The 246749-nt window shown below is 47.1% G+C and overlaps 2 protein-coding genes and 1 long non-coding RNA gene across 7 annotated transcripts; 1 reads left to right on the top strand and 2 right to left on the bottom strand.

The window, feature by feature from the left end:
* Positions 1-20571: 20571 nt before the first annotated feature.
* Positions 20572-168418, top strand: LOC138489439 (zinc finger protein ZFP2-like). Of its 2 annotated transcripts, none has more exons than XM_069617160.1 (4): positions 20572-20756; positions 118577-118677; positions 119278-119704; positions 163615-168418. In XM_069617160.1, exons 3-4 carry the CDS (start codon positions 119323-119325, stop codon positions 164817-164819), a joined length of 1587 nt encoding a protein of 528 aa, XP_069473261.1. In that variant the 5' UTR covers positions 20572-20756; positions 118577-118677; positions 119278-119322; the 3' UTR covers positions 164820-168418. The 2 variants fall into 2 exon arrangements, with proteins under 2 accessions (XP_069473261.1, XP_069473260.1); XM_069617159.1 differs by lacking the exon at positions 20572-20756 and adding an exon at positions 94795-94904.
* On the bottom strand, positions 70706-94272 carry LOC138489442 (uncharacterized). 4 transcript variants are annotated; one of them, XR_011274799.1, is made up of 5 exons: positions 94254-94272; positions 85398-85497; positions 85095-85182; positions 72757-72933; positions 70706-71303 (listed from the first exon to the last, which is right to left on the bottom strand). It is a non-coding gene; the product is annotated as an uncharacterized lncRNA (long non-coding RNA). The 4 variants fall into 4 exon arrangements; XR_011274797.1 differs by lacking the exon at positions 94254-94272 and adding an exon at positions 89254-89442; XR_011274800.1 differs by lacking the exon at positions 94254-94272 and adding an exon at positions 89254-89401 and having other exon boundaries at positions 85091-85182.
* A 73209-nt stretch (positions 168419-241627) lies between the features above and the next one.
* LOC138489438 (zinc finger protein 84-like) lies at positions 241628-246088 on the bottom strand. The gene has a single exon (XM_069617158.1). The coding sequence runs from the start codon at positions 246081-246083 to the stop codon at positions 244623-244625; it is 1461 nt and encodes a 486-aa protein (XP_069473259.1). The 5' UTR covers positions 246084-246088; the 3' UTR covers positions 241628-244622.
* Between the last annotated feature and the right edge of the window lie 661 nt (positions 246089-246749).

The raw sequence follows: 246749 nt of genomic DNA, 5'->3' as shown, positions 1-246749 counted from the left end.
CTTTGCTCGTCCATGCCTTTCGCCTCGCTCCCATGCTCTGCCTTTTATCACAGTGGGGAAGGATAAAGCGATGGCCATGTCATGGCCACCCAGGTGACTGATCCCAAGGGACTAAGTGGCGAGACACCCTTGGGTTTCTCACAGAAGGGTGAAGTGTATTAGACCGGTTGCATACCATCTTAGATCAGGGATAAGGAGTGGGGTTAGCAGTAGGGGATAGGCAGCCTTTATATAAGTAATTACTGACAAGGCCAAACAGTCCCAAATCAACATGCTATGCAATTTTATTGATCAAAGTGTATCATATCTGTTTAATGGCCCATTGAAGTTTAATGGTTGTGGAGAGAAAGATGAGCAGGGGATGAGAATCTGAAGTACAGTACGTCTGGTGGGTGAAGTGTAAACTTGCGGCATTCCAGTGAAAACAGGAGTTCTGTGAGGAATGGAAGGGGGTTTGGTGTAGTCTTGCATCCTGGGTAATTTCTTTTGGGGAAACCAGTATAATTCAGTGTCGCACAGCAGGTTCACATGAGCAATTGAGTGTCCCAATACCTGGTAGTTTCCATCACTTGATTTATAGGAACGAAGATTCTGCGCGGCTGCCGATTTGAAAGTTGAAGGCGTGTTTTATTGTATTATTATTCCAGCGAGCACCTGATTGTATGAGCCACGGGGAGCTAGGTATAGACACTCTGCACCAGCGAGGTAAAGGTTGGTTGCTCGCAAGAGATGTAGACACTCTGCACCAGCGAGGTAAAGGTTGGTTGCTCGCAAGAGATGATGGGGGTCATTCCGAGTTGGGCGGTAAGGGTTTACGGGCACCGGTAAGGATGCCGGTGCCGGTAAACCCTTACCGCCCTATTCCGAGGCCCCTTAGCGGGTCCCAGCAGGAATGGCTAGTCTGACCAGCCATTCTCTGCGGGTCCCGTTAAGGGACCTTGAAGCTAATAACGGGCCCGCAATTTGCGGGCCCGTTATTAGCGCCTTCCCCATTCCCATTGAGCCCTATGGGGGCTCAAGTGGGAATGGGGAATGGTTTACTGAATGGGGACTTACCGGGTCCTCCAAGGTCGGAATGACCCGATAAGTCCCCATTCAGTGAGACCGGACCCGGACCATGGCTACCCCCAAACTCGTAATGACCCCTGATGTGTTTGCGTGATGCACTGGGCCCCTTTATTTACTCGGTGGGTGGGGTCAGGAGGATTTATATTGTGTAGATCCTGGATGGATGCTATTATCTTTCAATTTGTTCCGGTTGGTTGGTTGAAGAGCTAAGTCTTGAGCTGCTTCCTGAATGTATGGTGGTTCACTTCCAGAAGGAGACACTTAGGTAGGCTGTTCCAGAGTTTCGTTGGCCAAAAGGAGAAGGAGGCAGCCTCATATTGTAGTTATATGGAACATGTGAGCTTGGTTGGCGAGAAATTAGTTTCCATTGAAAATAGTTTGATTAGTTCCTGAGTTTCCTATGATCACTTGTGGCCTAATAGTTTTTGCCAGTGTTTAAATTCTGTTTTCAAGATAAATTATTTCCTGTGGAGAGTTCTTCTTGACATAGACCTTTTGAGGGAGCAGACACCCTCTAAGAGAGACGTTATAAGCACCCCAGATAACGTGAGGGGCAGGGCAGGTTATCCATTGATCCTGTGGAACTCTGCCAAGTGGGCATCAATCATGCCTTGGGTCACATGATCCAGATCTACTACCAAATCATAAACTATTATCAGTGGGGGGGGGGTTTGAAAGGGATTCCAGCCTCACTACCTCGGTAGATCTAATATTGGCCATACGGGAGCCACGACTTCAACCTGACACTGGACTTTGCTAAGGCGCGTGTAGTCTATGAGATAATAGGTGTGATGGCAGGCTGACGCTGAAAGTGCAAGTGTTTCCAACATGGCTGACATCCTTTTTTGCATTCGGGTCTTGGACATCCGAGCTGACGACTTCCTATCCAGATGGGGGTCTATTGGGCGATGGAAGGCAACAGCAACAATAAGACTATTCTTAGTAAAGTACTGTAACATTTTTCCTATATTCACTCATCCCAGAATTCTCACTCACCAGCTACTGGGGGCATACAAAGCCCTCCTGTGATGGTAGTGTGCATCAGAACCAAGGTGCCGATGAGCCACGTACCTCCTGGATCTTCCAGGATCTGTGTGAAGCCAACATATATGCCACTTCCTGATAAATTACAAAGCACCAACCTTGCAATTATTAAAAAACACTGCAAATGTGGTAGAAACCCATTATCACTGAAGCTTTGCTAAATCATTGGTGTCTAACTGTGTTTCTTGCAGCTGGCTAAAATCGCATCGTTCTCACTTTATATGCACCCGGACTTTAGCCATTTTCATGGGGTTAGTGAATGATTTAAAAGAAGCCCCTGGCCATTCTGCTGTTGGTGCGGCCATCCTACCTTGGTATTATGGAGGAATTATCCTGATGTGCCTGCAGAAAATACACAAAACATCATTATCTAATGTATGTCATAAAAGTTGAGATGTTGGTTTCGACATAGCAGCTCTGCCCAACGGATGAACATAAAACCAACAGCGAGAACCAGGAACAAGAAGGGGAGCCTAAAGCACCCATTGATCGAGAAAGGATACCCACACAGGGGGGAACTCACCCTGTCTCCACCTATATTAATGACTGCTGACATCCCCGGACTAAGAAGATTACTAGAGACTACGCGTTCCAGCATTCAGCGTGTGGATCATAACTGGGCAAGTACATAACAGACTACAGTAGAACAACAATATTGTTAACATAGCTGCAGGTATTATAGGCGAACTTGTAGCTACAAAATCATTACCATGGGGTGGTAGAAATCCACTTCCTAACCTAGGCCTTGACGCTTCGGTTAAACTGACATGGCACATTTGCAGCACTACCACTAGAGGGCAGAAGTTTGTTAGAGTTGGAAATGGATGGGAGCTAGTCAGAGGACAGCTGCTCTTAATTAAGTGTTAGCACTCTCAGGGGCTGGAAAAGCCTTTAAGGTCCAATGTGTAATGGCCTTCAGTGAAGTGAGGACTGTTTAAGGTGGTGCGGCAAATCTAATCCCCCATACTAAAGCCCCCTAGAACTAAGGCCTTTTCCCCACGAGGGGCATTCATGCCCCCTAAAGCAAAAGATAGCAAGAGCAAAAACAAACTTTACAGGGAAAGAAAGCATAGTCCATCTTGACCAATTGTTAAGTCTTCAACCACACCTGACAGACACAGGGTGAGCATTGGAAGTATTTATCTGTATATATTAAGCTGAATGTATGTATGTGTGTGTATGTTTGTCCGGCTATACAAATCCCCACCGTTGAACCCACGTCTACTAAATGTTTCATGGATTCCTCTTTTGTCTGGGACAAGATTGCAGTCTGTGTTTGGATGCAAAAAATGTATTCCGTAGACCCCCTAATTCACTGATGCTCACCCCGATTCACTACAGTAGGTACTAGAATGAGGCAAAATGTGGAAAAGTGTCTGAAGCAAAATGTTTGATATGTTGGTTATTCCTTTAAAATGTATTACTACTGTATACAGTTTGAAAGAGTTTATTAAAGCATTTTTAAAGATAAATTTAAAAAAATGATTTTTATATTTTCTTATCACGCCACTCTAAATATGGGAAATGGCAAGGCTACAGTTTACTTAAGTTCATTCATGAGAAGAGAGCACAATCAATCAATCTTTCTTGGACATTTTCTCAAATGTGCTGAAGCCATTAAGTCACTGAAACATGCTGGACAAAAAACGAACATCACTTGGAAAAGCTACAATATCAAGAGTTTCTGAAACACAAGAACAAACAGCAGCACGACTTGAGCAACTTTCTCCAGGACAAATGAGATGCCTGAGCAAACTGAAGCAAGACTTGGTGACAAGAGGACAAGAGCAACATCCTCCAGGGCACAAGAGATACCAGAGCAAACTGAAGCAAGACTTGCCATCAAGAGGACAAGAGCAACATCCTCCAGGGCACATGAGACACCAGAGCAAACTGAAGCAAGACTTGGTGACAAGAGGACAAGAGCAACATCCTCCAGGGCACAAGAGATACCAGAGCAAACTGAAGCAAGACTTTCTGACATGAGACTAAAGAGCAACATCCTCCAGGGCACATGAGACGCCAGAGCAAACTGAAGCAAGACTTGCCAACAAGAGGACAAGAGCAACATCCTCCAGGGCACATGAGACACCAGAGCAAACTGAAGCAAGACTTGGTGACAAGAGGACAAGAGCAACATCCTCCAGGGCACAAGAGATACCAGAGCAAACTGAAGCAAGACTTGCTGACATGAGACTAAAGAGCAACATCCTCCAGGGCACATGAGACACCAGAGCAAACTGAAGCAAGACTTGCCGACAAGAGGACAAGAGCAACATCCTCCAGGGCACATGAGACGCCAGAGCAAACTGAAGCAAGAATTGCCAACAAGTGGACAAGAACAACATCCTCCAGGGCACATGAGACGCCAGAGCAAACTGATGCAAGACTTGCCACCACGAGGACAAGAGCAACATCCTCCAGGGCACATGAGACACCAGAGCAAACTGAAGCAAGTCTTGCCCGACAAGAGGACAAGAGCAACATCCCCCAGGGCACATGAGACACCAGAGCAAACTGATGCAAGACTTGCCACCACGAGCACAAGAGCAACATCCTCCAGGGCACATGAGACGCCAGAGCAAACTGAAGCAAGACTTGCCAACAAGTGGACAAGAGCAACATCCTCCAGGGCACATGAGACGCCAGAGCAAACTGATGCAAGACTTGCCACCACGAGGACAAGAGCAACATCCTCCAGGGCACATGAGACACCAGAGCAAACTGAAGCAAGTCTTGCCCGACAAGAGGACAAGAGCAACATCCTCCAGGGCACATGAGACACCAGAGCAAACTGATGCAAGACTTGCCACCACGAGGACAAGAGCAACATCCTCCAGGGCACATGAGACGCCAGAGCAAACTGAAGCAAGACTTGCTGACAAGAGCAACATCCTCCAGGGCACAGGAGACACCACTCAATCAGGACACGGGATAAACAATCCATTACAAACGAGGGGGCAGAACCTTGTGGACTGAATGTAAACACACCATGTTATGAATAGCTGTAAATACACCCACAGCAGTTACACCCATATTAAAATGTAAGCAGCCAACACATCTCCCTGTATATATATACATGCAAGAACCAAAACTAAAATCAAGAAATGATTACAATGTAATAGCCTAACACACCTCCCTCCTCATACACGTGTAAGGAATGACATGGGAGCGTGCCATCACATCACCTCACTACACAGCCACTACCCCCACTGACTGGGGGCTTCACTGCAATCACTTTTATTCCAGGTCCGTCCATCTTCTAGTACTACGGCATCATCCATTGCTCTACACACCCTTACTCTATCCTTTACTGAAACCACAAGGTCTGCGTACCGACACTCTCTCCACTTCTTCCACTCTGGTGAGTCAGGCCTTTTTCTCATGATCAGATCTTTATTTCATGTCCTCACGTTTAGAAAGTACTCTTCCTCTAAGCACCTCTTCATCCCAATCCACAAACATCATCCTACCTAACCATGGAGAATAGATCGACGTGGCTGCCTTCCTCAGAATTCCGAAGGGCACCAACCCTGTGGTCACATGTGGAGCTAATCTATATGTATATACCACTTGGTCTATATTTTCGTCCAAGCTTCTACTTTTTAAAATCGTGATGCAAATACACTGCATGAGCGTTCTATTAAATCTTTCAACAACTCCATTGCTGGCTGTACGGAACAATGCAAATATGTGTCGTTGTGCTCCTAACCCCTGCAAGAACCCTTTCATATCTTTGGAGGTGAATTATACTCCATTGTCAATTAAATGTTTGCTGCGAAATCCCTCTCTTTGAAAAATGTCATCCACAAATTGTACAAACACCCTTGAATCTGCCTCTGAAACAACCCTGGTCTCCAACCATTTTGAATACAAGTCAACCAAGGCAAACATATTTTTTATGCCACCCCTCGACCGGAGCTGCCCCAATATATCCAACGCGACATAGTCCCAAGACATCCTCGGAAAATCCAGTGGTTTCAGTGGCTGCACATATTTGTAAGAGCCTTGACTGATGCAGAGCACTCTCCGCACTACTTGATTCACTCTTCCACCTCTTTATCTAGTCCTGGCCACCGATAGTCTGCCTTTAGGCGACCCTAAGTCTTTGTCATCCCCAGAAGTGGATGGAACGGAAGAAGTGGATGGAATGATGGAATGAAAGAAGAATTGGATGGAACAGAAGAACTGGAGTGAACGGAAGATGAGGGGGAATAGAAGAAGTTCCTGAACAGATGAAATGTAAGAAACGGATGAAATATAGCGAGCGGATGAAATATAAAGAACGGATGAAGTAGATGAAACGGAAAAGTAGATCGAATGCATGGAAAGGATGGAGTGGATGTATAAAGTTGATAAAGCAATGAAATGGATGGAAAGGGTGAATGAATTGAGCGGAGGGAGTAGATGGAATAGATGGAGTGAATAGAACGAATGGAACGGATAGAGCAGACGGAACGGATAGAGTGAATGAAACAGATGGAACGGAGACCTGGTTGGACTGAGTCTTCTTGTCAGAACGAATGGATGGAGCAGATGGAGCAGATGAAAGAGATGGAAAGGAGTGGACGTACAGGCTGGTGTGGATGGAACGGAGTGCTAGCTCGAATGGAAGCACTAGCCGGAACGGATGGAACCGACGGAGTGAATGGAACAGACGAAACAGATGGAACGGAGTGGACGTACTGGTTTGAATGAATGGAACGGATGGTATAGATGGAACAAAAGGAATAGATGGGATGAATGGAAGTCGGAACAGATGGAGCAGATGGGAACGGAAGAAATGGATGAAGTGGATAGAACGGATTAAGTGGATAGAACGGATGAAGTGGATGGAACGGATGGAATGGATGCAGTGGACGGAACGGATGCATTAGATAAAACGGATGGAATGGATGAAACACGCAAAGTGGATGGAACTGTCATGATCTCTGCTTCCAAAAGGTCAGGACTTACCCAACTCCCTTGGAAGCAGACCCATAACCCAGGTTCCGAGTGCCAGCCAGTCCCAATTGGGACCTTTTGGACCCTGTCCTGGCGCCAGTGGCACCAGGCTCATAAATATGCCCAGTCCCAGCGCTGGAAGCGCCGGGCTCATAATGCTTGGGTGGACTTACCTGCAGCAGACCATGCTGCTTACTTACCTGCCAGTTGAGCCCCTGATCCTCTTCTGTTTGGGACTACTTTTCCTGTTGGGTGGGGCAGGAGCCACTCCCTAGGTTCAGAACACTGGAACTCTTCTGGAAAGCAGGAACTCTTTTCTTACCTAGGCGAGACTGTGGAAGGAGACACCTAAGCACTACAGGAGGCTATTTAAACCACACCCGATGGATGAATCTTGCTTTGCGTTATTCTGCATCCTCTGCAGCAGAACGCTCATCGTGTCTTCTGCATCTGATCCTGGGCCTAAGGGAAAAAAGGCTTACCATCCTGGAATCCAGTCTTCAGCAACACCTATAAAGACAAGAAAGAACAGGTTAGCACTACGGTCTTCAGTGACAGCGCATCTCTTACCTGGTTCATCGGCTGTCACCCACGCCTCGCGCTGCATTCCGGCATCTGAAAGACAAAAGCTTACCAACCCTTCGCACGCTCCGGAGGCCTTCGGCGCTGCATCCCGCATCTGAAAGACAAAAGAAGGTGCGTTTAAAGACATTGGGCAACTTTATTACTCACGTGCCATTACTCCTTCCCACGCCGAATCCAGTAGGTATTCCAGCACCCTTCAGCAGCTCCGAACTTGTACCTGCAAGATAAAGGGACAGTTAGTGCGCATCGTGAAGCAGGCAACAAGCGCTTACTTACGTGCTTCCAGGCGCTTCTATTCCTCACGCGGGTTCGATCCTCAACTCTCTTCAGCCCGCCATCCGCCATCGCCGGAACCCTGCAAAACCAGAGATATCATTACAAAAGACTTTTAAAGACATTTGAAGTACCCAGAACTTACCGTTCGTGCAGTAAACGACGGACAGCAGTCCTCTGAGGTCAAGAGGCCTGCACCTTTATCCAGTGAAGAAACTGGTTACGGCACCCTGCCCGAGGCAGATGGAGAGCTCGGCGTTCACTTACCTAAGGTGAGAGCGTTAACCTTTGGGGTTCTACAGGAGAAGAGAAAGGGAAGAAGAGAGAGGCAGCCAATAACCCTGGTTCATTAATCCCATATTTTCTATCTGCAGACATCTTACTCTTCGAGTCAGACATACAGTGTACAGAGGTCCAGCCCAAAGAGCCAACCGTGTGTTACACATCACCTTTGAAGATACGGTATTCACCCAGTCAAGACCGGCGCCTCTGCGGGAATCAGGTGAGCGTTACAGGAACGGACGGAGTGGATGGAATGGATGGAGTGGATCGGACGGAGTGGATGGAACGAGTGGATGGAACGGACGGAGTGGATGGAACGGACAGAGTGGATGGAACGGACAGAGTGGATGGAACGGACGGAGTGGATGGAACGGACGGAGTGGATGGAACGTGTAGAGTGGATGGAACGGGTGGAGTGGATAGAACAGATGGACTTGTTGGAGCAGATGGTGTGGATGCAACGGAAGGAGTGGATGGAACGGAAGGAGTGGATGGAACAGAAGGAGTAGTTGGAACGGAAGGAGTGGATGAACAGACGGAGTAGATGGTAGGGATGGAACTGATAGAACGGATGAGTGGATTGAACGGATGAGACGAACAAGCAGATTGACCGGATGGAAAGGATGAGTAGTTTTAACGAATGGAACAGATGGAACGAATCGAGTGGATGGAACAGATGCAGTGGATGAAACGGATACAGTAGACAGACCAGATGGAGTTGATGAAACAAATGGAGAGGATGGAACACATGGAGTGGATGGAACAGATAGAGTTGATGGGACAGGTAGAGTGGATGGGACAGGTAGAGTGGATGGGACAGGTAGAGTGGATGGGACAGGTAGAGTGGATGGGACAGGTAGAGTGGATGGGACAGGTAGAGTGGATGGGACAGGTAGAGTGGATGGGACAGGTAGAGTGGATGGGACAGATGGAGTGGATCGAACAAATAGAGCCGATGGAACAGATGGAGTGGATGGAACACATCGAGTGGAAGGAACGGATAGAGTGGATGGAACGGATTGAGTGGATGGAACTATTGGAGTGGGTGGAACACACGGAGTGGATCGAATAAATAGGAAGGATAGAACGGCTAGAACACATTAAATGGATAGGAAGGATGAAATGGGTATACGGAATGGATGGAGTAGATCATGTGGATGAAAGGTTGAGTGGATGGAATGGATGGAAGGACTAATAGATTAAATGGATGAAACACGAAACGGATGAACAGACGAAGTGGAATGAACGGACAGAGTAAATAAAACGGATAGAATAGATGGTACAGATGGAGTGCTAGACCTCAAGCACCTTACTGATAACCACCATATCACGCTACCACGCTTACTCTCTCCTATACACCACCACTCAACTAGAACACAGCGATACTACGACACATTCGCCATCACATTCCATACGAGGCACGAAGCACCAGGCAGCCGGTGGAAACAATCGACGGAAGACCCCTCACTTCAGGGCCCATAAACCTGCAGACTAAAGAGATCCAGCTTTCAATAAATCATCACCAAGAGCGGCTTAGATACGACATCATTAAGTCAGCTCATTACCCCATGGTATTGGGTATGCCCTGGTTACAGAAGCACAATCCGTATATCAACTGGACAGCAGGATCACCATTCTTAGGCTCAGAGTTTTCTATGTCTCACTGTCTATTCATGGATCCCTCCTTGACACCCCCTAAAGAGCCACCAAGAGATCAACAAACACCACTCAGGGTTTCCAATATCGTACACGTTCCTAAGGCCTATTAAGGGTATGCTGATGTATTTTCAACTGCCATAGTCCAGGCCTTACCCCCACACAGACCTGAAGACTGCGCCATAGATACAGATCCTTCAGCAGAGATTCCCTTCAGCAGGATGTTCATCCTTTCCGAACCTGAGAAGAAAGCCCTCCGAGAATACCTGGATACCAACCTTGAAAATGGCACCATAAGACCCTCAAAATCTCCAGCTGGTGCTTTGTTGTTGTTTGTTCCCAAGAAGGACACCAAGGAACTCAGACCTTGCCTCGACTATCGTGGCTTAAATCAATGCACTCTTAAAGACCGGTACCCATTGCCCTTGATCTCGGATATTCTGGAAGCTGTGAGAGGCGTGGTAATATTTACGAAGTTGGATCTCAGGGGTGCCTACCATTTGATCTGTGTCCGGGAAGGAGACGAATGGAAAACAGCCTTTAGAACACCCTTTGGTCATTATTAATATCTAGTCATGCCCTTTGGATTAGCTAATGCCCCCGCAGTCTTTCAACGTTTCATGGACAGGGTGTTCTCTGACATGTTATTCCTCTTCGTCATTGTTTATCTGGACGATATATTAATCTTTTCTAAGGACCCTCTAAAGCATGAAGAGCATGTAAAGGCAGTACTACAACGACTCCGTGAACACAAACTTTTAGCTAAACCCGAAAAATGCTTGTTTCACGTTACCGCTGTTCACTACCTAGGATTTGTCCTTAGTCCAGAAGGGATTTGTATGGACCCATCAAAGGTTAAGGCCATACTAGCATGGCCAGTTCCCACGTCCGTGAAACAAGTTCAATCCTTCCTGGGGCTTGCCAATTTTTACGGGAAGTTCATATCCACCTTTTCTGAGATCGTTCAACCGATCGTTGCTCTCTTGAAGAAAGACACCCCCTTTATCTGGTCTACACCACAAGATAAGCCATTCCAACGTTTAAAGGCAGAGTTTATGCAAGCCCCCATCTTAGCCCAACCCGACATAAATCGACCATTCCTAGTGGAAACGGATGCCTCTAACTACGCCATAGGAGCGGTCTTGAAGCAGGAATTTGAGGATAAACTGGAACATCCCATTTGTATTTGTTTTATTTTTGTAGCGCAGACCAGGCCCAAGGGCAACCGGGCGCATATCTTAGTAGGACATTACAGGTATGACATATCATCACAGTGGTCTGACAGATTGTAAACAAGAATATACAATTGACGTTAAAAATCGGGGCAAGAAGCAGAACGGTGGTGCCGGAGCAAAGCAGAGCTTTAACCATTGCTTACCTTTCACGAACCCTGACTCCCAGTGAGATACACTACTCCGTCCTGGAAAAGGAACTGTTAGCCATCCGCCAAGCCTTCACTAAATGGCGACATCTACTTCTGGGTGCCAGATACCCAGTCCAGGTCCGCACGGACCCTCGGAATCTTCAAATTCTACAGCCATTGGAGTGTAGGAACAGTCGTCAGGCGCGTTGGGCCTACTTCTTTGCCCAGTACCAGTTCCATGTCATTCATGTTCCCGGATCACAAAACCTGATTGCTGACGCCTTATCTCGACGTCCGGACTATGTAACTACTGAAGATAGGGCCTATCCTAAGATGTTCCCCCACATGATCTTTGTAGCTCAAGCAGTCAACTTCCTGGAAGAAATTTGACTGCAAACTCAATCCTCTGTTCTGTGGAAGGATATTTCAAGGAAGAATGAATGGAATCTAAGAGTAAGGGAAGGGTACTTATTCATGGACAATGCACTGGTCATTCCTACACAAAAGTTACAACAAAGAATAATAAACCTCTGTCATGATACCTTTCACTCCGGACACCGTGGCATCACCAATACCTTCCACCTCATACAAAGACAGTTTTGGTGGCCTAGAATGAAGACCGATGTACAGCTGTACATCCAAGCTTGTGCTATCTGTAGTCAAAATAAACATGATAACAAGAGACCGGCGGGTCTTCTTCTACAACCTATACTACCAACAAGGCCATGGGAATTCATCGCTACAGACTTCATTGTGGAATTACCACCTTCCCGAGGATACACTACCATCATGGTCACCATTGACTTGTTCACTCATATGGCTCATTTTACACCCCTGTGTAAGCTGCCATCCTCATCCAAATTAGCTGGGATATTTCTGGAACACATATTCCGTCTGCATGGACTTCCTTCCAAGATCCTATCTGATCGGGGACCTCAATATGTATCACAATTTTGGAAACATCTCTGTCGCATTTTAGGAATCCAACGCGCCCTCTCATCAGGTTATCACCCCTAAACCAACGGGGCCACAAAACGTGCTAATCATACCCTGGAACAGTATCTTCGATGTTTCACCACCAAGGTTCAGGATGACTGGTCACTTTCTGTGGCTGAATTTGCTTACAACAATTCCCATCACTCAGCACTTAAGACCAGCCCCTTTTATTGTAGCCAAGGGTTCCATTCATCGGTCTTACCCTCTGTTCTCCCTCATCCCACACCGGTACCTACTGTCGACTCCTGGATTGAAACCCTCATCAACGTACACCAGGAGGCCAAGGAACACTTAGAGAAGGCCAGAACACAGACTAAGAGATATGCGGATTCCAAAAGAAGACCAGGGCCTTCTTATGCAATTGGTGATCAGGTCTGGTTATCCTCAAAATGACTACCCCAACACCTACGGCCAAACAAATTGGCCCCCCGGTACTATGGTCCATTTCCCATCAAGGAAATTATAAATCCAGTCTCATACCGGCTAAAACTACCAGACTCCTGGAAGAAAATCCACCCAGTTTTTCACACATCCTTATTAAAACCCTACATCCAGTCCTCCCGGAAATCCTGCAGACCCCCTCCTCTGCTAGTCGACAACCAACTGGAATATGTCCCGAATATGCGACTCCAGGTATAAACGGGGTCAGCTTCAATACCTGGTTGAATGGAGCGGATATCCTCCTAGTGAAAGAACGTGGGAACCACTTTCTAATATCAAGGCCCCTCGACTGCTCAGAAGATTTCACCTCATACACCCGGACAAGCCTGGAGGAACGGGTCTTCGGAGGAGGCATGCTATCATGACCTACAGAACACGCCCCTTTTGGGCTTCCTGGTCCTTGTCACAACGAGGCCTGCACTCCCTGGTACTCCCAACATGGCCATCCAGCGTGAAACCCCTTCCTCGCTCTACACGTTGGACATAGCGTATTCTATTAATAGACCACGCCTTCCGCGGCTCTGCGCCTCTCAATGCTATTCTATAGTAGCGACCAGACATGTGCTCCGTTGCTCGCGGTATTGCTTCCCTGATTCTGTCCATTTTAACTCCATTCCTAGCTCTCCTCCTTTTCCTCTTACTTCCTGGACTCATGTGCTGTGTAGTGCACTTCTTCGCTTCCCGGATTCCTGGATCATTGCATCCCGGAACTTTGAACGCACGCTGGAGTCGGAAGAGACTCCTGCAGCCTTATTCAAGACCAGGTCTGTCCGCAAGAAGACATCGACCAAGAAATCCAGTAAAGACCGGATTCAGGTGAGAAGGGGGGAACTCCGTGACAATATCTGGACTCAGCACCCTTGAGGACCCTAGATGCAAACACAACAATGCTCTCCACTTTGTTGTCTCTTTCTAAAGTACAACTCCTAGCCCTGCCCCACTCGTATCTGTCACTACATGTGTCTCATTCTTAGTGTCAAAACATGCCAAAATTGGTGAACTTGAGATAGCCTTCTTAAGCTCAACACATTCCTGTTCACACATCGCTCTCCATTCAAATTTTACATGCTTTTTGCTCAGTGCCCTAATATTTTTGCAACCATCAGAAAACATCCTTATTAACTTGGAGTAATATTCAATTACTCCTAAAAATCATAATATTCTGTGCTTATCTTTTGGAGGTTCAAGTTCAACAATGGAAGCCACAACACTTTCCTTGGGTTAGACGATCTCTCCAGTAAGTGTTTGCCCTGGATAATCAATTGCCGGTAGTCTGAAACAGCATTTAATCCTCTGTAGCGTGAGACCTGCGCCACACAATCTTCCGAACACTACATTCCATTTTTCATCATGTTCCTCCACAGTTTCCACATCACCAATATGTCATCTTGATAAAAGATTGCACCGTCTACTTCACCATGTATTGCTTTCATAACACATTTATAGATGGCTGCTACCGAAACAAGGCCAAATGGCATTCTTTTGAATCTATATGTCCCTTTGTGAGTAATAACTGCAGTGAGGTCTCGAGTCAGGATGCAACAATACCTGGTGGTAAGCGGAGGCAAGGTTGAAAGTGGTGAATACTCTAGCACCTGCTGTGAGACTTACGACTTCCCCCATATTAGGTAAGGGGAACCTATCAACTACAACACCTCTGTTAAGGGCTCTTAAATCAACACACAAACAAGCACTGCCACTGGCCTTCCGAACAACTACCACTGGGGAACACCATTTAGATGCTTCCAGAGCCTCTATCATGTCTTCTGAATCGTCTCTGAATCTTTTTAGGCACATGTTCCCGCAGGGCAAGAGGAACGCATCTAAGTTTGGCCACTACCGGGATGGCATTTTTCTTGAGTCTAATCTTGTGATTATATCCCTTTAAACACCCTAAATGTTCTCTGAAAACTTTAGCATATGAGTCCCCTGGGTGAGACGAAGTTGATCCTGCCACAGCAGCTATACTTCCTGGCACCTTGGGATGAATCACAATATTCGTGGCACTCATCTGGTACCAACCCAACAAATAACCTCCTTTCACTTAGACATTCTAAAGTGGCTACAAAACACTGTACCATATCAATGTGAACACCACCATGAGCGCTTGCGTTGATAGCATGCGGACGGAAACTTGTGCTGCCAAGTGTCTCTCTTTATAATGGTGTACTCGGATCCGGAATCAGTAAGCATGCACACCCCAACACCATTTACCAGACCAATAACATCTGGCTACTTGTCCACACCCGTAGCTGCCCAACCTCACTCACAGACCAGCTGACACCATGTGCTCCCACATCTGCACATGGATCTCCCACATCGTCATATTCAACCACTTCTGTCATTTCTTTCCCGCCCCTCTGCAAGAAATGTCCTCTCCTGCCACCCTTGCCACAGGTGGCATTATGTCCCGGACACTCAGCATTGCTTGCAAAGGGAGAACTACTCCCACCACGAAAGCATTTTCTAGCGGCGGCGCTTGTATCATATCTGTTCTGTACTCCCGTCTGAGCCTGATTCTCCCCATGGTCATCCTTCGTGAGAAGAGGTTTCCCTGGAGTGAAGGTTTCTTTTTCACTGCAGTTGGTTTCTTTAATTGTGAAAGGGTCACTGCATTTGTGTGAATCGTTATGCTCCTTATTGTCCAATTCTTTCATACAGGCTCACATGTGCGCCAGTCTCTTCACAATGTCTATGACCTCCTCCAAACTGGGGTCTTCCCTGGCCCATATCTCTTCTCTTATTTTATTCTATTTAACTTTTTCTCAAGCTTTCGTCATATGACTGTCCAATGCATCGATTTGCTACCTCCCTAGGCACAGTGACACCGTTTTCAATAGATTAATCTCTGACTTGGTCCCTGGTGCTGAAATGATAGCGTTGTAAAATGAAGCTCACCTTTTTCTCAAAGTGATTATCCATTTCGTCAAGATGTTTTCCTATGGATGTGGCACTTCTTCACCCTGCCCAGCACCTTGTGCAGACGCAGATAACTCTGGGGGCTTTTGGGAATGCGCCTACCTTCAAAGCCAAGGCGGTGCATAAGGAGAGCCCTGGAGCGATCTAAGCTGACCGTTGGCCCATGGATGGCCATGGCCTAATACTGTGTCCCTTCCACGTGTCCCAACGCACCACAGGCTCACCAGGGGATGGAATAAATTGCTGCGGGAGTTTTGCCATGTTCACTTATATTTGATCCCTCTATGCAAAGAGGAAGGGTAAAAGTGCCTCAAAGTACAGAGTTAAGTGAAGCACACGACTGACCGTGTTCAGTAGCGGGCACATGTACCATTGAGCATAATAAACAGTATGAACTCCTTACCGTGTATCAGTCATTTAGGTGTCACAGGGGCGAATTCACAGCTCCTTTACCTGAAAATGACATGAAAGACCGAACACGTAGTACCCTTCTTCTGCTCCAGGACAAATCGATTCAGGTGTTTAATTAAGACAAGGCAGGCACGATCCCTACGCTCTCTGCATCAATCCAAAGAGAACAAAGTGACCGCAAACAATCCCGATGAAAGAAAGCAGATCCACCAGCAAACACAGACAGAAGGGCCTCCAAGGGGTTCAGCTCCTTCCCAAATCTCTTAAGTCTTCAACCACACCTGACACAAGGTGAGCTTTTGAAGTATTTATTTCTTAAGCAATAAGCCCCGAGCCACTGGGGCATTAACGGGTCAGGTAATGAAGCTGGGCCCATAGTTACAGGGATGAGCATAGCCCTCCTCAAATGAAAAACAGAGACAGCTTTAATGACAGACAGCTTTATCAGCACCAACATCAAACTGTAATATTATTTGAGTGCAAGGACACACACAATTACATGGATTTCCGACTATTACTTGCCCTCCTAGAATGAAAAACACAGGCAGCTTTATCTAGCATCAACATCAAACTGTGTAATTAAATATTAAGGAAATAAAAGAAGGTGGTGGGATAGCTTATTGTTGTTTAAGTGAAGCCAAACAATGGAAGACAACGTGAAATATATTGTAGAATAAAAAAAGGAAACCTTATAATTAAGAGAACAAACATGATACATAATTCTAGTGTGAATTAAATTGTACATTTCCAAGGAAGGTGAAAGAGCTATTGGCGAATTGAGGAAAGGAATTGGAGTCTGAAACAATATTTGAGAAAGTAACAGATGAGGCAGGGGTGGCACAGGGAAGAAAGCTGGATGTGGAAGGGGAAGTGTTTTCAGATGTCGGATTGATTGCGTAGTGGGAGGAGAATTTGAGAGCGTGCCATGATGCATGTTAGGGAGCATTCTCTGTTAAGGCTTATTTCCCAAACCTAGTGAGTCCCCCAGCAGCTTTGCTGGATTTTTGGGGTTTATTTTTTTCACCTGCTGAGAGTGAGACTCTTTTACTCCCACTCTCAGGCATGATTTGAGATGTACCTTTGACTTTGTATGTCTTTTACTCCATAGGGCTTCATGTGTTTTTGGTATGTGTGTTACACAGCACCCTCAGTGCAGTAACACAGGGGTGTCATAGTGACCCCCAAAACATAGACTCCATGCCCTGGGACTGACTACTGTCTCCCAGGGCATGTAAAGTCACCATTGGCTTTACTAGTCCTAAATTGTGAACAGAACCAGTACAAACCATCATATTGTGGACGTACTGGTAGGGGCAATTCGATTGCCACTGTGTCTGTTGTTCGAGGGTGCACTGTCCAGTCCCCCCTGATCAAGTTTTGGCTGGTGCAAGTGGATACTACTCTTTATATTCAACCGCAAATATATTCCTATGGGATTTTTCTATTGTTCGAGGGCTATCAATATTTAATATAGCCTCGAACATACCGCCGGTTTATTTATTTAATATTAAATTACCGGTTGGTATTTTTTTCCAGAACTCGGTTCTAAAATGGCGTTTGTGTTCACTTCTGTGACTCTGACCAAGGTCGAGCCCTTTGTTCCACTATTTTGGCGGGCTTCTCCACAGAAGCCCTCCAAGTGGTGCCACTCTGTCTAGGTTACTTAGGAGGGGTGGAGGGGGGTTTGGGCACCCTGGACTGCATTGCCTCGGCAACCCAAGTCGCACTCCACTCTGATTGGCCCAGTGGTGAGTCGCCCGGCTCACCACTTTGCATGTGTGAGTGACAGCTAGGCTGAGTGAATGGGGGTTTTCTGCATAAAAGCAGGGCCTTTGGGACTGGAACTTCAGAAGTCGCCACAGGACCTAAGAATCCGAAGAGGGAGAAGCTGAGCCGACCTGCTACGACGACACCACCGGTGGAGCCCTGCTGAACCGAACTCACCACTTCCCGATGACAGAGAAGATCTCCCTCCAGGAGAGTCTTCTTCCCTTGATCTGGTGGGGTTAACCAGTTCCCCCCTTTTTCGCCTTCCTGGACCATCCCGTGGTCGAATTGCCCGTGCCAAGCACCCCGGCAACTGGATAACCACATTTCACCACTACCGCAAATAAAAGGGTAGTACCTTTTAATCGGAGAACTCCGCGGCTGGTTTCTTCCCTGGCAGTGCAACGACCTTCTGCTTTCCTCCACGTCGAGATCACCTCTTCCTCTGGACGACGCCGCGACTTGCACCTGCTGCCAGGAACAACTGCCCCCGCTGGAGGATTCTCTCCACTCTCAAGGTACTGTGTCCGCCTGGCCTCCCTTACAACGGTCTGTGTGGGGTGTCCCGTAAATCCTCACCTTTCCATCTGGGTTGACCCTAGGCTGGCTAACGAAACTTTTCTGAACTGATCCAACTCCTTTCTGAACTATCTGCAAAGCCTCTTTAAAGTGCATTTCCACTGTGGTACTTTGGTGAGATTTCGCCCTGCTCTCTCCAAGAGTGGGCCTGGCCTATGAACCTTTTGCTCCACTGTGGACCCTGCCTTTTCTGCCTTCTTATAATCTTCTAGAAGTGTTGTTATCGTGTGTTTCTAAACTCTGCCTTTCCTCCCCCCTATTTTAACGAATTGTTGGAGTGCCATCTAACGTTACGCGCTCACCTCTGTCTGCAAATAAGTGGTGTTTAACTTAGACTTGTCTAGTAATTCCAATAGGGGAGTGTGTATACTTACAGTGACTGTGTTTTTGACTTAAGATATTAGTGCTGGTGTGGTTCTTACAAGTGTGTTTTACTTTATAAATAAATAATAATATACTTTCATACCAAATGCTCTGGTCAGTGTTTGCTTGTGCTATAGTATCTTTTTGTACCTAATGTGTATACTCTATATACTGCCTAACTCTTCTTGAGGGAAGTCTGACTGCTCAGCCACAGCTCCAAGGTAAATCTGTGTGGCGCAGACTGCTACCAAGTGGGTTTACTGCCAATACCTGTAGTGTTGATCTTTTTGGAGTGTTCCCAAAGGGAACTGCATAGGATTCTGCCTAACAATGCAAGATGGAGGAGCACTTCAAGCCTTCATTGTCTTGTGGCTGCCAATAACATTCTATGGAAGAAGCATTGCCATGTCTTATAACAGCCAAGGGGTTCAAGTCCAGCATTCGACAGTAGCTGTACAGAGTGATTAGTATACATTCCTTTCAGGTGCACACATTGAGTGGTTTTTGGCATAAAGTTGCCGAGAGTATTTTTCTCTAAAGGCTTTTTGGAATACCAGATTTGTTCAGTGGCTACTTCCTATTTTTTTTGCCCACGTGGAGCAACAAAGAAACCAGGAGCATCTGCTGGAAGTTTGGATAGGTATTGTAGAAGTGAATCAACTGGACAGTCGGGTGCACGAGGCATGGCATGAGGCATGGCACGAGGCATGGCATGAGGCATGGCACGAGGCATGGGGCATGGCACGAGGCATGAGGCATGGCACGAAGCATGAGGCATGGCACGAGGCATGGCACGAGGCATGAGGCATGGCACGAGGCATGGCACGAGGCATGGTACGAAGCATGAGGCATGGCACGAGGCATGAGTCATGACACGAGGCATGAGTCATGGCATGAGGCATGGCACGAAGCACGAGGCATGGCACGAGGCATGGCACGAGGCACGAGGCATGGCACGAGGCATGGCACGAGGCATGAGGCATGGCACGAGGCATGGTACGAAGCATGAGGCATGGCACGAGGCATGAGTCATGACATGAGGCATGGCACGAAGCACGAGGCATGGCACGAGGCATGGCACGAGGCATGAGGCATGGCACGAGGCATGGCATACATACGGCCACAGAGATCGCTGTAGTGCCTTTCAACAAGAGGATGATGGTTTTTAGTTAATTCCTTAGAAGTTAAGCTGGCATTTTCATCAGTAATCACAGTGAAAGCATGATCACCGCCACGACGGGCAAAATGTATCTGGCTATCAAACCAGACCTTGAATTGCAGAGCATCTGGAGAGTTAAGGTGCAAAACGACAGAAGTGCGTAATTTTAAAAGGTTCATGTGAGCGATTGCAGTTATGTGAACAGCAGGTCTTTACCAGATCCTCGTAATCGTTTAATAATGCGTACAAACACATTATTGGCTCTTAAACAATCCTGGTTGTGCATTTTATTGATATTGCGACTGAAAGAGGGATTGTTCAGATGCCGATTAATGCCAGACCAGAAAGATATGAGGCTCTGGGGCTGATACTCTGTGCCGGACACAGTACGGACTTCTGCATAAAAATGACAAAGAAGGTTGGCTAAAGAAATTATACTTTCAGTTTCAAATGATGGCGAAAGGCCTTTTTCACGAAGCCAACCCTTAAAAGTGTCATCTGCCCATTTGGTGGCTAAACTGTGTTTTTGCCTCAGTCTTATTTAATTTAATGGCATCTGACTCTGTGCTGCCTGCAGTGGCATGTCTCTTTGCTGGAGGTGACACACTAGTAAAAATAGAGGAAGTACTGGGCTGTATCATGGAACGTTGTCTGTCTTCAGTTTCTGTTCCTGGATCCTCAAGTCACTCCTCTAATGACTCAGTGCCAAACTCAGTGCCAAACAGATTGAAATGGGTTAGAGATGGGAGAGAAACGCCATAACTGTGGTTCGGAATGCTATGCTGGTTTGACGAGGGTCGAAAAATGCGTGTTGCCAGCTTGAAACAATGGTGGTTTTCAACTGATGGTGTCAGCTTCGCATGGAAGGGGAAGGAACTTTGTGAGAAGTGCCGCACGGGGCAGGAGGTAAGGGATTCATGGTCGGGTAATGCCTGCCTTTGCGCCAATGGCATGCGCGTTTACATAACTTGTGGTGACATGCGGGGTACTAAATATACAATAAGAGGCCTCCTACTCCAACAGCTCCACTAACAGTCACTTACATAGCCACAGATCCCTTCTTAAACCATGCACAGAACCTAGAATGTTAACAGATTCCCCTGGAGACAGGATAAACAATCCATTACAAACCCACCACAAGTGTGCAGCACCACCTGGACTGAATGTAAACACACCATGTTACGCATAGCTGTAAATACACCCACAGCAGTTGCATCCACATTAAAATGTAGACACCCAACACATCTCCCTCCTTATACTTACATGCAAGAACTAAAGCCAAAATGAAGAAATGATTAGAATGTAATGGCCTAACACCAATGCACTGCATTACCACGGCCGGGAGAGTCCGGGTGTCAGGGTGCTGCTGGCGGCCAAGGCACGCATGGAGCGTGGAAACGAGAATATGGAAGACAGGGGTAAATGCAGAGGGACCACACAGGAGCATAACTCGGCCAAGGTGAGAAGTGGGGGTAGGAAAACGGGCCGTGCGTGAGTGTGTGAGGGGGCGGCTGTCATGTAGCTGTTTAAGTGCTGATGGTGGACATCCCTACTGGCTTACAGACAAGAGTTGGACAGAGCTAGGAGTGGCAGTGGCCAGAGGAAGAGTTCCTGATGGCCTGGCCAAGAAGGACGCAGGAATGCCAGGCAACTAACACCCATTAGTGCCCAGAGCTCTTTCCTCCTGATGGGTGGACTTCCTTCAATGTTCCAAAAAGGGGGTTCTGAACTCATTTCCAGTGAAGGTGTCTGTGTTTTAGATCCTGTGTCGTTTTTAAGAAACTAATCTGTGAACTTTTAAATCGCATTTAATGATACACAATCCGCAGTCATTTTGTGAACTTTGGTGTGTACAAATATGTGTACTGTGGTTGCATAGATTACATAATCTCTTGCTTGTGGCCACGTAGTGATAGCTGAACCTCAACAGTTGTAATACATTATCTTTTGGGCAGAAATAAACAGGCAAGATTCCTATTATTCCTTTGATCCCCCCTCCCTCAATTCTCTGAGTGCACTCATTACATGCTGTTGGACTTCAGTGAGTCCCTGAAAGAGGAGGCCACCAAAGAGTGCATTACAGGGTACACACACCAGTCTTGCAATCTCCACTTCCCAAGCTAGCAAAAAAGAAATCCACTTTTTGGATTATTTTGGGATTGCTTCGGCCTTGTTTTCAAGCTTTGGATTTGTTTGCCTTTATTTAGGATTTTGGGGGGATTTTTTCCAAGCAAGGATTTATTTGTCTTGGGTTGGAGGATTTATTTTGGATGTTTACCGACTTGTTTCTCAGTAAAAGCAATCCAGTAACACTATAGGCACATATATTTACTGGATTTACATGTTGGGAAAATAATGTCAGCCTAGTTTCAACATTGGTTGCCGTTATTTAGGATTTTAATGTGGTAAAACATTTCACAGAGTTTAGGTTTTATTTATTTTGCATTTTATTGGTGCAAATGAAAAGTTCCACTGCACTTAACTTATTTGTCCAGCAAATAATTTCCAGTCGCTAACCTTCAGAGTATACGGATTTTCAGCAATAGGTAGAAGACATGGCTAACATCTCGGCCAGCCCATCGCCTCTCGCACCTCCTGACTCGCTAGATGGTGCCAGCCCTTCTCCTACCTGGCAACCGGTACAGTACCCCTCCACTGTGGCCCTCTGTATACAACCCCCCGCTGTATATCTATTCTGTTGTCTACCTCTGTAAAGTGCTCCATTATGCATCTATATTGTTGTCTACCTCTGTAAAGCGCTCCATTATGCATCTGTATTGTTCTCTACCTCTGTAAAGCGCTCCATTGCTTCTGGAAGTCAGGTCCGCACTCAGTAAATACAATAATAATACTTAAGACATCTATTGTTACACTGCAAATCACTAAATCAGAGAAGAGCTGCCTACCTTTCCCCTCTCGGGATGGGCTCTTCGGTTCTGGAAGAAGACGTCTGGTGGAACCGACTACTGTCTGGGGAAAATGCTAAATGGACCAACACTGCAGCAAAACATCTGACCATTGCCTTCAGCAAAATCAATCGGCAAGCTAACCAAAGTCCTGTAGGCTGCAAGCACGCGAAATCTCATCTCTTCAGAGATACTCTAACGTTTACTTCCTCCTTGTAAAAATCACAAAGTGATTGAACACAAGTGATAAAAAAATAATAATAATAATAATACAATAGGAATTGCACTCTATCCTTTGTCTTGTAGGTCATTGCATGTGTGCAGTTGCTTCTCTGCAAGATAAAGCTAATGATTTATTTTTACCTATGGGTGTAATCAGATTGCATTCTTTTCAAACAAAATTTGTATGCGTCAAATTGGAAAGGATGTTTTCATTTAAAAAATAAGACAATTCAAATCTTCATGTCACACCGTTACAGTTCTTTTGATTTAATATTTATTTTCCTTTCATAAAACATATTTGGTAGAGGTTAACATTTATTTTACTTACCATCCTGGGTACTTGAATACATAAATAGCACAGTTCTATGTAAAGCAATTTTTTTGACTCCCCACTTTAATTTAAAGAAGCTGTCAGTAGTAGAATGCACAATGAAGAAATTGTGACAACACTTTGGGCCTCATTCCGAGATTGGAGGTAGTCATGGCGCTATTTGCGCCATGACTGCCTCCAATAACGGTACCAGCACCGGTCTGGTTCAATGGGGACTTACCGGTGTAGTCCGACCTTTGCGGGACCAGTAAGTCCCCATTGAAAAAGCCATTCCCCATTCCGATTTGAGCCCCCATAGGGCTCAATGGGAATGGGGAAGGCGCTAATAACGGTACCGCAAATTGCAGTACCGTTATTAGCTCTGAAGTCCCTTAACGGGTCCTGTCCATAACGCCTGGTCAGACCAGGCGTTAAAGGAGGGACCCGCTAAGGGACCTCGTAGTAGTCATTAAGGACTCCGCCCATGACTTAGCCCCATTCATTACAGCCTTCATTAACTCATCCTTTGAAACAGGTATTGTCCCGGACAACCTTAAAGACGCCTGGGTGATCCTGCTACTAAAAAACCTTCCCTTGACCCAAGCATACCCACGAACCTCCGACCTATTACTACAGTACCATTTCTGCTGAAGATACTGGACCGTGCAGCTTACCTGCAGATCCAAAACTACCTTGAATCAAACAATCTGTTAGGTCTACGACAATCCGGATTTCGGCCCAGACATGGGACCGAAACGGCTCTATTAGACCTAAAAACCCAGATCGAAGTCCTGAAGGACAAGGGCAAATTAGCAATGCTATTACTCCTCGACCATTCTGCCGTATTTGATTTGGTTAACCACCAGATCCTTTGCAGGCACCTCCACTCTGCTGCCAACTTCTCTCCCTCCGCAGCGGCCTGGATCAAATCCTTCCTGAGCAACAGATCTATGAGGGTCTTTGCACCTTCCGCTGCCGCAGTTCCCTCCCCTATTCATTGCGGTGTTCCTCAGGGTTCTTGCGTGTCACCTACTCTTTACAATATCTTTACGAAACCACTCTTTGATGTGCTTGATTATCTGGGTGTCTCCTACACCAACTATGCGGACGACACCCAGATACTCATTCCCATCTCTGGTGATTATCTTGCTGACACCAAGGCCCTCAATGACGTCTACTTGGTCATCCAAGCCTGGATGGCCCAGCACCAGCTATGTCTGAACGACGATAAGACGGAGCTACTTATCCTGGGCACATCACAACGCCTGAGCAAACTTGAGCCATCCTATCAGTCATTCATCATAGACGGCAACTCCATACAAGTCTCGAAAGACACTAAAACACTAGGCTTTTACCTGGATTCCACCTTATCCTTGCCAAGACAAACTAATGCAGTCAGGTCCACCTCTGCCTACACGTGCAAACTCATTTCAGCCTGCAGACCATTCCTCACCACCCACAATAGCGTCACACTAGCGAGAACACTTATCATGGCAAAAATAGATTACTGCAGTGCTCTATATTTAGGCACCAGCCTAGAAAACCTGTCCAAACTCCAAACCACCCAGAACAATGCAATTCGAGCGGCCCTGAACATCCTTCGTAACCACCACATCTCAGAAGCCAGAACTAGCCTAAAGTGGTTACCCGTGAAGCAGAGAATTTCCCTAAAAACGCTTGCCCTCACGCACAAATGTGTAGCCAACAAGGCTCCGATCTATCTCTGCAGTCGGCTTTTGGGCCACTCCACTGCCCGTCCACTAAGAATTGCTCAGTCTCACTGCCTTACTATCCCTAGGTTTAAGCTCCAAAAAGCAGGAGGCACTAGCTTCCCTGGGCTAGCCTCCAAACTTTGGAACACCCTCCCCGCTGCCATCAGAGCTGAAGACTCCTTCAACACCTTCAAGAATAAAACCAAATCTTGGCTCTTTGACCAGCAATAGTTGTGTTAGACATCTGTCCTACTTACTCAGCCCGCCTGTTCCCCTGCACGATTTCCGGTCTGCTACCTTCCCAACTACTTCAGGGATACTTCCTCTGCGGAGCCTAGGGACACTGTACCATGTGTAATATTTGTAATTATTAAGATTGTTATTATGCTGTATTGGTATACTTTTATTGTAATCTATCTGCCTGTATGTTCTTTTCTTGCAACCCTGTACAAATTGTGCCCTGATGCCCCCGGGCCTGATGGTCTGCTCGTTATAAATAAACAAATACAAATACAAATACAGAGCATGAGTGGAACGTTGGGGGAGGGGAGGAGTCCAGCGCGGACAAAAACATGGGAACAAAGTCTAGAAACAAACCAGGTGCCTTATCAGCCAAGGATAGCACGGTAAAGGACAAAGTCGTGATAGGGCTTAGTGATCCCCCAAGTTTTGAAAAGCGCATAATTCAAGCTATGGTGCACACTTCAGCATCAGTGCACCATAAAGAAAAGTTAAATACGCTGAAATTGCTTGCATGGAAGACCATAGAAAAGGCGGGGAAATCATCTTACCCTGCAAATGCGGCGACAACCATCCAACGCAGTGATGAAGCCGAGCATCCTGAACACAAGCGTCCAGAGAAGAAGGGCCATCCGCTCGTCCAGTCTCCTATAGATCAGGCCTGTGACGCGAGAGAAAGCCTCTCGACTGCAGTACCGACAGAGAGGAAAGAGTTGCGTGATCATGATACGTCGCCTGGAAACCAGCAAAGCGAGGATCCTCCGAGACAAGCTCACGAGACGGGAGCTGAGGGCCGCCTGGTGCAGTCCATCTGGGCTCCCTCTCCGAGCCCGCCAGGAAACGAGGCTCATTCACAAAACACGGGCATCAGCGATATGGGGCTGAACATGGATATGTCCCCCAAAAAAGCCCCAATAAAAGTAACAACAGTAGGTGAAACCTGGGAGCCAGCATCCTCCATAGACCAAATATGTAATAAGCCGGGCCAGAGTCCAACAGATGCACGCCGGAATTACATCGCGATAGCAGATCAGGTAATTTGAGAACTGTCCCAGCTGAACGTGAAATTGGTGAGGCCGCAAATTGATATTAGATCCAGGATTTCAAACCATGAGAAGCTGCCTACGGTGGAAAGATGGTGAATGGACATTGCCAACCGCTCTAACGAAAGTTTGACCTATCAAAGGTCTCAAGACAAGCGAGCATTGGATAACCTGAAAAGAGCCAGAAAAGACGCAAGTTTGGAGAGGGAATTTAGCCACTCGCAGAAATGAGCGAAACCTGGTGTGTCAATGGTGAACGAAGCTTCACAGGCCCGAAATCAGCAACAGGCGGTGGTAGATGGATGCCTCCAATTTGATTCAACGTCATGTGCAACCACCACCGATTCTGATTCAGAAAGCACAGTCTTCCAAAATAGAAAAGACAAAGGTACTCATCGTCATTTGCTTAAAGGACGCAAACTGCCCGTGAATAGTGCCATGATAATTGAAAAAGTGGTTAATAACCTGCGCCCTATCCTAATGTCATCGACAACGATCGCAGTCGCTCCTCTAACAAAGCTATATGAACAATTAAATGAGTCCTGCAAAGATCAGAATACAAGGAACAAGACCGCAAAATGAGTACTCGCAGATCTCAAGGCCATAATGAATGGGGGCAGATCCCCTCTCTTCGATTCAGATCGACACAACAATTCCTCATAGGACATCAGGACTGCTGGGACTAAAGACTGCGCCCTTGAAATTGCAAGTTACAGGAAGGGAACTAAGCGAATCTTCACAACAAGTCGAGAACATCGAACTTGAACCCACTAAGTGGCTGAACCTCAATGACAAGAAGAAGGAGCAGGCCAACAGCAGTAGTAACATCGATAGTGATAAGATGTTGGCCCCGCCACAAGAGGTTCTAGCGTTGAAAACAGACGCGGGACAGATGATAGTGAGCTTACCTCGCAATCCTGTAGATTGTGAGATCATTGAGATTGCACAGTCTCCCAGCTCCTCCGATGCAAATCGAATGTCTTCTGTTCCATTGTCGATCACAAACAATCATACCAATGGAAATGAAAAAAATCAACCCCTGAGCAAACCTGCAGCAGATAAAGAAAAGATGAATGAGCAGGATTGGTTTGAGATCTTCTAAAAACCAGAATCATCAAATAGACTAAAAAAAGATAAAAAACCGGCCAATGAAGTTGTCAAGCAAGGGAAATGTAAACAGAAGACAAAAAATATGGTTGCTCTGAAAAAGAAAAATGCAAAAAATTCAGCAAAATCTGTCAACATACAGAACGTCAGATGAAAACTTAGATAAAACAAAAGCTCAAAAGAAGAGTTAGACGATCATGAGGTGAGGAAAGAGATCTGTAAGGAACCTTCGGCCCCCGTCTGTGATGCCGCAAAAGACAGAATATTACCCAAAAGTGTAATAAGAATAATAGAGTCACCTCACAAAGCACCGGAGGCCCCTAACAGCGATCCTATATGCCCCAGCCCTGAGGTAAAAAGATTATACACAATGGAAGAAAAATTATAGCGAATTTTGGCAAAAAAGGATCTGGAGCATCCAAAGCAAACAATGAACAAGGCTGATGAGCCTACATCAATACGTGAAAAATGGTTGAACGAAGATAGCCTACAACCCAGCCAAAGAGCTCAAAACTTATCACGGAATCAAAAAATGAATGAGAGAAAGATAATATCGGGCACAGATTGCACAGGCCAGCAAGCAATGACCACAATCCCGAACTACAGAATTCTGATAGAAAGAATTGAAGTAAAAAAGCACAATTAACCAATAAATCGAATCTGATATTCCAGCTCTTCAAAGTGATTCCTGCCCTAAAGGCTGTGCAAAGTGGTGAAATCGAAACAGTGCAATTTATTGACAACTTTGGGAATGCCCGAGCTCTGTTATATATTGCCTCACTGAAAGTGGTTCTGAAAATCATGATGAGCGTAAGATCGATAATGGAGGAGGGCTTCCAAGTGTATGAAGTTGACAATGTTCTAACTCCATCGCCAACTGGAGCCCATCAGAAGACTAAGCAACTGAGCAGAAAAATAAAATGGACAAGGCAACAACGATCGCATCAGAGTCTAAGTCTCCAACGAAAGCGGTAGCCGCGCCAAGCACCGACTCGGAAATAAAAGAAATTGAAATTACTGTAACAAATGCATTGGCCTCTACAGCAGTAAGTGGATCAATAACAAAAATGAGTTCCAATAGCGATGGGGATTGTAGTTGGTCTTGCTTAGCAAAGACCTTAAACGGCCCAGAGGAAAGTTAACGCCAAAAGAATAACACAAACATTTCTTTTGCTTCCTGGAACACCCGTGGTCATGCCCACCTAATAGCGCAGCCGGCTGAAGAGCTCCGATCATGTGACATAATATGCTTCCAGGAGACTTGGCTGTCACACTGCCCCTGTATTGAAGGGTTTGAGGCCGCAATGACTCCTGCAGTGATCCCAAAGAAAGGTCGTCCTATGTCAGGCCAGCTAATCCTAGTAAAGAGAACAAGTGGCTTTCGTATCAAAACAAACAAGAACCACTCGCCATACATACAATATGTAAAACTAGAGGCCGTCAGCTCGACAACTCAATCGATAAAAGAGGTGCACATGTTCAATTTGTACTGGAATCACTTAAACCCCAATCACGAAATGCTAATGGATAAATTGCTGGATCTGGTGGACCTTGTGCAGGTGGAGTCGCCATCTGCCAACATTGTGATTTGTGGAGACTTTAATCTGAAATTCATTGAGATCAGTTCACCCAAAGTAAAAAAAGTAAAATCAACAAAGAAAGAGCTAAAAATGGCGCAAAGATGGTTGGACAAAATGAGTGATTGGCCAATGAACAAGTTGAATGGGAACACAAGTGGCGACATGCCCCCAGCCACGACATGGGAGAGGGGAAACCAAAGAGCAATAATTGATGATTTCTTTATGTCTTAGACGATGGCCGCCGAGATCACTACCTTAAAAGTCTCAAAGACACCCACAAAGTGACCACAATCTACTAAGGCTCACATGGAACCAAGGGAAGTTCCTAACCAATCAAGTTTGGAACCAAGATATTGCACTTGAACCTAGTAGGACCTGTCTACGAATGAATAATCAAGACATAATGGCCTTAGTTGATCAAATAAGTCCTTAGCTGGGAAGTGCCATTGTTCCGGTGACGGAATACAAAGATTTCATGGAGATTTTCAGGATTAAAGGAGCTGGCCAGGGTAAACCAATATACAAGAAACATATATTTAACTGTCAGGTGGCGCAAAAGAAACGAGAACTACGAAAAAATTGCAGGAGAGTAAAAAGGGAGAATAGAGAAAACAAAAATCAATGTATAAAGTCTCTCAAAAACACTTACAAAAATTGGTTAAAATCACACAGAGCCATAATGGAACAATTTGAGGCTGAAAGCATCTTAAAGGCTCTAGCACAAAAGAACACCAGAAGCTTCTGGTCCATAATTAATGAACTTGAAAATCCATTGCGAGCTGTGATGAAGAATATGGTCAACGAATCTCAGTGGGTCGATCATTACAACCAACTTTTTGAGAAGAAAACAGGGTTTAGCAGCCCACACCTCCCCATTCAACAATCATGGGACTTAACTTTTCGAATTAGAGGAAATCAAGAATTGCATTCAAAACTGCAGCTCTTCGCAAGCCGCAGGGCCTGATGTCCTGTCAAATTACATGCTGAAGTGCAACCTAGAGGAATGGTCAGAGTTCTGTCACATTCTGTACCAGAACATAAAACAAGAGGCCAGAATTCCCATCACGTGGAAGGAGGGGATCATAGTCCCAATATTTAAAAAAGGGTGCCGAACCGAGCCAACTAACTATCGGCCGATCGCCTTGCTAGACGTGGTGGGAAAGATCTTCGCCTGTTTACTCCTGAAGAAACTATCTAACTGGATAAACTTGGAAAAAGCCATTGATAAAAGACAAACGTGGTTTGTTAAAAGAGTGGGGTGCAGCTTGAATCTGTTCATACTGAACATGATAAAAATAGAAGCAATTAGGAATGGCCGAAAAATCTACCTAGCTTTCATTGATCTGGCCCAGGCCTTTGACGGCGTGGACTGAGAAATCCTATGGGCAAAGATTTCAAAAGGGGCTGTCCTGTAAGTTTAATCTTGGCCATCAAAGAACTATACTCCAAAACAAAAGTGAAGATCCGCCTGGACAACGATGGTCATCTCTCGAAGGCAAATCCAACGGCCCATGGCGTAAAACAAGGGTGCCCCTTAGGTGCTACGATGTTCAACTTTTATATCTCCGAGGTTGGAGACGCGATAGAGGGAGTGAGATCAGTACCTCCAAAGTTGAACGGCAAGCACATAAGTTGGATACTCTATGCGGATGACATAGTTCTACTGGACTTGACCCCGATAGGGTTGCAAAGTAAAATAAATGCCCTTAAAACATACATGGATGAAATAGGGCTAGAAATTAATGCAGAAAAATTGGAAATTTTGACCCTTGAAAATCTGAAGGCCAGATCTTCAAAAAAGAAGAAATTTAACCGGACCCTGGGAGGCCTCAGACTAAGGCAAGCCGACTCTTGCAAATACTTGGGAACATACATCAGCCCAAGTATAAGTGATGAGCCCATGGTAACGTTTATCCTAAGCAAGTGTAAACAACTAACAGCCCAAGCGACCGTCATATAGCGAAGATACGGACAAGTCTCGTATAAAGCTGTGATAAACTTCTACAAAAGTAAAGTAATTCCATCATCAACCCTTGGGGCAGAATGGATGTTTGGCTGCTCTAGCAAGATCTGGGCCCGATGCGAAGGAACGTTTTGGAAGCAAATACTTCAAATCCCCCAAAGCTGCCCCACTGCCTGTGTCCTATACGAAGTCAGCATGTCGTCCTTGAATGCAAGAATAACATGGAATATGCTGACCCTGTACCGCAAAACACTTGGAAAGTGCATTCCTCAATTCAACATAATAACTGAGAAGGGTCCAATGGGAAACCAACTCCCATTGCAAAAATGGAGACAAACATGCAGAGAAATTCTGGCCCACATAGGATCTGACGAAAAAACGCTACTAAATAATCCAAATCTCGTGAAAAGAAAAGTGCTCGAACTAGATTGGATCGAGACCTATGAGAAGAGAAGATCCCAGAAAGGCACGAGAAACTCTCCCCCTGAAGCAAAGCAACTGAACGGAGTACCACATTACATGGAAATGTTTCCATGTAAACACTTAAGGCGAAACTACCTGAAATTCAGGCTGAATCTCTATGAGACGAGAGAAATCCAAGGCTACAGAAGAAAACTGCTGGGAAGAGACTCCAAATGCCGATTCTGTAATACAGAAGAGGAAACCTTGAAACACTTAGTTTTGTTTTGCCATGACTTAAAAACACAAAGATCTAAATATTTGGATCGAGAACTAAGTATGACATCGACATTAAGTGCTGAAGAATGGTGGGCAAAAATGCATTGTAGTGCAAACAAACAATTGATAATTGCTCTCACGCAATTCTTGAAACACCTCGAAAGTAGACTGTTGGAAGTCCAATAACGAATATCGAGATTGAAACGTGAAGCATGAACATTGCCTCCACCATCAGAGATGAAACTCAGAATGGGGTGCCTTTAGTTGGTGTCCGTAGCACAGTAGCCGGTGAAGCGATAGGCTGCTGTGCACTAGAGTGAATTTTACCGCTGTTTTTATATTGTAGGTATGGTGTTCTCTTTTTCAAAAGTTTGTAATAAACTAAATGAAAATTTTAAAAATTAAAAAAATAAAAATGGATTCACTCCTTCTTATCCAATAGAGTCTCGGCCGTTGGTTGTGGTGAGGCCTCATCAGAGTATGCCCCTATCTCATCTGGGGTACCCCAGGGTGCTCTTCTGTCTCCAGCATGTGATCAGCTGGAGGACACAGATATCTGTTTTAGGAACTATGCTGATGATGCCCAGCTTTTGTTGAGATTGGAGGGCATTTATGAACAGGATTCTGCCAGACTGAACGATGGATGGTTGAGCACTGGATGTGCCTTAACAATTTTAATTCTGAAATTCTCCTCTTTGGCTCTCCCTATCAGAGATCAACATTGGATTGCAGATATAAATCATGATGCACAAGCAAGTAATATCATTCCCAACACACAATACCACCTGAAACTCCGAAGGAACATTAGGATCTTTAATCTCAGAGAGGAATTGTGAAACATTGTCCAGGGCCACTGTCCTATCAAGAATGGATTATTGCAATGCCCTTTTGGGGGATGACTGTAACAAGAACCTTCACGGATTGCAAGTTGTACAGAATAATGCAGTTCAGATGATAAAACAAGTTCCACCAGGCAAGCATATTATTACACACTGCAAGTCCCTCGAATGGCTCCCTATAAAAGCCAGAATTCAATTTAAAATGTCTACTATTGTTCACAAGGCAGTCTACGGCACAGCTCCAGATTACCTAAAGAAAATTTAAGGGCCTGATTGTCAAGGAGGTGTTAATTACTGAAAAAGTATTATAAAGGCTTTCCGGTAATTACCGAAAAAGTTATAAAAAGGTTTCTCGACATTTTTGGTAATGAACACCTATTCTTAAGTATGTGCATTTTACAGAGGGTGCACAGAAATCACCACTTTTGTAACCTCTGTACCGGTTGCTAGGATTGGCTGAAAACCAACCTATCAACCAGCATTTTCTGAAAACACGTATTTGCATGGCTATTCTGGTGGGACTCCTCCACAATAGCGACAGACTGAAATACAAAATACACCTTTTAGTACAATATGATAAAATCTATTAATGAATACAATCAAATAAAAACAATGAATCAAGTACATACATGATACATAGAAAGAGAAAAACAAAAGAAGAAAATCATTTCACATTTTAGAATAAGCATTCTAGATCAAATTCTCCTATTGAGCTTATCCATCCCTATTGCCAAGGAGAGCAACTTCTTTCAACATTCTGATGCCCTCAGTAGTTAGAAAGAAAGATCTCATTTCCTGCATTTCGTCTTTCCCACATGGCTTCCGTCTCTCTAGCTCAGCCTTCGCTATAAAAAAGCAGCAAGTGCCGGGCATTCTACACGTATGTGCTTTACTGTATGGCCAGCATCCATCCTCTTACAATTGCCCACATATACGCAAACTTAGTTCCACATCAAATCCACTCTAGCTCTTCCACATTTCAACAGAATGGGTAATGCACATTGCTCAATGCGAATCCCACAATGTGATGCTTTGTTGTACATAGCAGACTATAGATCTTCATAAAAATCTGCGTGCATAGGAAAATCAAGAGAAATCACGCACCATTGAAACCAAGCTTGAAGAGACCGTAGGCCAAGTTTAAAGCATAGTGATGCTATCGGGACAGATAAAGGGAGATTAAGCATTTTATTCAAAAGCCTACCTTCAAATTCCTCCCAAGACATCCCACAGCTAGAAGGCTCAATTTCAGACACAAATAAAACCTGTGGCACTACTTTCCTAATATAGAATCTTATTAAAGGCTTTATAGAAAATTTACAAAACCTAGGATGAATTTTTTTCATTTGATAAATCAACGGAGGACCCGCGTTCCCTTTGTTTGGATGCTTGATAAACTGGATAACGTTTGATTTCTTCTGATAATAAGCAAATCAGTTTTTCCAGCTTATCCGGCCAGGGCCGTAAGCAGCCTCTGTAGAGCATTGTTGCCACCGCCCACACTGACTATGGCAGATATGCGATTTACAAATAAAAATCAGCAAAAACATATCACATTGAAGAGAGGGTCCCCGGAATGGTCCTCATGTCCACCATGTGCATGTCAGCCTGAACGATAAGAAACGAGAGATGCCCCTAGCGGTTTGGCCAACCACTGGGTGAACCAGCATTCTCTTAGACAACCATTCAAACCCTATCCAGCTGATGTCTTCATGGAGACAGGTGCCTCATCACTAGATCAGGTTAACTGATAATAACAACCAACCGTGCTGACGTCGCTAGTAACAACATGACATAACAACGTTAGTCACGAAGTAAACTCGCACGCCTGCACAAAGTCACGAGGACACACATGCACACACAAAGAACATGCTTACACCATTCTGTAGATAGAGGACAGACATATATACATACTGTCAAAAACTTTTCTTTTTACTAGCCAAACACAGAAACCCAAGAGAACAAAGCACACATGGAACTCGCTTGCAACCGCTTCATCGCAACTAACCATGAGGAACTACGGGGACATATAAAGAACCTCTAAGGCCCGGATCATGACTAATATATAAAGAAATACTAGAACAGATAGGGGAACCTTAGAAGGACTGTAGTGAATTTGCATGAAGCCATAGGCCGCAAAATATGGAAGAAGAGATGCAGACTCTACCGCGCGAAGCACAGAGCCAGTGTTCACAGCCAAGGACAAGGGCTGGTGGAAAATTCTTGATTTCCAAGGCAGTGAGCCACATGCGAAATACAGAATAAAATTCTCAATAATCGTGGTCCTCGCACACGTGACCCAGCCGAGCCGAACAATGGCCTTATACTCATGGTGGGAAGAGGAGCTGTTCCCAGCGTAGCAGACAAGACGGATGCATGCATTGTTCACAGAACATTGCAACCTGCAGGCACTTTCCCAGGCTAGGTGGCTATATCAGTGGCAACAATGAGGAAACACAGTCCTTCCCATTACATTGAAAAGGTACACCAAGCACTGTAAACAGAACAGGGTCCCTGGCCTGGGGAGACCCGCTCCAGCCAATCCAGAGGCCCCAACCTGGGGGTGGTGCATAATGTTGCAGGGGCCAATGGTTATCGTGCGCCCCTGAAACAAAGTAATAGATCGTTTTTGGGGAAGTCTCAGGCGAAACCATCTAACATGGGAAGACCAATGGAACAACTCCCATGGGGGATTTCCATAGGTGGTATCACCCGAGCTACCCAATGGTTACAGCCCTTAGGTTCTTAGGTTTTTGGGATGGGTTGGTGGTTGTGACGTCACTAATAAACAAAACCAGGTGACGCAGACTCAGGAGCTATGATTACTGGAGATTTTAGTGTTTCCTGTATGATCTCTGTCTTTTGGACAATAAAGACGGTTTATTTGCCCGATGGCTGAGTTCTCCGTTATTGCCAGGTGGAAGGGTTTGGCCGGGCCCCAAATGCTCTGCTAACTTGTGACATTATTGGTACAAACACCCCCTGTCCTCTGGTACACTGTTACAAAGTGGTAGCAGAGGACTACGTTCCGTCTCCACAAAACCGTCTCTTCCCATTGCAACACATGGAGGGCTGTGAGGTGACCCACAGAGACCGAGAATCCCACAGAAGTTGCACCCCGTGAAGAGGCCATCAGGAGCCGACTTGGAGAAAATCCTGCCCACTGTCTGTGGGACACCCAGTAGACTAGAAGGGGGAGAGCAGGTGCTGAGCGACGTCAGCTGATCATGGAGTGTAAGTATAGACTCAGCCATATGGCAAATGGGGAAATGGTGAACAGATGTTGGGTGTGGGGGGGGTGTTTAATATTGTTGGGGTGGGAAGACGCAGAGGTGGATGTTAACTGTCCATGGTGAGGGAACATTCGATCTTAAAGGCGATCAGTTTCGGCAATCGGCATAGGTGATAGGCTTGTGTGTAAATATTGGATTTCCTGTGGGTTGGGCATTGTAGCTCGGGTCATGGATGACAGTATCCCTGTGCATAGGGCTTAGCAATTGAAGGAAGCTTCAATATCGGAAGGTGTTCTTCTGGTTAAATCTCCCTGAGGCATTTTATCTACAAAGCGACACTGTAGGTACAGATTGAGCATGTGAAGTATTGATATCCCCTGTTAGGAGGCAGGACGACAGACATGGATATATGTTGTTTGTATTTCTTGGGGTCTCGGTGTCATTGGGAAATATTGTGGTCAATTCTGCGAGTGGGTGGGTATCAGGGATTTTTTTCTCTCTTTCTTTCTGCATTATAGAGGTGACGTCACCAGTAACCTTTGTGTTTTGGGGCGGTGCACGGAAGGCGCATGCGCAAGATTGGTGGGTGTGCCTACAAAGGTGCAGAGTTGCAGTAGGGTGGAGTGCGGAGCATCCCCAGGGCATTGATCGATTTTTGTGGTTTAAACTGTTACTTGAACATTTGGTACGAAGCAAAATAAAGTGAACTTATTTGATTACAGTGGAAGTGTCGAAAACCCTGACTTGGGGGTCAAGTAAGTTTCAAAGTAATATACTGTGGCAAAACCATGGGTGAGGGACCCCTACAGCACATGTGCAAGTCCCTTCTGCAATATATGGACAACATCTTAAATATAGCATGGAATGGACACAAAGCAAAGAGGGTAAACTGCCTAAGCCATGGCCAAAAGGAGGGAGCTTCTCCAAATGTGTGCAGCAACCACTACACATACAAGGTTTACAAGGGGAAGACGTTGAGCAAGCGAATGCTATGTTCAAACTGTAGAAAATGTTCCAGGACAATGGAGGGTATGTGGTGCAGCATCACTGGATGCTGAACCCAGGAAACCGCAGGTGAAAAACCCTCGGCCCCTACTCCGCATACCGAAAACGAGAGCGAAGGCACAGCAGCGGGGGTACAGGGATTATATCCAGCAAGGGAATTAAGAGCAGCGGCGGGGTATACAAATCCAATATTTGCACCTTCAGCATACAACAAGAAGGCTGGGCAGGACGAGACTGGATTAGTGGTTGAGGGAGCTGAAAGTGTAGGAGGCGAAAAGAGAGAGCGCAGCGAGATCCATGCACACATAAAAGAGAATGACATTGGGATAGGAGGAAGAAAGGAGGAACCAGATAATATAGTTCCCAATGAGTGGGTAGGCAGACAAATATTACTCAAACTAGACAGGAAGGTATCTCCTTAGAGAGCGACTGCGCAGAGAATGCTGCAAGGAAAGTGCAAGTAAAGTTGGGTTTAGCACATTTTAGTGACAGCGAGGAAGGAGAGGAGCAGGAGAGACAAGAGTGAAACCGGGGCAGTAGAGTTAGCAGAGCAACCCCGCTACTAGACAGAGACGACATCGCATCCTCCATGAGGGGGGAATGCGCAAGTGCGAATGACGTAGAAGAAGGGCGGCAGGAAGGTGCAGTGTTAAGGAGGCCTAGCTTCCATGACAACTTTGACCGTGAAGGTCCGATGATGATTTAGTAGGGAGCGAGCATGAGAGAGTAGAGAGATCTTTCCACCATCATCAAGGGTAGAACCCGGAGAGAGACACAGTGTAGGGATAGGACAAGACTAAGGGAGACAGGGGTGAAGGGTCATAGCACTCTAGGGACATCTTGTGCAGAGCAGACAGCGTTACCCCATACACGCTAAAGCTCAGAGACCTCCTAGCCTGAAGGAAGGGAGAATTGGGGAGGACGTTTACTGCCACCCAAGACGCAGGGAGACAGGGTGGAAAGACTGCACTGACTCAATGCCCACTATTAGAGAAGGGGGGGGCAGCCTCAAAACATGACATGTATGAGAAACCAGACAGTGTCTCACCCACTAGTCATCATGGATCTGTCATCCAGGTGGCCAGGACACGGCCATCGCTTTTGGATCCAGTTCCTGGGGGAGGAGCAGTGCGGGAGAACCACCTGGGTGAGGGGTCTTTGGGAGTGGGAGTGTGACACTGGATGGTGAGACACGGTATCCCCTTCCTTATAATACCTTTACCCCATCCTACCAAGTAGGATATTTAGGAACTCCAACCCCCTCTCCCCTTGACAACACAAACACTTTCTCACAGACAGCCTAATATGAGAGAAAACAGACTAACACCTGAGCAGTATACCTGATGTTGACCAATACAATGGTCAGGCAAGGTCAGGCAATTACTAATCATCACACACACCTGACTTCCATTAAGCTTTGCCACATGGATAAAAGGCGGAGCACAAGAGCACACTCTGAGTGAGGCAAAGCACATGAGGAGAAACAGAAGGGGATTGCAAGGAGGGAGGTTCCCTTGACCTTCTTGACAAGGAACCGTTGCTTTCATGAGCCCTCGAGATTGGGAAGCGCAAGACCAGGAAAACAGGCTGAAGAACCCTGCATTGTTTGTCGGAGATACCCGGGGCCCTCCCGCGTCAAGAATCAAGACAGCGAGAATTACCCGCTGTGGTACTGTCCTTGGCTCTAAGAACAAAGCAGCGTCAGTGAAATCAACAGAGCCGGTGAGTTGGTGAGACCGATACAAGACCGGTCTGTGCTGAAGCCAAGGCTGCAAGCGGCAACATTGTATGGCAAGCACTGGAACAAACATTGTTTAAAATACATGTGATAAAAGAAGCAAGTCAAATTGAACTGCTGATAAGTGATTGAACTTTGAAATGTAGATACAATACCTTTGACAGAGTGGTCCGGCACCGTGTGGGTGCTCAATTGGAGGTCTATGTAGGGTATCCAGCTGAGAAGTCAAAGAGTTTTAGAGAATTGTGAATCAAAGTGGTCCTGCGACGGGTCAAGCAAAACCCAGCATACAATCGAAAGTCTTCGATGTTGATACAGTAAAGAACATTTGAGGCAAAGTGTAACGCTCACCTGATTCCCACGGAGGCGCTGATCCCGGCTGGGCTGCTATCGTTTCTTCAATTGAGAAGCGTAGAGCTCGGACGACTCTCAGGACTGGTCTTCCTCTTATCGAATGTCTGACTTGCAGGGTAAATTTTCTGCAGGTGGAAGAAAAAGGGTTAATCACCGTTTGATGGGATTCCTTCTCCCACCAATCGCCAGTTTCTCCCACAGCCTAGCTTTCTACTTGTCTCGGCGAGCTCTCACCTTAGGCGTATAAATGCTGAGCTCTCCATCCTGTGTCTGGTGCAGGGGTGCGTGGATTCCAGTTACGTCACTGGATGAGTTCAGTGTTGAGGCTCAAGTCTTTTGCAGCCTTAGTTGTGGCACTGGTGCTGGGATGCCGAAGAGCGATGCCGCCGTTACTGCACCAGCGGATGCCTGTAAGTATACTGTAGTCTTTAGGCTTTAAAAGATGGGCACCTCAATAATGTCCCTTTTCCTTTGTTTCAGGCCTCGGGATGCTGTGGGCGTAGTTTTCCATTGCCGCTGCACGTGCCGATGCACGTGCCGATGCACGTAAGTATAATGTTCGTTGGCCGCTTTTAATGGCACCTCTAATAATGTCCTTTTTCTAGTTTTCAGGTGCCGGGATGCTGCAGGCTTTATATCCGTTGCCACTGCACGTGCCGATGCACATAAGTATAATGATCGTTGGCCGCTTTTAATGGCACCTCAAATAATGTCTTTTTCCTGTTTTTCAGGTGCCGGGATGCTGAGGTTGATGCGGCCGCTACTGCGCGTGCAAAAACTGGTAAGTTAAGATGAATGCGACTGCCTTCACCCGAACCCCTTTTTAATTATGTCCTTTGCCTTTCAGGTGCAGAGAAGCTGCCGAAGCGAAGGCCGCGGTTAGCTCCGTTGCAATCACGGATGGATCAGGTAAGCGGGCGCGGCTGCGAGCGAGTTGCACTTTTCTAACCTTATGTTTATTCTTTGCAGGTTTTGCCGGTGACTGGATTCCGGGATCTGGTAAGTATTGTTCTGTGTCTTTCTTCATCCACAGGTTGCTGCGCGGAAGCTGAAGATGACTCTGGACCTGGAATGCAGGAGCCGACTCGGTGAGCGTCCTGCTGCTGCTGCAGAATAACGCGAAGCACGTGTTTTCCATCGGGCGTGGTTTAAATAGCAGAGAAGTGCTTCCAGTGTGTGTTCTTCCACCGGTTCCACCCAGGTAAGAAAAGAGTTCCTGAATGGAGGGAATAGTTCCTCCCAGCCCTGATGGCTGGGGACTTCAACCAGACTGGATTGTTCTGGGTAAATATGCAGCATGGTCTGCCTCAGGTAAGTCCACCCAAGCATTATTACACTGTTTATCAATATGAGCCCAGCGCCTATGGCGCTGGGACTGAAACCCTTCATGAGCCTGGCGCCAAAGGCACCAGCACACGGTCCAAAGGGCCCCTGTAGGGGTCTGCTGGGTCCGGAGTAGTGGAAGACGGGTCTGCTTCCGAGGGCACTGGGCCAGTCCTGGCCCCTCGGGAGTAGCGCCCATGACACAAAGTTGATCAAGTTGGTCCAAGCCCGGCAGAGGGAGATCAATTGAAAGTTGTGTGTTGTAGTGGGTCTGAGAATTTGTATGTTTGAAATCCTAAGAAGGTGGGTCTGAACCCAGCAGAGGGGGGTCCGGGGTGGACAGAAAACCACCCGAGAATTTGTACGTGTGAAACCTTAAGGAGAAAGGAACTTGTCATATTGCTTCAGGCCCCTTGATCCTCTGTGCAGGAGGGTCCTGGATATATCTGACACACAGGATTGTTCCATCTGGTGTTTTGGCCTTCTGCTCTGAAATCCAAAGGTGTCTAGAAAGTAACGGCTTTTGACCGGAAAGGTTAAGGGTATCTCCCTCCTTGTGCACCCTTCTCGTCTTTAAACTTGTTTAGTGATGTCTCGTAACTGCTGTCCCTTTGTGTGCTTTGCCTCACTCAGTGTGCTTTCATGCTCCGTGTGGGGAAGCTTAATGGAAGTCAGGTGTGAATGGTTACCACTAACTGCCTGACCTTGCCTGACCATAGTAGTGGGACATGTCAGGTACACTGCTCGGGTGTGAGACGGTTTTCTCCCAGCGCGGGCTGTCCATGTGAGTGAAAGTGCTCATGCAGGAAAGGGGGGGGGGGTACAGTTTCCATCTAACTCACTTGGTAGGATGGGGTAAAGGTGTTGCAGGGAAGGGAGGGATCCAGAGTCTCGCCATCAGGGATCCCACTCCCGGAAGACCCCTCACCCAGGTGATCCTCCCACACTGGCCCACCCCCAGAGTCTGGATCAAAAGGTGATGGCCGTGACCTGGCCACCTGAGGGAGAGACCCCCGGGGACTAGCAGGTGAGACAACTTCTGGTTTCTCACACACCCTGCCCCTATGTGATGTAGCCTCATCTGTTTCACAGGGAAACCGAGAAAGGAAATTGACATTCCCTTGGTCTTTACTTTTTCGGTGTTCCACAGTGAAACAGTAGGGCTGCAGGTCTAAGAACCATTGCATGACTCGAGGGTTAGAGTCCTTTCCTTGACTTATCCATACTAAAGGAGAATCTTCGGTGACAAGTGTGAACTTCTTTCGTAGAAGATAGTATCTTAGATGGGTGATTGCCCTCTTGATTGCAAGGGCCTCTAATTCCAACACAGAGTAGTTCTTCGCACATGGGAAGAGTTTTCGACTAGTGAATAAGATAGGGTGTTCTAATCCATCACTAATCTGCGATAAAACTGCTCCTAACCCTGTGAGAGAAGCATTAGTTTGCAACACAAATTCTTTCTCAAAGTCTACTACTTTTAGGTTTGGGTTCTGACACAAGGTTTGTTTTAAGTTGTTGTAACACACGTCATCCTCCTCAGTACAATATATTCTGGGGTTCAGTGTTCTTTAATTTGTCTGTCAACCTAGCTGTTCTATCTGAGAAATTTGGGATAAAATTACGGTAATAACCAATCAATCCTAGGAATGCCCTAAGATCTCTCTTGGTGTTAGGCGTGGGAGGTATCTAGGACGGCTTTCACTTTTTCTCATTGGGGGAGGAGGAACTGCCATTCCCTACAAAGAAGCAGAGGTATTTCATGGCTGATTGAGGCATCTTACATTTAGATGAATTGGCAGTCAAGCCAGCTTCTCTGAAGGTTATTATAATAGTATAAAGATGAATAAGATGGCCTTTCCATGTCTGACTTTTAAATGAGAAACAAAAAGGGGTTTAGTTCCACTTGTTGATTGCGCTGCTAGATCCGAAATTAAGAAAAATCTGCAAATGTATTGGAAAGTAAGAGTCCATAGATCAAATGACGTAACACAGGTAAATATCAAATAATTCTTGTATTCAAGTTTTTCTATTCAAGGTTGCCAGAGTGATTTGCTGACACGTGTTTCGACCTTCAGCGGTCTTTCTCAAGGCAAAACTCTGTGGTATCATACACAACAAATAATGTTAACCACAATCATATGAAACATAACATTTGTCAAGGTGGCATTCATAATACAACACAAAAGTCCATAGCCCAAGATAATAACAATGCATGTGTATTCAAGTTTTTCTATTCAAGGTTGCCAGAGTGATTTGCTGACACGTGTTTCGACCTTCAGCGGTCTTTCTCAAGGCAAAACTCTGTGGTATCATACACAACAAATAATGTTAACCACAATCATATGAAACATAACATTTGTCAAGGTGGCATTCATAATACAACACAAAAGTCCATAGCCCAAGATAATAACAATGCATGTGTGTTCTAGGGAATAGATACCCGGGATAACATCAAACACATTTGAAAAGCAATATGTAAATCAATACATTACCACGATGTCCAAAACAGAATGAATATACGTGTTCAGGATCATGTCATCATGTAAAAGACAGAAAGAGAAGGAAAAAACCAGAGGCACAATAAGCCTCATTATATAGTAACAACAATGTTCAGATCTCAAATCAACAGTAGTGCTTCAAAGTTGCTAATATATGTATACAAAGTCAAAACTGACTGTATACCATTGAGTGTATTTCCAATTTGACATGCAAACGCTGTTTAAGAATGTGGTACAAAAAAAACGAACCCAGCACTACCAATTGCTGTGCAGTCAACTGTGCCCGTTCGCAAACCAAAATGCAATGATTAATGCCATCAACTAGTGTCACCTGTGCTATATAGTGAAAAGATAAACACCATTGTGTTCCACGTGGAAGTCTAAATTAAAGGTGAAAATTCGAAACTACATTACCAAATTGGTATGCTCTTCATCTGCTGCTTTATAATGGACTGCTACTGATATAAGCAGTGATGCTGTAGAATCAAATTGGCCTGTGTCGAATGTCAAAACAGGAAATAAATGAGCCTGTGAGGTTATGTCACCCAACACCCAGTCTGACATACCTCAGGGCCAGTGATCTAATTACCTGTTTGTATATCCTGTTGTAACTAACACCAAGGAATATGTAGTGGTGGGTCTGCTTCAGCGCATAATGTCCATAATGAAATGATCTGGATATAAAGCAAACAAAAAATATACAGAGCCAAACTTAAAACGAGGAGGTATGTGCACTGTTCCACTTGCCCAATTCCTCGAGTTGGAACCAATTCATGGGCAACATCACTAAGAAAGCGAATCATAAGCCTGCACGCAAATGTATCCTACCTGCATTATTCTACCGTCGTGCCTGCAACGTCAGGTATCTGCTGCTTCCCACTACACTCGCCCGATCGAGTCCATGTTCATTAGAAAAAAACACCTAATACGTGCCTGAATATGTGTCTTGCAACGTGCTGGTCCGCGCTCACGTGACTGCCGTTTGCAGTCACTAAACCAATAGGTGCATAGATAATAGCGTGTTATATGTTACACACGAATTTGCATGATTGAGCCCTGGAATGTAAGGAGAGTGAAAGTGACAATTTCGAGAAAAAAGTCAAAATGTCCAGTATCTACATCCAGTAATTGAAAGGTCAACTGCTATAATATATACTTTAGTAATGCAATTTGTGATCATGTCAAAATTATTCAATGGGAAGCTATGTGAATGAATTCTGTGTGAACAATGTAATTTTGCGAACAGGCACAGGACTGGCAGCCCGGCCAGCACCAGGCTCCACCATTACCTGTCCATTATTTTGGGAATAAATGCAGAAATGAAAATGTGGCACCAATAAACAGCAATTCCATTTTCAATGCACATGGAGTAAGTAGCTCACACCCATCAGCCATTTATAGAAAAACATGTAGTTCCGTGTCTTTATTAAGACCCATCGTGGTACATCTAAGCCGACAAATGGTGTGTGCTTCTAACTGGCGATGAATAAGATGGCCTTGCAATGTCTGACTTTTAAATGACTATGTCGTCAATATAGGCCCCACAGAAATCAGAGTATGGATGTAATATCCTGTCCATAAGCCGTTGGAAAGTGGCTGTGGCCCCATGTAAGCCAAAGGGGAGGACTTTGAACTGGAATAGACCGAGGGGTGTCGAGAAAGCTGTATTTTCCTTATCAGGTCCCTGTACTGGGACCGGCCAACATCTCTTGGTTAAATCTATGGTTAATAGGAATGTGACACTTCCGAGTTTATCTATTAACTCATTGATGCCGGGTTTAGGATAGGCATACAAGGCAGAAATGACATTGATCTGTCTGATGTCTATGCAAAACCTTCAAGAATTATCAGGTTTAGTTACCAACACAATAGGGGAGGACGATGGAATTGAAGAGCCGGTCAAGTGGCACAGTGAGTAGGGCGCTTGCTTTGACATCTGTGCAGTGCTTGCTAACGCAGGTTCGAATCCCAGCAGGGCAAAACTCAGCCATTCATCCTTCCGAGGTCGATAAATGAGCACCACACACCGTGGGTAATAATAAGCAGCGCTCAGATACCTGAGGGTTCGTAGCGCTATATAAATGCGAAATTATTATTATTATTATTAAGAGGGCTTGGTAATGTTTGCCTTCAGCATTCCTCAACCACTATTTGTTTTTGGGCTTCGGGAGTCTAAAGGGTTTTAAATTAACCACTTTTCCCTTTGGAGTTCTGATATTATGATAAGTGCCATGTATTCTCCCTGGTTTCTCACAGAATACATTGTGGAATGCCATTACTAGGTTGTTTAAATATTCTTGCGTCTGTCTAGATAGTTCTGGGGAATAAGCTCAGAATGGTCTATCTCCTCCTGTACCAGACAAGACAATATTGAGGAGGAGGCAGCAGAAGTATTTTCTTTCCACTCCTTTAAGAGATTTACGTGGTAAAGATGGGTCTTTTGCTTCCTGTCAGGTTGGGCTATTTTATAGATACAGGTCCCTGTTTGCTCTAGTGCCTAGTATGGCCCATGCCGCTTTGAGACAAGTTTATTTTCAGAGGTAGGTAAGAGGACTAATACCTTTTATCCTACTGAAAAGGATCTTAAATTTACCTTTTTGTCATAGGTGGACTTCTGTTGTGCTTGAGCTTTTTCCATCTGAGTGTAGACTACATTTCGAACGAGTTTCATATGGTCTCATAATTGGGTAGCTGTTTGTGATAGGGTAATAGGTGCTGCCTCCCTCTCTTCCCAGGTCTCCCGGAGCATGTGTAAGACAGCTCTTGGTTCTCTACCGTAAAGTAGTTTAAAAGGAGAGAAGCCAGTGGATGCCTGAGGGGTCATTCTCACTGCAAATAGGGCTCAGGGGATGATGCTATCCCGATCCTTTCCATCCTCATCCACCAGTTTTCTCAAAATCATTTTATGGGTTTTGTTAAACCTCTCTACCAATCCATCCATTTGGGGTGGTAAAAGGAGGTTCTTAAAATGGAAATATGTAGTAATTCCTTGACTTCACCCATGAATTTGCTCATAAAATTGGATCCCTGATTGGTGAGAATTTCCTTGGGCCAACCAGCCCTAGAAAAGAAAAGTAGTATGTGTTTTTAGATTTGCTGGGTTGTATTGTTCCACACGGAGAACGCCTCAGGGTATCGGGTAGCGTATTCAACGATCACGAGAATATATTTATTACCCAGTGTAGAGGTTTCCAATGGTGCAACGATATACATGTCTATTCGGGAGAAAGAGATTTCTATGATCGGTAAGGGGCCTAGAGGGTCAGGTAAATTCTTTATGTCAGCATGGATACCTGGCCAGTAGAATTTCCCACTGGTGTGATCTTGGGTTTTAGACTGTCCTAAATGTCCTCCTGTCAAATGAGAATGTGGAATCTCTAGTATGATCTTACGATGGGTTTTGGGATTACTAATTGAGTTTTACTTATGCCTTCTTTGGAGGTTTCCTTTCTATACAGCAATCCCTGTTTCAGGAAGAAAAACACGCTCTCCTTTTCTAGTCCTTCTCCCTCAGGAATTACTTGCGAGAAAGCCTATGCAGATGCTGGGTCATTTCGCTGGGTGAAGGCTAGATCAGGAAGGATGGTAGGTTCTTCTTCCCTCTTTGCCTCAGTGATGGGTGGTTCATCAGCCTCTCAAAAGCCTAAGCTACTTCTCTCAGTTTCTTCTGGTTCAGTTTCTTCCTTAAAACAGGGAAATAGAGCCCTCTCAAGAATCCCTTGTGCAATTTTGTCTCCCTCTCAAGAATCCCCTGTGCAATTTTGTCTCCACAACGTATTTCAAATGGAGTTACACTATGGTTCTGTAGGAGAACCTCAGAAGTTGGGATCTATCACGCCTGCTAGGACATCCAGACCAAATATCCAGGATAGGCCAGATTTTGGGACAATCTTATATAACAACCCTCAGACCAAGGGCCTCATCACGAGTCTGGCGGTAACCCTGAAATGCGGCGGTAGCGCTATTACCACAGCATTTAAGGGTCCGCCAGATCATGGCTTCGGCCGATTTACCCTCAGCTCTTAGACTGTGAAATTTCCCTATTGAGCCCAATGGGGAATGGGGCATTCCCGAATGGGCTCAATGGGGAATAGCGCCGGTGGGTTTGGCAGTAGGGCAGATAGCGCCAGCGCCGGCGTTACTGCCAAACTTGTGATGAGGCCCCAAGTCTGAGGGAATAATCTTTCTTATCTCTGGAGGGATAGTAGCTTCCCTACTGATACAAATATCGAAGCCTATAGATTATTTTGTGGCATTTGAGGGATTTGAGGCACTGTGATTACGTTTCTGGAATTTTAGGGTCCTCCAATTTATTTTATTTATTTATTTATTACATTTGTTGTACGCCCAAACCCAGGGGTATCTCGGCATAGTTGTACAAGTATACTTAGTCTTAGTTGTTGCATATACAGACAGTTACATTTGGTTGAGCTAGTTACATAAAGACAGGAAAAGCTATGTTACAGGCAGTTAGGCTAATTGCATAGCTCTCAACTACACGCTTTTGGCGGGTGTCACCCGCCTTGTAAACAGCTGACTCACCCGCCAAGCCGGCTGCACGCCCATTTGTTTCAATGGGCCTCTCACCCGCCAAAAAAAATAAAATCGGGTGCTTTCACCCGCCTTTGCGACATAAATGGTTGAGAGCTATGTAATTGTAAGCTTGTTGCTTGAATAAGAGCAGCTTTGTTACTTGGTGGGCAAAATATAGTGGTGTTTACAAAGGTTACCAGATGAGAAAAAAATCCAGTTAATTACAAAGTGAGAATATTTACAAACTTACGTTCAGAAAAGACAGTGCCTAATTTGTCTCAATTGAGTCATATTCCCTCTTCTGACACATATGGTGAAGGCATGGTGTCAAACAGTGAAGACAGACAGTAAGTGATCACAGTTCAAGGGTGTTTATTGAAGTTTTGTTTTTATTGTTTTTATCTCATGTACATTCTTAATTTGTTTGTATATGATAATGCAAAAGGCTAGAAACCTAGCCAAAAGCATAAAAACATTTTTAAAAAGCAAATGAAAAAAAAAATACTAGTTAATAAAAATGAACATTAATCTACCGAATAAAACTGTATTAAAGGGGGGGGAAACGAAATAAGTACTGGGTGGTTCTGGGTAGACTGGGGAATAAGCAGAGACACAGCTCCTTTCTTTGGCCATCCCAGGCAGTGCATAACGTGCACACAGGGTCCTGGGGGCCACCTGGGGGCTCCTCTCTGCCGCATATGAAGCGGCTCCTTCACGTGGACTGGTGGGTACCCTGCGGGATTGCTGACACTGGAGTGCTCTGTCTCCCCTACGGCCTCTGCTTCCGGGTCTACGGTGTATTCCCGCTGTTCCTGCGCTGCCTCTAATGACCCAGGAACTGGAAATGATCCTCTGCCCCGGAAGCCAGATCATGTCAAGCTTCCGCCTCGTCACTTCCGCTGCAGGAGTATAAGAGCGGCGCAATGTCAGAGCAGAAAGGTACGAGTCCCCCCCCACCCACCCCACCTGACTGTGCGCACCAGATCCCCTCCCCTCCCCGGACACCGCCAGACCGTTCCCACTTGGGACTGGGTGGCTCTATCGGGGCTCGCCTGCCCCCCACCTTTCTTTATCGGGAGGGGGGTGTCCCTTTCCTGGAGGCTATATAGACTGCCACAGTGTCGCCATGGAGGTGGGCATGGTAGAGGGGGGGTGTCGGCTGGGGGTCCCCCCCTACGTGCAGTGCATGGTCTGTTGGGCGAGGGGAGAGGGAAGAGGGAAGGAAGCGGCTGTTGAATATTTTGGTCTTGACCGCAGCAGTGAGCATGGCATGCAGCAGCAGCAGCATTGGAGGGCAGCTATCTCACTGATATGATGAGCGGTGCACACTAACCCCACAGAGCAGTGGGGTCGGGGGGACCCCCGAATGCCTGAACCTCACAGAGCAGTGGGGGCGGGGGCACCCCTCATGCCTGAACCTCACAGGGCAGGGGGGACCCCTCATGCCCGAACCTCACAGAGCAGTGGGGGCAGGGGGACCCCCTCATGTCCAAACCTCACAGGGCAGGGGGGACCCCTCATGCCCGTGGAACGGGCCATTCGCTCGCTTCTGCAGTATGGCTACACTTGGTTTCTGCTAGCTTTGGTGGATTGTCCCGATCCCCGTTATTTCTCTGCGGTGATACCTAGGTACAGACACCTGCAAGCAGCAGGTGCAACTGTGTAGTGCGGGCTGCCTGATGGCTCTGTACTCTGAAACAGGAGGAGGGCTGGACCGCCCAGCCAGCCTTTTGTTTGAGTAAATAGCCATCCCCCAGCATGAAGCCATTGCTCACGCTGACTGATGGCTATTTACTCGAAAACAAAAGGAGAGCTGGGCAGCCCACCCTCCTCCTGTTTCAGAGTACCAAGTCATCAGCAGCAGGCAGCCCTTTTATTCAAGGAGCCCGTGGGTAAAACGGGCTCCTTGAATGACAAGGCTGCCTGCTGGGTGTGAGCTGGGGCACACTTGTGTCACACCTTTGGAGCGCCCAGACCCTTGGTCACATCAAAGGTGACAGTACGCCCCAGCTCTGCTTCCTTTAGCAGCCCCCACCCCTTAAGCGACGGGTGGGCTCTCGATAGGGGGCGTGGCCTAAGCACCCCTGTACTTAGGCCACACCCCCAATTTCTAATCCCACGTAAAGCACTGCTCATGGCGGTCGCCTACTATGCACCTGGGACCTATCCAGGATATGCTCGTCGCCAGCCCATTTCATTACTCGTTTGATCTGGCGAATAATTAGAAAAATAGTCTTAGAAACATGTGGGTAGTTCAGACTATACATGTTTCTCCTCCATGTCTATCCCCACATCGACGACCGTCACCTGTGGGCTGCCTGCTTGCTTATTTCTGCAGCACACCTTTCTCTAGCACTAGAGGACCCGGATGCAAAATACCATCTTTTACCAGTTTGTGTTCAGTTTTCGTTAGATGCTTTCTGGGTTTCGTGTATATGACCGTTCTTTCAGGGTTATTCATAGCCTTAATATTTTGAGATGTATTTACATTTTTTGTTTAAAGGCTGATATCTTCTTAGCTTGCCCACTGTTTTATTTGCACATTTACAGGAAAAGATTTTTTGTCTGGTTGCTCATAGACGGCAACTCTCTATTTGCCAGCCTTCCATTTCTGGTAATGGTTCTCGTTGAGAAAATGTGGAACAACTACGCTTGGAGCCGGATAACGGAGCAAACGGACCAGGGAGCTGCATTATCCAGCCTCCTTGCTTGATCTGGCTTGGGCAACCTACATTCAGTTAACCAGACTTTTTCATTTGGCGATCATCGTAGTTAGTAATACTTGTAAGCAGTGCTCCAGATAGGATTTTGAGGTGGGAGTATTTTATGCATGATTTTTGAAATTAGAGAGTAAATGCAATTTTAAGAGAGTAAAAATGAGTTTTCTCCTCTGCAAGAGAGTAAAACGTATCCAACATATACACCCAATGCATACGTAAAGTCAGACCCGTAGACAAAAAGAGTTGTAGATCAAAGTTGTCTGGCTTGCCTTTAACCATTTTATTACACTTGTGGAAAATATTCTGCCATAAAATAACTTGTGAGTACATGCTACATACGCAGCTTCATTTTCAAAATTCTGGGCCTAGAAACTCTGTTAAGAACTATAGAATGAGACTAATGCATTTCCTGCAGATGGAGCGTGAGTAAGCAAGTGTTACAGTACAGAACTTGCTTACATAGTTTGAAAGAAGTGAAAGCAGTCAACAAAACAGTGCCAGGCTAGAGTTTAGGAACTATATAACTTCAAAATCAATTTCTATAACATGTTCTGTGTGTTGTTCTCATTGGAAAGATTACATGTGGTCTCCTTTCCTATAATTTAAAACAGACTTCACAAATTCTGAAAATAACATGCAACGCTTCACAAATAAAAGTGTTACCCTTACATAGAGCCAAGGTAATCTGTTTTGATCACCAAGTATTCCACACATTACTCACTAGCCAGAATCAACTTTTACTGGCTAACATGGTAGCTCGGAGCAAGGTAAACTGAGCCACCCATTACACAATCACACACTAAAACATGAAAAAACAGCCTGATACACTTAAAAAGCCAGCTGATTATAGGTGTGTGTGATTTTCACCTAGAGAATGGAGGTAAACGGATCAGTCTACATTTCAAAAGACAATCTTATATATTGTTGCAAACATCTGCATCCACTAACACTCCTGGCTACACAGTACCTGACTGCCCTGTTTTGGGGTGAAGTTTAGTCTCTGGCAAATAAAGTCTCCACTTTCACTCCTCCAACCATGCTTAAGAGGATTGAATATGCAAAACTCCAGGCTTGCTGTGTCCTTGCTAATACACACACACCCATCAAATGTTTATAATGCTTTTGAAATCATCACGGCAGAAACAAAGTACCACGGTGAAGAATACCTACAAGAATTCAGTTCATTTTAGTTTTCTTTTGTCTAGGTGTGCATGGCTGTGAAAGCCTGGCTGGACGTCTTTTCTTCCTTGCATGCCATAGTTTTATTGCAGTAGTTGGGTCAAAGTCCCTAAAGGATGGTCCTAACATGACGATTTTCATCAAAGTGTCTATGGTTTCACTTTTAAGGGAGCATCTGAATTTTGTTTTAATCCTGTTTTGTGTGCTAAATGCACGTTTGCATTCTACACTGGTTACACACAGACAAAGCAATTTTGCATACTTTTGCAATATTTGGCATCAAATCACCATGTAGACTAGCAACACGCCTACAGATTTTTGTCATACTGCAACCCTTATAGCTCCCCTTAATCATACCATGCAACAGAGGCCATTCTTTTTTCTGTAAAGTTTGGCCATCTAATAAAGAAGCAATCTCATTTTCCTCAACATGCAGACCTTCGCTGTCATACTGAATTCTTACTTTTTTTGCTTGTCCATAAAATGTGGATATGCCATTGAGTGCTTCCCTGATTTCTGACTCACTATTGTCTAAAACTGTTGCTGGTTCTAACAAGTTCCCTAAATGAGTAAAAATGGCATTATCCTCATTTTGAAATCTCTTCCCAATGTTTTCTTTTAGGTTTGTGACATACTGTTCTCTTAATAAGTTAAACTCTGCATCCAAAAGAGAACTATAAGATAGTATTACACCTTTTAGTGAGATACTTTTGCCCTCTGTGTCAGGCGACCCCAACAATAATCTCAAATAGCCTAAATTATCACCATCCTCTTTGAGTAAGGACTCAAGACTTATAAAAGTAGCATCTACCAATGGCTGAATTTCAGTAAATAGTAGTCTGTTTCTGCAATTCCCGGCAAAGAATTCCCACAACATTATGTACATCTAACATAAATGCAGTAATAACGGCTGACTTGTAGCTGCTAAAGTATTTGTGCAGTGAAGATGCAGTAGCGTTCCCATCAGCAGCAGCTCCGATAGAGAAACTACAACCGAAGGGTAGCTTCTGTGGACTGCTTCAACCGCTTTTCTCATACTAAGCCACCTAACCGAGTGTGTCTCTTTCATTTTTAAAACAGGATCGTCCATTACTTCTTGCACCTTCTCAAGTTTTGCTGTTCTTATTGCAGAAGTATGAAATAGGGCATATAAAGAATTAAACCGGGATGTAAATTTGTCAAGGACTGGCATTTTCTTCATAGAGTCTGTGCATGCTAGACTGAGTCTGTGTGCAAGACAATGTGTTTGAGTAAGGAATGGTGAGTATATGGCCCGGAGTTGCACACCAACACCTGTCTTTGATCCCAACATAACTGCAGCGCCATCAGTTCGAAGAGATACAAGCTTCCCCATATCAAGACCAATACTCTTCATTTTTTCTGTCACCCGTGCTACAATTGTGCTTGCTTTACCGTCGTCAATGCGTAAATTACACAAAAACTTAGTAATTGGTGCTCCTGTACTAGCAAGGTACCGGACACAAATAGCCAGTTTCTTTTGAACACCAAGATCCTGACTTTCATCTATCATAATACCAAACACAGGGGATTGCTTTAGTTGCTTACATAGTGGTTTTTCTATCACAGATGCAATGCTACTTTGTACATCCTTCACCGAATCCCCGCTTACATTTTTGTAATCTTTACTGTGTACAGTAGTAACTCCATTTTTAGCTTGAAGTTCAAGTAAACTATTTACTTTTTCGGATGGCAATTCCTCTTTTGCTGTATAAAATACTGCACTGAACAATCTTTTGTCATTCTCTTCTACAACAATGCTGACATCTTCCTCACTGTCACTACTACCTAGACATTCTGAATCGATGTTGGACATCACAAGGTATGCAATTTTCCGTTCAGCAGTTTGATGATCTTTGGAATCCTTGTGGCGCGATATGGTTGATAATTGAACATTGATGGCTCCTTCCTGTCCCCACACATTACGAACGTTTGCCTTAACACAAACTTTACATAGAAGTCTCCTATTGCCTTGTTGATCCATTTTTGTTTCTAACCGTGGATACCTAACTTGCCATTCAGCAAAAGTGCTATCTTTAACATTTTCTCCTGTATGTTTTTTTTCTGCTGCTCAACTTTGTCAACTACGTTGCGAATAATGTCATGTACAATTGCTCCACATAACAGTACAGGATCTTCCTGGGCTTTTTTTGTACTAGGTGCAAAGAAATCTAGCAGTGTTCTCTTTGTAGCCATTTTAGCGGTCCTCCTTCTGCGTTTCTTTTCTTGCTTCTCCCTAGAATTCTGCCACTGCGCAGGCACCTTGCTCCTACCTGGAAAACAGCATGAACAACTTGAACCACCCTTCCTGACATGACCTTTCATTCTATATTAGTTATGCAATTGAACATAAAGTTGTTCAAAACGTATCATAGCTTGAGCTTTTGAAACTATAGCGTACTATTCATAACATAATAAAGATCCCTCCTGGCAATGCTCTTAAAATGCCAAGCAGATAGTAAGAGTAGTGCCAAGTGTGTAGACATTAATCTCTGCAATTAGCGTGATTCCTTTCCCATGTACTTGAAGTTCTAAGTACATGGGCTGGGATGGTTCTTCTGTGCCCACCTCCCCACTTTTAGTTTGCTCTTTGGAGTCCGAGTTCTGGTTGGTCCAGCAGGGCCTCTGATACTCTGGTTTTGCTGCTTATTGACCATATACCAATGAAGACCAGAAACATTGGCATAAAGAGGTCTACGAGATGGCATTAATGGGCAGTGAACAGAGGGATTGTTTTCTTAACATAGGCCTGAACTCCATACAAATCTATGACTGTTCACAAAAGGCGACCGGGACCCACAAGACTTCATCAATTAATAAATGTAGGAAGCTACAGAAGCACACACAATTTAGCTAACTTGGGGGAAAGGAAGACACCAACTCACTCCCGGAAATAGTAATCCAGTGAAGAACAGACTACTTGGGTAAATTGTGCATACTTCACCCCAAGCTTGGTAAAGTCTTTATGCATCTCTCTGCATTGTTACTTTACATTTAAACAGCACCCCTCCACATCCATCCCTATATAATCCCCATTTGTGCCTGGTCGTCTAGTAGCAACAGCGCAGGGCTCCTCTACCTTCCAGGTTCCGTTTGTGAGTGTGCTTTCTGTTCTGCCTTCTTCTTGGTTATGAAATGCCTTCAACACACATTACCACCATTTTAGCTAGTACTTCGTGCCAGATTCCTCCGAATCTGGCATGAAGTACTAGCTAAAATGGTGGTAATGTGTGTACTTCTATGCACTTTAATCATACCTGCCCGGTCAAAGGAATCCCCCCCCCCCCAACCCAAGGTCGGGAACAGGGGAGTGGGGGCCTCAGAGTGGTACACAAAGGCCTAAAAAAGGGGAGAGGGCCCCAGGGGAATGAGATGATCAACTCGGCCCAAGTGAATGAGAAGAGGGGTGGGGGGAATGATGCAGCAGGAGCTAGAAAGGAGAAGAAATGCCAGGAAATCAAGACAGGGCCCCAAGAGATGGTTTTGGGGCCCGGCCATTAAACCCCCAGGGCTCATGTCAAAGCAAAATGGGTTGGCCGGAGTCGTCAAAGTGCGCAATGCAAGCCGGAAGGGAGAGACAGGGCTAGCTGGGGCAACTTCAGAAAATAGACTGGGCGCACTTGGAGGCTCTTCTTCCCCCGTCTACCCCCCTCCCCCACTGTCTGGAGACCAACTATCAAAGTATATTTTAAAGTGCAATATGCAGAGAGGTGATGAAGTCTTTCGTGAAAGTAGCAGCTTTAAAGTTTTACTGTGTTTGTTCAAGTACATTTTCCTGAGCAAACACTGTAAAACTTTAACGCCGCCAGTTTCGGGGAAAGGCTTCCCTCACCTCTCTGCCTAACAAAATGTAAGTACACACATCCAGGGGTGCACCTAGACTAAAATTTAGACGGGGTAACCCTTCAAATGTTGGGAGAAGCAATAACTTCAAAGATGGTGGAGGGGTGGCAAACTTACTTGTGAAGGGGCATTTAACTTGATTACTTGTAATAAGACTATTCTAGTGCAGCTGCAATGTTACAATCAGTTGACTCTCCTTTAAGTCTGAAACACCCACTTCTTGCAGATCCTGAAGGTCCTAGAAAGTGTCAAAATGGCAGATGGTGTGCAATGAAAGACTCAATATCATAGCATAACATGACATTGCAGAGTGTGGAGCAGTACTGTGGACGGCCCAAGCAACTTCAGTGGCTGGGAGCAACAGGGAGAAAATGTAATGTTGGTTCTACCAGTCTGCTATACTAGAGTCTCTGCTGCACGGACTGGCTGTGAGACCGTTTGCCTGTCAAATCCCGTGTTACGAGACTGGAAGAGGGCCAGTGCAGCAATAATGCATTTCTATGCAGCAGTATTGGAGCTACTAGCATAGGAGCACCAGCGTACACCACTGTGGCCCTGCTACACTTATTAAAACTGTCCTATTGTAAGGGTGTACCGTGTATGTGTAATCATTCATAAGCACTCCAATTTTTGCAGTTGAAATTAAGGGGAGATTACAATATTTGCCCAGGATCACACGCTTACGCTAAACAGCGAAGCAGGGATTTTAACCCACACTTTGAATTTGGGCATGGCCACTTTCTTCCACGCTTTACTTAGAACAAATATTTAAGTTTTGGGTGTCAAGACCTACACACAACGAAATCGTGCTCTAGCTGCTAACTCGAGTGATAATAATAGCGCAAGTTCAGTTCAACGTTATTAGCAGTCGCCATGCTCGACCTTCTCCTTTACTTAGAAACAAGTGACCTTTAAAATAAAATATGTGACAAAGAGTGCATTTGAAATGCAAGTCATGACTTCAAACAGCTCACATCATGATATCACATGAGTGTGCCAATGGCGCTATAAAATGTAAGCAAAAACAAAGAGGTGATGGCAGGAAGGCTTAGAATTGATATTAAACCACTGGCATTGCTCTGGGCAACCCTCCTGACCATCATTTTTCACCTTCCAAGTCATTATAGAACGGGGAAAAACCATATGCAATTCAGGCATGGCCCCATCCCCAAAAGGGCAGTGCAGCCCGAACTGCTAGGTCACATCCCTTCTGCACAGCAACCTGGGCTCCACATCTGGGTATACCGGTCCCAAACAGGGAAAGGTACACAAGGGAGACATGGGGCATGTGCGGGGTGGGGGGTACAGGACAGACATGGGGCATGAGCCGGGGATGGGGGGAACAGGGGAGAGACACAGGGCATGAGCGGGGGGTGGGGGAGAAAGAAGGGAGACACGGGGCATGAGCGGGGGGTGGGGGGGAAGAAGAGAGACACGGTGCATGAGCGGGGGGTGGATGGGAAAGAAGGGAGCATGAGCGGGGGGTGGGGGATAAAGAAGGGCGACACAGGGCATGAGCGGGGGTGGGGGGAAGAAGGGAGACACGGGGCATGAGCGGGTGGTGGGGGGGTAAGAAGGGAGACACGGGCCATGAGCGGGGGGGCGGGGGGGAAGAAGGGAGACACGTGGCATGAGCAGGGGGTAGGGGGAAGAAGGGAGACACGGGGCATGAGCAGGGGGTAGGGGGAAGAAGGGAGACACGGGGCAGGATCCGGGGGTGGGGGGAAGAAGGGAGACACAGGCCTTGCGGGGGGTAAGAAGGGAGACACGGGGCATGAGCGGGGGGTGGGGGGGAAAAGGTGGGAGACACGGCATGAGCGGGGGTGGGGGGAAAGAAGGGAGAAACGGGGCATGAGCGGGGTGTGGGGGGTAAGAACGGAAACACGGGGCATGAGCGGGGGGTGGTGGGGGAAAGAATGGAGACAGGGGGCATGAGCGGGTGGTGGGGGGGTAAGAAGGGAGACACGGGCCATGAGCGGGGGCGTGGGGGGGGAGAAGGGAGACACGGGGCATGAGCGGGGGGTGGATGGGAAAGTAGGGAGACACGGGGCATGAATGGGGGTGGGGAGAAAGAATGGAGACAGGGGGCATGAGCGGGTGGTGGGGGGAAAGAATGGAGACAGGGGGCATGAGCGGGTGGTGGGGGGGTAAGAAGGGAGACACGGGCCATGAGCGGGGGCGTGGGGGGGAGAAGGGAGACACGGGGCATGAGCGGGGGGTGGATGGGAAAGAAGGGAGACATGGGGCATGTACGGGGGTGGGGGGGAAAGAATGGAGACACGGGGCATGAGCGGGTGGTGGGGGGGTAAGAAGGGAGACACGGGCCATGAGCGGTGGGGGGGGGAGAAGGGAGACACAGGGCATGAGCGGGGGTGGGGGGAAGAATGGAGACACGGGGCATGAGCGGGGGGTGGATGGGAAAGAATGGAGACACGGGGCATGAGCGGGTGGTGGGGGGGTAAGAAGGGAGACACGGGCCATGAGCGGGGGGGTGGGGGGGAGAAGGGAGACACGGGGCATGAGCGGGGGATGGGGGAAGAAGGGAGACATGGGGCATGAAGGGTAAGAAGGGAGACATGGGGCAGGAGCCGGGGGTGGGGGGAAGAAGGGAGACACGGGCCTTGAGCGGGGGGTGGGGGCTAAGAAGGGAGATACGGGTCATGAGCGGGGGGTGGGGGGGAAAGAAGGGGGACACGGGGCATGAGCGGGGGTGGGGGGAAAAGGAGGGAGACACGGGGCATGAGCGGGGGTGGGGGGGGAGAAAGGAGACACGGGGCATGAGCGGGGGGTGGGGCAAAAGGAGGGAGACACGGCCCATGATACGGGGGCTGGGGGGAAGAATGGAGACACGGGGCATGAGCGGGTGGTGGGGGGGTAAGAAGGGAGACACGGGCCATGAGCGGGAGTGGGGGGGGGAAGAAGGGAGACACGGGGCATGAGCGGGGTGGATGGGAAAGAAGGGAGACACGGGGCATGAGCGGGGGTGGGGGATAAAGAAGGGAGACACGGGGCATGCGCGGGGGGTGGGGGGGAAGAAGGGAGTCACGGGGCATGAGTGGGGGGTAAGAAGGGAGACACAGGACATGAGCGGGGGGTGGGGGATAAAGAAAGGAGACATGGGGCATGAGCGGGGGGTGGGGGGTAAGAAGGGAGACACGGGGCATGAGCGGGGGTGGGGGGTAAGAAGGGAGACACGGGGCATGAGCGGGGGGTGGGGGGAACAGGGGAGAGACACGGGGCATGAGCGGGGGTGGGGAGAAAGAAGGGAGACACGGGGCATGAGCGGGGGTGGGAGAGAAAGAAGGGAGACACGGGGCATGAGCGGGGGTGGGGGGAACAGGGAAGAGACACGGAGCATGAGCGGGGGTGGGGGAGAAAGAAGGGAGACACGGGGCATGAGCGGGGGGTGGATGGGAAGAAGGGAGACACGGTGCATGAGCGGGGGGTGGATGGGAAAGAAGGGAGCATGAGCGGGGGGTGGGGGATAAAGAAGGGCGACACAGGGCATGAGCGGGGGTGGGGGGAAGAAGGGAGACACGGGGCATGAGCGGGTGGTGGGGGGGTAAGAAGGGAGACACGGGCCATGAGCAGGGGGGTGGGGGGGAAGAAGGGAGACACGGGGCATGAGCAGGGGGTAGGGGGAAGAAGGGAGACACGGGGCAGGATCCGGGGGTGGGGGGGAAGAAGGGAGACACAGGCCTTGCGGGGGGTAAGAAGGGAGACACGGGGCATGAGCGGGGGGTGGGGGGGAAAGGTGGGAGACACGGCATGAGCGGGGGTGGGGGGAAAGAAGGGAGAAACGGGGCATGAGCGGGGGGTGGTGGGGGAAAGAATGGAGACAGGGGGCATGAGCGGGTGGTGGGGGGGTAAGAAGGGAGACACGGGCCATGAGCGGGGGCGTGGGGGGGGAGAAGGGAGACACGGGGCATGAGCGGGGGGTGGATGGGAAAGAAGGGAGACACGGGGCATGAACGGGGGTGGGGGGGAAAGAATGGAGACAGGGGGCATGAGCGGGTGGTGGGGGGGAAAGAATGGAGACAGGGGGCATGAGCGGGTGGTGGGGGGGTAAGAAGGGAGACACGGGCCATGAGCGGGGGCGTGGGGGGGAGAAGGGAGACACGGGGCATGAGCGGGGGGTGGATGGGAAAGAAGGGAGACATGGGGCATGTACGGGGGTGGGGGGGAAAGAATGGAGACACGGGGCATGAGCGGGTGGTGGGGGGGTAAGAAGGGAGACACGGGCCATGAGCGGTGGGGGGGGAGAAGGGAGACACGAGGCATGAGCGGGGGTGGGGGGAAGAAGGGAGACACGGGGCATGAGCTGGGGGAGGATGGGAAAGAATGGAGACACGGGGCATGAGCGGGTGGTGGGGGGGTAAGAAGGGAGACACAGGCCATGAGCGGGGGGGTGGGGGGGAGAAGGGAGACACGGGGCATGAGCGGGGGATGGGGGAAGAAGGGAGACATGGGGCATGAAGGGTAAGAAGGGAGACGTGGGGCAGGAGCCGGGGGTGGGGGGAAGAAGGGAGACACGGGCCTTGAGCGGGGGGTGGGGGCTAAGAAGGGAGACATGGGGCATGAAGGGTAAGAAGGGAGACATGGGGCAGGAGCCGGGGGTGGGGGGGAAGAAGGGAGACACAGGCCTTGCGGGGGGTAAGAAGGGAGACACGGGGCATGAGCGGGGGGTGGGGGGGAAAAGGTGGGAGACACGGCATGAGCGGGGGTGGGGGGAAAGAAGGGAGAAACAGGGCATGAGCGGGGGGTGGGGGGTAAGAACGGAGACACAGGGCATGAGCGGGGGGTGGTGGGGGAAAGAATGGAGACAGGGGGCATGAGCGGGTGGTGGGGGGGTAAGAAGGGAGACACGGGCCATGAGCGGGGGCGTGGGGGGGGGAGAAGGGAGACACGGGGCATGAGCGGGGGGTGGATGGGAAAGAAGGGAGACACGGGGCATGAACGGGGGTGGGGGGGAAAGAATGGAGACAGGGGGCATGAGCGGGTGGTGGGGGGTAAAGAATGGAGACAGGGGGCATGAGCGGGTGGTGGGGGGGTAAGAAGGGAGACACGGGCCATGAGCGGGGGCGTGGGGGGGGGAGAAGGGAGACACGGGGCATGAGCGGGGGGTGGATGGGAAAGAAGGGAGACACGGGGCATGAACGGGGGTGGGGGGGAAGAATGGAGACAGGGGGCATGAGCGGGTGGTGGGGGGGAAAGAATGGAGACAGGGGGCATGAGCGGGTGGTGGGGGGGTAAGAAGGGAGACACGGGCCATGAGCGGGGGCGTGGGGGGGAGAAGGGAGACACGGGGCATGAGCGGGGGGTGGATGGGAAAGAAGGGAGACATGGGGCATGTACGGGGGTGGTGGGGAAAGAATGGAGACACGGGGCATGAGCGGGTGGTGGGGGGGTAAGAAGGGAGACACGGGCCATGAGCGGTGGGGGGGGAGAAGGGAGACACAGGGCATGAGCGGGGGTGGGGGGAAGAAGGGAGACACGGGGCATGAGCGGGGGGTGGATGGGAAAGAATGGAGACACGGGGCATGAGCGGGTGGTGGGGGGGTAAGAAGGGAGACACGGGCCATGAGCGGGGGGGTGGGGGGGAGAAGGGAGACACGGGGCATGAGCGGGGGATGGGGGAAGAAGGGAGACATGGGGCATGAAGGGTAAGAAGGGAGACATGGGGCAGGAGCCGGGGGTGGGGGGAAGAAGGGAGACACGGGCCTTGAGCGGGGGGTGGGGGCTAAGCAGGGAGACACGGGTCATGAGCGGGGGGGTGGGGGGGAAAGAAGGGGGACACGGGGCATGAGCGGGGGTGGGGGGAAAAGGAGGGAGACACGGGGCATGAGCGGGGGTGGGGGGGGAAGAAAGGAGACACGGGGCATGAGCGGGGGGTGGGGGAAAAGGAGGGAGACACGGCCCATGATACGGGGGGTGGGGGGGAAGAATGGAGACACGGGGCATGAGCGGGTGGTGGGGGGGTAAGAAGGGAGACACGGGCCATGAGCGGGTGGTGGGGGGGAAGAAGGGAGACACGGGGCATGAGCGGGGTGGATGGGAAAGAAGGGAGACACGGGGCATGAGCGGGTGTGGGGGATAAAGAAGGGAGACACGGGGCATGCGCGGTGGGGGGGAAGAAGGGAGTCACGGGGCATGAGTGGGGGGGTAAGAAGGGAGACAGGACATGAGCAGGGGGTGGGGGATAAAGAAAGGAGACACGGGGCATGAGCGGGGGGTGGGGGGTAAGAAGGGAGACACGGGGCATGAGCGGGGGTGGGGGGGGTAAGAAGGGAGACACGGGGCATGAGCGGGGGGTGGGGGGAAAAGGGGAGAGACACGGGGCATGAGCAGGGGTGGGGAGAAAGAAGGGAGACACAAGCATGAGCGGGGGTGGGAGAGAAAGAAGGGAGACACGGGGCATGAGCGGGGGGTGGGGGGGTAAGAAGGGAGACACGGGGCATGAGCGGGGGGTGGATGGGAAAGGAGGGAGACACGGGGCATGAGCGGGGGGTGGGAGAGAAAGAAGGGAGACACAGGGCATGAGCGGGGGGTGGGGGGAACAGGGGAGAGACACGGGGCATGAGCGGGGGTGGGGGGTAAGAAGGGAGACACGGGGCATGAGCGGGGGTGGGGGGAACAGGGGAGAGACACGGGGCATGAGCGGGGTGGGGGAGAAAGAAGGGAGACACGGGGCATGAGCGGGGGGAGGGAGAGAAAGAAGGGAGACACGGGGCATGAGCGGGGGGTGGGGAGAACAGGGGAGAGACACGGGGCATGAGCGGGTGGTGGGGGGGTAAGAAGGGAGACACGGGCCATGAGCGGGGGGTGGGGAGGAAGAAGGGAGACACGGGGCATGGGCAGGGGGTAGGGGGAAGAAGGGAGACACGGGGCATGAAGGGTAAGAAGGGAGACACGGGGCATGAGCGGGGGGTGGGGGGAACAGGGGAGAGACACGGAGCATGAGCGGGGGTGGGGGAGAAAGAAGGGAGACACGGGGCATGAGCGGGGGTGGGGGGGTAAGAAGGGAGACACGGGGCATGAGCGGGGGGTGGATGGGAAAGGAGGGAGACACGGGGCATGAGCGGGGGGTGGGAGAGAAAGAAGGGAGACACAGGGCATGAGCGGGGGGTGGGGGGAACAGGGGAGAGACACGGGGCATGAGCGGGGGTGGGGGGTAAGAAGGGAGACACGGGGCATGAGCGGGGGTAGGGGGAACAGGGGAGAGACACGGGGCATGAGCGGGGGTGGGGGAGAAAGAAGGGAGACACGGGGCATGAGCGGGGGGTGGGAGAGAAAGAAGGGAGACACGGGGCATGAGCGGGGGGTGGGGAGAACAGGGGAGAGACACGGGGCATGAGCGGGTGGTGGGGGGGTAAGAAGGGAGACACGGGCCATGAGCGGGGGTGGGGGGGAAGAAGGGAGACACGGGGCATGAGCAGGGGGTAGGGGGAAGAAGGGAGACACGGGGCATGAAGGGTAAGAAGGGAGACACGGGGCAGGATCCGGGGGTGGGGGGAAGAAGGGAGACACGGGCCTTGCAGGGGGTAAGAAGGGAGACTCGGGGCATGAGCGGGGGGTGGGGGGAAAAGGTGGGAGACACAGGGCATGAGCGGGGGGTGGGGGGGTAAGAACGGAGACACGGGGCATGAGCGGGGGGTGGGGGGAAAAGGAGGGAGACACGGGCATGAACGGGGGTGGGGGGGAAAGAATGGAGACAGGGGGCATGAGCGGGTGGTGGGGGGGTAAGAAGGGAGACACGGGCCATGAGCGGGGGCGTGGGGGGGGAGAAGGGAGACACGGGGCATGAGCGGGGGGTGGATGGGAAAGAAGGGAGACACGGGGCATGAGCGGGTGGTGGGGGGGAAAGAATGGAGACACGGGGCATGAGCGGGTGGTGGGGGGTAAGAAGGGAGACACGGGCCATGAGCGGTGGGGGGGGGAGAAGGGAGACACGGGGCATGAGCGGGGGTGGAGGGAAGAAGGGAGACACGGGGCATGAGCGGGGGGTGGATGGGAAAGAATGGAGACACGGGGCATGAGCGGGGGGGGTGGGGGGGAAGAAGGGAGACACGGGCCATGAGCGGGGGGTGGGGGGGAAGAAGGGAGACACGGGGCATGAGCGGGGGATGGGGGAAGAAGGGAGACACGGGGCATGAAGGGTAAGAAGGGAGACACGGGGCAGGAGCCGGGGGTGGGGGGAAGAAGGGAGACACGGGCCTTGAGCGGGGGGTGGGGGCTAAGAAGGGAGACACGGGCCATGAGCGGGGGGTGGGGGAAAGAAGGGGGACACGGGACATGAGCGGGGGTGGGGGGAAAAGGAGGGAGACACGGGGCATGAGCGGGGGTGGGGGGGGAGAAAGGAGACACGGGGCATGAGCTGGGGGTGGGGGATAAAGAAGGGAGACACGGGGCATGAGCGGGGGTGGGGGGGAAGAAGGGAGTCACGGGGCATGAGTGGGGGTAAGAAGGGAGACACAGGACATGAGCGGGGGTGGGGATAAAGAAGGGAGACACGGGGCATGAGCGGGGGGTGGGGGGAAAAGGAGGGGGACACGGGGCATGAGCGGGGGTGGGGGGGAAGAAGGGAGACACGGGGCATGAGCGGGGGGTAGGGGGAAAAGGAGGGAGACACGGGGCATGAAAGGTAAGAAGGGAGACACGGGGCAGGAGCCGGGGGTGGGGGGAAGAAGGGAGACACAGGACATGAGCGGGGGGTGGGGGATAAAGAAGGGAGACACGGGGCATGAGCGGGGGGTGGGGGGAAAAGGAGGGAGACACAGGGCATGAGCAGGGGGTGGGGGGAAGAAGGGAGACATGGGGCATGAGCGGGGGGTGGGGGGAAAAGGAGGGAGACACGGGGCATGAGCTGGGGGTGGATGGAAAAGAAGGGAGACACGGGGCATGAACGGGGGGTGGGGGGGAAGAATGGAGACACGGGGCATGAGCGGGTGGTGGGGGGGTAAGAAGGGAGACACGGGCCATGAGCGGGGGGGAGAAGGGAGACACGGGGCATGAGCAGGGGTGGGGGGAAGAAGGGAGACACGGGGCATGAGCGGGGGTGGGGGGTAAGAAGGGAGACACGGGGCATGAGCGGGGGGTGGGGGGAACAGGGGAGACACACGGGGCATGAGCGGGGGTGGGGGAGAAAGAAGGGAGACACGGGGCATGAGCGGGGGGTGGGGGAGAAAGAAGGGCGACACGGGGCATGAGCAGGGGGGTGGGGGGGAACAGGGGAGAGACACAGAGCATGAGCGGGGGTGGGGGAGAAAGAAGGGAGACACGGGGCATGAGCGGGGGTGGGGGGGGTAAGAAGGGAGACACGGGGCATGAGCGGGGGTGGGGGGAACAGGTGAGAGACACGGAGCATGAGCGGGGGTGGGGGAGAAAGAAGGGAGACAAGGGGCATGAGCGGGGGATGGGGGGAACAGGGGAGAGACATGGAGCATGAGCGGGGGGTGGGAGAGAAAGAAGGGAGACACGGGGCATGAGCGGGGGGTGGGGAGGAAAAAGGGAGACACGGGGCATGAGCGGGGGTAGGGAGGAAGAAGGGAGACACGGGGCATGAGCGGGGGGTGGGGAGGAAGAAGGGAGACACGGGGCATGAGCGGGGGGTGGGGGGAAGAAGGGAGACACGGGGCATGAGCGGGGGTGGGGGAGAAAGAAGGGAGACACGGGGCATGAGCGGGGGGTGGGGAGGAAGAAGGGAGACACGGGGCATGAGCGGGGGGTGGGGGGGAAGAAGGGAGTCACGGGGCATGAGTGGGGGTAAGAAGGGAGACACAGGACATGAGCGGGGGGTGGGGGATAAAGAAGGGAGACACGGGGCATGAGCGGGGGTGGGGGGGTAAGAAGGGAGACACGGGGCATGAGCGGGGGGTGGGGGGAACAGGGGAGAGAACACGGGGCATGAGCGGGGTTGGGGGAGAAAGAAGGGAGACACGGGGCATGAGCGGCGGGTGGGAGAGAAAGAAGGGAGACACGGGGCATGAGCGGAGGGTGGGGGAAACAGGGGAGAGACACGGAGCATGAGCGGGGGTGGGGGAGAAAGAAGGGAGACACGGGGCATGAGCGGGGGCGGGGGGGTAAGAAGGGAGACACGGGGCATGAGCGGGGGGTGGATGGGAAAGAAGGGAGACACGGGGAATGCACAGGGGGTGGGGGGAAAGAATGGAGACACGGGGCATGAGCGGGTGGGGGGAAGAAGGGAGACACGGGGCATGAGCGGGGGATGGGGGAAGAAGGGAGACACGGGGCATGAAGGGTAAGAAGGGAGACATGGGGCAGGAGCCGGGGGTGGGGGGAAGAAGGGAGACACGGGCCTTGAATGGGGGATGGGGGCTAAGAAGGGAGACACGGGCCATGAGCGGGGGGTGGGGGGAAAGAAGGGGGACACGGGCATGAGCGGGGGGTGGGGGGAAAAGGAGGGAGACACGGGGCATGAGCAGGGGTGGGGGGGAAGAAGGGAGACACGGGGCATGAGCGGGGGGTAGGGGGAAAAGGAGGGAGACACGTGCCATGATACGGGGGGCGAGGGGGAGAGAATGGAGACACGGGGCATGAGCGGGTGGTGGGGGGGTAAGAAGGGAGACACGGGCCATGAGCGGGGGTGGAGGGGGGGGAGAAGGGAGACACGGGGCATGTGCGGGGGTGGATGGGAAAGAAGGGAGACACGGGGCATGAAGGGTAAGAAGGGAGACACGGGGCATGAGCGGGGGGTGGATGGGAAAGAAGGGAGTCACGGGGCATGAACGGGGGGTGGGGGGGAAAGAATGGAGACACGGGGCATGAGCGGGTGGGGGGGAGAAGGGAGACACGGGGCATGAGCGGGGGATGGGGGAAGAAGGGAGACACGGGGCATGAAGGGTAAGAAGGGAGACACGGGGCAGGAGCCGGGCGTGGGGGGAAGAAGGGAGACACGGGCCTTGAACGGGGGGTGGGGGCAAAGAAGGGAGACACGGGCCATGAGCGGGGGGTGGGCGGGAAAGAAGGGGGACGCGTGGCATGAGCGGGGGGTGGGGGGAAAAGGAGGGGGACACGGGGCATGAGCGGGGGTGGGGGGGAAGAAAGGAAACACGGGGCATGAGCGGGGGTTAGGGGGAAAAGGAGGGAGACATGGGCCATGAGCGGGGGTGGGGGGGAAGAAGGGAGACACGGGGCATGAGCGAAGGTGGATGGGAAAGAAGGGAGACACGGGGCATGAAGGGTAAGAAGGGAGACACGGGGCATGAGCGGGGGTGGGGGATAAAGAAGGGAGACACGGGGCATGAGTGGGGGGTGGGGTGGGGGGGAAGAAGGGAGACACGGGGCATGAGCGGGGGGTGGGGGGTAAGAAGGGAGACACGGACCATGAGCGGGGGGTGGGAGGGAAAGAAGGGAGACACGGGGCATGAGCGGGGGGCGGGGGGTAAAGAAGGGAGACACAGGGCATGAGCGGGGGGTGGGGGATAAAGAAGGGAGACACGGGTCATGTGCGGGGGGTGGGGGGGCAAGAAGGGAGACACGGGGCATGAGCGGGGGGTGGGGGGAAGAAGGGAGACACGGGGCATGAAAGGTAAGAAGGGAGACACGGGGCAGGAGCCGGGGGTGGGGGGAAGAAGGGAGACAAGGGCCTTGCGGGGGGTAAGAAGGGAGACACGGGGCATGAGCGGGGGGTGGGGGGAAAAGGAGGGAGACACAGGGCATGAGCAGGGGGTGGGGGGAAGAAGGGAGACACGGGGCATGAGCGGCGGGTGGGGGGAAAAGGAGGGAGACACGGGCCATGAGCGGGGGCGTGGGGGGGAGAAGGGAGACACGGGGCATGAGCAGGGGGTGGGGGGAAGAAGGGAGACACGGGGCATGAGCTGGGGGTGGATGGGAAAGAAGGGAGACACGGGGCATGAACGGGGGTGGGGGGGAAAGAATGGAGACACGGGGCATGAGCGGTTGGTGGGGGGGTAAGAAGAGAGACACGGGCCATGAGCGGGGGGGAGAAGGGAGACACGGGGCATGAGCGGGGGTGGGGGGAAGGGAGACACGGGGCATTAGCGGGGGTGGGGTGGTAAGAAGGGAGACACGGGGCATGAGCGGGGGGGAGAAGGGAGACACGGGGCATGAGCGGGGGTGGGGGGAAGGGAGACACGGGGCATTAGCGGGGGGTGGGGGAGAAAGAAGGGCGACACGGGGCATGAGCGGGGGTGGGGGTAAGAAGGTGGGCCTTTTAGAGACAGTTTAACTTCCTTTAACATTCGGGATGCTTACCTTGCTGATGTCACCGCGTTTGCAGCCTCCACTCTCAGCTCACTCTGCATATAAAAAAATGGTCTTCCAGGAGGTGGTTTGAGTCCTGGATTAGGATACATTCTTCTGAGAGAGACTGTCAAGAGAAGTGTCTGCCTGCCTCAAGGCAGGAGCTTGCACTACAGTGCCATCTAGTGGCAGAAAGTATTTTTTTTCATTAATAAATACAGCGTACATGGTACGCAGTAGAAAAATAAAGAATCCGTATTTCCTTTCATTATGTGCGTAAAATGGGACGTTACGCACCTTAACTGTAGGGCTGCTTGTAAGGAATCAACAACATTCATGAGCAGAACAGCCAACCCACGTTTTCACCAAAGGAAGGGTCTTTCTTAAGGCTGCGATCAGAAACGCGTGCCAAGGTAAACCATTTGTTTTAAGGGTGAGTCCCGGTGGTTAGTTTAAGAGTACACAAATATTGCAAAGTGTTCATATGTACATTGGGAGCGATGGACCACAATACAGATTGGTAAGAGCGAATGCCATTATGTCACGTTAAACAAAACGACAAATTATATGCATTGTGATACATCGTTAGTATGATAGATGGGGAAGAAAGAGAGAAGAGCGAAAGAAAAAAAGGGGGACAGTTTAGATTCAAATAAGGCCACTTGGTTATCCACACAGGCTAATCCTGTTCTGAGTTTAGACCAATGTGCACAGCGTGTGGTCCCGTCATCGGGTTTGGCACCCGCATTTGTATCAGTGTTTTATCATAGCGTGGGTGCTTGACATATGCAGGTGTCTTGTGTCTAGAGAGGGATATTTATTGTGTTATCGGGTGGTGGCTTTCTGAGTATAAGACGCACGATTCGTGGTGCACTGAATGTGGATTTGAGGTGCCAATAGATGGTGGAGCGAATGCTAGAGACTTGAATGAAACTTGCACCTGTGATGGTGGCTGAAGCTTGAAATGAGGCTTGGCATCTGTTCCATAAATTGGCTTCAGCCAGTGAAATGGTCCTTGATAATTTAGCTAAATGCCTGTCCTGAGTGTGGCATGTGGCGTGCATGATCTGCATAGGGCCTTTACTTCGGTAGTTGTGGTGGTGGCGCATTGTGAGACGTAGTTGTGGTGAAGTATACATAGGCAGGATCATGTCCCATCTTACCAATAGTGGTGGCCTGTGGGGTCCACCGATGAGATGGTCCTATGGTTGAGGGACAATTTTTGGAGAAGATACCAAATATTTAACTGAGGATCACAATGAGATTGTAGATATTGATATTTGAGGTTGTATGCCGTGGGATCTGAAAAGCACTACCAGATAGTACAAAGCTTGAAAGCAAAGAAGAAGGAAGGGGGGGGGGCCTTCCTGAATTAAGTAGCAAGTTCAGGGTTATAAATTGAGATTCAATGAGCAGGAGATAAAACCAGCTCCTGGGTGTTGGTCATCACCCTGTAGGCAGGAGCTACCGCAGCAGAGCCAGTAGCTACCATTTTGTATGAATCAGTGGGCCTCATCACAAGTTCGGCGGTAACCCTCCCGGTGCTACCGGCGGGTTGCCGCCAGACTTGCTGGTAACACCGTGGGATTACAACCGTGGCGTTGGTAGATTGTAAATCTCCATTCCATTTTGAGTCCCATAGGACTCGATGGGAATGGGGACCACAGAAGCACCGGCACCGTTAATAATGGTGCTGGTGCTTCCGTGAAAACTCTGTGGGCGGGTACTGTTCCACCTGCCAGGTGGGACCCTGACGGGAGGGACGGTACCCGCCTGCAGAGTTGTACTGTGCCGTCCAGTAACAACGGTGCCAGTAGGGTTACCGGCACTGTTACGGACCGGCACAGTCATAATGAGGCCCATTGTGTCTCAAATACTCAAAGTTAATGTCACATTTACATGTTTGGAAGGCACCTGTTGGCACTAGGAGCCAAAAGTAACTCCTGGTTGCTGTTGGTTTCAAGCTAACCAGGCTCTACTCTGCTAGAAGCAGAGCTTAATAGCTCCCAGCTCCCCTCAATTGTGAACCCTGCAAGTTTTAAATGATACGATTTTTGAGTAATTGCAGAGATGGTTACATAGGGCTGCCAGTGCAGAAGTTCATAAATGTGCAACAGTCAATTGCAGTTTCAGGGCCATGCATGCATTTGGCAGCAGCGTATTCTGCAGATAGAAGGCAGGGTGATGCAAATTATAGATTTAAGAAGTACTGGCCGCTGAGTAGGCAGTATTGATATATCTTGGGTAATATCAGTGGTGGGCTCAAAGCGGCAAAATAGGGATTAGCCACTCACAGAATGAGCGGGGTTAATATGTCTGAAGCACTAACATTGCTGAGCTCGATAATTTTGTGCTAATAAAAAGGCAGTTGCTTTTGCAGACATGCATTTTGGCGGCAGCATGTTCTCTCATATCAAAACTATACAAGTTAAAGACTAGAAGAAAAGCGGGCTGCTGGGTAAGCAGAGTAAACTGGCAGCAGTGGGCTGAAAAATGAGATTAGGGATGCACTACTTTCTCAGCGCGAGGTGCTAGCATTTCTTATACACCGTCCACAGTGAACTCAAAATAGGGGCCCAAGTCAAAATGGAAGATCTTCCTGGAATCATTCTTGAATCATCCGGTGACTCCATCCTAGAGTCATCCATGGCTAGGTTCAGGGAGATCATCCGAAACCATCCTTAAGTATGTGTATAGGATGAAATATTCAAATGAGATGACTCTAGAGTTATCACAGAAACTGCTCCAAGAGGAGTTAGGATTACTTCCAGTGATCTTGTATTACTCCAGGATGACCCTCCATGACAACTTCAGGATGGTGCGGATTACTCCAGGATGACTTCAGGGATGGGTGGGGATTACTCCAGGATGACCCCGTGACAACTTCAGGGATGGGTGGGGATTACTCCAGGATGACCCTCTGACAACTTTAGGGTGGGTTTGAAATTGTGAACGATTATTGCAGACAACTTCAGGAGGATGTTGCTTTCAAACGATTTAAGAAAAGGGTTTTGATTCCTTGTTTGCAAGATGGGTGGCATTACTATAGGGTTAGACTTATGGATAGTGTACTGGAAAACATGGAATTTGCAGCCGTTACTTGCCATCTTTGCTACAGCACTCAAATGTCATTAACTAAGGTTTGCTGATTTAGTATACAAACTACAAATACACCCCACGAACCAACCTCTAATCTCCCTCATTTCATATCTAACATGGCATCACATCCAATAAACTCCCACAATTACAAATCACTGCACTAAAATAAACACTTTCAGTGACCTAAACAGAAGGTCTACCTGCATGACAAGACTGTCGATCACTTCACCCAATATCACTATGAACAGCTAGCAATTAGTTTGACCATTCACCACACCCAAGAAAACATTAGCTGACCACCAACAGAAATCCAATAGCACAAAACGTACCATTTACAAGTTGGCACCAACCTACAAATTCACCAGATCAACTATAATAGTTCTCCACACAAGACCACTTGCATCTTCAGTTCCACAGAGCAGCATGTGAGCTACAATTACATAGTAGATTAGTAGCAGTGGCTGACGTAGCAACCAAACTCGGCTGTGGGGATGTTCCAATTCCATTGTTTTTTTAAAAACCATAATCTGAACGATTGCACAGGTGTGTGGTAACGTGTAGGTGTCACTGCATGGTCCAAACAGGCATGACCGTCATACTGTAACAAGAACACACTGTTAAGAAGACTTGGTGATAGAGTTGAGCTTATCAAATTAGATCTGTCTGACAAAACATTTGTAGCACACAATTGACGGGTTACTTTACTTTATAGTCCAATATTTTGCAGTTGTTGCACAGCTACATCTCTGGGAACTGCAACATTACACAGACATCTGCCGATTTAATGATGTGTCCATCAATTGTCCATGTGAAGTAATAGGCAGGTTCTGAGGAAGGAATGAAGAACACTAGCCATCCCTGCCAAAAAGGTTTTCCAGCTTTTGTGAACAGCCATGAATACATTTTGGAATAGTCCGTTTTCACCCATCAGCTTTTACAATATAATTCTCTTGTTTTTTTCACTGCATCTTCTTTCTCCAGATTCCACCAGTAGCTGCTTTTTCTCCTCTGCCTTTCTTTTTAATGCCTCAATTATAGCTTTTCGTTATTTCATCAAATGTTTCCTGTGTCTTAATACTGTTTCTTGGCTGCGGGTACGAAAAAGGCAAGTTGAAACTTCAGAATGTGACTACCAATACAACAAACATTTTGCCTGAGCTGTACACTGGGGTGACTCCATCCGCCCCCTTGGAGTTTACTTATTCTTGCTCTCCTTGGCGCTTTCCCTCCCTCCCCATGCAGCTACCCACAACTCAGTGTAGCTGCACACATAACAATGTGTATGGGTACATACTGTTGACAGTGCACCATGACCACTATCATTTATAAAAATAGTGGCGAGTTGCATCACTAATTCGGAAAGGTCTATGCATAAAGACCATGAATGAATAGGACAGAAAACGGATTGGTATTTGCGAATCGCGCTCTACCTTGGACATCCTAGATTAGTCCCCCAACCCGAGGACTACATTTTCAGGATTGCAGCTAAAATGTAAAAAAAATAAAAAACACAAAATAAAAATTCAAAAAAGATAGTTTAGGAATTTCGATTTGGGGAACCAATCCAGGATGTCCAAGCACCACTAAAGACTTTTAGCACAACGCGGCAGCCATTTACAGGTCTCTCGGGACTCGAACCTTTAATCATCAAGTACTATCAGAAAATTGTTTCAAGATATTTTCACAATCAACTTTCAAACCTGGTTACCATACCAAGTGTTCAATTTCAAGGCCTTGAAGACGGCTAAGGTCGAAACATGTGTTGGCTGACTCTATGAGAATAAATTCACCTACAGATGAATACCCTGATGATATTGGGCCTCCTTACGACCCGGGTGGTAAGGGATTACTGGTACCCGTAAGGGTACCAGTAATTCCTTACCGCCCTATTCCGAGTTCCCTTTGCGGGTCCTCCCTTAACGGCTGGTTTTTCCAGCCGTTAAGGTCAGGAAACGCAAAGGGACCTTGGAGGTAATTACGGTACCGCAATTTGCGGTACCGTAATTGCTGCCTTCCCCATTCCCATTGAGCCCTATAGGGGCTCAATGGGAATGGGGAAGGGCCATGGTGAATGGGAAATTACCGCCCCGCCAACCTTGGAATGGGGCGGTAATTCCACCATTCACCATGGCGGAATCCGGCGGCAACCATGGCGCAACTAGCGCCAGGGTTACCGCCTGGGTCGTAATGAGGCCCATTGTTTTACTTTCATTCTAAAAGACTGTATACCTAACTTTAAGGAGGTAGAGTGCGATTCGCCAATAGCAATCCATTCTCTGTCCTAGCTGCACACATACTCTGACCTGGACCTCGGTCCCCGAGGGCATTCAACCCATAGCGCTTCGCCAATAACATAAGAGAAATCAGTAGACCATCTCTAGTTACTCTAGAGGAAAGAGATGCTGTAAATGAGGTGGGCATTGTGTAGCATTCATCTGCATGTGTGAAAAGGGGAACAACTCCACATAGGGACGTCCGATGTACCCTCCTCCCCGAAACATCAAATAGATTAACAAAAAAAAAAAAAAACACATTGCTTACCTAACTAGAAAAGCATGACTCCTTGAAATCCTTTTGTTCACGTATCTCTCTTCTACTTTCATCGATACCCTCTATCAGCAATTTCCAATTAACTTCACCAGGAATTGCAAAGGCATCCCTTCAAACGCACAGAGAATTGTCTGAATCAAAGAGTGCCATGATGATTTGAGTTATTGTCTAAAAGAAGAAATAAAATAGGTAAATTTAGTATGTGCCAAGTATTTGTGAACCAGGTCTATACCCAAAAACCATTAATTCATAGTGAGCTTGCTATGGATGCTCCTGCCTGATGTGTCCCGATTTATGAGTGAAGCGTCTCTTGGTGATTGGTTAACTTCCTCCAGAACTTCCACCCAATGTGGCTTTAACTAGTTGCATCTGTTCGTAAATTTAGAGGTGTGTGTGTTCTGGAGAGGCAATACGTTCTTAACTGCAGAGCTCTTGTACCTAAAATGCTGCAGTCATTTTGTGTGCGTCCTTCAAGACAAATATGTTTCAAAATGTAAATATCAACCATAGAGAGCCCCACCTTGCAGACAGCAACATGTACAGGAAATAGGAGGGTATGCAGTGACAGAACCCATGACCAAAGTGATCTTTACTGGGGGGAACAAAAAGTAACTATTACACCCTAGCAGGAAGGCCTTTGCTAATATGAGCCAGGTACTATCGTCCAGAAGGGTCACAAGTCGTCCCCCCCCCAACTAGCATCGCTAATGTGCAATAAATTATGCACTACAGCTGAACTGGTGCAGCGCTAACTGCTGCAACCAAGTAAACCAAGCCATGGGTAAACTTTACAGAGGCATGGTTTCTCACACATGCACCACGGCTGGATACATGTAGATAACCCATTACGTAGAGGGTCGGGTGCACCTATCTGAGGAAGGCATGGACTATTTGTGTGGAACATTGTGGGGGCATTGGAGTAGCAACAACATTAAAGCCAGGGAGGGGCAGCCAGTAGGAGCATTTATCCCCTACTTGGCAAACGGTTTGAAAGCAATCAGCCTGATCTGTGTAACAGTCATTGTGTGGAACTGGGAAGGAGTCGCCCCACCCACGAAAAGGGGGCTTCTGTATGCTGAACAGCTAGGGCGTCTTATGGCAGATGCCTTCAAACTGGAGGGCCCAAAGGATGCGAGTTGGTGGGGGGGCTTGAAGGATTATGGTGCCTTTTTTTTTTTTTAAACTTTTCTTTATTGGCAAGAAGTAGCAGCCGGTACAGTGCAATTTACAACAATGACACACATTTCATGTTGAGGCGTGAATGATAGAGTACAAGTTCTACAGAAGGTCAGATGTAGTCCCAACATAGGTTAATTACAATAGAAGTATGCATCATGTAGAGTGATCCACCCCCTGATCAGGAGAAGGAGGGGATAAGAGCTCCAGGTCCACCTTGCGGTTCAAGTAACTACAAAACTCTGTCCATATGCATTTAGGGCGAGCATTACTAGGCAGCATGTTAATATAGCCTTCTTCACAGGATTGTGTCCAGGTGAGTGCCTTCAGCCACATCTCCAGGGAAGGGGGGGAAATCTGCGCTTCCAGCATTGCAGAATGCATTTCTTGGCCACAATCGCCGTCACATTCAAAAACTTAGCTTCCCGTTTCGCTTCAGCCCCCTCCCAGAGCCCAAACAGAAGAGACAGGGGTTCCGGATCTACACAGAACCCTACTATTTCAGAGAGGGTTTCAAGCACAGCGTTCCAAAACGGGGCCAATGCCCCACAAGACCAGAACATGTGTGCGTGGTCCGCTTCATTAGATCTACATCTTTGACAGGGGTGGGATTGATCCCGGGCAAATTTTCCAATCGCGTAGGGGGTGTAGTACAGGCGATTGAGTAGCTTGTATTGAATACATCTAACTCTGGAATTAAGAGAAACCTTGCGAGTGTGCATGCACATTTTGGACCACATTTCGTCTGTGATGTCTAATCCCAGATCCCGGCTCCAGGCATCCCGAACAGTGTGTGTGGGGGTTCAACAGCACGCGCCATCAACATTTTATACAAGGAGGATACGATGCCCCTACCATCAGCGGAGTTGACTATATAGCAGACCTCGGGGGACTCAGGGGGTTCGTCCGGGTAAGAAGGCCACATGTCCTGGACTGCCGCCCTAATACGGAAGTATTGCAGCAGCTGAAGTGGGGACCTGGAATGCCCTGGCCTCCACGTATCTGGGGTGATGAATTTCCCGTCAGGGAACAGGTCGGAGAATGATCTGTATCCCAGGTCCGACCAGTGGCATATGAGGAGCTTATCCTGTGTGGGGGTGAGGCCAGGGAAAGACCAGAGGGGAAGCCATTTGTAGTACGGGGGGGAGCCAGAACCAGGCGTCAGAATCTGCCGCCACGCCCTTATAGTGGAGGCCACTGGGTCAGCAGGGGCCTGCAATCGATACGAGTGAAAAAGGATCAAGGACATGACATTCACCTCCCCGGTCGCCAGGATTTCAAGCTTAACGTGCGGGGGGGAGGGGGTTCCTGGTGGTGGTACCAGTATGTAGCATGCTGGGCCTGGGCGGCAATCCAATACTGGGTGAGGTCAGGTGCACTGAAGCCACCCCTCTCGTAAGGTAGGGTCATATGCTGCCACTTTCTGCGCACAGCCCCTGAACGCCAAAGAAAACGGGCGCACCCCGCGTGCAAGTCCGCGAAGTATTGTTTCCCGGGCCAAAGTGGAACGTTAGCGAATATGTACAGAAGTTTAGGAACGATATCATTTTTATTAGGGACAGTCTCCCTGAGAGTGAAAGGGGGAGGTTTCGCCATCTTTGCATCCTGGTATGAGCATATTGTGCGGCAGCCCCATAGTTATCAGACAATAAAGAGGATTTTGAGCGGGACACCTGGACCCCTAAGTATTTGATGCCCTCAGGTGCCCATTTGAGAGGGAATTCGCATGCAGGTTGGGAGGTTGCAGGAGTAAGGGGAACGATTTCCGATTTAGAGTAATTTATGGTGAAGCCCGAGAATGTGCCAATTTTGATAATTTCACGCATGATCGGGTCGAGGTGGACTGAGGGGTCTCTAATATATAAAAGCACATCATCGGCGTACAGTGATATAATTTCGGGAGTATCCCGCAGGCGAATCCCTTTGCGCACGTGGTTGTTATGTACACTATCAGCCATCGGCTCAATGGCCATCGCGAATAACAAGGGAGAGAAAGGGCACCCCTGTCGTGTCCCCCTGTGGAGGGAGAAGGGAGCCGATAGGTGAGAGTTAACCAGAACTCTGGCCACCGGGTTAGTGTATAGCAGTTTAATGCAGGACATCATGTATGGGCCAATCCCCATCTTCTCCAGCATCGCCCACAGATATTGCCACGAGACCATGTCGAATGCTTTTGGGGCGTCCAATGTCACGGCCACCGCGTTGGCTTGGGGTCAATTCTAGAGATGACGTTAAATAGTCGCCGAATGTTTAAGGCAGTGGAGCGAGCAGGGACAAATCCGCTCTGGTCTGGGTGAATCAGATATTTCATGATGGGGAGGAACCTGTTTGCTATGATTTTGGCGAAGAGTTTGGTATCGGTATTGATAAGGGAAAGAGGTCTATAAGAGCCACACTCATCCGGAGGCTTAACCGGTTTGGGGAGCACGGTAATGACAGCCTCACGCAGGGACCGGGGGGAGGGTGGTAAGGCGCAGCGACTCCTCCCAAACCTCGTGAAGGCGCAGAGCAAGGAGGGCCACATGTTCCTGATAGAACTCGGCGGTCAGGCCATCTGGACCGGGGGCTTTACCCTTAGGGAGGGCCGAAATGACAGCGGTGATCTCGTCAAGGGTGAAGGGAGCATCTAATTGTTCTTTGGTGGCTAGGGATATGCTCTGTGCTCTGGTTGCTGGGCATAAAGGGTTGCACAGAAATCTGCAAAGGTCTCAAGAATGGGCCGGTCGGACCAGTGTCGTACTCCGTCGTTGTCGATGATACTATCAATTCAAGCTCTACCTCCCTCGGCCCGGGCGAGATGGGCAAGAGTACGGCCTGGCCTCTCTCCTTCGCCATACTTTCGGGCCGCAATGGGGCGGGTCTTATCTCGCTGTGGGCGAAGGACTCGAACGTGTCTAGTCCAGTTCTAATCTGTGCCAGTTTGGGCGGAGAGGGGGTGGCCGCATACTCGCGCTCCAGCTCCCCAAGTCTGGGCTCAGAACGGCGCAGAGTTTCTAATATCTTTCAGGACCCCAGCCTCCCTGGAGATGCGCATGCCCCTGATGAAAACCTTAAAGGCCTCCCATCTCACCCCGTCCATTGTGTCATGGTGTTTGTTACCATCAAAAACGAGGTGATATCTGCAAGGATGTCGGCCTTGAAGAGAATATCTTGTAGTGCGTCAGACTTAAACCTCCAGTTAGAGTGCTGAGGGAGGGCCGGGTGCAAGACGATGTCCAACGTGATCGGGGGTGATCGGAGAGTGTGCGAGGGAGAATCTGTGTGGTGAGGTTTTTTGCCCATGAGCCCCGCGGAGAGAAGGAAAAGATCAATCCTGGAATGACTGTCGTGGACGGAGGAGTAAAATGTAAACTCTTTCGACATTGGCAGGAGTACCCTCCAGGCATCCACCAGACCGGCAGTGAGCATGTGTGCATGGAGGCGGAGAGCGGCCCTAGACAATGTTCTAGATGCAACACCGGATCTGTCCAAGTCAGAGTCCAGGATGAGATTCATGTCCCCCCCCCATATGATGGGAACCCCAACATAGCCGAGGAGGATGTCAAGCATGTGATCGAAATAAATCGGGTGCATCAATGCATGGGGCGTATGTGTTGACCAGGAGGCACTCCGTATTAGCGAGGAAACAGTGGAGGATCACATATCTACCCTGGACATCTATATGGCTGGTGAGAAGGGAGAACTCCAAGGACTTGTGAAACAAGGTGAGGACACCTCTGGATTGTGAGGAGAACACAGTGTAATGTTTGTTGGGGCCCCATGACGGGGCAAGAGAGGACGATAATTGTGCGAGGGCATGAGTTTCCTGTAAGAAAAGTATTTTGACCCGTGCCTCTGGACGTAGGCCGTGACCCTGCGTGCCTTCGTGAAGTTGCTGAGCCCTCTGATATTCCAAGACATTAGCCTAATAGCCATTCAGTAGCACTTGGGGGGGATCCGAGTAATGGGTGTCATATACTGTCGAACAAGTGCCGGCCACTTGTACAGTGACCAGATGTGTCATACCAAAAGCTACCACTGTCTCACCATTTTTGTTGTTATAACATCCCCCAATAACACCTCCCCCCTCCCTCACTGCCACCCCCAACACAGCAGTGCCCAAAAACCCACCCAAAGTCTCATGGCTTTTGTGCCAAGCCCAACGGGGCTGGACCAACCCCCAAACCAAACAGGGGAGCAACCAATGAACTAAACAAGCCAAACTCGGCGTTGCAACTGCAGCGGGGGTAGCTGCTGCCGTGAGCCCGATTAAGATAGTTGAACGGTGGAGTACACCAAATGGCGTACAGCGGTGGTTAAGTTAAGTATTTAGAGGTGACAACATAGTAGGGTACAGTGAGTAGGGGCTGCAGGAATAGAGGATCCCAGTATATGTGCAATATACCATAAACCATAGAGCTGTGACCCATGTTGCATTTCATGAAACCTCACAATGAGTTACGACAATAGGAGAATTCACAGGGGGAAAGACACATGAGTTTACAAGGAAATTGCAGATGACAGGCGTGGTAATAGTACCACCATGATTCGAGTAACAGGTGCATGGCAGGCCGGCTCAACCCTCATCCACGGGGTCACCCTCAGGGCCCGGGACAGGAATATGGGACTCCTCAGGGACAGTGAAAAAGTACAGTTTATTACGGTGGGTGAGCTTCAGCCTTGCAGGGAATAACATGCCGTATTCCACCTTCCTAAGCAATTTTTTCACACCATTGAATTGCCTGCGCTCCATTTGAACGTTGACAGAGAAGTCCGGAAAAATGCGGATAATCTGGGACTCAAGTCTCAGTTCCCCTTTTTCACGGGCCAGCCGTAGAATGTGGTCTCTATCTCTGAAGCTGAGAACCTTGGCTATAATTGGTCTGGGGAAGTCATCCGGCTTGGGGCGAGGGGCCAGTGAACGATGGGCGCGCTCAATAGTAAAGAAAGGGGAAAGTTGAGGATCCCCTAGGAGGTCTCTCAGAAGAGTCTTGACTGCAAGTCCCATTTTGCCTTTGAGGGCCGTCTCAGGAACCCCCACAATGCGGATATTATTCCTGCGAGACCTGGACTCCAAATCATGCATTTCGCCTTGACCTGCTTCATATCTCGCACCAAGTCAGAGACCATATTCTGGAGCACGTGTACCTCGTCCTCAGTGGCCCCAATTCTGGTCTCGGCCTCAACCAGCCTAGTGCCATGCTGATCCAATTTGGTGCGTAGGGAGGCTACATTGGCATTTATGTCATCTAATTTTTCATGAAATGACGCAAAGTTTTTGGCCATAGACTCCATGAGTGACGTAAGGTCCGGCTGAGGAGACCATGAGGATGCATCCGAGTCGTCTTGAAGAAGGGCAGCCCCAGCTTGGTCTTGCTTGGCCAGCGATTTGGCAAACTTGTCCATTGCTCCAGCCTTGTTGGCCCCACGTGCTTTGCCGGACATCCTCGGGGGCACCTTGATAACAGCAGAGAATGTATCCTAGAAAGAGAGCAATGGGGACCCGGGGTTTATAGAGGGACTAGGCCCTTAATCAGCGATAGGTCGGCGACTGCCTAGGAGGCAGGGGCAAGGAGCACCCCCAACCATCAGGCGTGTTCTGGGGCGGTAAGCCCACTCTGAGGGGCAAGCAAGGTGTCCGGGTGGCAGTATGGTCCGGGAGGGACAGTATCCTGCAGCGCCCGCCTCTGAGCCAGGAGGGCCTAGGCAGATGGGGCCAGTAGTGGAGGGCAGCACAGTCAGGGGCACATGGTGCACCCGGGGCGAGGGAGTAGGTGCACAGACTGGGGAGAGGAGAGTAGTGGACACCCAGGGTGGCACCAGGAGAGTGGTCGCGGGGGAGCCTGGTGTGCGTGGGGGTCACTTTCCCTGGTGGAGTGGAACAGGCACAGCCCGAGGATGAGGCAGAACAGATGGGCTCAATGCGCAGCGACCAGCTCCCCCAACCTCCTCACCTTGGGACTTGGCCGGACGAAGAGTGGATGTCCATCCGAGTAGGAGCAGGCCTCCAACCTGCAGGAGTGGATCCGGGCGGAATCGGGCCCCCAAACAATAACTGAAGCCCGTAAAAGGGAGGCCTCGGCACGGCCGCCAGTTCCAGCCGTCTCAGGGGACCAGCAAAGTCAGCAGCAGAGCCGCGTGGCAGGGGTGATCAGGTGGGGTCAGTGCGGGGGGGCCGCACCAGCCACCCCCGCTGTAATCCAGAGTGATTTCGCCCGCCGGGGGCCGGCGCCGTCACCGCCGCCCACAGGCAGGAGCGGGCGGCGAGAAAAGCCGCGCCGGCAGGCCACGGGCTCCAGCGCTCCCCCACGGGGAGAGCGGGACGCGGGTAACAGCACCGCTCAACAGCGGCCAGCTGTGGAGTCCAGGGAGGGAGGGCGGAGAGGGGGTAATCTCTGTGCCCCATGCGGCCACGCACTAAGCCAGCCGATGCAGGTGTCAGGCAGCCGGCCGCCGCAGCAAAGCGAACCCTCGCAGGGTGATGGGGGGGGGATGGGCTGCAAGAGGAGTCACGCGGCCCGCAGGCCTCCACCGGCGGCAAAGTAACAGGGCAGGATGAAGCAGAGGCGGTGGGCAGTAGAATGCTCGGGGTCCTGGCTCCTGTATGTACCAAGAACCGCTGATTGAGGCGGATGTGTAGCTCGCGGGCCACGGAGCGTGAAAGCTAAGCGGCCATCTGGCTGCTCAACAGCGCCCCCGATTATGGTGACTTTTTAATAGAAAATATAAGAATTTGTGGCAGGGGCAGAAATTATTTTACTCAAGGGGGGGCTCCGCATAAAAAGGCTTGAAGACCACTGCCATGGGTCCCCACCCACCCCCCAGTGCCAAGGCCTTTTTTGGTTATTTTGGTATTTCGCCATTCAATGCCTTATAACGTTTTCCGTTTCATTAACCCCTTAGGTGCCAAGGACGAGGTATCTCGTCCTTGGCAACAGGGAGGTAATCCCCAAGGACAAGATACCTCTCCCTTGGCACTTAAGGGGTTAAGGGAATAAAGTGACCTCCCACTTTCAAATAGCAAAGCAATTCACAGCACTCCTTTCACGTCCAGGTCAGAAAATTCCTGCTACCGCACCAGTCCTGATACACAAGGCTGCTGAAAAATCCAGACAAGCAAGAAAATAGCTCAACATCATCTAACGAGAATGAACTGGTCCCATCATTAGATAAAAAGAAAAAACATAAAAAGCATTCACCCCAGATCATCATAAACAATGATCAAAAAAGATATTTTCAAAATTAATGACAGGGATCACTATCCCTAGCAAGCATTCAATAAAGTTTACAGGCAAACTATCGTCAATAACTGCTGAGGTCAAGTGGTTGGAAAAAAACCAAACAAACAGCATTGAAGGGGCAATAAAATCCCTCCGGGAACCTTATCAACCTATATAGAGAATGTGACATAAGTATAACTAGAACATGCAGTAATCCAGAGTCCCTGAAACTTACATTTGTATATATTAAATCATGTAGCGATTTCCCCAAAGTGTTGAACAAACTAAGCGTAGATGAGTAGAGCACGAGTCATGAGGGGAATTAGAACACGGTCCCCTGCGCATAAAGGCTGGCACAACTAGCCCTACTGTGAACCGAAAAGGCAATGGAAAACGAGGGTGAACAAGGCATCTATGTGCCCTTTTAAATAAATGGCGTAAAAAGCTCTGCCTCGCGGGTATAGCATCCATAACTTCCAGCAGTGAAAAAATAATATTCAAAAGCATTACAATATAAAATGAGTCTTTGAATGCCAGACAGTTTGCTTTTTATGGGGGGCAGCTTTACAGAACCTCTTTAGGGGTGCTTTGACCTTGAACTTCACAGAGTACCTGCCCTGTACACTTTTCACATTACACAAATCTCAACAATGTTCCCCAGCTTGAAACGGGGGAGGGAGGGGGGGGGGGGTTGAAACTCTCCTTTAATGCAAATTCAGTTGCTGGATAATTAATGGATGCCACTTACTTGACTGGTGTTCAATGGCTTAAGTGAAAGCAATGATCAGGTTGCAAGCATTGCTAAGAGAAATAAATAGATGGGGGGGTGGGCATCTGTCCACTGTTGGTTAGGGGAGTCTTTTTCTCTCCCTTCTTCATGAGAGCTTGGATGGCCAATATCTGCAACCATTCTCTGTGCGCCGAATCACAACAGCAAATCTAAGCCCAAAGCACCATGTGCCACCAGAAGGAGGAACGCAGGAATCAAAGAACTCATTCATCAGGGCGTTTCAACCATCCCCAGCCTGAGACTACACCTGGCAGTGTGTGCAGCACACCCTGTACCAAACAGCGGCTCAAACAGTCTGCCACACACTTCAAAACTTAGCCAGCCTTCATGCTAGCCAAACAAAACGTTGCCACTCAGCACCCTGCTTCAGAATTAAGCAATATTAAAGATGGTGTAGAATGGTGCCAAATGGAGGTGTGGGTGCCAAACAACATTCTTTCAAAATCATTGCTTGCAGTAACTCAAATTAATTAGCGGTCAAATATTTGTAAACGCAGCATTCAGAATTTTTTGCTACAGGGTACGTGACTAAAAGTAGCGTTGGATATTTATTTCAAAGAGTAACGTAGGACATACTTAAGTACTAAAACTTGATTACTATCAATGCAGTCACTTGCAAGTTGGACAGTGGCATACTGGAGAGCTAGTGTGAAGGGTGGGCCTGCCTTTCAGCAGCCAGCCATCACTATTGGGTTCAATTTTTGCAATAACCTGTGGTTGGCTTTCTTCCAGCTTTGACCGATATTTAGTCTTTAGGGCTGCAAAAGTTGAAAATCCAATCTTGCAAGGGTACGAGGTGCTGAAAGGTAACAGTACATTGACTGCATTTGGATAAAAGGAGAAAACTGCATTTTGCCAAAATCCACCAAGGACAATTTTTTGAATTGACTCTCCAGTAGGCGGTCACTTTGAAGTTCCATTAGTTCTTCCTGGAGGTGTATTGGGAGGTGGGCGGGCCCCTACGTCCGATAGGAAAGGCTGAACCACTCCGTCATTGATGCTACAATTGTCCTCTGGAAAGTACTTTTGAGAGTGGTTCTGAGATGGTTTCCCATTAGTTCAGCAACACATGAAAAGATCATACTCCACCTCCACAAGAGCATCTGCTAATAATGAAACGCGTCGGAATGCAGACATTAACCCTCCTACTCCAAAGCCCCAACATTTTCTTAAATGCTGACATTTTTGCATTCATAGCCAATGATGTGGTTTCTTTTCTGTGCCTTGCAGGGAGAGGTTTAGAAAATGTAGCTTTTCAAAGATGTCACCATAGTAAGCTAACAGTACAAGCCTGTGTGAATCACACAGAGGCTCTTCTTTTGTCTGGTCTAAACCCAGGAGAAAGCGTCTCACTTTGTTCCAGAGTTCCTAAACACAACATAAAGCCTTTCCCCCTGGAGAGCAACCTGACCTCCATGTGAAACAAAGCATCATGTTCAGCTCCCATTTCTGCACATAATGTGGCAAACAGATGGGCTCTTGTGCGGTGCATCTTAATAAAATGCGCAATCGTTACAAAAAAAAAGCACCTCTGAGAGTCCATTCCCCATATTGCGCACAGGCAAAGCTTCCCGGGGATCACGCAGTGTGTGTGTCCACAATATATGTGGGGCTACTATCAACACTTTTGCTTTTAACCCAGTTCTAGCACCAGACATTGAAGGAGCACCATCAAAGAAAATACCAACACACGTCTCCCACTTTAGGCAGTGGGAACTTAGTGTCAATGACATAGATGCAGTTGCTCTGCCCTGAATGGGTTCACAAAATATTTCTCCACTATTTCAAGCACAATATCAATTCTGTACTGATAGACAGGTCAGTGATGCGGCGGAAAATTGTGGTGTCAGACAAAGATACTTTTGCATTTCTCTGCTGCACCGTCACTAAGCATTACCCGGTTGACAGTGAGAATTGTTGGCAGAATTACTCACTGCATCTGTAAAGGGCCCCCCCCCAGATAATGTGGTAAGAAGCTTCCAAAGCATTTGCAGGTACTGAGGCCACATTTTAACAGTGTCTTTTGCTTGTGTATGCCTTGTAGCTGCTGTACAAACAAATCCATGGTCTTCTTTGCTAAGGTTTTGTTTCCAAATGCGCCTTAAGTGTTGGCTTCAGGCTTGCTAGCGTAGCGCCACAAACCACACACTGCAGTTTAACTTGTCAGCAACTGTGATCCATGTGAACCCAAAACGCAAAAGACATATTTCAGTGTTTTTGCATTTCTCGTGTCCGTTTCCACCTCTCCTTCCGCTTTTCGTTTTGAGATTCCTACCATCTTTGGGCACTAGGAAACTATCCAGTTCTATGTGTTATTTCTGCATTTTAAAGCCCGAACACAAAAAAACAAAAATTCCCGGCCGTTTTTGTATTGCCTTTAAAGTGCGGAATTCACATACTCCCCTTCCCCCCTCCTTCCCCACCTGCTTCATTAACTCGTCAATCAGGCCACCCGCTCATTAACTCGTCAATCAGGGAGGACCCCCGAACTCCCAATTTCCCTCCCCAACACACGCATCTTACCCACATGCGCACACACAGTCCAAAACACTCCTCTGCTGGGTCTTACAGCGCCTGTCAGCCCCTGCATGCACTCATGTGTGACAGGGGTTTGACAAGTATGATCGTTTGATTTAGAAAGACTGCTCTGAGCCGTCACAGAGTGGTCTTTCTAAATCGACCCCCTATCCCCAACAATCGGTACAGTGAAAAAGATTTTCTTCACTTCGTACCAATGAACCATCTAAAAAAGGAGCCTGACTCTGAAAACATTGCAAACCTCCCACGTTAATTTATGTCACGTTATTTTGTTTAAAACCATTTCAAGTTTTCTAAAATTAAAAATTCTTTAAAAGATTTAAATTGACAAACACCACATAAGATTTAAAACTAACCACGTGAAAAGGCTGGGGGGCAAAAAAAAAAAAAAAACAGCTTGGGGGAAAAACTCAGCAGTAATGGGTCAGAAATGCTGCTTGGATTTAAAAAAAACACCACATTGATACAAGTCTCAGAAGACTCCCTGTTCAGATCGTGATGTTCTAGCTCGAATTTTTTGTTGAAGTGTGGTCCTGGACTAGGCCACAGGGCGGCGAAAACCACACCTGGATGCACATTGCACAGGGCCGATATAAACCTTCAGCACTTAAGAAATCCTTACTTGCCTGCGTGACTGGGTCAAGTGCTTCATTGGATTTTTCTTGCTGGGACACAGGTGGTTAGGTTGACACACCGACACGTGGAGCGATGCTGCTGCAATGAAAACAGTTAGTCAAGGATACATGTGTCTACCTGAGACTTAAAAAATGAGCAGGGGTTAAAACCAGCTCTTGTACCGCCCCAAACTGGACTTGAGAAAGGAACAGCCTCAAAAATAGGTTTGAAATCCCCCATTGTGACTCCTACTATACAATTACCCCACCATCACCCACAGCAAAATAGTCGTTTTAAAAAAAAGACATTCTTACCATCGGAAAGTCCTAATACAGATGTCAGGATTTTTTAATGATGCCATTGCTGCTGGGGACTTTGCTGTCCAAGATGGGATGATTAAGCCAATTTGTGTTCCTGCAATTGAAAAAGTACAATAAAAAAATATTATAAACGTACCAGATTGACCGTACAAATATGTGCGCACTACAATGCCTAGGATGCAGGGTCCAACCGGGAAATCTCCAAAGGTTCCCTATAGGCCAGTCCCACCCCAGATGGTAGAGAGAGCAGTCGAGCACATACCTGAAAACGTGACTCATACTCAGTCACAGAGACAAAACAAAATAATAGAGCGAGCGAGAAAAAGTGCATCAGCTTGTTATAGGTTACCCTTAACAGTTGTGAAGTTAATTAATCTACATATCTTACATAGAATATGACACAGTAGTTCTTAACTCACCGAGCCAACTTTTGGAAACATCGAGTAATAGCCATGTAGCTTATACTGCAGTTAGGTGACAGTGCTGACGTAGCAGCAGACTGCCGCGGCTGCCATGCCAGAAACGAGGGCCCCTGGCTTCTCTGCAACATATGGTGCCACATGCAGGCGAAGGCCTGGCACCCACTGCAGGATGATATACATGAATTCCACTTTAAAATCACTTCTATGGAAGCGGTGCAACCAATGTACTGTTGGTAATGCAGTGATTTTAGTATATCATGGGATGCATAGACTTGCTCTATAGTAGATGGCTCAGCAGGTTGACAAACCATTGCTGAGACTGTGTTTAAGGTTGAATTTAACTAAAACAATAACAAATATGCAAAACTTGTTAATCGATAGGGCTTTTTGCAATTACTTATGCAATTACTTATAAAAAAAGGAAGTGCTATATAAAATGTGTTTGGCCCAGGGATGGGTTAGTGCATTTCTGCTTCTGTTTGGCACCCATGAACCCAGTTTAATTTCCTAATAACTGCTGTCAGCACAATGGAAGCATTTATTTGTAAACTAACATCTTTGAGAATATAACCTGTGATAAAACACAAAGCAAGGGGCACACAAATTGTATTGGTGTGGTGCTCAGAGAGAATAAAAATTATAATAAAACACATCTCAAAGAAAACTAGTGAACGCAAGTTTCAGCAGCGTTTTTGAGTTTGGAAATTACTTTTTTTCCTTTTAAATGTGTAAAATGCAATTTGAACAATAATGCATGTAGAATGCCTGCTTTCAACAGTTACCACACTGCCCGCCACAGTGATGTTCATTCCGTGGTGTCACTTTCAGGACAGAAAAAACAAACGGGATGAGCAAACAAAGCCAGATAATGCGCGAGTGACGGCTGGGGAAAGGAGCCCTGCTTAGATTAGGTCACCGAGCGCCCAGCTTCCCTCTGCAAAGCTGGGGGCTTGATAAAGCCTGGTCATGGCTGAGGCAAGCCAGGTCCCGAGATCCGGCCAGACATCTGATGCCAGATCTCGGACCCGGCCAGCGCTGTCCCATGGACCAGAGGGGTGACAAGGCAGAGGGACAGCCAAAGCAGGGGGGACCGGTGTTGTACGATATCTGGCTACCCCACGGCAGATTCCTGGCTCTCCAGCAATCTGCTGTGGGGGGAGCTGGATATCATACAATACTGGCAATGCGTGCTTCCGTCGCCGCTCGCCTCTTCTTCCCCCATGGCCAAGCAAGGTGGGGGCACAGAGGGAGAGGGGTCCAGGGGGAACCAGCATTGCAGTGATCCAGCCCCCCTGCTCACCTTTCCCCACTTTGTGGGTCCAAAGGGGGAGAGGGAAGCAGAGGGACCGACAAGGGGGAGAGGGAAGCTGAGGAACCGACAAACGCCTGCTTCCCGGCACTCCGTCCAACTGTGGTGTGACGGTCTGTGCCGAGAAGTGGCATCCCTTACCAGTCAATAAGACGCTGGTGTCACCAGCAGGAAGGAACAACGCAGCGTGGACACGCGATCCAAATTCAGGAAAGAGCACGTCCAGGCTGCATTTATTTCCCGCGCCCTCATCACGTTGCACTGACTGAGCATGTATTTTCTCTTTTCTCGCTGCCTTAGATATCACGCCCCACAGATTGAAGACCTCTGCCTACAGTATGGCTATTTTTTAGGGCTAAATACTCATGGTTATCTTGCTGGCAAGACTACATAGGCGTTTGCATTTTCACTGTATACTAGCAAAGCAACATGCAGGCACCTAGTCAGTGAGACAACACAGGTAAATCAAGGAAGTTGCAGGTTAATGAAGGAAGTCAGTCCTATACAGAAAGAAAGAAATATGGGGTTGGGCGGGTCAAGAGACCACTTGTGGTACAGACTGGCCGGTACAGCTCAATGCACTGCCTGGCAGCACTGAGCGGTAAAGTCAGGCACATCTCCCTGCAATGTTCATAACCCCTCACCTCGTAAAGGCAGTAAAGTTACAGAAATCATACCAAGGGAACTGCATGCCGTCATAGTGAGCTCATTGCTGTTATAACAGTGAAAGCTGTGTTGCGCAGATAACGGCAGAACTGGTCATTGGGCCGGCTCTCGTCGGATCCGAGATCTGACACCAGATGTGTAGCCGGATTGCGGGATCCGGCCAGAGTCAGCCGCCGCAAACCCCAAACCCATGCTGTGCACTGGGTTACTTTGGGGAAAAAAAAAAAAAAGCGCCCGCGGCGGCACAGAGTAGGGGGGGCGGAACAGCTCATTGCCGCCATGAGCGCTCTGATGGCTCCGCCCCCCTGCGTGTACACAGCAGGACTTTGATACAGGTCACAGCTGCAGGAAAAGCAAACCAACTTCCTCTGGTGACCCCCATGCAGGGTGCACAGGGCCACCAGAGGAAGTTACAGTCCTCAGCCACGACCCAGTTTATTTATGCAATGTTTGTCGGATACATGGACCCGGATTATTAATTTATTTATGCAATGTTTGTCGGATACTTGTATCCGACAAACATTGCATAAAAAAATATACAGGTAGCCGTCACATGAATAAATAAATACCCCTATTATCATTGAAACTATCCCACACGATGCAGCCACCCAACTGCTTTCAGAGGGGAGCTGCAGGAGCTGTGCCGGGTGTGGTTCAAGTAAAAGAAAATGTTGCTTATGTCAAACAGAAATCAGCAGGTTTCAAGAATGAAGTTGCAGGACAATCCCTTCGGTTTAAACCAGGATTTCCCCACAGATTATCTGCTCTTTCACCATTAGCTAGAGTAATTGCTCTTTTTTATAGATTCTTTAACAGTCTGCTTAAAATAATCCTCTGTATGAGCTCAGATCACAGTGTAGACTAACATTGCTGTTGGTAGTTTAGGGGCACAGATGGATGGTACGGTTTGTTCCCTTGTACAAGTGCGGGTCGGACTGGGCCATAAAATTGTCTCGGACACCAATGAAAAAGTGGTCCATAGTTGTAAACGGCAATTCATTCCTTTTCTGACCATGTTTGAATAGTACCCAAAGGGGGAGTTTTTTTTTTATAAAATGGGATGCAAATTGTGCATTTCAAAGAATATTTACTCAGCAACACTGGTCAAAAGTAACTCATCGCCAGTGCCATGGAAGTGGAATTGATATATAGTTTGGAAAAGAAGCAGCATGAAAGAAATTGCCCAGTTTTAAACTATTATTTTGGACATTTCCTTTGATCGGAGGTCAACTGCCAGCTCCACCCGGCCAAACCCTGCCGCTTTGGACACCGCCCCTCCAACTCCGCCCCACACCGTCCCTTGTGGGAACCCCCACCCACCAAATTGTTTGTTTCCCCTCGTCGTGTGCGGCACGGCCATAAACCACTTCTGTTTGGGGTTGGGGGGATACCAGCCAAGAAGACACAAAGATCCACTGTTGGTGCAACTAAAATCAAAATAGGGAAAACAAACCCTTTGGTGTTTTGTTCTCCCCGTTCCCTTCCATTGCCGCGCTGTGAAACACCTGTGTATGACCTCGATGTAAATAAAAATATCATTATCATTAAATATTCCACGCACTTCTCCAATTTGAATAAGCATATTATAAATACGCAATAAAAAATAAATACACGCCCGTGGACGGCGTGGAGCACTCCTCTTTCTAAGCACGTAGACGTCCCATGTGAAAGCGTCACGACGACTTAACAGATATACGTCAATACGCCTTAAAGGCATTTCAGAAAGTATCGGCAGACTTTAAAACAAACACACAATGCTAGCGGGTCTCATAGGGACTTTAAATGTATGACTGATAATTGTTAGGTGGGACCCTCCTGTGTGCATTGCCCCTTTAAGGGGATGTGTTTTCCTCACGTGTATGGCCCCTTTAAGATGGGCCATGACTGTGTCATGGCCCAAGCTAATAAAAGGAGCCCCTGCAGGCACGTGAGACAGAGCGGCTGCAGACTCCCAAAGAGGAACGACTGAGTCTGTGTCTCATTATCCATGTAGGCCCCAGGCCTACACGTGGAGGCACAGGCCTGCACGCCCAGACACTGAGGGACCCGTATGCCAGGATGGCAGCCGAGATCCACTCAGTCAGAGGCCTGGCAGGCTGTGACCCCACGCCAGGGTGCCCAGGCCCATGGCACCCGGGGCCATGCCGGATGTCCAGGGCAGGCCCCCACCCCCACACCTAGTGGGACTGCACGGCGCTAGCAGAGATAGCGCCCAGGGGCGCCTGCCGGATGACCATGGCATGCGACCCCCAACAATGGCGACGAAGACCACGAGTCCACGTGGGCCCCCTGCTGCCGGTTAGTAGTGGGGGGGGAAGAGGAGCATCCGACCCCACCGCGGGTCCAGCGTGGCCTGCCCCTCACCGCCGCAGCGTGGGCGATGTAGGCCCGGGCTGCCCTGCGGTGGGGCACACACCTCGCGGCATAACGCCGCAAAGAGAAGAAGGGTGCGGCCCCGAAAAGGGGAGAAGAACATGAGCGGCGTCTGCCGTGAGGAGACAGAGGTTCCTGCGGGGGGAAGGGAGATGCTCCCCTTCCCCCAGCTGCATCCGCCACGGAGCAGGGATGTGCTGCCCTGGCCTTGTGGAGAGAAGAAGAGGGGCGCGGGCCACCCCAGCGCCATGCCGGCGGGTCTTTTCCTCTGGCCGCAGCCCCCAGACAAGGTGCTCGTGCGGCCAGGGTGGGGATCTGTCGGGGACCCCTGCGGCATGCACCGCGCAGGGGACAAAAGAGCCGCCCCGGCATCCGTCATGCCGGGGGGGGAAGAGTCAGCCTGCCCCAGACGCGCTCATCGCGCTGAAGAGGATCCGGGCCACACCCCGCAGCTTTACACCGCAGGCGGAGTATTAGAACAGCCGCAGGGGAGACGACACCAGTGTTTGATGCTCTCCCCATTTGGAAAAATGGTGGAATCCTGCCTGCGATATCCCCGGCCACGGCCCTCTGAGGAGGGTGCTCGTGCGGCTGGGGTGGGAGTCGCCCACAGATCCTTTGGCCCTCTACTCACGGAAAAGAAGTGAATTCCCAATGATCTGGTGCGGAGCGAAATGCAGGGGGTGCCCACCCCCATGTCCAAAACAGAAGAAGCAGGGCCACAGGGGACGACCTGGTCATCCATTTAAAGCGGCGGGAGCCGCAAGGAGGAGGCGAACATCAGCATCCTACATTGTGTCGCCGCTCGAGCCTTCATTAAAATTCTGGGCCCTGTGGCGGTGAAACAAAGCTCCGATGTCCGAGCTGCAAAAAAAAAAAAAGAAAAAAAAAAAAAAAAAAGGGAAGTGTGGGTCATGTCATGCACGCCCGCCCCCTGCGTATACCGGCCCATCTGTGAAATTAACATTAAAGACAGAGGCCGCCCACCTGCAGCAGTGATGCAGGCGGCACTCTGGTACACCGGCAGCCTCAGCTACTACAAGACCGGGCCACAGGCGGTGAAGAACACCTGCTCGGCTCGAAGCACAAGAGGAGAGGCCAGCCCGCCTGCTCAACCTGAGGTGGCAGGACCTGTGGCCGTATGCAAACTTGCAAGAGAGGTGACCCCCTGTGGAGACCACATAAGAGGTAGCACCATTTGCTGTGCTTCATCAATTGAACAAGGACCAGCTGACAAGGGTTGATGGAGCAGGCAAGCCATGGGCCATGCTGATGACCCGGATGCCCTTGGGCCGGCTGGCGGTGAAGCTCGGCATGCTCCCTGCCGGACCATTCAGGAGGGCATTGCTACGAGTCAGCACAGTGAAGACAAGAAGTGTGGGCCCCACAGAATGATGTCCCCGGCTGGGCAGTGAAAGTGGTAGACAGGGGCCAGCTATTTCCACCGGCACAGCGGCCAGCAATCTGGCACACCAGCCAGTCCCAGGATGCTTCAGGATCGGAGCTGGAAGGCCCCGGGCCTCGGCGGTGATCAGAGGTGGTGTGCTCCACGCCTGAACCGGGGGAGAATGATATGGTTCCTGCTGGAGCGAAAGTAATGGCAAACCTACAAAAGCCCGGGCTGCAGCGGTGATCAAGTGTATTGCCCTGGTGCCATGGCAGAAAAGGGCCGCAGGTGACTCCAGGTCAGCACAGACAAATCAGGTGCTCACATCATCGGAGGAGTCAGCCTGACTCTGGGCCCTGCAGCGTTGGCATCAAGATGTGCTCCAGAATGGAGCACTGCCACAGTGCTCCGGTTGGGAGCATAATTTAGGAGATGGGTTCCCCGACTCGCAGCAACACTGTCAGGTGACGTGGTACCGCCGGAGCCCCCCCGGCATCATCCCGGGGCATACAGCGGTGCAAGAGGTGAGCATGACAACCAGGCTGTAACCTACACCGCAGGAAGATTATGAAGACCCCAGGCCGTGAGGCGGTGACTCGTAACAGCGCTCCGGCGCCAGAGCCCTGGAAAGTAGAAGGCCCTCTAAAGAGCCCAGCCCAGCGGGGCCAACAAGGAAGTGATCCATGCCTCCATGCAAGAGGAGCTGAATAAATATGTGGTGGGCTGCCCCCACCACTCTCAGCGCCACGTTACCAGCATCGCCCTGTCACGAGTGCCCTGCTACCATGGGTGCGTGCCCTTGTCTGGAGAAGAGAAGGTGCAAGGAAGGTACGGTGCAGATGCAGGGAAGGAACTGTGCACCCCCAAGACAGCCGTGTGTCGCTGATATGTCGCATCACAGTGGCGCCAACAATATAGCACCACAGTCACCGTGTCTGCCCCACGGGTGTCTTAGACACCGAGCCACAAAGGTTCCTGAACTGCCTACCACTGGTGTTGCCATGCATGCCATGCCGTCGTGAGGTCCGACCAACGTGGGCTTGGGGGAGATACCTGCCGGGCCCCCCTGAGTCCAGCCAAAAACTTGTGGCTGACCGAACCAACACCTCGAAGCAGTGCAGCGTGCAGGGATGGGGTGCAGCTCATCATGAGTGCTTGTGTGCCCTCCTGCACCCCTGGGGGAAAGGACACTCCTGACTGGGGGAGCATCGCGAGAAGGGTGGGGTGAGCGATGTCCTGTCATCCCGGGCCCTACCTGCAGCACCGTCCCCATCAACAGCATCAGGAGCAGCCTGGACGCTCTGTGATCTGCGTCTCGCTACCCTGCTCTAAACATCAGGAGGATATGCCGATGTGGCCGCTGGTCAGGTGCAGTTTTGCCAGCCGTGGACTGTACCATCAAGGGACGAGGACCTGGGGGGGAAGGGACTCCTGCATGGACGGCCCATAACATCAAGGGTCTATGCCGATGTGGCCCCTGGCGTTCTCTGACAGGCGCGGCTTTGCCGGTTTTGAATTATGCCATCCATGGACCTGGTCACGGGGAGGTGACTCACGAATGGACGCGGATGGAAGATGGACTGGTGTCCTGCAATTCCATCATCGCTTGAAGAGGACTCAGTAAATATGCGTTTCAATGCTGTGAACCTGCATAGTAACTACATGCTTTAAGTGGTCTCAGTAAAGAATGATAAGATGAGGCCATGATCCCGCCGTTGCAAGGTGTGCATGTAATGCCAGCCGCCAACCATGGCGTTTGTTTGTATAGTGACCGTTCCGAGCCCCAGGTTAATAAAGGGTTTTGCAAACTGTGGTAGAACTGCCTATGTTCCTCTGGCAGCTCACCTGCCACGACTGTCACCTGTTGAGTGTGTTAAGAAATGGGTTAATATATGTTAGGTCTGTGACTAGTAGGTGTTAGGTCTTTAATTGTTTGAGCAAGCTAGGTATGTGGCGGTGGCATATCTTATTATTTGCCTACCCCACAAGTTCTAAACCGAAAAGTATTCTGTTTTGTAACAGGTGGGATGCCTGTATGTTTCGGCACTGTTTGTTTTGTTCATTATGAAAAAGGAGGAGTGTTAGGTGGGACCCTCCTGTGTGCATTGCCCCTTTAAGGGGATGTGTTTTCCTCACGTGTATGGCCCCTTTAAGATGGGCCATGACTGTGTCATGGCCCAAGCTAATAAAAGGAGCCCCTGCAGGCACGTGAGACAGAGCGGCTGCAGACTCCCAAAAAGGAACGACTGAGTCCGTGTCTCATTATCCATGTAGGCCCCAGGCCTACACGTGGAGGCACAGGCCTGCACGCCCAGACACTGAGGGACCCGTATGCCAGGATGGCAGCCGAGGTCCACTCAGTCAGAGGCCTGGCAGGCTGTGACCCCACGCCAGGGTGCCGAGGCCCATGGCACCCGGGGCCATGCCGGATGTCCAGGGCAGGCCCCCACCCCCACACCTAGTGGGACTGCACGGCGCTAGCAGAGATAGCGCCCAGGGGCGCCTGCCGGATGACCATGGCATGCGACCCCCAACAATAATGCAAGCAATACAAGGCCTCCGTTTAGCCTTCTCTTCCACACATTGCAAAGGGGTAAATGAACAATCCCCTCCCCGGGGAATGCCAAATCGCCCCCCCCCCAACCCCGTGCAGGAGAAATAAATAACTGAACTGTTATGCAGGAAATTCGTACCCATATGCGTCTGTCTGCATACGACACATATCTCCGCCATCTGCTGCACATACCAAATCCTCCAACCCCCTGCCTCCCGCTCCAGCGGGGAGGATAACTAGCTGTTGCCTGTACTGGTCACTGGTACAGTGGAAGTCCCATTGGGACGGGAGGAACGCACTGTGCCCAGCCCCACTCCATAAAACACACGTTGCACATCTGCATGAGAAAACCCCAAAACGAACTGAATCCATCTCAACCCCCAAAATACACAATACCCCCTCCCTAACAGCGAAAACGCTCTCGCAACGCCCTGCCTTCCAGCTCGTGCAAAAAATGATGATCACGTGAACGTTGAAACCCACGTGACGCAAAGCAGCCCACGTGATAAAGCGGACGTTGAAACCCACGTGACGGAGAGCAGCCCCCGTGATAAAGCGGACGTTGAAACCCACGTGACGCAGAGCAGCCCACGTGATAAAGCGGACGTTGAAACCCTAGTGACGTACACTAGCCCACGTGATAAAGCGGACGTTGAAACCCACGTGACGCAGAGCAGCGCACGTGATGAAGTGGAGGCGGAGTGTTGCTATTGTGCGTTTCTCGGATGGGCACTAGAAGACTCCCATTTAGGAAACGCTGCTCTCATGCCCGGTTTCCAGGCAGCATCAGGTGAGTGCATGCCATCCAGCTCTTGCAGTGAATTTTATATGCTTTTCTTTCAGCATCCATCGACTTAGACGCTCGTATCCCTTTGTTGTTACATTGTTAAGAGGAGCCGTTTTGAAACCTCTAGGAATACACGTTGAAGCTGCAATTCCTTGTGTTGCACTTATCACTTGATGAAATTAAATATTGTAAGTATGTGATTTTCTAAACAGCTGCATTTGAAATTACACGGGGCAGCCTGTTGTTGGCATATGGTTCAGACTATGCAATGACTGCTGCTACACAGACCCTGCTCTGGTGCAAGTGACCACATATCTAATAATACCTGTGCCGGATAATGCCTGCAGAGGCAGTGACTGCTGTGCAGCTGCTGCACAGACCCTGCTCTGGTGCAAGTGACTACATATCTAATGATACCTGCGCCGGATAATGCCTGCAGAGGCAGTGATTGCTGTGCAGCTGCTACACAGACCCTGCTCTGGTGCAAGTGACCACATATCTAATAATACCTGTGCCGGATAATGCCTGCAGAGGCAGTGACTGCTGTGCAGCTGCTACACAGACCCTGCTCTGGTGCAAGTGACTACATATCTAATAATACCTGTGCCGGATAATGCCTGCAGAGGCACTGACTGCTGTGCAGCTGCTGCACAGACCCTGCTCTGGTGCAAGTGACTACATATCTAATAATACCTGTGCCGGATAATGCCTGCAGAGGCAGTGACTGCTGTGCAGCTGCTACACAGACCCTGCTCTGGTGCAAGTGACCACATATCTAATAATACCTGTGCCGGATAATGCCTGCAGAGGCAGTGACTGCTGTGCAGCTGCTACACAGACCCTGCTCTGGTGCAAGTGACTACATATCTAATAATACCTGTGCCGGATAATGCCTGCAGAGGCAGTGACTGCTGTGCAGCTGCTACACAGACCCTGCTCTGGTGCAAGTGACTACATATCTAATAATACCTGTGCCGGATAATGCCTGCAGAGGCAGTGACTGCTGTGCAGCTGCTACACAGACCCTGCTCTGGTGCAAGTGACTACATATCTAATAATACCTGTGCCGGATAATGCCTGCAGAGGCAGTGACTGCTGTGCAGCTGCTACACAGACCCTGCTCTGGTGCAAGTGACTACATATCTAATAATACCTGTGCCGGATAATGCCTGCAGAGGCAGTGACTGCTGTGCAGCCGCTACACAGACCCTGCTCTGGTGCAAGTGACTACATATCTAATAATACCTGTGCCGGATAATGCCTGCAGAGGCAGTGACTGCTGTGCAGCCGCTGCACAGACCCTGCTCTGGTGCAAGTGACTACATATCTAATAATACCTGTGCCGGATAATGCCTGCAGAGGCACTGACTGCTGTGCAGCCGCTGCACAGACCCTGCTCTGGTGCAAGTGACTACATATCTAATAATACCTGTGCCGGATAATGCCTGCAGAGGCAGTGACTGCTGTGCAGCTGCTGCACAGACCCTGCTCTGGTGCAAGTTACTACATATCTAATAATACCTGTGCCGGATAATGCCTGCAGAGGCAGTGACTGCTGTGCAGCTGCTGCACAGACCCTGCTCTGGTGCAAGTGACCACATATCTAATAATACCTGTGCCGGATAATGCCTGCAGAGGCAGTGACTGCTGTGCAGCTGCTGCACAGACCCTGCTCTGGTGCAAGTGACCACATATCTAATAATACCTGTGCCGGATAATGCCTGCAGAGGCAGTGACTGCTGTGCAGCTGCTGCACAGACCCTGCTCTGGTGCAAGTGACCACATATCTAATAATACCTGTGCCGGATAATGCCTGCAGAGGCACTGAGTGCTGTGCAGCCGCTGCACAGACCCTGCTCTGGTGCAAGTGACCACATATCCAATAATACCTGTGCCGGATAATGCCTGCAGAGGCAGAAAGTGGTGTGCAGCTGCTGCGCAGACCCTGCTCTGGTGCAAGTGACTACATATCCAATAATACCTGTGCCGGATAATGCCTGCAGAGGCAGTAAGTGCTGTGCAGCTGCTGCGCAGACCCTGCTCTGGTGCAAGTGACTACATATCCAATAATACCTGTGCCGGATAATGCCTGCAGAGGCAGTAAGTGCTGTGCAGCTGCTACGCAGACCCTGCTCTGGTGCAAGTGACTACATATCTAATAATACCTGTGCCGGATAATGCCTGCAGAGGCAGTGACTGCTGTGCAGCCGCTACACAGACCCTGCTCTGGTGCAAGTGACTACATATCTAATAATACCTGTGCCGGATAATGCCTGCAGAGGCAGTGACTGCTGTGCAGCTGCTGCACAGACCCTGCTCTGGTGCAAGTGACTACATATCTAATAATACCTGTGCCGGATAATGCCTGCAGAGGCAGTGACTGCTGTGCAGCTGCTGCACAGACCCTGCTCTGGTGCAAGTGACCACATATCTAATAATACCTGTGCCGGATAATGCCTGCAGAGGCAGTGACTGCTGTGCAGCTGCTGCACAGACCCTGCTCTGGTGCAAGTGACCACATATCTAATAATACCTGTGCCGGATAATGCCTGCAGAGGCAGTGACTGCTGTGCAGCTGCTGCACAGACCCTGCTCTGGTGCAAGTGACCACATATCTAATAATACCTGTGCCGGATAATGCCTGCAGAGGCACTGAGTGCTGTGCAGCCGCTGCACAGACCCTGCTCTGGTGCAAGTGACCACATATCTAATAATACCTGTGCCGGATAATGCCTGCAGAGGCAGTGAGTGCTGTGCAGCCGCTACACAGACCCTGCTCTGGTGCAAGTGACTACATATCTAATAATACCTGTGCCGGATAATGCCTGCAGAGGCAGTGACTGCTGTGCAGCCGCTGCACAGACCCTGCTCTGGTGCAAGTGACTACATATCCAATAATACCTGTGCCGGATAATGCCTGCAGAGGCAGAAAGTGGTGTGCAGCCGCTGCACAGACCCTGCTCTGGTGCAAGTGACTACATATCCAATAATACCTGTGCCGGATAATGCCTGCAGAGGCAGTAAGTGCTGTGCAGCCGCTGCACAGACCCTGCTCTGGTGCAAGTGACTACATATCCAATAATACCTGTGCCGGATAATGCACAGACCCTGCTCTGGTGCAAGTGACTACATATCTAATAATACCTGTGCCGGATAATGCCTGCAGAGGCACTGACTGCTGTGCAGCCGCTACACAGACCCTGCTCTGGTGCAAGTGACTACATATCTAATAATACCTGTGCCGGATAATGCCTGCAGAGGCACTGACTGCTGTGCAGCTGCTACACAGACCCTGCTCTGGTGCAAGTGACTACATATCTAATAATACCTGTGCCGGATAATGCCTGCAGAGGCAGTGACTGCTGTGCAGCTGCTACACAGACCCTGCTCTGGTGCAAGTGACTACATATCTAATAATACCTGTGCCGGATAATGCCTGCAGAGGCAGTGACTGCTGTGCAGCTATTACACAGACCCTGCTCTGGTGTAAGTAACTAGATATCTAATAATACCTGTGCCGGATAATGCCTGCAGAGGCAGTAAGTGCTGTGCAGCTGCTACACAGACCCTGCTCTGGTGCAAGTGACTACATATCTAATAGTACCTGTGCCGGATAATGCCTGCAGAGGCAGTAAGTGCCGTGCAGCTGCTACACAGACCCTGCTCTGGTGCAAGTGACTACATATCTAATAATACCTGTGCCGGATAATGCCTGCAGAGGCAGTGACTGCTGTGCAGCCGCTACACAGACCCTGCTCTGGTGCAAGTGACTACATATCTAATAATACCTGCGCCGGATAATGCCTGCAGAGGCAGTGACTGCCGTGCAGCTGCTACACAGACCCTGCTCTGGTGCAAGTGACTACATATCTAATAGTACCTGTGCCGGATAATGCCTGCAGAGGCAGTGACTGCCGTGCAGCCGCTACACAGACCCTGCTCTGGTGCAAGTGACTACATATCTAATAATACCTGTGCCGGATAATGCCTGCAGAGGCAGTGAGTGCCGTGCAGCCGCTACACAGACCCTGCTCTGGTGCAAGTGACTACATATCTAATAATACCTGTGCCGGATAATGCCTGCAGAGGCAGTAACTGCTGTGCAGCCGCTACACAGACCCTGCTCTGGTGCAAGTGACTACATATCTAATAGTACCTGCGCCGGATAATGCCTGCAGAGGCAGTAAGTGCTGTGCAGCTGCTACACAGACCCTGCTCTGGTGCAAGTGACTACATATCTAATAATACCTGCGCCGGATAATGCCTGCAGAGGCAGTGACTGCTGTGCAGCTGCTACACAGACCCTGCACTGGTGTAAGTGACTACATATCTAATAATACCTGTGCCGGATAATGCTCGCAGACGCAGTGACTGCTGTGCAGCTACTACACAGACCCTGCTCTGGTGTAAGTGACTACATATCTAATAATACCTGTGCCGGATAATGCCTGCAGAGGCAGTAAGTGCTGTGCAGCTGCTACACAGACCCTGCTCTGGTGTAAGTGACTATATACATATTTATTTATATATATAATACCTGTGCCGGATAATGCCTGCAGAGGCAGTAACTGCTGTGCAGCTACTACACAGACCCTGCTCTGGTGCAAGTGACTACATATCTAATAATACCTGTGCCGGATAATGCCTGCAGAGGCAGTAAGTGCTGTGCAGCTACTACACAGACCCTGCTCTGGTGCAAGTGACTACATATCTAATAATACCTGTGCCGGATAATGCTCGCAGCCGCAGTGACTGCTGTGCAGCTACTACACAGACCCTGCTCTGGTGTAAGTGACTACATATCTAATAATACCTGTGCCGGATAATGCCTGCAGAGGCAGTAAGTGCTGTGCAGCTGCTACACAGACCCTGCTCTGGTGTAAGTGACTATATACATATTTATTTATTAATATATAATACCTGTGCCGGATAATGCTTTCAGAGGCAGTAACTGCTGTGCAGCTACTACACAGACCCTGCTCTGGTGCAAGTGACTACATATCTAATAATACCTGTGCTGGGTAATGCCTGCAGAGGCAGTAACGGCTGTGCAGCTACTACACAGACCCTGCTCTGGTGCAAGTGACTACATATCTAATAATACCTGTGCCGGATAATGCCTGCAGAGGCAGTAACTGCTGTGCTGCTACTACACAGACCCTGCTCTGGTGCAAGTGACTACATATCTAATAATACCTGTGCCGGATAATGCCTGCAGACGCAGTAACTGCTGTGCAGCTGCTACACGGACCCTGCTCTGGTGCAAATGACTACATATCTAATAATACCTGTGCCGGATAATGCCTGCAGACGCAGTAACTGCTGTGCAGCTACTACACAGACCCTGCTCTGGTGCAAGTGACTATATACATATTTATTTATTTATATATATAATACCTGTGCCGGATAATGCTCGCAGACGCAGTAACTGCTGTGCAGCTACTACACAGACCCTGCTCTGGTGTAAGTGACTACATATCTAATAATACCTGTGCCGGATAATGCCTGCAGAGGCAGTAACTGCTGTGCAGCTACTACACAGACCCTGCTCTGGTGTAAGTGACTACATATCTAATAATACCTGTGCCGGATAATGCCTGCAGAGGCAGTAACTGCTGTGCAGCTACTACACAGACCCTGCTCTGGTGCAAGTGACTACATATCTAATAATACCTGTGCCGGATAATGCTTGCAGAGGCAGTAAGTGCTGTGCAGCTACTACACAGACCCTGCTCTGGTGTGACTACATATCTAATAATACCTGTGCCGGATAATGCCTGCAGAGGCAGTAACTGCTGTGCAGCTACTACACAGACCCTGCTCTGGTGTAAGTGACTACATATCTAATAATACCTGTGCCGGATAATGCCTGCAGAGGCAGTAACTGCTGTGCAGCTACTACACAGACCCTGCTCTGGTGCAAGTGACTATATACATATTTATTTATATATATATAATACCTGTGCCGGATAATGCTCGCAGACGCAGTAACTGCTGTGCGGCTACTACACATACCCTGCTCTGGTGCAAGTGACTACATATCTAATAATACCTGTGCCGGATAATGCCTGCAGAGGCAGTAAGTGCTGTGCAGCTACTACACAGACCCTGCTCTGGTGTAAGTGACTATACATATTTATTTATATATATAAAACCTGTGCCGGATAATGCTTGCAGAGGCAGTAACTGCTGTGCAGCTACTACACATACCCTGCTCTGGTGAAAGTGACTATATACATATTTATTTATATATATAATACCTGTGCCGGATAATGCCTGCAGAGGCAGTAACTGCTGTGCAGCTGCTACACAGACCCTGCTCTGGTGCAAGTGACTACATATCTAATAATACCTGTGCCGGATAATGCCTGCAGAGGCAGTAACTGCTGTGCAGCTACTACACAGACCCTGCTCTGGTGCAAGTGACTATATACATATTTATTTATATATATATAATACCTGTGCCGGATAATGCTCGCAGACGCAGTAACTGCTGTGCGGCTACTACACATACCCTGCTCTGGTGCAAGTGACTACATATCTAATAATACCTGTGCCGGATAATGCCTGCAGAGGCAGTAAGTGCGGTGCAGCTACTACACAGACCCTGCTCTGGTGTAAGTGACTATATACATATTTATTTATATATATAAAACCTGTGCCGGATAATGCTTGCAGAGGCAGTAACTGCTGTGCAGCTACTACACATACCCTGCTCTGGTGAAAGCGACTATATACATATTTATTTATATATATAATACCTGTGCCGGATAATGCCTGCAGAGGCAGTAACTGCTGTGCAGCTGCTACACAGACCCTGCTCTGGTGCAAGTGACTACATATCTAATAATACCTTTGCCGGATAATGCCTGCAGAGGCAGTAACTGCTGTGCAGCTACTACACAGACCCTGCTCTGGTGCAAGTGACTATATACATATTTATTTATATATATAATACCTGTGCCGGATAATGCTCGCAATCGCAGTAACTGCTGTGCAGCTACTACACAGACCCTGCTCTGGTGTAAGTGACTAAATATATAATACCTGCACAGGCTAATGCTCGCAGACGCAGTAACTGCTGTGCAGCTACTACACAGACCTTGTACAGCTCGCAGACGCAGGAACTGCTGTGCAGCTACTACACAGACCCTGTACATATATAATACCTGCGCAGGCCAATGCTCGCAGACGCAGTAACTGCTGTGCAGCTACTACACAGACCCTGCTCTGGTGTAAGTGACTACATATCTAATAATACCTGCACAAGCTAAAGCTCGCAGAGGCAGTGACTGCTGTGCAGCTGCTACACAGACCCTGCTCTGGTGTAAGTGACTACATATCTAATAATACCTCCACAAGCTAAAGCTCGCAGAGGCAGTGACTGCTGTGCAGCTACTACACAGACTCTGCTCTGGTGTAAGTGACTTTCACAAAGTGTTTGTGTAGGGGTGATGGGAGTTCTTTGTATGAATTGTTTACCGATTCCTGTGGCGTAGTAGGTTTTATTTATTTTTTTGCTTTGAGGACTTGCTTTGTACAGTTTGAGTTGTCTTTGGTGTTTTATTTAGTCTTGTCTGGTGTATTGTTCTCTCCATTTTCCGGTTGTCTTTTTGGTGTTTTTCCAGTTCTTGTTTTTTTGGTGGTGTTGCTTTGAATGTGTTAGCTGGTGCTAATTGGTCAATGGCCTTGGTTATCCACTTGTTGAGTGTGTCTTCTGTTGTATCTATGTTTGTATCGGTGGGATCTCTTTCAGCTAGGTTGGCGTGGTGGGTTGATAGCATGGCGGCCTCGTCCGCTAGTTTTGTTGCAAAGTTGGGGTTGTAAGAAGATGGTCTGTAGATCAGTAGGAATGCTATGTTGGATTGGTTGTTGAGTTCTATCTTGATTAGGAGGGATTCGTAGTCTTCCGCGTTGGTTGTGATGATTCGAGATGCTCAGGTGTGTTTTTTGTGTATAATTGCGATTCCACCTCCTCTTCGGCTTTCTCAGTTGGCATGTATTAATTTATAATTGTCGGGTATTGCTTCGTTCGCGATGGCTTTATAGTTGTCTGATTGCCAGGTTTCTGTAAGGAAGAGCACGTCTGTGCCTCCTTTGCTTAGGAGGTCATTGGTTTCTGTTGAGTGTTTTGCCATGGATCGAATGTTGAGGAGGCTGCAGTGTAGTGTGGTTGGGGTATTGTCCATGGTGGAGACCGGGTTGGGATGGTTTATTAGTTGTCATCCGTTTGGTGTCCTGGCTGGGTCTGTATTCGTGAAGCTTGTAGGCTGTCAGTTCATTGTTGCTGTGCTGTTTTTGTTTACCACGTTGTCATATGTGGACAGGTAGCGAGCATTGTAGTCTGTCTTTGCTCTGTTATTTGTATGTCTCCTTGGGCCATCTCAGATGTTTGTCGAGTTTTTTGGGGTTGTGGGATCATGCTGGTCCGTGCCTTCCCGAGTGGTTTGGGATTTCTTATTATTTCTATTGTCTTTTCTGGCTTCTTTTTCTTTCTTGTGGCAAGGCATGATGCATGGGGTTGTGTTCCTTAGTGGGCGCCCTCTTTCGATTGGTGTTTTTCATGGTCTTTTGGGTTTAGTCTTTGCTGTTTGTGGTTTGTTGCTTGTATTTGGTAGGTTGTGGGTAGTTGATGGGATTTAGTGGTTCCGTTTGTTTATGCTTTCTTTTTTGGATCCTTTTCTTTTGATTTTTTTTCTTAATCCTGGAGGTACTTTTCGTTATGGTTGTTGATTATTGGATTTTGCGCAAAGCAAACATGAATATTGTGTGAAGGAGTGCATGTGAATACTGACATTGGTGCAGTCATGTTAGGGACAATTCTCATTTCTGTGCTAATTCTCTTCAACCTTAGAGACCCCCAGCTCTTTTGCTGGACTTTAGGACTTTTTAATTTTAACCCTGGAGTCAGTGAGACCCTTTTCCCACTGCATCATGTGTTTTGACGTTTGGATTATGTGTTTTCACTGTTTTGGGAGTCTGACAAACTCCATATGCATCTACTTTTTGTATGGTGACACACATCAACTTCAGTGCAGTGTCACTGAGAAATCCTTTAGATTTCTCATAAGGTTTAAAATAGCTTTTCTTGTGTGAACTACTTTTCCCAAGAATAGTAAAGTGAAAATGACTTTACTTACCTTTTCTCTTTGTGGGTCCAGCACACACCATCATATGGGGAGTGCTTGGGGGTTACCTAGTAGCCCCTTATCCTACATTCTCATGTAACATTTGTATGTTGCCCTCCGTACTTCTAAATGACTAGTGGCAGTGGTTTAATTTTTCCTACCATTGTGTTTTTCTACCACAGGCTGAACCCTCAGCTGCAGTATAGCACCCAGGGGTGACCATTTGATCAAAACGGCCCCTGTCTTCTTTTTTTGCCGTTTTCTGTTTGTGAGGTCTTTCTTGGGTTTTACTCTGTGCGTTAAACAAATTGAAGCCCTTTGTTTGTCTTGCCGTTGGCGCACTTCAGCCCTGAGTCCCGCCTCTGGCTCCAGTGTGTCTGGAAGGGCCGGATGTGAGGGAGGGTCCCGAAACTCCCCTGTCCTTTGTCTCTAGGAATGCCTGAATGCAACCAGTCCTGAATGGCTGGCTGGGTGTCCTTTCAGGACAGCGACCCTGATGTGTGATTGACAGCCTAGGCTGTGCATGAATGGGAGAAACCTGCTTAAAAGTCGAGGGTTTTGGGACTAGAGGCAGAGTCGACCACTGGGAGAAACACCCGACGAAGAAACCATGAACGAAGCTTGCTGCATCCTCCTGGACCTTTGAATTGCCCGGTGAAGCCCTGCAGCTCTGCTGAAACTCCCTTTTCAGACAGAGAAGCTCCGGAATGGACTTCTCCCCTTGGGTTAGTGGGACCAACTCCACTGGACCATCTTCCCTGTCTGGCTGTACTTCTTCATTGCTGCAAGAACCAAGTGCCGAGTGAAATGTCTGAAATCCGGCTAGAAGCTCCAGGAGTCTCCTAAGGACCCTCCAGAAGCAGGACGACCAGAGCTAGAGTCCCCTCACCAGACCCAAGGAGTGAAGGAAGCCCAACCGGTACCAGAGATCCGCAACAGTGCTGTTTACTAAGCGCTGAAACCCGCAAAGTGCCGCTGAACCGAAAAGAGCCCGTAGCCGCCAACGACCTCCGAAGTACCACCGCAGGCAGGCACCCTACAGATGTCCCCACGACTAAGGCTCAGGAATACGGGGTCTGCAACGCTGTAGCAGGACAGAAGCCAGCTGGAACACTCTTCTTCAAACCAGAGGTACTGTTTAGACTTAGGGTACTTACCTCACTGTCTTGTAGCCTTGCTTTTCTCAGTTGGGAATTGCAGTGGCTTACTTTTAGAGTTGATCCCAACTCTGTTTTCACAGCTTGCGACCCTACAAGTGATTTTCTAACAAACTCTCTAACTTTGTGCAAGACATTTGATTCTAAGAAGTGCCTCAGCTCCATAGACTGTTTCAAATTGACTTTGGATGTCCTGGGTCCCTGCAGACTCTTCTAGCCCACTGACATTGATATGGTTTGTCCCTCATCAGTGGTAACTTGTTTTAGACTGTTACTGCTGGGAAAGGCTTGTCTAGATTTCATTGGAAGATTTATTTGTCCTCACATATTCTGAGAACCTGTTTAACCTTTTTTCTTCCTTAAACCTTTCCTTTCTGCAACCTCAGAATCTGCAAGTGTGATATATAAATGCCATTACTGTCCTTGTGATTGAAGTCACCCGATGGTGTAGCAAGTGTGTATGTATGAAGCATATCCAAAGATTATCCACTAACTTGCTCTGATTCTGAAAAGTAATTTAAAAGTATATTTACATTGTTACATGAATTGCCTTTCTAAAGAAAACTTATTTAAAAAATGATGTTAATTAAATAACTATTTATGACTGAAACCTTGAGTGTAAGTGTTACTTGGCTACTTGTATTTACAGATTTCATTTGTACAGCTCTACAGCTCACAGTTATCCCTCTTGCGAAAGGCCTGGCTGCTCAGTCACACTGCCAACCTGTGTAGTTCAGACCTATACCAAAAGGTGGGTTACCTAATACCAAGCAGATAAGTGTTGTGTAGTCTCACACAGTGGGACAACACCAATTCTTACCCAACAAGTCAGCATGGAAATGTATTGATTGTGAGGGTGCTGGGTTCCTGCTTTTGACTGGGATGGCAAAGGATTCTCACCCAGGGGGTGCATGCCATGTTTAGGCCTCTTTCTTCCACTTTGGCCCAACATAGTCTCAGGCTTTATCCATGCCACATTGGGGATTGTGAGGGTGATGGGTGCCTGCTTTTGACTGGGATGGCAAAGGATTCCCACGGGTGCATGCTATGTTTAGGCCTCTAGCTTCTACTTTGGCCCAACATAGTCTCAAGCTTTACACTTGCCACATTGGGGTTCATTCAGCATAAGAGCAACTAAGCAAAAGCAGAATGACAATCTGTATTGGTCCGCATATCATCCTACAAACTCTGATGTTCTGAAGTAATCAGTAAGTCATCCCCAAATCATCAAGAACAAACATGTTTCATGGCAATGCTCTTGAAGTAATCAGCAGGTCATCCCAGAATCATCCCCAAATCATTAGGGACAAACGTTCCATCTCTTGACGTGATCAGTAGGTCATCCTAAAAGCATCAGGAACATTTTCTAAAATGGGGATAATGTTAGCATATTCATTGTCATCCTAAACTCATCCCCAAATCATCATCCACCATTCTGAGATATTTGCTGATGAGTTTAACAGCGTGAACACGTCTGATGATGTGGGAATGACTTCCAGTGTAGTTCGATGATCATCAGATGACCCCAGGATGGTCTCTAAAGTCATCCTTTTAGACCGGGGGGGGGGGGGGCATGGGCATTACTCACTGTAGGATGCCCGTTTCAGGCGATCCTCTGTATGGGGTGCAAGTCTGCTCCTGGCAGCTTGGTTACTGCCTGTTGGTTTTGTTAAGCCGGGCCGGTTGCTAATGAAGGGGGATTTTAAGTCCTATGACCGGCGCACTCACCTGATCCTTCAGCACGTGAGCCGGAACGATGTTCACAGTATTTGATCAATGTTATGCTCGAATACAGCCGCCATTTTGGAGTGGTTAGATCTGATCTTTAAAGATATATAGCATTACAGGGTAGGATTGTGAGTATTGTATGTGACGTTTCGCATAGGCGGGTGACAGGAGAAGCTTGCTGTATCTGAAAGTTGGTATATAGGAACAAAAGTATAGGAAAAGGGCGGGTAATTGTAAGGTGTAACTGCTGTAGTTATATTTACCAAAAGCTGGCATTTGAACCCAGTGGATTTCTCAGTTGTTTCATAAAGCTTGCTGGAAGGTGTCTGATTAAAGCAATGTCTGCAATCATGTTTGGCTTACTGTCTCCGGAAAATAAGGAATAGTATGGATGGCCTTACTGCCAGCAGATGCCCGGTGGTATACATGATACGAGCTGGTCAATACATTGGTTCACAGGGGAGTCATATATCCGCAGCGTATGACGCTGTAGATGGAAATCTACAGAATAAGTCTGGGTGGCCATGTGTATTTAGACATGGAAATGGACTGAAATGTGGTCCATTTATGGTGCATGAATATGTACATTCTGAGAAAGGAAGGATATTTCAAGAATGGTTGGGGAAACATGAAGTGCACACAAGTGCATATTTCAATCTAAGCTTACATCACAAACAGAATAAGAGTAGATCTTGGTTACAAAAAAACACGGAATTTGGGATCCGTGTTGAGATCATGGGAGACCGTTCTATATTTGCAGATCAGACGAGCTTCTGCCTGGCGTTGTAATTCCCAGTCCTCATCTCTGATTCCACATGATACTGTCTTGAGTCTGGTGCATTTGTTTTCTTCTTTCTGGTCCATTTGATGTTGTTCTTTCCAGTGTTTGGAAAGTGGATACTTGGAGACCTGTGAGCACAGTATGCTGAGGTGTTCATGTATTCGGGTATGTAGTTCTCTTACATATGATCTGGTAGGTTATTTATAACACGCTTAATACCCAGAGGTTTCTAAGCGCGGACCCGGTGATCGAACCCATGTTGCTCCGTGTCGTCTTGCTTCCTAGGTGAGCACATTGCCCCTGAGCTATCCTCCCGAGACTTCCAATATATTTTTGGTTACATACACATATGATGCAATATATAACATATTTGGAACAGCAATTAACGAATTCCCTAATTTGGTGGGTGCCTAGATTGTCATATTCTTATGTCGGTGTTGTATGTGCATGGGGGCACATGCCGCAGGTCCCACATTTCCGAAGTTTGCTGCCTGGCTGGACGTTAGCCAATTTGTACTTGCTCTGGTACTATTTTTCATGAATGAGGGGAATAGTAGATTTTTCAGTGCTGGCGCTTTGCGGAATGAGATACTGGGCTGGCGGCGTGGGGTAAATCCACTAGCTGGTATCACGGGTCCAATGGTGGGGGCGGCCAACGGCTTTTTCTTTATCTTTTGTTTTGATGTCGGCGTTGCTGATTCAATTTGTGTTTATGAAACGGTCACAATATTCAGATCAAGTTTTTAATAAATACAGCCTGCCTCATTACAAGTTTGGTGATATCTCAGTGGTAAATCTGCCCAGATACCACTAGATGGAATTGCTGTTACCGCCACTTGGTCTGGCGGTATTACAGTCAGATTACAAGTTGTGGTAGGCTGTGTTAGTCACCATTTATTGGCGTCCATAGGACTCCAGGTGGGATTTTGGCGGAATTACCACCAAAAATTGACATTTTTGGCAGAAAGGTGGCAGATTTGCCTCCAGCTCTTAGCTGGCGGTGAATCTGCCAACTCTCTGCCACTTGTAGTTGGGTGGTACAGTAATTCAGCAGTATCTGTATTATTGCCATGTTTTTACTGCACCGGCCAACTTAAAATGAGGTCCTATGTTTTTAACTAAACAAGTGCAGTTGTAGATGAAGGCATTTCTTTAATACATGCAGGAATGCATGAACTTGGGTTTGGCCACCCAGCTAGCATGTGGTTTTGGACCTCAAATAATTAGAACATCAGGGCACTGCCTAAATCGGGATTAGTCCACTAAGAGCTGCTCAAAATATCAGCACTGCACATATCTGGTTTGCCGCTGCTGTTAACTGTTCCTGCTGTATTTGTCCGCCGTTGATCACTGCCTGCGAGGCCGGGAACTCCTGACGGCTCTAACACGGCAGATGAGGCCAAAGATGGAGGCCACGATGGAGCTGTTGTCCCTTCAGTGACTGCATCGGCTGTGACCTGATCTGGGCTGCTACAGTGCAGGGGCAAGGGCACACTGACACTCCTTCGGTCATCCACACTGCCCTGAGTGCTGCCCCTCTGAAGGAGAAGCTGACTTGATGCAGTCTGCGGAGACAACCGTGCCGCTGGTGAAAAGCTGGTATGAATTGCCAGCTATCGTGCTGCAACATATATGGCCTTTAGGGTCCTTTTAAAAGTATAATCCAAGTCGACGGCCACAAGATAGCCCTGGAACAGTGCAGGCTGGTGGAGGGGATTCCCCAGCTTTTGGGCTGGGTAAGCTGTGACTGATAGTCCACACAGGCACATGGCAGATTAGCACAACAATAAGAACTGATCCTTGGGATACCAGATGGTGCAGCAGGCACTGGGGCCGCATGATCCTTGCATGGGGTGTATATTAACATTATTCCCACTACCATTCTTCTTATTGTGCCTGTGTGTACCACTCACTGTATTATACTGTATTTATCTGTAAATTACATTGGGCCTCATTACAAGGTTGCTGGTCTGGACACAACGGTGCCGGTAACCTTACCGGTACCGTTGTATCCGGACCGGCAAACTAGTTGTGCTGCGGGTGCCTTTCATTCCGCCAGGTCTGCCCTGGCGGAATGAACTGCACCGCGAGCACAGCATGCCTGTAGCACCGGCACAGTTATGTGCCAGACTTTAATGCTGGTATGGAGGTAGCCTTGCTGCTCTTACCGGCAAGGCTACCTCCAACCTCGTAATGAGGCCCGTTGCCTCTGTAACCTTTTTCTGTATATAATTTGTAACTCTATGGGCCTCATTACGAGTCCGGCGGAAGCTGCGCCGGAAAAACGGGCAGGCTGCCGCCGGACCCGAAATACCATTTCGCCTCCGTGATTGCTGCAATCACAAGGGCATTACAACCCTGATGACCCGGTAATTCCGGAGGCGGAATTCCATAAATCCCCATTCCCATAGGACTCCATGGGGATGGGGACAATGGAAACACTGGTTCCGTCTAGGACGGAGCCGGTGTTTCCATTTCCGCCTGCAGGCAGGGGGCGTTACTCCCACCAGGTCAGACCTGGCAGGAGTGACACCTCCCGCTTGCAGAACTTGGAATCAGCGGGTCTGGAAACAACGGTGGCAGCGGATTTACCGCCACCATTGTTTCCGGACCGGCAGGGTCGTAATGAGGCCATATGCCTATGTAATTAAGTAATGCGACCAGATGCCTTGGGGCCAGGCTGCGCTATATAAATAAATAAACAAACAACCCTGGCTTAAAAGTAATTTGGGCTGGCAGCTGCCTCTACTTGTACGTTTTACTGTCAAAACGCTGTACCATGGTCCACTTGCCGCAACCTGCCCAGACAATACGCCCCAGGCTCCCACGTGTTCCTAAGTTATTGGGCCCCAAACTGCCTTTCTTACTATACGGTACTTTACACCAGGGCTACGGCGAGACCGAATCTTTACCATCTTACCTGGAATCGTAACTGGCGAGATACCTGCGCAGTTACAACAGAGGCCGTTGCTGCAGTTTACTATCCCCTGGATGGTGTGGGGTGGGAGGGAGCAGTCCTTGCTGTTGGACTTCCAGCTGCAGAGCCTACCGGCTGCTGCAGTTTATCACTGAACTGAGGGATCTGTGCTTTAGGGGCTATTGGGGATGCCATCCTCCAAAGAAAAGTTCAAGAGATCGATTATGGTTTCCTTTGCAACCCAAGCAAGACAGCAAGCACCTCTGACTAATGCAGAGGTGAATTGACTGGATTCAGAGATGGGTCACACGGGCCCCCAGGAAGACAACATCCTTGCAGCCATAGCTGCCTCATGAACCTCCCCAGAAAATAAAATAGAATATGTGAAAGTAGATGTGCAGTTACTGCGTCAGGATGCACGCTCACTGGCGGAAAGGATCACAGCAACTGAATCACAACTCCAGGAGACGGTCGCCACTACGACAGATCTGGAATCTAGGTTAAAAGCTATGGAGACAAGTAACGCAGCGCTGGAACAACGTGCGTAAGATGCAGAGGGCAGGTCACGCAGGAACAATATTTGGGTCCTCAGACTGCCGGAGGGTGCTGAGAGCACAGATCTGACTTGATACATTGAAAACCTGATTCTCCAAGAAGCTGGCCCTGGTAAGCAGTCTTTGGGCTTTACCTTTTGAAAGAGCTCACAGAGCACTACAAAAGACAATTTTAAAGACAAGGAGACAATATTACAACACTCCAGAGAGGGCGGGAAGATACAGAGGGACAACTCCGTGCTTGCTATACACCCAGATTACACCCCACTGGCACAAAGGAGGAGGAATATGTCCCCACAAAGGATAGGCTCTGTTATCTGGGTCTCAAATATATGCTTGTTTTTCTGCCCAAGCTTAAAGCCCTGTATAAGGGGAGCCCCTCCTTGCAACCACCGAGGTGGCAAACCTGTGAATGGACCACAACGGCATGGCTGACAAGGAGACAGATGGCGGATCGGACGCTTGACACATATGTGGGTTGGACGAACAATTGATCACTGACTACAACTGCGCTGTTATGGGCACTGCAGTCTGGTGAGCTGTTTTATCAGGAGTGTGACACACTGTCGGTCTATGGCACTCCCCGAAACAGTTACCATTGGCACCGCCTGTTGCCTTTGCCTGTTACCCCAATGACTCGGATGGGCATTGAGTGTACGGGTATGCCTGAGCATCTGAATGCTGTTGCCCACTGTTTTGGCACTATTGTTGAGGGCACATTGTTATGTTATAGGAAGCTTGTTGGTGATTACAATCGGAATTCTGGGTGAGGATGGGCATCATGGTTGGGTGAATTGAAAGCTAGTGCTAGGTGTGATGGGTATATGTGCGGACATGGTGGATTTGACACTGAGTGTAATCCTGGAGTTGAGTGCAGGGCTGGAATTACAGTGGGAATCGGATGACGCTGATTAGAATATTGACTTGGAATGTTTGGGGACTGGGCTCATATTTACGCAGGAACCAGATTCGATTCTACTTATGCAGGAAAAAGATATCCATTGCCTTACTGCAGGAGACACCCCTGCTTCCTGAGGAACACAACATGGTCATTGCTTGATGGGGGATTGGAGGGAGTTAGGTCATGGATCTGCATACTTGAAATTAGCTGGAGGGCTGCTGGTGTGGATAGATGCAGCGGTCCCATTCCGCCTTCTGGAGGTGGAGACGGACAATGAGGGAAGATACGTGTTGGCACATGGTTACGTGGAACAAGAAATATGCATTATGAATTCCTACTTCCCCAATCACATGATTCAGTGCATATACGTCCACTATGCGGCCAACTAGCCCTAAGGAGGGGTGCTTTGTTCCTTTGTGGGCTGGGGGAAGCTTTAATTGTGTTTGCGATCTACACCTAGATAGGTCGCTTCCTGAGCGGAGAGGACCTTCGCTGGCTTTGAGTGCCCTTAATACGACTTTGTCTGAACTCACACTGGTGGTTGTCTGGAGGGAACTGCACGCCGATAGAAGGGGATATTACTTTTACTCCACCCCACATGGGTTATATACCAGGATTGATTACTTGTTTGATTACTCTGAGCATTTGGCGTAGTTCCTGGATGCAGGGTACATGGGGCGCGTCCTATCTGATCACTCCCCATTGTTGGTTTGTTGGGAAAGTAAGGGACCCCGGCCTTCCGTTCTGATGTAGGTAATAGCTGGAGGTATTAGAAGATCATTACAGGAAGATCTGGGAGCTATGGAAGAGCAGATTACATTTTTAGAAACTGACAAGCTCAAGTCCCCATCCTTATAGAAGGACCTCACCGTGCTTTGGGCCCAATGTGCGAAAGCATGGGAGAGGCTTTGCAAATTTGATTATACAACGCAGGTAGCACGGGCACATGCATAATGTGTTAAGTCAGGGAGGGTACTGGCGTGGTTATGTAGGATGGAGCACCCTAAGCGCACACATTGCACGAAAAATGTCATACCCCTTGGCAGTCCCAGGTGGCGATCAATGACATCTTTAGCGCATTCTACACAAGCATGAGGTGCTAGTTCACCTGGAAGAGCTGGGCGCTGCTCTTTCGCAGATATGCCTCCCGAAACACTCCACGGAACAGGTGGCTGACCTGGAGCGGACTGATGGCGCATGATCTTTCGTCAAGACGATGGGGGCGATGGGCTTCCTGCAGAGTTTTACAAGACATACAATCATATTCTTACACTGGTGCTGTTGAAGGTGTTTGAGGAGGCTTATGAGAGAGGCCTACTGCTGCCTAGCATGCGAGAGGCGTTGGTGACTCCCAACCCTAAACCAGGGAAGCCCACGTAAACTGTGAATCTTATCGTGCTCTTGCTATGTTGAATCATGACATCAAAATTCTATCGGCGCTGTTGGCGGGGTGGCTGCGCAAAGTGATTAGCACCTTAATACACGAAGATCAAACCGACTTCGTGCCCGGACGTAGTATTTTGTGGAATCTGTGCTGCTTGCAACATAAAATAGATCAGACTAACCTTCAAACTGGACTGTATGCTGTGGCGTCCCTTGATGCCATTAAGGCGTTTCATTTGGGTTTCTGGGAGTGGATGTATGCAGTGCTCCAGGTCTTTGGGATAGGGAGGGTTTCCTCCGCTGGAATTACGATACTGTACATGCAGCCGGTGGCTAGGGTAAAAACCGGGAGGTACGTCTTGGATCTATGGGACATACAGAGGGGCATCCACCAGGGGTGTCCGCTATCGCTGATGCTTTATATATTAGCCCTGGAACCCCAGGCCCTATATTTGTGACAAGAATATCTGGACGCTGGTATTGAGCTAGGGGGCTGAAAGCACCTTGTATCTCTCCAAGGCATACAGTAAGCAGTGTCGCATAGCTATATGCTATACAATTCTGGAGGTTTGCTAATTAAATTGACACTTGAGAAGCAAAGCTCGCTATTTAGGTTACCATGTTCAATGAAAGCATGTTCACCCTGCATTCCTCTCTTGCTCTCAGGGCTCTCTCTACCCTCGTTTTCTAGGTTCACTGCAAACTGAAAGGGGCTAATGGAGAGAATGCAGCAGTAATCATCTCCTCCACTCTTCACCGCCAACGGCCTGTGTGGGAGTCCTAGGCAACATGTTTCTTTCTCTAATAATTGCAAACCAGATGTAATCGGGATAATACTTTTATTAAGCTAACTATATGCTATCTGACAAAGACCAGTTTGTGTTAATTTTATTTATTTTTAAAGACGGTCATGCAATTCTTCCTAAAAATGTAAGTTGTTACATAATGCATAACTAGAGTATTGCTACAGCTCAGATATTTGGTTGCATGCTTGTCACAGGAACCCACCATGTAATCTAGGTAATTGCAGGCGTTGGTATACCCAGCCTGGCTCAAGGAGGCCTTGTGGGCCCCAGAGTGCTGCATTGGTCGACAAACGCCATTAATGAGGCAGGGCAGACAGGTCCGGAAGTGAACGCTGAAGGTGCTGAAATTACAACACCCATACTCACCACATACTCCTATGATGGCGCATGTCTGTTTAGATGCAAATGAATTGGCTGTCGCCAGGAGGTGATTTTGGCCTGGCTACGAGGGAAGACATGTATAAAAAAGGGACATTCAGGGATTGGGGTGACCTAGTACCAGATGGGTGTCTACCTCAAGACCAGTTCATGACATATTTTAGGGTGATGAGGGTGGCCAAGAATAAATGGGCTACATGGCCTGGTGAACTGGAACCAGCTGCAATGCTAACCAGAATGGATGAGTTAAAAGACGGTTGGTGCCCCATGTCTAGGTTGTATGAATGATTGTTGAGTATGACTGACATTGACCAGGAGATACCTGATACACAATCGGATAACGCATTACTCTTTGTTAGAAAAGTGTCCTGTAATGCTAGGATTCAGCTTGTTCAACTTAATGTACTTCATCGAACCTATATGACTCCTAGCCGAGTGACCAGGTTTGATTCGAACGTTTCATCCGCATGTCCTTGGTTTGGCAAGGAGGGGGGGGGGCTCATGCATATGTATTGGACATTTGTGCTGGCCCATGGCTTCTGGCTTTAGGTAGAGCAGGCCTGCACCGTGGCAGGGATTATGAGAGATCAATGGATAAGTGCAGATTTTGACAGGCGCCCTTATATCACATCAAGCTGAGTATTCAAGTTAATTATGCAAATATCAAGTGAATATGAAATTACAGGTTCAACCTTTAAAGTCATAAAATCTAATAAGGGTAAAACAGAAAATTAGCATATTTGGAATAAATGATTTTCATCTGACTAGTCAAAGGTCTAACTTTTAAATTTATATACTCAATCCAAGATTTAATAGAGGACACACTACTAAGACGATATCCCAAGTATATCAATTCATGGACTTGGGATATTATCTCGCCGTCTATATTCCACACATACTTTCTAGGCTTCTTCCCTGCATCAAATATCATAATATTCGTTTTGGATCCTCTTCTGTGCTCTCTTCCTGTCCTCTGCCTGGAAGTGGGGAAATCATGCGCTCTGAAAAAGGGAGCTGAGGAGATCCTCTTCTGTGCTCTCTTCCTGTCCTCTGCCTGAGAGTGGGGAATTCATGCGCTCTGGGAAATGGAGCCGAGGAGATCCTCCTCTGTGCTCTCTTCCTGTCTTCTGCCCGAGAGTGGGGAAATCATGCGCTCTCGGAAAGGGAGCCGAGGAGATCCTCTTCTGTGTGCTCTTCCTACCCTCTGCCTGAGAGTGAGCGCAAGATTGATATCGATATTTTATTTGTGTAGCACCTATACATAGTGTTTCAAAGTGCTTCAAGGCAAGAGAAAACACAGTGACATTCTTACAAGGCCTTGGGACATTAAGAATGTGAATTTACTATCGTACTCGGCCTGGCAACATTTCTGGTAGAGCTGAAAAATTGACAAGAGGTGCAGGGCGGAGGGAGGAGGAGCGAAACACAAACAAGCTACTATTGTACTAGGCCAGATGACATTTCGGGTAGTGCAAAGAATATAGTAAGGGGGAAAGGGGAGAGTGAAAAAGATAGGGAGAGGAAGAGAAGACTGAGAAACAGTGAGTGTGGTCAAAAAGGGGGAGGGGAGCAAAGTACCAAAGGCAGACATAACGGGCAACACAAGCATACAGCAGGGGGGGGCATAGTAGAACAGGCAGTCAAACTGACATCACAAGCATACAGCAGGGGCGGCGGGGGCTGCACAAATGGTGTAGCAGGTTTGCATAACACAGCCAGATTTGAAGTTAAGCTAAATCCATGAAACCGCCAGATTGGAAGTTAAGCTAATTGCATGAGACAGCCACATTTGAAATCACAACCAAAATCAGATACAAGCAGTGGGTGCAAAAAACACAATGAAATCCGGAGGGCAGACCTGGGAGAAAAGCAGGGAAGGAAACTGAAGTCAATAAAGAGAGCATAGGCTTGTCCAGAATAAGAGAAACAAACCCATAGATGTGTGAATGTCATGTAAGTCTGGATTTCTTGGTAAAGTGAGATAGCACCTTCTTGGAAGTCCAAATGTAGGGGTGACAGGAAAAAGCTGCAGGCATCGTTCTGGTAGCGGACAGGGAGCAGACAGGAGCCTTAGGAGTGGGCCTTTGGTGGGAGAGCCGGCCAAGCCTGCCAGCTACCCGATAGGCCGTGATATTGAGGCCTCTAACAAAGTGGGGAAATCATGCGTTTTCGGAAAGGGAGCTGAGGAGATCCTCTTCTGTGTGCTCTTCTTGCCCTCTCCCTCCCTGAGAGTGGGGAAAGTATGCGCTCTGGGAAAGGGAGCTAAGGAGCTTCTCTTCTGTGTGCTCTACCTGCCCTCTGCCTGAGAGTAGGGAAATAAGACAGCAGAGATCCTGATTGTTCCTCATGTCCCATGGCAGACATCTTCTGCTCCACCATGGCCTAGCCGCATGCTGGCTTGAACATCCAAGCTGGTCTCCCATTCACAGGGCTGCCCCCTTCTTTGTGGATCGGGGGTTAGGAGGTCTCTCCTGAATCCATTCTCTGTTTCCTCTATTCCAGTCATCCGCATGAATTTTAGGTACAGCATCATGCCCCAATATTTCTGGGGTTCTGTAATACACTCCCACTCTGTTTCCAACAGCCTCACTTTTTTTGGGTGGTGACAAGATGAGGATTGTACGTTTTTCAACTCCTTTGTTCTGCTTTGTTTTCCTTGGGCAACTTATTAAAATATAAAAGTGTGAGGGACTGGATGAAATAAAGACTTGTTGAAATCATTTATGTTTTAAAGGATTTTGCTGGGTTGTCCACTTGGCATCGAGGCACCACTAGGGTTTGCCATGTTTATGAATTCTGTCTTCTAAATTCCTGAATGTACGGTATGGCTATTTAAATTTGTTTTTTGTTTCCAATTGCCACAAGCTTTAAATCAGTTTCTGCATCCTATCAATATCAGATTCTTATATGTATAACATGAATTTGCAGAAACTGCTAGCATGCGCCGTTACAGCACACATTTTGTTCTCACTGTGGCTTGTTGCATCAGGGCTTCGCATTGGGTGGTTCACCATACATTCTGGGCCTTCACACCATCACCTCTCCATGATGTTGGATGTCTGTTCATAGGTCCTCATGTCTGACACAGTTCAGGCTTTTCTTTCTCCTTGCCTCAGACCTTTTTGTCCCCAAATCCATGCTCGCTCTGGTAGCTTCACTCATCCCCAGCAGTTCACACCTCTCTGATCCTTTCTGCTCTCGCTTCCTTCATGTTGCCTAGGTCCTCGATTTGCCTGTTACTGCTGCGCAGATGTGTCGCGTTTGCTGCTCACTAATAGCCTGGCCTTTTCTCACTGATCCTCCATTGGCATTCTCCAGAAACAGATCACTACTTTTTTCACTTACACCCTTCACCAGTGCATCTTCTGCCACAGACCCCACACCACAAAAGACTTCTGCCTCATGTGCCTTCCATTTCCAGCATGTGGTGTAAATCCTTTCATTCATTTTCTCAGGTGGCTCTAGGAATATGGCAATCCATTTCCCACATACAGCGTTTCGCATTAAAATCTCTTTCACACATGAGTGTAATGGGTTTTATCTTTTGATGTCTCCTCTCTCACCCAATGGCTTCTCCCTGGGTCTCTCTCCTCAGTGGTGGGGACCACAAAACCTTTCTTATGTCTGAGTTCCACTCCCCATTGTCTTTCTCCTGGTCTGTTCACTCGTATTAATCTCCCAAACTGGAAATCTACATTTGCATGTTCAAAGCATCTTGCCCCCTACCTTCACCTCTTGCTCTTGAACTGTCTCTGCCGTGTTCTGATCTCTTGTCACCTGGATGTGTTGTTTGTCTTGTCCTTGCTGATGATTGCAGGTTCACTGCTCGGGCTGCCTTCTTGGAATGTCACCACCTATCCCTGCTTCTCCTGCACTTCAGCTTTGTCAGGTCGTGGTACTTGACCGCTTCTCTTACTTTTCGTGGATTCTTTTGTTTTGCAGTGCCATGGCTTGCATCATATGATCATTGTCAGCACAAAGACTCCCCATTCCTCACTGTTCTTGAGGTTGCAGAGGCTACTTCACCACAATGCGTATATGAGGTAAGATGTTATACCACTACAACATTAAAAATGCCAATTTAAAATAAGTATATGAAGAAGAGAAATACACAGTGGCATTCCAGGAAATACAATGAAGGGAAAATGTGCAGAATGATATCTGGCTGACTTCCTACAGTGAGGGATATAGCAAGATACCGTCCCTATGCATCGCAGAACAATGCAGGAAAGACATGTAGGGGAGGGGGTGAAACCAGGCATTGTAACTGGGCGCAGCGTGAGGGGTTTCTAAAATTAAAGATATGCGTGCAGATTATGAGAACGTGCCTTCCTCCCTGTGCAGCAAGCAGGGCGCACAGAGAAACCTGCTGGAACTTGTCAGATTTGACTGGTTTTGCTTCCTCTGCCTTCACTGTCCTGGTAGAAGACGCCCTTCTTAGAATATATAGGGTAGAGTTGGTTTACATAAAAGGAAACTGGCAGTAAGTAAGCTTAAAGGGACACATACATATATATATATATATATATATATATATATATATCAGGTTATTACTTTGAGACTAATGCCTCTTTTCCTTTCTGGTTATCTATTTCTTGCTTTTCCTTTCTTTTTCTATGCCCGCTTCCATGGAGTGGCTGCAGACTGAAGAAGGCATTGAACCACCTGCTAAGGATCGTCGGGACGCCATGACCCAGATCGGGAGTGACCTAGGAGAAGACCTTTCCCTTTGGGGATGTCAGAATTCCATGGAAGAGGTGAAGGTTGAAGTAGAAGAAGGTCCAGATTCCAGTGATTGTCCGCACTCCATTATCCAGGTGAAGGTTGAAGAAGAGGAAGATGCTGCTTCCAGGAATTGTGGGATCCCGGAGGATTGGGTGAAGATTGTAGTGGGAGAGGAGCTGCCTGCCCAGGATTGTCAGAATTCAATAAACAAAGTAGAGACTGAAGAGGAGAAAAGAGCTTTAGATCGAGAACCCGAGGAGGTGGTTACCTTAGAAGATGACGATGGAACAATTACCATAAAATGCCAGGAATCTGAAGGAAAGGTTATCGAAACATCTGCTGCAGGTAAGGAGTAAATAAATTAGACCCCTCTTTTCGATAAACCCTAGGACATGGTTTACTATATTACTAAGTTCACTAATCATAGTTTTCTCTTGTAGATCTTGTGTGATGTGGAACATTGGGACAGCATTCATAGCTCCTCTCAACTGTTAAACCAGCAGAACATCTGGGCATCCTGATGCTAGCACTGAGATGCAAGCATTCTTTACGTGTATACTGTTGACCTGTGAGCACTTAATGAATGCTCGCAAGTAAACCCCTGACATATTTTCAGCTGTTGACCCATCCAAATGTCGCCCAAGGATGACATTTGCTTAATTGTGCATTAAATAATAAGTAAATAATTAATATTTTAAGAATCATCAGAGATTCTTAAAACCCTTCCATTTTGGGAAACATATCAATAATTAAAGTAAAAAGAACAGTTGGCTGCTACCATTGTAGGTTAAAAATGCAGTTATATACTAAGATGTGTCCGCTGATTTTACATTGGATGTCTCACTCCCAAGATTGAGGGCAGTGATTTGCAGTGGGTGGAACATGATCCAGAACCGCACGGGTGCATTTTGAGCTATATTTGTACTGCAAATGTGTTGTCTGTGTGTTGCTTCATGATGCCTTCACACGGGGGAAGGGACAGTGCCCCCCTGTGTAGGCATCATGAAGCAAGACACCGACAACACATTTAAAGTTGAAAATAAAACACTTTATTAACTTAAATGTCAGGATGGAGAAGGGCCTATCTTGGCCTATATTATGGTGGGATTTCCCTACCAGAATGAAACCAAGGAAAGTCTGAGTCAAAGAGTTCAACTTAAAAGTCTGTCTGTGTCCAAAACCTATACTTGCCCTCGCAACTAAATCTATACCATGTCTAGGGATGTCGGCAACCAAAAGAAACAGTGTTCAACATCAAGTTCTGAGCTTCTTCCAGCTTGCAGCTTTCTTTCACCTCCCTTCCCCAAGTATAAAACGTTTCCACAAATCGTCTCCAAATTACCTGTTTTAGGCTCAAGGTGATAGTCTTAAACAGTCCTCTGTGTTCCCTTACCCAAGTTCCAAGTAGCACAGTTCAAACACAAAAAAGGGGTCTTGAGGCTCCTCCCTGAAGACAACAAGTATATATCCTTGGGGTTCCCATCCCCAAGTTCCAAGCGGCATAGTTCAAACACAGAAGTATCTTGAGGCTCTGTCCTCAAGTCAACAAATGTAGTTCCTCAAGTCTCAGGGTTCCCTTCCCAAGACTTTAATTTCATCATCATAAGTACCCATGTCTTCTTATTACTCTGTCACACTTGCGTCCCTTTTTCCATAATCTATTTTCATGTGGGCATTTTGGCTGCTCTTTATTTCCTTTCTTCATATAATGGGGTTTAACTTCAGGGATTTGTTTAATTCAGCTTTCAGTCTATATTTTTAAGCTTATTCTCAATTCGCTATTCAATATACCTTTTGTTTGGCTCTATTTAATTCAATCTTCAGTGTACCTTTTGTTTAGCATAGTTTTCTTAAAATTCCATGCAATATGGAACTCACCATGCAGTGGTTTTGCTGAATTGTTAAGATGTTATTCAGTTCGGTGTTCAGTGGGCATTGGTTTGGCTTAGGGGCAATTTTCTTTCAGCCCGATGGTCAATAGTCATTTGTTTTTACTTCAAGTGAAATGCTCAGCACTCAGACTTTCGAAAACGTTCTTTCTGAGACACGCGACCACTCCGATACAAAGTATTCTTCACCAATGGAAATGTTCAGGCATTCGTGCACCGGGTTTCTCATCTGATAGAAACTCACTGGTTGTTTTGATAGTTTTCCCAGCAGCGCGTAACACGTAGACTTCTGCTGTCAGGGGTCCTACTCCTGTCCCTCAGACACTCCTGTGTCGGCTCCTTGAAACAGGGGGACGAGCACTTCTGATAGAAGGGAAAGGGACAGCCTCTCCACACGGCTCCCTTCTCTGCCTTCAGTCTGCTCTATGAAGCCCCAACTCCAATTCCACGCTTCCTCAGACCACCTCTCTGCAGTCCCCAGCGTCTCGGCGTGCTGCACACAGCGAACCGACCCCCAGCAGTTTCTTCCAGCAATTCGGCTCTCCTCAAACAAAGTTCACCGCTGTTTGCAGATGCCTCCCTCTTGCTCCTCCTTGTGTTGCTTTCTCCTCCCCATTCTACACACCTGCAACCCTTTAACAGGTTTCAGGTGTGCTTGCCTGATCATGATTAAGCGCACATGCCTGACCTTCGCAACACTTTGCAGGCATCTTCTTCGTCCCAGTACTAAAGTGATGAAATGGCATAGTGTTCATTACTCTCAGCTGCCTCTTCCTCTTCTCAGTACTGTGAAGTGTCACATGAGGGGAGCTGACTTACAATAACCCATAAAGGTTGGGGAAAGGTTGGGTTGGTCGTAAGCAGGGAAAGGGGGACACCATGTCTCGCCTGGGTACACCCCGCTCCCAATCCCCAAGGATTCTCCACCCAGGTGATCCTCCCTCGCTTCTCCGCCCCCAGGGTCGGGATCCAAGAGCGACAGCCTTTCCCTGGTCCTCTGAGAAGAGAATCCAGGGGGTTTAGGAGTGAGGATACCCTCGGATGTTTCTCCACCCCTTGCTTTCAGACATCCAGCAAATCTGTAGGAAATGATGGTAAGAAGCAAACTACATTCAAATAGAACAGAAAATTAAACCATGCAATACAAAAATAAAAGATGCCCAACCTGACCAAATATCAGCATTTTGGATACAATAAAGATACCCCACAGAGGGCAGGGCTATAATATTGTGCGGCTAATGTCAGGACTGACAAAGCCAGGAAGGCCGATGAATTCAAATGCTTGCAGGTTTTCAATACATTGACAGGAGGTTTGAAAAGATATTGTGCTTTCGCGTCACTATCTCAACTAACACTGTTGCAATGTTTTTCGGCATAGTGTACACCTTGAGACACAACCAGTTCTCGGGCCATGAGGTTCCATTGCCAATGCAGTCAAAGTGAGATCTCTCATGAGTTCCAACTCCATTGGCTCAAATACTGGCTTGGCCACCCATTCCTTTTTTCTTTTTGTAAAAGCCATGTTGTAGCGCAATAGGCCTGCATCACCGGCCTGCATCACCAGCAGTTCTAGCCTGGTGCCTACCAACGTTCATCCTTGTGCGCACTTACTGCTAACGTGTATGGACCTCCATACCGTCTATGCCGAAATGCAACCGTTTGGGCCTGTACTTGGGATACACGTTATGAAATACTTCAAAATTCCCAGTAAGTCTAAATTCAGTAATGTCCTTCAAATCTTTGGTCATGGTGGATACGTGACTGCCACTTTCCCAAAAGTATCTCAGCTGAACCTTCACAGCTTTTGGAACACCACTACAGATGATTGCTGATGACCATTTTCGTATTTCTTCATGCCCCTTTTTTCCCCCCCTGACACACTACTTTCCTTGGCTTTTGATTTTGATACAAACATTTGCCATGCATGGTTAATGTGTGACGAGCGCTCTGGCATGACCTTTGCAATGCTGTCTGTGCCTATTAATTCTATTTGCAATCCAATCGATTGCAGAAGTTCAATGGATTTTACAAGCCTGTGCTTCTCCATGGCAACAGAAGATGCACATTCCGGTCACATGTACTACCGCAGAGCATAGTATTCTTTAAGTACATGTCTTGGAAGTGATAAGTGCAGTACATGGTGGAAAATCTATGCCTATTGTACCTGTCTGTCGCCAGCTAGCCTAAGCTTTTTGCCTGCAAGAGCATTGTCAAGTGCTATCTGCCCGGGACTCAATGCATTAGCTATAATAGGGAACAGGCAATGTCGCTGCTCTTTGTAGAATGCTGATCTAGATGCTGCAAGGAACTTGAGAGATCTTACTAAATGGTGACCAACTAAACGAGAGAAAGCACTAAGTAAATATCCAGCTGGAACTTTGCCAAGAATCAGTTGAGCGGACCAAGAAAAACTTGAATATTTGGCACACAGCTCTGCTTGATTTGTGAGGTGGTTCCAACCATTTTGTGTGTGAAACATTCAAATGGTTTTCCCATGTTTAGCAGTATTGCATTTCATCAAATTTAAAATGTGAAGCAGGCACCAGCCAAAGACCAAAGACACTCTTCATCCAATGTGGTGTATTGTCAGGGTTTATAACACGGCACACGCCAGCTGGAGAACTCCTTCCCCTACAATGGATGTGGCGCACAATAAAAAGGCTTTTTATGTTTAATATCCTACAGATTCTTTTGAGTAGTAATCCAACCCGTCTCGCACACCCAACCTCCACAAGCACCCCATGTCACAATGGACGAGGAACCAGGCTGGTGTGTATCAATAAGATATTTAATAATGTATTATTTAATGAAAAAGGAAAATCAAACCATTTCACAGCCACCAATGTTGTGGCAACACTAATGCAATGATCTGTATAAAAAATGAGGTTAAGATATCCTATTAGAATTCACACCGTTCTTTAATGGCAAAACAGACAAAAAGAAAATGTTTTACCAATTGATAGCACCAACGGTTTAGCACTCCCGCTTGCAACACCCCCACCCCCAAACATCAGCTAAACTTGATTCCTTTGAATGGAAGGCAGTGGCAAGGGGTAGAAATAGAGAGAGAGAAAATTGGATTTGGGGTAAAGCCCACCACCCCAAGATGGGACGCCAGCAAAGAAAGTGAAAACCCGTTTTTGGAGCAAAATGGCAGAATGGGCTTTTTAATATTACTCACAACTGCTAGGGAACAGGATGAAAGGAAATTCGGATTGCTTACACTTGAGGAGATAGGGAAAGTTTATAGAACACTAATCAGCAAACCAGGGAAACATAGAGACATGAAGTGGGAAAAAAGCAGTTTTGGGAGAAAGCAAATTCAAAAGGGAAAATACAGTGACAAATGGAAATTCGTTACATTGGGTTTACTATGACAGGCAGCGCAGGGAAGGGGTTCAGCTTAGAATAGGGAAATCGGTTTTCAAGGACAAAGGCACATAACAGGAAGACTTCTAGGCAAAGGGAATTGCTCTCAATGGAACTACAGTTTGGGTTTTTAATAGGACAGATGCAAATGGGAATTTGTTTGGTAATGCACAAACTACACTGACAAATTAAGGAGACTAATTCTTTTGAGGCAATACTTTAATGACTATAATAATTAAAGAAAGACACTGGAGATGAGGGTTGATTTCTAATTTCAATACTCTTATACCGGGAATTTCAAATAGGGGAATTAATTGATTTACTTAAGAATATACTAAGGATCTATACAGACAACTGAAAGGTTTACCAAAGGGGATATGCTAACATACACAGGCTAAATACAGATTCTTCTATGGGAAGGTGACTGAATTATACTGGCAATTTGGGATTTTCAATGGGGGTTTCAGTGGGGTTTTCAATGGGGGAAAAATTGGGTGCAATGCTACAAAAAGAAGTGCTTATGCAATTTAGGACTGAGGTTATTTGTTACTTACAAAGTAATCCTTGGTTTAGGATTCTGGAAAGCCAGCAGGATCTCGGGAAACTCTGGACAGTTAGGCAAGGGGTCTGGTCACTGCACTCTGCCTTGGCTTGGGATTCTGGAAAGCCACAGCAAGCAAGTGGTCTGGCCACTGCACTCTGCCTGCCTTGGTTTGGGATTCAGCCGCCTTCTCTCTGTCCTCCTCCTGTCCCCCCGGATTTTTGTGTCTCTCTGTCCTAGTACAGTCCCTCCCTTATATAGCATAAATTACATCACTCACTTTACAATCTAGGGGGCGTACTCTTTAATTACCCTACCGCTCGGATGGGACAGTTTACCATTCCTCTCTGCACCCCCTAGCATGATTGGTTCAAGGGGAGAGAGCAGGACCATCTGTATGTTTGCATTGTTTACACTTCTTTGTTCTCCTTGCCACTTTTTGACAAAAACAAGTTGTCTCCTAACTTCATAATTCTACTAGCCCTGAGATATGAACTAGATATGTGGTTTTGGTTGGTCATAGGGAATTAGGTAAGCCAATTCGCCAACTCCGTACGATGTAGCATGGCCCGGTTGCACATACTTGTCCTTTTCACAAAATGTATAACAGTTATCTCTGCAAATGATCAAGCTTTTTCATAATTTCATTTTCCATCTTTCCACCAATTGTCGTATTTGTCCCATTTTTAGATCAGCCAGAACACTGTTCTAACTGGCCATTTCAGTCCCCAAAGTCCTAGGTAGATTCACTTTATCTCTTTAAAACCGCCTGGAAATTGCATGGAAAAATTATTTCTCATTCTAACTGCTGATAAAAATGCCTAAAATTAAATCAGTCTTTTAATGTCAAATTGGAGGATCTGTCCCCCTCTGTGGGAGGGGCGGCTCATCCCTCACAACCAACTGTTTTCCCCTGGGCTCAGCCGGTTACCATAGATTTGTGTGATCCCCTTTGAAGTTGTCAGTTTGTTCTTTGTAGTAGATGCAACAAGAACTTGCACCTTCCCGTCAAGCTTTAGCCACACTTTGCCTCCTTTGAAAACTCTGGGCTCCTGCCTTCAAGTCTGGCAGAGCAGGGAATTATGACGCCCTTGGTAGCATCACATTTTACTGGAGATTGGTTCACTGGAAGGTGCGACTTCCAGTGGGAAGAAGGGCTGTTAATTGTGAAGTTTCCTGCCTTAGCCCAAACTGGTTTTTCCGGTATTGTGTGCCTTTTCCCAGGTGACTGAAGTCTTGTGGGTGGAGCCATAATGTACGTTGCTTTAGTCAACCCCCGACAGCATATTTCCCTGAATCAGTGCTATCTTTTCACAGTGGCTTTTTAAAGTCATTTTTCTTTTTCACATGTGTGCAAGCCGTTTTTGCATCTAATGTTTGAAATCCTGTCTTGTAGGTCACAGGATTCTTTAATTTCTCCTTTTTGAGTGAGTTTGCATTTGGTGTTGGTCCATTGGAAATGAGGGGGTAGGCCCCCTTCCACGTGGGTTTTTGAGTTGACCTGAACAGAAGAAAAAGCTAAGCTGTTTTTCGTGTGCAATGTTAAAAGGTCTGCTGTTCAAGTGAAAGGGAAATCAAAAGCTGTTTTTTGATTGTAGTGTTGAAATTCTTGCCCCTCATTTGAATTAAAAGTAAAGTAAGGCCGTTTTGGGATGCAATTTATAACTTCTTTACATTCAGGTGACATAAAAGCAAAGCAGGGCCGTTTTTGGATGCAGTGTATAACTTCTTGTCATTCAGGTGAAATAAAAGCAAAGCAGGATGTTTTTGATGCTGTGTTCAAATGCTTGCCACTCATGTGACAGGGAAAGCAAAGCACAGCCGTTTTTGGTGGCAATGTTTAAAGGCTGCTTTTCAGGTGAAAGGGATTTCTGTTTAGGGCCTTTAAATGATTGCAAGGTGTTGGTGGCTTGGTCACTTTCTGTGGTGTTGTCGGGTTGTTTGTCCTTGGTATCAGTCAATTCACAGGATGGTATTAAACAAGGATCTATTAAGAGCATGAGATTTTATGGGCAAAACGCACCGATCCTTTAGATGGGGAGTGCATTGGGTTAGTGGATCCGCACGGAATTACGCTGCCACTTTTGTTGGGTCTGACAGTTCAAGGAGACACGGTGTGGTGTAGCAAAGATCCATCATTACTTTCCATTCCTCGTGGTAATATTCTGCTCATATTCATACAGATACTCTGCCTGATTCATGGAATTATTTGCGCTGAAAACGCAGATTTGCGTGCCTTTCTGCCCGAAAATCCCCATACTTTAAACGGGGATTTTCAGGCAGAAAGTTGCGCAAATCTGCGTTTTAGGCGCAAATAATTCTATGAATCAGGCAGATAATTTGAATTTGACTATTAGCAAACAAAATAAACAAATTAATACCCCTGTTGTAAAATTATACATGTGATCGTTGCAAGTTGTTGTTTGCACCATCACATGGTCATCCTGTTTTACAAAAAATCCTTTCACATGTCGGATAAAGACACTTATTTAATGCTCGGCTATATAGTTTCACAGTGGCATACACAGAGTACAGTTTAGACATTTTCACATTTCACAACATGAATGATCACTTTCAGTTTTTTATTTTATTTTTATTTGTATTTGGTTAATAAAACCTTAACAAAACAGTACACAATTAGCACTATAAATTGCATTTGCATAAAACATTACAAAGTTTACTATATTACAATCAAACATTACAAGATTTAAGATATTGCAGAAATTAAAATAAGGTTATTAAGTTTAAAATTAATCTTATTTCTTTTTTATATTCGCCATGACTTATGCATATAATACCAGATCTCTTTCAATGATCCTTAATAAATGACTTAGCGCAAGAGTTGGTGGATTGCAATTTCCATGCATCAACCTTTTCCAGAGGAATTCTGTACAATCTACAAAATGAGGGTTGACAAATTTCATCAAGAACTTGGTACGAGCTGATCTAAACTGCGGACATTCAAGTACCAGATGTTTAAGCGTTTCATAAGGCTCTTTACAATCAGGAAATCTGCAGTTCATGCGTTGCATACTCAATGTAGAATCAGCCCAGTGCTTACATCGTTCCTTTGTTCGAAACTAATTCAGTTTGAAACGCATAAAATACATTCTTGTAGACCTGCAGGAAAGATACAAATATACTGACAACAGGGCAGTCTCCTATGCGTGAATTTAGCATATTATGGATACGTGTGATACTGTTTTAGTTGATCGAGTGTAGCAATCCAGTCTTTCTCAAACATTGTTTTTTTTTTTTTTTAACAAAAGCAGGTGTATAACAAGGGTCATCATTGGACGCGGAAAGATTATCTAGTAAGACTTGCATATGTGTTTGATATTCATTGAAAGAGTGGACAGATTTAGATTCAAGTAAATCTTGCAAGTCTTTATATAAGCAATTACTCAGAGGATTTAACATTTGGGCATAATTACACAATGAGCGCCATACAGCCCTACATGAAAGAGAAATAAGCCCCAACTCATGCCGGATAACACAATTTGGGATTGATGGTGCTAAGTGCAGAGCGCCTTTGAGCAAGCACCACTGAAGGGAGTCGAAATAGAGACTTCTATCAAACAGACACATGTCTAGGATGTAAATTAGCACAGCCTGTACTTTCATTATTAAAAAATCATATAGTGGGATTAATAAAAAGCGACAGTATTTAGCAAAGATTAGCTTTAGTTGACTTGCCAAAGGACGAGCTTTCTGGGTCAGCCTTTCCTTCCACAATTTAACAGAGGAATTGCTGCTCAAATGAGAGCCTAGATAAGTTATCTCAGGCAGTTGCTGTATTGAGAGATTGCCTATCCTCCATTTAAACACCTTCAATTTCCTTCCAGCATCAAGTACAAGGATACTTGTTTTAGCTACATTGGGAGATAAATTCAAGGAATGGGCATATATATCAAATGCATGCAACTTCGCTTGCAACCCCGGCAGAGTAGAATTCATAATTATAAGATCATCGGCAAATGCAATCCAGTGCAGCCTGAGACTACCCATTCTCACCGGATACATTCCCATACCGTTCCATAGACTCGCCAGGTCACATAAGTACATTCAATTAAAGAGAGTCGCTGCAAGATTGCATCCTTGCTTCAGTCCAATGAATGTTCTAATGGACTCAGTTGTTGCTCCCTCTCTAGTATTTCTGACCTTATAGGCAGTATAAGTATATAGCCTCATGATCCAGCAAATCAAAACAGCTGGAATCCCCACCTTTGACATTTTGCTCCAAAGCAAATCCCTCACAACGGTATCAAAGGCAGATGACATATCGATACTAGCCATGTAGACGGGGTTAGCTCTCTTCTTTTTGGTATGACAAAATATGAGCCATCAGAGTAGCATTCAAGGTAGTCCCCATATCTCTCCTAAATCCGATCTGGAATTTGCAGAGCATGTTATTCTGCAATATGAATTTATCAAGCTCATGGAGGACTAAGATCGCAAATATTTTGGCAATAGTATTGATTAATGATATAGGTCGATAGTTTTGAGGATCGGTTTGATTTCCTTTTTTGTATATGGGTACGATTATGGATGTACCCCATTGTTCAGGAGTGTTCCCTATCTGTAAGATAATATCAAATTTGTCCTTAAGAATCACAGCCCATAAGAGTGGATCCGCTTTGGAAGCACATGGTGGGAATCCCATCAAGGCTGGGGGCTTTAGACTGAGAAAGTTTGTTTATAGCCCAAACAATATCAAGCTTGGTCCATAAAAAGCACTCCCAATTCAGAGTTGAATCGTGATGGAATTGAGTGTTTCTAAAGCACGAAGGAAGGCAACATTTCTCTGATATATATTTTACCCAAGCATGAGCAGGTATAATGTTCTCATTGTTTTCAGAAGGTGATAAATGTGGGTTGTGTATTACAGACCATATTTCTTTAGAGTCATGCTTACATATCTCTCTTATAAGCTCACAATTGATTTTAATTTGGTAATTCGCAAAAAATTCAATTTGTTCTTATATGATTGTAGGGTATGCTTTTTTTAAATGAGTACTGCTGGTAGTTGTTTGAAAATGATTTAAAAGCATGAAGTTCCTTGTTTTTGTTACATTTGAACAATTTTATTTCAGCGTCATATTGAAACGAGATTGACGTATGTTTCAATGGGGGTTTGACCCGAATAGATCTTATAGCATGTGATACGATGTTGCTTACAATATTTTCATTTAAGTAACAGCAGGAACTTTGGTGCATGATTGTGTCTGAAAAGGTGTCAAGTCCACTCTGCACCATGTCCGTTATTTTACGGCATAGAGCAGGACTCCATTTGAGCGAGATGTTAGGGTGGTCAATTTCCGTTAGTGGAAGCAAGTATTCACATTAAGACAAAAATGGGTCGTTTTCACATATCGTTGAATGGGAGCATGATCACCGAATATAATCGGGTGGATCATGACTGGTTCAACTAAATGAATCGGAGTATTAGATATTGCAAAGAAGTCAATCATTGAGACTGAATTTCCTCGGCTCCATGTGTAAGTTGGAGATAATTATGAACAATTTACAAAAGATATCTCCCAACTATCGAAATATAACACCCATTTTTTGCCTGTAATCTGCGCTTTATGATTTCCCACAAGTCATTCTCCAATAGTTTCCTTGTTGTTGACTAGACACATGGAATTAAAGTCACCACCAATAATGATTTTACGCATGGGGTTTTGGGCAAATACACTCTCAAAGCACAGATCTAAGTCATCAAACATATCATCCATGGATACCTTTAATGGGTTCCAATATAGTGTTAGTAAGATGATGGGCTCTTGTGTTTTCACATAAACATCCAATTCTACGGCAAGAATATCTGAAGATGCGTAAATAATTCTGCTATTGAATTTAATATGGTTGATTAACCGCTATTGCAAGTCCACCCATGGGGCGGCCCTCATATATAGTTATTTGCATAACTGCAATATATGTTAAAACCGTCTAGCAATAATCCCTGAGTGCTCATGGTTTCCTGCAAGAAAATGATATTTATATTTTGTATGTTAGAGAAGGCCATCCAATTATGGAGCGACAGATGGCCACATGAGTTCCATGAGATGATGCCAAGGCCAAATTTCTTGTCAAGTGAAAGTAAGCGTCCCCCAATAAGGCAGCTAGCCCCCTCCAAAAATGAGAGGCAATAAAGGACACACCCCAGGAGGGAATGAGACCAAAACCAAGTGCGGGTGAAGGTAAAAGGTTTTATCTAAATCAATACAGGGCATGCAAAGGACTCTGCAAACTCTGAGAGCACTCTGTCTGACAATAGCAAAGACAGTCAGTTATATTACAAAAACACGTCGTGCATGAGCTAAGCTATAGGGGCCACATAGTCTTTGGGATTGGATGGTGACGTCTGGCTACTATGTAGTATATGTGCTTGGTGCTCCATGATTGGTGGTAATCCACGTGGTGGCATCACGGAGTGCTTGGGTCAGCTGGGCTCATCGGGGTGGAGCTGCAGGGCACTGGCTGTCGACGAAGATTCACCACTTTGGTTCTAGACACTTGCCCTTGTGGCCATTCAAACACATTCATCACACTCCTCTATGTCAAGTTGTTATGTAAAACTTCTAACACTTCAATCTAGTACCTGGGTGGGGACACAGGAGAGCAGCATGCAATAAGAGACTTCCTCCACACATCATCGTAAAGTTGTCATTAACAAAGGGTCCAGTCTCCTGGGTCCAGGTGTCTTATCATGGGGCACTGGTCAAGCTTCCTTCATCATTTATCCTGTTAGATGCAGTAAATGATGGCTATGGGCGATGTTTGCACAAGGACGGAGACCTGTCTTTGTGGTCTGTTGAATTTGGGGTGAACTGGAATACCATTAGGTCAGAGGGGACACAAAGCTGGCACTTCAAAGGCGGCGGGATTTAGGACCGGGCCGCTAGTAATTCACTTCACTTCACTTGGCTTGACCATGGCTGTACACAGTGGTTGAATGGCGGCCTCTGACACGGGGGAGGTAAATACCTGAAGCGGGTCCAGCAGGAATGTGGGGCGGTGAAGCTGTGCTGTTCGAACACCAGCAAGCCCTGGCGGGCAGGAGGTGGAGATGGCCTTGTAACTTTGTGCGAGCCTCTACTCGCTGGGCTGCACAAATACTATTAGGGAGGACAAATGTTAGGGCTGGGGGCTTTTAGGTAAATTATAAATTTCTGCCGTTTCATAAGCTTACATTACTAGGTTCATAACAGTGAAGGTTTTTCATTGGCACATACTTTACATATTGTTAGCCGGCTTTATACTTGTAATCCAGGGGAAAGGTAAACCTATTACAAACGTGAGGTAGTGGCAAGTTGGGTTGTAGACTCGGGAGCGAGAATGCAATGTGTTTAATCTATCATTTTGATTGCAATAGGAAACTGGCTCGATGCCCTAGGTGGCTTACATGTAATACAACATATTACATCACATCATACGCAAGCATTTTATATATTGCTTTTCCATTAACCTTTTTACAATAGCAGCAAACATTAGTTGGTACAAAGCGGATCTTCGAGTGGTCGTTCACTGGGCCTCAGGATGGGAAGGTGTCACGAGGAGTGGGCGGAGATCACCTTGCAGTAATACGAATGGCTAGCATTGTACGTTTTAGCACTGTCCAACACAGATCCGTTCGCAGCATGCATGAGACTGGGAGGCTCAAGGGTTCAGCATACTTGGTTAACGCTTCATTTGGGATAACAGGGCTGGGGGTCATGAGCACCATACATCACAAGTGCGGGGGGATAGGCGCAGGGTCGGGGTATGCTTGATAGGGGCAACTTTTGTTCTTTCCCAGACCCCGACTGCTAGTCAGGTCACTTCCAGGGCAATGATGTACTGCGGAAGGTAAATGATACAGTATTTGTTCTGTTACTTGTTCGCGTCTATTTGCTTGTGAGAACGAGCCTTCAGCGGATCTGCGATGGGGGGATGAAGGGGGAAGTGCAGGACTCTCTGTGCACGGTCAAGTAGGGGCTGAGCTGCAGCGTTTGCACGTAGGCTGTTCTGCTGGGGCCTGGGTTCGTTGTGCTCAAAATGGAGTCTTGGTGTATTACAAAATGACGTCTATGTTATGCTATGCTGTGGGCCGTGCAGCCTCATGTGTCGATCCGCAGCCGCCCTGCCTCCCGGGCCCAGGTGCATGGAGGGCTGCCAATGAGTCATGAGCTGCACAGAGGTGGGCAATGTGGGGGGGGGTCCTAAAGACTGTCCTCCCCTACATTTCCCCCCTTTCGTTATTTAAGTAACGAATATTGTAACTCGCCCAACCTCTGGTGTTCCTTTTCATTAGCTATTGCTTCCACGCCGGTGTTCCCTTTATTGGCATCCATGCTCTGCACACCGCTCGAAGGCTTCCCCCCTTCCACCCTTCTAGCATACTCATTCGGGGTACAGGATATATATATATATATATATATATATATATATATATATATATATATATATATATATATATATATATATATATATATATATATATATATATATATATATATATATATTCCCATCCCCTTCTAGGTCCACCCATACTTCCTCATACCATTCCCGTTTGTCACAATACACAATGGAGGAGAGGTCGACACTCTCCCCCGAACCACAGAAGCCGAATGAAGTCGACCCTCCCACCGTGGTTGGCACAGGTACCTGATATATATATATATATAGACAGGACACCACGTGGCAGCCAGTGGGGGGAAGAGGGTTAGGGAGAGGTTGTGGACAGGGTGAGGGGTTTTAGGAACACCGGATAGAGGGTATAGGAAAACCTAGTTTGGATAGGACTGGGGGAAGTACAGGGAAAAAGCCTACACTTAGTAATACTTATAACATCATACTCTGCAATACTCTGATTACTTGATTTCATATGTGGTATTACTGCCTGTTACCTGATAATACCTTGAGAACATCTTAATACATGTATCTCACACACTGTATGTCATTGACATGAAACAACAAAGCATGATTAGCAGATGAAACATACGATGGGAATCCTCCCAAGATGAAGACATGACACATGGCCCCTTGGGCTGGTATTTGCAACACTTATAGCAACTAACAATTACAACAAGCACGACAATAATTAAACGTGTAGAACATAAAGATTTGTCGAATGCTTCCTTGCAACAGAACAGAAAAATGTGCACAGTCTCTCAACGCCGAGTACTTCTATGAGCATGCTCGTAATCACATGTGCATTTCATTAATGACCAATAAACCCTTTCCGCACTTATCTTGTGTCCGGGAAGCTCCTGAGCCTTCCCGGACGTTGAATGCTGTCGCCCGTAGCAGCCGTGAAGATCACTCCTCTCCCCGCTGCAAAGTGCTCACGCCCGCCGCCTCCGTGTTCCTGCCAATTTCATAGCGGGCGGCTCCTGACTTCTCCGAATGCTGCCCCGACCGACGCAGCTTCGACCTCCAAACAAAATAAGCCACACCTGCTGCGCGGCGTGGGCCGCTCATAAACCGTTAGCAATCATGATCAGCTGGCCCCACGCGCGCACGGCAGTAAACTACCCAGCCTCCCAAGTACTGCTGGGAATTGTAGTTTTGTTGGACTTTTCAGTGTTTTAGCCCTCTGAGCCCAGTGTACACATGCTTGCCCTTATTCCTGACATTACCTCCTCTCCGAGGGCCCTTCCCAGGACCTGGTTTACCCGGATGTTCTCGATGAAATTGTTTAACCAACCTTGGAGCATGTACTGATTCCGCCAGCTCCCAAGAACAGTCCTCCGGCCCATAACCTGTCCAGTTAATCAGGTACCATAACCGTTGATTCCTTATTTTTGCATCCAGAATACTTTTCACTTCATACTCCATCTGACCTTCTTTCATGATGGCTGGTGGTCTCTTAGCAGTCATCCCCGGAGCTGCTGGTTTAAGTAAAGAGACATGGAATACCGGATGGATAGGTACATTTTTTGGCAAACGTAATTTCATTGCAGTGGCTGACACACATTTAATTATCACGTAAGGCCCAATGAAACGAGGCAGAAATTTTCGCGAGCCTATCAAGGCTAAATTTCGTGTGGATAACCACACCTTATCTCCCACTGCATATTTAGGACCTGCTTGTCTATGTCTGTCAGCTTGACCTTTATATTGTCTTTTGGCTTGTTCCAAATTTGCCCGTGCCTTTTGCCTGATCTCCAGAAGCAACTGCTTTCGCTCTTGTAACGCGGGGATTTGTCCCACTTCTGGCAAATGTTCGGGTAGCATATTCTGCACTTGTCCATATAAACATTCATTTGGTGCCATTCCCAGGGAAGTGTGATAGGTATTATTGTAGGTGAATTCTGCCAACCATAACGCTTGTACCCAAGAATCTCTGCCATCTCCCAAGTACCCTCTTAAATATTGCTCTAGGGTCTGATTAACGCGCTCTGTTTGCCCATCAGTTTGAGGATGATAGCTGGTAGAGAGCGCACAGTTGATTCCCAGCATCTGACAAAAGGCACGCCAAAACCTGGAGGTGAATTGTGAACCTCTATCCGATATTATAGACTTTGGTAACCCATGCAATCTGACCACATGTTGCAAGAATAACTCTGCCAACTTTCCTGCTCCTGGTATTCCTGCACATGGAACAAAGTGAGCCTGCTTAGACATGAAGTCCACTACTACCCAAATGGTATCATAACCATTATCAGGAGGTAAATCCGTAATGAAATCCATCGAAATGGAAGTCCATAGCTGACTTGGGGTTGGTAAGGGCTGTAACAACCCTCTCTTCTTCCCATGCTCTGCCTTGTTACGTGCACAATTCTCACACAACCTTAAGTACTTCTCAGAGTCTTGTTTTACTGTGGGCCACCAGAAATATTTCCCTAGCATTTCTTGCATTTTTCTCAAACCTGCATGCCCTGCCAATGGAGAATTATGGCACCAGTATAATGCTTGCTTCTGTAATTCCTTGGTGGGCAAGTACAGTCTACCCTGATGATAGGGTAAGCCTTCTCGTAGGGTACGTGCGGGATGTGTTTTACACCATTCCTGCAGTTGTCTAACTGGTAAAGCCTTCTTGACCTGCTCAATGATTTTCTGTGTAATAGCCCCGACAATTCTTTCAGGTGAAATAACAGTTTTAATTTCCCCTACTGAATTATCCACATTTTGTTGTCTAGACAAAGCATCCGCTTTTCCATTCTTACTACCTGGTCTGAATGTAACCACAAAGTCAAATTCATTAAAATATTGAGACCAACGTAGTTGCCTAGGGCTTAGTGATTGTGCCGTTGTGAAGTATTGCAAGTTTTTGTGGTCTGTTACCACCACCACCTGATGTCTTGCACCCATCAAATAATGTCTCCATTCCACAAATGCTAATCGAATGGCCAATAATTCTTTATCCGTAATAGAATAGTTTTGTTCACACCCTGACAATTTCTTAGAAAAGAAAGCCACAGGATGCAAAATTCCCTCTTCATCCTTTTGTGATAGAATAGCTCCTACTGCCACATTACTAGCATCAGTTTCCACCTGAAAGGCTCTCTCTAGTTTAGGATGCCTTAACACAGGAGCGGTAGTAAACGCTGTTTTTAGTTGTTGAAATGCTTGCTCTGCCTCCACACTCCATGTAAATCTCACTGGCTTTTTTAGTAGTTGTGTAATTGGACTAACGATCTTGGAGAAATTGCCAATAAAACGTCTGTAGAAATTGGCAAACCCCAAGAAGGATTGTATATCTTTTATACATTGTGGAGAAGGCCAATTCACTACTGCTTGCACCTTCCTTGGGTCCATCACAATCCCGGTGTTTGTCAATATAAAACCCAGAAATTCCACCTGACTTACATGAAATGCGCATTTCTCTGATTTCACACATAATTGATATTCTTGTAACCTTTTCAACACTGCTGTTACATGTTTTACATGTTGTTCTGGGGAATCTGAATAAATCAATATATCATCAATGTACACAATTACAAAGAGATCAATAAACTCATGCAATACTTCTTGCATAAAAAACTGAAAAGCAGCAGGGGCATTACACAAACCAAACGGCATGACAAGATACTCAAATAATCCAAACTTTGTTCTGAATGCTGTCTTCCACTCATCTCCCTCCTTCACCCGTATCAAATGATAGGCTCCCCAATTTGGTATAAATCTTTGCATTCTTTACTTGGTCCAATAGAACCGAAATCATAGGTAAAGGGAATCGATTCTTGATGGTCCCCTTGTTTAATGCCCGATAGTCTATGCATGTGCGTAGCGTCCCTTCCTTTTTAGGGACAAAAAATAATGGAGAAGAAACTGGAGAAGTAGAGTGCCTAATAAATCCTTTAGACAACATTTCATCAAGATACTCTCGTAAGTGTTCATTTTCCTTCTCTGTAAGGGCATATATTCTACTACAAGGTAATTTCGCCCCTTCTTCTAGTTCAATAACACAATCATAGGTCCTATGAGGAGGCAACTGCTCCGCCACTCTTTTGTCAAACACTTTTGCAAATTCCATGTACTGTGAGGGAATTCCTTTTTCCACTGCTCCCACCACTTGGGGCCCTACTACCTTCTCAATTAACAATGCTGTGGGGCCTGTTTCAAGCAGCATGTGTTCTTGACATAGTTGTTCATCAAACCTTACTGTCCGTAGTACCCAATCAATTTGCGGGTTATGTAATCTTAACCATGGCATTCCCAGAATCAACCCAAATTGCGGGGCTGCTATAAGGTCAAAGGTAATTAGTTCTTGATGACCTCCTTCACAAATCATTTCCAATTCCTCAGTCTGTTGTCGTATGGGACCTGATATTAATGTTGAACCATCTACCGATTGGACTCCTTCTACCTGCTGCTTGTCAACTACAGGTAACCCTAACTGAGTAGCCAGGGATATGTCTACAAAGTTACCTGTGGCCCCTGAGTCCACCATCGCCCTAACCTCCTGTTTCGTCAAAGCAAAACATAATGTAACAAGAATGTAAAAATGGGAAGTTGTCCCACCCACCGTGTTTGCAATCCCCCCTGGGGAATCTTACTTCTAATGGGCCTGACACCTGTGTTCCCCTCAAGGCCGGCCCAATTCTTTTCCCGCCTCCTTTGAACTCTTTTCACCACTCTTCTGAGGAGTATTGGGACATGTTCGTATAAAATGCCCTGCTTGCCCACAATACAAACACAACTTATTGGACCTACGTTGTTCCTTTTCTGCCGCCGATAATGGCCCTCTGACACTTCCAATCTGCATTGGTTCTGCTTCACTTGCCCTTCCTCCTCTACTTCTGTCTAGTCGTACAAAAGGTGCTACTTCCGGTCTCTTTTTATCACCTTTCCTTTCATTCATGCGATGATCCAACCTCAGCGCTAAATCTATCATAGCAGTACATGTGCTCGGTTGAGGCTCCACTTGTGCAATGGCATCTTTTAATTCCTCCCGTAATCCTTGGTAAAACAATACTGTTTGTTTGGCTGTTGGCCAGTCTGTCTCTATGACTAGCCTGTTAAACTGAGTTAAATACGTTACTAGGTCCCGCACTCCTTGTTTTAATCCCAACAATTCCTTATCCTGAGCTAGAGATACCTCTAGGCGATCGAATAGCCGGCCAAATTCCGTCAAAAACCCATCCCAGTTCTATAATAGGGGATCATCCTTTTGTACCAAGGGCATTGCCCATGCTGCAGCATCCCCGGTTAAATAGGAAATGACAAAAGCCGTTCTAGCTTGAATAGTCTCGAAGGCCGTAGGTTTACACAGGAAATGTAATCTACACTGTGTAAGGAACATCATGTACTTTCTGGGATCCCCCGAAAAACGCTCGGGGGCTGCCAAGGGGACACTACTGGGAGGGTGGACAATTACCGTGGAATTCTGACTAGAAGAGGCAACTCCCATTGCACCTACCCCCTCCAAAGGAGTTCTCTGAGCAACCAAACTTTGAACTTGAGTCTTCAAATTATCAGCTTCTTGTCTTGTCTGAGCTAATTCTAACTGCATATCTTGTAGGGCCTTTAGCACATCGGCCAAAGGCGGAGGAGTCGCTTCCATTTGGCTTGGGTGGTTTGAGTATCCCAATATGGGGGTGGCTTATTATGTCACAATACACAATGGAGGAGAGGTCGACACTCTCCCCCGAACCACAGAAGCCGACTGAAGTCGACCCTCCCACCGTGGTTGGCACAGGTACCTGATATATATATATAGACAGGACACCACGTGGCAGCCAGTGGGGGGAAGAGGGTTAGGGAGAGGTTGTGGACAGGGTGAGGGGTTTTAGGAACACCGGTTAGAGGGTATAGGAAAACCTAGTTTGGATAGGACTGGGGGAAGTACAGGGAAAAAGCCTACACTTAGTAATACTTATAACATCATACTCTGCAATACTCTGATTACTTGATTTCATATGTGGTATTACTGCCTGTTACCTGATAACCCATACCTTGAGAACATCTTAATACATGTATCTCACACACTGGGGGGATAGGCGCAGGGTCGGGGTATGCTTGATAGGGGCAACTTTTGTTCTTTCCCAGACCCCGACTGCTAGTCAGGTCACTTCCAGGGCAATGATGTACTGCGGAAGGTAAATGATACAGTATTTGTTCTGTTACTTGTTCGCGTCTATTTGCTTGTGAGAACGAGCCTTCAGCGGATCTGCTGTGGGGGGGATGAAGGGGGAAGTGCAGGACTCTCTGTGCGCGGTCAAGTAGGGGCTGAGCTGCAGCGTTTGCACGTAGGCTGTTCTGCTGGGGCCTGGGTTCGTTGTGCTCAAAATGGAGTCTTGGTGTATTACAAAATGACGTCTATGTTATGCTATGCTGTGGGCCGTGCAGCCTCATGTGTCGATCCGCAGCCGCCCTGCCTCCCGGGCCCAGGTGCATGGAGGGCTGCCGATGAGTCATGAGCTGCACAGAGGTGGGCAATGTGGGGGGGGTCCTAAAGACCTGTCCTCCCCTACATTTCCCCCCTTTCGTTATTTAAGTAACAAATATTGTAACTCGCCCAACCTCTGGTGTTCCTTTTCATTGGCTATTGCTTCCACGCCGGTGTTCCCTTTATTGGCATCCATGCTCTGCACACCGCTCGAAGGCTTCCCCCCTTCCCCCCTTCCCCCCTTCTAGCATACTCATTCGGGGTACAGGATATATATATATATTCCCATCCCCTTCTAGGTCCACACATACTTCCTCATACCATTCCCGTTTGTCACAATACACAATGGAGGAGAGGTCGACACTCTCCCCCGAACCACAGAAGCCGAATGAAGTCGACCCTCCCACCGTGGTTGGCACAGGTACCTGATATATATATATAGACAGGACACCACGTGGCAGCCAGTGGGGGGAAGAGGGTTAGGGAGAGGTTGTGGACAGGGTGAGGGGTTTTAGGAACACCGGATAGAGGGTATAGGAAAACCTAGTTTGGATAGGACTGGGGGGAAGTACAGGGAAAAAGCCTACACTTAGTAATACTTATAACATCATACTCTGCAATACTCTTGATTACTTGATTTCATATGTGGTATTACTGCCTGTTACCTGATAACCCATACGTTGAGAACATCTTAATACATGTATCTCACACACTGTATGTCATTGACATGAAACAACAAAGCATGATTAGCAGATGAAACATACGATGGGAATCCTCCCAAGATGAAGACATGACACATGGCCCCTTGGGCTGGTATATGCAACACTTATAGCAACTAACAATTACAACAAGCACGACAATAATTAAACGTGTAGAACATAAAGATTTGTCGAATGCTTCCTTGCAACAGAACAGAAAAATGTGCACAGTCTCTCAACGCCGAGTACTTCTATGAGCATGCTCGTAATCACATGTGCATTTCATTAATGACCAATAAACCCTTTCCGCACTTATCTTGTGTCCGGGAAGCTCCTGAGCCTTCCCGGACGTTGAATGCTGTCGCCCGTAGCAGCCGTGAAGATCACTCCTCTCCCCGCTGCAAAGTGCTCACGCCCGCCGCCTCCGTGTTCCTGCCAATTTCATAGCGGGCGGCTCCTGACTTCTCCGAATGCTGCTCCGACCGACGCAGCTTCGACCTCCAAACAAAATAAGCCACACCTGCCGCGCGGCGTGGGCCGCTCATAAACCGTTAGCAGTCATGATCAGCTGGCCCCACGCGCGCACGGCAGTAAACTACCCAGCCTCCCAAGTACTGCTGGGAATTGTAGTTTTGTTGGACTTTTCAGTGTTTTAGCCCTCTGAGCCCAGTGTACACATGCTTGCCCTTATTCCTGACACCGTTCCAGCGGTACTTTTATGGTTGTGTGGTATAACCTGTCCACTATGTCCCCATCATAGTATAATGCCGCCAGTCTATATTTGGGTTCAGGATCCTCAGCTGTTTGTACTTGTGCCTCCTGCATAATTTGTGCTGTGCCTCTAGTGTTGCCCATTGTCACCATCATCATTGCGCCGTTAGGCACTGCGTTTGCGCAGCACCGAAGACCTAGCTGGCACACACAAAAAATCAGGAGAAGAAATACGATGATGGTATCAGCATTTTGATAGTCAATCCTAGCCAGGATGATACCCAGGAAAAAAATGTTATCGAACCAAGAGGTCGGGTCCACTCCACCTTCTTTCTTCATCCGCTCTCCCAAATTGTGCACTGCCGCGATGACATGTGACAGCGTGCCATTATCCGCGTCTTCAAAAGGCACGAATGTACAGCATGCGCTCCCGATTTTTTGGCAAACGCCTCCATCCATCGCCGTTAACAGGTCTAGGACATACCTGTTCTGCATTGTCATTAGCTTTAAGGCCCTTAGCCAGTTGGATCAACTCCCAGCACGTTATTTGCAGCCATTTTGCATTGGCTCGCGCCTGGATACTCGGGACGAGGGAGGCAAAGAATGTTTCAGCGGAGTTGAACAGCCGGTACTTGTCATGAATCTGTGCCAAAAGGTCTGAGGAGGCTTTGGATATGTAGTTGGACGATCTACGCTTTTGTGAGATCACACTTCGTGCATGGTCCGCGGACAGGGCATACTGTGGTGGTTCTTCTGTTGGTTGCAGATTTTCTGGGTGACGGACGTCTTGCCATCCTTTTCCTTCTTCAATGTGACTCTCCGGAATCACCATCAAGGCCGAATGCAGTGTCGCCAGAGAACATGTGCCCCTCCAGGATTGTGGGAGGTGCAAGTATGCCTGTTTACCGCAGACCCAGTAAGTGTCCATAAGCGCTGCTGTTCCTTTCTTCATGTCTGGGATAATGAGTGTTCGATTGCAGTTCTTATTTGTGCCCATGTTGTTTTTCCCTTCACCATGGAAGCATAGTTTGTAAGTTATTTCTTTTTGTAGTTTGAACGGTTTTTCTATGGCTGTCACCCATGTTAGCTTTGTGATATGCTCCGTCCAAACAGATGTGCAGGTTTTCTCGATCCATTGTAGTTTCTCTCCTGGCAATCCTCGTAGTGCTTCTGCTTTGCATGTTATTACTTCATCTTTCCACTTATTTTCTGAAAACAATGTTTCTTTAATCGCGAAAAAAAAGGTTCTTTCAAACATATCACTCCTTTGGCTCGCGAGTAGCAAGTTTTTTCGTTTTGCAGCATTTCAAAAGATGCTGTGTGTGCCTGGAAGGTGTTCTTAATTCTACATAGGGTGAGATGAAGGATACACTGGGCGTCTGCAAGAGACAGTTCTTGAGGCAGTAGTACCTTAGGCGTGCCTGGGGCATGGGGAATCAAGGAACATATGTAATAACTCTCATTAGTTGTCTGTTTTGCTGTGGAACTCATATCCGCATACTATTTATTTGACCGATGTGGATGTCTAGGGTCTTCTATTGTGTCTATCCCCAAGCCGGAATACTCGTCATACTTTTTCTTCCCCACCTCCCTTCTCCTCCTGCTTCTTTTAAGGTAGTTTTTCGCATTTCTCTGGCTGCTTGTAGTACCGTGCCCTCTTTATCCACCCCACCCTTTTTCCCATTCATAATATAGGGCCATAAACCTTTCAGCCATCTCTGCATTTTCTTCCTTCCTACTCGTGGGGGATTCGGCTTCTGTGGACGGGTTTACTGTTGGTGTGGGCGGGGTTAGAGTAGTATCATATAACCATGATATAACAGAAGGATTACGATCATTTAAACCATATACACTATATTCAGAGGCATTGTATTGGGAAGTTGGGCGTTGGGCGTGGGGCCAGGCTATTGCTGGTCTCGTTTGGGTGCTGTGCATGGTCTGGGTGCGTGTCATAACCCCATATAAGTTGAAAGCCATCCCATATTAAATAGGCACCTTCTTTGAACATCTTTGTTCTATTTCCCATGTTAGTTCCATTCCATCCCCCCTCATTCATATCGATAGATATGAATGTAATGACCCAATAGAAAATTAGTCCAAACATCATTGTAAAAAATATAATTGCGCACATAAACAGGCCACATTCATATGAATATCTACGCAAATCAAAATTCACGTTGCCATTTCTGTCTGCCCTAACATTGTTCGCTGCGGGCGGCCCGATCATTGCCATGGTTTCTCCTACACATTAAAACATAAAAGTGCATTAAGCATCCCCACATAGTAATTGTTACTTTCATTTGAGGCAGTGAGAGTGACGGAGAAAAACATCTTTATCGCATTTTCAAAATTATATACATTTCACATTGTACAGTTATTTCATCTAGTTATTTCTTTTTAACTTGTACCACTATCTAGTGATAGGATGCAGCTACATCTTTTTTCTTCATTTATTCTGACACTTCTTCCTCTTGTACTCCTTTTGCCTGTCATTGTGTGACATTATCATAGGCCTTTCGTACGTCTGTTAAATGTATCCAATATCTCAGGCCCTTAACTTTCACCGCCGTTGGTGTGCAATACACTACCTCGTATGGGCCATGAAATCGTGGGGCATTCCACCACCTACGTACAAAACTCCTTACATACACCATCTCCCCTGGCATTAACTGTCCCTTTGGGCTCTCTCCTGGGAGCGTAATGTTTTCACTTCCTTCCTCAGGTATGAACAGTGGTGCGAGCTGTTTTGCTATCATAAGAGCTGCTTTTGTAAGTTTTGTCAAGTACTCATTAAACTCTCTCCTAGGACAGTGGCGCTTCTGTGGGCGTCTGAATGTCTGCGGAGTAGGGAGTGTGCTGTGTGCATGCGCCTTCCTGTTACAATTTTGTATGGTGAACAGTGCACCCAGTGTTTCTTGAGGGAGCAACACAATTTCGACAACCTCCCTTTCAGGAGGCCGTTAATCTTCTCAACTACGCCATTACTTTGCGGGTGATAAATCAAGCATAGTTTATGTTTAATCCCTAACAATGCTGTTACTTCTCTGAAGAGCTCATTGATGAAATGTGTGCCATTATCCGAGCGAATTACGTTGCAAATTCTCCAGCGTGGGAATACTTCCCTCACCAAGAACTTTGCAGCACATTTGGCATCCGGATGTGCACAAGGCCCTGCCTCAACCCATCGTGAAAATGGACAAACCACTACTATTATGTAGCGGAACCCATTGCACCTCTCTCCCATGTCTGCATAATCAATATGCAGCTCTCTGAAGGGGCTTGTTGGTTTTGGTATTGTTCCTTGTGATGTCCTTAGTGTCATTCCTGAATTATATATCTGGCATGTGGTGCATTCCATTGCCATTTTTGAAAGATGCTCCTGCAAACCTGGAAAAAACTATTCTCCTGAATTTCTGTGGCGATGTGTTGTTTCGCATTATGTGCTGGGAAGTGCAGTTGTTGGAAAGCTATTTCTAGTAATTTCATCAGCATCACTAACTTACCTGTGCTGAGCTGACGCCATAGGAAGTCTGTTGCTGACTGGCTACACCCCCTTTTTTCCCATAATTATTTTTCCTCCTTTGTTGCTCCGTCTTGCAGCTCCAATATTTGCGACACAGGAATGGCATTATACCCATCGGCGAGGTCCTCTTCTACATGTTTTTGTATCAGGTACTCACCTGTTCTTTCTTTCATTAAGTATGAGGCTTCCTTGGTGGTAGCATGCGCTGCCGCGTTTCCCAAAGAGAGAAAATCTGTGTTGTTTGTATGGGGCTGGCACTTCAATATGGCTACCATAGTCGGGTCTTTCAATGCCTCTATCAGTTCTTTTAGGAGCTCAGCGTGCTGTAGAGGGGATCCATCTTCCCTATGGAACCCTCTCCGTCCCCATCTTGCCAATCCCCCATGCACTGTAGTCATGTAAGCTGAATCTGTGTAAATTGTAACCACACACCCCTTTGCTGCATGCAGTGCTTCAATGAGTGCTATTAATTCCGCAGCTTGTGCAGAGTAATGGGCAGGTAGGCGCTGCTGTATTAGCACCTCGTACTCCTCTTCTTCCAACCTTACAACAGCTTTTCCCATGTGCTTCTCTCCTGTCTCTGAATTTATTGATGCTGACCCGTCCCCTTAATTTAGTGCATTTTCACTTACCATGGTGGTTTCTCCCTCCTCGCCCCTGTATGTGGCACAATCGTGCGCTTGCATGTCATCCACTGAGCATGGTTCTGTAATGAACCTTGCAGGGTTTACTGTTTTACATCTCACTATGTGTATGTTTGCGCTGGACAGAATTATTTCATACGCTGTGGCCCTCTGCGTCGTGAGTGTACTTTCTGATCTTTCCAGGATTACGAATAGGTAATGTTCACGAACAGGGTCACAGAACATCCCATCACTATTGTTGCATTTATTTCAATGGCGAACGCTGCGGCTGCGAGAGATTGCTCGCACGCGAAGTGTCCCTGCATTACTGCGTCCAGCGTGCCATTATAGTAGGCCAGGGGCTTGTGTCCCAGAGATGTCTTTTGTGTCAGTACTGCTGTCATGAGGGACCCCTTGCAATGTGAGAACAGATGGAACTTGCGCTCATAATCTGGGTTCGCGAGTACTGGTGCGCTTGAAATTAGTCCCTTGAGTGATATAAAGGCATCATCTAGTTCTGCCGACCATTGTATTTCTGTATTTTCTCTTTGAGCTTCTTTGAGTCCCTGCAGTAATGGCTTTGTGTACGCTGCATAATCTAATCTCCATGCTCAGCAGTAATTACACATGCTGAGAAACTTTTGCATTTCCTTCACTGTTTTTGGCCTGTCTACCGCTGTAATGGCAGCTACCCTGTCTGGTATGATTCTTTTACCGTCTTTTGAAAATAGCTGTCCCAAGTACAACACTTCTCGCTGACAATATTTTAACTTTCCTTTGTCTACCTTGTAACCTTTGTGGGCCAGCAATGTCAAGAGAGTGATAGAATCTTTTCTGCACTTGTCCTCATTTTTTCCACAGATTAGCAAATCGTCTACATATTGAATAATTGTGCTGTCTGTTGTCACATTTCCTAGATCTTCATGTAGAATTCTATTGAATATGCTTGGACTTTCGCAGTACCCCTGGGGTAGTCTGCAGTGTTCGTACCTTTTTCCTCCCAATGTGAATGCTGTTAGATGTCTGCACTCTTCTGCAAGTGGTACTGAGAAAAATGCATTTTAGTCCACTACTGTGAAGTAAGACACATCTTTCGGGATGCTGCATAGGATGGATGCAGGATTAGGGACCAAGGGGAACTCTTTTTGAATGACGTCATTGAGTGGGCGTAGATCTTGGATCATCCTCCAAGCCCCTCACTTTGCTTTTTTGATGGGGTAGATGCAGGTATTGCATGGCGAGTTTGAGGGCATTATCATTCCCTGTGCTAATAATGCGCTGATTGTTTCCTTTATCCCTTCTTCTGCTTCCCGGGACAGGGGGTACTGTTTTACCCTGGGCAGTGTGGCTCCTTGTTTGAGTTTTATTTTAACTGGTGTCACCCCATGCAACAGTCCCACATCATGGGGGCCGATGGTCCACAGGTCGCCCGGCACCGACTGCATGTCATCATCAAAGCATGAAGGTGGTGCTCCTACCACTGCCATTAGTTGCACTGGCGCTTGTCTTGTCTGTATCATGATATCACAGGGGATTGCTATCTCCATTATTTCACCATCGCTATCGGAATCTGTGAAGAGGTCCTCATCTGATAAGTCTTGCAGTGCAATGTCAGCATTGATGCACAACACTGTGTGCCACTCGCAGCCGTGTATGTCCATTGCAATTACTGCTATTCTTTGTGCTGAGACCTGAACTGCATGTAAATCTAATGACATCACTGTTCCGGGCACTATCTCCGGGCGTGCTATGGGGCGGAAAACAAACTCTGCAGGCACCCTCCACTCTAGGCGCTTCATTCTGGGACCACCCGTGCCAATGTTTTTAGCCCCTGGATGAACATGTCTGGGTCCACTGGTATACCGCGCACTTCTGCTCGCGCGTGCACTACCAGCATTACTCTCATGGGGCAAATTCCTGGTGTTGAGCAAACTATTCCTCTCTCCGTAAAGGATATGGTCATGTTAAGCTTGCTGAGGAGATCCCTTCCCAATAAGTTAATCGGGGATTGTTCATAGTACAATGTGCTCTTACTGATTTACCCCCCACTGTCACATTCAATTATTCTGTGTAAGGAACTTCGACCACCGCCCCAGAGAACCCCTGCGTCTCCAATTTACGATTCGATAGCGAAAACCTGCCCTCACATAGACATGATTTTTCGGCTCCCGAATGCACCATAAAAATGAATTGTTTGTTCCCTATCTCCGCCCCTATCAATGGTTCCTCAGCTGCATCGAGGGTCGTCGATAGTACTGACGCAAGTGCTCTCTGTGGGCTGTCCTATGCTGGGTGTCTCGTGGTCCCCCCTTTGCTGAAAACATTTCCTGATACCACCGCCACTCCCCCATATGGTGCAGGTGCACCTTTTGCTGTCGTGGCAAAGGGGTTTCCCTGCGTGTATGGCATGTGTTTGTGGCACTGCGGGTGTTGTTGGATGTTGTGTGGTTGTTCTCTGTGTTGTTCTGGGCACCTTTGCTCCTGCTGTCCCTGCCCCCCTCCCATTGGTAACCCGTATGGGCTCCCTGGGTGCGGGTGTCCATATTGCTGTTCATCTTGGTAATTATTGTGTGGCCTGCTCCTACTTCTCGTGAAAAGTGTCCCCATCTCCCACAGTTCCAACAATTCCCTTGTCCTCCTCTAGGTCCTTGCCCCCATACCCGCCATTTCCTCCATACCCCGGACCACCGCCTCTGCGCCCTCTGTACCCACCTCTTCCTCCCCGGGGGCTCCACACTTGCCACTGCAGTCCTCCGTACTGCTCATGTCCATTCCACTGTGCCTGCCCATTTCCAGCCCAATTGGCTGCCATCCTCCCTTGTATCACTACTGTTCCCCTCCTCCTCTGCATCCCTATCTGTGGGGAGTGCTGCTACAGCTGCGGCGACCTTCACCAGTTTCATCTGTATTAACTTTGCCTCATCTGCCAACCTTTTCTGTGCTATCTCTTTCTCTCTTTCTTTGATAGTCTTGCAGTGTTGTACTATTATACTTTGAATTTCAGGCCAGCCTTTCGCTTCAATCCCTGCTATTTTGTGGAGTGCTTTCTGAATTTCTTGTGGGAGCCCTCGTTTTATTATAAAGTAAAATAGGGATGTTGATCCCAGGCCGTACCCGTCTCCGCATCTCCTGCACCCGTAAAATGAAATCCATAGCATCTTCCCCATCATTCATTGTACACTGCATTACTGACTGTAACTCAGGGGTGTCTGGGAAGGTGTCCCTCAAGGCATCCCAGATTCTCACAGGTACTGTATTAAAGGAGGCTCCATCATGACGGTCACAATCTAATGTTATTCCCGGAAAGCCAGCCTTTGCCCAGACCCTGTCGGCTTGGTCACCCACTGCCGATACCAACAGGCTTTTAACATCACCCACTGCTAATGGCACCCCTGCTGTATGCTTCTCAAATGCATATATCCACTTACTTGCTCCTCCCGACAGCTGGGGTAATGATTTTAATAGGTTTGCCTTATCCATCTGAGCCCAGGGTATGTAATTTGGCCTCCCACCTCCTCTGTGTATCAGTGGAAGCTGCAGTTTAGTCTTGGTTCCTTTCCCAATACTCACCTTCGATCCCTTTCTCCCTAACGTAGCCATTTTTCCCATTCTGTTTCGTAGCCTCCCAGTCCACTCTTCTTCCATGGCCCTCTCCAGAGGTGTCTCATCCAACCTTTGCGACATCCTCCCAGCTGCATCCCCTAATCTCCCAGCTTCCAGCTCATCATCCTCTATGTCACACCACAACTCTTTCATTCCCCCAGTGGCCATTTCTCCTTCCTCTGTGTTTTCTCTGAGTGCATGGGGTTCCAATTCTATTATTCTAGTTGGCTCTTCCTGTATTCAGAATAGTATCTCCCCCTTCTTCCACCCTTCCTCTGAGGGCCTGTCAAGTGCTTGTGTCCATGGCGTTTGCTCTGTTCTTGACATGTTTGTCCCGCCTTGTTCACATATGTTTCGTATTCTAGATGGCTCACTTTGTGCCATTGAGAGTCGGGAGTCTAAGTCTTCTGTTAATTTCTCAATATCTACTGTGGGAGTACTTACCTGCCCGCTAGTCCTGGGGCACTCATATGGTGGTGGTGGTGCAGTTGGTTGTGCGGTAGCTGCGGGGGTAGATGTGGACACATACACGGGATCACTCTACCCCTCAGCTGGCACTGGCTTGTTTAGGAGCGGGTACAACCTTGTTACCTCTATTGACCCTTCTTTTCCTCTACCCTCACCTTCGTTTGCTGCCAGGGGAGTGACCGTAGTAGCGGGCTGTTCTGGCGCTGTCTTTCTTTTTGAGAGGGGGCACCTCATCAAACAGTCTCCGCAAATCTAGTATCTCTCTCCTATTATGGAATTGTTTTCCCTTAAATGTAATGAATATGTATGTGTCTATCATGTCCAGGACACTTTTATCAAACGATCCTCCTTGGGGCCATACCTGGGGTAGCCCTTCTCCCTTCAATTCTGTGACGCATTGTTCATGGTACTTGGTTATGCTTTCTGCATAGCCTGGTAGATTTTTACAAATGTGGGCCAGGGGTGTTTCCGCCCCCATGTTATTCCCTCGTTGTTCACCCTCCTGTGTTACCTGTCACTGTCTCTGTGGCTCACGTGTGTGTGAGTTTTAGCACTGAAAATTCTGAAACACTAATTTTTCTGCACAATACTTCTACCCTTGACCTTACCGGGTCACACTTACAATGACCGCTTCACAAAGACTTTTGTTATCATTAACTTAACATTATTACTTTGCAGTACAATCTTTTCAATGTACAAAGCATAGCATATTCAACACAAAACACATCCAACAAACATTTAACGTACAACACATAACAAAGACCCTCTGTCCCTCGCCCAGTTTTTTTCTTCAACCCTTGAATTTTATGTAATAATCTCTAATACTATTTCGCCCAGAATAAGAAAAAAGAAAGTGTTATCTAATCTATGCACCTTGTCTCTCTCTACTCAGACACCTTGATTTCTATACTCCACTGTTTTACTTATTCCCAGTACTAGTCAAGATGGCACTATGCAGCGCCGCCTTCTACCCCCTTGCAGATCTAGGTTCCCATCTTTTCACCTTATTATCCTAATGGCCATATGCAGAGAAAAAGAATAGCATTAATGTATTACAGTGCTAATGCTATTTACCCCTAAGAAAAATCCCCTCTTTTTCCTCACTTGACCTCTTACACTCTGGTCTCTATCCCCCTCCTTTTATTCTCACTCGCACTTAATACTCACGTGCCCATCTTGATCCGAGACTCTCCGGCCCCGGTCCGTCCCGGCGGAGCTGCCTCACACTCAATGGCTGCCCCTGGCAAGCGGTACTAAGGGTTTTTTGGAGCGGGACCCGTACCCTTTCGCCCTAATGTGTGCGCACATCTAAGTGTACCAGTTGCCGTAGGGGGGGCAGCTCTCTTGAACGGGCGCGCCGTCAATACGGCCGGGGCCGTCTCGTGCCAAAAGGGGACAATAATGACGAATCATGTCTTCGGGGTCACCACTGAAAGTAAGCGTCCCCCAATAAGGCTGCTAGCCCCCAGCCCCAAAAAATGAGAGGCATTAAAGGACACAGCCCAGGAGGGAATGAGACCAGGACCAAGTGCGGGTGAAGTTAAAAGGTTTTATCTAAATCAATATAGGGCATGCAAAGGACTCTGCAAACTCATGCATGAGCTAAGCTATAGGGGCCACATAGTCTTTGGGATTGGATGGCGACGTCTGGCTACTAATGTAGTATATGTCCTTGGTGGTAATACACGTGGTGGCATCACGGATTGTTTGGGTCAGCTGGGCTCATCGGGGTGGATCTGCAGGGCACTGGCTGTCGACGAAGATTCATCACTTTGGCTCTAGACACTTGCCCTTGTGGCCATTCAAACACATTCATCACACTCCTCTATGTCAAGTTGTTATGTAAAACTTCTAACACTTCAATCTAGTACCTGGGTGGGGACACAGGAGAGCAGCATGCAATAAGAGACTTCCTCCACACATCATCGTAAAGTTGTCATTAACAAAGGGTCCAGTCTCCTGGGTCCAGGTGTCTTATGGGGCACTGGTCAAGCTTCCTTCATCATTTTATCCTGTTAGATGCAGTAAATTATGGCTATGGGCGATGTTTGCACAAGGACGGAGACCTGTCTTTGTGTCTGTTGAATTTGGGGTGAACTGGAATACCATTTGGTTAGAGGGGTCACAAAGCTGGCACCTCAAAGGCGACGGGATTTAGGACCAGGCCGCTCATAAGTCACTTGGCTTGACCATGGCTGTTTTACACAGTGGTTGAATGGCGGCCTCTGACACAGGGGAGGTAAATACTTGAAGCGGGTCCAGCCCGAATGTGGGGAGGTGAGGCTGTGCTGTTCGAACACCAGCAAGCCCTGGCGGGCCTTGGCGGCCAGGAGGTGGAGATGGCCTTGTAACTTTGGTAAATTATACATTTCTGCCGTTTCCTAAGCTTACATTACTAGGTTCATAACAGTGAAGGTTTTTCATTGGCACATACTTTACATATTGTTAGCCGGCTTTATACTTGTAATCCAGGGGAAAGGTAAACATGAGGTAGCGGCAGGTTGGGTTGTGGACTCGGTAGCAAGAAGGCAATGTGTTTAATCTATCATTTTGATTGCAATAGGAAACTGGCTCGATGCCCTAGGTGGCTTACATGTAATACAACATATTTCATCACATCATACAAAAGCATTTTATATATTGCTTTTCCATTAACCTTTTTACAATAGCAGCAAACATTAGTTGGTACAAAGCATATCTTCGAGTGGTCGTACACTGGGCCTCAGGATGGGAAGGTGTCACGAGGAGTGGGCGGGGAGATCACCTCGCAGTAATACGAATGGCTTGCAGTGTACGTTTTACCACTGTCCAACACAGATCCGTTCAGCATACTTGGTTAACGCTTCATTTGGGATAACGAGCCTGGGGGTCATGAGCACCATACATCACAAGTGCAGGGGGTTAGGCGCAGGGTCGGTGTATGCTTGATAGGGGCAACTTTTGTTCTTTCCCAGACCCCGACTGCTAGTCAGGTCACTTCTAGGGCAATTCAACAAAGGTAGCAGGTGCCCCTCTCTCGGAAGAACAAGGCATGATAACCTGTTCAGTGGTTGTTAAACACATTGAGAGTTCGCAGCCATCTGCTTTTTGCTCACTGTACTTTTCATAGATGGGAAATATCCATGTGCATATCTTCTTTGTCCCACCCACATGGGCAGTCCAGCACCAAAATGCTATAGCAATTCCTCTCTGAACAAGAGTACCACCAGCAACCCCATACACATGTTTCAGCCTTGTTGGGCATCATCAGTGAGGTGAAGCTGAGCCTCTCTAAGCACAGTGAGCAGGGAGTCCACGTCTGGTTCTAGGGCAGTGATGTACTGCGGAAGGTAAATGATAGTGTTTGTTCTGTTACTTGTTCGCGTCTATTTGCTTGTGAGAACGAGCCTTCAGCGGATCTGCCATGGGGGGGAGAAGGGGGAAGTGCAGGACTCTCTCTGCGCGGTCAAGTAGGGGCTGAGCTGCAGCGTTTGCACGTAGGCTGTTCTGCTGGGTCCTGGGTTCGTTGTGCTCAAAATGGAGTCTTGGTGTATTACAAAATGGCGTCTCTGTTATGCTATGCTGTAGGCCGTGCGGCCTCACATGTCGATCCGCAACCGCCCTGCCTCCCGGGCCCAGGTGCATGGAGGGCTGCCCACGAGTCATGAACCGCACGCAGGTGGGCAATGTGGGGGGAGCTTTGTCCTAAAGACCTGTCCTCCCATACACAAGTTTAGGTTTTGTAACTGCCCTCTTGGATTTCTTCATGCTCCACTGGATCAGTAGTAGACGTCTGCAGGTTTCATAATTGAGGGGAGCTGGGAGCTATTTAGCTCCTGCCTGTAGCCTAGAAGAGCCAAATTAGCTCGTCACCAGCAGCTACTTTTGGCTCCCCAGTCCACTGATTCCAAACAAACACAACGATGTGAATTTAACTTTGCGCGTATAGAGACAATCTATAAATATACAGTAGGGCACATCTGTTCAACATTTAAAGAATAAGGGGTAACAAATAATGGACACAATTGTATGTTTCTATCTTCTGTGGGAATTAGATTTGCGAAATGCTATGTACTAGCTCCTCGTTTCCCATTAGTAGTTCCTGGATACCCCGGAGTTGCTTTTAGCTCCTGCTTCTCCAGTGGTAGCTCCTGGTCACTGGTTAATGCTGGATACCCAGGAGTTCCTTTTAGCTCCTGCTTCTCCAGTGGTAGCTCCTGGTCACCGGTTAATGCTGGATACCCAGGAGCTGCTTTTAGCTCCTGCTTCTCCAGTGGTAGCTCCTGGTCACTGGTTAATGCTGGATACCCAGGAGTAGCTTTTAGCGCCTGCTTCTCCAGTGGTACCTCCTGTCACTAGTTAATGCTGGATACCCAGGAGTTGCTTTTAGCATCTGATTCTCCAGTGGTAGCACCTGGTCACTGGTTAATGCTGGATACCCAGGGGTAGCTTTGAGCTCCTGCTTCTACAGTGGTAGCACCTGGCACTGTTAATGCTGGATACCCAGTAGTAGCTTTTAGCTCCTGCTTCTCCAGTGGCAGCTCCTGGTCACTGGTTAATGCTGGATACCATGGAGTAGCTTTTAGCTCCTGCTTCTCCAGTGGTAGCTCCTGGTCAGTGGTGAATGCTAGATACCCAAGAGTTGCTTTTAGCTCCTGCTTCTCCAGTGGTAGCGCCTGTTCACTGGTCAATGCTGGATACCCAGGAGTTGCTTTTAGCTCCTGCTTCTCCAGTGCTAGCTCCTGGTCACTGGTTAATGCTGGATACCCAGGAGCTGCTTTTAGCTCCTGCTTCTCCAGTGGTAGCTCCTGGTCACTGGTTAATGCTGGATACCCAGGAGTAGCTTTTAGCTCCTGCTTCTCCAGTGGTAGCACCTGGTCACTGGTTAATGCTGGATACCCAGGAGCTGCTTTTAGCTCCTGCTTCTCCAGTGGTAGCTCCTGGTCACTGGTTAATGCTGGATACCCAGGAGTAGCTTTTAGCTCCTGCTTCTCCAGTGGTAGCACCTGGTCACTGGTTAATGCTGGATACCCAGGAGTTGCTTTTAGCTCCTGCTTCTCCAGTGCTAGCTCCTGGTCACTGGTTAATGCTGGATACCCAGGAGCTGCTTTTAGCTCCTGCTTCTCCAGTGGTAGCTCCTGGTCACTGGTTAATGCTGGATACCCAGGAGAAGCTTTTAGCTCCTGCTTCTCCAGTGGCAGCTCCTGGTCAGTGGTTAATGCTGGATACCCAGGAGGTGCTTTTAGCTCCTGCTTCTCCAGTGGTAACTCATGGTCAGTGGTTAATGCTGGATACCAAGGAGTTGCTTTCAGCTCAGGCTTCTCCAGTGGTAACCCCTGGTCAGTGGTTAATGCTGGATACCCAGGAGTAGCTTTTAGCTCCTGCTTCTCCAGTTGTAGGTCCTGGCCACAGGTGAGTGCTGGATACCCATGAGTTGCTTTTAGCTCCTGCTTCTCCAGTGGTAGCTCCTGGTCAATGCAGGATACCCAGGAGTAGCTTTTAGCTCCTGCTTCTCCAGTGGTAGCTCCTGGTCACTGGTTTATGCTGGATACCCAGGAGTTGCTTTTAGTTTCTACTTCTCCAGTGGTAGCTCCTGGTCACTGGTGAATGCTGTATACCGAGGAGTTGCTTTTAGCTCCTGCTTCTCCAGTAGTAGCTCCTGGTCACTGGTTTATGCTGGATACCCAAGAGTTTCTTTTAGCTCCTGCGTCTCCAGTGTTAGCTCCTGGTCACTGTTCATGTTGGATACCCAGGAGCTGCTTTTATCTCCTGCTTCTCCAGTGGTAGCTCCTGGTCACTGGTTTATGCTGGATACCCAGGAGGTGCTTTTAGCTCCTGCTTATCCAGTGGTAGCTCCTGGTCACTGGTTAATGCTGGATACCCAGGAGTAGCTTTTAGCTCCTGCTTCTCCAGTGGTAGCTCCTGGTCACTGGTTAATGCTGGATACCCAGGAGTAGCTTTTAGCTCCTGCTTCTCCAGTGGTAGCTCCTGGCCACTGGTTTATTCTGGATACCCAGGAGTAGCTTTTAGCTCCTGCTTCTCCAGTGGTAGCTCCTGGTCACTGGTTTATTCTGGATACCCAGGAGTTGCTTTTAGCTCCTGCTTCTCCAGTGGTAGCTCCTGGTCACTGGTTAATGCTGGATATCCAGGATTTGCTTTTAGCTCCTGCTTCTCCAGTGGCAGCTCCTGGACACTGGTTAATGCTGGATACCCAGGATTTGCATTTAGCTCTTGCTTCTCCAGTGGTAGCTCCTGGACACTGGTTAACGCTGGATACCCTGGAGCTCCTTTTAGCTCCTGCTTCTCCAGTGGCAGCTCCTGGTCACTGGTTAATGCTGGATACCCAGGAGTTTCTTTTAGCTCCTACTTCTCCGGTGATAGCTCCTGGTCACTGGTTGACGCTGAATACCCAGGAGCTGCTTTTAGCTCCGGCTTCCCCAGTGGTAGTTCCTGGTCACTGGTTAATGCTGGATACCCAGGAGTTTCTTTTAGCTCCTAGTTCCCCAGTGGTAGCTCCTGGTCACTGGTTAATGCTGGATTACCTAGGAGTTGCTTTTAGCTCCTGCCTCTCCAGTGGTACCTCCTGGTCACTGGTGAATGCTGGATACCCAGGAGGTGCTTTTAGCTCCTGCTTCTCCAGTGGTAGCACCTGGCACTGTTAATGCTGGATACCCAGGAGTAGCTTTTAGCTCCTGCTTCTCTAGTGGCAGCTCCTGGTCACTGGTTAATGCTGGATACCCAGGAGTAGCTTTTAGCTCCTGCTTCTCCAGTGGCAGCTCATGGTCAGTGGTTAATGCTGGATACCCAGGAGGTGCTTTTAGCTCCTGCTTCTCCAGTGGTAACTCATGGTCAGTGGTTAATGCTGGATACCCAGGAGTTGCTTTTAGCTCAGGCTTCTCCAGTGGTAACCCCTGGTCAGTGGTTAATGCTGGATACCCAGGAGTTGCTTTTAGCTCCTGCTTCTCCAGTGGTAGCTCCTGGTCAATGCAGGATACCCAGGAGTAGCTTTTAGCTCCTGCTTCTCCAGTGGTAGCTCCTGGTCACTGGTTTATGCTGGATACCCAGGAGTTGCTTTTAGCTCCTACTTCTCCAGTGGTAGCTCCTGGTCACTGGTGAATGCTGTATACCGAGGAGTTGCTTTTAGTTCCTGCTTCTCCAGTGGTAGCTCCTGGTCACTGGTTAATGCTGGATACCCAGGAGTTTCTTTTAGCTCCTGCTTCTCCAGTGATAGCTCCTGGTCACTGGTTAATGCTGGATACCCAGGAGCTGCTTTTAGCTCCTGCTTCTCCAGTGGTACCTCCTGTCACTAGTTAATGCTGGATACCCAGGAGTTGCTTTTAGCATCTGCTTCTCCAGTGGTAGCACCTGGTCACTGGTTAATGCTGGATACCCAGGAGTAGCTTTGAGCTCCTGCTTCTACAGTGGTAGCACCTGGCACTGTTAATGCTGGATACCCAGTAGTAGCTTTTAGCTCCTGCTTCTCCAGTGGCAGCTCCTGGTCACTGGTTAATGCTGGATACCCAGGAGTAGCTTTTAGCTCCTGCTTCTCCAGTGGTACCTCCTGTCACTAGTTAATGCTGGATACCCAGGAGTTGCTTTTAGCATCTGCTTCTCCAGTGGTAGCTCCTGGTCAGTGGTGAATGCTAGATACCCAAGAGTTGCTTTTAGCTCCTGCTTCTCCAGTGGTAGCGCCTGTTCACTGGTCAATGCTGGATACCCAGGAGTTGCTTTTAGCTCCTGCTTCTCCAGTGCTAACTCCTGGTCACTGGTTAATGCTGGATACCCAGGAGTTCCTTTTAGCTTCTGCTTCTCCAGTGATAGCTTCTGGTCACTGGTTAATGCTGGATACCCAGGAGCTGCTTTTAGCTCCTGCTTCTCCAGTGGTAGCTCCTGGTCACTGGTTAATGCTGGATACCCAGGAGTAGCTTTTAGCTCCTGCTTCTCCAGTGGTACCTCCCGTCACTAGTTAATGCTGGATACCCAGGAGTTGCTTTTAGCATCTGCTTCTCCAGTGGTAGCACCTGGTCACTGGTTAATGCTGGATACCCAGGAGTAGATTTGAGCTCCTGCTTCTACAGTGGTAGCACCTGGCACTGTTAATGCTGGATACCCAGGAGTAGCTTTTAGCTCCTGCTTCTCTAGTGGCAGCTCCTGGTCACTGGTTAATGCTGGATACCCAGGAGTAGCTTTTAGCTCCTGCTTCTACAGTGGCAGCTCCTGGTCAGTGGTTAATGCTGGATACCCAGGAGGTGCTTTTAGCTCCTGCTTCTCCAGTGGTAACTCATGGTCATTGGTTAATGCTGGATACCCAGGAGTTGCTTTTAGCTCAGGCTTCTCCAGTGGTAACCCCTGGTCAGTGGTTAATGCTGGATACCCAGGAGTAGCTTTTAGCTCCTGCTTCTCCAGTTGTAGGTCCTGGCCACAGGTGAGTGCTGGATACCCAGGAGTTGCTTTTAGCTCCTGCTTCTCCAGTGGTAGCTTCTGGTCAATGCAAGATACCCAGGAGTAGCTTTTAGCTCCTGCTTCTCCAGTGGTAGCTCCTGGTCACTGGTTTATGCTGGATACCCAGGAGTTGCTTTTAGCTCCTACTTCTCCAGTGGTAGCTCCTTGTCACTGGTGAATGCTGTATACCGAGGAGTTGCTTTTAGCTCCTGCTTCTCCAGTGTTAGCTCCTGGTCACTGGTTTATGCTGGATACCCAGGAGCTGCTTTTAGCTCCTGCTTCTCCAGTGGTAGCTCCTGGTCACTGGTTTATGCTGGATACCCAGGAGGTGCTTTTAGCTCCTGCTTCTCCAGTGGTAGCTCCTGGTCACTGGTTAATGCTGGATACCCTGGAGCTCCTTTTAGCTCCTGCTTCTCCAGTGGCAGCTCCTGGTCACTGGTTAATGCTGGATACCCAGGAGTAGCTTTTAGCTCCTACTTCTCCAGTGGTAGCTCCTGGCCACTGGTTTATTCTGGATACCCAGGAGTAGCTTTTAGCTCCTGCTTCTCCAGTGGTAGCTCCTGGTCACTGGTTTATTCTGGATACCCAGGAGTTGCTTTTAGCTCCTGCTTCTCCAGTGGTAGCTCCTGGTCACTGGTTAATGCTGGATATCCAGGATTTGCTTTTAGCTCCTGCTTCTCCAGTGGCAGCTCCTGGACACTGGTTAATGCTGGATACCCAGGATTTGCATTTAGCTCTTGCTTCTCCAGTGGTAGCTCCTGGTCACTGGTTAATGCTGGATACCCAGGAGTTTCTTTTAGCTCCTACTTCTCCGGTGATAGCTCCTGGTCACTGGTTAATGCTGGATACCCAGGAGTTTCTTTTAGCTTCTAGTTCCCCAGTGGTAGCTCCTGGTCACTGGTTAATGCTGGATACCTAGGAGTTGCTTTTAGCTCCTGCCTCTCCAGTGGTACCTCCTGGTCACTGGTGAATGCTGGATACCCAGGAGGTGCTTTTAGCTTCTGCTTCTCCAGTGGTAGCTCCTGGTCACTAGTTAATGCTGGATACCCAGGAGTTGCTTTTAGCTCCTGCTTCTCCAGTGGTAGCTCCTGGTCACTGGTTAATGCTGGATACCCAGGAGTTGTTTTTAGCTCCTGCTTATCCAATCTTGATTTCCAACCCTGCTTCTTGTAAATCCCAAAGCTTGACTGAAGTATCTGAAAAATAGACAGTTTGAACAGTGAGCTTTATATACATTTCATTTGTGATTTCATACATAGCCGTATCTACTGCTATATATAGTGCCTTCCATATTTCAATACATGTCCTGGCCATAAACCAACACAATAGTAATCTAACCGTTCCCTCTGTCATGTATTCGTATAATTGCTGGAAAGAAATAGTATATAAACTCATGGACATTTAAAAATAAAATCATTCTATCACTATGCAAGACCTATAGGTTCACAGGAGGGTTAGTAGGCGTGTCTATCATTGCATCCAAAGTACCGGAGTGCCCTTCCATCAGCTGTGTCTACATAATGATAATTGTTAAAATAATTCATATAGTGACACCAGTAATAACCTATTGTATCATTCCAAGTCTAGAATGTAAACCTAAGGATAATAAAGATGAAAGTTAAAATAAAATAATTTTGGCCACTAGCAAACGAATTATTAATGAATTAAAAATGGGGTTTAGCAGACCGGCACAGGAGGCGTTGCAAGCCATTATGGGGATGGTGAGAGGAATAAACATTCAATACGTGTGTGTGCATTGTTATACTTCGCTGTCTGTGTGTATGATGCATTTGGAAGGAACCTGCCACTCATTCTGGGGCTACAGTTTTTGGTAACTTTGGAGATTCATACATATCGGATGCACATGGGGAAGTGATTTCCCCTTACACCCGCAAAGGCATGCTTGGCTTTGCTGGCAATCTTGGAATCCGGGCAGTCACAGTTGAGAAACCATACTTGTATCAAAAGTCTTTCAGGAAAAGGTGCAGCACTGTACCTAGAGGCCTAGCAGCAGGGCTGAAATGTGGACATCCAAAAACAATACAGTATTGGTGTTGACACAGGAAGTTCTAAAATTTTATAGAAAAGGGCAAATTACATTTCTCAGAAAATGGTTGTAAGAATTGAAATGGCAGCGTTCGAAATTGAGGGGCGCTGGGAGCTGTTTAGCTCCTGCTTTTAGCCTGGAAGGGCCTGGTGAGCTTGATACCAACAGCCACCAGGAGCTACTTTTGGCTCACCTTTGTAACTTTAACTGTGTTCATTTGGGAAAATCTATGAATTAACATTAGTACACAGATCTATGACAGTTAAAGCATATGTGATCATAATTAATGGACAAAATGATATGTTTGTATATTATGTAGAAGTTAGATTTGCAGGAACGCTATGTACTAGCTCCTGGTTTACCAGTGGTAGCTCCTAGCCACTGGTTAATACTGTATACCCAAAATCTGCTTTTAGCCCCTGCTCATCCACTCTTAATTTCCAACCCTTAAATGGGGGAAAACCATACAAAAAATGGAGATCCATATAAACCCGTTAGGAAGGGAGAGGAGACTAGCCAATATTGCTAATTAATTTCCTAAAAAATGATAAGAAAACCGGATGAAAGAAAACACAAAATACCTGTTGTTTAAACATGTATGTAGTGATTCTGCAATGCAGACACATTGATGGCCGGTGATAATTTCAGTGGTCGACAGCAGAGAAGTGGTCTGGCTGAGGATTCAAAGTCAGCTTTATATACTGGGATATGGGGTGCATATGTGAAATGGGGGCAGATACAAGAAGGACTTAAACATTTTTCTTTTTTTACTGGATGGACATACGTTCACATGTTATGCCAATATGCTACGTCTACATTTTGAAGTAGGGGCAGGAGTGGCGTAGCTCAAAAATGTACACAACTGTGGGCCCACCCTCCAACAAGGTTTATAGCACTCTTCTGGTAAAGGTCTCCTGTGAATGTATTTGAAATGAGTGTCTTCCTAGGTGATCAGCAGAGCACCTTTGCTTCATATACTGCCGTGCGTTTCTTGGTCTCAAAATAAAGTCTGTTCAGCACATGCTCATCACTTCCAGCGTGCTCATTCTAATGCGGTATAAGATCACTAAGCAACACAGGCACTTACCTACCTCTGCCAACACTTTCATATAGTTATTCATGCAGAAAACTCATATGACGCAAAATTGATAAATGATCTAAAATGTAAAAATTACCATCTCGTAATTACTCTGTCTGGATCATGATTTGGGCGACTTCAACAAGACTATTGAGATAATGGCCAGTCATCGTTCTTTATATTAGAACATTTGTTTATTTAGAAACACATGACTAAACCTTAATGTATTCATAAATGTAAACCCTAGGACTGTACCTTATCTGAAGCGATCAAAACACATCTAAATAAGGCTAACAGTATGCAGTGTGATCCATCATAGGGTGCGCATGGTTGTTTGTCATGTCACATGCCTGTTTATACTTTGGTGTATGATGTAGAACATAATTTGAAGATAACTGAGTAAAAAACATGATCGCTTTTGGGAGTTCCTAGTGAAAAATGTAATTGGAAAAAATAAGACTAAAATCAAAGAATTGACTCTTTGTCAAAACCAACACTTACACAAAGGAGTGATACAAAAAAAACTGTTATTGATTAGGATTTAGCATTATCTGCATAAATAGGGTATATTGATTGCAATCGCTTGGAAATTCCTCCCATATGGCTCTTAAGACACACACATGTGCGACTTTACAGACACTGACCCCAATTTTCTGTGAATCTCCCACATGTTGGCCGAACAAACCTGTACCATATGTTTAAAGAAGAGAAATGGTTAAATTGAAAGAAGTGAGATAAGGTATACGGATCTCAGGGAGCTCAACAGCAAATAGTTACAAAAGAATGAATTCTAATTGCTCTCGTCAAAGGTCCTGCACTTGAGGAGGCACCAGCCTGACATATTACAATGTTTCATGTTGCTGGGAGCTATTTAGCGCCGCCTTCTACCATAGGAGAGCCTGGTTAGCTTGAAACCATCAGCTACCAGGAGCTACTTGTAGCTGCCTGTGCCAAGTGGTGCCTTACAAGCAGGCACATGTGCCATTAACTTTGAGTGTTTGCCAATGTTAATAAAGAAGAATTGGGGCACATCTAGCCCACATTTAAACACAGTGGATCATTCATAAGTGTGCACCTGCTATGGAAGTTAGGTTTCTAGCACTTGGTCTACACTCTCAAGGTCCCCCAGCAATAGCGCCTGTTTATTCAGTGATGTCTGGCGCCCAGTGGCTGGTTTTATCTCCTGATCATTGAACCCTGTGTTGTGTTTGTGGAGCCACACTGTTTTGTGTGGATTCTTTTTATGTGGCGGGTGAATTAGTACCAGTAACAATGGTTGCACGACCTTTTGTCATACAGAGGTTCTCTTGAAGTTTCTGATTTGGTTGAGCTATGTATTATCTCCAGTTGGAAGCAGGGGCCTGTCACTTACTTTGCCCAGCATTCCCACATTTCAGAGTTTGAGCCTGAAGGGCTTGTCTTCCCATATGCAGTGGGGAAGAGAGGATCTAGACTCCTGGGATTAACCATAGCAAGGTGACCAGTGGATTTACCCCTTCGACACCAGGCCAAGCATCTGCTGGTTTGCGGTGAAACCCTGAGCTCAGAGTCCTTTTCCTGAATGCCCCATAAGTAAAGCAGGGTAATCAAAGTCCACGAGTGTTCACATCTATTTGCGCTACACATTTTTTTTTTTCACTGTGGTTTTACATTTTTCATTTCATATTAATGCACTTGGAGCAAAATTGAGGACTTGTTTCTTGGAAGGTTTTTTGTTGTGTGCAATACAATTGATGGCTCAAACAGCACAGTATGCGCTCTTCCTAAAAAGTTCCCCTGTCTGGAAGAAATGCCGGTATTTCCGTCACCAGCTTTTTTTCTGGACTGGGGAAACACAAGTTTGCTTTTGTGGGCAGTGACCTACCGGCAGGCCTGACCTGCCGGTAGATCGCAACTCTACTGGCAAAGGCCAGAATCACCGGCACTGGTACTACTGGTGTCTGTAATTCCGGCAACACCATCCATGGAGTCCTATGGAACTCAATGGAATGGGAATTTACTGGTGTCGCTGCCACCTATAATATCATGGTAATACAGGGATATCGTGTGGCAGAAACGTTAAGGCAGTTTTGCTGGTATCACACCAGAATTAACGGCAGATACCGGGAAAACTGTAATGAGGCTGCTGATTGTTATAAAATGTGTACGTTTCACATTTCTTTAAATGTTTTTGCTATTGATTGTTCGGTGGGAAAGTGCACATCCATACACAGGCCTTTACTATTCATACCACAATGTAATTGACTATCAAACAGGAATAGACACACACTTTAGACTTTGTGCTTAGTATATATGTAAGTTACTTCGCAAAATGTCATTTTTCTTATTTCTAGACATGGGAAGGCTTAAAATAAAGTTAGTTAGTGGGAAATGAGTTTGAGAAGTTAAAGCTGTGACTATGTGAATTGACCTTTATGCTGTTTGATGGTGTGCAATAATACCTGGACCTTGTGCTTCTTTCAACAGGAAATGGAGCCATTACCAAAACCAAGAGACTTCAGAGAAACCCCAGAAAATGCACTGACTGCGACCAGAGTTTTGTCAAACAGTCACAATTTATGAAACATATGAGGATCCACGCAAAGAAGGCTCTTAAGTGTGGTGTGTGTGGGGAGTGCTTTACTAACAGGCCCAGTCTAATGGCACACAAAAGCTCCCACACCCACGAGAAGTCCCATAGAAAGAAAAGCTTCCCGCAGAGCTCAGAAAGCAAGCATCAGCAGCTCAATACTGCGGAGCTACCATACCAGTGTACTCAGTGTGGCAAATGCTTCAATCAGAGTGCTTCACTGTGCCAGCATCGACAGACCCATAGCAGTGAGCGACCACACAAGTGTACTGACTGTGGGAAAAGCTTCAAGCACAGCTCCAATCTGTATAGCCACAAGAAGATCCATACTGGGGAGAAACCATACCAGTGTACAGAGTGTGAAAAAAGCTTCACTCTGAAGTCTAATCTGTATGAGCATCATAGGATCCATACTGGGGAGCGACCTTACGAGTGCGAGGTGTGCAAGAAAAACTTTGCTCGGCACTCAGCACTGTACCAGCATAGGAAAATCCATTCTAGTGAGCGACCATTCCAGTGTACAGAGTGTGAGAGAAGATTCACTCAGAACTCCGATCTGACCAAACATCTGAGGAGTCATACTGGCGAACGACCCTTCCAATGTACGGAGTGTGAAAAAAGGTTTGCTTTCAGTGCATATTTGCACGAGCATCGAAGGATCCATACTGGGGAGCGACTATACCAATGTCCAGACTGTGAGAAAAGATTCACTCAGAGATCAAATCTGTACACCCACCAAAAGATCCATACTGGGGAGCAACCATACCAGTGCATAGAGTGTGAGAAAACCTTCACTCTGAAGTCACACTTGTACTGCCATCTCAGAATCCATACTAAGGAGAAGCCCTATGAATGCCCAGAGTGCAAAAAAAGATTCAGACACTCCTTAACTCTAAGCAACCATCAGAGGCTCCATACCGGGGAGAAACCCTATGAATGCACTCAGTGCAAGAGAAGCTTCAGTCAGGGCTCAGATCTGATCAAACATCGCAGGACTCATACTGGGGAGAGACCCTATGTGTGCACAAAGTGCCACAAACGCTTTAGTCAGATATCAAATCTGTATAGCCATCAGAAGCTCCATTCTGGGAACAAGCCCTAGGACCATGTAAAGGAAGGACTTTCTTTGAGTTTTACATTCTTGATCAGGGTCACGAATATTGTGTAGAAGCTGCAGAGACTTTATGAAGGGGGTTTGGGTGCACACAACCTTCTGTCCTTTCCCCAAATCATGACGTCTACATAAGCTTGAAGTGTAAAAATCACAATTTAGGACGTGTATTAAAAAAATACACACATGTCCTCGAGGCCCAACTGGGTTAATCTGGCATTCAACCTTTGGGGTTATCAAATGTCCCACCAGACGTGGTAGGTGCACCTGCTGAGGTATTATTCCTCTACACACCTGCTGTGTCCCCCAGCAGAAGGTGGAATGAAGTCCAATGTTCTTAAATCTGATGGATTGGATACGGGGCACTGGAGGCAGGAGGCTTAAGTGACTGAAGGGCTCCAGCATAATGCACAGAACCTTAGTTAGCCCAGCATATCCCGGCTCTGGTACCCTTCTGTCTTTATATTGAAATGAAATCTAAAAACTAACAAGAGTAGTAAACAAATCAATTAAAGAAAAATGACCTACAGAAAAGACAAGAGGTGGCAGAAGTGTAGTAGAAGAATGCAGATTGCTAGCACAGTAGTGTCATGCTTACCAGGAATTAACAGGAGACCCGAACAGGAATAACCATGACTGTACAGGATGGTGGGCCAGGGACATAGTTGCTCAATAATTACATAGAGAAACATGGGAAGTTCTCCTTTGCCCAGCACCTCTTACATCTGCTCTATCCTGCCCCCATTCTTTCTCCCAAACATCACCCACAGACTTGAATCACATTATTGGGGCTGCCAAGCAGTCATGTGCCGGGGGCATTGTCTTTGCTCCTAGAACAGTCCATTTACAGCACCCACCACCTGCTTAAATCACTCCTCCCCTCTTCAACTTGTCCCCCACTAAGAAGACCACCCCTACCCGTTTCAAAGTACCCACTGCTCTATCTATCCTGGAAAAGTCCCCAGTGCACCTGAATAGTTCTGCTAACCATCGGACCGTCTCTTCTTCCACACTTCTCTAAGATTCTGGAACACATGGTTTTCTGCAGTGCATGCTTGTCATGTTTTTGCAGTGGGTTCCTGGGGCACCGCCAGTGCCTCTCCTGCATCCTCTTTCAATTCGACCCTTCATTGTCCTTTCAGACTGGATTGCGCCTCCTTCTGTCTCTCTCCAGCCTTGGAAATCAGGACATTGCCGTGACTGGCTAGTCTCTCAGGCCTACGATCACTCATTGGGTATTTGGCCTTGGAAATCAGGACATTGCCGTGACTGGCTAGTCTCTCAGGCCTACGATCACTCATTGGGTATTTGGCCTTGGAAATCAGGACATTGCCGTGACTGGCTAGTCTCTCAGGCCTACGATCACTCATTGGGTATTTGGCCTTGGAAATCAGGACATTGCAGTGACTGGCTAGTCTCTCAGGCCTACGATCACTCATTGGGTATTTGGCCTTGGAAATCAGGACATTGCAGTGACTGGCTAGTCTCTCAGGCCTACGATCACTCATTGGGTATTTGGCCTTGGAAATCAGGACATTGCAGTGACTGGCTAGTCTCTCAGGCCTACGATCACTCATTGGGTATTTGGCCTTGGAAATCAGGACATTGCAGTGACTGGCTAGTCTCTCAGGCCTCTGATCACTCATTGGGTATTTGATGATGTATCAGGAAGGCTCGCTGTGAGTAGTAGGGAAAGGTCCCCACTCTGATGCAACCACTCCACTATACCCATGGATTACAGAGCACCCCCCTGAGTCCAGCCACCCCCCTCAAGCATAGATGCCCATACATATAGCCCCATAAGAGATGGTCCCCGTCCCTGTGAATAGCTAGTGAATGTATCTCATTGGGGAGTGGGGGCACACTACAATAAGGACAGACTGAGGCAACTTGTTAGTCCATGGACCTGCGATAAGGCAGTTGCATTATATACAAAAAGCTTGCAAGCAGTTTACAGGCAACACTGCAAGACTAAGGTGGTCGGGGGGGCGCATGGGAGGGATGGTGACTAGGGCTAATGGCCCCTGACTAGCATTAAGTTCCAAAACCAAGGCGACTGCTCTAATCTTGACCAGTAGTAAAGCAGAGAGCTCCTGCATGGGGAAGGAACTCTTGTACTGTGGACAAGGTTTTAAACCCTAGCTTGGCGTTCAAGGAAGCAATCAATTAGGACTAAGCAAGCAGTGGATATGCAAGCACACCTGGGTTCTGGGGTATCCCCTTGCGTGTGAAATAATAGACTCTTGATAACGGGCATTTGGTACACCACCCCCAGTCGAAGGGTAGCGTTGTCTGACTTGGAGAGCAATCCAGAAGGAGCCTCCAAGGAGAGCGGGCTGCTTCACCCTTTCTGACTTGAATCATGCGTCCTACTTTTATATTAGGAATGTTGAAACTCCGATCGTAGGTCCTGTATAAGACTTGGGACTCTGATGTCCACTTAGGCTGTCGCTTGACCGTTCTATCTGTGTGAAATATACACATGTTAACCGTGAAGTTGTATATTGAGTGTCGTCACCTCCTGCCATATAATCTCTGGCACAGGGAAGCCTCCGATGTCACCCCTCTTCGGGGGAGTGCCCCCCGCACCAAAGCACTGTCCTTGAACGATTACTTTCTACCCTCTACGCTGCCTCTCTTGGTAAGGTTCTCTCCTGTTTCAGATTTTCCAAATTGCTCTTTGCTGATGACACTCCGATTTTCTCCTACTCTCACGTCTGACCTCTCCTCTAAGATCTCTGATTAACTGTCTCGAGGTCCTTTCCTCGAAGCCCGAAGTTCTCTACCTCACTGGCCAGAATACCCCTACATGCGCTCTCCTTGCCAATGTCCTTCTCACCTGATCTCTAGGCAGAACATTTCAAGTGGCAGCTACTAGCTACCCATAAATCGTCCCTCTCCACCGTAATTGTACACATACACGCATCGCACCATTTCTTACTCGTCAAGTTGGAGTTATAATTAGCTATTGGTGAGTGAGTTTCAATGTTGAGCGCTGTCCTCTTTCTCCAAGGCTCAGAATCTCAGGGCACTCTATTAGAGTGCTCTGAAGCTCCAGCAATTGTTCATCACTTCGAGACTAACCTGGTTGAACAATGGGAACATCTGTTCTCTTCTGTCCTACTAATCCACAAAAGTTCATATCCTCTCTGCAATTCACTTTTTTCGATTACTGTTTGAGCCTCCCCATGGACCTTTCTGTTTTGCCGCTCACATCTTTAATTGTGCAACTTGCACTTTTCCCAATCTCTGCTCACCCCACTTCTATGCCTCCAGATTGCTCTCAATGCACGCACAGACCCTCTAGACATTTCTTATACTGGTTTTCAAATCTATCCACTGGCTAGCCCCCCACTCACCCCCTTCATGACAACCTAAATTAAAGTCAGTCTCCTGCAATATACTGCACACCTCCCTCCCACTGCGCTCCACTACCACCACTCCTTTCGCCCTGTATCTCCCTGGTCACTGCTTAATGTCATCACCCACTGGACATTTCTTATTGTAAGGCAGGATTGCCTAGGCTACTTTATGTAACTTTATACATTTCATTGAAACACTTTGTCCTAAATAAATACTAGTAGAATGTAGACCGTGCCATCTGATTGTTGAAACTGCCGCACACCTTGTGTTTAGATGTTAGGATGCCGTGGCCTGTGTTCATCCACAGCAAGACACAACAGTCATAGAGTGGAAGCGCTGCAATGTTCCAGTACCTGAGATTCATTACAGTGAGCAGGCAAACTATCGCGCTGAGACTATTACTATTACAATGTGTTTCCAGTGCTCCTTGAAACCTGCACGGGGAGAGTGGGGATTGAGAAATCGCAGTGCTCCTTGAAACCTGCACGCAGAGAGTGGGGATTGAGAAATCGCAGAGCTCCTTGAACCCTGCATGTGGAGAGCAGTGCGCAGAGCGTAGCGAATGAGAAATCGCAGTGCTCTTTGAACCCTGCACGCAGAGTGACGATTGAGAAATCGCAGTGCTCTTTATTTTATTTATTTGGATTTATAAAGCACACAAACGGCCCTCAGGCATCGTGGCGCTGTTACAGTACATTCCCTTAGATACATCTCACAAAACAGATTCTTGAAAACAAAATAGCAGAGGTTCAAGGACAGTGTTGTGGGAGTGTTCCATGGTTACAGAGGAACATTATAGAAACATTCAGGTGCCGTCTAGTTGAATAACTTGGTTTTTAGCGCCTTTCTGAACGCCGTGAGAGTTTTCCTTTCTTAGGCTGAGTGGGAGGGCGTGCCAAGCTTTTGGGGCTAACACTTCGAAGCTGGTGCCACCAGCTTTAGCTCTATGGAACACAGGGACTGAGAGCAAGTGGGGGTATTGGTTTCGTTTTGGTCTATGGGTGGGCACATGATGAATCCGTTCTGGTAGGTAGGAGGGGGGAGAGGGGGACTGGGTGAGGCCTCTGTGTGTGATAGTGAGGGCTTCAAACATTATGCGCTCTTTGATCGGGAGCCAGTGGGCATCCTTTCGGGCCTGAGAGATGTGCTCTCTCTTAGGGATACTTGGAGCCACTCTAAGAGCGTTGTTTTGCGTGGTTTGGAATTTGTTGATGTTATTGGCCGATGTGCCTAGGAGTAGGATGTTACAGTAATCCAACTTTGCGCCAATGGTAGCTCTTGCAATGTTGAGACTGTTTTTTGGCGACAGGTGAGGTTTCACTGCGTTGATGATTTCTGTTGTGAGGGCCGCAGATGATGAGTCTTTCCATTGATAATGTGGAGTCCAAGTATACACCCAAGGTTTATACTGCAGCACAGACTGTAATAACAGTGTTCTCGATGCTGAAAGAGCTGTATTTGTTGTCTTTAAACCCTGCAGGCAGAGAGTGGCGATTGAGAAATCGCAGTGACCCTTGAACCCTGCCCATTGAGAGTGGCGATTGAGAAATCGCAGGAAGCGCAATCGAATCTTTCAAAATGTAATATGTTTGGTGCGAAACCGGGGAAAGGGTACGCATGCTTTAGGGGAAATGGCAACAGTGCAGCCATACTTGGTTGTTCTGGGATCCATAAGGATGTTGCCAAATTGAATAGATTGTGAATGTTCATGGGTTCTACTAGTTTTGGCTGATGGCAAAAGGGAACTGTTATCTCACTGGAAACCTAGAAATGCATTAAGATCTCACAAAGACATGATTATTCTGACACATTTACAGAAAGCGACTTCTAGAATGATAAAAATTAAGAAAGGGTGGAATAATGGGTTTATGTGTGTCGAGTTCTGAGGTACAGGTGAGAGATTATCAGGCGACAGTGTCTGGATGACCGTCTCTTTATTACCTTAGGTGCCTCTCCAACTAGTCTTACTTTAAAGAAATCTTTTTTTATTAAAAGATGAGACGTAGCAGCCAAGGATATGACTGTGTAAAGTGGATAACACACATTTTGTGTGACCTACCCCATGAATCCCTACATGATCATTATGTGTCCCCTCGCATTCTCCTAAAGTTCTTGCTTCTTTCTTTTTAATGTTACGATTAACTTTCGATGGACTCTGATTTTCCAATAATTCTTCAAAACCTTCACCCTGGAATGGTCCATTTGTATTCTTCCTTTTAACACCAAGTATAGGTTAGATTTAAGTCGTGTTCGAAGCCACCAAGAAACCCTGACAATATGTATATTATGTTACTTGATATTTGTATAACTCCTACTGTCATTGCTATGGCCTCAAAGTGCAGTGGCGTGGAAGTCTGTAGTGTGTGCAAACATGAAAATGAAAAGGGCATTACACTGCATACAGATAGTAGAGATTATAGAAACCATGCAGAGCAGTGTTTTCAGGCTCGGAGATGACTGCTGTGCCAGCTGGACCCACCTTTCCATGGGTGGCAGTGCAAAGGGGGAACCCCCCCCAGGGCAACAGTTGAGGGCTCTGCTATACTTGGCATGAAGAACACATGCAATCACGTGCACATTCAAGGAGACCTTCAGGGCATGCCCTTTGCCTGCACCTTTGCATTATTCCAGGACATGTGTGTTATATTGGATATGAAGTGATGGCGGTAATACATAACCATCTATAGAGAAAAAACCCAGCCTCAGCTACCCCGCTCACCAAGTGTCTGCAATGTGCAAAAGCCAGAGGTCAGCCTCAGCTACCCCGCTCACCAAGTGTCTGCAATGTGCAAAAGCCAGAGGTCAGCCTCAGCTACCCCGCTCACCAAGTGTCTGCAATGTGCAAAAGCCAGAGGTCAGCCTCAGCTACCCCGCTCACCAAGTGTCTGCAATGTGCAAAAGCCAGAGGTCAGCCTCGGCTACACCGCTCACCAAGTGTCTGCAATGTGCAAAAGCCAGAGGTCACCCTCGGCTACCCCGCTCACCAAGTGTCTGCAATGTGCAAAAGCCAGAGGTCACCCTCGGCTCCCCGCTCACCAAGTGTCTGCAATGTGCACTAGCCAGAGGCCAGCCTCACCTACCCCTCTCACCAAGTGTCTGAAATGTGCACAAGCCAGAGGTCAGCTTCCACTACCCCGCTCACCAAGTGTCTGCAATGTGCAAAAGGCAGAGGTGTGTCCTAAGAATAAGGTAGCATCATGTTACTATCCCATTCTGAGACAAAAGCCACACCTGTCGGCTTTGCCAATGCTTGTTTCCATGCACATCCCTCCACGAAAGAGTAGATTGTTATACCCAAATGGCAACGATCGTTCCATGAATGAGCGTGGCCACACAGAGCTCTGCACATTAGGCAGGGGTCGTGCGTGCAACTTTCCCTGCAGCTGACTTATACCCAGTGAGCTCAGGTACAAGGGAAGACTGGTCGTGGTTGGAGGGGATGCACAAACGTGAGGGTTAATATCTCTGTGAACCAGGGAAGTGCTCCCTTTTGCCCTAACCATGTAGGTGCAATTGGGTTTTGGATGCAATCGCTCTAAAAAGCAAACTCGTACACACTTTTCTCTGTGCAGAGAACATTACAAAAGTTCAAAAAAGTGTCAAACGTATGAGGCCAGATGCAAACTGTATGTCTTCCCGAATTGCATACGCATGCGGCACACCCAAGTGGGAAGCCAGCTTTACGAAGTGCTTGCTACAGAATCCCTGTAGGAGCCCCAACTAGGTCTCTGCCTCGGGCCACAGCCCCTTCTGCTTTCTCTGGCCAGCTCAAGCTCCATCACCCTGTTCCTGGGGGACCTGGACGCCCGTTTTCAGCGTTGCAGTGATTCCAGAGTAGTCTTCCTTCTCTATGTAGGCATCATACAGCCAGAGGTAGAACCGCAGAGAGGTCAGGAGTCTTGAAGTGTGCCACGGCGCTCTCTGCCTGGACAGAGTGTATGTCTAAGGCATCATCCCAGACCTCTGCGCCTCTGGGCAGCATCCTATTCTACTCTGGCTTCTGAACACTCAGTTCTCATTGGGGGCTATATACACAGATTAAGTATAAGGAAATAGATATAAATAAAATGTCTTGGGGAGCTGCTAACATGAGCAGAGAAACTCATGCTCAGAAAGTCAACAGAAAGGGACTGCCCCCGAGTCTCGGATCTCTACAGGCCCATCACATAATATGTCCTGTAAGCCATGGTTTCCTGTGCAGCACGGAGGGTTCCAGTACGTGCTGCATTGGCCCATCACAGAATATGCCCTGGAAGCCACGATTTCCTGTGCAGCAGGGAGGGTTCCAGCACTGCTGCATTTCTACTGGCCCATCACAGAATATGCACTGTAAGCCATGGTTTCCTGTGCAGCCGGGAGGGTTCCAGCACTGCTGCATTTCTACATGCCCATCACAGAAGATGCACTGTAAGCCATGGTTTCCTGTGCAGCAGGGAGGGTAGCAGCACTTGCTGCATTTATACAGGCCTATCACAGAATATGTCCTGTAAGCCACGGTTTCCTGTGCAGCCGGGAGGGTTCCAGCACTGCTGCATTTCTACAGGCCCATCACAGAATATGTCCTGTACGCCACAGTTTCCTGTGGAGCATGGAGGTTTCCAGCACTGCTGCATTTCTACTGGCCCATCACAGAATATGCCCTGTAAACCACGGTTTCCTGTGCAGCCGGGAGGGTTCCAGCACTGCTGCATTTATACTGGCCCATCACAGAATATGCCCTGTAAGTCACGATTTCCTGTGCAGCAGGGAGGGTACTGGCACTGCTGCATTTATACTGGCCCATCACAGAATATGTCCTGTAAGCCATGGTTTCCTGTGCAGCCGGGAGGGTTCCAGCACTGCTGCATTTCTACTGGACCATCACAGAATATGCCCTGTAAGCCATGGTTTCCTGTGCAGCATGGAGGGTTCATTTCTACAGGCCCATCACAGAATATGTCCAGTAAGCCATGCTTTCCTGTGCAGCAGGGAGGGTTCCAGCACTTGCTACATTTCTACAGGTCCATCACAGACTATGCCCTGTAAACCATGGTTTCCTGTGCAGCCTGGAGGGTTCTAGCACTGCTGCATTTCTACTGGCCCATCACGGATGCCGCCGGAGTCATCAATCAATGATCAGGCAATGGGGACTTACCAGGCATTACAGCCCCGGGCCCCAGTAAATCCCCATTGCCGGGTGCCGGCAATTATTACTCCTGTTTCCCAATTGAGTCCCATTGGACTCGATGAGAATGGAGAAGCCGGATGCACCGGCACCATTCATGAATGGTGCTGGTGAATCTGTCGAGGACTGCTTGCGGGTGCCGGTCTGCCCGCCAGATCAGACATGGTGGGCGGAAGGGCACCTGCTCGCAGAACTTGTAGTTTGCCGGTCCGGTAACAGCGGTGCCAGTAGCTTACCGGCAAACTTGTAATGAGGCCCATTACGTGGTGAACCTAGGATTTGAGCCCAGTGTGCAATTTCTGCAGTTGACACATTTATTTCCAATTATTGGCATATAGTAAGGTGCAAATATTTGTCTAGCACAAACTAAAATACTGTTTTGTAGACCTGTCTTTGAAAGTACACAAATCACATAAAAGCACATTGTGTAGAAGATTATGTTAAAAACAACTTATGTTAGCGTAATTTTCCTCATCAAGGGAAGTTCCTCCGTACTCATTGCTGTGAGCCTAAAAGAATGTCATCAGGGTTTTTCCATGGCATTACATTTTTAAGCTTTACATACACCCAGCACACAGACTTGTGGATGCTATCCACGGTGTGCAGAAGAACATTTGAAATTGTACAAAAAAAAAGCAAACATTTTTTGTGACAGGAAAAAAAATCTCCCACAGGCCTGTGATATTGGGTGGGATCCTTTCTGTCTAGTACCCCATCCAATTAAATGGCTTTAATAAAAGGAAAATGCAGACAAAGCCTAAACAATTTCACACAGCTCTTGGTTGACAGTATGTTCTTAGTTACAATTTTGGAACTCACAATGGTATATTTGCCAGGGTGACTTTGCAGTGCTGCAACTTCACTTCTACTTGATTCACAATGAGATCAGTCACCTTTCCTTACGCTACTACAATGTTGCATCTACTGAAAACCAGATATACCACCACAGCTTCAATGATTTGTACTTCTAGACAGGCTTCAACAGCACATACTTCAAAGTACTTCAACAACTTACGTAGGCAAGGCACTCTTCCTCTGAATAACTCTCTTCAAAAGGAGCAGCCTCTTTTCTTCTCTTATCTGTCTGTCACAATAATAACCTGGGTTTGCCTTTAAGACTTCTCTCTGTCGTCCACAATCTGTGGGACTACAGGTTGTGTCAACTTCAAAATAGTCTTTATAAGCAGCCAGTTTCCCTTCCCACAACTTCACCTTTCTGCCAGTTATCAGCCCACGTAAATACCCAGAAGCCGTGGCGGCCCTCTCTTAGCTTCAGGTAATGCCTGCACACGTGTATCTTAGGCCAATGAACTGTTATTAATTTCACAGTACAGATTGCTTTTTATCTCTGAGAAAGGCTGGTTTCTCTGTTAAAATGAGGAGACACTTGGCTTGGGCAATGCGTGTTTTCTTCAGTCGTTCATGCACTTTAACTTCTTATATATGAAAGGTATGCAGAGTTAAAGTAAAGAATATGATTGTCTTTCTTTAGAAATCACAATTGGGCACACACAACCACTTCTTGATGTAGTTTTCAAGGTTTAAAAATTGGTATTGAATTGTATTGTATGTAATATGAAGGATAGAGTGCAGTCTTCCTTTGGGAATCACAATTGGGTACACACGACCACTCCTGGATGTAGTTTTCAAGGTTTAAAGATTTCAACAATTGTATTTGTCAAGGTTAGGTATTGGTCTTCACAGGCGTTCACTTCTAAATTGGTGACACACGGCCACTCCTTTAAGCAGTAACAGTCTTTTGAGGATCGAACAATGGGTGTATGCAGTGCTAGCTTCTCACGCAAGTAAAATAACTTTCACATTATACGTGCATGCTACATTTCCATTGTTCGAGCATTTCAGCTTCAACTAACAACTTCTATTCGCTTCAAATCTTACGCGAGTTAACAGGGAACTGGATACTGTTGCTGGCAATGCTTGCGCAAGGTGTTAAGAGTGCTGTACTTCACTCACAGTCTTCTTTGACATTTGCTCTGTGCGTCGCACTGCTTCCATGCCTACTGCCACAACTCCTGCTTCTTCTGGCTTCTTAGGGAGCCACACCCTTCCTCTGTAAATGTTTCACTTGTCCGGCCACATGTTTATGGAGCCCCTCTCACTCCTGAGACCCACAGCTTGACAACTGCTCCACGCCTTCGTCTCCAGCACGTTCGCTGCATGGCAATCAAGCTCACATGGGAAAGACCAGCCGAGATGGGAAAGGATAGCTCCCTTGCACGCCTTCTGCTACGCAGCCTCTGTACTCAAGAGTTTGGGGGAACAGGAGTCTCTCAGAACAAGCAGGTGAAATCTGCTATCTCCACATTCTGGTATCCCTCTTGTTCACCCACTTCTGCTTGGTTTGCCCGCCTTGTGCCTTCTTCCTTCTACTAAGACTGCTCGCATTATAGTCGCAGTTCCAGCTCCTTCCACTCCTTCCAATTGCCTGTACCTGAGGGGCCCTTTAATGCCTCCCAGGTTCCTTCAGGTGTGGGCTGTTAGGCTTAATTGCCTGACTCCTGCTTCAGACCTCTTCCACATCCGAGTACTTCTGGGATTATGGGTCTTGTAGTCCCCTTCAATAAAGGTTTTTCTTTCAACAATTAAGTTAATTTTAAGGGCAGCTCTACTTTCCTTAAACTCATTAAAAGATGGATTGTCAGAATTGGTTGTTACAGAGGAAGACAATGGAGTTAAGGCATTTTCCCCAAGATCCTTTTGCATTATACATCAGGTTATAAGGAAGGTATTTATTCTTAAAAGATCTTTCTGTTGACAAGGCTTGCTCAGAATTAACAGAGCTTGTACCCCAGGTCACAGATCCTATATGTGGGTTAGGGACACTATAACGCAATATGCTATCACCTGTTTTGGAAACCCAAAAAGGCACTTCCTTTCAGAGGACAACTACTGTGTCTCACCCTGCAGGATCTCCTCCCCACCCTGGGCCCTGTCTCCTCCCAGGTGTTCCTCATGCAGTACATCACCACGTAGGTCAGGATCATAAAGCGTCTGCCTTTCCCTGGTCATCTGGGAGGAGAATTTTAGGCAGGGTTTCAGTGAGGGATCCGCAGGATTCTTCATACAAGGTCCACCAACATGGCATACATGAAGTGCCATAAGGAATAGTCGCCCCTTCCAGAAAGATCACCCCTCACAGCTCTGTACCTTTTGCTGGATCAATCATTTCTTGATGTAGCTTAGGTCCTTTTAGATGACCACCCTTTTTTCTCTTCTAGGACCTTTAATCAGGTTGTTTTCCTGCGACATTAAACATTTTCTTTTTGGCTACTACTTCCGTCACATCAATTTCCGATGCGATTTCCCTGGGTATAGTTTCCTCTTGACCAACCTCTTCTTGGTGTCCATTTGCTTCACAGTCTCTACACCACAATGCTGGCTTTTGCGGTTCCACTAATATGATATTCAAGCTATTTGCACAGAGAATCCGGCCTTCGGCATACTTCCAGTATGTTATGTGTGTTATTTATTAAGTCCAGAATGAAAAGTCTTCCACAATTTGGTGCAGCTGACCTCCATGTCGACATGTGAGGCCTCCAAAGGTTCCAACCTACACCCATTCATCTTCAATTTATGCATCGAACCCTTGAGAACTCTCAATGTGCCCCAGAACGTTACAAATGCCTGGTTATCCTCCAAACATGTATGTCAATGCCTACCTCAAACCGAACCCCACCAAGATCAAATTTTGTATGGTTTTACGGTTATGAGTTCTCAGAGCAGCCATTCTAAATCAGTCTTTTGAATTTGGGAAAATTAAAAGGACATTTTCACTCCATACAATTTGTCCTACTTGGCCTCCCCCACCGACTAAACAAGAACTTATGCTGCAATGGCTGTACACCATGTGCCTGGCAGGAATCACCCCTCCACTATACAACTCAGCCAAATCCCTGGGCTTCATTTTTGACAGTAGCCTTTCTTTCCAAAAGCACATAGCCCAAAAAGTGAAAACTGCACAGCTACCAATCTTCACACTTTAAAGAATCCAACTCTTTATATCTTGCATGACTTCAACAGGTTGATCCAATGCAGTAACGGGGGAAACAGTTTATTGGGCTTCCAGCTGCACACCCTCAAGGCACTGAGTCTTCCCCTCCATCCGCGCTTGGATGGGACATTCAATGACAGATTCTTCCAATCTAAGGGTCACAAGATTTTACTTCATTCCATGAAAGCGTTAAGCTCAGTTGACACCCCGAGAAGACATCATGCAAAAGAACTGGAGTTCTCCCTGTGCGGCATTTCTCATCACTCCTCTTCCAGGATTGATTACATCCTAGTAGGTGGGAGTGCTCTTCCCTGGTTGGTTAAATCTGATTTATGAGTGATATTTATTTCTTATCAGGCTCCAGTGAAGGCTAGAGAATAGTAGACTACCCAGGTGAAACCTCGGTACAGGTTATCTAAGATGTTTATAGTGCCTTTGTCAGGGGCTTCTTGACCTCTGAAGCATACCATGCAAATAGATTGGAGCTTATTCTGGGCTCGGCGTAGGATAAACAGAACATTTAAAAGCCTTGCGGAAGGCTTGTACACATTCTGTTGGCATCACGGCCCATTTTCATGGGTTTGTATGGCAGGGAGCAGCGGCAGAACGTAACTGATGCTTCTGCTGCTCCCTTCCACTCCCTCATACAAATACTCCAGCACCTGCATGGACATGGATTTTTAAAGCGGCACAAATGCTGGGGATTCCTAGGGAGTCCGCTGTCTTTTTGCACCAGCATAAAGCAGACATACCCTATATGAATCCATTTTAAATGCCGCCGCCCATGTCTACAAGGGTGGCGTACAACCATGTATGCCGCCTTGCAAATGACCGATGTTAGTCAGCAGGGACCCTGGTAAGTTGAAGCAGAAACATAACAGGTCCCGGCCGCCTTTTGACAGGGAACCTCAACCCCATCCCCATTGAGGTTAAGGAGCATTGAGACTTTTGAAAACTCTTAAGCAAGTAGAAACATTATTTGTAGCCCAGGGCGCGTCTGAGATCCATCGCCCATCGAAGAAGGCTAATGAGAAGTTGAACGGTAATGCACCAATACTAATATTGAATAGAAGCACTCAAAAACATGGCAATCGATTAGCAGGATATTTAAAAGGTCGACAATACAAGACTGGAGTTGCTTCTCTCATTGACTTACAGGCCAGCTTCTATAAAGAACGCTGCTGTTGCGAGTCATGCCCATCTTACGCACACAGTGAGCAGTGTCTTTAGACCATATCTCCACCCCAGGCACCATTCGTGGCTTCTATAAAGAACTCAGCTGTTGCGAGTCATGCCCATCTTACGCACACAGTGAGCAGTGTCTTTAGACCATATCTCCACCCCAGGCACCATTCGTGGCTTCTATAAAGAACTCGGCTGTTGCGAGTCGTGCCCATCTTACGCACACAGTGAGCAGTGTCTTTAGACCATATCTCCACCCCAGGCACCATTCGTGGTTTCTATAAAGAACTCAGCTGTTCCGAGTCATGCCCATTTTACGCACACAGTAAGCAGTGTCTTTAGACCATATCTCCACCCCAGGCACCATTCGTGGTTTCTATAAAGAACTCGGCTGTTCCGAGTCGTGCCCATCTTACGCACACAGTGAGCAGTGTCTTTAGAACATATCTCCACTCCAGGCACAATTTATGGTTTCTATAAAGAACTCGGCTGTTCCGAGTCATGCCCATTTTACGCACACAGTGAGCAGTGTCTTTAGACCATATCTCCACCCCAGGCACCATTCGTGGTTTTGGAATCCCCCATCAGAGCGGGATCCAGCCTATTTCGTCAATGACCTATGAAGGCAAGTGTTTTGCTAAAGTGATTGCTTGAGGGACAAACAGGGTGCTGTCTGACCAGGTTTCAACAGCTCAAGGGACATGATTAGCTGGGGTTTACAATAGAAGGCTTTGAAATGCGAGACTGCTAGCAAACGACTGTTACAACCAATGGCGGCACTCTCTATTGATGCTGAGAAAGAATTCAACAGAGTGGAATGGGAGTGTGCGGCTGGGGATAGGCCCAGTGATGCACAGAATGGTGATGACCCTGTATGACAAGCCAAAAACACTGTTTATTGCTAACCTATTCCCCCTCCCAACCTCACCCCAGTGCCAAATCACAGGGATTCACCAATGATGGCAGAGACTCCTTAAGTGGACATCGCCAAGAAAACACAAATTTAGGCCTCCAGGGTTGAGCGAAACAGCAAATATGTAGTGGTAATGCTATTACGCCTGCATTACTGCTCTGCCCAATCGCGAGTTTGGCCGTAAAGATAGAGGTTTACCTCCAGCTTTTTGCTGGAAGTAAAACTCTCGACTTTCCACCCATTTGCAGCGCTATTACAGCGGCACTAATACTGCTAGTGGTAATATCGCTGTTACTGCCCCATAAGAGTTAAAATAAAATGGGGTGCAAGTCTTACCACAACTCGGCATTCGGCGCTAATAGCACTGGACTGTGTTGTGGTAATGCTATTTGCATTGGCGGTATCCCTGCAGATTTACCGCTGGAATAGCGCCAAGGTTATGATGAGGCCCAAAGTGCCTGGCAGCAGCTACTCTTCAGCACCCTCCATCCCACTCTCAGACTTTAGAATGGTTGCCGAGGCCCTCTTCCTCCCCCTTCTCTCACGCATACGTGCACCGTACCCATTGGTAGTGAAACGCGTAGTGTCTTCCTGGATGGAGGGAAGGGCACTTCATGCTTTATTAGTGAGAGGGCACCAGTGAGAAGATATCAGCTGGTAGTGAGAAAGATTCTTTACCCCTTGCTGGAGGAAACTTCACTACATCCCTTGGTAGTGAGAATAGCACAACATCCCTTCACTGTGGCAAGGCACTTTATTCCATAGTAGTGGGAAAGGCACAATATCCTGTGGTAGCTATTGGGGTACTCAATTCTTTGGTAGAAGGAACGGCACCAGTGAGAAGAGCTCTACTGATATTAAGAAGGGGACTCTTATACGTGTTAAGGAGACAGGACTATATCCCTTGATAGTGGAAAGGGCACTATACTCCTAGGTAGTGACAACAGTACAATATGCCTTGATAGGAGGGAGAGCACTTTATCCTATAGTAGTGAAGACGTCATATCCTGTGGTAGTGACAGGGGCATTATTTCCTTTGATGTTGAGAATGAATCTAATGAGAAAGGCACTACGTCTCTTGATAGTGACTCGGGCACTAGTGTTAGGGGCACTATATTCCTTGCTAGTGAGAATGGCACTATATCCTGTGGTAGTGAAAGGGGCACTATTTCCCTTCATAGTATGAATAGCACTAGTGAGACATGCATTATGTTTTGATAGTGAGAGGGACACTATATGATTCGAGAGGGGCACTATTGTTAGTGAGTAGGGCCCTATATTGCTTGATAGTGAGGTCACCAAACCACTTGATAATTGAGAAGCGATATATATCCCTCCTGACGACTCTGAACCGCTGTGTGCCTTTACCCCCCCACCAGTGTGCTGACAACCCTGAACCACTGTGTGCCTTTACCCCACCAGTGTCCCAATGACCCTGAGCCAATTTATGCCTTTACCCCAAGTGTCCTGATGACCCTGAGTCAATGTATGCCTTGACCCCACCCCTGTCCTGACGACCCTGAGCACCCGTATGCCTTGACCCCACCAGTATCCTGACGACCCTGAGCCTCTGTATGCCTTTACCCCACCAGTGTCCTGACGACCCTGAGCCCCTGAAACCTTTACCCCACCAGTAGCTTGACAACCGGGCCCCTGAATGCAATTACCCCATCAGTATCCTGACAACCCTGAGACCCTGTATGAATTTACCTCAACAGTGTCCTGACGACCCTGAGCCCCTGTATGCCTTTACTCCAGCAGTGTCCTGACGACCTCGAGCCTCTATATGCCTTTACCGCACCAGTAGCTGATGGCCCTGAGCCCCCGTGTGCCTTTACCCCACCAATGTCCTGACGACCCTGAGTACCTTTACCCCACCAGTAACCTAATGACCCTGAGCCCCTGTATGCCTTTACCCTAACAGTGTCCTGGTGACCCTGAGCCCCTGTATGCCTTTACCCCACCAGTGTCCTGACGACCCTGAAACCTTTACCCCACCAGTAGCCTGACAACTGAGCCCCTGAATGCATTTACCCCACCAGTATTCTGGTGACCCTGAGCCCCTGTATGCCTTTACCTCAACAGTAGCCTGACAACTGAGCCCCTGAATGCATTTACCCCACCAGTAGCCTGACGACCCTAAGCCCCTGAAACCTTTGCCCCACCAGTAGCCTGACAACTGAGCCCCTGAATGCATTTACCCCACCAGTAGCCTGGCGACCCTGAGCCCCTGAAACCTTTGCCCCACCAGTAGCCTGACAACTGAGCCCCTGAATGCATTTACCCCCCCAGTATCCTGGCGACCCTGAGCCCCTAAAACCTTTACCCCAATAGTGTCCTGATAACCCTGAGCCCCTGTATGCCTTTACCTCAACAGTAGCCTGACAACTGAGCCCCTGAATGCATTTACCCCACCAGTAGCCTGACGACCCTAAGCCCCTGAAACCTTTGCCCCACCAGTAGCCTGACAACTGAGCCCCTGAATGCATTTACCCCACCAGTAGCCTGGTGACCCTGAGCCCCTGAAACCTTTGCCCCACCAGTAGCCTGACAACTGAGCCCCTGAATGCATTTACCCCACCAGTAGCCTGGTGACCCTGAGCCCCTGAAACCTTTGCCCCACCAGTAGCCTGACAACTGAGCCCCTGAATGCATTTACCCCACCAGTAGCCTGGCGACCCTGAGCCCCTGAAACCTTTCCCCCACCAGTAGCCTGACAACTGAGCCCCTGAATGCATTTACCCCCCAATATCCTGGCGACCCTGAGCCCCTAAAACCTTTACCCCAATAGTGTCCTGACAACCCTGAGCCACTGTGTGCCTTTACCCCACCGGTATCCCGATGACCCTGAGCCGCTGTATGTATTTACCCCAACAGTGTCCTGATGACCCTGAGCCACTGTATGCCTTTACCCCACCAGTGTCCTGACAACCCTGAGCCACTGTGTGCCTTTACCCCACTGGTATCCCGATGACCCTGAGCCGCTGTATGTATTTACCCCAACAGTGTCCTGACAACCCTGAGCCCCTGTATGCCTTTACCCCAACAGTGTCCTGATGACCCTGAGCCACTGTATGCCTTTACCCCACCAGTGTCCTGACAACCCTGAGCCACTGTGTGCCTTTACCCCACTGGTATCCCGATGACCCTGAGCCGCTGTATGTATTTACCCCAACAGTGTCCTGATGACCCTGAGCCACTGTATGCCTTTACCCCACCATTGTCCTGACAACCCTGAGCCACTGTGTGCCTTTACCCCACTGGTATCCCGATGACCCTGAGCCACTGTGTGGCTTTACCCCACCAGTGTCCCGATGACCCTGAGCCACTTTATGCCTTTACCACAAGTGTCCTGATGACCCTGAGCCCCTGAAACCTTTACCCCACCAGTAGCTTGACAACCGAGCCCCTGAATGCAATTACCCTATCAGTAACCTGGCGACCCTGAGCCCCTTTGTGCCTTTACCCAAACAGTGTCCTGGCACTGACCCTCAACCCTGAGCCCCTGTATGAATTAACCCCAACAGTGTCCTGACGACCCCGAGCCACTATATGCCTTTACTGCACCAGTAGCTGATGGCCGTGAGCCCCCGTGTGCCTTTACCCCACCAATGTCCTGACGATCCTGAGCCCCTGTATGCCTTTACCCCTACAGTGTCCTGACCACCCTGAGTACCTTTACCCCACCAGTAACCTAATGACCCTGAGCCCCTGTATCCCTTTACCCTAACAGTGTCCTGGTGACCCTGAGCCCTTGTATGCCTTTACCCCACCAGTGTTCTGACGACCCTGAAACCTTTACCCCACCAGTAGCCTGACAACTGAGCCACTGAATGCATTTACCCCACCAGTAGCCTGAGCCCCTGAAATCTTTATCCCACCAGTAGCCTGACAACTGAGCTCCTGAGTGCGTTTACCCCACCAGTAGCCTGACAACCCTGAGCCCCTGTATGCCTTTACCCCAGCAGTGTCCTGGTGACCCTGAGCCCCTATGTGCCTTTACCTCAACAGTGTCCGGATGTCCTTGCGCACATTTATGGAGGGGGGGGGGATTGAGAGGGGAGGGGTGTCTGTGTGTCTCTCACCTGGAGGGCAGGCTTCTGAGTGATAGTGGAGTGTTTAAAGCAAATATGCTATTACGAGATAAGACTGGCTTACTTTGGAGAGCCATGCTGAATATATATATATATATATATATATCCTATTACTGTGGCATGTTTTCTTGGGCATCAAGAGTAAAGAAAAGCAGGGATCTAAGGCAACCCAAAGGTCGGGCCTGTGAACTGGAACAGTCCTTCAAGGATTGAAAAGGCTGTTTTCTCCTAATATCTTCTGGAGCCAAATGTATCTGCCACTATGCCTTTATTAAGTCGTTATAGTAACGAATGAGGACATTTTAACCCTTCCATTCATTTTATAAATTATCTGCATAGGATTAGCATTGAAGCAGGAGATTTCATTCACCTTGCACAAATCACTACAAAATTGACAACTGTCATCTGGTTTGCTCACAAGTACAATTGGAAATGCCCAATGATTCCGGGAGAGCTTCTGGCATTGTATCTTCTGGACTTGTTCCTGCACTGTTTCTAGTTGGGCTTCTAGCAAGCGATTAGGATGGAGGCGTACAAACTTTACTAGAGGCATTTGCTCCAGTTCCTATTTTAGGAGAGACATCTGAGAAATGGTTTAGGGAGTCATGAAGAACTGGTGTCTGATTCAACCCCCCTGGCACCATCTTTCGACCAACACCTGGATGGATTTAGTCATCAGACCAACCTCTGCATGAGCCACCATTATGGGATATTCAGGGTCCCTTTGTGCTTTCATCCCATTGGTATTGAAGATTTTTGGTAGTATCCTCTGGTCTGGTGGTTGGAAGCGAAAAAGTCCCTCAATACTATCACCAGTGAGGGCTCATGTCACAAAATAGGAGCTTTTTCTCTGGGGTTGAGAACAGAATCGGGATGTTTCACCCTCCTGGAATTTTTGAAAACAGTCTTGTCGGTCATGTAATTTTCTTCTGTTTGAACTTGGCTTCCTGCGGTTGTTTGTATACCAAGTGGCTTTTAATTGAAGAAATAAGGAGGAGGAAAATGTCCTATATAAAGGTTTAACTTTTGTATTAACTTGAGAATCGAGTTTCAACATTTCATGAGGAGGATCAGACTACAGGAGTTTTTCAATAACAAGCAGGAACATCGTTCAAACAATTGTATGGGTTTCAGAAACCCCTCCGAGTTGTATACGCCACCTCTGGCACATACCAGCATCTTTTTTTTAAAAAAAAGGGTGTTAGGTGAATTTGGAAGAGACAAATAATAGACACTTTCCTAATGTCCGTAAGAAAGACGACATACTACAAATTCTGGGAAAACCAAAAATATATTTATTTGTACGGCTGGCAAAGTGGGCGCTGTTATTGATGAAAAAGAAATGTATATTAATGAATGCCAAAGACGGTTGGTAGATGAATTCATCTACAAAAATCTAACTTGGAATCACACTGCAGCACTGCTACCAGAATAAAGTAGAAAAGGCACACGAAATAGCAGGGTTCAAACTTAAAAGAAGCTGGTGCTATTTAGCTTCTGCTTGTAATCTAGAAGAGCCTGGTTAGTTTGACATCCGGTGCTACCAGAGGCTACTGTTGGCGTCCCAGACCGTTATCCGGAGAAAAAGCGGAATCGGAACATTTCAGGGTTGAAATGACTGAGTTTTTTTGGCCGATTTTTAAGAAATGGTTGCACATTTTCATTGAAAAATAGATGGGGTGGGGTAAGGGTATAACATAAGGTATGGGGTAGTGGAGGGAGGTCTTCCCCCCCCCCATATTATTCTTTTAAAAAATGCTAAATTGTTTAAATTCGTCCCCAAAAAACTCTTTCATGATTTTTTCACGGACATCCCCCAGACCAACTGATGATGAACGAACACACACCCACCCCTAAGTGAATTAATCTATAAATAAACACAAGGAAACATCTTTACTACATTTAATGCAAAAGGGTCATACGTAATGGACAAAAGGATATGTGTGCATTGCATGTGAAAGTTAGATTTGTGGAACACTATGTACTATCTCCTGGCTCCCCAGTGGTAGCTCCTGGCCAATGGTTAATGCTGGATACCCAGGAGTTGCTTTTAGTTCTTCCCTCACTGGTGGTCGCTCCTGGTCACTAGTTAATGCTGGATACCCAGGAGTTGCTCCTGATTCTCCAGTGGTAGCTCCTGGTCACTGGTTAATGCTGGATATCCAGGAGTTGATTTTAGCTCCTGCTTCTCCAGTGGTAGCTCCTGGCCACTAGTTAATGCTGAATGTCCAGGAGGTGCCTTTAGCTCCTGCTTCTCCAGTGGTAGCTCCTGGTCACTGGTTTATGCTGGATAGCCAGGAATTGCTTTTAGCTCCTTGCTCCCATGTGGTTGCTCCTGGTCACTGGTTAATGTTGGATACCCAGGAGCTGCTTTTAGCTCCTACTTCTCCAGTGGCAGCTCCTTGCCAATGGTTAATGCTGGATTCCCAGGAATTGCTTTTAGCTCCTCGCTCCCTGGTGGTCACTCCTGGTCACTAGTTAATGCTGGATACCCAGGAGTTGCTCCTGCTTCTCCAGTGGTAGCTCCTGGCCACTAGTTAATGCTGATTACCCTGGAGTTGCTTTTAGCTCCTGTCTCCCCAGTGGTAGCTCCTGGCCAATGGTTAATGCTGGATGCCAAGGAGCGCTTTTAGCTCCTGCTTCTCCAATCTTAATTTCGAGCCCTGAAGAGGTTGGTTGAGTGATAAAGAACCAGGTGAAGGAAGAATCTAGCATCTCTATATTTGATGTGGTTCCAGACATACATAAGAAGTTGTGCAATACTCCCAGTAGACCAATAGTTTTGGTGATTTAATCAGTATTGTAGCCTCTTTCTAGTATATCAGTTATTTCTTACACACCTAAGTGAGTGAAATGAAATCATACATCAGAGATACAACTAGGGTGATACAGAAATTGGAAGTACAGAAATGTAATCTCCAAAATAGCATTATTTTCTGCATGCACATCAAGTCTTTGTATTCCCAAATACCTGAGAACGCTACCTTCAAAGTAATTGAGAAATGTCTTTGTAAAAGAAAATACCAAAATGTGTTTCTATTGCAATGAACTGACTTCGTATTAAAGAAGAATTATTAAAAAAAAATCGCAAACTCTATACCAATGGAGGGTTCGGCCATTGGTGCTGCCATTGCACCCAAATTGGCTAATTTATGGGTTAATGTGTATGAAAATATAGCATTATACGCTGACATCTATTTGCACAAGTACCGTGGCTCCTACATATAGATGATAACCTCATCATTTGCGTTGGTATTGAGGCAGAAGCAAGACAAGATTGGAAGAATACTAACAGCCAGTAGTTAGCGTTTGATCAGGCGATAAGTAATTTAGGTCTCACTATTAACCACCAGGAAGGGATATTGCAAGTAAAACCATATATCGCAAGCCAACAGACTGAAACGGCCATTAAATTATCAAAGACATCATGATCGAAGCATATGGACAATTCCTTTACCTTGAAACAAGTGGTATCACCAATGAGGTCTGTATAGAAGAATAAAGTGATCGAATAAGCAAATTGGAAGATGGGGGCTATCCTTGGAAAATTGTGGAAGAGCCATTGAAGAGAGCTTTAAACCACAACAGAGAAGCTTTACTAGAAAAATGACATTGGTGAGGTAGACACTACACTAGTGTGTGCTAATATATCCAAGAATGGGTCTTACCAGATAAAGGAAATTATAAGAAAAAACTGGAGTACCTTGTGTTTGCTTTCTGAAAAAAGCACTAGTGTGCAGAATAATTGTCAGAAATGAAATCAGAAAGCATGAGACTTGCAATCCAATATCATTTCAACGTTGGGGTATGGAACCTATAAAAATACATCGCCCATGAGGAAAATTTGGCATTTGAAAAACACTACAGAGGCAGATACCGGTCTTAAGCATGAACTGATTGCAAACGGCTTCGTGAATTGTGAGAGGACTAATGTAATTCCTATGACAATATGTTCTTGTGTTATCAGATGTTTTGGTAAGACCGCTGGAAAATTCAGGATCCGCATTATGGACATAGAGTTGCTTAAATAAATACACTAGAGGCAATAGGCTAAAAAGGGGCACACATACGATGACTCCTCTTGGATAGAAATACAAAAAATAGCACTTGTCAAATAAATATTAATCAGAAATTGTTGGAGCAAGAGCCAACATTAATATTTGTAAATCAGAGTCAGATAACGGGTTTAAATGAGGGTATAGGATGGCAAAATAGCAAATCAGGAAAAACATTGAATAATTCGATTATTCCCTTTTTAAGTCATTTATATGAAATAATGAAATATAAGAGCATGTTGTTGAGAGAAAATCTATCCCAAGTAAGACCAATGATTAATTTATTTCAATTCAAAATGCCACAGTGCTGCAGCCCCAATGTTAGTCATTAAAGCAGGTATTTCCTCATATCAGTCGATCTTCATGGGCGGCTGAAGTAACACAGGGCCTTTGATTTCTTTCCTAATGTAAATAGTGGCCCTCATTACGAGTTAGCCAGTCCAGATGTAACGGTGCCGGTACAACTGTACCGGCATCGTTTTCCAGACCGGCTAACTGTGAGGTATGTGGCGTTACACCCGCCATGTCTGACCTGGCAGGTATAACGCCACCGGCCACACACGGGCGTGGAAACACCGGCTCCATTACCGCATGGTGCTGGAGTTTCCACTGCCCCCATTCCCGTAGACTCCACTCACCTAGAGGCTACTGGAAAGCATAATGATGTTATGTTTCTCTATGTACAAAAAAAGGAGCACATCTGGGTGGGTAATGGTGTCTGGCATATCACGTAGAGGCTACAGGAAAGCATAATGATGTCATTAGGATTCTCTGTGTATAATAAAAGGAGTACATCTGAGAGGGTAATGGGGGCTGCATATCACGTAGAGGCTACAGAAAAGCTTAATGATGTCATTAGGTTTCTCCCTGTACAATAAAAGGAGCACATCTGAGTGGGTAATGGTGGCTGCCATATCACGTAGAGGCTACATGAAAGCATAATGATGCCATTAGGTTTCTCTATGTATAATAAAAGGAGCACCTCTGAATGGGTAATGGTGGCCGCCATATCACGGAGAGGCAACAGGAAAGCATAATCATGTCCTTATGTTTCTCTATGTACAATAAAAGGAGCACATCTGGGTGGGTAATGGTGGCTGGCATATCACGTAGAGGCAACAGGAAAGCATAATGATGTTATGTTTCTCTATGTACAAAAAAAGGAGCACATCTGGGTGGGTAATGGTGTCTGGCATATCACGTAGAGGCTACAGGAAAGCATAATGCTGTCATTAGGATTCTCTGTGTATAATAAAAGGAGTACATCTGAGAAGGTAATGGTGGCTGGCATATCACGTAGAGGCAACAGGGAAGCATAATGATGTTGTTATGTTTCTCTATGTACAAAAAAAGGAGCACATCTGGGTGGGTAATGGTGGCTGCCATATCACATAGAGGCTACAGGAAAGCATAATGATGTCATTAGGATTCTCTGTGTATAATAAAAGGAGTACCTCTGAATGGGTAATGGTGGCTGGCATATCACGTAGAGGCTACAGGGAAGCATAATGATGTCATTAGGATTCTCTATGTATAATAAAAGTAATACATCTGAGAGGGTAATGGTGGCTGCCATATCACGTAGAGGCTACAGGAAAGCATAAGGATGTCATTATGTTTCTCTGTACAATAAAAGGAGCACATCTGGGTGGGTAATGGTGGCTGCCATATCACGTAGAGGCAACAGGGAAGCATAATGATGTTGTTATGTTTCTCTATGTACAAAAAAAGGAGCACATCTGGGTGGGTAATGGTGTCTGGCATATCAGGTAGAGGCTACAGGAAAGCATAATGATGCCATTAGGTTTCTCTATGTACAATAAAAAGAGCACATCTGTGTGGATAATGGTGGCCATCATATCATGCAGAGGCTACAGGAAAGCATAAGGATGTCATTAGGCTTCTCTGTGTACAATAAAAGGAGCACATCTGTGTGGATAATGTTGGCTGCCATATCACGTAGAGGCTACAGGAAAGCATAATGATGTCATTATGTTTCTCTATGTATAATAAAAGGAGCACATCAAAGTGGGTAATTTTGGCCACCATATCACGTAGAGGCTACAGGAAAGTATAATGATGTCATTAGGTTTCTCTATGTACAATAAAGGTAGCCCATCTGAGTGGTTAATGGTCGCTGCCATATAACGTAGAGGCTACAGGAAAGCATAATGATGTAATTAGGTTTCTCTATGTACAATAAAAGGAGCACATCTGTGTGGATAATGGTGGCTCCCATATCACGTAGAGGCTAAAGGAAAGCATAATGATGTCATTAGGTTTCCTATGTATGATAAAAGTAGCACGAGATGGTGCTCGAGAGCCCCACCAAGATGGCAGTGAGCCTGTGAGTGACTAAACGCCTCATCTCAATCCGGTAATTATCCTGCTGTTTCCCGACTGGCCGGGTCTTTCAACATGGCTCTGAGGTGCGTGACACCCTCGTCCCCACTTGAATGAGGTCTGAACCCTGGTGGTGCCTGACCCGCAGAGATATGGATCACCTCGTCTGAGGCCCAAGGCACAACGACCGAAGCGTAGAGGAAGAGGAGCCGGCCCTGGGCACAAAGTGCTACCCACAATCTTTTTCAAGACAAGTGAGACACTACGGGGGAAAGCAGCAACACAGCTTGGACGGAGTAAGCGGGCGGGAGTGCAGTGAGCCTCATAAGCCTGGGACAGAGGGAACAGACTGTGTCTCCCAGGCTGCATGAACACAGAGGCACCCTGGCCGCCATAGGCTACCAAAGCAGGCTCGGCCTGTAGCACGCAGGATGCCCGACAACAATCGGCTCCCGATGCCGTCCAGCACTGCATGGGCAAAAGGATTGCTGTTCCGGACACCAGCTGTGAGGAGTACGGGCACCAAAATACTCTGCAATGGAGTAGAATTGAAGCCCTAAGTTGCTAGCGAGTGGTGTGAGCCTCGCTCCTATGTGGACGGACCTGGCAAGGACAAGTGAGAAAGACGCAATGTACCCGAGGTGTATGAGCACAGGGAAAAAAACAACAGGGTAAATTAAGGCTCAAAGAGCCAGAGTGGCAATTGCCTTCCCAAACCGTAGGGAGATACTGGTACACAGGGAACGGTTTACTGGGGAAAAGGTTCATCAACTTGCCGATAAGGGCAAGACAAAACAACTAATGAGATTAGTATTGACCATTGTCCTATTCTCTTGGACACAGGGTAAGGAGCTGGTCTGGTGCAGGATGGGAGTGGGGGCAACCAGCACTATTATGTGAAAGAGTGCGAGAAGGGGATTAAATCTCGTATTCTTAAATCTAGACAGCTAGAGATGACAAGTGCAAAATGGAGGCATAGGGATGGTCATGTAATTTTATTTTAACCTTGATGACTCGAAAGTTCCTTGCAAAAGGGTAGTTGCCCGGAGGGTGGATTAGGTGATACCAAATTATCACTAAAAATGCACTATCCCACTAGTTATGGGATGGAAAAGCCCATGCTTTCTGGGTTTTTCTCAATTTCATGCAGTAACCCCTGTTGGTCTTGGGGGTATCATAAAATGTTGTGGTGAAGCCACAACAGGTGAGGTCGACCAGTTTCGATGGTTCGTGAGTGACAGCCTTGGGACTGAGCAGGCTGCAGCTTTTTCTGTGCCCGCTTCGCATTTCCTCAGGTACGCCACTGGAGAGAGCTCATTTATTGCTCCCAGCGGACCTCCTGGACAGCCCAGCCATCCTTTCCAGAATCCCCTTGCAGCCTCTTACCGCTGCCCTACTAAGAGGACAGACACTATTCAGTAGCACATGAAGATCGATCTTGTCCTGAAGAAGATGGTCGGTAATCACTCACGAACCATCGAAACCGGTCGACCTCACCTGTTGTGGCTTCACCACAACATTTTATGATACCCCCAAGACCAACAGGGGTTACTGCATGAAATTGAGAAAAACCCAGAAAGCATGGGCTTTTCCATCCCATAACTAGTGGGATAGTGCATTTTTAGTGATAATTTGGTATCACCTAATCCACCCTCCGGGCAACCACCCTTTTGCAGGGAACTTTCATCAAGTCATCAAGGTTAAAATAAAATTACATGACCATCCCGATGCCTCCATTTTGCACTTGTCATCTCTAGCTGTCTAGATTTAAGAATACGAGATTTAATCCCCTTCTCGCACTCTTTCACATAATAGTGCTGGTTGCCCCCCACTCCCATCCTGCACCAGACCAGCTCCTTACCCTGTGTCCAAGAGAATAGGACAACGGTCAATACTAATCTCATTAGTTGTTTTGTCTTGCCCTTATCGGCAAGTTGATGAACCTTTTCCCCAGTAAACCGTTCCCTGTGTACCAGTATGAGCACAGGGCCCAGTGATCCTTGGTGAACCGCGACCCCGGACAGGGACGCGGTAATGAATAACAGAGCACATAGTATGGAACGTCGCAATCGGCACTTACAGGAGTAGAGGAACGTGATCTCCTGCCTCATATGGGGGTACCTAGGAGCGGACAGCGCGATCTGGAGAAAGGCGAGCGACACCCCAGGAAACAACAACATCACCACAGATAAGTGACCAAACAAGAGGGGGCAACACCGGGTGGAGAAACTTTGCCAAGAGGGCGCTGGGCAGACTGAATATGGACTGGTCAATTCACTGGTGGACACCCCTGATTAAAATAGGCCCTGGGGACACAGTATAGCAGAGGGGGCAGCTGAAGGGAAGGTCTCCATTCTCCCCCACCACTCTGAGCACCGTTAGTGGGAGATAACACAAGGAAGCAATCCCAGTTCGGCACAAGGGGAGACAACTGCGGTGATACTCGAGTAGTGTATGGCCCGCGACTGGGAACTCTAAGAACTGATCCACCCTGCGATGACACATTTGCCCCCTCTCCCCCGGTCATAGCGTGGGGCAACTAACAAGCGCAAAAGAATGAAAAACCATAGAATGCGAAGGACTACTCAAAGGGCATGACATTATTAGGGTGATGCACAGCCCACGGCTGGAGACCCTGAGAGCAGACCTACTGTGCAGCGAACACATACGTGCCCCCCGGGTCAGAGAGTGGGGTAGCCTGCAGAGCACAAGAGGGTGGAAGGACAAAGGAGTATGAGGATCTGACCTTAAGAGCATAACCTCAAATCATCATAAAACCAATCCACAAGCTGGAAGCAACTGGTGACCGTAGAGGCTGACTGTGAGGGTCGGGAAGCCATGACGTGGCAAGGAGGAGGTAGAATACGTTTCGAGCACGTGACGTGGTGAACAGCACTCACATTGACCAAGTCCGGGGCAATATTGCGATGTCAAAATCAGACAAAGGAGGCAAACAACAGTCCAAACTACATTTCGATACACCCTCTCAAGCTACAAGCAACAAGCTGATGGACGGACCCCCAGATGGACGGTCCCAACCCGCTCTCCAAGATCCCATAGGAGCATTTCAAGATATTAAAGACATGTTCAACCAGTTGCTGAACTGCATCCATTCCCTAGATGGCAAGATGGATACCCTCACCTGTAAAGTCGACCACATGCAGGTCCGCCTTGACAAACATGGGCATGGGGAGAGACTCAATAAGGTGGAGGGGCGAGTATCCGCCATGGAGGATGAATCCACATCGGGCACTGAAGGAGCTGGCTGATAGACAAGAGGATTCGGAGTCCAGGTCCAGGAGGAATAACCTGAGAATAGTAGGTGTACCCGAATCAGTGGAGCAGAGAAATATGGAACCCCTAGTAGAGGAGATACTGCGTAAAGCACTGGGACCGGAGGATTTCTCAGCATAGTGGAGAGGGCATACTGAGTGCCGAGCGGAAAGAAACTGATTCCCGGGGCCCAACTAGGCCCGATCATTCCTCGCATGCTGAACTATGAAGACACAGATCTTGCTCTCTGTAAAGCCAGAGAAAAGGGGACAGTGACCTACAAGGGAGATACAATCAGACTCTTCCCGGATTTTTCAGAGAAGTTACAAGCTTCTCGGAGAACATACACAGAAGTTAAGAAACAAATTCGGGAGAGAGGAATCCGTTATGCCATGCTGTTTCCAGCCAAACTGCGGATAGAACACGAGGGTCGAGTAATTTTCTTTCACACCGCAGAGGAGGCCAACACCTTTCTTGAACTGCAACTGAGGAACCCCAGACAAGGCAGGAACAATGGGTGACAGCACGTCCAGGGTACTATATCCTTAAGCAACAAGTGATGTATGAGACAAAAGGGGCTATTTGATCCGAGGGCGGTTGGGTCACAAGTGTTAAGTTAGCAGAGGTATGGTGGGCGGCTGTGCACCAAGCTACCCCTCATGAGGAAGCTCAAGTTTGATGAACGAGACGGGAAGGGGAGGATGCTGATAAGTTGGGGTGATCAGCAGAGTGGGGAGGGAGATTGATATACTGATGAATTGGGGTAGTCGGTGGGGGCGACAGGAACGAAGGGGGAAGAGAAAGGGGGAAGTAAGAATCTCAAGGTACTGTTGAATCATGGGGTATCTAGTCACGGTAATCACCTGGGGGTCATGAAGGTTGACCACCTGCTCTCTAAAGAAATCCGGAAGGGGTCTGCTCGCCAAAATACACAATGTTAGTGACGCTTAAGTACATAACATGGAACGTAAGAGGGTTGAACTGCCCATCCAAGTGTCGTAGGGTTCTGCTCTATATACATCGCCATCAGGTAGGAATAGCGTTTCTAAAAGAGACTCATTTAACTTCAGAGACAGAATCTAAACTTTGGAAGAGCTGAGGGTGTCATAGATATTTCTCTTCCTACTCCTCGTACGCAAGAGGGGTGTGGATTCTCGTCCATGGCTCTGTTGGGATTCGTCAGACCACTATGGTATAAGATGGGGGAGGGGACTTGTGGTGCAGGGAACCATACAAGGTAAATTATACACCCTAGTCAACTACTATGGCCCAAACCTAGACAAAGTGCAGTCACTAGACTGGATTGATATTCAGCTGGGGGAGACTCCTGTCTGGGGAGATTGTCTGAGCTGGGGACTTCAATGCGGTCATGAACCCTGTTTGTGATCGCACAGGAAATGACCATCGCCCGGTACCCAAAGGGACAAGCAAAATACAAGGCATGTGTCTCACATGGGAGATTGGGGATGTATGAAGGATTAGGAATCAAGGAATACAACAATACACGCACCACTCACGGCTGGATTTCGTCCTTCTTAGTTTCGCACACACTGATGGAAAGGGTCACAGAGATAATAATCCTTGCTTGCACATTATCTGATCATGCCCCGGTGTTAATGACTGTTGAGTTAACGGGTCGGGATAGAGGAAGGCAACCCTGGATATTTAAGAGTGAAAGCCTCACCGATACAATGTTCCGAGATGGTCTGACTGAGGCAACAGACATGTTTTTTTAGATTGATGTTGGATCGGTGAGATCGGCTGGGACTTTATGGGAGAGCTTCAAGTGTGTTATGAGAGGGGAGTGCATATCAAGGGAATCCGGGGTACTAAGACAGATTAGAAGGGAACTGGCAGTTAAGGAGAATCGTATACAAGCATTACAATCTGCAACACCCGCGCCATCACACTCAGAGCAGGCAGAGATTATGAAACACTTACAGGAGTTCAATGAGTTAGAACAGAGGGAGGCCAAATTCATGTGGGGGAAGGCAGCAATACAGCAATATGGGGAAGGGCAGAAACCAGGCAGGGTATTGGTGAAAGCAGCAAAACTGGATAACCTCAAGGGCCGAGTTTTACAAATGAACAAGAGGTGGAAGAATTTGCAGATACAGAGATAGTTCAAGAATTTCACTGGTTCTACAACCAGTTATACTCATCCCAGACCCAAGCCTCCTAACAGGAGATGAATAGTTACTTGGATCATGTGGCCCTACACTGGTGTACGGACAAACAGAGAGTTGACACTGGAGGAGGTATTAGGTGCTATCAAATCCGTTGCATCAAGGAAATCCCCGGGACCTGACGTGTTCACAGCAGAGTTTATAAGTACTACACTACCAAACTCGGACCGTACCCATTACAGATGTACTAACAGAGTCTGAGGGATGGCCATTTGCCTGAGACACTGAGAGAAGCAATTGTGGTGGTACTACTTAAGCCAACAAGCCCCAAAATGACTGTTCCTCCTACCGGACAATCTCATCAACCTAGAAAACAAAATTCTTGCCAAAATATTCGCCATTCGGCTAGCGCCCCTGATGCAAACAATGTTCAGAGCAAATCAGTCAGGGTTTATACCAGAACGCTCCACCTCTTCTGTAATAAGGAGGATGTTCGAGCGGATCTCAGCGGTACAGCAGGAGGACCCGGTAGTAGCTGCCTTGCTGGACGCCACTAAAGCGTTCAACTCGGTGGAGTGGCCATTCCTGTTTACTATGTAGAATCTCTCTGATTAAAATGACATTGCTTACAAGATTCTTATACGTTTTCCTCAATGCTCCAATAGCTATACCTGGAGAATACTTCTGAGAATTGAAATCCGTGATACTGCAGTTTATATGGGTGGGTAAACAAGCTAGAGTTTCTTGGGACAAGCTGGTGGCGCCCATACATGAGGGGGGTCTGGCGCTACCGGAATTTGAAACTTATTACAATGTGGCACAAGCAAGGTTTCTGTTACGCTCACCTGGTTCCCACAGGGGCATCGATCGGACCCGGACAGCTGCGGTCTCCACCAACGTGATGCGTAGTGAAGAGATGACAGTCTGGACTGGCCCGCCTAATCTTGTCTGCTGGACTCGTAGAAGTATTCTCCTGCAAGTGGAGAAAGGGATTTAGCCACCCGTTGTCTTTAGTGATGCCCCCCACCCCCCAACTGTTCTCGTTCTCCCCACTAATCACCTCCGATATTCCCTCTTGGTAACTTCACCTTATGTTTTTAAATGATGAGCTCTCCATCCTGCATGACATGCAGGGGCGCGTAGATACCAGTTACTTCACTGGTTTGAAGGTACTGGAGGAGTTCCGGAGGACTATTAACTCCAGTGTCTATAAAGTTCAAAGAGTTCAATATGTCCGATGTTCACTCTTGTTCCATTCCTTCGTTAGGTTGCAGCTGGGTCCAAAGGAATATTGCCTGGAGACAGCTGATGGCGTTCAGGTAAGAGTCTGTATTACCAAACACTGTCCGGTAAAAGTTGCATGAGTTTAACATGTTGTTTTCTCTCCCTTTATAGGTGCGGCATAGAAAGATGCGGCGAATTAAAGGATAATACCTCCGGTGGTAAAGCAGGTAAGCCTATGGTGGCAAAGAGATTGTCTTTGTCGGTTTTCTCGGCTCACATTATTCCTTTTGTTTTCCCCCCAGGTGCTGGGTTTCGACGAAGAAAATGATGGAGGCAGCGCCGAGTTGAAAGATGCGGTGGACTGGTGAGTATAACGCGGTGCTGCTCTGGCGAAGCGACGCGTGCTGAAATAATGTCCTTTCCAGGCTTGGAGATGTGCTGGGTCCGGAATCAGGTAAGGAATCAAATAATGTCCGTGATCTAACCTCTTCTCCTTTCTTTTCCTTTTGTCTAGGAGCTCCGGATTCGAGGCGGCCGTGGCAGAAGACTGGATGCTGACTTGCAGACACGGTGAGCGTTACGCTGCTGGATGCAGAATAACACGAAGCATGAGCTGCTGTTCGGGCGTGGTTTAAATAGCCTGCAAAGTGGTCCCAGGTAAGAAGTTCTCCAGAACCACACCTGAGTAAAAAATAGTCCCTGTAATAAAATAGTCCCATCCAGGCCTCACGTTGGCTTAGACTCATTTGCAGCATGGTCTGCATAAGGTAAGTAAAGTCTATGAGCCTGGCGCCTATGGCGCCAGGACTGATTTCTATGATGAACCGGGGCTGTTGGGGTTTTAATGAGTATCTGGATGACTGCTCCTGGGGCTGATGGACTCGATCTGGATGCCCGGGGGTAGGCATCATGACAGCACTCCCCCCCAAGGCTCCTCCTAAAGTTGTTGTTCTTCCCCTTGACCCTGGCTTGTCTGGGAAGTCCTGATGGAATTTTTTCACCAATCGAGGAGCATGAACGTGGTCACTAGGTTCCCATGACCTTTCTTGTGGTCCGTAACCCTTCCAGTCGATTAAATAAAAAAGTCTTGATTTAACCATTTTAGAGTCCAGGATGATTTTTACCTCGAATTCAGGTTCTCCATCTATTAGGATGGGGTCATGTGGTTTTGTTAATCTTGTCCCAGGTTGAACTGGTTTTAGAAGTGAAACATGAAAGACAGGATGAATCCGCATATTAGAGGGTAATTCTAATTTGACGGCCACCGGGTTGATAATGGCCTTAATGGTGTAAGGTCCTAAATATCTAGGATTAAAAGTCTGAGTTCCTTTCAGAGGTATATGTCTTGTAGCCAGCCAAAATTGGTCTCTGATTCGATATGGTGGGGTCTCACTTCAGCATTTTTCTTGTATTTCTCGTTTGCTTGTTTCAAATGTTTTTTTGCCTCTTTAAAAGCTTGTGTAATAGTGGAATGCAGATGAGTTACTGTCGGCATTTCTAAATGCTGGGGCGAATCGAGTTCTGAGGTTCGAGGATGATGTCCATATATGGTATAAAAGGGGCTTTGTCCGGTTCCTGAATGTACAGAGTTATTGTATGCGTATTCAGAAATCCATAAAATGTCCTTCCAATTACTTTCAGTTTGGTGGAGCATACAACGTAGGTAATGTTCACGAGTCTGGTTGGTTCTCTCTGTCTGACCAATCGGTTTGGGGATGGTGACTGGTTGATAACCTTATGTCGATTTGTGCCAATTGACAACACTTCTGCCAAAATTGCCAAATGAACTGACTACCTCGGTCAGAGATCAATACGGAAGGAAGTCCATGTATTCGAACAATATTTTCGAGAAATTCCTTGGCCAAGATTGAAGCAGAAGGTAATGCTTTTAAAGGAATAAAGTGGGCCATCTTGGAAAAAAGATCCACAATAACTAGAATGGTGTTGAATCCATTACATGGCGGTAGATCTGTAATAAAGTCTAAAGACAAAGTGTGCCATGGTGTGGGTGGAATATCTAAAGGTTGTAAAATACCAGCTGGTTTCTTCTTTTGACTTGTGGTCTGGGCACAGGTGCCACAACACAGTACAAATGACTTTACATCTTTTCGCCAGGTGGGCCACCAGAATTGTCTTTTAATTTTAGCTTCAGTTTTTGCAATACCTGGGTGCCCTTCCATCAGAGCTTCATGGTAATTGGAAATGACTTGTTCTTGTAGTTCCTTGTGTGGTAGAAATAGACGCCCTTGATAGTAAGGTAGGTCATTGACAACTGAATAATCTGGGCCCTTTTTAACCCAGTCCTGCAGGGTTACTGAATCGAAAAGTTGTTGGACCTTTAAATGAATTTCTTCTAAGGTCTGTAGAGTAGTTATCCCAAGAATTCTTTGTTCAGGAATTATAGGCACCGGTTCCGGGTTCGAATATGCTTCTCCCATCCCAATTCGGGATAAAGCGTCTGCCTTACCATTCTTACAACCTGGTCGATAAGTGATCACGAAATCGAATTCGGCAAGGAATAAGGCCCATCGAAGTTGACGCGATGATTGGGCCTTGACTGTTATTAAATACTACAAGTTCCTGTGATCTGTGATTATAGTAATGGTAAGCCTGGCACCGAGAAGATAATGCCGCCAAGCCTTGAAGGCGGATTTGATGGCTAACAACTGTTTATCATTAACCGCATAGTTTAATTCGGGGGCCGAGAATTTTCTGGACCAAAATGCTACTGGATGAAGTTGACCGGTTTCCGATCCTTCTGGGACAGGACAGCCCCCATGGCTAAACTGGATGCATCGGATTCAACTATGTATGGGAGCTCGGGGCGTGGATGCTTTAAGACAGGTGCCGACGTGAATTTCAATTTCAGTTCTTGGAAGGCTTTTTCTGCTTCTTCGGTCCACAAGAAGCATTTGTTTTTTCGCAAAAGTGCTGTGATGGGGTGTACCACAGGAAGTCAGGAATAAATCTGCGGTAGAAATTAGCAAATCCAAGCATGCTTTGCACCCCTTTAACTGAACTGGGTGATGGCCACTTGGGAATTGCATCCACCTTTCGATAGTCCATTCGGACTCCTTTTGGAGTCAGGATAAATCCAAGGAATTCAACTTCTGTAGCATGAAAAACAAATTTTTCCAATTTTGCATATGACTTGTGCTGGCGTAGTTTCTCAAGGACTGCACGAACGTGCTTAACATGGTCTGATTCTGAGGAGGAGTACACTAGAATATTGTCTATGTATACGTCAACACAGACGTCAATGAGTTCACGAAGGACATCGTTCATAAAATATTGGAAGGCTGCTGGTGCATTGCACAACCCGAAGGGCATCACCTGATATTCAAATAATCCGTACTTGGTGCGAAAAGCGGTCTTCTATTCGTCGCCCTTCTTTACACGTACCAGATGATATGCCCCTCGGAGATCTAATTTAGTGTAGATGCAAGCATCCTTTACTTGGTCTAGTAGTTCGGGGATCAGAGGCAATGGATATCGGTTCTTCACCGTGATCTGGTTTAATGCACGGTAGTCTATGCACGTTCTGAGGTTACCTTCCTTTTTGGGCACGAAGAATAAAGCTGAAGATGCGGGGGACTTAGATGGACGAATGAAGCCATTAGCAAGGTATTGGTCCAAGTATTGTCGTAGGTGACGGTTTTCGGGTTCCGTAAGGGCGTAGATCCTACTGCATGGAGGTTGTGCACCGGGTATGAGGTCGATTTGACAATCGTATGATCTATGAGGTGGTAAGGTGTTTGCCTGTTCTTTTTGGAAAACATCCTGGAATTCTTGATATTCCTGAGGTAACTGCATGTCTGGATTAGCGACTGTGGCCAGGCTTTTGTTCAAGGTTTTTTCCGGGTAACAGGTGTGTGCACACTCCGGGAAGGTTACTCTCTTCTCTCGCCAATCAATACAAGGATTATGTGTTTCCAACCAAGGTATCCCCAGTATTATTTGGAACTGCGGGGCTTTGATTAAGTCAAACACAATAGTCTCTCGATGTCCATCTTGACCCAACAGTGTCATCTCTGTGGTGGAATGAGTTACAGGCCCAGAGGCAATTTCAGTTCCATCGACTGTGGTGATAACATCCGAAGTGGTCTTTTTACAGAGAGGTAGATTCATCCTAGAAGCCAATTCGTGGTCCACATAGTTTCCTATGGCCCCGCTAGCAATGTATGCCCTAACTGCGTGCATACGTGATGGCTGCCTTGGATCAATAAGGACCATTGGTATGATTAGGTGCAAGGTCTGAGTGTCCTTCTTTAAGCTCGGCAAGCGGACCTCTACGCTTGTCGGGTGTGGTCGTTTCCCGAATCAGGCTCTGCTTGATTTCTATCAGCAACTCTGACTACTTTCTTGGATGGTTTTAAAGGGCAATCCCGTAGAAAATGTCCTGAGGCCCCACAGTACAGACACAACTGCATCTGTTGTCTCCTTTCTCTTTCTTTTTGAGTTAAGGGTCCCTTAGCCCCCCCGATCTGCATTGGTTCTGATGCATCTGTTCCTTTGGGAGTAAGATTGGGTTTAACCAATACCCGATTCTCGAACTTAGCTCGATCAGCTTTTCTATTCTGAAGTCGGTGGTCTAGCTGGACCACTAAGTCTATAATTCTGCGCAATCCTGAGGTGGGTTCACAACTTGGGCCAAAACATCTTTGAGTTCACCCCGAAGTCCACGATGAAATAATGTAATTCGCTTTACCTCTGGCCATCCGGTTTCCACCACCAACCTATTGAAGGTTGCGATATAAATTAGCAGGTCCTGGTTTCCTTGTCGTAGGGATAGAAGTTCGTTATCCAGGGCCTGTCCCTGTGAATGTCTGGCGAATAGTCTTTCCATGCTCAATTGAAAACCCAGAAAATCCCGAAGAAGAGGGTCATCCTGGTTGACTAATGGAATTGACCAATCCGCTGCGCTGCCACTAAGGTATGACAGTACAAAGGCTACTTTGGCTTGGTCGTTTGGAAAAGCTCCTGGTCTGCATAAAACGTGCAAGCGGCATTGGTTCATGAACACGGCGAACCTTTTCGGGTCCCCAGCAAAGCGTTTGGGTGGAGCTAAAGGAATGCTCCCTGGTAGAACCACTTGCACAGGGCTGCTCGATGAAACGGGGTTTGAATTCCCCCAAAGTCCAGGTAGTGGTGTTTGCCCGGCTTGGTTTTGCAGCAGTTGTCTGGCAAGATCATCAGTGTGCTCCTTTGACACAATCCGTTCTCTCCTGAGGGCATTAGTTTCTTGGCGCGCGGAGTGCACTTCTGCCCTAAGTTCTCCTAACAATTGGGCTAGTTGGTCGGTTTCTGAGGTCTCCATTACGCCCGGGTGGGGATTTGTAGATAGGCTTTGTGTTCTGTTACGTTCACCTGGTTCCCACAGGGGCGTCGATCGGACCCGGACAGCTGCGATCTCCACCAACGTGATGCGTAGTGAAGAGATGACAGTCTGGACTGGCCCGCCTAATCTTGTCTGCTGGACTCGTAGAAGTATTCTCCTGCAAGTGGAGAAAGGGATTTAGTTTGTTTGTTTGTTTTATTTATTTGTAGAGCGCTCCGGACACGTGGGTAGAAGGGCGCTTAAGAAGGCGGTTACAGGCATAACATATACATTACATTTACAAAGTACAATAATTTACAAAGCAAGGGTTTACATCCAACAATTTACATATAATACAAGTATGGTTGCGGCTGTTAGCTTATTAGACGTGGGGGTAAATGCTACTCATTGTTCAGTAACCAGCCAATAACAAGTTTCCTAAAGATCGGGAAGGATTCAGTGGTTTTAATTATGAGTGGTATGGTGTTCCAGAGTTGGGAGGCTAGCACAGTGAAGCTAGTGCCTCCTGCTCTTTTTAAGGCAAATCTGGGCACTAGCAGGCATAAGGAGTTGGACGATCTAGTGGTTCTAGATGTAGGTTTTAAGGTGAATTTGTTGGAGAGGTACGGAGGGGCAAGATTGTTTAATGCCTTGTAAGTGAGGCAGATAGTTTTGAGGTAAATTTTTTGCTGTATGGAGAGCCATTTGCACGCTTTCCTGGTTGTGGAGATGTGCTCATGCCTTGGGATGTTGAGTGCTGCGCGTAAAGCATTGTTTTGGAGAACCTGGAGTTTGTTAGTTACGGCTTGGTTGGCTCCTAGGTACAAGCTGTTGCAATAGTCTAGTTTGGATTGGATGAGTGCTCTGGCCAGAATGAGGCAGCTGTCGGGGGATAGGAAGGGTCTGCTAGCCCTGATTAGCTTTCCCGTATAGGCAGTGGCCGAGGCAGTTGAGTTGATTTGTTTGACAAGGTTGGTGTTGGCATCAAGGTGGAAGCCTAAGGTTTTCACACTTTTAGCAATAGGGATGGTGTTACCGTCTATGATAATGTTCTTGTAGCTGGGACTGAGTTTGGACAGGTTATTGGGAGAGCTGACCAATGGAAGCTCCGTCTTCTCATCATTCAGGCAGAGGCCGTGGGTGGCCATCCATGCCTGAATGATGGAGAAGATTTCGTTGATCCGGATGACGTCCGCATTGTAGTTGCCTGTGATGGTGAGGAGAATCTAGGTGTCATCTGCGTAGTTGGTGTAGGTGACACCCAGACGGTCCAATATGTCAAATAGAGGCTTCGTAAATATATTATGCAGGGTGGGGGAGACACAGGAGCCTTGTGGGACTCCGCAGGTGATGGGGATCGGGTCAGCAGCAGCTGTGGTGGAGAAATCTCGCATGGTTCTATTTGCTAGGAAGGATTGTATCCATGCAGAGGCAGAGGAGGAGAAGTGGGCTGCGATAGATAGGTGGTTGCATAGTATTTCGTGGTCGACTAAATCGAAGGCCGCTGAGAGATCTAAAAGAAGTAGGATTGTTGCATTGCCTTTGTCTTTGATTTCATCAATCTGACTTTTGAGGTCAACCAGAGCGGTTTCAGTACCATGTTGAGGTCTGAAGCCAGATTGACGCATACCTAGCAGTTGGTTAGATTCCAGGTACTCCTGAATCTGGATGTAGGCGACTCTGTCCAAGATTTTTAGCAGAAAAGGGACAGTGGTGATTGGTCTATAATTAGTTGGTATGGCTGGGTATAGGGATTGTTTTTTTAGGAGAGGGAGTACCCAGGATTGTTTTAGGTTGTTGGGGACAGAATTGTTATCGAATGAGAGGTTGATTAGCTTGGTGATAAAAGGGGAGAGGTCTCTGGCCGCGTCTTTTATTATTTGGGCAGGGCAACTGTCCCCTTTGTAATTAGAAGGTTTTAGGGAAGTAATGATTTGTTGGACTTCTAGGCTAGTCACTTTCTTAAAGGTGAAGTCTATGTTGGCTTTGTTGGGTGTAGGTGGGCTTAAACTGGGGTTGGTGGTTTTGTTGCTGAGGAGTTGTTGACGTTTGTTCTCAATTTTGGTCTGGAGCCCTGTGATTTTATTGTTGAGGGCATTCTGGATGCTGGTGCACCAGGGTTTATCTTTTGAGCAGTTGTCTGGAGGAGGATTGGGGTTTTCTAGCTCCTTTAGAATTTTAAATAGTTCTTTGGTGGAGGAGCCTGCCTGGTCAATCCTGACGTTATAGGCATCTTTTTTAGTACGAATTATCTCGCTTTTGTATAGCCTGGAGATGTTTTTGAGATTGGATTTGTTTTCAGGTGATGGGTTGGTTTTCCATAGTAGCTCTAGTTTAGCTTTCTTTTTCCTGAGTAGTTTGAGTTCGGGAGTGTACCACGAGTTCAGGTGGTTTATTGGTTTGCTTTTGCGTAGTTTCAAAGGGGCAATGGTATCAATGGCGGTAGCCATGGAATTGTTGAAGGTGTCAACTAGTAGGTTAAGGTCAGCCTTGTCCGGTAGAGCGTTAAGGGTGGGCAGGACCAGAGGTAGTAAGGCTTCGGGGGTAATGTTACGCTTGTTTCTGGTAGGGCAGGCTGGAGCCAGGGGGCGTTTCTTAGGCGTGGCCCGGTTGGTGTGAATTTCAAGTGGGATAAGGTAGTGATCTGTCCATGTAAGTGGTTGGGGGGCCTTGCAGGTGGTGTTGCAGTTGAGAGTTGCTACCCAGTCGAGAATTCTGCCTTTCTGGTGGGTCGGTGAGATACTAAGTTGGGCGAAACCGTGCTCAGTGAGGGCGTTTGCTAAGGATGCGGCTGGTGCGTCCTTGGGGTCGTCATACCCCAGATTGAAGTCGCCGAGGATGATAGTTTGTGCTAGTGGCTTGGAATTTTCAGTGATGAGCGCTGTGATGTGTTCTTCAAAAGTTCCTGGAGGGCCTGGGGGTCTGTATATAAGGTGTAGTGTGATCGTACTTGTGGGGGAAGTTTGTAACTTGATTGTGAGTAACTCGCAGGATTTAAGTGAAATGGTGGTTACTAATCTACAGCCTAGCGGCGATTTTGAGATGAACGCTACGCCTCCTCCTTTACCATTGGGTCTGTCGGCTCTGAGGATGGAGTAGTTGGCAGGAATGGCTAACGACAAGTGTGGTCCTGAGGCCTCGTGTAGCCATGTTTCCGTTAGGGCAAGGAAGTCAAGATCATATGTTAGAATGGTGTCAGCAATTTCTGTGGGGTGAGCGGGCAGGGATCTGGTATTGAGTAAAGCTCCTTTTAGGGGGAGTGGGACGGGCTCATTAGGGGTCTTTAATTTCTTTTTGGCTTTGGTTTTGAGTTTGGCAGGGTGGATGCTAATTGTAAGGGGCAGCCTAGTGCCTAGTCTGTTGTTGCGGGCAGAGAGGTCAGGGTTGGTAGAACGTAGGGGTTCTGGAGATTTTCGTACGGGTGCCACCGAGAGACATGGAGCACTAAGTGTACTGTGATTGGGAGTTTTGTTAGGGGTAGTATTTGCAGGGGAGCGGTTGTCTACGGAGGAGGTGCGGTGAGAGTGGTGATTAGGTGGAAAAGGCGGCTGGGTGGGTAGGAAGGGCGTGGGGCAGGGGATCGGGTAGTGCCTAGGGCAACCTAGATTGGCTAAGCCGTTGTTGACGGTTATGAAGATATTGCTGGTACAGTGTACATTGTCCGGTATGATGCAGAAAGGGAACATGGTGAGAGTGAGAGTGAGCCAGGAGATCATGGTCTGGACGCGCAGCTGCGCAATGCAAATCTGGTGCACTGCACACTTGGGCTAGGTTACAATGAGGTAGTGCCTAGATTTGAATACAAATAAATGCCGTGCGGTAGCAGCTGGGGGTATATGCTAGGCGGGTACATGGAACACATCGAGGCAGTACGTACAATGACAGGAGTGGTGGGATCAAGAACGGGCTAGCAGGGGTGTTTCCTATCAGCAAAGGTCGGAAGGGACAAAGAAGATGCTAGGTGCAGAGTCGAAACCGGTCGACCTCACCTGTTGTGGCTTCACCACAACATTTTATGATACCCCCAAGACCAACAGGGGTTACTGCATGAAATTGAGAAAAACCCAGAAAGCATGGGCTTTTCCATCCCATAACTAGTGGGATAGTGCATTTTTAGTGATAATTTGGTATCACCTAATCCACCCTCCGGGCAACCACCCTTTTGCAGGGAACTTTCGAGTCATCAAGGTTAAAATAAAATTACATGACCATCCCGATGCCTCCATTTTGCACTTGTCATCTCTAGCTGTCTAGATTTAAGAATACGAGATTTAATCCCCTTCTCGCACTCTTTCACATAATAGTGCTGGTTGCCCCCCACTCCCATCCTGCACCAGACCAGCTCCTTACCCTGTGTCCAAGAGAATAGGACAACGGTCAATACTAATCTCATTAGTTGTTTTGTCTTGCCCTTATCGGCAAGTTGATGAACCTTTTCCCCAGTAAACCGTTCCCTGTGTACCAGTATGAGCACAGGGCCCAGTGATCCTTGGTGAACCGCGACCCCGGACAGGGACGCGGTAATGAATAACAGAGCACATAGTATGGAACGTCGCAATCGGCACTTACAGGAGTAGAGGAACGTGATCTCCTGCCTCATATGGGGGTACCTAGGAGCGGACAGCGCGATCTGGAGAAAGGCGAGCGACACCCCAGGAAACAACAACATCACCACAGATAAGTGACCAAACAAGAGGGGGCAACACCGGGTGGAGAAACTTTGCCAAGAGGGCGCTGGGCAGACTGAATATGGACTGGTCAATTCACTGGTGGACACCCCTGATTAAAATAGGCCCTGGGGACACAGTATAGCAGAGGGGGCAGCTGAAGGGAAGGTCTCCATTCTCCCCCACCACTCTGAGCACCGTTAGTGGGAGATAACACAAGGAAGCAATCCCAGTTCGGCACAAGGGGAGACAACTGCGGTGATACTCGAGTAGTGTATGGCCCGCGGCTGGGAACTCTAAGAACTGATCCACCCTGCGATGACACATTTGCCCCCTCTCCCCCGGTCATAGCGTGGGGCAACTAACAAGCGCAAAAGAATGAAAAACCATAGAATGCGAAGGACTACTCAAAGGGCATGACATTATTAGGGTGATGCACAGCCCACGGCTGGAGACCCTGAGAGCAGACCTACTGTGCAGCGAACACATACGTGCCCCCCGGGTCAGAGAGTGGGGTAGCCTGCAGAGCACAAGAGGGTGGAAGGACAAAGGAGTATGAGGATCTGACCTTAAGAGCATAACCTCAAATCATCATAAAACCAATCCACAAGCTGGAAGCAACTGGTGACCGTAGAGGCTGACTGTGAGGGTCGGGAAGCCATGACGTGGCAAGGAGGAGGTAGAATACGTTTCGAGCACGTGACGTGGTGAACAGCACTCACATTGACCAAGTCCGGGGCAATATTGCGATGTCAAAATCAGACAAAGGAGGCAAACAACAGTCCAAACTACATTTCGATACACCCTCTCAAGCTACAAGCAACAAGCTGATGGACGGACCCCCAGATGGACGGTCCCAACCCGCTCTCCAAGATCCCATAGGAGCATTTCAAGATATTAAAGACATGTTCAACCAGTTGCTGAACTGCATCCATTCCCTAGATGGCAAGATGGATACCCTCACCTGTAAAGTCGACCACATGCAGGTCCGCCTTGACAAACATGGGCATGGGGAGAGACTCAATAAGGTGGAGGGGCGAGTATCCGCCATGGAGGATGAATCCACATCGGGCACTGAAGGAGCTGGCTGATAGACAAGAGGATTCGGAGTCCAGGTCCAGGAGGAATAACCTGAGAATAGTAGGTGTACCCGAATCAGTGGAGCAGAGAAATATGGAACCCCTAGTAGAGGAGATACTGCGTAAAGCACTGGGACCGGAGGATTTCTCAGCATAGTGGAGAGGGCATACTGAGTGCCGAGCGGAAAGAAACTGATTCCCGGGGCCCAACTAGGCCCGATCATTCCTCGCATGCTGAACTATGAAGACACAGATCTTGCTCTCTGTAAAGCCAGAGAAAAGGGGACAGTGACCTACAAGGGAGATACAATCAGACTCTTCCCGGATTTTTCAGAGAAGTTACAAGCTTCTCGGAGAACATACACAGAAGTTAAGAAACAAATTCGGGAGAGAGGAATCCGTTATGCCATGCTGTTTCCAGCCAAACTGCGGATAGAACACGAGGGTCGAGTAATTTTCTTTCACACCGCAGAGGAGGCCAACACCTTTCTTGAACTGCAACTGAGGAACCCCAGACAAGGCAGGAACAATGGGTGACAGCACGTCCAGGGTACTATATCCTTAAGCAACAAGTGATGTATGAGACAAAAGGGGCTATTTGATCCGAGGGCGGTTGGGTCACAAGTGTTAAGTTAGCAGAGGTATGGTGGGCGGCTGTGCACCAAGCTACCCCTCATGAGGAAGCTCAAGTTTGATGAACGAGACGGGAAGGGGAGGATGCTGATAAGTTGGGGTGATCAGCAGAGTGGGGAGGGAGATTGATATACTGATGAATTGGGGTAGTCGGTGGGGGCGACAGGAACGAAGGGGGAAGAGAAAGGGGGAAGTAAGAATCTCAAGGTACTGTTGAATCATGGGGTATCTAGTCACGGTAATCACCTGGGGGTCATGAAGGTTGACCACCTGCTCTCTAAAGAAATCCGGAAGGGGTCTGCTCGCCAAAATACACAATGTTAGTGACGCTTAAGTACATAACATGGAACGTAAGAGGGTTGAACTGCCCATCCAAGTGTCGTAGGGTTCTGCTCTATATACATCGCCATCAGGTAGGAATAGCGTTTCTAAAAGAGACTCATTTAACTTCAGAGACAGAATCTAAACTTTGGAAGAGCTGAGGGTGTCATAGATATTTCTCTTCCTACTCCTCGTACGCAAGAGGGGTGTGGATTCCCGTCCATGGCTCTGTTGGGATTCGTCAGACCACTATGGTATAAGATGGGGGAGGGGACTTGTGGTGCAGGGAACCATACAAGGTAAATTATACACCCTAGTCAACTACTATGGCCCAAACCTAGACAAAGTGCAGTCACTAGACTGGATTGATATTCAGCTGGGGGAGACTCCTGTCTGGGGAGATTGTCTGAGCTGGGGACTTCAATGCGGTCATGAACCCTGTTTGTGATCGCACAGGAAATGACCATCGCCCGGTACCCAAAGGGACAAGCAAAATACAAGGCATGTGTCTCACATGGGAGATTGGGGATGTATGAAGGATTAGGAATCAAGGAATACAACAATACACGCACCACTCACGGCTGGATTTCGTCCTTCTTAGTTTCGCACACACTGATGGAAAGGGTCACAGAGATAATAATCCTTGCTTGCACATTATCTGATCATGCCCCGGTGTTAATGACTGTTGAGTTAACGGGTCGGGATAGAGGAAGGCAACCCTGGATATTTAAGAGTGAAAGCCTCACCGATACAATGTTCCGAGATGGTCTGACTGAGGCAACAGACATGTTTTTTTAGATTGATGTTGGATCGGTGAGATCGGCTGGGACTTTATGGGAGAGCTTCAAGTGTGTTATGAGAGGGGAGTGCATATCAAGGGAATCCGGGGTACTAAGACAGATTAGAAGGGAACTGGCAGTTAAGGAGAATCGTATACAAGCATTACAATCTGCAACACCCGCGCCATCACACTCAGAGCAGGCAGAGATTATGAAACACTTACAGGAGTTCAATGAGTTAGAACAGAGGGAGGCCAAATTCATGTGGGGGAAGGCAGCAATACAGCAATATGGGGAAGGGCAGAAACCAGGCAGGGTATTGGTGAAAGCAGCAAAACTGGATAACCTCAAGGGCCGAGTTTTACAAATGAACAAGAGGTGGAAGAATTTGCAGATACAGAGATAGTTCAAGAATTTCACTGGTTCTACAACCAGTTATACTCATCCCAGACCCAAGCCTCCTAACAGGAGATGAATAGTTACTTGGATCATGTGGCCCTACACTGGTGTACGGACAAACAGAGAGTTGACACTGGAGGAGGTATTAGGTGCTATCAAATCCGTTGCATCAAGGAAATCCCCGGGACCTGACGTGTTCACAGCAGAGTTTATAAGTACTACACTACCAAACTCGGACCGTACCCATTACAGATGTACTAACAGAGTCTGAGGGATGGCCATTTGCCTGAGACACTGAGAGAAGCAATTGTGGTGGTACTACTTAAGCCAACAAGCCCCAAAATGACTGTTCCTCCAACCGGACAATCTCATCAACCTAGAAAACAAAATTCTTGCCAAAATATTCGCCATTCGGCTAGCGCCCCTGATGCAAACAATGTTCAGAGCAAATCAGTCAGGTTTTATACCAGAACGCTCCACCTCTTCTGTAATAAGGAGGATGTTCGAGCGGATCTCAGCGGTACAGCAGGAGGACCCGGTAGTAGCTGCCTTGCTGGACGCCACTAAAGCGTTCAACTCGGTGGAGTGGCCATTCCTGTTTACTATGTAGAATCTCTCTGATTAAAATGACATTGCTTACAAGATTCTTATACGTTTTCCTCAATGCTCCAATAGCTATACCTGGAGAATACTTCTGAGAATTGAAATCCGTGATACTGCAGTTTATATGGGTGGGTAAACAAGCTAGAGTTTCTTGGGACAAGCTGGTGGCGCCCATACATGAGGGGGGTCTGGCGCTACCGGAATTTGAAACTTATTACAATGTGGCACAAGCAAGGTTTCTGTTACGCTCACCTGGTTCCCACAGGGGCATCGATCGGACCCGGACAGCTGCGGTCTCCACCAACGTGATGCGTAGTGAAGAGATGACAGTCTGGACTGGCCCGCCTAATCTTGTCTGCTGGACTCGTAGAAGTATTCTCCTGCAAGTGGAGAAAGGGATTTAGCCACCCGTTGTCTTTAGTGATGCCCCCCACCCCCCAACTGTTCTCGTTCTCCCCACTAATCACCTCCGATATTCCCTCTTGGTAACTTCACCTTATGTTTTTAAATGATGAGCTCTCCATCCTGCATGGCATGCAGGGGCGCGTAGATACCAGTTACTTCACTGGTTTGAAGGTACTGGAGGAGTTCCGGAGGACTATTAACTCCAGTGTCTATAAAGTTCAAAGAGTTCAATATGTCCGATGTTCACTCTTGTTCCATTCCTTCGTTAGGTTGCAGCTGGGTCCAAAGGAATATTGCCTGGAGACAGCTGATGGCGTTCAGGTAAGAGTCTGTATTACCAAACACTGTCCGGTAAAAGTTGCATGAGTTTAACATGTTGTTTTCTCTCCCTTTATAGGTGCGGCATAGAAAGATGCGGCGAATTAAAGGATAATACCTCCGGTGGTAAAGCAGGTAAGCCTATGGTGGCAAAGAGATTGTCTTTGTCGGTTTTCTCGGCTCACATTATTCCTTTTGTTTTCCCCCCAGGTGCTGGGTTTCGACGAAGAAAATGATGGAGGCAGCGCCGAGTTGAAAGATGCGGTGGACTGGTGAGTATAACGCGGTGCTGCTCTGGCGAAGCGACGCGTGCTGAAATAATGTCCTTTCCAGGCTTGGAGATGTGCTGGGTCCGGAATCAGGTAAGGAATCAAATAATGTCCGTGATCTAACCTCTTCTCCTTTCTTTTCCTTTTGTCTAGGAGCTCCGGATTCGAGGCGGCCGTGGCAGAAGACTGGATGCTGACTTGCAGACACGGTGAGCGTTACGCTGCTGGATGCAGAATAACACGAAGCATGAGCTGCTGTTCGGGCGTGGTTTAAATAGCCTGCAAAGTGGTCCCAGGTAAGAAGTTCTCCAGAACCACACCTGAGTAAAAAATAGTCCCTGTAATAAAATAGTCCCATCCAGGCCTCACGTTGGCTTAGACTCATTTGCAGCATGGTCTGCATAAGGTAAGTAAAGTCTATGAGCCTGGCGCCTATGGCGCCAGGACTGATTTCTATGATGAACCGGGGCTGTTGGGGTTTTAATGAGTATCTGGATGACTGCTCCTGGGGCTGATGGACTCGATCTGGATGCCCGGGGGTAGGCATCATGACAGCACTCCCCCCCAAGGCTCCTCCTAAAGTTGTTGTTCTTCCCCTTGACCCTGGCTTGTCTGGGAAGTCCTGATGGAATTTTTTCACCAATCGAGGAGCATGAACGTGGTCACTAGGTTCCCATGACCTTTCTTGTGGTCCGTAACCCTTCCAGTCGATTAAATAAAAAAGTCTTGATTTAACCATTTTAGAGTCCAGGATGATTTTTACCTCGAATTCAGGTTCTCCATCTATTAGGATGGGGTCATGTGGTTTTGTTAATCTTGTCCCAGGTTGAACTGGTTTTAGAAGTGAAACATGAAAGACAGGATGAATCCGCATATTAGAGGGTAATTCTAATTTGACGGCCACCGGGTTGATAATGGCCTTAATGGTGTAAGGTCCTAAATATCTAGGATTAAAAGTCTGAGTTCCTTTCAGAGGTATATGTCTTGTAGCCAGCCAAAATTGGTCTCTGATTCGATATGGTGGGGTCTCACTTCAGCATTTTTCTTGTATTTCTCGTTTGCTTGTTTCAAATGTTTTTTTGCCTCTTTAAAAGCTTGTGTAATAGTGGAATGCAGATGAGTTACTGTCGGCATTTCTAAATGCTGGGGCGAATCGAGTTCTGAGGTTCGAGGATGATGTCCATATATGGTATAAAAGGGGCTTTGTCTGGTTCCTGAATGTACAGAGTTATTGTATGCGTATTCAGAAATCCATAAAATGTCCTTCCAATTACTTTCAGTTTGGTGGAGCATACAACGTAGGTAATGTTCACGAGTCTGGTTGGTTCTCTCTGTCTGACCAATCGGTTTGGGGATGGTGACTGGTTGATAACCTTATGTCGATTTGTGCCAATTGACAACACTTCTGCCAAAATTGCCAAATGAACTGACTACCTCGGTCAGAGATCAATACGGAAGGAAGTCCATGTATTCGAACAATATTTTCGAGAAATTCCTTGGCCAAGATTGAAGCAGAAGGTAATGCTTTTAAAGGAATAAAGTGGGCCATCTTGGAAAAAAGATCCACAATAACTAGAATGGTGTTGAATCCATTACATGGCGGTAGATCTGTAATAAAGTCTAAAGACAAAGTGTGCCATGGTGTGGGTGGAATATCTAAAGGTTGTAAAATACCAGCTGGTTTCTTCTTTTGACTTGTGGTCTGGGCACAGGTGCCACAACACAGTACAAATGACTTTACATCTTTTCGCCAGGTGGGCCACCAGAATTGTCTTTTAATTTTAGCTTCAGTTTTTGCAATACCTGGGTGCCCTTCCATCAGAGCTTCATGGTAATTGGAAATGACTTGTTCTTGTAGTTCCTTGTGTGGTAGAAATAGACGCCCTTGATAGTAAGGTAGGTCATTGACAACTGAATAATCTGGGCCCTTTTTAACCCAGTCCTGCAGGGTTACTGAATCGAAAAGTTGTTGGACCTTTAAATGAATTTCTTCTAAGGTCTGTAGAGTAGTTATCCCAAGAATTCTTTGTTCAGGAATTATAGGCACCGGTTCCGGGTTCGAATATGCTTCTCCCATCCCAATTCGGGATAAAGCGTCTGCCTTACCATTCTTACAACCTGGTCGATAAGTGATCACGAAATCGAATTCGGCAAGGAATAAGGCCCATCGAAGTTGACGCGATGATTGGGCCTTGACTGTTATTAAATACTACAAGTTCCTGTGATCTGTGATTATAGTAATGGTAAGCCTGGCACCGAGAAGATAATGCCGCCAAGCCTTGAAGGCGGATTTGATGGCTAACAACTGTTTATCATTAACCGCATAGTTTAATTCGGGGGCCGAGAATTTTCTGGACCAAAATGCTACTGGATGAAGTTGACCGGTTTCCGATCCTTCTGGGACAGGACAGCCCCCATGGCTAAACTGGATGCATCGGATTCAACTATGTATGGGAGCTCGGGGCGTGGATGCTTTAAGACAGGTGCCGACGTGAATTTCAATTTCAGTTCTTGGAAGGCTTTTTCTGCTTCTTCGGTCCACAAGAAGCATTTGTTTTTTCGCAAAAGTGCTGTGATGGGGTGTACCACAGGAAGTCAGGAATAAATCTGCGGTAGAAATTAGCAAATCCAAGCATGCTTTGCACCCCTTTAACTGAACTGGGTGATGGCCACTTGGGAATTGCATCCACCTTTCGATAGTCCATTCGGACTCCTTTTGGAGTCAGGATAAATCCAAGGAATTCAACTTCTGTAGCATGAAAAACAAATTTTTCCAATTTTGCATATGACTTGTGCTGGCGTAGTTTCTCAAGGACTGCACGAACGTGCTTAACATGGTCTGATTCTGAGGAGGAGTACACTAGAATATTGTCTATGTATACGTCAACACAGACGTCAATGAGTTCACGAAGGACATCGTTCATAAAATATTGGAAGGCTGCTGGTGCATTGCACAACCCGAAGGGCATCACCTGATATTCAAATAATCCGTACTTGGTGCGAAAAGCGGTCTTCTATTCGTCGCCCTTCTTTACACGTACCAGATGATATGCCCCTCGGAGATCTAATTTAGTGTAGATGCAAGCATCCTTTACTTGGTCTAGTAGTTCGGGGATCAGAGGCAATGGATATCGGTTCTTCACCGTGATCTGGTTTAATGCACGGTAGTCTATGCACGTTCTGAGGTTACCTTACTTTTTGGGCACGAAGAATAAAGCTGAAGATGCGGGGGACTTAGATGGACGAATGAAGCCATTAGCAAGGTATTGGTCCAAGTATTGTCGTAGGTGACGGTTTTCGGGTTCCGTAAGGGCGTAGATCCTACTGCATGGAGGTTGTGCACCGGGTATGAGGTCGATTTGACAATCGTATGATCTATGAGGTGGTAAGGTGTTTGCCTGTTCTTTTTGGAAAACATCCTGGAAATCTTGATATTCCTGAGGTAACTGCATGTCTGGATTAGCGACTGTGGCCAGGCTTTTGTTCAAGGTTTTTTCCGGGTAACAGGTGTGTGCACACTCCGGGAAGGTTACTCTCTTCTCTCGCCAATCAATACAAGGATTATGTGTTTCCAACCAAGGTATCCCCAGTATTATTTGGAACTGCGGGGCTTTGATTAAGTCAAACACAATAGTCTCTCGATGTCCATCTTGACCCAACAGTGTCATCTCTGTGGTGGAATGAGTTACAGGCCCAGAGGCAATTTCAGTTCCATCGACTGTGGTGATAACATCCGAAGTGGTCTTTTTACAGAGAGGTAGATTCATCCTAGAAGCCAATTCGTGGTCCACATAGTTTCCTATGGCCCCACTAGCAATGTATGCCCTAACTGCGTGCATACGTGATGGCTGCCTTGGATCAATAAGGACCATTGGTATGATTAGGTGCAAGGTCTGAGTGTCCTTCTTTAAGCTCGGCAAGCGGACCTCTACGCTTGTCGGGTGTGGTCGTTTCCCGAATCAGGCTCTGCTTGATTTCTATCAGCAACTCTGACTACTTTCTTGGATGGTTTTAAAGGGCAATCCCGTAGAAAATGTCCTGAGGCCCCACAGTACAGACACAACTGCATCTGTTGTCTCCTTTCTCTTTCTTTTTGAGTTAAGGGTCCCTTAACCCCCCCGATCTGCATTGGTTCTGATGCATCTGTTCCTTTGGGAGTAAGATTGGGTTTAACCAATACCCGATTCTCGAACTTAGCTCGATCAGCTTTTCTATTCTGAAGTCGGTGGTCTAGCTGGACCACTAAGTCTATAATTCTGCGCAATCCTGAGGTGGGTTCACAACTTGGGCCAAAACATCTTTGAGTTCACCCCGAAGTCCACGATGAAATAATGTAATTCGCTTTACCTCTGGCCATCCGGTTTCCACCACCAACCTATTGAAGGTTGCGATATAAATTAGCAGGTCCTGGTTTCCTTGTCGTAGGGATAGAAGTTCGTTATCCAGGGCCTGTCCCTGTGAATGTCTGGCGAATAGTCTTTCCATGCTCAATTGAAAACCCAGAAAATCCCGAAGAAGAGGGTCATCCTGGTTGACTAATGGAATTGACCAATCCGCTGCGCTGCCACTAAGGTATGACAGTACAAAGGCTACTTTGGCTTGGTCGTTTGGAAAAGCTCCTGGTCTGCATAAAACGTGCAAGCGGCATTGGTTCATGAACACGGCGAACCTTTTCGGGTCCCCAGCAAAGCGTTTGGGTGGAGCTAAAGGAATGCTCCCTGGTAGAACCACTTGCACAGGGCTGCTCGATGAAACGGGGTTTGAATTCCCCCAAAGTCCAGGTAGTGGTGTTTGCCCGGCTTGGTTTTGCAGCAGTTGTCTGGCAAGATCATCAGTGTGCTCCTTTGACACAATCCGTTCTCTCCTGAGGGCATTAGTTTCTTGGCGCGCGGAGTGCACTTCTGCCCTAAGTTCTCCTAACAATTGGGCTAGTTGGTCGGTTTCTGAGGTCTCCATTACGCCCGGGTGGGGATTTGTAGATAGGCTTTGTGTTCTGTTACGTTCACCTGGTTCCCACAGGGGCGTCGATCGGACCCGGACAGCTGCGATCTCCACCAACGTGATGCGTAGTGAAGAGATGACAGTCTGGACTGGCCCGCCTAATCTTGTCTGCTGGACTCGTAGAAGTATTCTCCTGCAAGTGGAGAAAGGGATTTAGTTTGTTTGTTTGTTTTATTTATTTGTAGAACGCTCCGGACACGTGGGTAGAAGGGCGCTTAAGAAGGCGGTTACAGGCATAACATATACATTACATTTACAAAGTACAATAATTTACAAAGCAAGGGTTTACATCCAACAATTTACATATAATACAAGTATGGTTGCGGCTGTTAGCTTATTAGACGTGGGGGTAAATGCTACTCATTGTTCAGTAACCAGCCAATAACAAGTTTCCTAAAGATCGGGAAGGATTCAGTGGTTTTAATTATGAGTGGTATGGTGTTCCAGAGTTGGGAGGCTAGCACAGTGAAGCTAGTGCCTCCTGCTCTTTTTAAGGCAAATCTGGGCACTAGCAGGCATAAGGAGTTGGACGATCTAGTGGTTCTAGATGTAGGTTTTAAGGTGAATTTGTTGGAGAGGTACGGAGGGGCAAGATTGTTTAATGCCTTGTAAGTGAGGCAGATAGTTTTGAGGTAAATTTTTTGCTGTATGGAGAGCCATTTGCACGCTTTCCTGGTTGTGGAGATGTGCTCACGCCTTGGGATGTTGAGTGCTGCGCGTAAAGCATTGTTTTGGAGAACCTGGAGTTTGTTAGTTACGGCTTGGTTGGCTCCTAGGTACAAGCTGTTGCAATAGTCTAGTTTGGATTGGATGAGTGCTCTGGCCAGAATGAGGCAGCTGTCGGGGGATAGGAAGGGTCTGCTAGCCCTGATTAGCTTTCCCGTATAGGCAGTGGCCGAGGCAGTTGAGTTGATTTGTTTGACAAGGTTGGTGTTGGCATCAAGGTGGAAGCCTAAGGTTTTCACACTTTTAGCAATAGGGATGGTGTTACCGTCTATGATAATGTTCTTGTAGCTGGGACTGAGTTTGGACAGGTTATTGGGAGAGCTGACCAATGGAAGCTCTGTCTTCTCATCATTCAGGCAGAGGCCGTGGGTGGCCATCCATGCCTGAATGATGGAGAAGATTTCGTTGATCCGGATGACGTCCGCATTGTAGTTGCCTGTGATGGTGAGGAGAATCTAGGTGTCATCTGCGTAGTTGGTGTAGGTGACACCCAGACGGTCCAATATGTCAAATAGAGGCTTCGTAAATATATTATGCAGGGTGGGGGAGACACAGGAGCCTTGTGGGACTCCGCAGGTGATGGGGATCGGGTCAGCAGCAGCTGTGGTGGAGAAATCTCGCATGGTTCTATTTGCTAGGAAGGATTGTATCCATGCAGAGGCAGAGGAGGAGAAGTGGGCTGCGATAGATAGGTGGTTGCATAGTATTTCGTGGTCGACTAAATCGAAGGCCGCTGAGAGATCTAAAAGAAGTAGGATTGTTGCATTGCCTTTGTCTTTGATTTCATCAATCTGACTTTTGAGGTCAACCAGAGCGGTTTCAGTACCATGTTGAGGTCTGAAGCCAGATTGACGCATACCTAGCAGTTGGTTAGATTCCAGGTACTCCTGAATCTGGATGTAGGCGACTCTGTCCAAGATTTTTAGCAGAAAAGGGACAGTGGTGATTGGTCTATAATTAGTTGGTATGGCTGGGTATAGGGATTGTTTTTTTAGGAGAGGGAGTACCCAGGATTGTTTTAGGTTGTTGGGGACAGAATTGTTATCGAATGAGAGGTTGATTAGCTTGGTGATAAAAGGGGAGAGGTCTCTGGCCGCGTCTTTTATTATTTGGGCAGGGCAACTGTCCCCTTTGTAATTAGAAGGTTTTAGGGAAGTAATGATTTGTTGGACTTCTAGGCTAGTCACTTTCTTAAAGGTGAAGTCTATGTTGGCTTTGTTGGGTGTAGGTGGGCTTAAACTGGGGTTGGTGGTTTTGTTGCTGAGGAGTTGTTGACGTTTGTTCTCAATTTTGGTCTGGAGCCCTGTGATTTTATTGTTGAGGGCATTCTGGATGCTGGTGCACCAGGGTTTATCTTTTGAGCAGTTGTCTGGAGGAGGATTGGGGTTTTCTAGCTCCTTTAGAATTTTAAATAGTTCTTTGGTGGAGGAGCCTGCCTGGTCAATCCTGACGTTATAGGCATCTTTTTTAGTACGAATTATCTCGCTTTTGTATAGCCTGGAGATGTTTTTGAGATTGGATTTGTTTTCAGGTGATGGGTTGGTTTTCCATAGTAGCTCTAGTTTAGCTTTCTTTTTCCTGAGTAGTTTGAGTTCGGGAGTGTACCACGAGTTCAGGTGGTTTATTGGTTTGCTTTTGCGTAGTTTCAAAGGGGCAATGGTATCAATGGCGGTAGCCATGGAATTGTTGAAGGTGTCAACTAGTAGGTTAAGGTCAGCCTTGTCCGGTAGAGCGTTAAGGGTGGGCAGGACCAGAGGTAGTAAGGCTTCGGGGGTAATGTTACGCTTGTTTCTGGTAGGGCAGGCTGGAGCCAGGGGGCGTTTCTTAGGCGTGGCCCGGTTGGTGTGAATTTCAAGTGGGATAAGGTAGTGATCTGTCCATGTAAGTGGTTGGGGGGCCTTGCAGGTGGTGTTGCAGTTGAGAGTTGCTACCCAGTCGAGAATTCTGCCTTTCTGGTGGGTCGGTGAGATACTAAGTTGGGCGAAACCGTGCTCAGTGAGGGCGTTTGCTAAGGATGCGGCTGGTGCGTCCTTGGGGTCGTCATACCCCAGATTGAAGTCGCCGAGGATGATAGTTTGTGCTAGTGGCTTGGAATTTTCAGTGATGAGCGCTGTGATGTGTTCTTCAAAAGTTCCTGGAGGGCCTGGGGGTCTGTATATAAGGTGTAGTGTGATCGTACTTGTGGGGGAAGTTTGTAACTTGATTGTGAGTAACTCGCAGGATTTAAGTGAAATGGTGGTTACTAATCTACAGCCTAGCGGCGATTTTGAGATGAACGCTACGCCTCCTCCTTTACCATTGGGTCTGTCGGCTCTGAGGATGGAGTAGTTGGCAGGAATGGCTAACGACAAGTGTGGTCCTGAGGCCTCGTGTAGCCATGTTTCCGTTAGGGCAAGGAAGTCAAGATCATATGTTAGAATGGTGTCAGCAATTTCTGTGGGGTGAGCGGGCAGGGATCTGGTATTGAGTAAAGCTCCTTTTAGGGGGAGTGGGACGGGCTCATTAGGGGTCTTTAATTTCTTTTTGGCTTTGGTTTTGAGTTTGGCAGGGTGGATGCTAATTGTAAGGGGCAGCCTAGTGCCTAGTCTGTTGTTGCGGGCAGAGAGGTCAGGGTTGGTAGAACGTGGGGGTTCTGGAGATTTTCGTACGGGTGCCACCGAGAGACATGGAGCACTAAGTGTACTGTGATTGGGAGTTTTGTTAGGGGTAGTATTTGCAGGGGAGCGGTTGTCTACGGAGGAGGTGCGGTGAGAGTGGTGATTAGGTGGAAAAGGCGGCTGGGTGGGTAGGAAGGGCGTGGGGCAGGGGATCGGGTAGTGCCTAGGGCAACCTAGATTGGCTAAGCCGTTGTTGACGGTTATGAAGATATTGCTGGTACAGTGTACATTGTCCGGTATGATGCAGAAAGGGAACATGGTGAGAGTGAGAGTGAGCCAGGAGATCATGGTCTGGACGCGCAGCTGCGCAATGCAAATCTGGTGCACTGCACACTTGGGCTAGGTTACAATGAGGTAGTGCCTAGATTTGAATACAAATAAATGCCGTGCGGTAGCAGCTGGGGGTATATGCTAGGCGGGTACATGGAACACATCGAGGCAGTACGTACAATGACAGGAGTGGTGGGATCAAGAACGGGCTAGCAGGGGTGTTTCCTATCAGCAAAGGTCGGAAGGGACAAAGAAGATGCTAGGTGCAGAGTCACTAATGCAAGATAGTAGGCTGAAGCACGCTAGAATGACACTTCTTAAAACCACATATTATTTACTTGCATGTAGGACTAGTCTATCACGGTGTCATGTGCCATAAGTGGCAAGTAATACGCATGGGATAGGTGTAGTTAGCAGTACAGATGGTTCATGCACTATCATTGGCCACAGTTTGGTTTGCTGGTCTGCAGGGTGCTAGTTCAAAGGAGGTCATATAAAAGGAGTGGAGCATACACATCAGTCATAGGGCGGTTTTCTACTAGCTGGTGACACTTATACGATCAGGAGGTGCAACAGAGGATCAAATGAACAGGTTATACTACAAGCGAATGGACCACAGCGTTATAGGCATTAAGTCTATTTTGGAGTGCGAGGGCGTGGGTGCCTGTGTTGCGAGCCTTCACGAGTGCTGGGAGTAAGGTTACCTTGACTGTAATGGTGAGAGGGTGATGAGGGGCTGACTTTCAGCGTTCCACGCCGATGCGCCTGGTTGCGCTCGCTCAGCTCAGTCGGGGGGGTGGCCTTCTCTCTAGGCCTTACCTCGTTGGCCGGCTCTCGCCTGTCGGTGATTGGGGGCAGGATGTATTGCCGGTTTGCACCAATCCAGGAGCAGGATGCAGGGTGCAGGTCAGGCGGACGTTCTGGACAGGGTCAGGCGCAGGAGCACCAAAGCGCGGCGGCCATCTTGGAATTGCCAGAGCAGACGATTTTTGAACGGATTCAGGGACACACTGGCAGTGTGTGCTTCGCGGCTGCTGTTTTTGGGGGTAAGCAGGCCTTGTAGAGTGAAGCAATCAGGTTCTCTGGGATAAAATCGAATTTAGAGCGGATGGAGGCGAGGAGGTGGCGTGAGGATAACGAGGGCTCTAAGGCAGCAGAAATTATGCCTGGAGCTTACCTCTTCCTCTCCGCATCTCGTGGGCAGCGCGGGCTGCTCCTGCAGCAGATTCAGCGACGGTGTGACTACTGGCCATGGAGAGGTTCCAGCTGGGGCTCAGCTCAGTCAGGGGGGTGGCCTTCTCTCTAGGCCTTACCTCGTTGGCCGGCTCTCACCTGTCGGTGATTGGGGGCAGGATGTATTGCCGGTTTGCACCAATCCTGGAGCAGGATGCAGGGTGCAGGTCAGGCGGACGTTCTGGACAGGGTCAGGCGCGGAAGCACCAAAGCGCGGCGGCCATCTTGGAATTTCCGGAGCAGACGATTTTCAAACGGATTCAGGGACACACTGGCAGTGTGTGCTTCGAGGCTGCTGTTTTTGGGGGTAAGCAGGCCTTGTAGAGTGAAGCAATCAGGTTCTCCGGGGTAAAATTGAATCTAGAGCGGATGGAGGCGAGGAGGTGGCGTGAGGATAACGAGGGCTCTAAGGCAGCAGAAATTATGCCTGGAGCTTACCTCTTCCTCTCCGCATCTCGTGGGCAGCGCGGGCTGCTCCTGCAGCAGATTCAGCGACGGTGTGACTACTGGCCATGGAGAGGTTCCAGCTGGGGCTCAGCTAAGTCAGGGGGGTGGCCTTCTCTCTAGGCCTTACCTCATTGGCCGGCTCTCGCCTGTCGGTGATTGGGGGCAGGATGTATTGGCGGTTTGCACCAATCCTGGAGCAGGATGCAGGGTGCAGGTCAGGTGGACGTTCTGGACAGGGTCAGGCGCGGGAGCACCAAAGCACGGCGGCCATCTTGGAATTGCCGGAGCAGACGATTTTCGAACTGATTCAGGGACACACTGGCAGTGTGTGCTTCGAGGCTGCTGTTTTTGGGGGTAAGCAGGCCTTGTAGAGTGAAGCAATCAGGTTCTCTGGGGTAAAATTGAATTTAGAGCGGATGGAGGCGAGGAGGTAGCGTGAGGATAACGAGGGCTCTAAGGCAGCAGAAATTATGCCTGGAGCTTACCTCTTCCTCTCCGCATCTCGTGGGCAGCGCGGGCTGCTCCTGCAGCAGATTCAGCGACGGTGTGACTACTGGCCATGGAGAGGTTCCAGCTGGGGCTCAGCTCAGTCAGGGGGGTGGCCTTCTCTCTAGGCCTTACCTCGTTGGCCGGCTCTCGCCTGTCGGTGATTGGGGGCAGGATGTATTGCCGGTTTGCACCAATCCTGGAGCAGGATGCAGGGTGCAGGTCAGGTGGACGTTCTGGACAGGGTCAGGCGCGGGAGCACCAAAGCGCGGCGGCCATCTTGGAATTGCCAGAGCAGACGATTTTCGAACGGATTCAGGGACACACTGGCAGTCACCTGTGGACTTTAGTGATGGCCCTCCCACCCCCCAACTGTTCTCGTTCTCCCCACTAATCACCTCCGATATCCCCTCTTGGTAACCTCAACTTATGTTTTTAAATGATGAGCTCTCCATCCTGCATGGCATGCAGGGGCGCGTAGATACCAGTTACTTCACTGGTTTGAAGGTACTGGAGGAGTTCCGGAGGAATATTGACTCAAGTGTCTATAAAGTTCAAAAGGTTCAATATGTCCGATGTTCACTCTTCCATTCCCTCGTTAGGTTGCAGCTGGGTCCAAAAGAATATTGCCTGGAGGCAGCTGATGGCGTTCAGGTAAGAGTCTGTATTACCAAACACTGTCCAGTAAAAGTTGCATGAGTTTAACTTGCTGTTTTCTCTCCCTTTATAGGTGCGGCATAGAAAGATGCAGCAAATTAAAGGATAATACCTCCGGTGGTAAAGCAGGTAAGCCTATGGTGGCAAAGAGATTGTCTTTGTCGGTTTTCTCGGCTCACCTTGTTATTCCTTTTCTTTTCCCCCCAGGTGCTGGGTTTCGACGAAGAAAGTGATGGAGGCAGCGTCGAGTTGAAAGATGCGGTGGACTGGTGAGTATAACGCGGTGCTGCTGCTGGCGAAGCGACGCGTGCTGAAATAATGTCCTTTCCAGGCTTGGTGATGTGCTGGGTCCGGAATCAGGTAAGGAATCAAATAATGCCCGTGATCTAACCTCTTCTCCTTTCTTTTCCTTTTGTCTAGGAGCTCTGGATTTGAGGCAGGCGTGGCAGAAGACTGGATGCTGACTTGCAGACACGGTGAGCGTTACGCTGCTGGATGCAGAATAACACGAAGCATGAGCTGCTGTTCGGGTGTGGTTTAAATAGCCTACAAAGTAGTCCCAGGTAAGAAGTTCCCCAGAACCACACCCGAGTAAAAAATAGTCCCTGTAATAAAATAGTCCAATTAAGGCCTCACGTTGGCTTGGACTCATTTGCAGCATGGTCTGCATAAGGTAAGTAAAGTCTATGAGCCTGGCGCCTATGGCGCCAGGACTGAATCCAAACAGCCCCCAGCCGGGGCTGTTGGGGTTTTAATGAGTATCTGGATGCCTGCTCCCGGGGCTGATGGACTCGATCCGGATGCCCGGGGTAGGCATCATGACAGCTTCTTCTCTACTGGTTTGGGGAGTAGGGGGACAGAAGACACACAGAGGTGGAAAGAGCAATCGCGGCACCATCACTCTTGTGATCTGTCATCCTTACAGCACCCAACGGAATACCTGACATACACAACATGGTAGATGTCATTTGTAGGGCATGGGCCCGTATAGAACATATGCCAAGTTCTCTACTCCCCCAAATTACTGATAAAACACACACCCGGGATCCCCATTACTACAGAGGTGGGCTTTGTCGCCCTGATGAGTCGACTGGGGGTGACCTGCTATGAAGACGTCTTCCCAGATGGGTCATTTATAACACTGGAGGAACTGAAAGACAAAGGGGAACTCTTAGGCCTGGAAGTATTCCTATATTACAGACAGAGTGGCTATGCAACAATTGTCCCCGACATTTCCCAACCAACCACTGACAGCTCCCATATTGCCACGAGTCTCACTTTGAAAGAGGAGACAAAAGCCTCCCCCCGGAAGACATGGGAGATTTCCTTGGGACAGGAGATTTCAGAGATAGTATGGAGGTACTGCTGTGAAGGGGTGAGGAAGGGGGCTACCAATGCAACATTTTAATTAATTCACTTCAAATACCTGCATCAATTATATTAGACACCGACCCAACTCAAAGGTTTTTTCCCGGACGTTTCAAGTGAGTGTGTAAAATGCAATAACACCTCGGCAGACTTTCTTCACGTGGCATGGGAATGCCCTCCCACTCAGATATTCTGGGAACGTGTATTTGAGACAATTAGTGGAATAACCGGGGTTGGTATAGAACCAAACACATTGATGGTGTTGCTAGGATACACGAAAATGATCCCCAAAGGCATGCAGAAACTAATAGGACTGATCCTGATCCTAGCCAAGAGGCGGGTCACAACGATGTGGGGAGGGAAGCAAAGTCCCAGGTTGGAACAGTGGAGGGTGGATATTTTGTATTGCAATGACATGGAAATGGGATATAGCTCCCTAGCCAGCACCCAATCTAGTGTTAAAAACATGTGGTGGCCCTTCATACAATACCTGATTAGGCTTGACCAAGATACGGGTGATGATCCAACACAAGCCCCGTAAGGATGTAGGGACAAAGGTGATGTGAAATGGTGGCGCTACCTGAAGGGTATGGCCGAATCCAATGTAGACCAAATATCATAAAAAGGAAAACGAACGTTGGACAGCACGACATGTATATGATGCCCGGGATTTGAGGTCAAGAATGTTTTTACTCTATTGAGAGGTAATGTACCTAGCGGGGGAGTTGCAGGATAGGATTACTGATGGCACTCAGTTGCCGGTTGTGTTCAAAATCATGTAGAGGCTACAGGAAAGCACAATGATGTCATTAGGTTTCTCTATGTATAATAAAAAGGAGCACATCTGAGTTGGTAATGATGGCCGCCATATCACGTAGAGGCTACAGGAAAGCATAATAATGTCATTAGGATTCTCTATGTATAATAAAAGGAGTACATCTGAGTGGATAATGGTGGCCGCCATATCACGTAGAGGCTACAGGAAAGTATAATGATTTCATTAGGTTTCTCTATGTCCAATAAAAGGAGCACATCTGAGTGGGTAATGGTGGCTGCCATATCACGTAGAGGCTACAGGAAAGCATAATGATGTCATTAGGTTTCCATATGTATAATAAAAGGATTACATCTGTATGGATAAAGGTGGCTGCCATATCACGTAGAGGCTAAAGGAAAGCATAATAATGTCATTAGGTTTCTCTATGTCCAATAAAAGAAGCACATCTGAGTGGGTAATGGTGGCTGCCATATCACGTAGAGGCTACAGAAAAGCATAATGATGTCATTAGGTTTCTCTATGTACAATAAAAGGAGCACATTTGTGTGGATAAAGGTGGCTGCCATATCACGTAAAGGCTAAAGGAATGCATAATGATGTCATTAGGTTTCTCTATGTCCAATAAAAGGAGCACATCTGAGTGGGTAATGGTGGCTGCCATATCACGTAGAGGCTACAGTAAAGCATAATGATGTCATTAGGTTTCTATATGTATAATAAAAGGAGTAAATCTGTATGGGTAATGGTGGCCGTCATATCACATAGAGGCTACAGAAAAGCATAATGATGTCATTAGGTTTCTCTATGTACAATAAAAGGAGCACATTTGTGTGGATAAAGGTGGCTGCCATATCACGTAGAGGCTAAAGGAAAGCATAATGATGTCATTAGGTTTCTCTATGTCCAATAAAAGGAGCACATTTGACTGGGTAATGGTGGATGCCATATCACGTAGAGGCTACAGGAAAGCATAATGATGTCATTAGGTTTCTCTATGTCCAATAAAAGGAGCACATCTGAGTGGGTAATGGTGGCCACATTATCACGTAGAGGCTACAGGAAAGCATAATGATGTCATTAGGTTTCTATATGTATAATAAAAGGAGTATATCTGTATGGGTAATGGTGGCCGCAATATCACGTAGAGGCTACAGAAAAGCATAATGATGTCATTAGGTTTCTCTATGTACAATAAAAGGAGCACATCTGAGTGGATAATGGTGGCCGCATTATCACGTAGAGGCTACAGGAAAGCATAATGATGTCATTAGGATTCTCTATGTATAATAAAAGTAATAAATCTGAGAGAGTAATGGTGGCTGGCATATCACGTAGAGGCTATAGGAAAGCATAATGATGTCATTAGGTTTCTCTAGGTCCAATAAAAGGAGCACATCTGAGTGGGTAATGGTGGCTGCCATATCACGTAGAGGCTACAGGAAAGCATACTGATGTCATTAGGTTTCCATATGTATAATAAAAGGAGTACATCTGTATGGGTAATGGTGGCCGCCATATCACTTAGAGGCTACAGAAAAGCATAGTGATGTCATTAGGTTTCTCTATGTACAATAAAAGAAGCACATTTGTGTGGATAAAGGTGGCTGCCATATCACGTAGAGGCTACAGTAAAGCATAATGATGTCATTAGGTTTCTATATGTATAATAAAAGGAGTAAATCTGTATGGGTAATGGTGGCCGTCATATCACATAGAGGCTACAGAAAAGCATAATGATGTCATTAGGTTTCTCTATGTACAATAAAAGGAGCACATTTGTGTGGATAAAGGTGGCTGCCATATCACGTAGAGGCTAAAGGAAAGCATAATGATGTCATTAGGTTTCTCTATGTCCAATAAAAGGAGCACATTTGACTGGGTAATGGTGGATGCCATATCACGTAGAGGCTACAGGAAAGCATAATGATGTCATTAGGTTTCTCTATGTCCAATAAAAGGAGCACATCTGAGTGGGTAATGGTGGCCACATTATCACGTAGAGGCTACAGGAAAGCATAATGATGTCATTAGGTTTCTATATGTATAATAAAAGGAGTATATCTGTATGGGTAATGGTGGCCGCAATATCACGTAGAGGCTACAGAAAAGCATAATGATGTCATTAGGTTTCTCTATGTACAATAAAAGGAGCACATCTGAGTGGATAATGGTGGCCGCATTATCACGTAGAGGCTACAGGAAAGCATAATGATGTCATTAGGATTCTCTATGTATAATAAAAGTAATAAATCTGAGAGAGTAATGGTGGCTGGCATATCACGTAGAGGCTATAGGAAAGCATAATGATGTAATTAGGTTTCTCTATGTATAATAAAAGGAGTACATCTGAGTGTATAATGGTGGCTGCCATATCACGTAGAGGCTACAGGAAAGCATAATGATGTCATTAGGTTTCTCTAGGTCCAATAAAAGGAGCACATCTGAGTGGGTAATGGTGGCTGCCATATCACGTAGAGGCTACAGGAAAGCATAATGATGTCATTAGGTTTCCATATGTATAATAAAAGGAGTACATCTGTATGGGTAATGGTGGCCGCCATATCACTTAGAGGCTACAGAAAAGCATAGTGATGTCATTAGGTTTCTCTATGTACAATAAAAGAAGCACATTTGTGTGGATAAAGGTGGCTGCCATATCACGTAGAGGCTACAGGAAAGCATAATGATGTCATTAGGATTCTCTATGTATAATAAAATTAATACATCTGAGAGAGTAATGGTGGCTGGCATATCACGTAGAGGCTATAGGAAAGCATAATGATGTAATTAGGTTTCTCTATGTATAATAAAATGAGTACATCTGAGAGGATAATGGTGGCCGCCGTATCACGTAGAGGCTACAGGAAAGTATAATGATGTCATTAGGTTTCTCTATGTCCAATAAAAGGATCACATCCGAGTGGGTAATGGTGGCCACATTATCACGTAGAGGCTACAGGAAAGCATAATGATGTCATTAGGATTCTCTATGTATAATAAAAGTAATAAATCTGAGAGAGTAATGGTGGCTGGCATATCACGTAGAGGCTATAGGAAAGCATAATGATGTCATTAGGTTTCTCTATGTCCAATAAAAGGAGCACATCTGAGTGGATAATGGTGGCCGCCATATCACGTAGAGGCTACAGGAAAGTATAATGATGTCATTAGGTTTCTCTATGTCCAATAAAAGGAGCACATCTGAGTGGGTAATGGTGGCTGCCATATCACGTAGAGGCTACAGGAAAGCATAATGATGTCATTAGGTTTCCATATGTATAATAAAAGGATTACATCTGTATGGATAAAGGTGGCTGCCATATCACGTAGAGGCTAAAGGAAAGCATAATAATGTCATTAGGTTTCCATATGTATAATAAAAGGAGTAAATCTGTATGGGTAATGGTGGCCGTCATATCACATAGAGGCTACAGAAAAGCATAATGATGTCATTAGGTTTCTCTATGTACAATAAAAGGAGCACATTTGTGTGGATAAAGGTCGCTGCCATATCACGTAGAGGCTAAAGGAAAGCATAATGATGTCATTAGGTTTCTCTATGCCCAATAAAAGGAGCAAATCTGAGTGGGTAATGGTTGCTGCCATATCACGTAGAGGATACAGAAAAGCATAATGATGTCATTAGGTTTCTCTATGTACAATAAAAGGAGCACATTTGTGTGGATAAAGGTGGCTGCCATATCACATAGAGGCTAAAGGAAAGCATAATGATGTCATTAGGTTTCTCTATGTATAATAAAAGTAATAAATCTGAGAGAGTAATGGTGGCTGGCATATCACGTAGAGGCTATAGGAAAGCATAATGATGTAATTAGGTTTCTCTATGTATAATAAAAGGAGTACATCTGAGTGTATAATGGTGGCCGCCATATCACGTAGAGGCTACAGGAAAGCATAATGATGTCATTAGGTTTCTCTAGGTCCAATAAAAGGAGCACATCTGAGTGGGTAATGGTGGCTGCCATATCACGTAGAGGCTACAGGAAAGCATAATGATGTCAGGTTTCCATATGTATAATAAAAGGAGTACATCTGTATGGGTAATGGTGGCCGTCATATCACATAGAGGCTACAGAAAAGCATAATGATGTCATTAGGTTTCTCTATGTACAATAAAAGGAGCACATTTGTGTGGATAAAGGTGGCTGCCATATCACGTAGAGGCTAAAGGAAAGCATAATGATGTCATTAGGTTTCTCTATGTCCAATAAAAGGAGCACATTTGACTGGGTAATGGTGGATGCCATATCAAGTAGAGGCTACAGGAAAGCATAATGATGTCATTAGGTTTCTCTATGTCCAATAAAAGGAGCACATCTGAGTGGGTAATGGTGGCCACATTATCACGTAGAGGCTACAGGAAAGCATAATGATGTCATTAGGTTTCTATATGTATAATAAAAGAAGTATATCTGTATGGGTAATGGTGGCCGCAATATCACGTAGAGGCTACAGAAAAGCATAGTGATGTCATTAGGTTTCTCTATGTATAATAAAATAAATACATCTGAGAGAGTAATGGTGGCTGGCATATCACGTAGAGGCTATAGGAAAGCATAATGATGTAATTAGGTTTCTCTATGTATAATAAAAGGAGTACATCTGAGAGGATAATGGTGGCCGCCGTATCACGTAGAGGCTACAGGAAAGTATAATGATGTCATTAGGTTTCTCTATGTCCAATAAAAGGATCACATCCGAGTGGGTAATGGTGGCCACATTATCACGTAGAGGCTACAGGAAAGCATAATGATGTCATTAGGATTCTCTATGTATAATAAAAGTAATAAATCTGAGAGAGTAATGGTGGCTGGCATATCACGTAGAGGCTATAGGAAAGCATAATGATGTCATTAGGTTTCTCTATGTCCAATAAAAGGAGCACATCTGAGTGGATAATGGTGGCCGCCATATCACGTAGAGGCCACAGGAAAGCATAATGATGTCATTAGGTTTCTCTAGGTCCAATAAAAGGAGCACATCTGAGTGGGTATTGGTGGCTGCCATATCACGTAGAGGCTACAGGAAAGCATAATGATGTCATTAGGTTTCCATATGTATAATAAAAGGATTACATCTGTATGGATAAAGGTGGCTGCCATATCACGTAGAGGCTAAAGGAAAGCATAATAATGTCATTAGGTTTCCATATGTATAATAAAAGGAGTAAATCTGTATGGGTAATGGTGGCCGTCATATCACATAGAGGCTACAGAAAAGCATAATGATGTCATTAGGTTTCTCTATGCCCAATAAAAGGAGCAAATCTGAGTGGGTAATGGTTGCTGCCATATCACGTAGAGGATACAGAAAAGCATAATGATGTCATTAGGTTTCTCTATGTACAATAAAAGGAGCACATTTGTGTGGATAAAGGTGGCTGCCATATCACATAGAGGCTAAAGGAAAGCATAATGATGTCATTAGGTTTCTCTATGTACAATAAGAGGAGCACATCTGAGTGGGTAATGGTGGCTGCCGAATCACGTAGAGGCTAAAGGAAAGCATAATGATGTCATTAGGTTTCTCTATGTACAATAAGAGGAGCACATCTGAGTGGGTAATGGTGGCTGCAATATCACGTAGAGGCTACAGGAAAGTATAATGATGTCATTAGGTTTCTCTATGTACAATAAAAGGAGCACATTTGTGTGGATAAAGGTGGCTGCCATATCACGTAGAGGCTAAAGGAAAGCATAATGATGTCATTAGGATTCTCTATGTATAATAAAAGTAATAAATCTGAGAGAGTAATGGTGGCTGGCATATCACGTAGAGGCTATAGGAAAGCATAATGATGTCATTAGGTTTCTATATGTATAATAAAAGGAGTACATCTGTGTGGATAAAGGTGGCTGCCATATCACGTAGAGGCTACAGAAAAGCATAATGATGTCATTAGGTTTCTCTATGTACAATAAAAGGAGCACATTTGTGTGGATAAAGGTGGCTGCCATATCACGTAGAGGCTAAAGGAAAGCATAATGATGTCATTAGGTTTCTCTATGTATAATAAAAGGAGCACATCTGAGTGGGATGGTGGCTGCCATATCACGTAGAGGCTACAGGAAAGTATAATGATGTCATTAGGTTTCTCTATGTATAATAAAAGGAGCACATCTGAGTGGGATGGTGGCTGCCATATCACGTAGAGGCCACAGGAAAGCATAATGAAGTCATTCGGTTTCTCTATGTATCATAAAAGGAGCACATCTGAGTGGGATGGTGGCTGCCATATCACGTAGAGGCTACAGGAAAGTATAATGATGGCATTAGGTTTCTCTATGTATAATAAAAGGAGCACATCTGAGTGGGATGGTGGCTGCCATATCACGTAGAGGCCACAGGAAAGCATAATGAAGTCGTTAGGTTTCTCTATGTATAATAACAGGAGCACATCTGAGTGGGATGGTGGCTGCCATATCACGTAGAGGCTACAGGAAAGCATAACGAAGTCATTAGGTTTCTCTATGTATAATAACAGGAGCACATCTGAGTGGGATGGTGGCTGCCATATCACGTAGAGGCTACAGGAAAGCATAACGAAGTCATTAGGTTTCTCTATGTATAATAACAGGAGCACATCTGAGTGGGATGGTGGCTGCCATATCACGTAGAGGCTACAGGAAAGCATAACGAAGTCATTAGGTTTCTCTATGTATAATAACAGGAGCACATCTGAGTGGGATGGTCGCTGCCATATCACGTAGAGGCTACAGGAAAGCATAACGAAGTCATTAGGTTTCTCTATGTATAATAACAGGAGCACATCTGAGTGGGATGGTGGCTGCCATATCACGTAGAGGCTACAGGAAAGCATAACGAAGTCATTAGGTTTCTCTATGTATAATAACAGGAGCACATCTGAGTGGGATGGTGGCTGCCATATCACGTAGAGGCTACAGGAAAGCATAAGGAAGTCATTAGGTTTCTCTATGTATAATAAAAGGAGCACATCTGAGTGGGATGGTGGCTGCCATATCACGTAGATGCCACAGGAAAGCATAATGAAGTCATTAGGTTTCTCTATGTATAATAAAAGGAGCACATCTGAGTGGGATGGTGGCTGCCATATCACGTAGAGGCCACAGGAAAGCATAACGAAGTCATTAGGTTTCTCTATGTATAATAACAGGAGCACATCTGAGTGGGATGGTGGCTGCCATATCACGTAGAGGCCACAGGAAAGCATAACGAAGTCATTAGGTTTCTCTATGTATAATAACAGGAGCACATCTGAGTGGGATGGTGGCTGCCATATCACGTAGAGGCTACAGGAAAGCATAACGAAGTCATTAGGTTTCTCTATGTATAATAACAGGAGCACATCTGAGTGGGATGGTGGCTGCCATATCACGTAGAGGCTACAGGAAAGCATAACGAAGTCATTAGGTTTCTCTATGTATAATAACAGGAGCACATCTGAGTGGGATGGTGGCTGCCATTTCACGTAGAGGCTACAGGAAAGCATAACGAAGTCATTAGGTTTCTCTATGTATAATAACAGGAGCACATCTGAGTGGGATGGTGGCTGCCATATCACATAGAGGCTAAAGGAAAGCATAATGATGTCATTAGGTTTCTCTATGTACAATAAAAGGAGCACATCTGAGTGGATAATGGTGGCCGCATTATCACGTAGAGGCTACAGGAAAGCATAATGATGTCATTAGGATTCTCTATGTATAATAAAAGTAATAAATCTGAGAGAGTAATGGTGGCTGGCATATCACGTAGAGGCTATAGGAAAGCATAATGATGTCATTAGGTTTCTCTAGGTCCAATAAAAGGAGCACATCTGAGTGGGTAATGGTGGCTGCCATATCACGTAGAGGCTACAGGAAAGCATACTGATGTCATTAGGTTTCCATATGTATAATAAAAGGAGTACATCTGTATGGGTAATGGTGGCCGCCATATCACTTAGAGGCTACAGTAAAGCATAATGATGTCATTAGGTTTCTATATGTATAATAAAAGGAGTACATCTGAGTGGGTAATGGTGGCCGTCATATCACATAGAGGCTACAGAAAAGCATAATGATGTCATTAGGTTTCTCTATGTACAATAAAAGGAGCACATTTGTGTGGATAAAGGTGGCTGCCATATCACGTAGAGGCTAAAGGAAAGCATAATGATGTCATTAGGTTTCTCTATGTCCAATAAAAGGAGCACATTTGACTGGGTAATGGTGGATGCCATATCACGTAGAGGCTACAGGAAAGCATAATGATGTCATTAGGTTTCTCTATGTCCAATAAAAGGAGCACATCTGAGTGGGTAATGGTGGCCACATTATCACGTAGAGGCTACAGGAAAGCATAATGATGTCATTAGGTTTCTATATGTATAATAAAAGGAGTATATCTGTATGGGTAATGGTGGCCGCAATATCACGTAGAGGCTACAGAAAAGCATAGTGATGTCATTAGGTTTCTCTATGTACAATAAAAGGAGCACATCTGAGTGGATAATGGTGGCCGCATTATCACGTAGAGGCTACAGGAAAGCATAATGATGTAATTAGGTTTCTCTATGTATAATAAAAGGAGTACATCTGAGTGTATAATGGTGGCTGCCATATCACGTAGAGGCTACAGGAAAGCATAATGATGTCATTAGGTTTCTCTAGGTCCAATAAAAGGAGCACATCTGAGTGGGTAATGGTGGCTGCCATATCACGTAGAGGCTACAGGAAAGCATAATGATGTCATTAGGTTTCCATATGTATAATAAAAGGAGTACATCTGTATGGGTAATGGTGGCCGCCATATCACTTAGAGGCTACAGAAAAGCATAGTGATGTCATTAGGTTTCTCTATGTACAATAAAAGAAGCACATTTGTGTGGATAAAGGTGGCTGCCATATCACGTAGAGGCTACAGGAAAGCATAATGATGTCATTAGGATTCTCTATGTATAATAAAATTAATACATCTGAGAGAGTAATGGTGGCTGGCATATCACGTAGAGGCTATAGGAAAGCATAATGATGTAATTAGGTTTCTCTATGTATAATAAAAGGAGTACATCTGAGTGGATAATGGTGGCCGCCATATCACGTAGAGGCTACAGGAAAGCATAATGATGTCATTAGGATTCTCTATGTATAATAAAATAAATACATCTGAGAGAGTAATGGTGGCTGGCATATCACGTAGAGGCTATAGGAAAGCATAATGATGTAATTAGGTTTCTCTATGTATAATAAAAGGAGTACATCTGAGAGGATAATGGTGGCCGCCGTATCACGTAGAGGCTACAGGAAAGTATAATGATGTCATTAGGTTTCTCTATGTCCAATAAAAGGATCACATCCGAGTGGGTAATGGTGGCCACATTATCACGTAGAGGCTACAGGAAAGCATAATGATGTCATTAGGTTTCTATATGTATAATAAAAGTAATAAATCTGAGAGAGTAATGGTGGCTGGCATATCACGTAGAGGCTATAGGAAAGCATAATGATGTCATTAGGTTTCTCTATGTCCAATAAAAGGAGCACATCTGAGTGGATAATGGTGGCCGCCATATCACGTAGAGGCTACAGGAAAGTATAATGATGTCATTAGGTTTCTCTATGTCCAATAAAAGGAGCACATCTGAGTGGGTAATGGTGGCTGCCATATCACGTAGAGGCTACAGGAAAGCATAATGATGTCATTAGGTTTCCATATGTATAATAAAAGGATTACATCTGTATGGATAAAGGTGGCTGCCATATCACGTAGAGGCTAAAGGAAAGCATAATAATGTCATTAGGTTTCCATATGTATAATAAAAGGAGTAAATCTGTATGGGTAATGGTGGCCGTCATATCACATAGAGGCTACAGAAAAGCATAATGATGTCATTAGGTTTCTCTATGTACAATAAAAGGAGCACATTTGTGTGGATAAAGGTCGCTGCCATATCACGTAGAGGCTAAAGGAAAGCATAATGATGTCATTAGGTTTCTCTATGCCCAATAAAAGGAGCAAATCTGAGTGGGTAATGGTTGCTGCCATATCACGTAGAGGATACAGAAAAGCATAATGATGTCATTAGGTTTCTCTATGTACAATAAAAGGAGCACATTTGTGTGGATAAAGGTGGCTGCCATATCACATAGAGGCTAAAGGAAAGCATAATGATGTCATTAGGTTTCTCTATGTACAATAAGAGGAGCACATCTGAGTGGATAATGGTGGCCGCATTATCACGTAGAGGCTACAGGAAAGCATAATGATGTCATTAGGATTCTCTATGTATAATAAAAGTAATAAATCTGAGAGAGTAATGGTGGCTGGCATATCACGTAGAGGCTATAGGAAAGCATAATGATGTAATTAGGTTTCTCTATGTATAATAAAAGGAGTACATCTGAGTGTATAATGGTGGCCGCCATATCACGTAGAGGCTACAGGAAAGCATAATGATGTCATTAGGTTTCTCTAGGTCCAATAAAAGGAGCACATCTGAGTGGGTAATGGTGGCTGCCATATCACGTAGAGGCTACAGGAAAGCATAATGATGTCATTAGGTTTCCATATGTATAATAAAAGGAGTACATCTGTATGGGTAATGGTGGCCGCCATATCACTTAGAGGCTACAGAAAAGCATAGTGATGTCATTAGGTTTCTCTATGTACAATAAAAGAAGCACATTTGTGTGGATAAAGGTGGCTGCCATATCACGTAGAGGCTACAGGAAAGCATAATGATGTCATTAGGTTTCTATATGTATAATAAAAGGAGTAAATCTGTATGGGTAATGGTGGCCGTCATATCACATAGAGGCTACAGAAAAGCATAATGATGTCATTAGGTTTCTCTATGTACAATAAAAGGAGCACATTTGTGTGGATAAAGGTGGCTGCCATATCACGTAGAGGCTAAAGGAAAGCATAATGATGTCATTAGGTTTCTCTATGTCCAATAAAAGGAGCACATTTGACTGGGTAATGGTGGATGCCATATCAAGTAGAGGCTACAGGAAAGCATAATGATGTCATTAGGTTTCTATATGTATAATAAAAGGAGTAAATCTGTATGGGTAATGGTGGCCGTCATATCACATAGAGGCTACAGAAAAGCATAATGATGTCATTAGGTTTCTCTATGTACAATAAAAGGAGCACATTTGTGTGGATAAAGGTGGCTGCCATATCACGTAGAGGCTAAAGGAAAGCATAATGATGTCATTAGGTTTCTCTATGTCCAATAAAAGGAGCACATTTGACTGGGTAATGGTGGATGCCATATCAAGTAGAGGCTACAGGAAAGCATAATGATGTCATTAGGTTTCTCTATGTCCAATAAAAGGAGCACATCTGAGTGGGTAATGGTGGCCACATTATCACGTAGAGGCTACAGGAAAGCATAATGATGTCATTAGGTTTCTATATGTATAATAAAAGAAGTATATCTGTATGGGTAATGGTGGCCGCAATATCACGTAGAGGCTACAGAAAAGCATAGTGATGTCATTAGGTTTCTCTATGTACAATAAAAGAAGCACATTTGTGTGGATAAAGGTGGCTGCCATATCACGTAGAGGCTACAGGAAAGCATAATGATGTCATTAGGATTCTCTATGTATAATAAAATAAATACATCTGAGAGAGTAATGGTGGCTGGCATATCACGTAGAGGCTATAGGAAAGCATAATGATGTAATTAGGTTTCTCTATGTATAATAAAAGGAGTACATCTGAGAGGATAATGGTGGCCGCCGTATCACGTAGAGGCTACAGGAAAGCATAATGATGTCATTAGGTTTCTCTATGTCCAATAAAAGGATCACATCCGAGTGGGTAATGGTGGCCACATTATCACGTAGAGGCTACAGGAAAGCATAATGATGTCATTAGGATTCTCTATGTATAATAAAAGTAATAAATCTGAGAGAGTAATGGTGGCTGGCATATCACGTAGAGGCTATAGGAAAGCATAATGATGTCATTAGGTTTCTCTATGTCCAATAAAAGGAGCACATCTGAGTGGATAATGGTGGCCGCCATATCACGTAGAGGCTACAGGAAAGTATAATGATGTCATTAGGTTTCTCTAGGTCCAATAAAAGGAGCACATCTGAGTGGGTAATGGTGGCTGCCATATCACGTAGAGGCTACAGGAAAGCATAATGATGTCATTAGGTTTCCATATGTATAATAAAAGGATTACATCTGTATGGATAAAGGTGGCTGCCATATCACGTAGAGGCTAAAGGAAAGCATAATAATGTCATTAGGTTTCCATATGTATAATAAAAGGAGTAAATCTGTATGGGTAATGGTGGCCGTCATATCACATAGAGGCTACAGAAAAGCATAATGATGTCATTAGGTTTCTCTATGCCCAATAAAAGGAGCAAATCTGAGTGGGTAATGGTTGCTGCCATATCACGTAGAGGATACAGAAAAGCATAATGATGTCATTAGGTTTCTCTATGTACAATAAAAGGAGCACATTTGTGTGGATAAAGGTGGCTGCCATATCACATAGAGGCTAAAGGAAAGCATAATGATGTCATTAGGTTTCTCTATGTACAATAAGAGGAGCACATCTGAGTGGGTAATGGTGGCTGCCGAATCACGTAGAGGCTAAAGGAAAGCATAATGATGTCATTAGGTTTCTCTATGTACAATAAGAGGAGCACATCTGAGTGGGTAATGGTGGCTGCAATATCACGTAGAGGCTACAGAAAAGCATAATGATGTCATTAGGTTTCTCTATGTACAATAAAAGGAGCACATTTGTGTGGATAAAGGTGGCTGCCATATCACGTAGAGGCTAAAGGAAAGCATAATGATGTCATTAGGTTTCTCTATGTATAATAAAAGGAGCACATCTGAGTGGGATGGTGGCTGCCATATCACGTAGAGGCTACAGGAAAGTATAATGATGTCATTAGGTTTCTCTATGTATAATAAAAGGAGCACATCTGAGTGGGATGGTGGCTGCCATATCACGTAGAGGCTACAGGAAAGTATAATGATGGCATTAGGTTTCTCTATGTATAATAAAAGGAGCACATCTGAGTGGGATGGTGGCTGCCATATCACGTAGAGGCCACAGGAAAGCATAATGAAGTCGTTAGGTTTCTCTATGTATAATAACAGGAGCACATCTGAGTGGGATGGTGGCTGCCATATCACGTAGAGGCTACAGGAAAGCATAACGAAGTCATTAGGTTTCTCTACGTATAATAACAGGAGCACATCTGAGTGGGATGGTGGCTGCCATATCACGTAGAGGCTACAGGAAAGCATAACGAAGTCATTAGGTTTCTCTATGTATAATAACAGGAGCACATCTGAGTGGGATGGTCGCTGCCATATCACGTAGAGGCTACAGGAAAGCATAACGAAGTCATTAGGTTTCTCTATGTATAATAACAGGAGCACATCTGAGTGGGATGGTGGCTGCCATATCACGTAGAGGCCACAGGAAAGCATAACGAAGTCATTAGGTTTCTCTATGTATAATAACAGGAGCACATCTGAGTGGGATGGTGGCTGCCATATCACGTAGAGGCTACAGGAAAGCATAACGAAGTCATTAGGTTTCTCTATGTATAATAACAGGAGCACATCTGAGTGGGATGGTGGCTGCCATTTCACGTAGAGGCTACAGGAAAGCATAACGAAGTCATTAGGTTTCTCTATGTATAATAACAGGAGCACATCTGAGTGGGATGGTGGCTGCCATATCACGTAGAGGCTACAGGAAAGCATAACGAAGTCATTAGGTTTCTCTATGTATAATAACAGGAGCACATCTGAGTGGGATGGTGGCTGCCATATCACGTAGAGGCTACAGGAAAGCATAATGATGTCATTAGGTTTCTCTATTTATAATAAAAGGAGCACATCTGAGTGGGATGGTGGCTGCCATATCACGTAGAGGCCACAGGAAAGCATAATGATGTCATTAGGTTTCTCTATTTATAATAAAAGGAGCACATCTGAGTGGGATGGTGGCTGCCATATCACGTAGAGGCCACAGGAAAGCATAATGATGTCATTAGGTTTCTCTATGTATAATAAAAGGAGCACATCTGAGTGGGATGGTGGCTGCATATCACGCAGAGGCTACAGGAAAGCATAACGAAGTCATTAGGTTTCTCTATGTATAATAAAAGGAGCACATCTGAGTGGGATGGTGGCTGGCATATCACGTAGAGGCTATAGGAAAGCATAATGATGTCATTAGGTTTCTCTAGGTCCAATAAAAGGAGCACATCTGAGTGGGATGGTGGCTGCATATCACGCAGAGGCTACAGGAAGGCATAATGATGTCATTAGGATTCTCTATGTATAATAAAAGTAATAAATCTGAGAGAGTAATGGTGGCTGGCATATCACGTAGAGGCTATAGGAAAGCATAATGATGTCATTAGGATTCTCTATGTATAATAAAAGTAATAAATCTGAGAGAGTAATGGTGGCTGGCATATCACGTAGAGGCTATAGGAAAGCATAACGAAGTCATTAGGTTTCTCTATGTATAATAAAAGGAGTACATCTGAGTGGGTAATGGTGGCTGCCATATCACGTAGAGGCCACAGGAAAGCATAACGAAGTCATTAGGTTTCTCTATGTATAATAACAGGAGCACATCTGAGTGGGATGGTGGCTGCCATATCACGTAGAGGCTACAGGAAAGCATAACAAAGTCATTAGGTTTCTCGTTGTATAATGGAAGAAGCCAATCCCATCTGAGTGGGTAATGGTGGCTGCCTGCCATACCTCAAACATCCTCAGGTAGACGACATGCAGCAAAATAGACCAGGGTAAGTAGGACACAGCATTATTTTTTAATAAAACATTTAACTGCAAGTTAGCGTCCACATATACCTTTTTAGGGCGAACATCTTTGAAGAAGAGAAATATATTGCACAGAAGTAAAATAAAATGCAATGAAAGATTGAAGTGCTTATACCTTACTGATAAGAATTTAAGAAGCAATCCCCTATTGGGTAAGATATACAAAACAGGCATGTCTAAGCAAACATTATTTTATGCTATGGATAATCCTTGGCAATACCGTTCCTACAGTTCCTGCTTCGATAAGGCGAGCTATTACAGGACAACTCTATATGATGCCACCAGTGGGCACGAGAGGGGAGCGCTGATTGAAATGCATATATATATATATATATATATATCACAATGTGGGTATTTATAACGCGCTTAATACCCAGAGGTTTCTAAGTGCGGACCCGAGGAAATCAAACCTGTGTTGCTCCACGTCTACTTGCTTCCAAGGCGAACGAATTGCCTCTGAGCTATCCTCCCGAGGATATGGTATCTTCACAACACTTGGTTCTTGAATTATTTTCAAGTTGTTGTATTGGCAAATAGCAATAAAGCTGTGTGAACTCTCCCTGCTCCCATGTTCAGTCTTCTATGTACCCTACTACACCTCCTGACAGGATCTACTCCCGTGCTCCACCAGAGTGGGGTTTCCAAAATAAATCTAGACAGATCATAGGTCTACCTTTTATGTTACGACTAAAGGAAGAGCAAAAGTCTTTACTGCACCTCCAAACTCTCTGATCTTCCATATAATGGTCGCAGACTGATTGTTTATCAAAATGCTTCCAGACCTTAAAAAGCCTTTTGAGGAAGACGGTGGACAAAGACACAAAGGATTTGGATGACCTATTGGTGTGGGCTGTATCCCTCTATCGCAAGACACTAGAAGCATCCACTGTATGAATTGGGGCATCCGGTGTATGGCAGAAAACTCAAAGATGTGTTTGATGTGCTGAAGGGCAGTTGGCTGAGCTAGAAGACGCCGTCTTCCATAGCGTTACAGTATTATTTCCACAGAAGTGTCATATTAACTCTCTTCTGCAACTATGTGAAGATACCATATCCTCAGGAGGATAGCTCAGGGGCAACGCGCTCGCCTTGGAAGCAAGACAACGTGGAGCAACACAGGTTTGATCCCTGGGTCAGCGCTTAGAAATCTCTGGGTATTAAGTGCATTATAAATAACCAATTATAATTATAAACCATTTCAGTATATGATACAAAATCTGTTCTAATAAGAACAGGATACAAAGTCTGGCCAAAAAAATGAAAGATAACCCGTCGAAACGGGAATACTTACAACCATGCTAGAAGGTAGTAATCAACAAATCCTGCAGCCGTGCTCGCAGCCATGTTGGGTGCCTGTCCCCTAGATAAGGGGCGGGTGCCCACTCGTGACATGCAGGTAATACACGCAGGGAAGAGAGAAAAATGGGGGAAATACATATAGTAGCATGACACCATCTTAATAAGCAAACATTTCCAAAATCGTAAGTGCGGATTAATGGCCTAAGTCACCAAAAATCCAAAGCAAAATAGTACAGAAAACAAAACCCCCATGAGGTACACAGTAGTGTGTGTAATCATAGAGAAGCCAAAGGCAACAAATAAAATGATCCTGACATACACGCAAGTCATGCCAAAAGAAAAAAGGTTCTGTGTACCAACAGGGCCATCTTGAGCCTGAAAGTAATACAAATGAAATATGGCATAGGGCCCATGGATGGTCAATGCGTGATGAAAGGTGAAGACCGCTGTGTGCCCAGGAGAGAGGATAGTATAATGCAGCAGCGAAGGCTCCCTTCAGGTACAAAGTCATGTACAGCTCAAACCTCATCAAGGAATGTATAAAGTAGTATCAAAAATAATTCCAAGAGGAACAATCACCATAAGGAAAGTAAAGGAATGTAAAGTAACCCAAACTAAAAAAGAAAGAAAAAGTACAGAGAGAACAACATTATCAAAGAGGCAACATGCAAACACTCATAATGGAACGTAGTGCCTAGTTAGAGACCACAGCAATCAGCACTATAAAGTGTCCTCTTGTAGTCATTTAGAAGAATGTCACATAGTCAGTGACTAAAACAATTCCCGGCAGAATCCAAATATATAAAGCAGTTACCATCAAAGTCCACGTTCATCCGCTTAGGGTGCAGAGCAGACAGTGCATTGATCCAAAAGATCTCTCGCTGGTGCAGCAGTCTCCCAAGGTCATCTCCTCTTCTCAGACAGGTCACTTGCTCCAGAATGACAAATTGAAGTTGTGCAATAGTGGGCTGCTTTTCTTTCAAATGGACCGCCACTGGAGAGCGCAGATTTTGTGTGCGGATTTAATACTTGTGTTGCGTCCATCACGGTTTAGCTTTCCTGGTGGTTAACCTCACATAGTATATCCCGCATTGGGCCTCCCAATGCATACACTTCATTAGAAGAAGCACAACTACCACATGATTCTAAGTTAATGTTCAACCCAGTATAAGGATGGTTAATGGAGGTCCCTTTGATTACGCTGGTGCCATGTTGGCGCACCTAACAAGGAACGGTACCAATTGTTTAACTCTTAGCTTCACTGTATTTTGACATTCAGCAAAAGAGGATTGATTCTCATAAGCAAAGATAGGCACATGTGGAAATAACTCTACTGTGGCAATGTCATGTTGTAGAATAGGTCAACGTTTGATAATAATATTCTTTACTTTCTTACTCTGACGTGAGTGAGAATAGACATACACCATATTGGTCCTGCCACAATGATGTTCATTCTACTGGCATTGCTCTCTCTTTAGCTGCCTCCAGCACCATCGCACTCTACCCCCTTATCATTCGAACATCACTTCACATTGTCGATGGTATTCCATAGGGTTTGACACTATCCGTCTTAGTCTGACCAGTTGGCTGTATGGAAGACCCCTTAAAGTGCTTTGAGAGTAAAAACCTGGTTACAATGACCGCAGGTGACCACGGTTGTGGAGGTACAGTCTGTCTTCACATTGCCATCCACGTTAGTCTTAATAAGACAGAGCTGCCTATCTTCAGATACAGAACCACCTTGAGAAAAATAACTTACTAGGACTCAGACAATCAGGATTCCGCCCCAAACACGGCACTGAGACCGCCCTGATTGACCTTAAGATACAGATGGACAACATTAAAGACAATGGTAAACTAGCCATCCTTCTCCTTCTTGACTTATCGGCCGCCTTCGACCTGGTCAACCACGACATCCTCTGCAAACATCTATCCTCAGCAGCCAAATTTTCAGATAACGCCAACGCATGGATCCATTCCTTCCTTAACAACAGATCCATGAGAGTCTACGCACCCACAGCCTCTGCCATCCCAGCCCCAGTCACTTGCGGTGTCCCCCAGGGCTCCTGCGTCTCCCCCACTCTATATAATGTGTTCACGAAACCCCTCTTTGACATATTGGACCGCTTGGGTGTCATCTACACCAACTACGCAGATGACACCCAAATACTGATCCCTTTAACAGGCGACTACTCCACCGACCTCACTGCTCTCAACAACATTTATTCAATTATCCAAAAATGGATGGCCAAGCATGGCCTATGCCTCAATGACGACAAGACCGAACTTCTTCTCCTAGGTTCCCAACCCAGACTTAATAAACTCGACAAACTCTATCAAGCATTCACTATAGACGGCAATAACATCATCGTCTCTAACAGCGTCAAAACCCTAGGAATCTACCTCGACTCCTCCCTCACACTGACAAGACAGATCAATTCCATATCATCAGCCACTGCTTACACCTGTAAACTCATCAATGCCAGCAGACCTTACCTCTCACCATCCAACTGCATCACCTTAGCCAGAGCGCTAGTCCTTTCCAAAGTTGACTACTGCAATGCGTTATACTTGGGAACCAGTCAGAAAAACATCAACAAACTACAAGTCATACAAAACAACGCCTTGCGAGCAGCCCTGAACATACCCAAACATGAACACATTTCGGACGCCAGACGCACCTGCCATTGGCTATCCATACCACAAAGAATTGAATATAAAACCATCTCACTCACACACAAATGCCTAGCTAACCAAGCACCCAGATACCTATCCGACAATCTCAATCACCACACCCCAGCGCGCCCTACCAGATCAGCTCAAACACATTGCTTAAATATCCCAAGATTTAAGCTCCAAAAAGCAGGTGGCTCCAGCTTCCCCGTGCTTGCCTCCAAACTTTGGAATTCACTTCCACTCGAGCTGAGATCAGAACCTTCCTTTCACAGATTTAGACACAACACCAAAATTTGGCTTCTATCCAAAGAAACGTAAACTGCCTAGCCCTACCTTACTAGCATGCACCAAGACTGTAAATTTGTAAATATGTAATCGGTTTGTACATTTCTGTTGTATTATTCTTGTTGTATTCATCGCAAGCGCCTGGATGCCCTAGGGCCAGGCGGCGCTATACAAATAATAAACTAAACTAAACTAAAGAACAGTTCTGAGATATGGGTAAATGTCTTCTAGACCTGGGAAGTGGGTGTTGTAGTGGTGAGTTTTATAAACATAATAGGTAAAGGAAGGCCAGCTGAACCTGAGGGACCCCCAGATTACCTCCACTGAGCGCTATTTCACATAACGAGTGGTGGTCTCCAGTACCCATGCTTGTGTATAGGTGCGTTATAAATGCTATATTATATCATATCATGCTTTCCTAGTCCCATCCTCTGACCTCAAACATGGAACTTGATCAGAGTACACTTTTATGGTTTCTCTCGGGCGTGGTATCTCTGATGAGAACTCAGGCGTGATGCCTTATCAAATTGCTTACCACATTCATTCAGTGCACTCATGAGGCGTCGCCGCAGTATGGGTACTTTGATGCCTGCTGAAGCCTGAGTGGTAACTGAAGCTCTTCTTGCACACAATGCACTGATATGGTTTCTCTCCAGTGTGGGATCTTGTATGAGACTTCAGATGTGATGCCCGATTAAAGTGCATTCCACATTCTGTGCACTCATAGGGCTTCTCCCCAGAATGAATCCTCCTATGATTGCTTAGTGCTGCAGAATGTGCAAAGGTTTTCTTACATTCTGTACACTGGTATGGTTTCTCTCCAGTGTGGGATCTCTGATGACATTTCAGTGATGATAAGAGATTGAAGCGCTTACCACATTCTGAGCAGTCATAGGGCTTCACCCCAGTATGAATCCTTTGATGACTGCTCAAGGCTGAGGAGTTTCTGAAGCGTTTCTCACACTCTGTACACTGGTAGGGTTTCTCACCTGTATGGATCCTCTGATGCTGGTACAGACTCGGCTTACAAGTGAAACTTTTCTCACATTCAGTACACTGGTATAGTTTCTCCCTAGTATGACTGTTCTCATGCCGTTTCAGGTTTGCCCTGTGACAAAAGGTTTTGCCACACTCCATACACTGGTATGGTCGCTCCCCTGTATGGCTTTTCTGATGGTTGTGCAGAGTCGACCCCTGTCTAAAGCTTTTTTCACACTCTGTACACTGGTATGGTTTCTCTCCAGTGTGGGATCTCTGATGAGATTTCAAGTGTGATACCTTATTAAAGTGCTTACCACATTCTGTGCAATCATAGGGCTTTTCTCCAGTATGAGTCTTTCGATGCATGCTCAGGGTTGAGCTCTGACTAAAGCTTTTCTTGCACTCTGTGCATTGGTAGGGCTTCTCTCCTGTATGCATCTTTTGGTGGCTCAAAAGAGCTGAGGAATTACTGAATCTTTTCTTGCATTCCATGCACTCGTATGGCTTTTCCCCTGTATGGATCATTAGATGGCGTCTCAGGGACGAGCGGTCACTGTAGCTTCTCATGCACTCTGTACACTGATAGGGTTTCACCCCTGTATGGCTCTTCTGATGCCGGTACAGATTTCCTCTCTGAGAGAAGTTTTTTCCACACTCGGGACACTGGTATGGTCGTTCTCCAGTATGGCTCTTATGATGCCGGTACAGATTTGAGCTTAGGGTGAAGCTCTTCTTGCATTCTTTGCATTGATATGGCTTCTCTCCATTAAGGATTGTCTGATGCTGGTTCAGTTGTGAGTTGTAAGCAAACATTTTCTCACACTCTATACACTGGTATGATTGCTCCCCAGTATGCCTTTTCTGATGAAGGTGGAGATTTGAGTTTTGAGTGAAGCTTTTCTCACACTCGGCACTTGAACAGCATTTCTCCTGTGAGGGATCTCTGATGCATTCCGAGGTGTGATGCACAATTAAAGTGTTCATCACATTCTGTGCACTTGGAGGACTTCGCCACCGCATGGATCCTTTGATGGCTGCTTATTCTCTGTTGAAAAAAGCAAAGGTTCTAGGTATTATTTTTTTGTCATTGTGTAGCTTAAAAATTATCTAGTGCAGAGCTGTTAATTTGGGTTTTGCTGCTGACTCACAGACTCACTGGATGTCCCTAAGTGAAGCCATCTGTGTCGTGTGTCAGATCAGATTCAGATGCAAAAAGCAGGCGCTTGAAACCTCAGCACAATCCAGTCCTCAATAGACATAACAATACAAACCATCATACACATTCAGCAATCCGTGGAAAGAAAGGGACAACATGTATTCGCTGGCAGAATACTACATTAATTTACATGTATAATGTTAAGTGCGCCTCTACCAGAATATGTGCCCCTGTTACAAGGCCTGTTGCCAAGCCTTGACAAGGGAGTTGGGGCCTATGCCCAACACTGATTCAGTTGCCAGAATGGTGCAGAGACCTCCTCCCCAGCCCCACTTACCTGTGGTGATGGTGGTTCAACATTTTAACAGGAGAGTCAGCGGCAGAGCCTCAGAGGGACACCAACGCCCCGGAGAGAAGACGGACATGGGAAGAAGGAGCAGCACCAGAGGCTGCACAGATGACACAGAGCGACACTGTATAGAAGATGGCTTTCCCAGCACCGCAATGGGAGACGGCACGTCATTGCCACA

This window comes from Ambystoma mexicanum, chromosome 9 (genome assembly GCF_040938575.1).
Source record: "Ambystoma mexicanum isolate Mex_15411 chromosome 9, UKY_AmexF1_1, whole genome shotgun sequence".
Taxonomy (NCBI): domain Eukaryota; kingdom Metazoa; phylum Chordata; class Amphibia; order Caudata; family Ambystomatidae; genus Ambystoma; species Ambystoma mexicanum.
The sequence above is the reverse complement of the archived record's forward strand: the minus strand, read 5'-3'. Positions and strand labels throughout refer to the sequence as shown.

What these genes read in the sequence shown, in the direction of transcription:
- LOC138489439 (XM_069617159.1), top strand. Translation starts at nt 94,880, where the DNA reads ATGCCCGGTTTCCAGGCAGCATCAG. An exon ending in CGGTTTCCAGGCAGCATCAG is followed by an intron (nt 94,905 to 118,576) that starts GTGAGTGCATGC and finishes TTTGTTTTGCAG; the next exon opens with TGCCATGGCTTGCATCATAT. An exon ending in TATCGAAACATCTGCTGCAG is followed by an intron (nt 119,705 to 163,614) that starts GTAAGGAGTAAA and finishes TTCTTTCAACAG; the next exon opens with GAAATGGAGCCATTACCAAA.
- LOC138489438 (XM_069617158.1), bottom strand. Translation starts at nt 246,083, where the DNA reads ATGCGGTGGCGAAGTCCTCCAAGTGCACAGAATGTGATGAACACTTTA.